The following is a 270,669-nucleotide window of genomic DNA, read 5'->3' on the forward strand; positions in this document are numbered from 1 at the left end:
GTCTCGCCCAGAACTCGCATTTCGGGGGTGACGACTACCGGGCGATAGATGGCCTTGTGTTCGGGTTGACCACCACTATCGTCATCATCATCATATGGTAGCGCCGGTGGTGACCCCTGGTGGAAGCAAGCCTTGGTGGTTGGGCGTTGAGAGAGTCTCTTCTGCGCGTGGCGGATGCAGCAAACGGTTGTCTCTAGCGTAGGTCCTCGGCGCGTGGTACCACGGCCCGCGCGTCGGGGGCCCTCGTGGCAAGTCAAGCGTTGGCGGCGCCCCCTTGCGTGTGTTATTGTGTTTGTCAAGTTTGTAGTATCGTGCAACAGTAAGATTGTTTAGCGTATGATCACGATTGATGTATCGATTTGGTGGACGATAATGATGATGATATATGGTGTTTTTTGGCGCAAGGGCCATTTGATGGCCAAAGAGTGCGAGTTCAGGGGACAAAGATAGTGGACAATGATTGTGATTAGCGGCTGTATAAGGGCCATAAAATTTCTCGCAATAAGGCGGGTAAAAACATACAAGTAATAAAATCATGACCATGCCGTGAAAGGTGTGTGTGGTGTGAATAGGTGACAAAAGTTGGTGATAATGAAAAACGATGGTGGACATGTATAGCATTAGCACAAGTACCTCACTTTTTCATACCCTTGCGTCCAAGGGCCGTGAGGCAAGTGCTTTCCTTTGTAGCCACCGCAGCAAAAACCTCTCTGGAGAGGTCGTGCTACGGAGTGCCCGGGTATATGATATGAAAATTATTAGTTTCTTTTAAAAACGCTAACAATGATTTATAACTAAAAAGCGGTTCTCTACTGACGAACATTGCAGGGTGTAAAGGTATATGTTGTCGGTAGGGTAATGGAAAGTGTTGTTTTCTTATAGTGTCCAATTGTTTGCACTGAATTAAAATGTGAAGAACTGTTAGTGCTTCACCAAATCTGTCACACAATGGTGGGTCGCCACCGGACAAAAGATAGGAGTGTGTCGTGTATGTGTGTCCTATCCTGAGTCTCGTTAGTATTACCTCTGTATGACGCGATTTTGATACTGGCAGCCAATGACCAAGGTGTGGCTTGATAACGTGTAGTTTGTTTTGTGTGTGTGTATCCCACTTGCTCTGCCAGTAGTCCCTGAGGTTTCGTTTGAGAGACGGCTTAAGATCAAGGGCTGGGATAATTATGGGTGTAGGGGCAGTGCTTTCGTGGACGGATGCAGCGAGCTGATCCGCCCTCACGTTGCCTTGGATCTCAAGGTTCCCTGGCACCCAGCACACTACAACATGTTGTTTGAGTGTGTAGAGTGTGCACAAAATGGATTAAAGGGACACAATGACCGGGTTTTTGTGTTTTTTAAGACTGTGCAGAGCCGTTACCACACTGAGGGAGTCTGTATAGATTACTGCTTTTTGTATTTGTAATTGTTTGATGTTTTTAGCTGCCACAAATATCGCGTAAGCTTCCGCTGTGAAGATACTTGTGCCTGGATGTAGAGGGCCAGCATCCGAAACGAATGGGCCGACAGCAGCGTAGGACACAGAGGAGTTGGACTTGGAGGCATCTGTAAAGAACTCAGGACGTGTGTATTTGTGTTGAAGTTCCAGGAAGTATGTTCGGATATGGGCAATAGGCGCATGTTGTGGAACTTCTATAAGGGACACATCGCAGTCTATAGTCTGCCATTGCCACGATGGCGGATATGCTACAGGAGCCATTAAAGTGTGTTCAAGTGAGACTCCAGTATCCTCGGCTAGACTTTTCAGGCGATATGAGAAGGGCTGCCTCATCGAAGGCCTGTTTTGAAACAGAATTCAGCTCGACAAATCATTAGGAGTAGAGTATGAGGGGTGTTTCTTATCCGCTTTCACCTTAAGGAAATAAACAAAGGACATGTAAGTTTTCTGCAGATGAAGCGACCACTCATTTGACTAAACATAAAGGTTTTCTACGGGGCTGGTGTGAAAAGCAACCGTTGAAAGGCGGATGCCCAAATGTTGCACGGGGTCCAGCATCTTCAAAGCACTTTGGATTTCAGACTGATAAACAATGGCCCCAAAATCTAAGCGGATGCGAATGAGGCTTCGATACAGATTCATGAGGCATTGCCTATCACTACCCCAAGTAGTACGTGACAACACTTTTATAACATTCATGGTTTTTGTACATTTCATTTTCAGATACTTAATTTGCGGTACGAAGGTCAACTTGTTGTCTAAAATTAGGCCTATGATCATAAGCCTTTTCAATATCGAGGAACACAGAGAGAAAACATTGTTTATGGACAAAGGCGGCTCTAAAGTGTGCCTCGATACGAACAAGGTGGTCTGTGGGGGATCTATTTTCTCGAAACCCGCACTGAAATGGGTCGAGCAAATTGTTTGTTTCAAGGATATGTACAAGTCGGCAGTTTATCATTTTTTCGAAGACTTTGCACAAGCGGCTAGTGAGTGCAATAGGCCTATAACTTGAAGCTAAAGAAGGGTCCTTGCCCTCTTTCAAAATGGGAATAATAATAGCCTCTTTCCAAGAGGTAGCGATAGTGCCAGAAACCCAGATAGCATTGTACAATCAAAGTAAGGTTTTTCGTGTTTCGGCTGGTAGGTTTTTTCAACAATTCAAACACCACACGGTCAGAACCTGGGGCAGAAGTACTTCAGGAGTTTAGAGTTGTTCGGAGCTCAGCTAGACTGAAAGCTTGGTTATATGCCTCGTATTTAGTAGATTTGTCTTCGAGTTTCTGCTTTTCTATTCTTGTTCTGTATTTTTGGAAAGTGTCAGTATAGTGGGACGAGCGGGATACCCGTTCAAAGTGTGCACAGCGGAAGTTTACCTAATCTTCCAAGGTATCACCTTGAATGTTTACGAGTGGAAGTGTGTGTACTTGTTTTCCTGGTATCCTACCGACCATGTTCCAGACTTTAGCCTCCTGTGTGTATGAATTGATCCCCGACAAAAACTTCTGCCAGCTTTCTCTTCTGGCCTGCCGACGCGTTCTCCTGCCTTGAGACTTTATTTTATTTTCTTGAAGGTGTCAAGATTTTCGGCTGTTGGTGAGTTCCGAAGCAACTTCCATGCCCTGTTCTGTTCCTTTCGCGCATTACGACACTCTGTGTTCCACCATGGGACGTGTCGTTTGCCGGACATTCCAGATGTTTGCGGTATGCACCTGGCTGCTGCGTCAGTTAGAAAAGCTGTGAAGTACTGCACAGCTTCATCTATGTTTAACCTACATATGTCTGTCCAACTAAAACGTGTAGTGTTGTGGAACTGTTCCCAGTGTGCTTTGTTTATCAGCCATTTGGGAACATGTAGAGGACATTTATATGTTTTTTGTGAACTCAACACTACAGAAAAATGGTCACTTCCATATAGATTATTTATAATTTTCCATTTCAGTAGGGTTAGGAGTGAAGGTGATACGGTGCTGAGGTCTATAGACGAGTAAGTTTTGTTGGCAACGTTAGAGTATGTTGGCTCTTTCCTATTCAACAAACAGGCACCGGAAGAGAAGAGAAATTGTTCAATGAGACGACCTCGTGCATCAGAGCGAGAATCGCCCCACAGTCCACTATGTGCATTTACGTTCCCAAGAAGCAAATAAGGTTCAGGCAGTTCGTCTATTAAAGACTGAAATTCGCGTCTTTCAAGACGGTGGTGGGGAGGTACATACAAAGAGCAGATGGTGAAGAGTTTGTTTAAAAGTACCGCTCGAACAGCCATCGCTTCAAGGGATGTCTGGAGTGGTAAATGTGTACACGCTACTCCTTGGTTAATAATAATGGCTACGCCACCGGATGACGCCACAGCATCATTTCGGTCCTTTCGGTATATGACGTAAGCACGTAAAAAATTTGTATTGGAGGATTTTAGGTGTGTTTCCTGTACGCACTGCACTTGAGGTGAGTGTCAGTATAAAAGCTCTTGGACGTCGTCGAGGTTTTTAAGTAGGCCTCTGACGTTCCAATGTATAATTTGTGTTTACATATTGAAAGTAAAGTAGTGCTGTGTGTACGTTAAGGGAGTGACTTGTTTAAGCTGAAAGGTCGCGCTCAAGTAACAGAGCTATTATCAGGCCCTGTTATGAGCTTTTTAGTTCTCTTGGCGCGCTCCAGAGAGCCGCGCCGCTCTTTTGGCACCAGGGGTGCCGCTGTATCCATTGCCTCCTCGGAGGCACTGGATGCCCGCTCATGCGAGCTGGTTTTTCGAAGCTTGGGCCTCGCATGGCGAGGTGAGGCCTTGAGACCCGAGGACCCTGGAGTCTCTGGTCTCTGTTCAATAGTAGGCGGAGAAGACTCAACTACTGCCGCCTTGGGGGCAGGCGCCACAGCCAATGGCTCGCTCTGCGCAGGCCGAAGGAGTGGCGAGGGCTGGTGCCACACTGCCCCCTGGCGCGCCGCATCAGCATATCTGGGGTCATAAAATGGCGAGACTTTTTTTCTAGCTTCTTTGAATGTAATGTTTTCTTTTATCTTTAAAGTGATGATCTGTTTTTCTTTTTTCCAGAAAGAACAGGAATGTGAGTACGCAGCATGATTACTGCCACAGTTCACACAGTGTGCAGATGCTTCGCAGTTGTCGGACGCATGGCCCACGACTCCACACAGTGCACAAGTTTTTCGGCCACGACAGCTTTGCGAACCGTGGCCATATCTCTGACATTGAAAGCAACCGTGGGGGTTGGAAATATATGGCCTCACGGATGTCTTTGTATACCCAGTCTGAATTGTTTCCTGCAAATCGCTCGAAGCAAAGGTCAGTACTAAGTGTTTGGTTGGTATTTCCTTTTGATCTCTTCTTATCTTAATACGCTGTACGTTTGTCACGTTCTGGCTCTTCCATCCTTCCAGAAGTTCAGCTTCGGTCAGGTCAAGCAAATCTGCGTCCGATACGACCCCGCGAGAAGAGTTCATGGACCTGTGTGGCGTAATACTGATGGGTGTGTCTCCAAACGTTGTGAGGGTGTTCAGTTTATCGAATTGGTCTTTGTCGCGTATTTCAAGGATTAGATCTCCGCTGGCCATTTTGGTAACCTTGTACCCGGCACGGAGAGTTTCGGTTAAGCACCTAGCCACTACGAAGGGGGATACAGTTCTGGCTTGCTTGTTAGTTTTTTGGCAGTGTATAACGTGGAAATTAGGAAAGATTTGTCTTGGCCGGATGAAAATTTGATTTCTTCGGTGCGTACCCGCTTTCAGGAGGCACGTTCACTAAGTAAAGGAAATGCTTTGTGCATGCTAATTGTATGTTGTTCAGCAGCGTTGGCGGCCACCCACCACGGAGCCCAACGAGGGGACGCTGCAAGTTTGCGGATGCTGAAAGCTTGCAGACGTCAGCGGTACAACTCTGCTATAACCCAATGCGCCTAGGCCAAGGTAGGCTATTTGCACAGGGTTAACCCTTGCCGCCGAGAAAATTGGAAGTAAGCAGAAGAGAGAAGTAGACAGGAAAGCTAAAAAAAGTAAGAAACACGAAGATGTCGCGAGAAGGAGATATGAAAAGGCGACTGCCAAATTCCCCTGGGTGGGTCAGCCCAGGGGTGCCGTCTACGTGAAGCCGGGGACAAAGGGGTGTGTTGCCTCTGCCGGGGGGCCTTAATGGTCCAATCACCCAGCATCGGCTCAACCCCCAGGATCCCGTTTTCCCCAGACACGGCAAAACCACGCACGGCTAGGCGTGGGAGGGAGCCAACCCCCCCCCCCCCCCCCGTTAGCTCGGGTTCGTGGTGTCGCTACACACCAAACGCCTACTTGCGCAGGCGCCCCTGCGGGGTCGGTGGACAATATCTTACCTGTAATTTAGTTAAATGAATGCGTGTATGTAGTTTGATTTGTACCGACCGCGTCTTTTGTGTCCGTTCACTCCTAAAGTGTGGCGTGGCTCTCGCCAATTCGAGACCCTAGAAGGTGCTGCTCCACATCAAATTGATCTTTAGTGTAACATGGACTGAGCATCATCACTGGAAGTCAAGATAGCCAATCCCCCATTGACCTCATGCGCGGAGAAATGTGCTGTGAACGGCAACACGGTGACAGTATGATCAAGTTGAATGAATTTCAAAGCCTTCTTTTCGAGGGGCGACAACATCAAAACAAATAACTTATAAGCTTGAAAAATCATTAGGAAGGCTGCTCAAGCAGACTTGATGAAGGAGCACGAGTCGTAAGTACAAAGATAGCCTCGGAATTGAACGAGATGTGAAAGTGGCTGTTTGAATCAGAAGAGAAAGTATGACAGCATCTCCCTTGGTGCCAAAGGTACAGCACAAGTTCATTGAGGAGCAATAGGCTCCTCAATGAACTGCTGCACAATGATTGGTTGCAAGAAAAAAGTAGCCGGCACATATGGGAGAGAACTCCGAATCGGCAGGCATTAGGAATGGTGATTGGCAAGCCTGATGAGCCATCTAGAGGAGTCACCCTAGGCAGTGGGAAGCAACCAGTAATTGGGCATAAAACATCATGCTGCCATTGACCTGCTGTCAAGGCGTCTGTTACAGCTCTCCAGAGAAGACACATCAAGTGCTAATCCTGCGGGCATCAGTGACAAGGTGTCAGAACTCCTTTATCAGGACGAACACTTAGACATGAAGAAATTGCTCAACTCTTCTGGCAAAATTCTTCTGCAGGAGAAATAGTCGAAAAAAAGAAGACTGTATAAATAGATCAAAAACAGGACTGAGAGGCTTGCTGACTTGATCGCCTTTTTCCGTAAGCTGCTGGGAAAGATGTTGCACTTGCACTGTGGTTGCCTTTATGTATGATTTTCTATCTTTTCTAGCATACAGTAGACTCTCAGTAAACAGAACTCGGTTAAAACGAAACTGCTGCTTACATCAGTAAAACTTGCGTTGGGTCTAGTTGGTACATAGCACAAAAAAGAAGTTAACTTCTTTGGCGCAAACAATACGGAAAAAAGGAAAAAAGAAGGCGAGGAAAGAAACAGATTGACGCCAAACTAACAACTAGGTAGTTGTTAGTTTGGCGTCAATCTGTTTCTTTCCTCGCCTTCTTTTTTCCTTTTTTCCGTATTGTTTGCGCCAAAGAAGTTAACTTCTTTTTTGTGCTGCTTACATGAAACAATTTTCTCCGCAAATTTAGATTTCAAACTGGAAGGCTGCAATTCACTTCACTTCTCAATAAAAATAACTCCTGGTAATTGAAACGTATTTCCCCGGCCTCTTCATATTCCATTCAATGAGAGTATACTGTATATGGTCTGCAAAATTTAATATCTCTGGTAGCTTGAACCATAGGCTGCTGTCCTTTCAAAGCATGAACATGACCTTATGCATCCAGTAGAGCATCCAGCCTCAGCCAAAAATGCCACGCGCGCGCACCATCCCACACACACGCACACACACACTCAATCCTCTGCCCCAAGTAGTCACTAGGTAGTCCCTAGAACATCACTTAAATGGTCACAATCATGCAGCTTCACAAGGGGAATGTCTGCCTCACACTGTGCTGCAGCACATTGCACCTGTTTTTGCCCGCTCGGGTGAAGGGCCACTCACTGGTCGTCTTGCGGCTACTCACTTGGAGCCTCTAGTTAGTCCTGGACATCGTCTCAAAGTTCCATTAGGCTGCACTTTATTATATCGTCCACTATGTAACTCCAGACTTAAAGCAGCAATCATTGTCATCATGGCACCAACACCACGTTTATGCTTCAGGAGTCTTCGGAGGCATTTAGGGCCACAGAGGAGGTGGCTTCTGTATGCCACATGGCTTTTCTTTTCTGCATGAACTCGCCGCAACTGCTCAATCAGCGCTTCAAGGCTGCTGTCCGCATCCTATAACAATCGTCACTTTATAAGGTATAGCTTCAAAGTTAGGTTTTCAAATACTGGAAGCACAATATTTTCTCAATAGTCTCCAAGTACACACTTCAGTAGTTTTTAAGAACTCTGAAGATACTTTTTTTATCAAGATATACCTTATAAATAGGAGCAATAACACATCTTTATTTACAATTGTATGCCATAAAGGAGTGCCAAAATGATATTCAGACACCGAAAAGAAAGGTTTTTCGTTTCTATGTTGTGCGCTATTAACACTCTCCGCAAAAAAGAGCCCGGTAACTTGATTTAAGCTTTTTAAATTTGATTTTAAAGTGATTGTTGCCCAGCACCTCGAAGCCTGTCCCTCCACAGAGGAGATTATCACAAAACAACACAGTTACTAAGTAGGCAAAACCTGTGTCTTGCAGGCAGCTTATGTAGCAGAAATTGCTGTAAGAGTCTTTGGATGACAACTTACTCATCCTTTTGGTTATTATGTGCATATGACAGCAGAATGACAGTGGCTGCTGCTATGTTGTGAGCCACAGTCAATTTGTGATGACTTCTGTGGACAAGTCCATGCAAAACTGCCGTCATGATGCCACAATCAAAATCCCTGTTCTAAGGTTGCAGTAGTTACAGTAATTCAATAAAGTGAATTCAGGCCCAGTTACTTTGACACATTGTGAGCCGCAGTCGATTTTTGATGACTTCTGTTGACAAGTCCATTCAAAAACTGCCATCACGATGCCACAATTAAAATACCTGTTTTAAGGTTGCAGTAGTTACTGTAATTAAATAAATTGAATTTATGCCCAGTTAATTTGACACTCTTTTTGGGGTATTCAACACAAGTGTTTTTGCGTAAAAAACCAAAAAATATTATAAATTCATGTCAGCACTTCTTTAAATAAACAATAATATATAAATGGGGCGTGTTGGCACACAGTATTTGCACACTAAGTTCACTTCCTGTAAAATGTGGCCACACCTACCATACATACGGAACCATTCAGCAGTGAATGCTGTCTAGCCACTAGTTAATTTTAGGAAAATTGGTTGAGTCACAGGGATATTTTGTAAGTTCTCTGTTCCATTGTATACATCTTGTATATACCTCATGCTGAAAAAGCATTGCAGCAGTACACAAAATTTCAACATTAAACATGCACAAGCAGCTGGGAAATGTCACTGCAGTTGGGCAAGCCGCCATAAACGGCGCTTTCTGATGGCCTTTAGTGAGCGATGTTTGTAGATTGACAGTGCGCATATATTTTTTATTGCAGCCGTTGGGGATCACTTGTGAGAGAAAGTTGGCTATCTGGCAGCGAGAAATCCTCTTCCAAAAAGTTTTTCTTAAAACCACCTTTGCCAAATTCAGTAAATTTGCTCGCTACACTCACTAATTAGACTGCATAAATATTGCTATAAAGAAAAAAATTTCACCATCTCCCACTACAGGGAATCAAGTATATGCGAAACAGCGGGCGCTAGGCTTACACTGCTGGCGACGTTGACGGTGGTGCTCGTGGCGCCACTGTACAGGAGAGAGACCTGAGGAGGCTCAAAGCACAGTGATAAACGGGTGTTTCCTACTAGAACATGCCAATCACTGCTAATAAGTAATGAGAGACAAAAGTCTTCGACCGGACAAACGACCTGCAGTCCGTTTTTTTCGTTAATGCGCACACTGTGAATTTTTATTGTTTATCAACGCGTTGGAGAAATCTCCCACTGGCACTAGCTTAGAGTACCAGGGGTAATATATATAGTGTGGCCCGTGAACAGTAGTGCAGCGCAAGCATGTGATTTCTTTTTTAATCGAGAAACTACATTAGCAGGCACTGCCTGCGTCGGTGTTGCAAAGCAAGAGAGTAGGAGCGTAGGAGAGGGGCGCGTGCGCAAAGTAGAGTAAACATTTCGGGGAGGAATGCATAGAGGAGAGAAAGGTGGGTGGACGCACATGTCTAGTAAAGATGGTCACGCCGGATTAAGCTCGACCCCAAGCTGCTTTGCATATAAAATTCCACAGCATATTACCATCATGTGTATAGCTTCATAATCAGAAGCTAAAACAATTTGCATAAGATAGAGCTTTCAGTCATATCGTCAATTCCTGCAGTTTGTAGACATGCACAAGGCAGTAGCTATTATGGATTTCTGTACAAATCAGTTTATGCAGTTCGTCTCTACCACAGGTTCCAAGCAGCGCTTTATCACTTTCCACTTAGCCAGTTGCGTGTAGCTTGCTATGCAGATTTCAGTCATGCATCAACCTTAAACACACAATTGATTTACTTGAGCATGGAAGCTGGCACGTACCTCACTTTCTTGCTGCTCAAGGTGTGAAATCGATGCACAGGACTTTGTGCCAAGAACGGGTTCAGAGTCTGGCATCTCTTCATCCTAGAGCGTAGTAGCAGCATCCATTTCATTTCGAGTAACTGGGCCGTGTTGCTCACCTCGTGCATTGATGGTGTCCTTGGAGTTTGCAAAAAACTCTATGCTTGATCACGCATCTCCAAGAGCAAGCTTTCTTAATTCATGGTGGTCATGTGTAGTACAAGGAATTGCAGGAAACTTCCACCAAATACCTTGTGCACAAGTGTTTGGGGCTTGTAAAAGGCACCTGTGCACCCAGCTAAACCCGTGCATGTGTTTTGTCGCCACACACTTCACACGTTTCGCCATCCTTCTCAAAACTCGACACAAAAAAACAATTTTCTCCTTGTGAAATCACCCACGCTTCACTGCCTTCAGGTGTCTTCTCGAGAAGACTGTCATATAGCAGCTGGTAGGTGTAGACACGGCTGTTCGCATGTTTCAAGATTGTGTTCTTGAAACATAGCTCTCACACATCCGAAATAGAATCGACCAGCGGCACAGCAATAAATGCTTTAGGTCAAGATAACACAATGTCTTTTAAAACTCTAACGGAGGCTTCTGCAAAATTGTTTGTATTGTGGCCACGTGTTCTTAATTTCGTGTGATACAGAAGCACCCACTTCTCCTTCTGGTGTAAAGATGTTTGCACACGCGATACATATGCAGTACTGGAGTTGGCTCTGAGGTTGTTCCTGCCTCTTCCATCTTGTCGGGGCTGTCCGCATACATGATCTGGAAAAAGTCATTCAAGGCATATGTTCAATTCAACTGCCTACATCTTCATTTTCGTAGTGTTCAACAAAGAGCAGTATACATTTAAAAGATCCTAGAACACATTGTTTCAGTCTTAAAAAATTCTGCTCAACATCTTTTCCAAGAGTTGCGTATGTGATGTGTAAGAGTTTCATTATATAGTTGCAGCCTTCCCTATAGTGTTACTTTCGGCAACCTCAGCATGGCATCTGTTATCTTATTTCTAGTTTCTGTCAAGGTCATGAGTAGGTTTTTGAAACATGTCCCCAAGAACCATTGAATCAAGTTTCGCAGCTTCCCATTTTTACAATCTAAATTTTTCTGATGTGAGTCATTTTTATGCAGAATTTAAATGAATTCATACAGAGGGCATTTATTCGACATTTATTAAATTCAGTACTGTCTTTTTAGAAAGTGTTATTTTACTGTTGCTTTGTACCATGGCTAAACCTAATTCGCATAGTTATTTATACATATATATATTTTGCTAGCATGTCTGCGTATCGAATGGTGGTAAGACACTTGCCTTTGGAGCGTGGGGGCTGATGTTCGAACCCAGCCCTGCCTAAGAGTTTGCTTTGCCTTTCACTGTTCTTTTAAAGGGATCTCTTACATGAGAAAGCTATAAATGTGTGAAAAGTTTTGTGGACATTGCAATGCTAGCACTTTTCAAATTTTGCTGGTGATCCTCTCCTAGTAAACACCACGAAGTAAGAAAAATACTTCAGGCGTGAAAATCTCTCCACCGTCAACGAAGAAAGTGTTCAGATAATTTGCGCCTTAAGTAAACGCGCAAACTGAAGTTTTGTGGGGGATGATGTGACATAGGGGCCCAAAAATCCTATAGCGTGTCGAGGTGAACGCGCTTTTTTTACGTCATAGTGTTTTGTTAAACCGTGCTCGCTTGCACCTAGAGCTAGAAACTTGTAGTGCATTTCTCACGATCGAAAAATGCCACTATTCACTGCACAGTGCAAGACGAAAAAAGCATTATACTTCTAACGCTGCGTTCTGTTGCGCAACGCCGGTACGAACGCTATGCACGCAGCCAGTCTTTTACAGTTCATGTTCCGGCCGACGTTCTATTGCGGCGCTGCAATATAAGCGCCGAGAGGAGAAAAGAGGCGACATTATGTGGACGCGCCTTCAGGTGCAGTGTTCACACAAAAAATTATTCTTTAGGGGCGAAGCTCCTTATTGCGGCACCCGTTCGTCCATCGTAGCTGTTGTAGTAGTGTGTAACAAGTATAACATTTTGGCCTTCAAGATGGTGTCGGAGAGAGATATCTTCTGTGCGTTGTTGAACAATAAAGATAGGTCTCAATGTACATGCCAATGGCTGCTAAGAGGGAACGAGAGACAGGAGCATTCGGCTTTTAGTTAACGCGCACGCTGCGAATTTTTTATTGTTCAACAACGCACCGAAGACAAGAAAGGGTTGCTACGTTATACTCGCTGGGCGTAACCTCCTAGGTTTGAGAAAGTTTTAGCGAGCGTTGGGCCGCAGTGCCATGAATACAGTGAACTAGTATATACCATGAACTCGAGGTGGTTAAAGGTGGGAAGTAGACACGAAGCGCAAGCTGTAAGAATGTGTGCGTGTGCCTCCTCTCGTTTAGTCCTTGGAATGTCCGCTGGATGGCGGGGCTTCTATATGAGGAATATACGATGAAAAGATTCGAGGTGGTGGTACTTGGAGTGTTGAATAGGTGGACGAAGGAACACACAGAGAGATGCATGGACGGACGCACGGATGGCTGCATGGACGGGTGGACGCATGGTAGGACGCAGGAGCGGATGCATGAACGAAAGCAGGGACGGACGCAGAGAAGAACGTGTGAATGCACGAACAGACGCATGCACTGACAAGCGAATGGACGCATGGGTGGCCACACAGACGCACGCATAGATGGACGGAAGCAAGAACGAATGGACGGACGGATGCTTCACACAACTATCCATCATTCACTCCATGGATATGCTGCCATTTTTCACACCATGGTACATACCTAAGAACAATTGAAATTAGGCAAATGTTCTGGGAATAGAAGCCTGAAGTGATGACAAACTCTCAAGCAAGGGGATAAACATATTGCTGAAGCTAACGACAAGGGATCTGTCTTCATCAAGGCAGCAGGCGCGTTCCTTAGCTATATTTTCATGTATGTCTTGCCCGCTCTAGAAAATGGAGGAGAAAAGCTTTACATATTGTCACGGAGTCGTGACGTGACCAAAGACAGGAAACTTCGTGTTGGGATTTAACTGTTTATTTGGGCGAACCTGTGCCCGGTTAAGGGAAACTCTAATTACAGCAGCAGTCTTGCACATATAGCAGTCTCGGACTGATACAAAGAGAAATTTATTAACTTCAAACTCAAAAAAACTCTTTACATCACTTATTCATACAGTGCTCGTTTAAACACCCCTCTTGTGCTCTATGGGGCATACAAACTCCATTGTCCATAGAGGAAACTAGCGGCACATACACAGATCTATACATATATATATATATACATACATACACACATATATATACGTATACATATATACATACATATATATACACATACACACACATATACATACACATACATACATATACATGTACACATACATACATACAAGTTTGTGGTGAACTACGCATACATTCGTAAAAAACCACAAATATATATTTACAATCACATATACATATATTTACAACAGATCGTGAACATGGGTAGGCATATATACAATACTTCGACTGGCGCTATACATACACTTGTAACACAATGTTTTGGGGAGAAGGGGTTAGTATGGGATTATGGGGGTACGGAGTTTCGCACCTCTGACGAAAAAAACTTTGTGTGCCAGCGGCGAAGGACTGATAGCGGCGAACGCAGCGTCGGCCTTCGATCAACAACTGACAAGCGGCGAAGCGTGTCGACATTTATACCCTTGCCGTCGAATGTTCTAGCGTTATCGCTGGCGGTGGCGTAGGTTCCAGAACAATCTGTACCGTTCGCACAGTGGGCGTGATCTTATCGAAATGATCTACTACAGTCCGGAACTTTCTCGAAACCTGCAGGCACGGTTTGCGCCGAGAATCGTGTGGTGTTTCCGAACGATAACAAAAACTTGTGAAATGGAACGTGGCATTGCCCCCCTCTGAAAAAAGGCATCGTCCCGATGCTTTAACTAAAGATGAAGGTACAATAATAATGCAAGAAAGTACAATGAATAAATTACAATACAACAATAATACAAAAAACACTGTTTCAGTTTGTTAACGTGCATGAAACGACTTTAGGCGCGCGACATAGACGACTTCAGGTCGCGATCGGCGTCGTTGAGAGTTCGTGATGCCGTCGGGGACAACCTCGTAATCAAGTGGGCCGAGACGTCGAACCACCCTGTATGGTCCGAAGTACCGTCGCAGAAGCTTTTCACTTAGTCCACGTCGGCGTATCGGCGCCCACACCCAAACACGTTCGCCAGGCTGGTATTCCACGAAGCGTCGTCGAAGGTTGTAACGGTGGCTGTCGGTCGTCTGTTGATTCTTGATACGGAGACGCGCAAGTTGTCGGGCTTCTTCGGCGCGTTGAAGGTACTCGCTCACATCGAGGTTTTCTTCGTCGGTGACGTTGGGTAACATGGCATCGAGCGTCGTTGCCGGGCTCCTTCCGTAGACCAATTTGTATGGAGATATCTGCTTCGTCTCCTGCACCGCCGTGTTGTATGCGAAGGTCACATACGGAAGAATGGCGTCCCACGTCTTGTGTTCGACATCGACGTACATTGACAGCATGTCGGCGATCGTCTTGTTAAGCCGCTCGGTGAGGCCGCTGATCTGTGGGTGGTACGCTGTCGTCCGGCGAAGGTTTGTTTGGCTGTATGCCAAGATCGCTTGAGTTAAGTCGGCAGTGAATGCCGTTCTTCTGTCGGTGATAAGGACCTCCGGGGTACCGTGACGTAGGACGATATTTTCGACGAAGAACTTAGCTACCTCGGATGCACTGCCTTTTGGCAGGGCTTTTGTCTCGGCGTAGCGGGTGAGGTAGTCGGTAGCTACCACGATCCACTTGTTTCCGAAAGCCGACGTCGGGAACGGCCCCAGTAGGTCCATACCAATCTGCTGGAAAGGTCGGCAAGGTAGATCAATTGGCTGCAGAAGTCCCGCTGGCCTTGTCGACGGTGTCTTGCGTCACTGACAGTCCCGGCATGTCCTCACATAACGAGTGACGTCGGTGGTAAGACGTGGCCACTAGTACCTTTCTTGTATCCTCGCGAGCGTGCGGGAAACACCGAGGTGCCCTGCCTTCGGATCGTCGTTCAGGGCCTGCAGGAGTTCTGGTCGCAGAGCTGAGGGCACCACAAGGAGGTACTTAGCTTGAAGCGGTGAAAAGTTTTTCTTTTGTAGAAGACCGTTTCGTAGAAAGAACCACGCAAGTGCGCTTCGGGACTTCGGCGGTCCTGCCTTCGAGGTATTCTATTAGGGCTTTAAGTTCCGGGTAGGCCCGCTGTCGCTCAGCGAAGTCGTCGGTAGTTATCGTTCCCAAGAAGTAGTCGTCATCCGAGTCGTCGGGTAGCGGTTGGTCGACAGGCGCACGAGAGAGACAGTCAGCGTTGGAGTGTTTTTTGCCGGACTTGTAAATGACAGTAATGTCATATTCTTGAAGTCTCAGGCTCCATCGTGCGAGGCGACCTGAAGGGTCCTTCAAGGTGGCTTGCCAACACAAGGCGTGGTGGTCGCTCAGAACTTTGAAGGGCCTGCCGTAGAGGTAGGGGCGAAATTTCGACGTAGCCCAGATGATGGCGAGGCACTCCTTTTCTGTTGTGGAATAATTTGCTTCTGCTTTGCAGAGCGATCGGCTGGCGTAACTAATAACCCTTTCAAGTCCGTAAGCCCTCTGCACAAGAACGGTGCCAAGACCTACGCTGCTTGCGTCAGTATGTATTTCTGTCTCGGCGAATTCGTCGAAATGGGCAAGTAACGGAGGTGTCTGGAGGCGATGTTTAATCTCCTGGAAAGCGTGTTCCTGTGGCGTTTCCCACTTGAACTCTGAGTCGGCCTTGGTAAGGTTAGTGAGAGGATCGGCGATGTGGGCGAAATTTTTCACGAACCGCCTATAATAGGCGCACAGGCCCAGAAATCGGCGTATAGCCTTCTTGTCAGTGGGCAGCGGGAAGTCGGCGATGGCGGCTGTTTTCCGGGGATCGGGACGAACTCCAGACTTGCTGATAACGTGTCCCAGAAACAAGAGTTCCTCATACGCAAATCTGTACTTTTCTGGCTTCAGTTTGAGTCCGGACGTCTTGATGGCTTGAAGTACAGCTTCAAGGCGCCGAAGATGCTCGTCGAAACTCGAGGAAAACACGACGACGTCGTCCAAGTACACAAGGCAAGTCTGCCACTTCAATCCTGCCAGTACTGTATCCATAACGCGTTGAAAAGTTGCAGGCGCTGAGCAAAGCCGAAGGGCATCACCTTAAACTCGAAGAGGCCGTCCGGTGTTATAAACGCCGTCTTCTCTCGGTCTCTTTCGTCGACTTCGATTTGCCAATAGCCAGTCTTGAGGTCCATTGACGAGAAGTACTTGGCGTTATGGAGCCGATCAAGTGCGTCGTCTATTCGTGGGAGAGGATACACGTCCTTTCTTGTGATTTTGTTCAGGCGGCGATAGTCGACGCAGAAACGTAGGGTCCCATCCTTTTTCTTCACTAACACCACGGGGGACGCCCACGGACTTTTGGACGGCTGGATAATGTCATCTCGCAGCATTTCATCAACTTGTCTCTTCATTGCCTCACGTTCTCGCGTCGAAACCCTGTACGGACTCTGACGGTTTTGTCTGGCATTTTCTTCGGGTATGATTCGATGTTTCGTGATTGGGGTCTGCCGAATTTTCGATGACGACGAAAAGCAATCTTCGTATTGCAGGAGCAGGGCCTGGAGCTGTTCTTGCTTATCAATCGGAAGTCTTGGATTGACGTCGAAAGCTATGGGAGGGGCTCGGTTCCTCTGAGCAGGTTCCGCAGAATCGGCGAGGGCGAAAGCACTGGTGGCTTCGACAATTTCTTCGATGTATGCGACCGTTGTTCCTTTGTTCACATGTTTGTACTCATTGCTGAAATTCGTGAGCATAACCGTTGCTTTGCCTCCCCGCAGCTCTGCAATTCCTCTTGCGACGCAAACATTTCGGGTGACCAACAGATGCTGACTGCCTTCAACGACGCCTTCCAAGTCAGGTGATTTAGGAGCGCCGACTGAAATAATGACGCTTGAGCGAGGCGGAATGGTGACTTGTTCTTCCAACACATTCAAGGCATGGTGTCCTGACGGCGTGCGCGGCGGTAGTGCTTCTTCTGTGGATAACGTTATCGACCTTGTTTTTAGGTTGATGACAGCACCATGGAGGCATAAGAAGTCCATGCCAAGGATGACATCTCTCGAGCAACCCGGTAGGACTACGAAGTCTGTAGGATAAATACGGCCGTTAATGGTGACTCTCGCTGTGCAGATTCCTGCAGGCGTTACGAGATGACCTCCGGCAGTGCGGATTTCAGGGCCTTTCCAAGCTGTCCTAACTTTCTTTAACTTCGCGGCGAATGACCCACTGATGACAGAATAGTCGGCTCCAGTATCGACGCGAGCAGTCACACTGTGGTCGTCGATAAGAACGTCGAGATCGCTAGTTCGCCGTTTCGCGTTACAGATAGGGCGTCGCGTCGGTTCACTGCTGAGTCGGTTTGTTCCGCTGCATCCCTGTGGCGTCATCGGGTCACCTTCGGTAAGTGAGCTTTTGCCTTCAGGGCTTTGCCTAGTTGGTGTTTTGTTCAAAAAGCTCCGTCGCGTCGGCGTCATCATCGGAGGATCTTCGGTAGTTCGTCGCACAGCAACCGCACCTCCATCGGTTGCTGCCCTTAGTTTCCCGGATACGGGCTAGGAGACAGGCCCCGCGTTGGGCCAGAGTACGGCCGGGGGTGCGGTGACATGCGGCGGCTGGGCGACGGCGAACGGGAAGGACTTCGTGGTGTCCATTGAGTTCCTGCCAGGTAGTCGGCGATGTCACGTGGCCGATCTCCTGGCTGCGGACGCGGTGCATTGACGGCGAAGCCACGCAGTCCCATCTGTCGGTACTGGCAACGGTGGTATGTGTACCCGGCCTCGCCGCAGTGGTAGCAGAGCGGGTGGTTGTCAGGTTTACGCCAAACGTCCGTTTTCCTCGGTGCACTGCGCTGGCCCGCTGGGGAACGGTAGGACGTTGGTTGGGGTGGTGGCGGCGGTGGCGTCTGGCGACGGAAGTGTGACGGGGCGGCGTTTTGGCGTGGACGGGGAGGAGCGTTGTGGCGCACTGCAGCGGCGTAGCTCATAGTTTCTGGCTCGGGCGGCGGTGTTTCGGGAATTCGAAGCGATTGCCGGACTTCTTCTCGCACAATGTCGGCGATCGAATCCACTTGAGGCTGCGCCGAAGGCAACAGTTTGCGCAGCTCTTCCCGCACGATCGCTCGGATCGTTTCACGCAGGTCGTCGGAGTCACTGGCTTGAGCAGCAGCGCATTCTGGAGTCAGGCGACGATTATACTGTCTGGTGCGCATGTCCAGCGATTTTTCGATGGTGGTCGCCTCGGATACAAATTCTTGGACGGTGTTCGGTGGATTCCTCATTAGTCCCGCGAAGAGCTCCTGTTTGACCCCTCGCATGAGGAAACGAACTTTATTTTCCTCAGGCATGTCTGGGTCAGCGTGACGGAATAGGGGGGTCATCTCCTCTGTGAAAATTCCAACCTTTTCATTTGGTAGCTGAACCCGGGTCTCGAGTAGAGCAGCGGCCCTCTCTTTGCGAGCGACGCTTGCGAACGTTTGCAGAAAGGCGCCGCAGAAGACATCCCACGTTCGGAGCGTGGACTCCCGATTCTCTAGCCAGGTCCTTGCGGTGTCTTCCAGGTAGAAGTACACATGACGGAGCTTTTCTTCGTTGTCCCAGTGGTTGAGGGCGGCCACACGGTCGTATGTTTCTAGCCAGGTTTCCGGGTCTTCAAACGATGAGCCATGGAACGTAGGTGGTTCTCTGGGTTAATGAATGACGATCGTGGGCTGGAACGCTCCGGTTGTCATTGTCGCTGCGGTCGAGGTCATGGTCTTGGTCTTCCGCGGCTTGTCTTGTAGAAGGCCGTACTCCGGTGGGAGACCTTGCTGTCGGCGGCTCGTTCGCTGCTCTTGGTTGGCGTCGGTGTCTTCTCCGCGACGGGGGCTGGGTTCACGGCTTGACGGGGGCGTCCGGTACATGAACGAAGCAGCACCTCCACCAGATGTCACGGGGTCGTGACGTGGCCAAAGACAGGAAACTTCGTGTTGGGATTTCACTGTTTATTTGGGCGAACCTGTGCCCGGTAAAGGGAAAGTCTAATTACAGCAGCAGTCTTGCACAGATAGCAGTCTCGGACTGATAGCGGCGAACGCAGCGTCGGCCTTCGATCAACAACTGACAAGCGGCGAAGCGCGTCGGCATTTATACCCTTGCCGTCGAATGTTCTAGCGTTATCACTGGCGGTGGCGTAGGTTCCAGAACAATCTGTACCGTTCGCACAGTGGGCGTGATCTGATCGAAATGATCTACTACAGTCCGGAACCTTCTCGAAACCTGCAGGCGCGGTTTGCGCCGAGAATCGTGTGGTGTTTCGGAACGATAACAAAAACTTGTGAAATGGAACGTGGCAATATGGTGGGTTTGGGAAAAACACATGCGAAGTTGAAAGCTTTACTAAAGAATATTATGTTTGAAATATTGTGATAGGAACTGAGGGGGTGCGCATAGGTGGCATTGCTTTGTTTTTTATCATTGTGGAAACATTACATGAATTACAGTAAAGGCTCTGTTTTCAACCTTCAATATTTCAGAAAATTGGCCATTGTTGATGTTACCCTTAGTCTTGGCCACCAGATTCAATGTTTAATGCCATCAAACCCTCGTTGTTCTGTCACATTAGGACACAACCTAGTTGATTCGGAGGATCTTCCGGCGAACCAAAAGTAAAACATAAAAAATCTCAACACAAGAGATTGAAAATAGCATTTGCAGACTACTGAAAAGAGGTGGTCTGATCTGCATCGCTGTCTTCATCAGTTAGTGACCTCAGCATTATCTGCACATTGATCTGGCACTCAGCAGCTTCGTTTTAATTCTATTCAATGAACACTTAGTGTCACAAAACTGCAGCGTGGTGGAAGCTGTTGAATATGAAAAGCTTTTAGCGGAGGTCGGAATGCGGACACAAAACTAGTATTCTAGATAGCAGTGCACAAACTCTTTGTAGCCCGCCACTTTAATTGTGAAAGAACTATCTGTATAGGCACGTAGTGATGGTAATGACAGAGAGGTATACGTAAAAGGAGAGAAGTGCAGAGTATGTTTAGGGGCTGATAAACATGGGAGTCTAAATATTGTTGTTTTGACGAAGTCACAGGACCGCAAAAATAGCAGCTGGCGCACCGCTGCACACCAAGATACGTACAAAATTTACTTATTCATCGAGAGTCTACTGATGTAGCAGAATATTAGTCATTGTTTTCTCGCTTTCGATGAGTTGGAATCCAGCTAATTTAGAAGTTTTTTCTTGTCCTATGTACTTATACTCAATAAGCTATAACTGTGCCAAAATTGTTGGGTAAAAAGACACTGGCAATCAAAAATGTGAGAACAATGTCTGAATAAAGCTGAACATACTGACGCAGTTGCCCGCCTGGTTTTTCATTTCGTTTAACCTCCCTGTCCTTCCTCATTTATTCCTCCTCCTTTATTTTATTTTTCTTTATGTTATTTACAAAATGCTGTAAACTCTTCTTGAGGGTTATCACAAGAGTGGAAAAGATACAATCTTTTTTACAAGCAAGGCAATGCAGTGGCAATATAGGAAGAGTACATAAGAAACGAACACAAGAGTAATTACATCATGACGTGCAAGCGTCGCAATCATGGAACTAACTGATGCATATATCATACAGGAATAGCAATACATTGCCTACAACCAAATGATAAACAAAATAAAATAAATTGTTATACTGTGGTTGCTTTCACCCGTATGCAATTAGGTTAGCACATAGAACTTGGGGCACCGACATGAGATTTCCAACTCTTTATAAAAATTTTTGGAGTGTTGGCTTTGCTACAGTAGCTGAATCAAGCCCATTCCGCTCTCTTATTACGCGAGGGAAAACTGAAAACCTGAAGGTATTGTTACGGCACAAATATTTTTCGAAGATCAGGTTGTTGTTTCGGCGCACTTTCCCTTTTGCTTTTATAGTAGCGAAGGCGGAGACATTAGTTTTAAAGCGGCCGTTCAACAATTGGTAAAAGAACTTAAACCGATGTATTTTTGTTCTATCGCAAAGCGCAGGCAAATCTGCTTGGAGCACAAGCTCGGAAGGTGAATCCGTTCGCTTATAGCGGTTAAAGATAAATCTGACCGCCTTGCGCTGCACGCTCTCGAGCAAAGTTATGTCAGTATTTGTTGAAGAAAACCACACTATATTCGCATATTTTAGCATAGGTCATATGAAGGTTATGTAGGATAAGCGCTTCGCATCTGTGGCAGCGTAGCGTAGGGTCCGTTTTAGAAAAAACAACTTGTTCATTGCCTTTTTTGTCACTTGTTGTACATGCGCAGTCCATTTGAGGTCAGATGATATTAGAAGCCCCAAATATTTATACTGGGTTGCTGTGCGAAGTGTGACACCATTAGGCGAGTATAGAAATAATAGTTTGCTTTTCTTTCTGCTTACAATCATCACGACCGTTTTTTTTTTCAGAAATAATATCCATCTGCCAATCTTGGCACCACTGGGCTATGTCGATAAGGGATCTGTTAAGGGCAACCTGATCGTCAATGTGCTTGATTTCACTGTAAATCATGCAGTCATCTGCAAACAGTCTAATTTTAACGTTTAGTGATTCAACAATGTCATCAATTAATAACAGGAGCAAGAGATTAAGACTTTCACAATGTTCCAACCAAAAATAGGATTATTTTCCTATGTTTCAGAACCCTCCCCGATGAGAGGGTTCTGAAACGTCTGAAAATAAACCTATCTTTAGTTCGAACATTGTGAAAGTCCTGGTGTATGAATAGCCTATGAATGTATAATCGGTAACAAGAAACGAACAACTGCGGGAAATCGTGCCATGGGTGATAGGGTGAAGTGCAGAAAGGCAGGCAGAGGCTTTGCGAATGACAAGGCTAGACCTTCGTTACTACAGAATGGAAAACTTGGGTGTGGCAGCCTATTCCCACAGCCCAGCTCTACGGATATAAAAAAGAGTTGAAATATCTATCTAGAACATGTTGGTTCAGGTTAGTTGGTAATCCATAAGTATGATTTTTTTTGCATATAATTCTAACTACAGCAAAATAGACACGGGAGGCCCAGGCGCCAATTTCATATCGTGTTTATGTACATTTTGTATCATTGTCTTTCACACGTATTCAGCACCAGAAAGCTGATAGTTGTCTAGGATAATAAAAAATAGGAAAAAGCTCAACCGACGAAACAAATTGCAAAATAAACAAAAACCTTTAAAACAAGTGTAAAGGGGTTGGGAAAACAAAAATTTCTTAGGCTGGTTAAGTAACACATTTTGCTGAGAAATATTTTTCAGGGCGCAGAGACAAACTTGAGGCAGTTGTGCCATTTCAGCTGCGTGTAATATGAGGCTGGAACTATACTTGACAACGAGGGTATGAAATTGAAATCAAGGTAGACCAAAACAAAATATGGTTGAAAAAATTGGCGGGCACAATGAAATATACATCCAGACAGCTGATTTTCTGGGTTAGATGTGTAATGCTTCTCTGTTCTTCAATCCATGGAGAGGAGGGTCAACTATTTTGCCTGCCTGAAAGAAGTCATGAAAAGGCTGTGTCCGAGTTTTTATGCTTCTCGGAGAACAAAAAGGCTCACATAGTAGTTTTCTTGTACACAATTGAAAGAAACAGATGAACACCAAGTATTACGCGCTAAGGTAACACGTCCCGCTGGTGCACCTGGGATGACATTCTGCTTTTAGTGGACTGATAGGGCCATGGCGCATATTTATTCTCATTTCGATACTTGTCATGAGTAGTTCTTGTCTGACATAACAAGAAGGCCGTGCACTAGGTGAACTCAGTTTCATTTTCGCCCTTAAAGGAACCGACAACTGCCCAGAATAGGAAATCAGATGACTGCCCTGATGGAGAAATTGTCCCTCAATGAAACTCATACCAACCATATTTTTTCGTGGGAAGTGGAGCTTTATTTCTATTTCTTCATTCAAATTCGCAATTAGCCTGTGGTGCCACGTGGTGGCCACAACTTCGATTATCCGAGCTGCACTGTTACGTGACCGTAAACTAGTGTTCGCAGGGAACGCTGTTTCAGTTAGTATTGAATTTGCTTCTTTATAGTAAAACATATTATTCTATAAGAATGTACTTATCGGCCGGCTTAATTAGTGCGCAAAAAATGGCCCCGCGTTCACACTACGAAATGATCCATGCTCACCAGCGCGTCTTCATCAACTTTTCTACAACGCTCATGAAACCGTGCTGCAATTTTGAGATCACTACGTTTTCGGAATGACTTAATTTTTACCTACGCTTTGCCTTAGAGATTGCGCGCAGTGGCGTTTTCGGTGACTTCATTTGGCTCGTGTGTCGAGAGAGTAATGACAACGGGACGAGCCATCCACGAAACAGGCGCATCAACCTTGGGCGAAGGCGCACGTAATGCAACACAAATACAGGGAAGCTGTATAAAGCCACGTCGTCTCATTGTTACGGCTTGTTATTTTCGAAAATATTGGTAAACCTTAAAATAAGCGTGGATAAGCATAGTTACCGGAACTCCTGCGAAAGCAAGACAATGACAGCGTGCGCATGTCACTAGAAGCGTTACCAGCATTGCTATCAATTCTCAGTGTTGCTGGTCAAAAGAGCGCGTCAGTGTTCAGAGCCTTTCAAATTGAAAAACACTGCTTTAAAAATAACTAAGTATTTTTGGAAATAACTACTACAGCTGCGAACAGTGCGAAGGGTAAGCTCTTCGTCCTGCAGGAGAAAACTGGGTAGAAAAAAAGCAGTTGTTGGTCCTTTAACGTTCAATTACAAATATGTTGAACAACGTTTATGTTTCGTGCTGCAAGATTCCATCAATTGGCAAGCACTACAATTTATAAGCTGAACAACTGCTCTCCAGTCACGAATTAAAAAGTTAAAGGAGTACTGACAAGAAATTTTCCTGCTGATTGATTCTTGATAACATGCGTATACCATCTTCAAAATATCAACGTAGCTTGGAAGGTATTTGAAATATTTTGAACTTTGTATGAACTACCGACGCTGTCCTGCTATTGACACCCTCAAAGATAACCTTGACGACACACCTCCTTCACTCGCATGACCTCGCAACACAACAAGTTACGACGACGTCACAGCCGCCGTTTTTCTTTTGCTGCATTCGCACCAGCAGACTATTACTCTGTACCTGCTATTGTGTGCATGGCTGTGGAGCACGTATTAAAAATTTGTTGTTCAGCAACACTGTTTTCCTGTTTTCTGCTTGATAGGACAAGGACTTTTTCACATGGACCATGCCGAAGTGCGTCACAGTTCTTTGTGCTGACATGGTTGAAAGTGTCACATGCTCAATGGTGAAGGTTGTCCTCAGTGACTTGTTTTTGGAGTTCTGTCAAAATGAGATTGACACTGGGCAGTAATGAAGAAGTCTGTAATTATTTATCTGTCGCATGCACCAGCAAAGATTTTACCTTGTTATGACTAACAGGTCTCCAGCAACATACTGCATAAAAAATGCAAGACCAAAATTTTTGTGTGAGTACCCCTTCAACACCTTCCTTTGAGTGGTCTTGTCAATGTAATTTTATTTGCAGCGAAGAATTTCCGCCTCAACGTAGGATTCATTGCTTAGCTTCTTTGAGTTCTGTAAAAGAAGATTCGGAGGCTGACGACTGGCTCTTTAAAAAAAACTGTCTTGTCAAAAAAAAAAATAAAAGCCTGGACTGCGTGGAAGGCGCAGCACAGTCACATCGAAAGCTAGAAAAGTGGCCTTTTAGAGCCTTTTAGCAGCACTCATTCGGTAACTACTGCAAGCACAATTGCTTAATAATGATTAGGTCATTATTATTGAATTTTCGGGGTACTGGGCTGGCATTAGCTATGCTATTTTTCATCATTCTTCTGAGAAGCAAGGGGTATGAACAACAAGAGAGAAGGCAGGGAGGTTAACCAGGCACATGCCCGGTTTGCTACCCTACGCTGGGGGAATGGGAAGGGGACATAAAGATGAGAGAGAGGGGATAGAGAAGAAAAAGAGAGAGAGAAAAAAAGGATTGTCAGTCTATCGGCTGGCGCGTATCCAGCGGTGGCACTACACAAAAGTTATTGGTTGTCACGTAGGCCTGTAGTCCTCAAAAAGCACAAGATAGCTTTGACTACTTTCTGAGCCGACGAAAGGCGAAAACGGTGTTCCAGTAGCGTCTGCATTGACAGTGGCCGATCGTGCAATTGTCGCAATGCGTCCGAAAGCTTCTGTCTTTCGGAGGCAAATCAAGGACAATGTCATATCAGATGGACCATGTCTTCTTTGGCGCAGCAGACGTCGCATTCCGCATTGTCGGTCAATCCCATGAGGGTTATATATGCTTTTGTGAAGGCAATCCCCAACCAAAGGCGACAAGGAAGCAAAGCTTCACGTCGACGAAGTCCGGATGGAGGTCGAAGTTCCAGTCGAGGGTTTATTTGGTAGAGTCTCGTATTTATTTATTTCTTTATTTATTTATTTACAGGATTTCTGCTGGCTTCAAAGTGAAGCCATAAGCAGGAGTGGGTAACATATAAATATAGATATAGCACGCTGAACATTTTCACAATATAATACGCACAGAGAATGTCGCGGACACACAGGTTTTAACGCGGTAAAAAGAAAAATGTACAGTGCATGACATGCAATTGCGCATAGCATAATACCTATATAAGTGCGTACTAACATCACTTGTTTACTAGCAACGCAACGTCACAAAACAAAGAGTACAAATATGGCAGGAAGACATGCTATGGGTTTTTTAGCTTCGATAAGAATGACGCCACTGTTGCCACCTCCACAATCCCACCAGGGAGGCGATTCCACTCGCGTACAGTTCGTGGGAAAAAAGAGCCTATGTACATGTTCGTTCTGAAAGAAAATTCCTGTAATTTCTTTGAGTGATCCGCCCGCGTGGGTCGTCGCACAACTTTTTCTATATACGTACTTGAATCAATGCCAAGCTTATCGTGGTAGAGCAGATACATATATTTTAGTCTTTCGCGATATTGCAGCAAATGCAATGCTTCCAAGTTCGCTGTCTGAAGCAAAGCAGTGACTGACGTAAGGCGATTGTATGAGCGAAAGATAAATCGAGCAGATTTTCTTTGTGGGTTTTCTAGTTCATCAATATTTTTCTTTGTGTATGGGTCCCAGACCACGCAGGCATATTCCAAAAGGGGACGAATGTAGGTTTTGTATGCTAATAGTTTTATTTTTTGCGTTGACTGTCGTAACGATCTTCTAAGATATCCAAGCTTTTTCATGGCTTTCTTTTCTAGAAAAGTAATATGTTCATTCCACCGGAGGTCTGAAGTGATTATTAAACCTAAGTATTTATAACGATTTACAGCACTACGACAGCGACCAGTTATTGAATACTGGAAAGTAAGTGGTGCCTTCTTTCCTGAAATTGTCATTGAGACGGTTTTTGTAGTATTGATGCTCATCTGCCATTTTTCACACCAAATACGCAGTTTGTCCAGGGCACTACTTAATAATGCCTCGTCAGCAGGTGTGTTTACTTCATGTTAAAGGATGCAATCGTCCGCGAACAGTTTGATTTTTACAGGTATATCGTTTACGATATCATTTATATAAACTAAAAAGAATAGTGGCCCGAGAACCGACCCTTGGGGAATGCCTGATTGCACGGGCGCCAGGCGTGAACACGAGCCGCCAACTGATACGCATTGACTCTTAGACAATAAGTATGACTCTATCCATGAGAGAAGTGAGTTATTTTGTAATATGGGCTTTTTTAACAAAAGGTTATGGTGCGAGACGCGATCAAATGCCTTCTGGAAATCCAAAAAAAATATATCGATGTGACTCTGTTTATCTCAGGCTGAGGCAAACTCGTGTATTGTCTCAAGGAGTTGGGTAACCGTCGACGTTCCCTTACGGAAACCATGTTGGCGGCAATAAATCAATTTATTTTGCTGCAGAAAGTTTGACAAGTGCGTAAAAATAATATGTTCTAGCAATTTCGAGCAGGTACACAGTAAAGATATTGGTCTGTAAGACTTTATTAGTGAAGGATCTTCCGCTTTAGGAATCGGAACAACCTTCGCGCACTTCCAATCTCTCGGGAGTTCTGCAGTGGACATTGTTTTTTTAAATATATTAGGTAAATACTTTGAAGACCATTCTGCATACCTTACTAGAAGTGCATTCGGTATGCAATCAATTCCTGGTGATTTCTTTATATTGATTTTAAGCAGCAGTGCTAAGACACCCTTTTCAGTTATCATTAAGTCAAAAATTTTGGGTACGTCATGAGAAATCGCAAAATTTGGTTGTTTCCCATCGTCATTTGTGTAGACTGAACAGAACAACTTGTTAAGCGATGACGCAAGGAGTGATTCGTCAGTTACCAATTCTCCATTTATGAGGATTTTATATGCCTGTTGCTTCCTAGGTGACAAGTGTCGCCAGAACTTCGCAGGAGCAGAAAGCAAGAAGTTTTTCAAAGATATGTTGAAAAAGTAGTTCTTTGCCTTCTTTATGGTTTAATTTACTGCAAACGCATATTAGAAAATTTTGATACAGGAAAAGATGACGGGTTCTGGCGCAGTCTTTTGCGCATCTTCTTTAGTTTGCGTCCCGCTCGCACTACTTCCCTCGTCATCCAAGGGCAAGCAGATTGCGTTCTGATAATCTTTGAGGGGACATGACTTGAGACGCATTTCATAACAAGATTCTTGAAGAAACCCCACAAAATTTCGACAGAGCAACTACTTGATTCATACATATCACCGAAATCTTAAAACGATATATCTAACAGGTCAAGAACAGCGACGTCATCAGCACGAGTGAAATTTGGCACTACGCGTTTTTCATTCACTTCTTTCCTTACGTGGAGTGGAATGCTCAAAGATAACAATCGATGATCGGATACACTGTCATTGACGCACAAAGCAGGATTTCGACGAAGAATTCTGTGACTCACAAGAAACAGATCCAAAATAGATTGTGCGTTACTTTGAACACGAGTGGGTTGTTTTACTAACAGTGTTAAGTCATGAAAAAGAACAATGTCGACCAAGGGCTCAGCGGCACTAGAAAGCGGTTCCGGGAAGTCCGCGTCCCAATTAACTTGAGGAATTTTAAAATCGCCAGCTACCAATATATTAAAACTGATTGCGTTGCAAGAACAAAGAAAATCATTAATACCATCAAAAAACGCCTTCTCGGCATACGGAGGGCGGTAAAATTTACCCACAACCAGGTTCATTTCCTCAAGGTGTATTTTAATAATGACACCTTCAATGCCGTCTCTATCGGAAAGCCTAGTCACAATGAGGTAGTTTTTAAACAGGATGGCCACACCACCACCACGAGATGGTCTGTCTTTCCTGTAAATGCCATGTCCTGGGGACGCTATTTCGTCGTCCTTTATATCTGAATGTAGCCAGGTTTCTGTTATTACAATCAGATGGGGTACATGCGCTATTGTGATACTTTCCAGGTCATCAAGTTTATTAATGATGCTGCGGGCGTTAAACTGGATGCAGCAAAGCGAATTGCCTGATTGTGCTTCGGTTCACTGCTGAGATTTCTTAACGACATTACCTGGAAGTGGCACTCTTTCATTACGGTCTGCATCCCAAACGAACAGAACACCGTTAACTCGGATTTTGTCGTAGATTAATTTCACCTTTTCGCCTGCCCTTCGATTTTCCGCCGTGCTTTCCCAAAGTTTTCTTCTTTTATGTCGTGTAGCTTTCGAGAAGTCCTCAGAAATCGAGAAACCTGTACCCTTTAGTTTGAAGCAATTTTTAAGCACAGCAACCTTGTCACGGTAATCAAAAAACTTTAGTATCATAGGGTGAGGCTTACGTAGTTGTTTGCGCCCGATTCTGTGAATTTTTTCCGCAGACGACACTTGTATTGCCAGGATATCGGTAAACACACCCTTCAACACACTTCGCTGAGTTAATCGAAACTTTCATTAGTTGTTTCCGGTATACCGAAGACAATCAAGTTGTTCCGCCTATTCCTATCTTCAAGATCAGCTAGCTTGCTTTCCAAGCTTACGACCATTTTTCCAACTTATACGCCATTGTTTTCACCTCATTTACAGCCGTAGCAACTTCTTCCACTTTTTTAACTTCAGCCCAATGCCATCAAGCCTTTTCCGAATGCTTTTCTGACCATCCAAAAGCTCAGCAAGCAACTTCTGAACGTCAGGGCCGAGATTCGGCTCGACGTCACCACACAATAAAAGCAAAGAGAGAAGCATTTCGCGTACACTAGAACAGATTCTGCTTAAGCTACATGGGCATGTCAGCTGGACAAAGAAAGGGTCGTCACATATGACAGATGAAACATCATCACTAACCTGCATGAAGAAAATAAACGGATTTGACATGATGCCGACGCGAGGCCAGCCGACATGCCCACTGAAGAAGCTCGATGGATGCCGTGAATTTATATCTCCGTCCGGTGACGTCGATGTAGCCGCACATGGCACCTTCCATCCTTCCCAGCACCACTTGTAGTGCACTGGTTGTCCTGCGCAGTCTTCAAAAGTTTCCAGGGGTTCAGCGAGGACGAATGTGCAATGCGTCTCTCGGACCGTCGCTGTCGATCCCAAGACGAGAAGCTGCATGAAGAAAATAAACCGATTTGACATGATGTCGACGCGAGACCAGCCGACATGCCCACTGAAGAATCTCGATGGATGCCGTGAATTTATATCTCCGTCCGGTGACGTCCATGTAGCCGCACATGGCACCTTCCATCCTTCCAAGCACCGCTTGTAGTGCACTGGTTGTCCTGCGCAGTCTTCAAAATTTTCCAGGGATTCAGCGAGGAGGAATGTGCAATGCGTCTCTCGGACCATCGCCGTCGATCCCAAGACGAGAAGCTGCATGAAGAAAATAAACGGATTGGACATGATGTCGATGCGAGGCCAGCCGACATGCCCACATATGTCTTATTCTTGGGGTGTTCCACTCCTGCAGACACAGACTACGTGCCAGGCGACGAAGTTACTTTGCAGCGTCAGTCCTTGACAAAGGAATCGGAAGGATGTGCTCTTCTTGGTGCAATGTGCGAGCGGCGTTGTCTGCAGAATCCTTGCCACTGATCCCACAATGGCCAGGAAGCCACTGAAACTTGACCTCGTGTCCTGTTTCTGTGACGTGGTGAAGAAGCTTGGCAACTTCGTAAGTTAACTGTTCATGGCAACCTCGTCGAAGGACTGACTGCATGCTCTGTATGGGCGGTTTCGAGTCTGAAAACACAGCCCATTTACTCGATCTCTGAGATTTGATGTACTCTAGGACACCACGCAAAGCCGCAAGTTCTGCCGCCGTAGACGTAGTGGCGTGTGACAGCTTGATTCACAGAGTGATTTCTCTAGCTGGAATCACCACCGCACCGCCAGAACCAGACGCTGTGGTTGAGCCATCAGTGTATATGTGCACGTGGTTATTGTACATTTCGTGCAGAAGGTTCAAGCTCAATTGCGTTAGGGCTGATGTGGCAAATTTGATTTTTTCTGTATTCCTGGAATTGAAATGCGTACTTGCGGAAATGTCAGGCCCCACGGAGGATACACCAGTCTCTCAGCAGGCGTAAAACCTGACTGACGTAAACGACGCACGATGTGCACAGACAATTGCACTGAATTTCGTGCGGGGCCTCTACGTAGTGAGGGTTGAGAAGTGGTGGGAAGGATTCCTAGCATGTTGCCTGATGTACGTACGCATCGTTTCAATGGTTATGTGCGTCATGATCGAGTAGTCCTGTGCAATGGCAATTGTTTCAACTGTCAATGCGGAGCGGGGTAAACCAAGGCATAACCTATGCGCCTGAGCTTGAATATTTTGGATTGTGCGCAGGTTCGTTTTGCACGTGTTAGATATAACAGGTAGGCTATACCACAGAAATCCAATAAATAATACCTTGTACAGCTGTCACATAGACTCTACTAACATTCCCCAACTTTTCCCGGCAAGAAACCTGAATAAGTGACAAATGGCCGTCAGCCGCTTTTTCACGTAGTTTATGGGTGTGTCCAAGACAGGTTTCAGTCGATTACGACTCCTAAGAACCTGTGACTCCGGCTGCAAGACACCAACTGCCCGTTAATTGATATGCCGTAAGCGGACATTGGTTTCCTGGTGAAAGCCACGACTGCACATTTTCCACTTGCGATTTCGAGCCCGGGTTCGCGTAGGTGGTGCGATGTCACTGATGCTACCTTCTGAAGCCGAGCACGAAGTTGAAGTCGAGTCACACCTGATGTCCACACACAGATGTCATCAGCATAAATGGAAAGTCGTACACTGCTTGGTTGCTTGCCAACTTGTCCAATGAGTGTTAGGTTGAACAGCGTCGGGCTTAGCACTCCGCCTTGCGGGACTCTTCGGCTGCAGTAATACTCGGGTGTCGGGCCATTCTCTGTCTGCACGTGAAATGATCTATTCTGTAGGTGGCTCTGAACCCACGTATATATTCTGCCACCGAGTCCCACTCCTTCTAGTGCGCTGAGAATGGCTTCGTGGGTGACATTGTCGTATGCCCCTTTACCGTCAATAAACAGAGCAGCAGATAACCGTTTAAAGGGCTTCTGGTGTTTTACATATGTCACCAAGTCAACTACGTTGTCAATTGACGAGCGGCCTCGTCTGAACCCGGACATGGCGTCTGGATATATTTCTAGAACCCTAAGTACCATTCCCGACGCGTTAAAATCATCCTTTCCATAACTTTTTCCACACAGCTTGCAAGGGCAATCGAGCGGTAAGAGGAAATGTCCAAAGGTGACTTGCCGGCTTTAAGAAGTGGAATCAGGCGACTTGACTTCCATTCCTTTGGAACCATGCCAGTTTGCCAGAAGTCATTGTACAGCAGCAAGAGTGCCGTCCGAGCTTGATCTCCTAGGTGACACAGAGCACGGTAAGTGATGCCGTCAGGTCGTGGCGCTGAAGAACGTCTACACAAAGCAAGCACAGCTTTTAGTTCGTCCATTGAAAACGAAATCTCTATTCGAGGATCACGTGAGGATACAGAAAAGTCGGGCGTCTTCGTCCCAGTTGAATTTGACCCACAGGCAATCTTTCGACAGAAAGAATCTGCGACATCAATCTCTTCGTAGCGTAATTGAAGTGCCAGAGATTTTAATGGGTAGTGCTGAGTAATGGTTGTACGAAGACCCTGGACAGTTCTCCAGATTAGTGACAGAGGCTTTCTGGGATCCAAAGACTCGCAAAAAGATACCCATCGCTGCTTGTACAACTTGTCCATGTGACGCTGTATTTTCTTTTGTGTGCGTCTGGCCACTCTCACATCATCAAGTGACCCCGTGCGTCTATAAGGTCGTTCTCCACGACGACGAATCGCTCGGAGTTTTTCGAGATCAATGTCCATATCAGTGCAAGATGAGCTCATTGGAAGTGAACGCGTCGTTGACTGTAGGGCACTCTTTATTGCGTCCTCTAGGTTGAAAGGTGAGGCGCTAACATGGTCTTGCATGATTAACTTGTAGTTTTGCCAATCGGTGCACTGGACGGCTCTGGAGGACTTCAGACTTGGAAAGCCGTCAATCTTCAGGTATGTTGGGATGTGGTCACTACTACCTCTTGTTTCCGAATCTGAAAACCAGTGCACTCTGCTGGCGAACGAGCGTGATACGAAAGTGAGGTCCAGGCAACTGGTATAGGCCGATCCACGCAGATAAGTAGGGCTCCTGTCATTCACGAGGATAATTTAACATCCACAAGCGAAAGACACTAACTGTCTACCTGTAGTGTTGACCCTGGAGCTTCCCCATAAGTAGTAGTGGGCACTGAAGTCGCCAGTTATCACTCATGGCTGGAGAGTTGAATTCAAAATTCCGCGCAAGCGCTCACGGTCTAGACGACTTGATGGATGTAAGTAGGCTCCGATGATGGTGGATGTGGTCTCCTTGTTTTTTACTGCTAGGCAAACGTACTGGTTTTCTTCGTCAGGGCGTACAGGGTGATGAACATAAGTTAAATCGGGGCGTATGAACACAACGACCTTGCTGCGCTCTCCGTGGGTAGAAGACACAAAGCACTCATAACCAGACAGTCTCATCTGAGCTGACAAGTTTGGTTCACAAATCACAATTATGGAGAACTGGTTCGTGAATACATATTGCCGGAACTCGGACATACGCGCCCTAACTCCTCTGGCATTCCACTGAAGGACAGATGCGTTCTTGATCTCCTCTCGAAAGGATAACATGTTGCAGGCCATCGTTTTACCTTAGAGCTGCAAACACCGGACTCAAAGTGTCCAGCACTTGTAGTGCCTGCGCTGATGGGGTGTTCATGTTGCTTAGGAGCATGCGCATTGCGCTCATAAGGGTATGCAACATGTTGATGACCTGGCGATCTTCCGTTGTCTTTTCACCAGCGATTCGTGATGGCATCGAGGTTGGCGCGATTCGATGCACCTTTGAAACAGGCTGTGTTCGTGGAAGTGATAGTCACTCTTCACGAGGTGGGAGTCCTGACCCTGATTCTGTTTCCGGTGTATCCGTCTTCGCAGAGCTTGACGATTGGGGGCCAGTTCTTCTTGCTTGAGATGACGTGTCTCTATCAGCAGATGTCACGTTGCGTGATGATCTTCTGTGGTGATGCCGACGTCGCCTGACAGTAGCAGCGGCTTCCCTGCACGTTGTATTGTCGTGCACTATGCGTTTCAGCACCGCACGTTCATTTCGCACTCGTGGGCAATCTTTCGACGACGCTTTATGAGCGCCATGGCAGTTGGAGCACTTGAACACAGTTGCGTGGCAGGTGTCTTCTGAATGAGGTTCGGCACACCGTGGGAACACGACATTGCTGGTACACACTCCTTTGACATGTCCTATCTTGAAACATCTGAAGCATTGTAGGGGCATCAGTATGTATGGGCGGACCTGGTGGCGAACGTGGCCAACTTTGACGTGTGGGGGAAGACTGTCTCCCTCAAAAACAATCTTCAGGCATCGTGACTGACCAAGCCTTGCGATGTGGTTGATGAGGATGTCGTCTGTAGCTGGCTTTATCAAGATAGGGAAACCGTCAGTGGGAATGGAAATGTCCACGTCATAAATGACGCCAACACTGCCCTTACAGTCAGCGGGGATCACTGATTTAACTGGACTCTGTCGATTTTCGTGATGTTTTGTACGGTTTGCAGTGCACTACGGTGTAAAACATCGACTGCCAGAACATTGTTCCGAGAGTTGATCCTGACGTCTTTAATCTCATTTGGAGCGAGTCCCTCGAGGTATGCAGAGATGACTTGCCTGTTAAGCTGCAATAGGTTGGCTGAAGGGTCCACAGCCATGAAGAGTATAGTGTGTGGCCAACGCTGTGCGGTAGCCTGCACGGTGAATATACTCGCCGTCGACGATGTTCGTAGCATTCTTCTTTTTGCATTGTGGCTCATGACGACTGTGTAGTCGTCATCCGATGACTCGAAACTGTCGGAATAGAGCTCCGTTGCCTAGCTGTTTGTACCACTTGAAGTGGTCCCACGTTTCCTAGCCGCTGCCAGACGTAGCGGTTGTCCACCTCGAAAATCCTGGGAGGCTTCTTCATTCATTCAAGCAAGGTATCCGCAAAACACTTGCGAGGAAGTTCGTGCCAATTGTTCATGCAGTGGCTGAGGACGATGAGGAAGCATGGCTGAAGTGGATATGCACCACAGTTATTAAGGGAACAAGAACAAGCTTTTTTAATGGGTTGGAGCATTGGACGTCTCACTCGTTACGCTATTCGCTTTGTGCGACAACTGGTAGTTCTCCCGCTGTTTTAAAACGCTTTATAAGTCGTAAAAATGTGATTCCTTTCCTGACATCAAGTCTGCCTAAGGCGTTTGCCTACAAGTCCTCAGCACCGGTGAGGCTCAGTGGTAGAATACTGGGCTGGGATCCATCGCACCCTGGTTCGAGCCCCATTGTCTTATTGGTGCTAGGTCAAGTCTGCCTAAGACAAGTTTGACAAGTTACAAGCACCGCCGTTGCTCAGTGGAAGAATACTGGGCTGGCACCCGGGTTCAAGCCCCACTGTGTCATTACTGCTAGGTCAAGCCTGCCTAAGGCAAGTTTGACAACAAGTTACAAGCACCGGCGTTGCTCAGTGGTAGAATACTGGGCTGGGACTAGCGCACCCGAGTTTGAGTCCTACTGTGTCATTGGTGCTGGGTTTTTTTTCTAATTTTGTGCGATGTGGTTAGGGACACCAGTGGCTGCGGCAGACAATCGCGCAACCCGAGTTGTGATCTTATAACAGTTTTTGCTGTAAAAAATCCTGTATGAGCTATTTGTAGGTAAAAGCAGTAGTTCCGAGCCTAAAGGGTAAGTGTTACACCTTCATGTTCAACGACGTTTCATGCGCATTATTTGTTATAAACATACTTCAGTACAACTTCCACCTCTCTTGAATCCGTTGCAGCCCTCCAGTGCTATAGCAATTATACTATAGCCACCTTATGATCTGTGGCCACCTTCAAATGATCTGGCTCGAGATAATATATCACCTAATGAACTATGTATTCCTAAAACCTGTCCTAGTCTAGCATAGAGTTACATACAATATTAACTAGAGGAGAATCTGGCGCTTGTATCTACGCGGGCTTCTTCAGTGGTGCGTGTACCCCCATGAAAATTGTGCAAAGTACAGAATTCGGATCTGCTTCGGATGAATCACGCTGTTTAGATTCGTGAAGCTTCTTCACCAAGTGTAAAACAAAGCGATATGAACCTAAAATCAATTGAAACTTGCTTTATGTTTTGAACACAAAGTTTATTGCAAAAGGTTTTTGTGACCAGGCGGTAAAAGTGAAACCTGGACAGATTTAACCACCAGGATATGCATTGCTCTGTCGTTGCGTTCCAGATTTGGCATCAAGATTTATTGAAGTATTCTTTAAAATATTCCAAAACAATTTTGTTTTGCGCTCGAAAATAGGCAGTATCTATGGAAATAACAGCATAGTGCTAAGTGAGAAACAAGATTTCCTCTCGTGCGATGCCAGGTGCGTCTGTTCAAGTGGTCTGCCCCCAACGCATTTCTCGTTTTGTTGTGAAGTCGAAAGAGTATGACGGTGCGTCGACTTCACGTGGCCATCGTTTTGCAGTTAATCTCAACCAATTTTGGCAACACGCACTAACAAACGTGAACCCGATGTCATATCCTGCACTGACATGGGATGCTACACCTATGCATACCGGTGAGTGTAAAGACGCTTCGTTTAAGCTGTTACGCACAACTTATAGAGCTCCAGCATTGCAGTAATTTGAGAGGTCTAGCATTTTTCACCTCCTTTGAACAACAAAAGCGCGGCTTTAGTCCTTTGCACCCATCCCACTACCCACTCTACACGAAGAACGAAACTGAAACTGCTGAAAAATATCCCTGGACAGTTCGCTGGCTACCGCGAACCAATCCGAAGCCTGTACTTCCCACAATTCTCATAAGGGTACACAATCACAGTGACAAATTCCTCTCTAGTTATTATTGTATGAAACTCTATGTAGTCATAGATGAGTAAATTTGTTGGCAGAAAACATATGTTTGCAAGAACGTTGTGTAGAAACACAAATTGAACATTGATACCAACCTTCTGAAACACTGACGTAAAATGTCTCCTCTGCTCTCCACTTATGTTATTTCCAGCTGCCGTCAACGACCTCCACAGCTGGCAGTGGCCTTTCATCACGTAGGAAGGCATCATTACGCTTTGCATTTCCGTTGACCTTCTTGATATTGAGGTGAATCTTTGCTGGAAAGTGTGCTGCAGCCCCACCAGATGATTTTTCGCGCTTTGCCTCTTTGCAGTGCCATATTTTGTGGAACGCCATCCTGCAAAGCATTAATAATTTACACTTTCAGTGACATTAGCACCAACGAAAGGGGTCTGCTTCACCTGTAAAGGCCATTTTATGAAAGGACAAATACACCAGTTACTTGAACATTTACTAGTTGCCTGCACAAATCTCATTGCAGTGTATTTAACCCTTTCAGACACTTTGTACACATTTGTGTAAATCACTTGTTTTTGCTCATTGTGTTAACTAGGGGCTAGACAAGTGCGAAATACAATGAGTTTTAGATGAAATAGTAAACCTCCTTCATAATAAACTTGTCTTCATTTAACTTCAGTTTTGACCCCTACTGTTGCGTATAATTACTTTTCCGGAATTATTGCCATAGTCGACGAGTCGTCCCATGCGGCGCTTCACTGGAGGCACGTCGAAATATCTTTTTATTTTCTTAAAATTATCAAAACGAGAAACCAATATCCACTATATTTCTAGTCTGAGAATTTGTTCTATATATGCAAGAACGAAATATCAATGTCTTTAAAATAAGTATATATTTAACGAAAGCTCAATTTAAATTAACTGCTATAATATGCATAAATCAACGTATCTTAAAATCATTGTAGTTGCAGTAGAATATAGACAGCATTGAAATCAAGTTGTAAAAATTTGACGCATTTACAGGCAGTTCTTTAAAAGTGGCATCTGAAACGATTACCTCAATAAACCTGCCAATGCGCACTCATTAAATTTACTCCATGCATGACCAACGCACATATAAGACACTGTCAGCCTGTAGGTGAGAGCTTGATGACAGTTCAGGTGGTGAGGCAACGTGAAAATGAAGTTCCAGTCCCTCACCAAGTTTAGGCGAAAAAAGAATAAGGCACGTTTCTTGACTAGTACTGGTTCTTAGTGGTAATCAAGGGGATCCTACATATCTCAGGGTGTCTATCGTGTGTTTTCATTTTCACTTGGTGAGTGACTGCAATGTCATCACTATGATAAATAAATCACGAAAATTCCAGTCCTGACTGAAAGCTATTAGCTACCGTGGACACATCTTAGAAGCTTGCCACAACACTTGAAGTTTGAACAAGGGATCACAGTTTTATAGCCTCCACAAACTCCGCATTTGAAAATACTGGGACCATCAGCTCTTATTTGTGCAAGCTGCAACTTTATGCTACAATTTGATGGCTCTCACAAGTCAAGGAAAATGGGATTTAACCAATTAGTTTACTGGCATAGTAATCAGTGAGTGAGACAATTTTAATAATATTCTGCTAATCAATTGCTTTTGTATCAGCCTAACCGGGTGAGTAGAGAGACACTCTCATGGATGCTTCCTGGATTTGGCACAATGTTAAAATTTGGTATTGGGATCTAAACTAGTCACTACTGTCTCTACTGTGCCTGTAGTTCATCTTGGACGGAGGGTCATACCCCCTTCGCTCTCTTTTAAACTATTTCACAGTCCCAAGCTACATGCTTTCAGGTGGCTTCTTTATTATTATAGAAGATACGTTTGGCCAAGGAATGTAATTGCGAAAACATACAGCCATGTTTTACCAGATTTATTTAGGTTTTCGTTCGTTTTTGTGTACTTCTGAGAAAAAGAAAAAATGCGCTCTTTTCTGTCCCCCGTGCGAGGATACTTGTAAGCGCATTAATTTTTGGTTTGAAGGCGTCTCTGGCGAATCACCTGGAAGGAGAGAGAGAGAGATAAATAGAGAGGAAAGGCAGGGAGGTTAACCAAGCTTGGCTCGGTTGGCTACCCTACACTTGGGGTGGGGGAAAAGGGGAATAACTTGCGGCTAGGAGGTGGGAATGCAGGTTTCGCTATTTCTATAGAAATGAGAAATGTCGCTGTATGAGCGGAGTCTAGCCCTCTACTACCAATTATCTCCACCTTGTCTACAACCATTGAGACAGCTCATCATTAGATATAATCCTAAAAATATTACGTTTATACACCAGAAATGACATTCTAAGGTATTTTTGAAATTATGACAATATTTTTGCATTACCTTTCACATCTTGCTGTAGGCTTGACGAAGTCTACAACCCATGACGCGTCTTCAAGCCGTAGTCTGCTACCCAGCTGCAGACGTGACGTTCATCGGTGATGTTAGCGCGAAGCACGTCGACGTCAGGCGATGAGCTCTCATTGTTTTTGACGCATTCGATCGTGGAGTGCGCTGATGTCTCACAGGCACTGCTTTCAGTGGCCATAGCCGTACAACGCACTGCACTCGCGGCGATCACGTCTTGGAACGGGTGGTCATAAATTAATCTTGTGGACTAAATTAAAAAGTGCACTAAATTAAAAAGGAGGGACGCGAGCAGTTCAACACAAAGGCGATTGCGTCTTGCGACAAGTCGAAGGCTCAAGACACTGGCGGCAGCCGATATACATAAAAGCCAAGCGCGTTCACTTAAAATAATCGCAGAGTAGGACACAACCGCAGATCAGAATCAAAATCATAAATGATTTTATTTTCCAACTATCACTTCTGACTGAAGGGCCAAGGCTCAAAAAGGTGCAGGCGTCAACGCAAATGTTCATGGGCGAACGTGTTCACCGAACTTTTATAAAAAACAATTCAAACAAAAAAATCACACGAGACCAAAAATTAGTTCAACTCCATGCCAACCACCTCTTCCTCAGTCAACGGGACAGCAGTCCACGGTGCGCAGATGGAAACGAAAATTCCACAGGGGCGCTGGCGCAATCAACAAAACAGCGCAAGCTTTTTTCATCTCATACTAGAAGAAACGGCCATTAGGGATTCCTTCAGGGCGCACTCCAAGAACGAGAGTATTGGGTCATGAGGCGCGGTGGCCGTTGCTAGGCGCACGTTGCGGTGACGACCCTGCGAGAGTTTGGCCAATAGCGCGCCGCTGCGGTTGCCATGCGTTGAGCCTTCTGCAGATTACAAATGCACGTCCCGGAACGTGCATTGCGGCTTTGCGGGAAGCGCGTGGAACGACCCTAAGGTGGTCCTACTCGCTCACCACACGCAGCAGCTTACCGAGAGATCGGCGTCCATCATCGCGGACAGTGTCACGACGTCCAGGCGTCGAGCCGCCAGACAAAACAGCAACTACGCCCGGCTCCTTCAGCCCAAAGAGATAGGAGATGCTATTTACAGAAACTGGGACCACCTACGAGGCTTCTGTACTCACTCGCTTCTGGCTTGGTCTGCAATCCACGTGCTCTAAGCTTTGCTTACCTCAGGATGCAGACCGCATGGTTCTCGTCCCAACTGAACAACGTTCTTGAAAACGTACCGCAAGAAAAAAACCACTTGCGAGCAGAAAAAAAGTGAACGTGCCGACAAGTTCAAACACGTCACAACAACCGATCTCCTCGCTCTCAACAAACCACACCGCCGACGCTAGCAAGGAAAGTTCCTTTATGCACCGTAAGCCTACTCTTTCCCGGCTCAAACAAAAGCTTGCACCGAACCGCGACCACTGCCGTCCGATCCTCCATGAGCTCCACGTTGGGCAGCCAGTGTGGGGTCGCGATGTGGCGAGCGCCACACTCTTGGAGTTAACGGACACAGCAGACGCGGTTGGAACGAACCAAACAACACACATTTATTTAACTAATTTTAGAACGATGATATAGTCAGCCGACTTATTTGAACATCACTTTTGATCAACACGCTATAACATCCTTACACAATAGTCCAGAACACTCAACAACATAAGGGACACAATAACACATTCAAGGCGGCGGCGATCGCCAACGCTTGACTTACCACGAGGGCCCTCGGCGCGTAACCCGCGGTGCCGCGCACCGAGGACCCATGCAAGGAGTAACCTTGTGTGCCGCCACCTAGGCTTGCTGCTAGGTGCTACCGCCGGCGCTAGCGTTCTAACCTTGATGTATATGGTGGTGATAAGAAACGCTCGCGAGCACCACGCCACCTACCACTCGGTAGTTGTGACCCCTAAATGCGGCCTTTGTGCGAGACACGTGCGCCATGCGGCGGAAAATTTCCTACAGGGGTGTCAGCACCTCCCCCCACTCCAAACTTTGAAATCTTTGAGGAGAGAATTTTTGCGAGTTTTATTAGTCCTTACATAAGTACTTTGTCAAGTTTCTTGACGTTCTGCACTGGCTTCATTTGGAGTTGTGACTTCGGATGAAGATTTGCTTTGTTTAGTTTGAGGGTGAAGGGCTTGATGTACGTTTTTAAAAAAAATAACGAAGGTTTTGTGAGCTCTTTATTGTTTTTTTTTGTGAATATGGCTTCCCATATTTCTTTCTGCATCTGCTTTGCAACACTGCCGTTGTATGGCGAATAATAAAAATAATGATGAAGTTGTGATCAGGCACTGGGAAACACTGGTTAAATGTGGAATAGCACAATTTGTAAGAAAGTTAATTCAAAAGAGTTTCAGAACAAGTTATGCGTTTGGCGCTTACAACTTCAGTCAAACTATTTTGCAAAAACGTCTTTCATAAATCACATTCGCTGCTACTACATAGTAAGACTAAAATTGCCACCGGGAAATATTTTCAGGTAATGAAGTGCATTTACCATGCTACGGGAATGCATGTTTCTATAAGGTTCCTGCTCGCCGTACGTACATGTGCACCTCTACGTGTGGCGAGTGCATCGTAACTGCAAGTGCATCGTAACTGCAAGTGCATCGTAAATAACTGTATCGTTACTAGATATAAATTAACTGTGTGAATAATGATGCGTCTTGTTTGCGAAAACATTGGCACTCATTTCGGCCTGGTGGCAATCACTTGTTGTCGACAAAACTTCACCATTCGACAGTTTAGTCAAGGGAAAATTCGCATTTGACGCGAACATCTGCGACGGAATACATCTCCGCGTTTTCGTAACGGGCAGAAAAAAAAGTTCATCATTAGTAATGTTTTCGGAAAGAATGAAGGGTAAGAAAGGTGTTTCGCGTGCGCTTCCTAATAGTATATTGCGTCGTTCACACACGTTGGCGCCGAAAACTAGATGAACACGAGATCTGTACAAATACATCGGAAATATTTGGGGGAAGTCTTCAAGCCACAATCACTGCTGCCGAAGAAAGGACCGCCATTCCAGCGCAGGCTGTTGTAAACGTTGTGTGAAATTTCTGCCATTCCTCGCCGTCGTGTCGCCATCGTAGAGGTTCAGTGCGTCGCAGTGCGTCGCAGTACGCATAGTTCGTGCAGGTCCGCGTGTGTCTACGTAGAGTTATACGTCGTATCGACATGAGGCCTGCAATGGCTGATAATCGCAACGCCGCCGTACGTCTGCTTCCTTTGTTGCACGCAGAGAAGGATTCTGAATGCTCGAGGAAAAACGTAAAACGTGCCCGTTGTTCTTTTTTCAAGATGACGGCGTTTCCAGCATATTCTCCGGCCACTGCTCCCGAAACACGTGTTAGCGTTCTGGTTTCTAAGCGAGTAAGACGTGCAATATAATTTGTACTCGTGTTTTCTCAAACTGCTGCACGACAAAGTAAGACAGCCTTTGTTTTGCAATGTTTTTGCTAGCAGCCGCTTATCTTGTGGAGGCGACTCGTATGCTTCATGCAGAAACCACCTTCACGCATCGAGCTTTATCGTGTGCTTGTTGTTTTGTTTATTGCGTTTGGGTAACGGCAGACGCTGAGCAAGTGCGCGTCATCGGTTCACTCGGAGAAGGGCGTGACGATGGTGAAGCATCCTTGTTTCATCTTGTTTTGTTTTCTCTTCTCAAGAGTAACAATTAAGCTACCGCTTAGCGGAATGACTTGCGCACGTTTTTCAAGCATTAGATACGCTCCTAAAATTGACGAAATGCAGGCGTGTGCAATTAGCTGATATGAATTTTTGTGCATGAAAGCGGCTTCTGTGTGAAGCGTAGGAGGCGCCTTCCCCTAGTGAATGGCTACTAGCGAAAGCGTTGCAAAAGCTGCATTCCTTCGTGGTGCACCTGTTTGTGAGAGCATGAGTAAACATGCTATCGCATGTCTTAATTACTTAGAAAGGCGAACTCAATGAAGCTCTTGAGCAGCAGTGACTGGTGCACACGCTGAAAACAACATTGGCTTGAAAAAAATAACACGGGCATATTTAACGGCTTACCTCTTCCCTTCATCCTTTCGAGTTCCTCTCTCTGTGAAACAAGAGACGCAGCGAATCGTCGGCATTGCCATTGCCAGCCCTGCTAACACTCTAACATGACGGCTACACACACGACGGCCAACATATGGCAGCAGTTTTGCATAAGGTCAGGTTGTCTTGAAAAGCGTAGTCATAAGGCAAAGCTCAGTAAAGCAGGAGAACAATGTACATGGTGTGGAGGAGCTAGGGAATCGATGGAGCAAGTTCTGATTGAATGCGGCGATATCCACCCAAGTATACGTAGGGGTACAACCCTACATGAGACAGAGTTTTAAGAACAGGCATAAAAAGCTGAACACGTGCGCTACAGAAGCAAGTAAAAGACGGTTATAGTATTGATTGGAGAAAAGTAAAGATAAAGGACAGAAAGAGTGAGAAATTGGCATCATTCGATCTAAACACACAGAGATCGAACATACATTTATATTCTTTTTTGTTATAATAAAATCGACCGAATGCAAGTTGATAAGCCATTAGGCCAGCATAAAAACGAAGTTTTAGTTTCATTCTTTTCTTGCGCACCTGGGGACACACATGTCACCGCCTCATTAGAGAGGGGACGCTGATAGCACCATCCATCAATTCATCCTCTATTAAGGCAGTGACCCGTGCGTATGGTGCACCGCTGCATGCAACGCAGCAATTACGATGATTGTGTAGCCAGCTTTACGCGTGCGCTTCTTCGCAGGATGGCGCTGGGAATCCGATGCACACGAGATCTGCACAATTATACAGATAATAGTGTAGGGGCCGTTTTTACGTCTCATCTATGGCTGCCGCAGTGCGCAAGGACACTTCCCTGGTGTCTGCAACGCAGTAATTTATCTACTCGCACGAGATGTTACAATGAGATAGCGAGATATGAGGAACAATGAGACAGCAAGACATAAACATGGTGGAGAGCAGCGCACGTGATTCTGTCAGTCGATGGTGCCGTAATTGCAGCGTCAAGCTTATGCATTGCGAAAGACATATCGAGGTGCTCGTAAGACAATGGCGGCACAATGATGGTAAGAGACTCAATAATAACATCCGTAGTGATTGAAATGAGGGTGGAGTAGTCGCTAGCTACATCAGTTTCTTTCAGACTTTCATGTAAAGCCATGGTTCAGAATGCTTGACTTCGTTCAGGAGTAGTCGGCAGCCTTCGTACCACCCACCAGATCCTAAACAGAAGTAGCCTTGGGTCCAGAGATTCGAAGAGAATCCTCCAGCGCTGCTGGCAAGGTTGTCGAGAAAAGCATGTCGTTGATCTCGGTTACAGGTGGAAAGGTATGAAGTTGATTTTATTTTTCTGTGTCGTTTTCCCGCACGGTTACGCGTTCCTCAAAAAACTCGTGCTCCGCCACGGTGGTCTAGTGGTTAAGGTACTCGGCTGCTGACCCGCAGCTCGCGGGATCAAATTCCGGCTGTGGCGGCTGCAGTTTCGATGGAGGCGGAAATGCTGTAGGCCCGTGTACTCAGATTTGGGTGCACGTTAAAGAACCCCAGGTGGTCAAAGTTTCCGAAGCCCTCCACTACGGCGTCTCTCATAATCATATGGTGGTTTGGGGACGTTAAACCCCACAAATCAATCAAATCAATCAATCAAAATACTCGTATTGTGAGTCGATGGTCAATCTCTGCCTCAGTACTTTAATATTCAGATTCTTTATTTCAGCAATAATCAAACTCTAGGACACAAGCAGAAAGCCGCTATCATATTAGCTTCAAAAGGCCTCTGTCCCTACAGAATTCGGCAGGAGAGAATACACGTGCACAAAAACTGCAATGATATACATATTATCTTTCGAAAAAAAAAACACGAATGCAACACTAATATGTGTGTTGAAAGTTTACAGCGCAGCAAAATTTCATTTTTCTTTCTCGATCAGAAGGCACTTTCTTTTCTTTTTTTTTTGCGAACAGTTCACAAAGTATACGAGCACAGTCACAGAAAATATGTATCATGGTGAAACCATACAGATTTTCAAGTACATAAGAGCATGAGGGAAGATTTTTACACACACTACCAAAATAAAATTAGTACCATACCCAAGAAACAAGCAAGAAAAAGCAAGCACACATATGGCATAAAATTACTCACTAAAGCCGCATGGCTCATACTGCTTTAACATCCGACGCGAAGTAGAATTTAAGTTTATGTTTCCCTCTCAACATCGTTAAGCAGTATTGATATACTGCTTAACAATCTTGAGAGTGGGCTTGGTGGCACTGACCTGTGACACACGCTCATGCGGTCCTTTCTTGTAACGCAGATCGCTTTATGGCCGGTAGCCGTCGTTACCGGAACAATTACGCATGCTCCGTCAGAAGACATCAGATCAGCATTCCCAGCTGCCCAGCTCCCCTTCCTTGGGAATTCATGGACGAAGCAATATACGTAACCAGACGGGTATCTTCAATATCATCTTCCGGCAAGGGTGACGTCAACAACACTACCACTTCGCCAGGATAAAACTTGGAAACAACCGTCCAGGCACTTTATTGGGCTTGGTGGCACCGACCTGGGACACACGCCTATGTGGTTCTTTTTTGTAACGCGGATCGCTTCATGGTTGGTAGCCTTCGTTACCGGAACCACGCATGCTCCGTCAGAAGACATCGGATCAGCATTCTCGGCTGCCCAGCCCCCCCATTCTCGGGAATTCATGGACGAAGCAAGATGCGCAACCAGACGGGTATCTTCAATATCAACTTCTGGCAAGGGTGACGTCAACGGAACTACCACCGCACCAGGATAAAACTTGAAGACAACCGGCCAGGCACTTCAGTGCGCTTGGTGGCACCGACCTGGGACACACGCTCATGCAGTTCTTTTTTGTAACGCAGGTTAGTGAGAAAAATTCAATATCGTCCATTCGAGACGATGGTGTAACCCTTATGGTGCTGCCAAGCCCACAGTGTCTTATTGCCATTATGTTTGATTGTTTCCATGTTATTAGACTGGTATTACTAACATCTGGTGACGTGGAACAGAACCCAGGGCAAACTCCTGACTCAGAGACGGAATCCACGTCAACCAACACTATGTTGATGAAAATCCTTAAAGAACAAACGAAAATAACCAAAACGCATAAATAACTTACAGCTAATGTGAGACAAATCGAGGGTGTGGTATCAACTATTGAGGAAAAAATTACTGCCATAGAAAATTAAATCGGTCAGCTAAAGCATTGTAAGAAAAAAACTAGAAGAGTACGAAAAAAACTTCCTAGGCATGACTCAGCAAATACTAGAACTGGCAGCTAAGGTTGACGATCTAGAAAACAGAAGTCATCGCAACAATCTCGTACTATTTGGAGTGGCTGAAGAGCCTGATGAAGATTCAAAATCGCTGAAGGAAAAGGTTCAACGAACTATTTTCTCAGTAAAATATATTGCCGTAAAATCGGTAGAAATGATTCACAGAGTATGAATCCTTCTAGCAAACGCCCACGACCAATTGTTCTAAGACTTTTCGATGTCTCTGAAAAGTCTAAAATTCTCTCTTGGTGTACCAAACTAAAAGGCTCAGAAATATTGATTTCGGAGGATTTTTCGAAAAGAGTGAGACATATGCGCAGTCAGTTGTGGCGCTCTGCCACAGACGAGAAAGCACGAGGAGCGAAGGTGTCCCTCGTGTTCCACAAGCTCAAATTCGATGGCAAAATGTTTATCTGGGACCCCGCACAGAACGCCAGAGTAGAAGCTGCTGCAGGGTACTCTCAACCGAAAGTAGGTACAGGGGCAAGACGTGACGTTGAGACGACGAATGGACAGGGGAAGACCAACAACTTGAGAATCTTGTCCTTCAATGCCCGCAGCCTAAGCTCAGCGAAATCGAAAATTTAATTCTGCGTCATCACCCGCACGTGCTGGTAATTACCGAAACATGGCTGCATGCTGGTGTGTTGCACTGTGAAGTAATTCCGGCATCATATAAACTACTCCGTAACGACAGGACTTCCAGAAGTGGTGGCGTAGCGATAGCCATTAAAAACAACATTAAGTGTTCTGGTTTTGAAGGATTTCCGGAACACGAAAGCTTATGGTGCAAATTATTTTATTATGGAAAGGTGATATTACTTGCTGGCGTATACCGCCCACCCAATGCTCTGTCCGCTGTTCACGACTATCTTCCAACACCTCATCCCATTCGCAACAACTTCATCTCCCAAAGAAAGAAACCGTTCAGTTTCTCCCTTTGTGCAACGTAGCCATTTCAGGTTTCGTTTCATCTTAATTATCGCGTGTTAGCCATGGGTAATCTTTGTTGAACGGTTTCTTTTTTTTGGGGGGGAATGAAGTTATTTCGCAAAGGCATATTTTTTCTTTGAAACGTATTCACAATTTTGGAACACTGTTCAGTGTGCTAAATTCGTCGAATTTGCGTTCTAATATGTCTGATATTTTGTCATCGTCTGCGTGCGCATATTTTACGTAAAGGCATGGTCGTTTGGTAGATAAGTAAAAAACTGTGATAGGGCATGCCAGGACAAGCAACTTATAATTTGAAATCGTTGGTATCGTTGGCACTTTGCGTGATAAAGTACGTGAAGCGAAATCACGATTTTACGGTGTAACTTTGCCAAGTTCTATGAAGGCTGACCCTCAAAAATTTTGGCGCTACTTGTCAGAAGATAGACTAACCATGGCGCAAATCAAAACTGGGAATAGAACATTGAATGACCCTAAAGACATTGCGAATCAGCTTAACAAGTATTTCCAGTCAGTTTTCACATATACTGCATCACAATAGCCACTGGCAGCCTATACTGTTGAGCAGCCTATGGAAAAATACTTATAAGTGAAGAAGGAATATTACATTTATTGAATAACTTTGACCTAAGGAAGTCCACTGGTCCCGACACTATTTCTAATGCATTCTTGAAGCGATATGATGCCTGTATTTCAAATTATTTACTTATAATTTTTAAAGTGTCATTGGATACCTCGAGAATTCCTGATGACTGGCGCAGGGCAAACGAAATTCCAGTACTATAATCTGGCTCTAAAGTTAGACCAAGCAACTACAGACCTGTATAATTAACAAGCACGTGTTGTAAAGTGATGGAACACATATTTTTAAATCTATTATCATTCATCAAGAAAGGAATAACCTTATTTATAACCAACAACTTGGATTCAGATCTTGGCTGTCAACACTAACACAGCTGGCCCAAATTACTAATGAACTTGCCAACGCTGTTAATACCTACAGTCAAGTTGATGCCATATTCTTAGACTTTTCAAAGGTGTTTGACTTGGTCCCACTTGAATATTAAATCGCAAAACTACAGACTTTTGGTAATTATGACACCATAATCTCGTGGATTTGCAGCTTCTTAATGAACACAACACAAAGTGTAGCCATAAACACGCATACGTCCGATAGCCTTCTTGTGTACTCGGGAGTGCCGCAGGGTTCAGTCCTTGCGCTTCTACTATTCCTTATTTATATCAATGATATCCAATTTTGTATCCAGTCACCAATACAGATGCGGCTTTTCGCAGATGATCGTCTCGTTTATACAGTTGTAAGATATTCAGAGGACCAAATCGGTTTGAACAACTCTCAAATATTTGCGCTTGGTGCCAGAAATGGGGCAGGAAACTGAACTCATCTAAAACCAAATGCCTCGCATTCACTAACACGAAGAATAAGCTTAATGTTTCGTACACTTTAGAAAATATTGAACTCCCTAAAAGTGATCAGGTGAAATACCTTGGTGTCACGCTTTCAGCAAACTTAAGTTGGGAATCTCATATCGACACCGTCTGCAAAAAAACGGTACAGAAGCTATCCTTTCTTAGAAGAAGGTTGTGAAATGCTCCGGCCCGAGTGAAATTAAATGTATACAAGACTCTTATTCGCCCTGCCTTAGAATATGCCAACATAATATGTAGTCCCCACCTACAACACCTAATCGACAAAATTTAACGCATTCACAAATTAGCTGCACGGTTCATCTACTCTAATTATTCGCGGCATTCAAGCGTCACCGACGTAATTAATAGAACAAACCTTCAGCCACTTTCCAAACTAAGAATAATTACTAGGTTAAAATCCCTATACTTACTCTATCACGGTAATTTTAAGATACCGCGCAATCTGTACTTACAAGACCCATTTGAACACTCACTCAGGACAAACCATAACAAGGTTATTTTTAACCTGCTCGTCGTGTCAATACACATAAGTATTCTTAAGTATTCTTTATTCCCAATGGCCATTGGTTTTTCGAATAGGTTGCCAGTCAATGCTGTGAATTGTTTTACGCTGGAATCTTTTGTCAACTGTCTAGAAGAGATATATGTTTCTAAAAATCTATACATGTGAATCATGAAGTATTCTGTGTGTATCAATACTTTCTTTCTTTTTTTTTGTGGAGCGTTACTGTGTTTCATGTTACCTCTATGTATCCACTCCAGCATGGGCCCGGTTAGGGCCTGTAGTATGTACAAAAAATATACGGTACGACAGCCGGTCCTTTCCATGATCAGTTCGCGAAAGGGGGACAACCCTAGTACACGCTCGCGAATGTCATAATTGAGGTGATGTGGTTTCTTTAAGTTACAAAGATGCATAAGTGCAGTGTGGCCTCATTTCATGCTTTGTTTATAGTTCATAGCAAGATTAAATTTATAATGGTAACAAAAATGAGAAAACAAACTGAGCAAATAATGGACTTGTATGGCTCTCATAAGAAAGACACTCAACATGCCATAATGCTTTTTTTCGTAGCATAGATATTGTGTTGCGATTTTTGATACTAAACAACAATAATTAGCATCAGAGATAAATATTATATTATGCATTTATAGCTGTATTTTGATGGATAAACATCCCGAAGTCTACACAATACTCCACATGCTTTCGCCACACGTGTTGCAACGCGTTTGATGTTTTTGTCCCACAATAAATGCGGATCAAAGATTACACCTAACGTTTTCGCATCCGCTGTAACTTCAATTCGTCTTGTCAGAGGGAGAAGCAATGATGCCCCGTATTTCAGATCATAGAGTCGTGTGCTGACAGCCCATCTAGACAGATGTCTTGAACAATGTCCTCTCTGTTTCACTGATGTAGCGAGAAGCTGAGCAGCGATATCACCTAAACTGAACATGTGTGGCAAGGTGATCACTACTACGAGTCTCCAAATCTCTGCACAAACGTGCACGATAAACTAAACGCTAAGTTATGAGCTATGAATTAATGTATGATACCTTGCGCAGCATAACTCGTACCGCTTTAAAAATGCATTGGGTATTTCATCTGGACCAAGACTTTTTTATATACTCAGCTATAACGAATGCGATGTACTCCCGATCTGTGACGAATACAGACTTTTAAATAATCATTGCACTCCCTGGAAATGGCAATATCTTCAAAGGTAGAAGCATTTTTCACAAAGAAGGTATCACATTGAGGGATTACTGTTTTTATGAATGTCTAAAAAGAGGCAGGAGGATATGTTACCTTTATAGTTCTGAGTGGTACAAAAAGGTGTGTGCAGGCATGAACTATGTTTCTTGTTTGCCCACAAAGCGTCTACATCACAAGTGCCACCACTGCGAGAGAAAGCATCGTAAAATTATTCTGCGATGAGTGGGGAAAATTTAGTAAAACCGCGCTTTACAATGACCGGAGAAGAAGAATGAGATGAGTGTATGGTGCGCGAGGGCGCCGCTCGTGAGGAAGCAGGAAGACAACGAAGGTGGTTGGAACTCTCGAGCGACGGGGTCAGGCAGCTTACGGCAGAGAAGTGTTGGTGTTCGAGGTTCGGGCCACATGCCGATTGCTCGTCGCTTCCGGCCTGTCCGGGCTTCCTCTCGGCGTCATCCCCCCCACGTTTTTTTTCTGGCCTTGGCATCAGCCTATCTGTCTACGGGTTTGGACTGGAGCGAAGTTTCGCGCGGTTGACAGGTGTCCCCGTCACGGAGCGAGACTCTGTCTTGGGGGCTGTCCTGGAGCTGTTCATGCCAGCCACCAAAGCGTTGTTCCCATCGTGGCGCCAGGCATGAGACCAAGTGCCAACTACCGAGCTGCAATGTCTCTGGCAGTTACCTGCTAGGCCAGGCAACGTTCTGGTATGAACTTGAGAACCACGACGCCCACCGCTTACTGACGACGAGAGAATCCCGGTCGACCGCGCAATTTCCGCTTCAAGGGTGTGACGTCAGTGGACTAATGTTAACATATCGACGAACGTTAAATATATCGTTGCTTCAAAAACATATAGCACCACTCAGGTAACTACTCTGTACAAGGAAAAGGACATGCTTGTTCAGCATATAGTTTTTAGGCACGCTGCCGTCTCGCCCACTGAGGATGCGTAGATGTAGCGGTAAGTACGCATGTTCTGGGCCGGATGACGTCACGCGAAGGAAGGTAAAGGCATGGCTCGCGAGTGCGCAAAGTGCTGGGTTGTTCTATGAAACTTAAGTAGTCCGTTAAAGTTTAATTGCTGCGTTATTCGCCACAAATAAGGCATGAGAGACATCAGGAGGGCAAAATTCTAGATGGGGTGCGGCCACAGGTCTGGATGAAATGGCGGCCAGCACCTGTACAAGCAAAAATATGGGCTTTTAAAGCGTAGTTGCAGGCACTATATTGCATCACTCACCGATCAGGATTGGCCGCTGACCAGATTTACCACGATCGGTATTAGATTGCCTATCAGTGAGCACAAAAATGAATTTATTCCTGGCCATATCCCTGCGCTGTTTCATGAGTGGGATGTTGTTAGCAGTCATCAGTGAGGAAGGCGAATCTGGATTGTGCGAGGCACTATAGATTAATCTTACTGCTCTGTCATGGATCATTTCCAGCTTAAACACATTTTTCTTAAGTAAGCAACCGTTGGCTCTGGAAATTTTATGGAGACAGTATATGTTCCTGTTCCTAGTGCTCCCAGAATCACATTAACGCCCAGCGATTCATTCAGATCACCATTCGCCCTTTGACTTCAGTTAGCACTGGCCACTTTTTCATAGCATTTCATAATCTTGATTGCGATAACGTTTGTTATTTAGGTTCACTGAATTACGAGCGGCCTGCATCTGCGCGTTAAAAAGTATTTGTGATTCTTGCGTGTACTAACGCACGCATAGTTTTGCACAATTGATGTGGCCGATGAACGCATAAAAGTTGGTACGTACAATAACTAATTTTAATTTTTATTTTTATCTGTTATACAGGAACTACCGACGGCACAGGTAAGTGAGGCAGCGTGGCTATACCAAAAAGACTGCGAAAACCTGTATAAAATAACTAAGACACAAAATATGAATGATTCAATTCAATGCGACACAGGGAATTAGGACTGAATGCAAAACGTAAACGTACGCTGGATACAGCTCTAAAGAGATAAAATAGATATTTTTATGGGGACATTACACATGATGGAAGTCACTGTCTGGAAGGTGAAACTCATTTTCGGCCAAACTTGTGGCCGTGAAACACAAACTCTGATTACAGCATGCAATGCACGCTGTACACTGACTTCAGCGCTGTTGTGGTTCTCGTTCGACGCCGATATTCTGACCATGAGAAGCATAGTGGGGCCGCGTTCCCACATCCTGAAACCCCTGTACCTTTCTCTAGTAAGGGGCGTCCAGCGGTGGGAATCAACAAAGGGATAAGAATATGTGGCAACTTTGATGGTCCGTGCGCCAATACCTTTACAGGCATTTCCTCAATGATGGCTTGTTTGGAGAGGCGGCATGGCCAACTGACCCCACAGGTCATGATCCTAAGTGATTAGAGTCACTAATCGTTTGCTGCCCCTCCAGGTAAAGAAGGCAGGAAGTACTCATCCGACAACTTGTTCCATGGAGGACCGCACTTCCCTCTCGTCAGTGAAACTGACCGGAGGAGCACGGCGTCAGGAAGTGCATTTACTAATAGGCAGCCGTGCCTTATTGGCTGATGCCTCGGAGGGTGTTGTAATGCGTGTGAATGATGTTTTAATGAATGAGAAGGAGCCCGACAAGTCTTATGTCGACGCTGAAATGTGCTCGACGTTACTCTGAACCATGGTTTTATGGTTCATCCACAATGAGCGGAACTCTAACCTCTTATGCTGTAAATATTTGTAGCGCCAGTAAACCAGTTTGTTTTTCCTTACTCTCAACTTGTCAGCGCCGTTTGCTCCATCCGAAGTTGTTCGACGCTACCACAGGAGTCTGGTTCCAACGCAACCCCAACGTCTCGGCGACCCACGTAAGCGGGGACGCGTCAAGTACACCCGTGCTTGACACAGCGCGTACGCCATCGGTCATCGATAAACTTACAAGGAACCGAGCATGTCGGCTTTTACACATGTATCGTCGAACAATTCAGCTTTATCACAAGCGACCACGTAATGACGGGTAAGATGTGTAAACACACATCTTGCCTGCCAAAAGTATTTTTCCGCGTATCACTACAAACATAGGGTGGAACAACCTTTAACACGTACTAACCAATTACGGTTTTCATGCCAATATTTAGCCTTCTCCGAGTGGAATTGTCTCCCAGGTATCATAGCTGAAATAACTGGCCACTCATTATTGAAAGCAAGTGTTTGAGAAAGTAACATTTTAGCCTATAAGTGCTAATTTCTAAAACACGAGAAAAATTCTACCCTAGCCATACTGTAGTAGTGAAGCCTGTATATGCAAGACAATTTATGTAGTTTTTTTTTATACCGAAGGAGCGCAGTACGATGAGGTGAGCTAAGAAGCAGTGTACTGCTAGACATTTCTATTTTCTCTTTAATATTTTTAGATGCTTTTTTTTCCAATACACCTTTTAGTGTTTCATATGAGTTGTTATGCTCCCCCTTTGGTAATGCCCACGTTGAGATTGCAGGGTAAATAAATGAAAAAAAAAAGCTCAAAACTCAACCTGATGTTCGCGTTGAGCAGGTAATGTCATCGAAAAGTTCTAACAATATTGTTTACAGTCATTCGAACATAGTTTACGCAAGGCAAAGTAACGTTGTAACGAAGCGGCAACTATAAAATATAAAGACAGGGCAACGTGTGATAAGATATATATATTTGGCTTAGCAAAACGTAATAGAAATTGGTCAAATCGAGCGAATTGGGTTAGTAAAATATTACTCAGCAATTGTTGCACGTTTTATAAAAATGGCTTCATTATAATATTTGCCGAGGTTTTAATTTATACACACATAGGAATACCTTTATTTCTTACATTCTGAAAAAACATTGCATAACAGGTCACCTTACTCAATGCGTGGCCAGCCGGGGTAATCATCAAAAGATAACCATGGCCAACATCGTACTTGTTTTATGAGTAGGTTGCCTAATTCTGAACTAATTTATTTTGGTTCGATTACATGTTTGTCAGTTCAACAAATTTTGAAGTATAACTATTTTGCAGAACTGTTTTTGAGCAACGAATATTCAGGTAGACGACGGCAGCCAGCTGCGCGTACTTATTCGAAGCAGTGGTTGCATTTAAACAGCAATGCGCATAGTCATCAGCTAGTTACACTTGATGCGTTGCGGGAGCTACAAGTTGACTGCGCCTATTTTTTTTTTTTTGAGGAACCTGCTCGTCAATAAATACTACATGATTGATGCCTACATCTTAGGAACCAAACGCTTTCATTTCGTTCTCTAGACTGTACTGACAAGACGTTCTGCTGCCATGCCTTTCACTTTTTACTTCTCTCCTCTCTTCTTTCTATTATATTTACTTCCTCCCCTGTACCTAAAGGCACTGAGCCGTGCCCCCGCGACGGAAGGCAGGAAATAGCGTCCTTTTTATCTCTTCCTCTTTCATTAACCTATCCTCTCTCGAAACAAAAATGAGACGTGTCTCATTGAAATTACTCGAATGTTTATTGTGCATTGACAAATGTGAGCTTGCACTGTGTATTTCCATGCTCGACAGCTATAGAACCGTTTTATATGGATGCAGGTACGCTGACATTCAGGGCCGAATTTTCATCCCGACGACTAATGTCAATGATCGTGAATAAATATTTACAGTTGCTGAAGTAGTTAACAAGCTTTAGGTATAGCGCGAGAACCACGAAGATGGAATAGAAGAGACGCGAGGTGAACGAGCGTTGACTCGCCACTGAACAGATTTACTTCAAAGAAAAAACAAAATCTTAAAAACTAAAAAAACGGGTATTTATATTGCGCTTGAGTCTTAAAAACCAATGAGAAACTAACGTAGCGTATGACCTAATGGCACACGTGCTGAGAAGACATCCAAACTTCTTGTGCGTAAGAGAAAAGATGCCTCACTTATACATGCGTAATTCATTTGGTCAATTTGGAATGTCTCTATCATTTCTCTAGTAGGCTGGGAAATGTGTTTCGACAGTATCCCTAAAGTGTAAAAACCAGTGAGCCGCGGGTTTCAATGCGATGGCAGATGCGAAGCGTTTCTTTTCTTGAGCGGATTTCTGGGCTCTCGTAACATTGGCTCGCGAACGACTACCGACACGTAAGTGGGATCTGTTAAGTAATACCGCACTCGCCGGGTACGAATGGTGAAACATGCTCGATTCTATGAGGGTGGTGAACCATCACTGAAAAGTGGGCTTAATATCATCACTGTTCACGTTACTATACTGCTTTTGTACTCCACTTCTCTTTCTCCTACGCCTTACAGACTTTAGTTTAACAATATTCGAAAAAAAATGTGACGACTATGTTGTCGGAAGCATTGCGTTATAGAAAAGAAAATGCATCTAAAACGAACATCAGTCCTAAAGTTCTGCTGTTATCAAGTGGTTTTCCAACGGAGTGAAATTCTAAAAATATCCTGAGATGAAATCCTTGTGTGCTATGTAGAACAACGATCTTGAGCTGGTCAGGGATCATAACAGCGTCGTCGTCATTGCGTGTGATTTGTGATTGTTCATGCAGGACACAATTACCCGCCAACTCACAATTATTAGCGCTACACAGGAAGTCACCGAGGGACAACGCTGTCATGCGAGTTCCAGCCGACTTAAATTGCCTAATCTCCTCTCCACCCTGCAGCTCGATACGTTCGTCTCCACGGTGGGCACTCTTTCACTGACTTTTAACCTTTGCGTGCTCACTGGGTGGCGCTGATAGCAACAGTACAACACAGCGTCTTGTCTCGCGGCGGTGCATTCCCCGCACACCCCGCCCACTAGCCTTGCCAGCGCGATCGATCGGTCGTCTTCGTTTTCGCCAGAGCACCGGGGTATTGGCGCGCGGGACAGCAGAGTGAAGGAGGCGTCGCCATATTTGTGCCTGCCGCCGTGATTCCCACGCAGTTCGCAAACAAATATGCTTACAATATTTCGATCACATTGTTATAAAAAAAAGCCGACTGTCCACGAGGGCGCGATTTTCTTATTGCCTGGTAATATAACGAAAAGCGTTGATTGGGAAGTGCTAGAACGCTGAGTTTGTTGTTTCCGTCCACCTGTTGGTTCCGGCCCGAAGAGAGAACGAATCGATACCACAGGTCTAATATCAAACTATGGCGAGTAGGCAAAAAAAAATTGACCAATCCTAATCATTCTGTATTCGCTTTATACTGGTCATTGTTTACACCCGGGGCTAAAGGCATGCCGATGAAAATTTTCTTTGGTCGTTTGTTCAAACGCAAGGTTGTTGCTTGAAAGTTCTCAGAGTTGATTTGACAAACAGACAATGACAAGAAGTGTGGATTCATCAGCCAGGTGCTTACGATTGAGTGGACGCATTTTGTAGTTGGTAGAAGAAACAATCTAGTATTGTGTTGAAGCAAACACGCGGCGCTCATCCAGACGAAACAGAACAGAATTGAGGGAACAAAATGGCGTCACTTTGCGTACTCTGCTCAGCGCGCGGTTATTACGCCACCGCCCTTCGCCTTCTCCTGTCTGCCAAGCTCCCCCCTTACCATTCGGGCGCCGTTGTTCCGCAGCGCTCCTCTGTTTGTCAAAGCCTCGGCTCCACTGTATGGCTGGAGTCACCGCTTTATCAAGCGAACGCTAGGAAATTCTGAACTGACGGACAAGGTAAGCTACCGGCTTTCTCGATGCACCATTAAAACGCTAATGCGCCACTCAGGCCGTATCTGGGGTAACGTGTCGCACTAAATCCACTCAACCCCAATGAACACGCAAACAGTGCTTGGACGTTCAAATGAAATAGCCCCAGCACTCAATATCAAATACCAAATATTATGGTCGTTTTTTTAAAGAAGTCATTGTTGATCGTAATGATGGTTTGCTGTCCGCATAGGAAGTTCAACAAAATTACAATTAAACGGCAGTTGCCAACAATAAATTTACGTATTGATACGAAATGCAAAAGCTTAGCACAAAATCTTCGCAAAGCTTTTAGCCAGTGAAAACAGTGCAACCTTCAGTTATATCAATATATTTTATCCATGGTTGTATAGTAACTCACGTGAGCAGCTTTACTATTCTGAGGACCTCCAGTGACCATGTAGTGCCTTCACTGTAACGTTTTTTAATAAATTAGTCTCTCAATGTAGTATTTAATTATTTACTTACTTATTGATTTACAATTTATTTACAATACCTCAAAAGCCCGAATAATTCTGAACTGCCGGACAAGGTGAGCTACCGGCTTTTTTCGGTGCATCTTTAAAACGCTAATGCGTCACTCAGGCCGCATCTGGAGTAAGGCGTTGCAGTAAATCTACTCAACCACAATGAACACGCAAACGCAGTGCTTGACCGTTCAAATGAAATAGACCCAGCACTCAATATCAAATGCCAAATATAACGGTCGTTCTTTTTAAAGAAGTAATTGTTGATCGTAATGATGGTTTGCTGTCCATATAGGAAATTCAACAAAATTACGATTAAACGGCAGCTGCGAACCTTAAATTCACGTATTGATACAAAATGCAAAAGCTTAGTACAACATATTCGCAAAGCTTTTAGCCAGTGAAAACAGTGCAACCTTCAGTTATATCAATATATTTTATCCATGGTTGTATAATAACGCACGTGAGCAGCTTTACTATTCTTCGGACCTCCACTGACTACGTGGTGCCTTCATTGTAACGTTTTTTAAAATAAATTATTCTGTTAATCTAATAGGTGTTTATTTATCTATTTATTTACTTGTTTATTTACAATTCATTGACAATACCTCAAAAGCCCGAATGAAGGGTTTTTACTTGAGGGGGTGAGCTATTACAATGGATTAAAGGGGTAGATGTTCGAACTCTGCTTTGAAGTTGATGATGCTGGAGTGCTGTACAGCGTGAGGGGGAAGGCCATTCCAATCTTGTGCGGTCTTGACGAAAAAGGATGAAAGGTGCGCAGTGGTATGAGCACTTTGCAGGTAAACACTTTTCCGTGATTTATGCGGTCGGATTGACGATGGGATGGCTTGATGATGGGAGTACGAGGTGATCCATGATATAATTTGAAAAACAGGCACAGACAAGCAACATAGCGGCGTGATGAAAGGGTGGCGAGGTTAGCACGAGATTTAGGTTCGGTTACGCTTGACTGATATGAATAATCTGAAAACATGAATCTTGCCGTGTGGCTTTGCACTGTTTTAAGTTTTTTAGTATTGTTACTCTGATGAGGATCCTAAACAGCGCATGCGTACTCAAGTTTTGGTCTGATTAGTGTATGATAAGCGAGTACTTTGACTTGCTGTCAAGGGGTAACATATTAACGCGTTACATGTCAATGAAAACAAATGATGCTGTTGAAAGGGTTTGGCGCTGACCTTATACCCATCACAACGCAGTGCTGAGGCATGAGAGCTTGTGGTGTCCGTGGAGCTCTTGGCATCTCTCTAGCTATCGCTTTAACTTGATTAACAGTTTCACTGGTCTAACTAAATGCGTGTAGTGTAATCCCTTGTGACGCTGAAAACAGACTTACTTTTATAGCATCTTCTGTACCATCCATGCAATCTGCATCTCTTGGGTTTTTCATCGAAACCAAAACAAGAGCGCCTCCAGCGTTCTTGTGAGATTTTGAAACTCGAGTAATCTATCAGAGTTGACCTCAAAAGGAATAATGTTCTGTCACTAGATTCTAAGCACACGTATGTCTTGACTTCATTCGAAAGTGGTTCCTGTGCACTGACAGTGCAACAGCGTTCGCAAGCGTGCTCAGTGCCGGGTGACCCTAGTCCTCTACATTTTAAACACAATAAAACTACTGTATTTGAAATCACTTTTCCCATTGTTACCTATTGTTGCCGGTTGTCCCCTTAAGGGATGCAACAGTTTGCCTTTACGAGCTGGCTCTTTCTGCTGAGGGGTTATTTTTCGTCATTGCGCTGCTGTGTACGCTAGTGCTCATTGCTCCCGCTAGAGGACCAGCTGTGCTCTCCGTTTCAAGAGAGCTCACTAGATAGCACACCATCTTGGCGGCGGTGCGCTATTCATCGAGGCAGTGTGTTAAAATACAGGAAAGAGAACACAGGCCCCTGTGGCTGGCATTTCTAGATATCAAGGGAGCTTACGACGGTGTGATTAAGAAGACTTGTGGGAAATACTGCGCACGCTACATGTGGAAGAGTGAACAAATAACCTTCTGAAGAATATCTATAAAAGTGACCAGGTGGTTATAAAATAGGAGAATAGACATCCGAACCTATACACATACAACGCGGGCTTCGATAGGGATGTCTTCGAGCACCTCTGTTATTTATGCGGTATCTACAGGAACTAGAAGCCAAATTAGAGGGAAGTCGACTTGAGTTCTGATTCTCTTTTGCCAAGCAAAGAAAACGCGTTGAACGGTCATTACCAGCATTGATGTACGCAGATAATATAGTTATAATAGCCGACAACAAAAAAGATCTGCAGCACCAAAAAGCCGGCAATAATAATTTCTAATAATAATCAAGGCAGTGAGCATGAGATAAAGAAAGTCATGCTAGAAATAGTGCATAAATACAAATATTTTGGCGTATCAAAAAATAAGCGGACTAAGTACCTAAGGAGCATGAAAGATACGTAACGACTAAAGGCAACAGAAATACAGCGGTGATGAAAAATAAGGCACTGTAAAATTACAATAGGTGTGATGTAATGAGAGGAATTTTGAAAGGTGTCATGGTCTTGGGTCTGACTTTCGGCAATGCGGTCTTGTGCGGGAAATCAGAGGTTGAAGCAAGATTGAAAATTAAACAACGTGGCATAGGTAGACATGCTTCGCGAGCACACGGGTATACCCCACACACGAGGTACAGAATTATGTGAAACGACCATCGTTCGAGTGCAGGAAAGCTAGCAGAAAAATAGAATTTGAGGAGTGATTGGGGAAAACGAGAGAGGAGCGTCGGGCTAGGAAAGTTGTCAGGTACTTGTACATGAAGAATGTCGATACTAAGTGAAGAAAGTGAGCCAGAAAACTCGCGGGTAAATACTTAGAAAACATCAGAGGGCCGAACAAAAAGGAACTATCGGCTGAGGAGAAGGTGAAAAAAACGAAGACCGACGTGTGGATAATGGACATGATTTGGAAGTCGGCAATACAGATCAATCCAACTTTTATGCCGGAAATTGCCAATAAAAGGATCTATGATAATTATCGGGGTAGTTCTCTACTGGTTCACTCTACTGGTTCACTCTACTGTTTGAGTTCAGGACGGGAGTATTGCGAACCAAAACTTATGGAGCCAAATACGAAGGGCTAGACACGGTATGCAGTGCGTGTAAAGAGGAGGTGAAAACTGCCAAACACTTGATAATGTTCTTCTCTCTATAGTTCAGGATGATGGAGCAGAGTTTTTCAAATCACTGGGGTTAAGAAACAGGGAGGGCAAAGTACGATTTAGGTGGATAGAAATAACTAGGAGGAAGCTATCTGATTGGTGGCTACAATCTAGCACAAGTGAAAATTAAATCCTTCACTCTGAAGTGCCAGTCCTTAACTTGAGTATTTAGAGTGGAAAAAATAAATTTAGTTCACTAAATATTACTGCTAGGTGGCGTCAGCCGCCACCCGATCTAAAGGGTACCGCCATATCTATACATTCATTCATCATAGTGTCGGCCTCGCTCATAGCACCCATCCATACCGAACATATCTCCGCGTGTGCTTCTCCCCTTACGCTCACCCCGCAAAAAAAATCGCGGTGGGCAGGCATGACGCGCGTTTGTTGCGAGTTGACAGTCAATACTCGCCGAGAGTAGGCTACCTTAGTTCGGCGGCCTTTCAGTGACGGCTGTCGCACCATTTTCTCTCAGTGTTAACTGCTTCCACAGGCATATTCCTATCACACAGAGAGAACGTTTGTTTCTAATACGCATTATAGGGCACTGGTCTTACTCGCCATTTCATTTTGGCTCATAACGGTATATGTTGCTTGCGGAACTCTATACTTAGAACACGTGCTGAATGGGCACCCCAGGCAATCTTTAGCCATATATAAACTGTGCAAGGAAGACGACATTTTAGACACATTGAACACGCACACACGAAGCGCAGTGTGTGCGTGCTTTATGTTTGGCGTGTTGTGTTATTCGCGCAATTTAAATATATCTTCAAATTCGTTTAACATCCATTACCTTCTTTAGTGGTACGAAGATTATTGTTTGATGATGCAACTAGCTCAACGTCCAATGACACTGAAGTAAGACGCCTGTTGTCAAAAAAATATTGCCACGCGCGTTTAACTGATTTAATTTAATGTGTTTGGGGTTCAAGCAGCGAAACCTAAGAAGCCTCTCTCACTCAACTTGTGAAAGTTGGTTGAGTGGAGCGTGAAAGTGAGTCTGTTTTGTTTTACTATCCTTTTTTGACCAGGCGCACCGCGTCTCGGCCAGCGCACGCCCCTTACAAGTCATAATGATGAAACTTTTTATTATGCAAATTAAAAAATTAGGGGCATCTCCATTACGGGGCAACCTCTGCGACAGCCATTGTCCAAAGAACGAGCATGAGAGAGACCTTTGGGGCGAGAAGGGTGCCCTTCTAATGGTGTGCTGTACAAGTGGACCACAGGATTGGTCGGAGGGGGGAAACGTGGGCAGCTGTGGGGCACTCTACGGTAAAGTGAAAAGTTGTGTAGATAGCGCCACATCCTAGACTGGCATTGACGTAACGAGTCAGGCATATTTTATGCATGAAGCGGAGGTTCGGGAAAGTTCGGGTTTAAATATATATACTTTGTAGCACTCTCTCGGGACGCAATTTTATCGCAGGAGTGAGCGACAGCGAAGCTCTACTAGAAGTTTCCACGGTCAAGGCTTCCTTTAACAAGTTAGAATCACACACGACAACACGGTATAGAAAGAAACGAATGTGCTAAATGTGGAGCTTTTAAACCTACTCAGAGAAGCAAGTAATATACACACATACCGTCGAATCGCGGAAAAAACGAACGACATGCTCTTATTTCGCTGTACGGTCAGTCTTTGGAAGTGAAAACACTCCGGCCTTCGGCACATTGCTAATATCGGTGACAGTTGGACCCGCAGCACTGACCCTTTGCGAGAACTTGCAGGTCTACGCTACACAAAACTTTAGAAAACGAGGGACATCAGATCACCACGCAGCACTTGGCACACACACGGTCACCTTCATACAGTGGTCAAAAGAAGCACCATTACCCCACGAAAGGCATAGCAATGCGCAGCGATACTGCTCTTTTGACCAGCATGAGCATGCATGCGCTTGTCTCCTTGAAAAGAGATCAAGGTAAAAACTGAGAAGCCGTCAGAGTACAAGTCCGGAGCTATGAGCAGCCCTGAAATATTTTTCTCTGTTTCATTGGCCTATCCCCTTAATCCCCTCCTCCGTTTTTCTTCTTGCTGTTTGCGTAGCAACACAATGAATCAAGTTGTCGTCAAAGAAATATTCAGCAGACACAGCGCATAAGATTCAAATCTGTCTACTCAAGTAACAATTGTTGCGCCAGCTGACTCGGAATAAATCGCACTTGATTATTTTGTCCTTTATTCAATCGTACAAAATATATGCGTCACACTACCAAGCACTTTGATATTGATATAAATTTATAATAACCGGAAATACAGTGGAATTTTATATGGTGGTTTTATTACCAGACATGAAACGTTTTTTTATGTTATTGCAGTAAATCATAAAAATACTGTTTTTGTAGGCATTGAGTGCTCGCCGTTGCCACGGAATTAAGCTGACGACGATTGTCATTGTACTGAGGACATCGTGCACCAAGCGTAGTACTTTATGCGCTGTAAAACATTGTCTAGTTTACCAACTTCAATATATTTTGGGCGTCATAACAGCCTACTTCAACCACGTGGACTGTAACATGGGCGCATCCGATAACAGCTAAGCGGCTGTGAAAAGACCCACAAATAGAGTGAATTGCAAAGGATATACATGATCAGAAAATGTGAGGGGTGCACTTGAAACCGAAAACCTTTTATTTCATTTACGTTAATAATATCGACAGTTGGCCGTGCAGACCGGCCGCCTTCCGCGGATTCCCAGGAGACAAACACCGGCAGAGAGGCTGGAATTTTTTTCGGTCTGCTCATAAGCACTACAGCAGACGGCCGCAGGTGCGTGCGTCTGGTGGGCTTGTGCAATTAGGCCATATTGATGGTCATTGCGAGTGCACTTTCCTCTGACCCGACTTTTACTTCGTGGACCCACATTTGCTTTCTCTTCTCGGTTTGCAAAGGTTTGTGGAGTAAAGTATAGGTGGCTGAAGAGGTCGCTGGAGTCATATACTGTATATAACAGACGCACTAGCTGAAGTGCTCAGTCACCATTTGTCTTGTTGAACGCGGACATATGCTGCCAATGAATTCTATTTTGGCAACATAAAGCGCTATATTGCAATAGGAAACAAATTAAGCTAGCAGGTAAAAATGCACTGTTGAAACACCGCTTAACGACGTAGATACGGAAGTACAAACACATGGTCGTCCTGGGTGGTCGTACCCTCTGAGTGCTTTAGTGTTACTTCAAGGAACGTTGGCCGCGCTCGACAGCATTCGACAAGCAGTTCACCACACGGAAAATTGAGGGGGGTGGTCTACATTGTAAACACAAGCTTGCCAAATTGGGCGTTTTAAGGGCGTGATATTATCTTTATTCACACTTATACCCTCTTAAGGTGTAACAAAAAAGAATAGTATGGTTCCATGACCTCAATAACGAGGATAAATGAGGAGAGAATTGAGATAAATTCATGATCTGACATCAATTATCATGAACATGATCACCAGAAAACTCTACTTTCAACTTCTCTCGGATGTTTTACTTTTATTTGTTTCCGGAGCTCTCTGCAATTTCCCTTCAGTGCTGCTTGACATGCAATCTACTGTGCAGGGGGAAGAAGTGCGTTGTCACACGAAAGAACAAATTGATCAGAATGCTTAACAAATTCACAACACGCTGATCAATTATTTATTTCTTCGTATCTTCGAATGATATTCGATGTACGGAATGCTGCAGAGGGCACACTTCAGAGAACTGGGCTCGGGTTCAACCAGCAATGCGACCACAGAATAACTTCGCATATGTTGTTATACCGTCAAGCCAATATAATGCTAAAGGAAGAGCCTGCAGACCTTCGATGCCGCTGATCAGCACCACAACCACACTCAGTATACCCTTCTGGATAACGTATCAGGCAGGCACGGCGTGCATCAACACATAGAATAAAACCAGTGCTGTGTTCTAATTCTTAGACAGTACATAGACAGTGTACGCAGAGTGCTTAGAAGACCGCGCCGAGCCTGTTGTCCGAGAATCGGAACACGTTTAGACAGCTTTTACGCGACGATGCGCCACCTCGCGTCGAGAAGAAAAAGCTACAAAAACAAACGCAACAGTTGTAATTTCTGGCTTATTTCGTGTTGAAATCAAAACAAATAAACGTCACTCACATAGAGCGTCTGGGAAAGCGTCTGCTTCTGCGCTGATGGCCATTCTTGCGATATTCAATCTATATGAGTGATTCGCTGAGCCGCCATCTTGTTCAGACAGCAAAGTAGCCTGCATCGTAGTTGTCTACAATGCGGTCTTCTCTGAGCTGCCTCCTTTGCCTGCTACGTGAGAATTGGAATGGAACTTAAGATGGCTGCTGTCCATTTAGCTGTCTTTTGAACCGTCTACGGTGAGTATTGGAACACAGCCCAGGTGTTCAGGAGACCCGGAGGCGGAAAAAAAAGAAGAAAAAAATGGAGAGAATAACGCAGTCCTCTGAAGCAGTCGCTACGAACAAGAAAATATGCCCTTCAACCAATCTCTGTTTTGACCTTCGAACAGTGACGGCCCCTCGCAAGAGGAAAACCGACGCACGCGGCCAGTGCCGTGCACACGCGGAGAAAAAAATAATACGCAAAAGAGAGCCATTCAAGCTCCTTAATGCCAGCGGAGATTAGCAGAGTACCCCGAGCCCCAGAAACTCTCAAGTTCAAGTGATCACTTGTAGGGGACGAAAAAATCAACCGTGGCAAGTTTCTGCTTCAAACACCCAGAGTGGTTATACTGACTTCTTTCGACACTCGCGCTATTGCACTTTCTTTTAGAGGCGCCCTCATCGGGGCCAAGTTTCAATTTTAAATGATCAAATACTACATATTTGCGGGTCACTACACATAAAAAACTTGATCTTCTAGCAAGTAGTTTTCCTTAAACATGTGCTGTGTCATGATGTTTTTTGTAATAGTTTTTGCTCCAGCTCACTCGAGGTGAGAAGCAGCCCATTGACATCATTATTTTCATTTCAAAGTTTGCGGCGGCCAACGGTTGCGATGGCAGGTAACAGCTCGCAGTACGTTCGGATGTGTCTCGGACTGTTTCGTTGCGCTGTAAATGTTTCAAGCCTCTGCTGACCGACACACTCTTTCTCTTTCTGTTTATTTTGACTCGTTCAAATGCTTTCGCGAAGGGAATTCGGGTGACTTCCGGAGAACGAAGCGACCGTTGAAGCTTTCATCGAATGAACATCTGTTGCAAGCCCGGCCGGTGAGTAGAAATCACTTGAGTTTTTTAAGAACGGTTGCTTGCGGGGCTAGTTGCTTCATTTCAGCATATGTAGTTTTTTGTTGCCAATGACTGCGTAGGCGACACCCGGTGGCAGCGTATTGCAATATTAAAATTTAAAATTGTTTACAAGCTTAATCTTTAACCGCAAAAACGTGCGTTACTTGCGGCGTGGCTTCACGTGAGAACGAGTCGCTGACTCAATAGTTATATATTGAAATCCTATCACCAGGTAACAGCAACCAGCCCATTGCGATGAAAAAAGGCAAATAAATCACTGTCGCCTTGCATGTATTCTCGTAGCTAGCCTATATATTAGTGCAAAAAACTTACTAGTTGATGGTTTACCGCCGTCACGTTTGAGAAAAATCACATAATTATGGGTCTGGTTTTGCTATTGTGTGACAAGGAAAGCGTCACATAAATGAGAAATACTACTTTTACTGCCACAGCCTCCTGGCCCACCTGACGGGCAAGGAACCTGCTACATGACATGCCTTGTGAAGAAGCAGCCCTGAGTGATACACGTGTTATGAGGTGCCATTAAATATATGTATGTAATACCGCTGTTTATTGGTTAACTGAGTTTATTTGTTTACTTTAGAAAATTTCATGCATTGATTTTATGTATTGATATCTGGTGATGTTACTTGTTTTATTCAGACTGCCATGCAACGACAGGATGATTACCCCCGTATCTCCACTACAACATTTCATCTCGAAACTCACACATGTAATGCTGTATTTGTGAATGTTTTACTGCGCAAATCTTGAAGGGGTGCCTTAGATTTGCCACAAGCATTGGCTGTCTACCGTGGCATCGAATGTACACTTCAATAATGTTGGAACTGTAACAATAAAAGTTGGATTGTGCGGCACTGCTGAGCTCAACAACACACTGTTTGATCCCAGCCACAGTGGCCATATTTCGATGGAGGGGAAACGCCAAGACGCTTGTCTGCTTAAAGGTTTGTTTGATTAGCCTGCACCACATGATCCATTTTTCAAAGTGTTGCACCTTGCCATTCACTTCAGTGGCGCTGCAGTGACATCTTCTAAATCGTGCAATTCACTTCAAAAAGCGCAGGAGAGGTACAGAACCAAAACTCGTTTTATACTTTCCTGTACCTTCTGTTTTGACGGCGCTGGTTTGGTGCAGCCGCACGCACAGCTGAACCAACAACATAGCATTAGACATAGGTACTGTACCCACCTCTACAAATGTGGAGTGTTTTGCCAATATGTTTGCACCTCATTAAGTCAAGTGACAAAAATAAGGATTCCACATTGTCGGCAGCTTAACATTCACTTGTGATGCCACAATGCTGAACTCGTGTTGCACAAGTGCTGTACTTCTCGTGCACAGCTGTGAACCAGTTCCGATTGGTGCAGGTGAACTAAACTAACTCTTAAAAGATGGAAGCTTGAAGATATAAAAAATATGTTAACACAAAGTGTCAGAGCGAATGTTTTGACAAACAGTCTTGTCTCCTGTGAGGCTACAATGTCACTTGTTGGAACCCCTAGAAGCCAGAATCAATCTAAATATGTCCACTGCTGTACAACTCACGATCACTTCATAGTTGGCTTGTGAATCATCAGAAATTGTCAATTGCGAAATTAACACCACCGCAGTGAGGGGCATTAACAGGCTTTCCGACATCTAGTTGCGCCTTGTGAAAGTTTACGAACAACACCCAGAACTGTTTTGTCTTAATTAACTGTATTTAGCTCATATACATGTTTACAAAAAGATGCCCGAAAGCTCATTACGCTGCACTCGATTTCTTTAGCTGTGCACATATGTTCAATGGGCTCCTAAAATCTTAAATCGTAAAGGTGATGAGCACTTGCAGCACAGCTTCCTCAAAGAAGTGAATGCTGTGGTGAAGAGCAAGATTGTGTTCATTGCATGTGGTACTTTTTTTTTTCATATAGCAAAGAAGCGTTCCTGATTTTTTTGAGCCCGTTTGCATATGTTTAAATTAATTTGTCATAACTATAGTGTGTACCACTAGGAAGTAAAATTTTGGGCACTACGGTCATGAGAAAAATCTAGGAAATGGCACAGGTAGTGGAAACATACATGATCTTGACTTATCCACTGCCACACTGCAAGATGATGCGTATTTCAAGTCTTAACCTCTAAAAGTAGCAGGGAGAAAACAACTTTAGCTTTCAAGCATGAGCATACTGAAAAAGTAAACACAAGAACAAGTGTTTAATCACTGTGACCTTTATTCATTCAGTATTTGGACAGATTCACATCATGTACCACCAAGTGATTTCAGGAGTGCTTGCTGGCAAAGAAGTGCTCAAGTTCTATCAATAAGTCTACGCAAAAACGGATTGTGCTCAGTGCTCAGCAGATATTGTACTGTAAAAGCACCAACAAAGAGGTACCTACAAGAAACTTGTACAATGCATGCCTAAAGCTTATTTTCTTAGAATTAGGCCTTTTCGATCTGTAAGCACACACCTCATAAGTGCTCCTTTAGCATATATGTTCGCTGCATACTCAGCAGACCGGTCATTACTTGTGACGAGGAATTCTACCTGCAGTAAGTGTGTAACTTAACTCTAACAATAAATTTTGAAGGCCCATCACCTAAATACATATTATCTTTGATATGGGCTCAGAATTAAAACTAGTGCCTACTCTGTCGCCACGACGCGACATTGCACAATGGGAAGTACTCAATGTAGCATTGCAGAGCGAGAAAGGTTCGGAATTGCACGCATTCGCAATTGCTTATTTAACAAATTTAGCGAAACTACGGTGATCTCGCTGCGCGAGCTGTCAATCGGCAACGTGCAAGTTTCCTTTCCGATTCCACATCATGCATTCACTTCTCACCAAGATCAGCAGTACAGGGCAAGCGCTGCATCTGACGGCAGAATAGAACCCTTGTCATTAAGCCATGCTATTAAACTCGGAATGCCGGAACGCGATGCTCATTCAGTGACATCCATGTTCCGTTATATGCATATGCTTGTTAGCTTTCAAGAGTCTTTACACATGGGTTGAAAGCTGTCGATATGTATGAGTGACTTGTTTTGTTCGGACCCGACCGTGTTCACTGATTGTACCAGCATGGACACTCGCAAAAAACGAAGCAAGCCTTACTTTATTGACGTTGTTTTTGCCAGTCGAGAACAGCTAGGTCACCTGGCGATAACTTCAGACGCGAAACGCGATTTAGCAACGAAAAAAAAAAACACAGGAAGCGAGCAGCGCGATCCAACCGCGCCTTCCCCCCCTCCCCCCTGTAGCAAAAGATGCGTCTGTTTATTGATGATGATAGTACTACCAGCGCCATTTTGCCTCGCGGTGTTGCAGATTAGTACGCCGACGCTACACATTTGCATGTTATTTTGATTCAACAGCCCAAAGGTACAGTTTCCGTTCTCTAAACTGGTGGGTGTTCTGTGCTACCCCAGCTACGTGCGTGAGCGATAGCGAAGCGAAGCCGTCCCGGGATAACCTTCACCTTCTGAGCGGCGCATTGGTGCTGCACGCCTATGTGCACCGTGTTGTGGGCGTGTTTTGTGCGGCAGTGTTACTGTGGTATCATCGCTGGACGTGAAATGTGTTGCTTGACAACAGCGCAAAACACCGCTGGGCGATTGGGATGGTGTGGCAATAGCGTTGCGACTCAAGAGAGCATGCCAGCATGCCACTGTTAGTTGACCACGAATATCTCGGCAGTCACACTTGTGCAATATCTCAAAAACGTGTCGTGTCTTTGAATACGATGCAGTATTGCAAGGAATGCCGCCATTAATTTTTCCAAATACTCTGATATATGTTCGCTTACTGTACCTATAACTGATATGGTTGGTCGACATGGGTTACCAAGTTTACGATAGTTGGGAGTACTTAGGCAGGCACCGGCACGAGGGTTTGCCGGTCGCATTAGTTTCAGTTCCAGTTTCAGTTTATTAAGCATTTTTTCGCAATATAGCGGAAAGAAATCGCAAGGGTGGGAGCAAAAAGCTACTATGTTAGCAGCATGACGAGGCTCCTACCCCTTGTACTTTGCATCAGAGAAACCGCAAAGCACAATTATGAAAACAATTTCACATCAATTTCCATACTTCAGCAAATCATGAAACAATACCGCACTGCACATCACATCAAAGTTTCAGGTTTTTATAGAATTTAGCAGAGCACATACACACAAAAAATTTGAAACAATAAAACAGCACACAGTCAATTGTCAAAGCATTACGCGTGTTGCTAAACGGCTAACAAAACACTACAAGATTGTAAAAAATGCGTACAACATTTAAGCATACGAAAACTACAAGTTCTGAAGAGATACAATAGAAAATACTGATAAGCGAAAAAAACATTTATATAAGAAGCAACAGTGTAGAAACACTTGATTACACACATGAGCACCATTAAAGGCTGTTTGATAGACACGATGTTTCTGCCGAAAAAATTGAAGAAATTAAACTATACATGCCGCCATTCTGTATCAACAAATTCTTAAGTTGTTTTTTACGTGTATCACAGATGGCAACGGTTTTATTTTTAAGCATGGCAAAAGAAGAGGGAATACAGTGCTCAAGTCTTTTTAAAACATAGTTAGTTCGAGACCATGATACGAATCAGGAAGGTGTTTGTCTAATGCTGTAATGGAATTGTGTAATTTTCCTAAGCGTACATTGTAAAAAAAAACTGTTGTTGTTTGACAGCAAGCTTTGCTTGTATTTCATCATAAGATTAAAGCTGTGTACGTGATCAATGAGTAAAATGTTATATGTTCTGAATATATCACTTGTATGTGTGTCATGTCGTGCTTTTGTAATATGATAAATGACTTCTTTTTTTTCAATAAAAATGTTTTATTTTGATTCTGTTCAGACGTATCCACCCAAGCGAGCCCACATTAGTTTTTGTGTGAGGATAAAATAACGCATTATAAAGTAAAAGTTTGTCTTTAGGAACAATTGTCAAAAATTAGACAGTATACCACACGGCTTCGCAATATTCTTAGTTAATTTATTAACGCGTTTGTCCCAACTAAGATTTTTATTAAAAATTACCCCTATTGGCAGTACTTCTTTTACAACTTGAATTTTCTTGACACCTAGGTGTATATACAAATCACGACAGAGAGCTCTCTGCGCTGGTGCGAACACCACCGCTTTGGATTTTGTTGTTCTGATTGGTGAATAATTTGTGGTACTGCGCATGAATATATCATTAACAATGTAATTAACTGTATCTACAAGCTTAAACAAATCATTACCGTGAAACAATGTTCTAGTGTCATCTGCATGATTTATAAAATCAACACTATTGCTCATCCTTGTTATGTCGTTGATATAAATACGAAAAAAGTAGGGGCCCCAATAAGCTGCCCTACGGTACACCTGACGTTATGGTTTGTTCAGAGCATTGGGTGTCATTTAAAACTAGCAAATGCTTTATTGTTATAGGTATGATTTATTAAATTTAAGGGGCCTTCTGAGAATATTATAATGACGCAACTTAGCATAGAATAATTCATGCTTAATTGTGTTTAATGCTTTGGAATAGTCAGTAAAAACACCCAGTGTTAACAGATCATTTTCAAATGAATTAGTTATGAGCTTCTTTTGTGTGAGTATAGCCAGTTCTGTGAACAAACCCTCTTAAAAGCCAAATTAATATAGAGATAATATAGAATACCTTCGCAAAAATACATGACACGTTTGTATACAATTTTTTTCTAATCCTTTGGCTATAACAGGAAGTATGGAGATGGGCGATAGTTATAAAAACATTTCTGTCACTTGGTTTGTATGATAAACTTACTCTCGCAGGTTTCATCCTTTCTGGAAAAACTGCTGCTGATAAGAAAAGATAGGTAAAAACGGGCAACAGAAGATCAAGTGCCGCTTTTATGGGTTTAGTTTGTAAGTCATGTAGTAGTTGTACTATTTTAATTGACATAAATAGCAGAAATACTTCTTCAGGAGTTTTGTGTAAAACGTGTACAGTGGACTAGTTCGGCACACCCAAACCGTCCCTGTAATGATTATGGTGGGTCCGAGAAGGGTTAAATAAATCGGATGACACTAGCGTTGTGAAGTACACTTTAAATTTATCAGCAAGTTCTTTTCTTTTTACCATCTCATTATTTATGTTTAATTCATGTGCGTTGTTTGTAGAGGAACCACTTCGTACAAGCTTATTTATTTCTCGCCAAAACCCGCAGGGGCGTCTGCGTAAGTAGGCGTTTGGTGTGTAGCGACACCACGAACCTGAGCTAACGGGGGGGGGGGGTTCGACCCCCTCCCACGCTTAGCCGTGCGTAGCTTTGTCGTGTCCGGGGAAAAAGGGATCCTGGGGGTTGAGCCAATGCTGGGTAATTGGACCTTTAAGGCCCCCCAGCGGCGGCAACACACCCCTTTGGTCCCGGCTTCATGTAGACGGCACCCCCGAAATGACCCACCCGGGGGGAATCGGCAATTGCCTTTTCATATGTGCACCTCACATCTTCGTCTTTTCTATTACTTTAAATCTTTCCTGTCCTCTAGTCTCTTCCATAGACTTCCGTGTTTCCTGGCGGCAAGGGTTAACGATGTGTGGCTATCCTACCTTAAATACACCATATTCGGTTATAGTGGTTGCGTACAGCTGGCGTCTGCAGGGCCTTTACTTATAGACCCTGCAGCGTTCCTTTGTAGAACTCTATAGTGAGTGGCTGGCACCACTGCCAAAATTAAACATTTAAATTTAGCTAGTTCCTTCTCCCCACGTCCTGATCGCCCTCAAAAAACAGGGCGAACCGATGAAGTTTTCAGTTTTTTTTTATCACCAAAGAGTATCTTTTTCCTGATTCCACGTTATACAGGCTGACACACCCGGCAAACCAGTGCGAACACTTTCACCTTTTTTTGATTTCGAAGTCTTTCACGGAAAGCTTTGGCCCAGGATATAAAGCATCGAGAATGGCAAGTGGTGACCTCTTGTTGGAGCTCCGCGACCTGAAACAATATCAGAGACTGCCTAATCTAGTGAAACTCGGAGATACCAAAAGATAGTAACCCCACATTGAACCATGAGCGCCACCCGTGGCGTTGTTTCAGATGATGACCTGTTAGGGCTGTCAGAGGCTGAACTCCTGGGGGGTTTCAGCGAACAGAATGTCATCAACGGGAAACTAAGTAGGATAAGGCGTGATGGCAAAGTCCAGACTAAACACCTGATACTTATTTTCCATTCAAGTGTACTGCCCGACTCCATTGAGGCTGTGTATATCAAGCTTCGAGTGAGGCCATATATACCAAACCCTCTCCGATGTTTCACATGCCATCGGCTCGGCCACAGTTCACAGAACTGCCGAGGTTGCCTAACTTGGGCGAAATGCAGTGCTGAAGAACACACGTCTGATGCCTGTGAAATCTCTCTTCACTGTGCGAACTGTAGTGGGAAACATGCCGCATACGCAAGGTCATGCTCATGCATGAAAAAAAAGGAAATTGTCGCAATTAAACTAAAACGAAACATTTCGTTTGAGGAGGCACGAAAGCAGGTGTCCTATTTACCAGAAACCAGCTTTGCCATGACGGCCTCCGGCAGCTGTCTGGCACACGCGTTGTGAGCCAGCGGTGACGCCATTCGCCCCATCAGCGGTTGTAGCCTGTGCTGCCCCGCCATCCAAGAAGGACCCACCAACCTCCGGGCTGGGGGACGCGAAGGTCTCGTTTTTTGAGGCGAGGCCCTCAAAACAAACCCAGTGCTCGCAAGAGTGCGTGTCCAGCGCCTCGCAAGAGGCAATGGACATAACACCGAGTGTGAGGGCGCAGCCAGCGCCTAAGAATCGGCACGACTCCGTCGACCGATCCAAAAAAAAAAATCTCATGTCACGGCCCCTGGAAAGGGTCCGTGAGCTAATTTTCCATCCTTGGGCACACAGCTCAAAACACATCTAAAATGGACACACAGATCTTACAGTGGAATGTGAGAGAACTTCTTCATAACCTTGATGACATTAGAGAACTTCTTATTAACATACTCCAAAGGTGCTGTGTGTTTAGGAAGCACATCTCAAGTCCACACAAACAAACTTTCTAAAGCAATATGCCAACTTCCACAAAAATCGTGACGACGCTGCCGCCTCATCGGGCGGTGTCGCTATAGAAGTTGATAAAGTGTTGCCTGTAAGCAATTAAACCTCCGAACTTCTCTTGAGGTAGTTGCTGTTCAAGCAGTGCTGTTCGGGAAGCTACTAACAATTACTTCTATTTACATTCCTCGGTGCTATCAACTTTCGAACCCACAATTTCAAAGCTTCATTGACGAACGTCCTCTGCTATATATAGGCGTTGGTGATCTAAATGCACATGTTCCCCTATGGGGCGACTCCCGTTTAGATGCGCGAGGACTCCTAATAGAACACTTTCTGTTTTCGTCAGGTGCATGATTACTGAACAAAAAAGAATCAGCATATTATAGCACTACACACAACACATATTCTTCTATAGACCTGAGTATTGTCTAGAGTACACACAACATATACTCTTCTATAGACCGGAGTATTGTATCCAGTATTGTCTCGAGAACGAACCACTTCATATCTTGAGTGGTTCGTTCTCAAGAACCCCTTTGTGAGTGACCACTTACCGATTATGTTTAAGGTAACAAAAAAAGATACATGCTCTCTTGACTTTCCTCATTGGCACACTAAGTCAGCCAACTGAGAACTGTTCTGAGAAATTACATTTTCAGACGGAGATGACATTGCTGATTTTAATATAGAGGATGCTGTGGCATACCTAACAGGTTTTATTATTGACGCTGCAGTGAAACGTATTAGGAAAACTAACGGAATGACTAATAAGCGTCGCATCTTATGGTGGAACGATGATTGTCGGAAAGCGCGCTATAGTAAAAATAAAGCTTGGAGATTACTCTGAAATTACCTCACGGCCGAAAACCTCGTCAAGTTCAAACAGGTTAGGACCCAAGCCAGAAGAACGCGTCGTCTTGCAAAGAAAGAAAGTTGGAATAGGTACATCTCCGGTATAAATTCTTACACCGACGAAACGAAGTCTTGGAATAGGGTAAAAAAGTTAATGGGTGGGGAGTCACTCCCCTTACCCTTGGTAAGTAGCCGAGGGAAAAGCCTGAAGGAGCAGGTGTACTGCCTAGGAGAACACTTCAAATATGTCTCAAGTGCATCACACTACACAAAAACGTTCTCAAGATTTAAAGAATGCGAAGAGCGGACACCCCTCAAATGTAAATGTCTATCCAGTGAGACTTACAACTGCCCATTTACTTTAGCTGAACTTAATGCATCTCTTTCTTTTACCTACTGCAACAACTCGGCGCCAGGTGGTGGTCATATAGTATACGAAATGATCAAGTACCTTCACCCCGAAGCACTAAAAACACTCCTAACCCTCTTCAATACCATGTAGGAAGCTGTGTATATTCCAGTGTCATAGTAAGAAGCGATAGTCATTACTGTGCGCAAATAATGCAGAGACCCGTCCTTGGCCGCCAGCTACAGGCCAATAGCGTTAACAAGCTGTCTATGCAAAATATATGAGAAAATGTTAAACCAGCGCTTAATCCACTTTCTAGAAAGTAACAGTATACTAGACCCCCTTCATTGTTGTTTCAGAAAGGGGAGGTTGACAACAGACCACCTTGTTCGCATAGTGACATACATCAGAGACGAATTTATTCAGAGGCAGTTTGTACATTCCATATTCCTAGACTTAAAGAAAGCGTACGATACCACATGGCGAATCGGGATTGCACGCGATCTTGCCGCTATGGGTATCCATGGGAACTTGTTAACCACAACTGAAAGCTATCTGTATAAGCGAACCTTTCGCGTAAATGTGGGAATTGCTATCTCTAGAACTTTTACCAAAGAGACTGGTGTTCGGCAACAGGGCGTGCTTAGTTGCACACTCTTTATTGTAAAAATGAACTGCGTGCGGTCAGTGATACCAAGCGCGATGTTTTATTCCATGTAAGTTGGTGATGTGCAGATGAGTTTCAAATCATGCAATATGTCTATCTGCGAACAAGTGCAGCTTGGAAGGAATAAATTCTCTATAAGGGCGTATGAGAATGGTTTTAAAATAAACACCCCGGAAAGTACTTGTATACTCTTCTCCAACAAACGAGGGGTAATGCCACTACCAAATGTTGCGAGCAAAGGAGACCAACTCTCTGTAAGCAGCGAGCATAAATTCCTGGGAACCACTTTAGATTCTGAGCTCACGTTTATTCCCCATATTAAATATGTAAAAATAAGATGTTTGAAAGCGATGAACCTTCTAAAGCTCCTATCATGTACAATACGGGGTAGTGATCGGAAGTGTTTTTCGAAGTTGTACAAAAAACTTTTCTGGTCGCGCCTTGATTTTGCCTCTATAATTTATCATTCCGCAACGCCAAGTGCATTAAAAATCTTAGACCCCGTTCACCATCTGGGTATCCGACTTGCAACCGGAGTTTTCAGGATAAGTCCGATCCAGAGTTTTCATGTAGAGTCGAATCAGTGGTCACTTCACCTGCAGCGATTCTATAGCAGTTTCACATATTTTATAAAGGTACGCGCAAACATCAAGCATCCTTCTTATTCAACTATAAACAATATGACCGCTGCCACCCCCTTCCATAATCGACTCGCTGCGAGAAAGCTGTTCTCTTTGCGTGTCAGAAACTTAAGTGAGGAAATGGGCGCTCCACTGCTAGAACTTTGTCCTATGCCCACAGCGAAACTTTTACCGCCGTGGCAGTGGCAGCTTATACATTGTGACACCTCATTTGTAGAAATCACTGAACACGCACCAGAAGCACATATTAAAATGCATTTCCGACAACTCCAGTGGAACTACTCATTCGTAGAATTTTATACCGACGCTTCTAAGTCGCATGCAGGGGTGGCTTATGCAGCTGTAGGACCATCCTTCTCGGAATCTGGTGTACTGCACCCGGAAACAAGTATCTTTATGGCTGAGGGCTATGCACTATTGTCGGCTGTGAAGCATATACGAAAATCAAACATACAAAAATTAATTATATTTTCAGACTCGTTAAGCATCGTAAATGCATTAAGATCGCTTTTCCGATTCAGAAATCTGGTAATAATTGAGCTGTATTGCGTTCTGTGTATAGCGTATATGTCCAACCAGCATCTTACTATTTGCTAGCTACCCGGCCGTAGAAGCATCGAGGGCAATGTGTTAGCTGACCAAATGGACACGTCAATTACATTGCGTGCTATTAACCCTACCGCTACTGTTCCTGCAGCAGATCTAAAACCCTTTCTAAATAAGAAACTGCGAAGCCACTGGCAATGCTTGTGAGACACGGGAATAAATAATAAGCTTAACTTGATAAAGCCGCGGGTAGGTTACTGGCCCTCCGCTACAAGAACACGGCGAACTGATGTCCTATTCTGTCGCCTCAGAATAGGACACACATATGCATAGCTTTCTGCTGACTGGCGATGAGCCTCCTACTTGTAGTAGATGTGGCGAGAGGCTAATCGTCCTCCACGTTCTCCTGGAGTGTCCGGAAGCTGAAAGAGAAAGAAATATTTTCCTTTAGCATACCGCTATCATCTTCCTATACATTCTATTTTTTTTCTCGGCGAAGAGCCGCTTTTTTTGCAAAATCAGTCCTAGGCTTTCTAAAAGATGTAGTATAAAATTATTTTAGCCTAACAAGTTCATAGCGCATTCTCTGTTCAGAAGATGCCTCTGTGATAGCAGCTTTCAATGAGCCCGGGCCTCTATGACGTTGTTTTAAGGGCTCTGCCGAGGCACTAGTGCTCCACGCCAAGTTTTTATTTCATATACGTATCATTTTTAATTATTTTATGTCTCCATAGCTCACATAATCTGTCATTGCCATAATTTCACTCTATGTATATTTTAAGCACATAAAGCGACTGTTTTGAGGCCCATTTACAGCCACGTCACATCTATTTTATCTACACTGCGTAACGCACAGTTCATTAACATCGCTCTGGCGCTCTTTGGCCACACCTGTTCCTTGCGCCAATAAACTGTATTAATCAATCAATCATTTCTCGCCAAAACACGACACCACGACTGCTAACCTTTTTGAAAAAAGCTCCATAGTATGCATCTTTAGTTTTTCTCAAGTGCTTTGTTACAAAGTTTCGGTAACACTTAAATTCCGAAAGATTGTTAGGATCTCTTGTTTTCACATATTTCGCTTGCAGTATATTTTTCTTCTCGATGATTTCTAGACAATCTCGCGTCATCCATTGTTTCCGACCTTTTCTGATGACTTGGACGGTATAAAATTTAAAGCGTCTCTAGTAGGTTTTTGTTAAAAGGCACAAGAATATTTTGTACGCTCCATTAGCTTTAGCTGATAGATCGAATCCAAAAAAATTGAGCGATTTCAGGCCTGAAGTTGTTTAATGCTTTGTTATTATTTCTTGTACTTTGTAGGACTCTGGAGCTGCCACTTTCATAGGATTAAGATATTTGTTGCGATGGTGAAACTTGTGCATAGGGTAGTGATCCCTATAGTATAGGCAATAACAGTACCAGATACAGTTGTATCACTTATGTCGTTAGTGATAATAAATTGATAAGGCTTCCAGCATCTAAAGGGACACGTGTAGGCTCAATAATATTATTGTCACGGAGTCATGACGTATGAGAAGAGAGCAGACGGCAGGTGGGATACTGAACTAATTATTTGGGCCGAACTTGGGTCCACGTAAAATGAAAGTCAGAGAACAGCAAGACGCTGGCACTGATAGTGGTGAGCGGAGCGTCGGCCGTCGATCAAATGACAAGCGGCAAAGCGCGTCGGCATTTATATACTTGTCATCGAATCTTCTAGCGTTATCACTGCTGGTGACATAGAGTCCAGAATAATCAGTAATGTTCACGAGGTGGGTGTAATCTCAACAAAACGATATACTACAGCATCGATGCTTTTGAGACATCATCGGTGCGGTTTGTGCTGAGCGTATAGTGTAACGGGATTATAAGAAAACATGAGGAAAGGAACGTGGCATTGCCCCCCTCTGAAAAAAGTATCGTCCCAATGCTTTAATAAAAGAAGAAGGTACAATAATAAAGACAATAAACATTAAGTCAAACAATAAAGAACAGTAACAACAACAAAGTACAGTACTCAGATTTTTGCAAGAAATGGCTCAAGGCGTACGACACGGACGACTTCAGGTCGTGCATGGCGCCGTTGTGAGTTCGTAATGCCGTCAAGAACAACCTCATAGTCGAGTGCGCCGAGATGTCTAACTTCTCTATATGGTCCAAAGTACCTAGTAGAAGTTTTTCACTGAGTTCACGTCGGTGTATTGGTGTCCATGCCTAGACACGGTCACCGGGATGGTACTCCATGAAACTTCGCCGAAACGGCTGTCGGCCACCTGCTGATACTAGATGCGCAGGCGGTTGAGTTGACGAGCGTCTTCTGCGCGCTGAAGGTAGACGGTGACGTCAAGTTTTTTTTGTATCAACATTTGGCAGCATGCCTTTGAGCGTCGCTGTCGAAATCCTTCCGTAGACCAGCTTGTACGGTGTTATGTGCCTCGTTTCTTGTACGGCGGTGTTGTATGCGGAGGTTCCGTACGGAAAGATGGCATCTCATGACTTGCGTTCATGTCGAGCATGTCGGCGATGTTCTTGTTTAGGTGCTTGGTGAGGTCATTCATCTCTGGGTGGTACACGTCGTACGGCGGTGGCTTGTCTGGCTGTATGCAAAAGTCGCCTGGGTTAGCTCTGCCGTAAATGCCGTACCTCTGTCCGCGATGAGGACCTCCGGGGCGTCGTAACACAGGACGATGTTTTCGACGAAGATTTTGGCTAACTCAGATGCACTACCTTTCGGTGGGGCTTTTGTCTCAGCGTAGCGGGTAGGGCAGTCGGTAGCTACGACGATCCATTTGTTTCGCACAGCTGACGTCGGAAACTGCCCAAGAATGTCCATACCGATTAACTGGAACACACGGCGAGGTGGTTCGATTACTGCAGATGTCCTGCTGGCCTTATCGGCGATACCATTCGTCGCTGGCGGTCGCGGCATGTCCTCACGTAATGAGCGACATCTGCGACAACGCATGGCCAGCAGTATTTCTCTTTTATTCTCGCGAGTGTGCGAAAAAACAAAGATGGCCAGTCGTTCATCGTGCAGGGCCTGCATAGTTTCCGGTCGCATTGCCAAAGGCACGACGATAAGGTAGTTGGCTCGGGCAGGATAGAAGGTCTTCTTCACAAGGACGCAGTTCTTCAAATAATTACATTAGTCTTCACCTGAAGACTTTTGGAACGACGCTGGTTTGGCCCTCGAGATATTCTACAAGCCCTATCAGTTCCACATAGCCTCGCGTTTGCTTGGTGAAGTCCTTGGAACCTAGGAATCCCAAAAAGTAGTCATCGTCCAGGTCGTCTGACGGGGGCACGAGACAGGCAGTCGGCGTCGGAGTGTTTCCTTCCAGACTTCTACACAACGGTAATATCAAATACTTTACAAGGACGGAACCGAGTCCTACGCTGCTTGCGTCGGTGTGTACTTTTGTTTCGGCATATTCGTCGAAATGCGCAAGTGCCGGTGGTGTCTGCAGGCATTGTTGAGTTTCTGAAATGATTGTTGGTGTATATCGGGTTCCGGGTGCTCCTGATGAATACCTTGTAAAGCTACAGAACTTTCTTCACGGCTGTGTAGGTGAGCGAACGAAACTAATACTTACTCGTGATTTTAATACGCCGGGAAAAAACTGGCACACTTTTGCCACCGGCAATACTGCTGTTAAAGGTTCAGATGTACTTTTTGACGTTATGTTTAGTTACTCATTGACACAGCTGGAGATAGAACTGACTCGCGTCCACGGGTCAGCATGTTCAGTGCTTGATCTTGCATTTGTGTCTGGCTCATTAACACCACAAATAAGTATTGAAGAGAGAATGTCTCATCACAAGCTCAATCTGTTGACATTTCATGACATGGGCGGCGCTTATCGCACGCAACGATGCGCATATCAGTTAAAGATTACTACAGAGCGAATGAGGAAAGTGTTATAGATTTTCTTGAAGCATCACAAGACGACTTCTTCAATACGTCATTGAGTGTCGTGGATCTATGGAACAAACTAAAATCTGGAATCACGCATTGTGAATCAACCTTTATGCCTATTAAGCTAAAAAAATTAAGCGTCAGACGCCGTGGATTACGAGAAACATAATCCACCTAAAAAGTACAACGACTCCGCAAACATAAAAAGAAATCCGCTGCGCTCAATAAGCTTTCACGCCACTCAAAAACCGAAATAAAGATGGCAAGAGACCACTTTTTCTCAAGCAATCTGACTGTGTTTATGACAAATTAACCACGTAAAATTTTGGAAGTACTTATCAAAGCCAAAAAGCACAGTAAATAAATGGAAATATCGGGTAGTCTTGTTGAAGATGCACGGATCATTGCAGATGCTTCCAACATTTACTTCCAAACAGTTTTCACGCGTAGCAGTCTTCATTTTTACCGTTGTCTAACAGTGAAAATCACATGCCAGAGTTAACAATAACAGAGTCTGGCATACTTAACCTGCTTCTTCAACTCGATGTCAAAAAATCGCAAGGCCCGAATGAAATTTTCAATGCTTTGCTTAAGCGCTATGCCGCTCAGCTAACCCCTTTTCTGCAGAAGATATTTTCCTTATTATTAGAAACAGCGGTGCTTCCTGATGATAGGTTGTGTGCAAAAGTAATTCCTATCCATAAAAGTTGGAACAAACAACTGATAAACACATACAGGCCAATATCACTGACTAGTACATGCTGCAAGCTAATGCAGCATATAATAAACAAAGCACTTATGAACTATGTAGAGGAAAATAATCTGCTTTACCCTAACCAACACGGTTTTAGTAGGAAGCTTTCGACCACTACACAACTTTTAGAGATTACTCATGACTTTGCTTTAGGTACTAATTCGAGACTGCAAATATATGCAATATTTATTGATATTTTTCATTTATTCATACTGTCAGCAAAAAGGCCAAGACAAGAGTTGGGGTTACATATCTGGCATGTACAAAGAACATATGTGGAAACAAGTTTCACACTGGACGCTCAAGACGAACACTATATGGAAATAACAAAACAAAAACGGAAAACTATATCAGAATAGATCCCGCATAGGTCACGGATAAAAGAAACATGTTCGAGTACATCTCGTACACGTCACCAAAAAGAGAAAAAAGGTTTGAAGTGATATAGTAAATATTGAACATATTGATATGGTACATTGAACATATTCAACCAACAAGGAACAAGCAATTTGGTTACAAATATTCTGACAAATTCTTTTCGAACCGTTGTAAATCGCAATGTTCGACTATGTATTGAGGTAATTGACTCCAGTTATCGATGCTCCGAACCAAAAGCGAATACTTTAATAAACCTGTTCTATAGCTAAGTGGTGTGATACGTTTCGAGTGTTTTGTTCTGGATGTGGTAAATGGCTGTAGTAAGATGTGTTCCCTGTGGTGAGCCTTGTAGTCTCTATTGAGTATGTGAAAAAAGAATATCAGTCGATTATGTTGCATTTTTAGGGGTGAAGCTCCTTATGGCGTGGCTTGTGCGTCCCTCGTAGAACGTAACCACCAGTGGCACATACCCGAAATAGGTATAAGATTTTACCTCCAAGGTGGTGCCGGTGAGAGATTTCTTCTGTGCGTTGTTTAACAATAAAAATAGTGCTCAATGTACATGCCAATGGCTGCTAATGGGGAATGAGAGACAGGCGAATTCGGCTTTTAGTCAACGCGCACGCTGCGATCCCCATTAGCAGCCATTGGCATGTATATTGAGCACTATCGCACAAAAAAGAGTCGCTACGTTATACTCGCTGGGTGTAACCTCCTTAGTTTTAGAAAAGTTTAGCGAGCGTTGAGCCGCAGGGCCATGAATACAATGAACTAGTATATACCATGAATGAATTCGGGGTTGTTAAAGGGGGGAAGCAGATACGAAGCGCAAGCCGTAAGAAATCAAAAGCTGAATCCTGCTGTCTCGCATTTCACATTAGCAGCCACTGGCATGTACATAGAGCACTATCTGACAGGAAAAGGTTGCTACGTTATACTCTCTGGGCGTAGCCTCCTTGGTTTTAGAAAGGTTTAGCGAGCATTGGGCCGCAGTGCCATGAATACAGTGAACTAGTATATACCATGAACTCAAGGTGGTTGAAGGTGGGAAGTAGACCCGAAGCGCAAGCCGTAAAAAAATGTGCGTGTGCCACCTCTAGCTTAGTCCTTATAATGTCCACTGAATGGCGGTGCTTCTATATGGGGAATATATGATAAAAAGATGCGAGATGGTGGGACTTGGAGTGTTGAATAGATGGACGAACGGACACACAGACAGATGCATGGATGGACGCATGAACGGATGCAGGGGCGGATGCATGAACGAACGCAGGGACGGGTGCACGAACAGATGCATGGACGGTCACACAGACGGACGCATAGACGGACGAATGCTTCGCCCTCCTCTCCATCATTCACTCCGTGGATATGCTGCCATTTTTTTATTTCAACATTATTAAACCGGCTCTGTCTCTAAGCTCACCAATAGACTGAGTTCTCGAATAGGAGTTGAAAATGAACCGTAAGGCTTTGTTTTGTATACGCTCACATTTTAGTGCATTTGTTTTGATGTACGGTTCCCATAGATGACTTTCATACGTCAGTACTGGAAGAATAGTCATTTCATACGCCATTGTTTTAGCTTCCGGAGTAATCGTGAAGTTTTCTAAGGCATTCGACCACGTCCTGCACTTGTTGCTTATACAAAAACTTCAATCATTTGGGGTTAGCTAACAAATCGTCCATTGGATTGCCCCTTATCTTTCTAACCGCACCCAGTATGTTTCTTTTAATAATGTTGAGACCGACCGTACCGACGTGTTCTCCGGTGTTCCCCAGGGGTCTGTACTAGGACAAACACTCTTTCTCATATACATCAATGACATGAACCAGGTATTACAATGAGGCTTTTTTCAGATGACTGCGTCATATACTCTCCCACTTGCACAACAGAAGACCAGGTAAAACTTGACAAATCTTCAGAAAATATCGGGCAATGGTGTGAAAAACACGGTATGCAATTTAATAAAGACCAAACCATGTGCATTACAATTTACCATAGAAAGACACCACTTCACTTTCAGTACACCTTCTCTGTGGCATACGTCAAGCACGTGAATACCGTAAAGTCCTTGGGGGTCACAATAGCATCATCATTAAAGTAGGATGTCCACAAGAATCGAATTTCTCCACGTGCATTTTAACAACTAGGTTTCTTAAGGCGTAAAGTGACTGGATCTTCCCCTCAAGTTAAACTAACAGCCTATAAGACGCTCATTAGACCCGTCCTGGAATATGCAGCAATAATTTGGTACCCGCACCAAAAGAACATAATTGCTGCATTGGAAAAGATTCAAAACCGGGCTCTTAGGTTTATTTTTTCAAAGTATGCCAGGCAAGAGAGTGTTTTCGCGCTGCGTTTGCACGCACGTGTCGCAACTCTTACTAACCGACGACAATTAGCCAGCCTGAAATTTCTTTTTCTTCTTTCAAAGAACCTGTTAAATTTAAATAAGGATGATTACCTTAAAGCTCTGCACCGTCACTCCAGTAGAAATAACAACGACAAATGCATACGCCCATTTCTGTCACGTTGTAGCACTTAGAAGTATTCTTTTTTTTCCCGCGGCTATAGAGATGTGGAATGACTTGCCGAACGACGTTGTCAGTGCACAATCACCTGAATCATTTTCATCGCTGTTGGAAATTCACTTAGAGGCATTGCAATAAATGCTGTGCTATCTTTGCCGAAATAAAGGTTGAAACAGTGTATCGCGCATGTGCTCGCACATCGCTACACGTGCTTAACCACCTGCAGCTGTATATCAATGTTACCGTTGATGTTATCATGCTAAGTACTTTCTTTTCTTCTCAGTGAAACACATGTGCATTGTTCGTTTATTGCTTTATACTGTTATATCTCTGTTTTTGCGGTTTTTGTAGCATATTTTCATTTCTTTTCATCTCCACGATATGAAAGGTTGATTGCTCCGTACGCCCTCTCCTGTATAGGCCTGAAAAGGCCCACAGTATTGAATAAATAAATAAAGTCTTACCCCCGTATTCTAGAACGCCCCTTCACCCATCGCTCCACCTTCACTTGAGAAAGCCGATGGGAGTGCCGTCTCTAGCCACGACAAGTCACTGCACATCAGCGATAATCTGCTGCGATTTTGTGGGGCGCAGCGCCAATTTCAGCCGAGCGGCGGCGCAGTGCTCAACTCTGCCAAGTGAAGGGTGAAAGTCGAGTCGAGGAGCGTTTGTGAATACGAAGGTTAGGCTCCATCGTGCGAGGCTACCTTAAGGGTCTTTCAAAATAGCTAGCCAACACAGGGTGCAGTGGTCGCTCACAACTTTCAAAAGCCTGCCATAGAGGTAAGGGTTATATTTCAACGCTTCCCAGATGATGGCAAGGTACTCCTTTTCTGTGGTGGAATAGTTGTCCTCTGCCTTTCATAGCGACCGGCTAGCATAACTGATAACCCTTTACAGGCGGTCGGTGTTTTGTATAAGGACGGCGCCGAGTCTTACGCTGCTTGCGTTGGTGTGTACTTCTGTTTCGGCATATTCGTCAAAATGCGCAAGTATCGGCTGTGTCGCAAGTATTGTTGAGTTTCTGAAATGCTTCCAATTGCGCTGTTTTCCATTAAAATTGACGTCGGTCTTCGTGAGTTGTGTTAGTGGCTCGGCGATTTGTGAAAAGGTTTCGGCAAAGCGTCTGTACTAGGCACACAAGCCGAGAAATTGGCGCACGGCCCTCTTGTTGGTGTGTGGTGCGAAGGCAGCAATGTGAGCTCTTTTCTGCAGGTGTGGGCGCTCTTCTCTCTTGTTGATCACGTGATCCATAAACAGGAACTACTTGTACGCAAAGCGGCAGTTTTCTGGCTTTAGTGTAAGTTCAGAGCTACTGATTGCTTAAAGTACGGATACGGGGCCCTGAAGGTGTTCGTCAAAGCTGACGAAAACACATTGGCATCCTCAAAATAAACAAGGCAAGTCTGCCACTTCAAGCCAGCCAGGATTGTATTCATGACTCGTTGGAAAGTCGCAGGTGCCACGCAGAGACCGAAGGGAATCATCTTGAACTCGAACAGACCGTCCGGTGGTATGAAGGCGGTCTTTTCTCTGTCTTTCTCGTCGACTTCAATTTTACAATTGCTGGTCTTCAGGTCCATCGAAGAAAAGTACCTCGTATTGTGAAGGCAATCTACGGCGTCGCCTATCCTTGGGAGAGGGCACACGTCCTTCTTTCAGGTTTTGTTCAGGCGGTGATAGCCGTCGGAGAAGCGTAGAGTTCCATCTTTCTTCTTCATTAACACCACCGGTGACACCCATGTACTCGTTGAAAACTGAATGATGTCGTCGCGTAGCATTTCGTCGACTTGTTTCTGTATGGCCTCGCGTTGTCACTTCGGCAGAGAAGGCCTACGCGTAGCCGCACCTGGCCCAACGTATCTAACCAGAGGCATACATGAAGCCGCGGCTACACCATCAGAATTCCGGCACATCGACGCAATATGACCCTACAAGACAAAAAACATTATGGTAGTATGCACCCCAGACACTGACCGAGCTGACCAGTACAGAAAAAGCAAGAAAATACGTGTACAAAGCAAAGATTATGAAGTGGCAGCGTACGAAACAGCCACAGAAGATGCAGCCAAGGGTATCATTGAAGGAATACCACTAGAAGAAACTCCTGACAGCATTAGGGTGACACTGTCACTGAAACAATCCACATCGTCATCACGGATAAACGACTGCAGAATACAACAACGGTCGTTTCTTCAGTTCAAACACGGTACCCTCCTGTGTGCTGTGATGGAGTAATAATGGCGTGCACACTATACCAAAAGCAAATTGACTACTGCAAGCAGTGCAACAGGCTGGGACCCGGAAGGGACGAGTGCCCCAACCCCCAAGACAAACTCTGGGCTGGTTGCGACATTCCCAACCCCAAAGACGACCACAGATGCGACAGTAGCTGTCAAATTTGTGGAAAAGACCACGCTAAAGCCGATAAAAGCTGCACGGCCAGGTTCAAGAAACTACATTGTAAAACAGGGGCAATAAGCCAGACTACCAGAACATCAAATGCAAAGATCATCGTCACCATGTGAGCACTCAACATGGAGATAAGGAAAACGACAACAAACAAGATCTCGCTCCGTTTCAAGGAACCATAGCCCTGCAAACTCCCATGCCAGTTCTAGGTCGGGATCGGCGTCTAAGGGACCAACAAACAAGATGAGCTGGGCAGAGAAAGCACATGGCTTGCGAACGGAGGAAAAACAGGGGGTTAAAAATAACAACAGTAGCAATGAAAGCAAGTGTCAAGAGCTACAACGGCAGAAAGATGAAAACAGACGAATAAAAAAATGTTGGAAGATATGCAAGCTCAAATAAAACTCCTCGCTATGAAACGCAATTGCGCAGAACCAGAAGCCTTATAATAACCAATACTCTGATGCTGGAGGAAATACTCATAGCCGACGATCTCAAAGAGGTAACTGCTCTTCCGTTAAAACGAAAGGCAAAAACGTAGAAAACTACAGATCCCTCAACATCAAACAAGAAAGCATCTCGCAGCAAATAGTAGGATAACATTGAGAAAAAAGTGGAACAGTTATTAACCGCGCTCCAATCGATTCTAAAAACCACCCCTAAGACGCCTGTTGACCTTACGGCACAAGCAGCCAGGTTAGAAACGCCGGAACGAGGAAACAACGCGAAAACATCGGCAGACCTTCATGGTGCAGTCGCGAACGTTCACCAACAACCATAGGCTCCATATCTCCTGCAGGCAACTCCCACAAAATCACCAACCCCTCTCATCCACCCACCTATATTCACGCCCCCCACACAGATAACGAACGGCGATGATGAGGCGTGGTAAATGACAACTCCGCATATGAAATTGAAATGGTAAAAGATTCAGGGCTAAGAGATCTGTCATCCCCCAGGACATTAGACAAGGTAACAAGCCAGGTGTTATTTTACTTCAAGAAACACATGGTCTCGCCAAACTTCCAGGATACCAGTCAGTAAGTCTCGGTCGTGAAGAAGGAAATAAAGCTCTCACTACACTAGTACGGAGGGACATTAGGGTCAGAACCCATAATCTACAATGTGGATAAAACCATATAATGAAAAAAACTTTTTACTAGGAAAGCAAAATTAAGCAGCATATTTATTCTTAACGTAAAGAGCAGTCCTTCAAATCACATTCAACAATTTCACACTCTATTTAGGCAGGCCGTGATATCAGTTGGCAGCGCCCCGCTCATCAGAGCAGGGGTCTTGAAAGCCCCACACGAGGCATAAGGATATGGTTTCACCACCCCAAAGAAAAACGGTTATGGCAGAGCATACAAGACGAACACCTTACTCTGACAACACACCCGCATGCACACACACGCATACGTACAAGCACCCAGCGAAACACAACACCGGAGCTTACAATAACCAAGAATGCCCCGGGGGCTACAGAGTACAACACATTAGATGATTTAGGCAGTGACCATCGCGTACTCCAAACGCACCTACCATTCACCAACAGCGACAGAATTACGACCGAGCGTAACACGAGACGTCTAGTTGACGGGGATATATTTCGGGAGATCAGAAAAAAATTACTGAACACCTTGACGATATCCAGCAATGGTGCGATAGCATAATATACACCGTCAGAAAAGCCACACATGCAGTACAAACAGATATCCCTGTGGAGCACATCGGTAACAGAATAATCTACCACGTGGCGAGCTAAAGAAGCGTTACAACACATATAGCGGAGACAATTAAACAATAGAATGATCCGAAAAATAGCACAGCTCCACAAAGACACTGAAAGTCACTGCAAGCAGCTGGGTGAGCAACAATGGGCGGAGATTTGTAAGAAAATGGGCACCCATATTGGAACATCACAAACGTAGAAGTTCTTATTGTTTCTCTTGGATCCCATCAGTACCAAAACTGAACAGAGACAACACTATTAGTCGTCTCACACGCGAATGCTAAGGTAACGACGAACAGCTCATGACAGAGTTACAAAATATCTACATGCCCAAATCGCCACCACTACAACATAAAAACCATACAGGCGAAGCAAGCCCCAAAATGGACAAAAACTTTGACGCATCGGAGATCACCGCGGAGCTCCACAAATTAAATATAAAATCAGCGCCTGGACCCGATGGAGTTACCAACCGAACATTACATAACCTGGACAATGAATCCATAGAATTTTAACTGGATATATGAACAAATGTTGGACTGAAGCGGAAATACCCGATGCGTGGAAAGAGGCTAGGACTACACTTAACCAAAAACTAGAAAGCCAACCAACAAACTAAATCTCTGATCCATCTGAATAACGTCATGCGTAGCAAAACTGATGGCACATGCATTTCAAAATAGAGCCAACAACTGTCTTGAAAATAGTGAATACTACCCATACACAATGATAGGCTTCCGTCGTCACCTAGCCACTCAAGACGCCATGCTACAGATTAAACACCAAATCATAGACTGCCCCACAACATTCACACGAGGCATACTCGATCTGGATTGCAAGAAATCGTTTTACAATGCAGCTCATGAAACAATTCCCGGCCGCATATTGAGCTTAAACATGGTTGAGCGAGCCTACAATTTCGTCGGACACTTCTTAACCAACCGGAAAACAAGAGTCAGCTTAGGAGGCCTTACATCTGATCTCTAAAGATTAAGCTGCAGAGGCAGTTTAAAGATTGATTGATTGATTTGTGGGGTTTAACGTTCCAAAACCACAATATGAATATGAGAGACGCCGTAGTGGAGGGCTCCGAAAATTTAGACCACCTGGGGTTCTTTAACGTGCACCCAAATCTGAGCACATGGGCCTACAACATGTCCACCTCCGTGGGAAATGCAGCCGCCGCAGCCGGGATTCGATTACACGACTTGTAGATGCACTCTACAGGGCTCCGTAATATTGCCAATGCTACTTATTCTAATCATGATTGAACTACCCAAAGCGCAAGATAAAATCCCAGAAGTATATTACTCTATATACGCGGATGATATCACAATATGGGTCAGTAACGGCAGCGACGGCTACATAGAAAAGAGATTCCAAGAAACATTAGGAATAGCTTAGCAATGCCTGGAAGGCACAGAACTCACAAGCTCTTCGGAGAAATGGGAACTTCTCTACAGGCCAGCAATTAGAGGCAGACCATTGACGTTAGAGGAAAACAAGCGTCAATACGAGGAAATTAGGATTCATGCACAGAAGGGCGCAGTTATACCGATAGTCCCAAAAATACGGGTACTGGGATTAGTCATCGATGCTGACGGCGCCAACGGCCAGACTGCCAGTGCCAAAGTCACAAATACGATGAGACTCATTCGCAGGGTCACAAACAAACACCAAGGTTTGAAAGAAGACCACATATATTGTCTAATCTAGGCCTTCGTCATAAGCCACATAACGTATGTAGCAGCATACCACAACTGGCAAAAAGCCTAAATTAACAAAATAAATGCACTCATCTGGAAGGTCTACAAACAAGCGATAGGAATACCTGAGTATGCTAGCACAGACCTACTTCTTGATCTAGGACTACACAACATGCTTGAAGGGAATATAATAGCTCAGCGCATATCCCAGCTTGAAACATTCACTAAATCTAAAACATGAAGAAGCATAATGAGCAAATAAGGAAATATGCACCATGCACAACATGGTTTCGAACATGATATCCCCAATCAAATCAGAGCTCAGATCATCTCTAACCCAATTCCAAAAAGACATGAAGCCCAATAAAAACATGGACCACAGAAAACCCCGAGCAAAAGCACTGCTCGAAGCACATGGCTGGAACAGTAAATTTTCTTTTGTAGATGCTAGCCCTTACCCGGAACAAAAGGCTCACACTGTTCTCGTGATCGACTCGTCCAGCCTTTGTATTATTGCGTGCTCTGTCATAACAAGCAATACAGAGGAGGCTGATGAGGTAGCCATAGCCATGGCTATCACCTCCAACAAACACTCATACTGAGCGATTCGCAAGTAGCCATCAGAAATTTTACGCAAGGACGGATTTTAACACAAGCCCTAAGAATCCTTGTTGATGATCAAGAACAACACAAAGTAGAATAACCGAAATACCGCGTATGATTCTCGGCGCACATAGAGACTGGTATATCCGATTCGAACGAGCTGGCGAATACATGTAACACTGCAAAGAACTAAGGTGTGTCTTTCCCGCACTTAAACGAGTCTAAACAGGCAAGAAGCATCGTAATATTGACAGCTACAGACAAACTTCTACCCGAATTCCGTGCATTTTCACAAGAGCTACCCACACTTATACCTGGACAATAAATGTAAGTCATGTGTAACAGAAAAGGCATCTTATAAACATATAATATGGGAATCCTCCAACTTATTAGCAAGTTTTCTTGAGGTCCTCCGGGAGCAGTGGCGGCTTGTGCTTCTCAGCTCGGAGGTTTAAGACCAAAAATGGGCTATCCAGCAGGCCAGGGAGGCTGTGCAGAGACAAGGTCTTCCGGTACTTCCTTGTGTGGTCTGGCCCGGCCCACAAACATGCTGGATACGAAAATAAAGTTTAATAATTCATTCATTCATTCGTTCATTTCAACAGCTTGTTCACTTTGACAAATCATCTTGGCCATCCTGTCTTGACGCAGCCAGCATCGGTCGCGGACTGACTTCCTGGACTACAAAAGAGTATTCATTTTATGCGAGACAATCCTGGTGAAGGTCAAAATATTTGAAGATGCAGTGGACCTCTTTTCTCAGTGTTTAACTTGCGAATGGAGAATTTTGGTGCATTAGTTGAGTCAACTGAGCGATCTTGTGGCCAATGGAAGCATTGTTGCATTTCAAAAAGGACAAAAATTTATGATAACCAGGTAAGACAATAGACCACCCTTTTTCAAATGCTGTGCAGGCTAAGGCGCGGCCACCGGCATGCTGCGCAGCGGCTCCCTGCTTCTTCTGATGTCTGGGTTGGGGCTCTGCCTCGACCTCGAGAACATCCAGAGGTCATCACACTTCCCCGGCGGCGCCTCTCCTCAGCAGGGCCAGCAGCACCACTACGGCGCCTCCAAGCGAACCTCTGTTCCTAGGAGGGACCCCCAGGAGCTCCATGGGCGTGCCCTTGTAGCGCCCTCCCGCAGTAGCAGCAGCCCAGAAGAGAGATACTACTACCGGCTGCTTTCTAGCCGCATGGCTCGACTGCTCCCCGCTCTCTTGGGCGAACAGCAGCAGCAGTACGCCCGAGAAGCTCCCGTAGTTGGCGCCTCTCTTTTCGGCGATGACAGCCGTGATGCTGGTCGCGCAGCCAGCCACGTGGCGGGTGAGGACGCGACCGGAGAGAAGGAGCAGAAGGAGCAGGGAGGCGAGCAAGAGGCCGACGAAGTGATGATGTACCTGCCCAAAAGACGTGTGGTGCACTCCACGGCGGGAAGCCCGAAGAGGAGGATGCAGGAACCAGGTGAGTGAACGAGCCAGACGTTGCTGGTTCATTCTGACAATTAAAAACAAGATGGCTAGGGAAATGAAAACAAACATTCATATTGGGAGAGGCACATTGACCCCGCAAGGGGTCAACTAAGCACTCCGTAGCGGGAGATCTGACTACACTATGACAGCTAATTTCGAGAAAGTGAACGCTTCATCATTTTAGAATAGCGTACCTGAACCACCACGGTGATATCGGTGCTCGACGCTAAGGTTGTACGATCTCATACCGGGCAGTTATGCCCTATGAAGCCGCTCATGTTTGAGGCCAGTTTAACTAGATTGAAGAGCACGTTTAAAAATGCTAGTTGATAGAAATTACAGTAGCAAGAGTTGAACTTCTTAGTACATTATATTTGTGCGTAAGCAACGGAACAGAAACAACGATGGTGATCGCTCAACTTTCAGCAACCTTTAGTTAGAAAGCGCGCGCGTATTTGTATTCTTCTACACCGACATCATTTACCCCTATTGCGCACGTAGGCCATCTCTTTAACCGTGATCTGCAGAGAAAGCACGAGAAAGCACGCCATTTCTCAGATAGCAAGTTCTTTCTCATTCCGTGATTTTGTGTGTGAAATGTGTTTTGCTCTTTTTACTGCCGGAATCAATACTGGAGTTGGGTGATCAATCGTGGCAGCTTATGCAATGATTAGCAGAAAAACCTTCAAAATTTTTTCCGTCACGTGAAATTTTGTAGCCTGAGCTACACTAGGGTGCCCAAGCTACACTGGCCAGGTTGAGTGGGTTAGCGTGGTGTACAATGAGCAGTGCTGTACATGTGCGAGAAGCAGTCATTGCGTGCACCTAGCTGGGCCGCGCATTCCCGGGGAGTGACGTCATGGCCATGGCAGATGCATTCTGATCGTACCCCTTGGCTCATACTCCTCGAGACACGTTGCTCTCTCCATTTTGTGTCATGTCTGCCGCGGCGCTATAGTACTGCTATAAGTAAAAGGGCGGGCCCATTACCCGTAAAGTAGAGACGCTGCGGTCGCCGAGACGAGTAGACACATTCAATTCGGCTACGTCTTTTGCTAATGTTTCCGCAGCATTTTCGTCACTGTGTGGTCCATACTTGAGATCATCCGATCCGTGAAGAAGACGGGATTCGGCACATGTCAAACCTTGAAGTGGGCCACTGCTTTTCTGGACATTATCTCAACTTTTGTGCTGCCGTCGCGTTGGCCAAGTACTAGGTACAGCGTCTGGCAGCCCTACGTGGTGGAACACGCACGTCCGGCATGGTAGCTATGCAACTACAAGGAGAAGTGCTGTCGGCAGAGAAATTTACTGAAGATCTAGGATGGCGGATGGTGTCCAACCGAAAATCATGACTTCCGACGAAGCCTGCATCAGGTGATGGTGGTTCACAATGTGACCTGGCTGAACGTTGATGCACAGAGTGACGGCACAGAGGCTTGGTAATTAGGCGACGCATTCTGAAGGCGTCGCGAACTCCACCGATGCCGGAAGAGAACATCAAGATAGTAATTCACCCCGGGGTAGATTGTATCTGGAGAAAGTCGGTTCTACAACTGCGGGCAAGGCTATCGTTGACGCGGCAGCCTCATTACTAAGCAGATTCAAAAAGACATTATTTGCCCCAACTCCAGACTAAATATATTTGGGGCTAGTACGCCAGAGAAGAGCAACGCCGAACGCTTTGTCAGAATCAGGTCAGCAAGATTGAAGAACAAGAATTTTGAAGTCAGTGCATACGAGACTGCCCTATACTCTACGTGTAAAGGGGTGATTCGCCATGTGGACATTAGAGATAGACCTGCTGCACTTGAGCGGAACATCGTAAATGAACGCAATTCACTGGCTCTGGCCGTCAAAAGGATCAAGAATACCGGTTTGGTAATCATTGTGTTTGACGGCTTAAGAGTCCCCAAGTTTAAGGTATGTGCCAACTTTGGTTCGTTATTACTTGTACTGCAAGCAAGTCGAAGTATGCTATGTGCGTGGAAAGCTTGGACAGCGAGCGGGTGTCTGTCCTGTGCCCAATTGCCTTGAATGCCGGGGATGCGGTGCTAAGAATTCTGCAGAGAACCAAAACTGTGAGCCTTGTTGCAAGCTTTGTGGAGGTCGACACCTTACGGTGAATGAACAATGCAGAGAACGGTCAGGAGGAAGAGTCTGCGTTTGTTGACACAGCATGGATTAACCGCGAAGATGCTTACTCAGTGGTGGTGGTGGTAGATGGAAATGGGAGCGTTTGAAATGCCACTTCCGTTTATACTAAAGATCTGGGGGTCACTGAGCAGATGACTATTGCCCTAGCACTCATTGATTCGGAAAGAGTTTTAGTATTTAGTGACTCTCGCTCTGCAATTGAAGCCTCCTTGATGGGAGTTATTAGCGAACCAGCTCAGAGACTGCTGCATGGTAAGGACATCGCTCCGCATACCATTACTTGGCTCGCGGTGCACGTAGGGTCAGTGGAGAAGCACCACGTAATCTCAATGAGCTGGCTCACAGGAAGGCACGAAAATTAGTGTGCTGTACAATCTCTGAGTCGGCTGAATCTCCCGCTCCAGAGTTAAGGTACCAGCTGGTAACGTACAATAATATAACCAAACATTATTACTTAGAGCGCAGGGGATTCCCCCTGCCACATTCTAGACTTAACAGGCCCCAGGCGGTTACATTAAAACTTCTGCAGACGCGGATATACCCCAACCCAGTTTTTATGAATGAAATAATCCGGACTGGGGGCTTCGATTTATTGTAGTAAGTGTGCGGGCTTGCGCAATTTTGAACACATGCTCTGTCGCTGCTCGCCAATGGCCGTTGCGGCTTTTCACGGTGAAAATTGGTGGCAGCGACTGCTGCACAGTGACGCGCTGACGGACCAACTCAGGGCTGTCTAGAGGGCCCGCGTGGCGCCAGAGTGGCTTGGCCTCTCTGTACCGACGTGGTAGCAGCCAGCATCAGTCGTAGACTGATCCTCAGGACATAAATAAGCTATGCTATACGATAGCTATACAATTCTTAATAATAATTAAGTGACTCGATGTTTAGGTTTCTGCAGACAACACAGACTATATTGTCACGACGTCAAAACAGAGGTCTTGCCGTAGAGATTGAGACACCAGAAGCAGGTCGATCTTTTTAATTAGAACGCGCAAGCGAGTTCTTCTTTTTTGTCCATTTCGTAGTCCTTCGTGGCACTTGCACAACTGCCATCGTCTTTCTTTAGCAAGCACGTGACATTTGCCTCCCTCCGAAAGAAGCATCGTCCCGATGCGCAACTGAGGTGCTCTAGCAGGCGTATAAAGTGGCGTATGACGGTAACGGGAAGGTAATTAACTCGATAACTACGGTTTAATACGCACTATGTGCACGACTTCGGGCAAATGCTTTTGGCGCTTAGAACTACAATTATTGTCGGGAACGACTTCGTAGTTCACGTCGTTCAAGCGTCGCGTGACGCTGTATGGACCAAGTACCGTCTTAGCAATTTCTCAGACCATCCACGTAAACGTATCGGAATCCAGACCCACACTTCGTCGCCTGGTGTGTAGCTAACAAACTTGTGTCGGGTGTCGGAGCGTTGTGCTTCTTGATGCTGCTGATGACAGACGCGCACGCGCGCGAGCTGTCTGGCTTCTTCGGCACGCTGAGTGAATTCTTCGGCGTCTACATGGATGTCGTCACACTCATGCGGCAACATGGCATCCAATGTTGTCGTGACTGTGCGACCATAGATCAGACTGAATGGTGTCATTCCAGTGGTTTCTTGTCGAGCAGTGTTATAAGCAAAGGTCACGTACGGCAATATCTGATCCCAGTTTTTATGTTCCGTGTCAACGTACTTGCTGATCATGTCTGTGAGAGTCCTATTGAGGCGCTCCGTCAGTCCGTTTGTCCGCGGATGGTATGCAGTTGTTCTCCGGTGAGCTGTACCGCTGAGTCTGAGAACCGACTCCAAAAGCTCTGCGGTGAAGGCAGGTCCTCTGTCTGTGATCACTGTTGTCGGAGCGCCATGCCGAAGGACGATGTTTTCGATGAAAAACTGAGCGGCTTCTGCTGCTGTGCCACGCTGCATTGCCTTAGTCTCCGCATAACGGGACAGGTAATCAGTGACCACAATAATCCATCTGTTCCCTGTTGTGGAAGTTGGAAAGGGACCCAGGAAGTCCATTCCAATCTGGGTGAACGGCTTTTCTGGTGCTTCGACTGGATGTAAAAGACCAGCTGACTTGCTGGGAGGGACTTTGCATTTTTGGTAGTCGGTGCAAGTTCGCACGTGATGGTTAACAGCAGCAGGTAACTTTGGCCAGTAGTACTTGCACCGTAGTCGGCACAATGTTCGGGTGTAGCCGAGATGACCAGAAGTTGCTTCATCATGGCACGCTTCCATAATTTTTTTCGAAGAGAGGCAGGACCGACGAGCAAGTTCGGGTTATACCGGTTGGTGAGAAGTTTTTCTTATAGAGAACATTGTTTCGCAAGCAAAAAGATGGCAGTCCTCTAGCAAATAAACGCGGCACGTCTTTACGTCGTCCTTCTAAATATTCAATGAGTGGTGACAGCTCAGGGTCACTGCGCTGCTCTCGTGCAATAGTGGCACTAGTGTTGACAACTCCCAAGAATGCCGCGTCGATGTCTTCGTCATTTGGAGCGACCGTTTCCACTGGCGACCGTGAGAGACAGGCAGCGTCGGTGTGCCTCTTCCCAGATTTGTAGACGATGGTCATGTCAAACTCTTGAAGTCTTAGACTCCAGAGCGCCAAACAACCAGATGTATCTTTAAGGTTGGTGAGCCAGCACAAAGAGTGATGGTCGCTAACAACCTTGAAGGAGCGGCCGTACAAATACGGACGAAATTTGATGACTGCCCACACCACGGTGAAACACTCCTTCTTGGTTGTCGAGCAGTTCTCCTCCGTGCGAGAGAGAGTTCTGCTGGCGTAGGCTATTATTCTTTCACAGCCGTCTTGCCACTGCACCAGAACGGCACCTAGACCTACAATGCTGGCGTCAGTGTGAAGTACTGTAGGGGCATCCTGGTCGAAGCACGCAAGGACTGGAGGTGTTTGCAAGCGTTGTCGCAGTTCAATGAACGCCATTTGCTCCTGTTCACCCCAAAAGAAGGGGACGTCCTCACGCGTGAGTCGTGTCAATGGCGCCGCAATAGACGAAAAGTCCTCGATAAATTGCCGGTAATAGGCGCACAACCCTAAGAAGCGTCTCACAACCTTTTTGCCATGGGGTGCGGGAAATTGCGCTACGGCGTCTATTTTGGCCGGGTCAGGTCGAACACCCTCGTGACTGACGACGTGGCCTAGGAAGCTGAGTTCGTTGAAACCAAAATGACATTTTTCTGGTTTTAATGTCAGGCCGGCTGAGCGTATGGCTTCCAGTACGGTGGATAGATGGTTGAGATGTTCCTCGAATGATGCTGAGAATACAACAACATCGTCCAGATAGACCGAGCATGTTTGCCACTTCAGGCCCGATAGTACGGTGTCCATGAGACGCTGAAAAGCGGCTGGCGCCGAGCACAACCCAAAAGGAAGCACCTTAAATTCGTAAAGGCTATCAGGCGTCACAAAGGCCGTTTTTTCACGATCTCTCTCGTCGACTTCTATCTGCCAGTAGCCGCTTCGGAGGTCCATTGAAGAGTAATAGCGCGCATGACGCAGCCGATCGAGTGAATCGTCTATGCGAGGCAGTGGATAAACGTCTTTCTTCTTGACTTGGTTCAACTTGCGATAATCAATACAGAAACGCAAGCTGCCGTCTTTTTTCTTGACCAAAACCATGGGGGAGGCCCAAGGACTTTTGGAAGGTTGTATGACGTCATCCACGAGCATCTTCTGTACTTGCTTCTGAATCTCCTCGCGTTTTTTCGGAGCCACAATGTAGGGATTCTGCCGAATCGGTTGCGTGTTGTCTTCAGTAATGATGCGGTGCTTGGTCAATGGTGTCCGCTGGACCTTTGACGTACGTGAAAAGCAGTCTTCGAATTGGTGTAATGTCCAAGCAGGCGTTTCCTATCAGAGGGCGGTAGCGTGGAGCAGATGTCCACCGACGAAGTTGTCGAGACAGGGACTGTCGCGTCATCTGGTTGCAAAGTACAGCAATCCCCGGCTTGGTCTCTATCGTCGGAGTAGGCAATTGTGGTACCCTTATGGATTTGACGGCGCTTGTTGCTGAAGTTTGTGAGGAGCACTTCTGCCTGTCCACCAGTAAGCGTTAGGATTCCTCTCGTGATGGTCGCTCTTTTGCTCGTGCCTTGCACGAGCAAAAGAGCGACTATGTGCTCCACTATCACATCCTTATAGGAAGGCCACCCACTGGACACAGACACAAGGCAGCAGGATCTCGGTGGGAGCGTCACATCGTCGGCTATTCGCAAACTGCCGCGTAGTTCGTCGCTGCTGTCGTCGAGATACGGATGTGCACAAAACGTCACCATACGTTGAGGGATGTTGATAACAGCGCCATGATCTCGAAGAAAATCCATGCCCAAAATTAGTTCTTTACAGCAGTATGGCAACAGGACGAAAGTGGCCACGAGGCTACAATCCCCAATGCGAAGTCGAGCGGTGCATTTACCCGTGGGAATCATCAGCTGACCACCAGCACTCCACATGTGTGGCCCTGTCTACGGTGTCTTGACCTTTCTAAGGCGGTCGGCGAGTTCTTGTCGCATGATTGAGAAGTCGGCGCCAGTGTCGACCAGTGCTGTAACGTGATGTCTGTCAATGAAAACGCCAAGATCAGCACGTACAACTTCGCCGGCATTAGTATTCGTCGTCGTATTCATCGTCGTATTCATCGTCGTATTCGTTGTCGTGTTCGTCGTCGTATTCGTCGTGGTTGTCGTCATATCTTCTTGCGATGATAGGGGGAACTTTTCGGTGTCTCGACGATTGGCAACCTTGCCCCTGGAGGTCGCAGCAGTTAGTTTCCCCGGCGCGGGCTAGGCGTACGGCATCTGGTGACGTCCGCGTAGCTCTGAGGGAAGTCACGGTGAGGCACAGGAGATGGAGATCACCAGCGACGTGGTGTAGTTGCTTGGCCAGTCGACAGTTGATCGGCTTCGTGGGCACGATGGTCTTCAGAGCGGAAAGAAGTGGGATGAGAAAAGTTCCCGAAGCCGAAATCGCTATGACGGCAATAGCGAGCAATGCCACCTGGTTCTCCGCAGCGGAAGCAAATAAGTCTGCGATCGGCCATGCGCCACAAGTCAGTTCGGCGAACTTGTGGTCGTCTCATAGAATCCCGTTGCCACGAAGGTACGGCCGCGGATCGTGGCTGGAAGGGTGTCGCCACAAATGACGCTGGAAGACGACGGACCACATCAGCGTAGTTCGCTGGATGTGGCTCCGGACTTGGCGCCGGTGGTGTAACGGCTTGCCTCAACTCCTGGTCGACGATTTCAGCAACAGATGCGACGGGTGGTTGGGTAGGAGAGGCGCAGAGGGCCCGAAGTTCCTCACGCAGTATTTCCCTAATCCTTTGTCGCAGGGAGCTATCACACGCGGCAGTGTTCTCAGCTGCAGCACTTACTGCCATGTGGTTCGGCAGGCGGTCAAAGTGTCGGTATCGTTGTCGCAGTGCACGCTCGATGACAGTCGCCTCTCTCATGAATTCATGTACTCTTGTAGGTGGATTTCGTACGATGCCCGCAAACACGGGTTCTTTAACACCCTGCATTAGGTGACGCACCTTCTTCGCCTCGGGCATGTCAGGGTTAGCTCGTCGAAACAGACTGATCATACCCTCTGCGTACATGGCGGCTGTTTCGTTGGGTTTTTGTGCGCGAGCCTCAATCAGTTGCTGTGCGCGATCCCGTCGGTCGGTGTTCAAAAATTTGGCGAGGAGCTTTCAACGAAAACCTCCCCAAGATTGGAAAGTAGCCTCGTGGTTCCCGGAGCACGTGCGAGCGCTATCTTCCAGGGCGAAATATGCACGGCCATGTTTGTGCTGTTCGTTCCAGTGGTTAGATACAGCGACCCGTTTGAACTGTTAGAGCCAGTGCTCGACATCCTCGTACTCTTCCCCATGGAAAACTTCAGGAACGCGAGGATGTTCAAGAGTCATCTGCGAGGAAAGAGTGGTCTGCGATGGAAGGGTAGCCGTGGATGTGGTAGGAGCTGCCATGCTGGTTAGAGGCTGAACAGGTGCGGATTCCGGACTTAGGCCTAGTAGGCGCCGACTGAATTGGTGTACCGGAGTCGTGACGAGGGGCTGGGTCTCTGGACTATGTGAACGAGTCCGAGCAAGACTGTCCTGCATCCGGTTGTAGACTCCAGCACCTCCACCAGTGTCACGACGTCAAAACAGAGGTCTTGCCGTAGAGATTGAGACACCAGAAGCAGGTCGATCTTTTTAATTAGAACGCGTAAGCGAGTTCTTCTTCTTCGTCTATTTCGTAGTCCTTCGTTGCACAAGCACAACTGCCATCGTCTTTCTTGAGCAAGCACGTTACAATATTACAATGAACGTTTCACAAACAATACATCATGCACTGATAACCGTCTTTTATACTATCCCAAGACTCACGTGCCAATGAAACTATACTGTTCTGATTCGCCGCAAGTAGGCCACAGTGTGTGGACGCGTTTCACACGGGCTCCTCTGTCAATCTTTTTCGAACGATAGTCAAGTGTGGCATTTGATTCGTCTGTACAGTTAGACGCACCAATTTACCGGAGCTCCTGAGAGCCTGTGCGGACACTGTAAGCATATTTCTAGCTGATTCACATGTGTTCGGAATCCCGAGGTGGCGAACTCTCCTTTAAGCTTAACTGTGCCGGCGTAGGTACTGCCTAGGCATGGCGACGCGGATTCATGCCGCTAGCTTGCAGTGGACAGCGTTCCATCTCGCTCTCTTGGCGATAACCACCACGACCATCAATGCAAGCCACGTCTAACATCATCATCGCTATTATGCGCTGTTCCTGCTAGGTACTGCGAGTGAACGACACCTACGATGCTCAGCGACACTGAGGAGACGCTCACTGACACCGACAAAGCCGGCGCTATCGGCACATCATCCGACACCAACGCTACTAGTCTTCCTATCACTGCGCATAACAATGGCCGAATATTCCACCGCTTTTAACGACGTCCGAAAGACGGCGGAGGAAGACGCGTACGATGGTGCCTGGTGGAAGGTGGTCCACAACTAGTGACGCTCCCGCAACGCCACAGCTCTCGAAGCAGCGTCGCCCCTCCCAACTCACTTAGAGAACCCTCAGGCCAAGCCGAGGTCGAGTGCGGCGCAGCGCCTAACTCCTCTTTCATTAAAAGATGAAAAGGTTGTCCTGCGTCCACTCGGAAGCCTCAGGTTGGATCAATGGTCCAGACCAACCTTGACCACTGTACTATGAGCCGCTGCTGGAGTGAGTCCGAATGACTGCAGAAACCTCATCGTACGAACCCGGCCAGAGCGAAACTTGACCGTCATAAGCACCCCATCATCCCACTTTGCATACGCCTCCTGAAGGTAAGAGCTGTCACTCTTCCAGCGCACCTACCCTGTATGTGCATATCTGGAAGCCCCCGACAAATCGTGAAAATGTATTGTTCAGGGAATAGAACCAGCTACCAGCTCACATAGGTTGGTAGAAGAACTGCAAGGGATTGGAATCTAGAATCTACAAGCTCGAATGATGGGTCATAAAAATATTACACTCGTCAGTTTGGAAGGCCTTCGTGTGCCTGGCTTCGTCCGCTTCCTTGGAGCAGAGCTACGCTGCTACCTCCACCGCCTCCGACACCAGGTCTGCAAAACGTGCCTCAAACTGGGACACCGAGCTGACCATTTCCCCACTCCGGACTTCACCGTTTGTGAGCACTGTGGCGTCCCTAATCCAAAGCTATCGCACCCGTGTTCTCTACGATGCAAATCGTGTGGAGGGGATCATGCCACAATTGATCAACGGTGCCCGCGACGCCAGCGACAACCTTTCAATAAGTCCTGGGTTCAAAAAGGCATCCACAAGTAACAACAAAAATTGATGAGTTTCACCGATGAAGCTCTTTCACCATCATCAACAACTAATATGTTTGCGACACTGCTGAAGAATAGTAGGCGGTCCTGTTGGAAGGCGCGCTCTACATCCCGCTGCAAGGCACTGACAGAATCAGTCCTTCTCCTGATCCTCTACCACAGAGCTTCAACCTCTACCACAGAGCTTCCACAACCTCTACCACATCCACAACCTCTACCACAACCTCTACCACAGAGCTTCAGCAACATCAAGCTTCGGAGACTAGCAAAGCCAATGCGGCATCTCGGGAGGTAAGTTGGGCGCAGAGTGCCGAGCAGCACAATAGCCTTAAACCTTCACCCAAAAGTACGTCCCACCCCTCCACCACTGAATACCGATTCCGACCCTTCCTCCGAAATTTCAAAGAATTGACGTGACATGGAAGCGCGTTACGCACAGATGCATTGATTGATTGATATTTGGGGTTTAACGTCCCAAAACCATCATTTGATTATGAGAGACGCCGTAGTGGAAGGCTCCGGAAATTTCGACCACCTGGGGTTTTTTAATGTGCATCCAAATCTGAGCACACGGGCCTACAACATTTCCGCCTCCATCGGAAATGCAGCCGCCGCAGCCGGGATTTGAACCCGCGACTTGCGGGTCAGCAGCCGAGTACCTTAGCCACTAGACCACCACGGCGGGGCAACACAGATGCATGCACAGCTGGACTCTGCAAGATAGTATGAATGCTGGAATTCAAGCAGCTATAGACAGTGTGAGCAGGAGTCTCTGGCGCTTTGGCAGTACATAATAGCCATCATACAGGCATCAGAGGAGCACACGCACTTCCTCTTCGCGGAGTAGTCTCATGGTTTTAGTTCATCGCTTCCCTAGCAAATTATCATGCCATGCGGCCTCAGACCCCACTCACAGGTGCCAGGTGGACGCACCCATACTACCGCCAGACCACATCCTCTCACGATGATGATGGCGTCCCTTGACCAGCAGTAAATCGTGGTATTGCAATGTAACTGCCGGAGATGCCGACAAAAGAGGAACTCCCTGCAACAGTACATTGCTATGGCCACCAACCCTCCAGATGTAATTCTCCTACAGGAGCCCAACTGCTCCCCTACTCTATCTCGTTTCGACTCTTTTGCAGGTAACTCTCGACTCGCTGGAGCCTTAGTTTCAAAAAATATCACATGCAACGCTCGCACTACAAGCATCAGTATTCCTCATCAAATCCTTGCATTAATCACCCAGGGCAAGAAAAGTGGCAGTTTCTATATACACAACGTGTGTAGTTCTCCCTGCTCATGCACACATTCATTACATCCACTCCTAATCGAAGTTTGGCGTCTCGGGCGCACCCTTTTCTGTGCAGAGATTTTAACGTTGCGCACACAGTGTGGGGTTACCGCAAATAAGCAGCAAAAAGAACTAGGCTCTGGGACAATATATGCAACTTGCAATACACATTGCATACAGATCCCAGACACCCTACTCGCAAAGAGAACGTTTTCTCACGAGACACATGCCCCGACTTTTCATTTTTCGAAAACACAGGACCAGTTATATCACATGGTCCTCTCGACAAACATTTCGGCAGTGAACACTATATTGTGGTGACTTTACTAACACTACACATTGCACGCTGTCCCGAGTGGAAGGTGCGTATCACGGACTGGGTGCGGTTCAGAAAGCGCCACCAAACCTTCACCAAGAGTTACAGTATGACAAAAAGCTGGAGTCTTTTTCTGATAACTTAGATGCGTGAACGCGTGCAGTCGTTACCAGAACCGCAAACCCGGATATGGACCCACACCTTCTGCTACTGTGGGAGGCACTTAGTTGGCTCACACGGCGTTGAAAGAACCGACGCCTCGATCGCAAGCTTTGCTGGCGTATCGACTAACTTTCACAGGAGGCACAAGAATGCACGCAGCAAGCACCTTGTCCACAACAGCTGGCGGCATTTCTCTCAGCGTCTTTCAGGCACCCTGGGCACTGCGAAAACATGGTCGGTACTTCGCGCCCTTATACGTTCACCCGCTACCAAAATGCAACCTTGTCACCAACTAAATCGCTTAACACCTATGTGCAGCAACGATCTATCCAGCCTCCTCAAAGAACTTGAACGACATTTTATCGCTATCAATACCAGGTCAAAGTATCCTCACTACACACACAAGGTGGAATCTAACAAGGAACTCAACGCGGACATAATGGTTGATGAAGTTCGTGTAGTTAGAGATCTCTGTCGAAATACAGCACCAGGTGCTGACCACATTCAATATTCTGCCCTTCGTAACCTCAGTGACTCACATATGAACCATCTAAGGAACCTCTTCAATGACTGTTGGCATTAGGGTACACTACCACAGGCTCGGAGTCATGCTGATTATTATTTATTACCTAAACCAGGCAAACCCATAGCCATAAAAAAATGAAACACTTTCTTTTACGGCGTCTGCAGCCTTTCCTCGAGCGACAGTCATTCTTTTCGCACTCACAGTTAGGATTTGCGGCACATCTTCCTACGCTGGATGCGCTTCTACAAATCAAGGACGAGGTTCTGGGCCCTCCATCGCGTGCCCAGACAAGGGCCATCCTCGCCCTTGATTTAATAGGAGCGTTTGATATAGTGGCATATGACTTGATCCTACAGAATCTAGCAGAATCTAACTGCGGCACCCGCATGTATAATTACATTCGTTCCTTTTTGCGTGACAGGACAGCAGGACACACCGTTTGGACACGATTCGCCTTACAAGTCGCGGCACTCCTCAGGGATCAGTTCTGTCCCCCCTCCTATTTATTATTGCCCTGGCACGAATGCCAAAGCAGCTAGATCAGATCCCCGATGTCGCCTATGCAATTTACGCAGACTACATAACAATCTGGACCACGCAAGGCTCAGACGGGGCTATTCAGGATCGCCTGCAGCAGGCTGCCGACATCGTTACCACTTACACACAACAGTGCAGCTAAACCTGTTGACGTCAAAAGTCCGAGCTTGTTATTATATAGGCGCGTAGCATCCCGCCGCCACCCCTGATCACCGTGCACGTGGATGGCGTTGCCGTCCCTCAGGTCGAGCGTGCTCGCATACTGAACTTGCACGTTCAAGCGAACGGAAGAGCGGACTACACTGTTTCTGTTTTTTCTCGACAAACCGAACAGATTTTTGCCACAATACGACTCGTATCAAATAGGTGCTCAGGGCTACGAGAGCGTGATCTGCTGCGGCTGGTGCAGGCCTGCGTAATCAGCCGCATCACATACCATCTTTCTTTCCGCACACTTACCCAGTCGTTGCATGCGCGGGTTGACGTAATGCTGCGAAAGGCGACCAGTTCGGCCACGGCCTTCCGCAATACACTGCCACGACACGTTTACTAGCCCCGGGGACCCATAAAACACTCTAAGAACTATTGGAAGCTCAGTGGACCAGCCAATGGCAACGCCTTTTGCTCACACGCACTGGGCGACACCTGCTCTCGCCACTAAGATACCTAGTCTTGCAAAATCACGTCGAAGACACCGCTATTGGTGTCCCGCCTTGGATACGTCGTACCCTGAAGGTGCATCTGCTACCCCGGAACATGAGTCCTGAGCATGATGAGGGACACCGGCGCGCCCGTGTTGGGTATCTGATGCGCATGCTCTGTGACATAGCTGAAGCCAACGCATTATATACCGATTCTGCACGACGCAGCAATGGCTACGCTGCGGTAGTGTTGGATGGCAACGCAACAATACTTACAGCTGCCTCTTTGCAAAGTTTTACTTCTGCGGACGGCGAAGCACTTGGGGTAGCACTTGCTGTCCGACACGCTCTCGACATCCCTGGGGAGTTTTATATACTAACCAATTCACAGAATGCCGAGCCTTTTTGATGGGACGCGGTTTTCCCAAGGCTGCCCCCCACATCCTACTGAAAGCATCAAACATCGAAACATCCAGCTCATAATATATCTACTTGCTCTGGACTCCTGGTCAAACGTTCATGCCGGTAATGATCATGCTCACGCGGTTGCTCGAGAACCTATTCACCGAGCTGCCCGGCATGGCGAGGCTGGGAGTCCAGATCAAGTTGGCCCTCCACTTACACGCCGAGATATATTGGCGTATTACACCCCAGCTGGGTGCACCATACACCCGCCGTCACCGTCGTTCTCACGATAGGAAGAGGTGGCACTCCGCCAACTCCAACCACATACGTTCCCCAGCCTCCCCTTCATGCATAACTTATACCTTGAGCGCTACGCAGACTCTTGGACGGGTTGTGGCAGCTACCCAAAAGTATTTCATGTCACAGTGGAGTACGCCAAATTTATTTCCTCCCATTCCCACTATCCTGCACCCCGTCTGCACGAAAGAGCTGTGGGACGATGCCCTCTGTGACGGGCCTCCTGAGGTCCGCCAGGCCTTGGTTCACCGGGCCAGGTTGGTCGCCAAGATTATCATAGACAACCCGGACTGGGGTTCCTTCCCACATCCTTTGCCTAAATGTACCTAATAAAATGTTTTCTCTCTCTCTAACTGCAAGTTGTCGTCACTGCGTCGGGGTTTATGCTGTGGACTCTCAGCCAGGCAGTCAGAGGACAAGCGCCTCTCTCGATGGCCTGACCTGATCATGACAGGACACCAGGCAACTGAAATTATTAGCCAATCGCTGACACAAGCTGTTGCTACCTCGTAACCACCCACGCGCTGGCGGTTGTCACTCTGGTGTGAAGCCACGCACATCCTTAGAACCGAGGTCCTCAGGCCAGCAACATCTTGCCGGTCACCAGGAGCAGAGTGGGCATCTCACGCACTAAGCTCCCATATTTTCAGGACACGCGGTCGAGAGGAGCAGCTTTGAGCGCGATCGCCACACACCGCACTCGCTGTTCGTCTATACTCTCTCTCTTACCGTTAAAAGCACTACGACAAACTGCCGCTGTATCTTTGCCTTCGTCACGCAGCGACGCAATCCACACCATCACACACAGATATTGCTGGACATTTGCCAATAAGGTAGAGCCATGGAGGGAACCAAAATTGTTGTGCTCAGTGGTGCAGAGAAGTGGGGAAGCTCTGATAATTTAATCTCAAAGTAGTTGCCTGCCAATTAGTGGTTCAGCATAGGAAGGATGACAAGAAATCAGGCTAAACGTTTTGTGGAGACATCGCAGCAAAAGCACCAATGTCTGCCAAAACAGCAGACAAATGTGTGCCAAATGTCTGCCCTATTATCTCAGCAGCGACAAGATGACGTCAAGGCTCGCCGATTGGCTGGCTCTGCAGTGGCTACTGCTCCAATATTTGCAAAATATACATATTTAATAATTGATAGTTACTATGAATATTAGCTTCTGTTAACTTTCAATTCTAAAATACACAAAGGAAGTAACTTTTGACGCACATTGACCACCTTGCAACCTAATCTTGCTAGTCGAATCACTTGATATAAGGAGACTTGGCATGTACTTCGTGCTCACACTAACTATAGATATGAAATGCTACACAACCGTCTTCCAATTGTGATGAACAGATAGAAATTAACACTTGATAATTCACAAATATTGTATAAAACTGGTGCGGTAACATGAATGTTGGATTAATATATCTGTTATAGGTACTTAGTTTAATTTGTTTGTCTTTGCTTTGTTATGAATAGTTTTGCATCTTTTTGAGGGTTGCTATTTTATTTGCTGTCATAGGCCACATGCACGTAGCTTTTGTATTGTCACCTTTTTTGTCTGTAATATTGTGTAACTTTGTAACTTAGATAATTTTTCGGTGGAGGGACCAGTCAAGTTGCGGTATGTAGCTTTTTTGCCTTTTCAGCTAACTACGTATACAATGTGTTTTAATGTACTTGTCACGTGGTTCAATAAACTCAAGCTAAAGCTTAGCGAGAGTGCCAGTGCGACTCGGACCTTCGGGGCAAACTTCGTAAACACTCCGTTCGTGCCATGCGTGTAAGAGATTGCGGCACATGAAATACTTTATGCATGGGAAATGAGGGAAACGTTGAGCTTAGCGGTGCCATTTCAGCTCACGCCACGTATATCACCGTATAGCCAAGCTCAGCCACTGTAAAATTTTCTACGTTGTTCGCATGCTCCTTAGTTTATTGACCTAGTTTGCTCAGCGAACTGCACATTAAAAGGATTTAAAAGGATTTTTTTGCACTTCACTGCACTTTAAAATGATTTCATACACCACGTTTTCTGCTCAACCAAAAAAGCTCTGCTGTGTTTTGTGTGACAGATTTGTTGCATCCTTGCTTTCGAGTTGTTCAATTACCAGCGTTCAAACAGCGTGTTTGGTGCCTTGAATAAGACTTTCGCATCGTACATAGTGCTGAACATGAGACGTTAACGTCTCACGTTCAGTATCAAACAGGCTGCCTAAGCTGTGCCGAATTATAAACCCGGGGGCTAGGATGCAACAACTATGTTGCAGAAAGCTCAGTAAAATCTGTGTTCAATGTTCAGAACGGGTGGTGTACGAAGTTTCTTTATTGTCTGTCAAACTGACAATTAAATCCTTCCGATTTTTTTGTATAATTTTGAGTTCTTCAATGATCAGGTTGTTCTGATTGTCTCAGAGAATAGATGCGTATTATAGCTTCTTCATCCTTACAGTAGACGAGGTCGGCAAAAGAGGTGTAACTGAGACTAACTCAATAAATAGATCTTGTGCTTTGTACTTGCTCGGACTCACACTCGCCAAAGCTTTGCTGAGCAGCACTCAGTCAGATTCCCAACAACGAGCATTTTCTCTAACGAACTTGGACTGAAGCTCACCAGAATAATAATCTCCAGAACTGACTCAGACACAGGTTGACGGTTCGACCTGAGTCCGAGTGAGTCGAATCATGAGTAAGTTTGCCAACCTATGAAAAAAACTAAGAGCTTGACGCCAGGTGATGTCTAGCTGTGCTTTTTGCTGCAAAAAAGCATACCTTACGAAGCATAATTTTGCAAATGACGAAATATTAGCGTTGCGACTGAAAGCAATACCTTGAAGCCGAAGTATTCTCGGGACGGAGGCTTGTCCGTGCAACGTCCATCACAGTGCGGTACAGCATCAAGTAAAAGGTTAACAAGTTCAAAATAAAAGGCTGGTAACTAGAAGCAAATCGAAGGCCAGAACACCGTAAAAACACCTCATTTAAGCACGGTAAGGAAAACAGCGTCGTGAAGGCATCCCGAACACCTGATTACTCACCGTATAGGCCTCCTCTGTGGCCTAGTGCACCTCTACTTGTCCAAGAAAATGGACGCCGTTCTAGCGTCTTCGGCCCTTCTCTGCGATCACCTTATAATCCACTTACACGATCCAGGACGTCGCCGCGACACTTCTTGCTGCGATGATTGATATTCTGCGACTGCCGACTTCCCAGGCGGCTCACCCGATGTTGCAGCACAGATCATTGGCGCTGTTACGCACCTGTTGCAACGCTGGGCAGCTTTAGGTCTCCTAATTTCTCGTCCTGTGACGCCTCTGTGAATAGCGGAACCACCGCGGGGTTTGCGAACACCGTCCAGCGCTCGTCGTGAGTCCCACCCGACAATGGCGCTGAGCACTTGCGTGTACTCTCGCAACTATCGCAGCGACTAGACGATTTAGCATTCTTGAACTTCGGGTTCTTGCCTGCCACTTTGCCATAGTCGGCTGTTTGGGTAGTGGCGGTATTGCGTGGTTTTCAGGACGCCTTCAAGTGGGTTTCGACCGTAACTTGCTCGGGACCTTCCTTGCCTGTCCGGAATATGGCAAACGGCTGGTGGCCATCGATCGCTTCTCTATGGTTCCAAGGCACGCCTTGCATACGAAGGCGTAACGCAACAATCGTGGTCAGACAGGCCTACGAAGTTGACCAATGTTTCCCACCCGTTTTGTTATCGGCAACGGGGCTGTGGTAGCGGCAATGTATTTGACTGGCCCAATATGCAGGCCACCAACATTTCTGTATTCATTCATTTTTACACACTACATTTTTGGTAGGCTATCGCCGGAGTGCGTACTGAATACTACATATAGTACAATACATCGCAAGAAGTACAGAGCATCAAGATCAGTGGTTCCTGATGTACAGAATGAATTGGTCACGTGATGAATATTTACCATGGCCGGGCACTTTATTCCATAATTTAGTTGTGTCGGCAGAAAAACTTCAATCATACGAGTTTGCTCGCTGATTAAACAGAGACAAGTTTAACTCAAGATGATGTCTGGAGGCGTGTTGTTGTCGCTAAGTGAAGGAATTCGTGGGCTCTAAGTGACTTGGAAAAGAACTTTAATGATCGGACGTGACGACAAAAGGAGAGATAAGCTGAAGGCAACGAAGATGAGAACTAGGTGAAAAATACTTGTCGTAGTGACTATATACAAGCATACATTAGAAGTGTGGCAGCTTGGGCTAGTTGGTAGGGCATGACGATAGTTATAGCGCGAGAACAAAACGATGACACAGAGACAAGAAGGACACGAAAGACACGAGCGATTTTTTTTTGGGGGGGGGGGGCATATTCAAGTTTTTTGATGTCGGGTATTTTGAGAGGATTTCATATGACAGACCTGTACTCAAGTATTGGGCGAACTAAGGTTTGATAAGCCAGGAGCTTTGGGTTAGTTGGGGCCAAACCAAAAGTAAGTTTTGTGTACCCCAGTCGTCTAAGGGCATGGTTACACACAACTTCAATGTGATTTGACCAAGACAAATTCGTAGTGAATAAAAAGCATAAATGTTTGTATTCAGATCGATTTTTCAGAGGTGGACAACGAAACGAATATGCAAAATGAAAGGAAACAGGAGCATTTCGGAAATAACATGAAGACAGTTTTGTCGAAGTTAATTTGCATTTTCCAAGTCTCACACAATAATTTATTTGATGCGAACAAATTATTACGAATGATGTAATCATTGAAGGTTTTAATCGTATGGTACAAGACGCAGTCGGCAGCGTACATGCCGATTTTAACGGGAATGTTATGTGGTGGATTATCTATGTCAATTCGGAAACGTAGAGGCCTTGTATAAAGCCTTGAAGCAACAAATTATTGAAAAGACGTATATTTTACGTACTGAAACCTATTGAAAAAAGAAAACAACCTAATTAACTAATGGTTGATATTATAGGATGACGAACAGCTGTTTAGAAGTATAGAGCACGATACAGTATAGAATATTGTTCTAGCATGCTCGGCCATGGATCTTCCGGGATCGCCATGTACTCCACTTTCACGATCCAGGACATCACCGCCACACTTTTTGCTGTCGTGATACATATACCGTTATGAAATACAAATCAATAAAGATCGCGTCAAATTGGTCACCTACATCGAGAGCTGCGTTGATATCATGAGTGAATTCACTGAGTTCACTTAGGGTGTTGCGACCACGTCAAAAACCACGCTAAGCATCGTATAAAATGTTGTTTGACCCCAGAAATTCTATGATTGTTTGCTTTATAAGTGTTCGAGAATTCCTCATTAATGAAATGTAAGAGAAATAGCTGTATAATGCAGTAAGTACTGTTTGTTTCCCGACTAAAATAGATGGAGAGTTCTAGCAGGCTTCAATGTTTGAGGGACATTCGAGGTTTATAGTACTTTTTGAAAAATGATAGGTAAATAGTGACTAGTCCATATTCAATATCTAGTGAGGAATGCATTCTCCATATTGTCCGCATTCTCCTTCTTTTAGGAATCTATTTTTGAGAACAAGTTCAATATTCCCTGGTTTGAAATGAAAATATTATTATTTGAACTTTCACACTGCTGTGAAGAAGGAAGAACAACGATTTTGTCATGGGTAAAAAGCAGATGTGAAATAAGTAATAAATGCATTAGCAATGACATAAATATCTTTCGTAGCGGTTTCATTTATCGCAAAATAATCAGTCGTATGTTATTTTGGCATTAACGCAATCCCCAATTTTTTGAAAGTTATCGCTTAGCAATGCCGGAAGCGTTACTTGGAAGTAAAAATCACCATCTTTGATAATTTTTTGCATCGCTCCTCCTTGGGCAAAATAAATTGAGTAGTATGAACGGCAGCATCAGCATTTTTAACACGCCTCAAATGGCTGAGTCGTCGCGACAGATGCAATATATCTCGAGTAATCCAAGACAGCTCTGTATTGGTCGTCTTGGTTTTCAGTGGAACGGAGCGCGCAATGTACGCCTTAAGAAGGTCCCAGAGGAGTTCGTTAAAGCAATAACGTAATCGAAGAGACTAATTATTTCCAACTGGCGGAAATAAGCACTAAGTGTATCTATGACAGAAACATTATCCGCATTATAATGTCATGAAAAGTAGTATATACATATTTTGATTTAGGTACATGACAAGAAATGGATGCAAAAACCGCCTCGTGATTTGATATCCCGTCAACTACAGTGCACTTATACCCACAGTTGTAGACCCGAGTGATCGAGGGTTAAGAAAGACTAAAGCTAAAACCACCATACCTGCTGTGGCATCTCCAATTATATGTTTTAGGCTGGAAATGAATGAAAAGTGCAATACTTCTCTGTTCACGTGAGAGTCATGATTCACCGATGACAGTGAAGGCCATTGCATATCTGGAACGTTAAGATCACCCATGCGTATTTTATTTGGCTTATGTAGAACAATTTCTTGAATGAATATTTTCAGGAAACTAAAACTTTCTACGATGAAGGAAGGTGGGTGGTAGAAGACGCAGACAACAAGAGTAAGTGATTTAAAATACACGCTACACCAAACTGACTCAGTTTGCAAAGAAGCGCCAAGTACGGAAAACTTCAGGTCAGAGTGCGAGTGTCCACCACTGTCTTCAGCTCTATCAGTTCTTATAACATTAAAACTTGGCAGTGACACTTCGGCATCACATATGTCCCCATGAAACCACGTTACAGTAACTCCAGTGATATGGGGGAAAAAAGAAAATGACAAGTCGGAGAGTGTATAACTAAACTTCTAGCGTTAATGTTTAAAAGGCGAAGGTTATCATAGAAGTCATGGGGACATCATTGGTGATTAGAAGCAGTAGCTGCAGTTCACGCCTTAGTGCATCGCTTGCGGGACTTCACAATCGTGTCGGAATGCGGATGCCTGCTGCAGCGCACATCATCAATAAACATGTTATTATACACTTACAAACAGAGGCGCCACTGCTGCGGTCAGATTTGTTGCCTCTCATAACTTTCTTCTGACCGTACGTACGTTTTCTGAGCAATCCTTCAAAATGCACTGACCACAACCTTTCAGCTGCGATGCATTTTTTAGAATAGTATAGCTTACTCGCGGAAATCTGGGAGTTTCAATATCAATCACTGCGTACGATCTGGAGAACGGCTGCCAATCATGGGACATCCTTCAATTTGCGGGCAGTCCATATGAAGCGTTTCCATGAAAATTTTGAAAATACTATTACCAGTGTCACGTTATCATCAATTGGAGTTTCCGCCATTCCATGTAGTAACAAATTATGGCACCGCAATATATTTTCTACGTCGTCATTCTGAGCCGTCAGCTGGTTGACTTTGTCGCCGCTAAGAGAATTGTCGCATCAGGGGACGAGTCATCATCTGATGAAGGAAGGACCCCTCCCGAAACTGTTGAGAAATAAATATATTTACCCTTATTGACAACGCTCCCGCTATATATATATATATATATATATATATATGCAGAAGAATAACTTCTCTTGCCGCAAGGTTATAAATATGAAAGTAGATGCGCTTTCACATAACAACTGTTTATTGTGCCGACGTTTCGACAGGAACCCCGTCTTTGAAAAATGCCTTGAAAAAGATGGGGTTCCTGTCGAAACGTCGGCACAATAAACAGTTGTTATGTGAAAGCACATCTACTTTCATATTTATATATATATATATATATATATATATATATATATATATATATATATATATATATATATATATATATAAACAGCACTCGTGCCATAAACTCTATTCTGATGAAGGCCGGACCCACGGCCGAAACGTCAAATAAAATAACTTCGTACGTGCGTCTTCTTTTCTATACGAATAATATTTCCCGGACCCAGCATCACTTTTGTTTTTGGTATATATATATATATATATATATATATATATATATATATATATATATATATATATATATATATATATATATATATATATATATTGTGAGCGTTATTTATGCGTCCCATCTTTTCATCTGTACATACTCATCATCACCAGTCAAGTTTAGGTTGTGGGGCTCATACTCGGGTCAATAAAGGAGAGTCTTGAGTGTCCTCGATGCCATCTTACAAGTGGTGGAGGTGCTGGGTACGGTCGTCAGCTACGGCTGTTCAAGCTAGAGAACAATGTCCTGCAGCACTATACTTACAATGCGGATGGACATCGGTGGGTGCCAGTACTTCCCCGTTCGCTGCGAAAACAAGCTCTCGAAGCATTGCACGACGAACCATCAGCTGGACACTTGGGGTTTCAAAAGACCTACAACCGCGTTAGGAGCAGTTTCTTCTGGCCTGGTCTTTCTACCTTTGTGGCTAATTATATCGCTTTTTGCGCACTTTGTCAACGCCGGAAACGACCAACTTCAGCTCCTGCTGGCTTATTACAACCCATTCCATGTCCCGACACACCTTTTGCCGTTGTCGGAATAGGCCTCGTCGGGCCACTTCCCGTAACGCCAGCGGGCCACCGCTGGATCGTCACAGCCGTCGACCACCTCACACGATACGCGGAGACCGCTCCTCTACGCACTAGCTCCGCCTCAGACGTTGCCGCCTTCTTTTTAGAAGCCATTGTGTTGCGTCATGGTGCACCTCGCACGTTGTTGAGTGACCGAGGAAAGGCCTTCATGTCGGCAATTCTGGACGAAATTCTAGAAACTTGTGGCACAGTTCATAAGACCACATCCGCTTACCACCCGCAGACAAATGGGCTGACAGAGCGATTCCACCGGACTCTAATCGACATGATATCCACGTACATCGGACCGAACCACGATAATTGGGACAATATCTTGCTGTTCGTAACATTTGCACACAACACCGCTGTTCAACGAACCACCGGGTATTCACCTTTCTTCCTCGTCTATGGTCGTGCGCCGACATTCACCATTGACGCCTCTTTCTTCAATGCAATGACAAAAACTTCGACGACTACGCCAGAACATTTCGTCTCCAGGCTTGCTGAGGCCCGGCAACGTGCTCAACTCAACACGGAGGCCAGTCAACAAGACCGCAAGCAACGCTATGACAGCTTTCGTCGAGATGTCACCTTCCGTCCTTGAGATGAAGTACTACTTTGGACGCCTGTTCACACACCCGGATTGTGTGAAAAGTTTCAGTCTCGCTTTCTAGGACCTTACGTTGTTTGTGAACGAACATCTCCTGTCAATTACCTTGTCACTCCCGTCGAGGGTTCCTCGGACCGTCGTTACCGTGCCTCCGAGATAGTCCACGTTTCACGTCTTAAACCCTTTGTGCGCCGTACCTTTCCCGCCTAAGTCTCGGCGGGGACGGCCGCTCAAGTGCGCGGGGAAAATAAGTGTGAGCATTATTTATGCGTCCCATCTTTTCATCTGTACATACTCATCATCACCAGTCATGTTTAGATTGTGGGGCTCATACTCGGCTCAATAAAGGAGAGTCTTGAGTGTACTCGACGCCATCTTACAAGATATATATATATATATATATATATATATATATATATATATATATGCAGAAGAATAACTTCGGTTGCCGCAAGGTTATACATATGAAAGTAGATCCGCTTTCACATAACAAATGTTTATTATGCCGACGTATTGTGCCGACGGAAGAAAACGAACCAAGCAGCCCCAGAAACAGCCGCTGCCCCTTCTACAGGCCAGCATACCACGTCGAGACCCCCCTCACCGAGTGCACAACCGCCATCATGCTTGCCACGGCTGTCGTCGACGCCTACGAGACACACCCCGGAAACGCCGACAAAGGTTAATCCGGGCCAACAACGACGGCCAGCTGTACCACAATCAACAGCAACGAGTAGCCAGAATCAACCACCCGCAAGAAAAAATCAGCAGCCAACATTATCAAAGAGCAAGCAGCAACCACCAACAGCCAACAGCAGGCATCTACAGGCCAGCTCGTCACGGGAGGCACAACGGGATGGAGCTCCAACTCAAACCAGGTACGACCTCCGGGTACCTTGCGGCTCTATTCGCCACGTCTGTGCAAAGTGACATACTGGCTGTAAGAGTGGTCAAACACAGTCCGTTTCAGATGAACTAGGCCATAGAGCGGGTCCAAATTTTCTTAAACTTAGAAAAGTTATTGACAAAAGAATACGGCATGAACTTCATGTGCAAAGCCTCGAACAATATGTACTGGCGGGTACGGCTCCGAAGGGGCTGCGCTTGTCGCTAACACCATCTATGCATAACTTTGCCGAAGGGGAAATGAAATGGTGGAACGAAATTCTCGATCACGCCAAACAGGAGCTAACTAAGGTCACCATCGAACACTGTAGAAAGACTCTAAACGCACTGACAGACGAGGAGCGGTATATAAGAAACAACTTTTCTCTTTCGGAGTGGGAAGTTAAAGAACTCCACGTATTTGAGCACAAAAAAACGGAGGAAATTGAAAAACTTATAAGGAAGACATTTGCGCGGGACAATGTGTCACAAGCTATACCCACTGCTGCTTACAGAAAAAATACCAAACCATCTCACGTTCAAAAAAATTTGCCACCGCACTCCAAAGAGCCAAACGTTATAACCTTTCCGATAAAGAACTTAGCAAAGAAGAATTGAGTATACTATCACGTAGACTTACATTCTGCCCTGGCAACGGAAGGTACAATGAATTCACGCTCCTAAAAGACCTAGACGACTTCGCACGAAGTTTACGATTGACAGAATATTTCTTTGATAAACCCAAAAAAAGATAACGCACTTTTTTGGGGGGGTAATCGGACGGCATTGGACCCCAGACGCCAACAGAGATCGACATCGGGATCTCTATATAGACGCGGTTGAAAAAGATGTTATACATGCGTACAAGGTGCACAATTCAAGCATGAATAACATATCAAAAAGAGAAAAGAGGCACTACTCACGTTGAGCAACTGCGGAGACCTCGTCATTAAACCAGCAGACAAAAGAGGCGCGATGTTGTTCTGAATAGATCGGACTACATTGAGGAAGGCAAGCGACAACTAAATAACAAACAATTCTACAAACACCTTGACTTTGACCCTACCACGGAGCACAAAAAGATCATTGTAACAACGCTAGAGGATCTCACAAGTGAAGGCACCATTGATTCAAAGCTTAAAAAGGCACTTATTACGATACACGCGGGGCCTGATCGTTTTTACATGCTCCCGAAGATTCATAAAAAGAATAACCCTGGCTGACCCATTATATCAGGCACGGGAACGTTAACGGAACCCATTTCCAGTTATATGGATTCTTTAATCAAAGACATACCACCCACACATGAGTCCGTCTTGCGGGATACAAACCATTTCCTTCGGGAAATAGCAGACGTGAAAATTCCAGACGGTGCATTTCTCGTAACATTGGATGTTAGCTCACTCTACAGAAATATCCCACATGACGATGGTGTAAGGGCGCTTGTTGAATCGTATGGCACACACAACCTTGTCGCTTATCCAAGCAAAAAAGTAATTGAAATCTTCACAAGACTTGTACTCGAATTTAACAGCTTTGAATTGAACAACCAGTACTACCTTCAAATCAGCGGCACGGCAATGGGTTCAAGAATGGCCCCAAACTACGCTAACATATTCATGCACCACATAGAGTCCAATTTTGTTTTATCTTGTGATATCAAATCATTATTCTATAAACGGTACCTAGATGATATATTCATAATTTGGACACATTCGGAAAACAAGGCTCCTCGAATTCATACAGGCATTCAACCAGGTACACCCCAGCATTTATTTTACACACTCCTATTCTAACATTGAAATAAATTTTCTTGATGTACTCATTCGAGTTGACGATGGTGCGTTGGTAACTAGCGCATACAGAAAACCTACGGACAGGCAACAATAGCTGCACTTCAAAAGCTACCACCCGCGACATTGCTAGACCAGCATTCCCTATTCCGAAGCACACAGATTCAGACGAATTCGCTCCCGCACCGAGGACTTTCACAATAACAGCACACATATGCGTGAAGTACTCCTTAATCAAGAATACCCGCTAGCTATTATCGATGACGCCATCAAAAAAGCTGAAAATCTAGACCGCCAGATTCTTTTCAACCACCAGAAAAACGCCGACCAACACCGCAACAAATATTGCTATTAACTTTCACGAGCAACCCACCGAACACAAACAAGGTCCTAAGAAAACAGTTTAACATATTGGAACAGAGCGTGCGACTATCCAAAATTTTCACTTCTCCTCCTTGTGTTGTATACAGACGGCCGAAAAATATAAAGGATCATTTAATAAATTCAAAGATAGGTGTGAATGCTCAAATTGGGTGTCGCCCTTGCGGAAAAAGCAGACGCAAGGTATGCAAACACATGCAGACAACGACAGTGGCGAAAAGCACCCACTCGGATTTTCAGCACAGGATAAGAGGTGCACTAGACTGTGACTCAGACAACGTCATATACCTCCTGGAATGTGGGGTATGTAACAAGCAATACGTGGGCCAGACAGACACTCCGTTTAGAATTAGATTCAACAACCATCGGGCACATGTATGATCTCTGCCAGGCCTTCCACTTTCAAAACACTGCACATTAAAAGACCACAGCTTTGATGACGTCAGGGTTACACTACTAAAAACAACTTTCGAACAATCAGAGAACGAGAACAAGGGGAATCCTAATTTATCTACAAATATAACACGATAAAGAATGAAAAAAATGAACACCCGGGCACTCTGTCAGCGTTACGACCGCTAAAAACCGCAAATGCTTCTCTCTAATCAGTCCGGTTTCATTACGACAATAATATTACCTGCTAACAAAACTTTTAGCCTATGCATCTGACAACATAGAAATGATTTGCCTTATCAAGCACAGCCGGAATGCACAGATAAGTGGTCCCGGATGTCGTACGGTCCCCTCCCCTTTTTTTCTTTTTTTTCTTCTTTAGGTTTGAACGCACGTTCTGTTCCTCCACTGACAAGAAGCTGACAGCTAGGTGGTTTCGTCAACTTTTTCATACATGCGCGCATGTCTTCCCAGTGAGCCGCAACTGTGTGGTGACTGTCCCGGATGTCGTACAGTTCTCCCCCCCCCTCTGTTCTTTTTTTTCTTCTTTAATTTTTAACGCACATTTTGTTCCTTCACTGACGAGGAGCTATGGCATATAATGAATATCGATGGCGGCGCCTCAATTGCCGGCTTTTCCATTCCTCCTGACGCCACCAGCACGCATTCGAAATGCTTAAGCTCTCCTCGTTAACTTGTACTAAACTTCAAAGAGTAACGAGCCGCCAGCGGACTACACGGAAAGGTGAAATACAAGAACGGCAGCACACTGCCCACTTGGGGAAAAGTGGGTGCGGGGAGGTATTGTTGACAATGCTTACATTATTCATCTACCTCTGCCCTACTCTGTTGAGATGCTGCCCCTTTCTAATTACGCCGTGTTGGTCTTGCTTTTTCTCCTTGATTTTCTATACTTTATTTATAGTTTCTCCTTCCGTTTCGCTGTTTCTTGTTTTTTCTCTCTCTCTCTTTTCTTTTTTTTCTTTTTTTTACTTTTCTTTTGACCCCTTCCCTCCTGTCCCGACGGGCTATAAGAAGACACGGAACATGTTTAAATATTGTTATGCTTTGAAAAAGACGGGGTTCCCATCAAAACGTCGGCACAATAAACAGTTGTTGTGTGAAAGCGCATCTACTATCATATATATATATATATATATATATATATATATATATATATATATATATATATATATATATATATATATTGTTTAAGTCTGGAACCTTATCTAGTGAGGGAAGTCTAGCTGTACTATTTGAAGAGCTAGAGGGTGTTAAGTTGGATATAATAAGGCTCAGTTAGGTTAGGAGGACAGATGAGGCCTATACGGTGGTACAGAATGAGCACGTTCTTTGCTATTGGGGCTTGGCTAACAAAAAAGATCTGGGAGTGGGATTTTTAATTCACAGAAACATTGCTGGCAACTTAGAGTACTACTACAGCATGAATTAAAGGGTGGTAGGTATCGTAATTAAGCTGAATAAGGGATGCAAGGCGAAGGTGGTACAGGCTTACGCGCCTACATCCAGCCATGATGACGCTTTAGTTGAAAGCTTCTATGAAGACAATCGGCAATGAGTAAGGCAAAAACACAGTGTACTATACTGATGGGAGACTTTATAGCTAAGGTAGGGAAGAAGCAGGCTGGAGACCAGGCAGTACGGGGATTATCGCATCGGTACTAAAAATGCCGGAGGAGAGATACTAGTAGATTTCACAGCACGTAATAATTTACGTTTTTGAATACCTTCTACCGAAATCGAAGAAACAGCGAGTTGACATAAAGGAGCTCTAATGGCGAAAATAATAACGAAATAGACTTTAAAATGAGTGCACTCCCAAGCATCATGCAGGATGTGGAGGTATTGGCAAGGTACGATGCAGTGACCATAGAATGGTACGGTCTCGAATTCGCCTAGACTTGAAAAAGAACGACACAAACTGATACGCAAGAAGCAAATCAACGAGCTAGCACTGAGAGGGAAAGTACAGGAATTTAGACTCTCGCTACTGAACAGGTACTCAACTCTTAGTGAGGAAACCAGCCTTAGCGTAGATACAAGGAATGACAATCTGATGAGTATCATTACTGAGTGTGCAGTGGAAGTTGTAGGCAGGGTAGTTAGACAGGACACTGACAAGCTTTCCCAGAAAACGAAGAATCTCATTAAGAAGCGTCAAATCATGAAAGTCTCAAGTACAACAGACAAAATAGAGCTAGTACAGCTTTCGAAGTTGATTATAGGTGTAAGTTATGCGATGTAAGAGGGTGTAACATGGAGAGAATTGAACACGCTCTGAAAAACGGGAAAAGCGCCAAAGCAGTGAAGAGGAAACTTAAGATAAAGTTTTTACCTATGTGAATTACTCATTAAAAGGTACGACTAGGTGCTCTCCCGTGTGAGTAGTATCATTTACGTTAATTTCACCAGGGTTAGTATTTGCGCTGAGTTGTGTTCAGAGACAGTGAGTAAGACATGAGAACGGCTTATAGAAACAACAAAAAGCCCCATCATTCCACCCCTGCTATATACCCCACGTGAGGTGGTGCGTGCATGCTCCCAGCGCCATTCATTAGAGTATCAACATAGCACTCAGCGTCCACTTCATCTTCTCATCCGGGATGGTTACAATTTCAGCCTGCGTGGTGGATTCACGGCACGACCAGAACGCGTAATCTTACACTCACCACACTGAGGCGCACTTGTTTGCGCAGGCAGTCTGCACTTCAGGCGAGGGAGGCATCTTCACAGGCGGCGCAGGTGATGCGCACGAAGTACTGGGAGACGATGCTTCAGGTGCTGAGGTCGAGACTGATGCTCTTGGCTTACTTGATGGCAATGTTTCATGTGTTGGTGATGAAGCCGTCGCTGCTTGTCCTTGGACTTTTTGTGGTCACCTACAAACGGTACGAGATGGCAACCGTTCCTCTGGACAACACTACTTGGAGTCTTGACCACGTACGACCTTAATCGCTGAGCTGGGCTGAGGACAAGACCACTGCAACCTAAATCCATCATCTTCAATCCAACCTAAATCTATTATCAACAAATCTTTCCCCATACTGTGAGGAATCAGAGGAGTAGCACTCTCACGGCAATTGTAGCCCTTCACTTGTTGCAACTTTGCTGCAGTATTCTGCGTTTGGAATTTCTCGTGATTTGGTAAGGCTGAAAGAAGTCGTTCAGGTGAAACTGGAAGACGAGTTTGTAGCCCGCCCCCCCTTCTATTAGATGGAGAGACACCCGATACTCCAGGTGTGTCTTGGTATGTGAGTAGAGCGAGGCATGGATCCGGGCTTTTCTTCAGCAAATCTTTCGCGGCACGCACCATGTGCGCTCTGCCTCTCCATAATTCGGAAGGTATCGAGAGCAGCTGATCTCGTGGCAGAATCTATATGGCGTTGCAAAGTCGGTGAACTCTTTGGACGACAATTGAGGTCCATTGTCTGCCCGCGCGATGTCTGGGTATTCCAAAACGAGCAAAACAACTCTTAACAGCCGCAACGACCGCTTTTGCTGACGAAGTTCCGATTGTGACTACTTCTAGAACTCTGGAGCAGTAGTCGACGATGAGGACGTAGTCGCGTCCTTCCATGTGGAACAAGTTGATTCCCAGGTGTAGCCATGGTCGTTCCTGTATTTGCGTTGGTATCAGTGGCTCAGAACGCAAGCCTCAGGTCTCAGCACACTTATCACGTTGCTTCAATCGGTGAGCGTTAATTCAGTGCACTTTTTCAAACGTTCTCATTTTTAAATTTTTATTAATTGTTTTTGCTTTTGTTTAATCATCACTTTATATAAATTCATTTATTCATTTTGAGTATTGCTGGTTATACGAATTTTCTGGAAGGGCAAGACGAGGGGTGGGAGAAGAGCGCATATTTAGCTTTGTATCAAGGCCAATGTTTTCCTTAAGCTGGAGCGGGTAATATGTATCAACATGTGTATGTATGACCCAACGCCGTGGGCCAGCCACCGAACCATTCTTGTGGGGGATGCAAGAAAGCGGCAGTATTCATCCCTTTTGCCTGTTTCGTTGGTCACCTTCTCTGGTGACACGTCTTATGTGTCCCTAGGTACAATATATCAATCACCTGCCCGCTTCCAGCTACTCTCCATCGTTCCATTCTTCGTATTTTTTGTTGTCTGTAGCTTGCCTCGTTACATCATTTCCTTAGTTTTTTAATCTTTTTGGGGGGTTCCCTAAACTGTGAGGGTGGCCTCCTCCTAAGGGTTGTGGAACTTGTATAATTTCACTTGTATTCTACGAAGCAGGCTGCACCCCCATCCGAAATGCTTGGGAATAAATAAATAAATATTTTTGTATCCTATATTGCGCTACCGTCAAAGTATATATATATATATATATATATATATATATATATATATATATATATATATATATATATATATATATATATATATATATATATATATATATATATATAGATTTTCGAAAGACGCTGGCGCTTCAGCGCACGGGTAGCTAGAGCAAAGAACAGAAGAACGAAGGCAGAATAAGAACGGCTCGCCCAGGATCGGGTGTTGTCTCTTGTTCTCTGTCCAGTAAATCACAATGGCGCTGTCCGACAAGTGAACCCTCTGCAGAAAGCCCCGGTACGTGTCTTCGTGGTTCGTCGGCAGCGCGGGCTTCCCCATCAAGGAGCGCCGTTCACACTTCCTTAGCGATGGTTCCCACCCGCCGCTTCAGCTACCCTTCAGACCACCTGTGGACGGCGTCCAGGCCTCTCCTGTGTTTCTAGGCCATGACCTGATTGAAACCCTGCCACCGTTTCACGGCAGGGATCCGCACCGGCTTCTGTCCCTTGGGAATGCCACTCACGTTTCCCATGGCCTACATTCCCGCTTCGGTACTCTTTCAACAAACGAGCCACCACGGAACGCCGTCCAGGCTTTCTTGCTCGTCGACCTCACCGGGGTGAGTGCTGGAATTGCTACTTACTCAAAGACCACAATCACTGACTCTTCGGGCTTAACGCCCGACAGCACCGTGGACCGGCGGCATACCATCCCGCTACTCCACATCGAGACTAACGAACTGACAGCGTTGATTGCCGAGCGGGCTCCTACAATGTTGCCAGCATTGTGTGACAATATAGAAGTGTTCGATGTAGCTGCCTCATACGACCTTGGGGCAAGCACACTGGAGCAACGCAGGCAGCTTCGGTCTTCTCTCATCGAGCTCTCACACCAGCTCGACTGCTTCGCGTCGGTGATTTCTGCGTTGCCACCTGCCACCCCACAATCACCAGCCGTCTGCGAATTACCGGAATTCCACGGGGTCCGGAACGACGCCGACAGCTGGGCGGCAACCGTCAACGCGCCAGCAATACGCGCGGCCTGAACAGAGAATGAGAAATGATATGTGGCCATAGACCGTCTTCCGGAAGGTGCAGCGGCGTGGCACTGCTATGAAGGCTGGAAGCAGCATTCATGGGCGGAATGGAGGTGCAAGCTCATAGCTGCTTTTGTTCGTAATCCTTACCACCTCTCCACCACCACCCCGTCTAACGAGGAGCAAGCTTCAGAGGCTTTCCACCTCGAGCCTGCAGCTGTGTGATGCAGCTTACCACACGAGAAATTAGACACTTTGTTGATACCCGAAGCAAGTTCACTGCGGCCAGAGGCCACTACCGAAGTCGGGCCTCTTGAAGGGCGTTGCTCCAACAAAACAGTCGCAGAGAATCATCTCGACTGTGTTGCATTGCCCTTCACCGACGCACCCCCATTCGCACACAAAGCTGAAGTGGAGCAACACCTCGAAAGTTCGTCGGAGCCCTCCAGCCGCACGGCAGAAAACTTCTCTGCGTGTCCTACGAATGACGTCAGGCGCAGGTGCGACACGCCACTGCTGCTCCCAGTACCCGCGCCGGTACGCGACGCCATCATGTCAGTGAAAGAGGCTGGTACCAGTCCTCATACAGCTCAGTTAGAGAAGCCAGCCCTAATATCACCTTTACTGGGGCAAGTGGAGACACCAGCATCGCCTATGCTTGAACCGCCTATGGTCATGGCGCCGGTAGAGCCCAAGGTAACCACTGCTGGTCTCACTGACCAAGATCATGAGGAGAAAGTTGGCACACAAGATGCAGACAGCAGCCAATACGATAACAGCTTCACAAAAGGTCCTGCCACAAATGCCTAAACCGGCCGTGAATTACGTTCTCTGCCTCACAAATTAGAAGTTGCGTACCCATTCTCGACACAAGCCAAGGTACCCAGCGCGTCTTTTGGGATAATCTTTCGGCTACCCTCGTCCGGAGTTCAACGTCTATCGCTGATTTTGCAGCCCGTCCGCAGCGAGCTGTCAGGTGCATGTATGGTTGCTTCCCACAGAGAGTCTCTGCTTGGCCGAGACCGACCACAACGATGCAGCCAGTCTCGACCTCCCGATAGACTTGTGGAAGACTCTGGCATTCAGTTGCAGTGTGGCCAAGGCCGACCTCCGAGATGCAGCCGGTATATCGACCGCCAGATCTGCCTTTGGCAGATACCGGGACCAATTCGCAGCAAGGTTGAGAGCGTCCGCCGCAACGGGGCTGCCAGTGCCAGCCGCCTGACTCCAAAGCACTTTTTCAAGAGACATCGTGGCGTGCAAAAGAGCGACCAGCTTGAGGCAGCCAGTGCCATCTACCAGAGACGCTTCCCCCAGACCGTCACTCCATGTTGCATTGTGGTCCGGGCTGACCACCACGATGCAGCCAAGCCCGCCCACCAGAAACTTTGTCGCCAGCTCCACGCGCGCGCACTCCTTGCTGAGTGTCATGACCAAGAAAGACGCTGGCGCTTCGGTGCGTGAGTAGCTAGAGCAAAGAAGAGAAGAACAAAGGCAGAATAAGAACAGCTGGCCTTGGATCGGGTGTTGTCTGTCTCTTGTTCTGTTTCTAGTACATCACAATATATATATATATATATACATATATATATATATATATATATCAAAGTGGATGCGCTTTCACTTAACAACTGTTTATTGTGCCGACGTTTTGACGGGAACCCCGTCTTTTTCAAGGCATAATACTATTAACACATGTTCCCTGTCTTCTTATAGCCTGTCGAGACAGGGAGGGAAGGGGTCAAAAAAAGTAAAAAATGAAATAAAGAAAGAAAAGTGATAAAAAAAGAAGAAACAGCGAAACGGGAGGACAAACATTAAATAAATTCTAGAAAATCTAGGAGAAGAAGCAAGACTGAAACGGCGTAATTAGAAAGGGGCAGCATTTCAACGGAGTAGGGCAGAGGTAGATGAGCAATGTCATCATTGTCAACAATACCTCCCCCGCACCCACTCTTCCCCGAACGGGCAGTAAGCCGCCGTTCTTGTATTTCTCCTTTCCGTGTAGTCCGCTGGCGGCTCGTTCCTCTTTGAAGTTTAGGACAAGTTAATGGGTAGGGCTTAAGCGCTTTGAGTGCGTGCTGGTGGCGTCCGGAGGAACAAAAAAGCCGGTGATAGAGGCACCGCCATCGATATTCATTATATGCAATGGCTCCTTGTTAGTGAAGGAACAGAATGTGCGTTAAAAATTAAAGAAGAAAAAAGTGAAGCAGGGGGGGGGGGAGACTGTACGACATCCGGGACAGTCACCACAAAGTTGCGGCTCACTGGGAAGACATGCGCGCATGCATGAAAAAGTTAACGAAACCACCTAGCTGTCAGCTCCTTGTCAGTGAAGGAACAGAATGTGCATTGAAACCTAAAGAAGAAAAAAAAGAAAAGAAAAAGGGGGGGACCGTACGACATCCGGGACCACTTATCTGTGCGTTCCGGCTGTGCTTGATGAGGCAAATCATTTCTATGTTGTCAGATGCATAGGCCAAAAGCTTTCTTAGCGGGTAATATTATTGTCGTAATGAAACCGGACGGATTAGAGAGAAGCGTTTGCGTCTTATAGCGGTCGTAACGCTGACAGAGTGTCTGGGTGTTCATTTATTCCGTATTTTATCGTGTAAATTTGTGGATAAAATAAGATTCTCGTTGTTCCCGTTCACTGATTGTTCGAAAGTTGTTTTTTAGTAGTGTAACCCTGATCTCATCAAAGCTGTGGTGTTTTAATGTGCAGTGTTTTGAAAGTGGAAGGCCTGGCAGAGATCGTACATGTGCCCGATGGTTGTTGAATCTAATTATAAACGGGGTGTCTGGCTGGCCCACGTATTGCTTTTTACATACCCCACATTTCAGGAGGTATATGACGTTGTCTGAGTCACAGTCTAGTGCACCTCTAATCCTGTGCTTAAAATCCGAGTGGGTGCTTTTCGCCACTGCCGTTGTCTGCATGTATTTGCATACCTTGCATCTGCTTTTTCTGCAAGGGTGACACCTAATTTGAGGCTTCACACCTATCTTTGAATTTATTAAATGATCCTTTATATTTTTCGGCCGTCTGTATACAACACAAGGAGGAGAAGTGAAAATTTTGGATAGTCGCACGCTCTGTTCCGATATGTTAAAGTGTTTTCTTAGGACCTTGTTTATGTTCGGTGGGTTGCTCGTGAAAGTTAATAGCAAGTTTTTGTTGCAGTGTTGGTCGGCATTTGTCTGGTGGTTGAGAAGAATCTGGCGGTCCAGATTTTCAGCTTTTTTCATGGCGTCATCGATGATAGCTGGCGGGTATTCTTGATTAAGGAGTACTTCGCGCATATGTGTGCTCTTTTTGTGGAAGTCCACGGTGCGGGAGCAGATTCGTCGAAATCTGTGTGCTTGGGAATAGGGATTGCTGGTCTTGCAATGTGGCGGGTGGCAGCTTTTGAAGTGCAGGTATTGTTGCCTGTCCGTAGGTTTTCTGTATACGTTAGTTACCAACGCACCATCGTCAACTCGAATTAGTACATCAAGAAAGTTTATTTCAGTGTTAGAGTAGTAGTGTGTAAAATAAATGCTGGGGTGTACCTTGTTGATACCTGTATGAATTTGAGGAGCTCGTTTTCCGAATGTGTCCAAATTATTAATATATCATCTAGATACCGTTTGTAGAGTAATGATTTGACATTACAAGATGAAAGAAAATTGGACTCTATGTGGTGCATGAATATGTTAGCGTAGTTTGAGGCCATTCTTGTACCCATTGCCGTACCGCTGATTTGAAGATAGCACTGGTTGTTGAATTCAAAGTTGTTCAAATCGAGTACAAGTCTTGTGAAGATTTAAATGACTTTTTTGCTTGGATAAGCGACAGGGTTGTGTGTGCAATACGATTCAACAAGCGCCCTCACAACATCGTCATGGTGGATATTTGTGTAGAGTGAGCTAACATCCAATGTAACGAGGAATGCACCGTCTGGAATTTTCACGTCTGCTATTTCCAGAAGGAAGTGGTTTGTGTCACACAAGAAGGACTCATGTGTGGGTGGTATGTGTTTGATTAAAGAATCAATATAACTGGAAATGGGCTCCGTTAACGTTCCCGTGCCTGATATAATGGGTCTGCCAGGGTTATTCTCTTTATGAATCTTCGGCAGCATGTAAAAACGACCAGGCGCCAAATGTACCGTAATAAGTGCCTTTTAAGCTTCGAATCAATGGTGCTCTCACGTGTGAGATCCTCTAGGGTTGTTACAATGATCTTTTTGTGCTCCGTGGTAGGGTCAAAGTCGGGGTATATATATATATATATATATATATATATATATTTATAAATACATTAATATAGAGGTGTTGTGCGTCGCGAACGGTTCAGACGCAGCTTGGCAAAATGTGCTTTATCAGGCAGGTCTGGCTAATAGCGAGCAGCGTGCGCGAGCTACTACTGAAGCCACCGATCATCATCGTCTTCTTCATAACCAGCAGAGCGTCCGTTATTTAGATTCATTACAATTACTCCCCGCGAAATAAGGAGCCATCCTGGCAACCTATGGACAAGTAAACACGGGAGGGTCGTAGCAGGGCTTAAGTCTCGAGACGTGGACAATTTCCTGGCCACGACAACGTTGGTCAAAAGATGGTTCCAGTGTCTCAATGAGGTAATTCACTAGTGAGTTTTTTCGTAGCACACGATAAGGGCTGTGATACTTGGGGACCAATTTGGTAGAAAGACCAGGTGTAGCAGAAGGGACATGCAGCCAGACTAGTGAACCTGGATCGTAGGAAGTAGTCTTATTTAATGCGTCCTGGTGGTACTTTTGGCGTCCTTGGTCTTGGGTTGTGAATAATCTTGCCAGTTGGCGACATTCTTCAGCGTTTGTAGCCGCTTGAGACAAAGTCGTGGACTCTGAAGAGTCAGGTTTGTACGAAAGAATACTGTCCATAGTGCAAGAAGGTTAGCGTCCGTAAAGGAGGAAAAAAGGGGAGAACCCAGTAGTGCTTCGAATAGCGGTATTATAGGCTAACGTGATAAACGGGAGCACTCGGTCCCAATTGGAGTGGTCTGACGAGATATATATATAGACAGCATGTCACCAAGGGTGCGGTTGAAGCACTCTGTCGTTACATTGGTCTGGAGATGATAGGCGCTTGTAGTGCGGTGAACGACGTGGCACTCACGCAGCAATGCTGTGATGACGTCTGACAAGAATACGCGACCACGATCGCTCAATAACTCCCGAGGTGCTCCGTGACGTAATACGATGTTGTGAAGAACGAAAGTCACAACGTCTTTTGCTGTAGACGAGGGAAGGTATGAAGTTTCGGCATACGGCGTAAGATGGTCGACGGTAACTATGATCCAGCGGTTACCGTCAGCAGTGTTGGAAAGGGGACCATAGATATGAATGCCGACGCGGTCGAATGGTCGGGATGGGTGGGCATGGTAAGGGTAGCAAGGTACCGCTGGCGTAATAAGGGGGAGTTTTTCGTCTCTGGCACGTCGAGCAGGCCCGAACGTATTGTCGTATAAAACGGTACATGCCACACGAGTAATATCGGAGACGTATGCAAGAATAAGTCTTCAGGAAACCTGCGTGGCCACATTGGGGGTCGTCATGAAACGTGAAACAAATTTCGGATCGCAGATGATGTGGAATCACGAGCAGCCACTGGCGTCCCCCGGGTGCGTAGTTGCGTCGGTACAGCACGTCGTCGCGAGTGGCGAAGTGCTCGACTTGCCGACGAAACGTGTGAGAAGGGGGGAAGCCGTCTGCCCAGCCGGGATGTCTAGAATCGAAGCAACCCAAGGGTCCTTGCGTTGCTCAGATGGCATGTCGGCGATGGAGACGGCAGTGGCATCACAGGTTGGACTTTCGCAGCAGTCCGGGTCAGGGGGTTTGGGCGAACGGGATAGGGCGTCTGCGTCCGAATGTTTCTGGCCGGAGCGATAGACCACGCGAATATTATATTCTTGGAGGCGTAATGCCCATCGGGCGAGGCGACCGCTTGGATCCTTCAGTGACGACAACCAGCAGAGAGCGTGGTGGCCAGTCACGACGTCAAAAGAGCGCCCGTACACGTAAGGTTGAAATTTTTCTATCGCCCAAATAATGGCGAGGCATTCCTTTTCAGTGACGGAATAGTTGATTTTGGCTTGCTAAGAGTTCGGCTTGCGTAGACAACCACGTACTCTTGGAAGCCGTCTTTCTTCTGTGCAAGAATAGCGTCTAGCCCGACACCACTAGCGTCGGTGTGGATCTCTGTCGGTGCCGATGGGTCATAGTGTCGCAGAATAAGCGGCGACATGAGGAGGCGGCGCAGTTCATTGAAAGAATCGTCACAGGTGGCAGACCAGGCTGAATGGTCTCTAGAGCCGGCGAGGAGCTTGGTCAAAGGAGCGATGATCATCGCGAAATTGCGGACGAAGCGCCGGAAGTAAGAGCAAATGCCTATGAAGGTTCGAAGCTCTTTCAAGTGGTTGGTTTGGGAAACGCTGAAACGGCTGTAAATTTGGTAGAGTCAGGAAGAATGCCGTCTTTTGAAACCACATGGCCAAGGATCGAAAGCTTTCGAGCGGTGCAATGGCACTTCTTCAGATTCAGTTGCAGCCCCGCGGCAGAAATACACGCGAGGACTTTCTCGAGGCGGGTAAATGGGTTACTTAATCAGTTGAAGAGACGACAATGTCATGTAAATAACAAAAGCCAACGTTCCATTTGAGGCCTCGAACGATAGAGTCCATCATAAGCTCGAAAGTAGCTGGCGCGTTGCAGAGGCCGAAGGGCATGACTGTAAATTCGTAAAGCCCGTCGGGCGTGATGAAAGCTGTTTTTTCGCGATCGGCCTCTGCCATGGGTACCTGCCAGTATCCAGAGCGCAGATCTAAAGAAGAGAACAATTCGGCTCCCTGTAGGCAGTCCAAGGCATCGCAAATGCGTGGCGGCGGATAGACATCCTCGCGCGTGATTCGGTTGAGACGTCGGTAGTCGACGCAAAACTTGATGGATCCGTCCTTCTTCTTCACCAACACAACTGGAGAGTCCCGCTGACTGCTTGACGGTTCGATTATGCCACGTGTCAGCATGTCGTCAACCTGTTCATTGATGGCAAGGCGTTCGGTAGTTGACACACGGTATGGACGCTGCCGTGAAGGCGTCTCTTGACCGGTATCTAAACGGTGAACAACAGATGACGCTCGACCTAAGGAAGGCTGATTTTGCTCAAACGCGGCTCGAAAACGCTGTAGGAGCTTGATCAGCTGTTCCTGCTGCCCGGGCGTGAGGTTGTAATCATTGGACTTGCGGAATACATCCATAAGTTCATTAGCGTCAGTCGCGGGTGTAATGGCACAAGTCGGTAAAAATGGCTTGTCGGGATAGATCGGGTCTTCGAAAAAACAATTTAAGGTCTCGAGGCTTTCCAGACACTCGCCGCGTAGCAAGATGTACGGACAAGCAGAAACGTTACACGCATAAAGTACCGCCGAACCATTGGAAAAGTTGACTTCAAACGGGAGGACGATGGTTCGGTGTTGCACACTAGCTATAGTTGGTTGAAACAGGAGCGCCGAGTTAGTGGCAGCAAGGGAAAACACAGGCACTAGGACAGCGGCGCAATGCGGACGTCAGCTGCGGCAAACACTTTCGAGGGACTGTGGTGGTCGATATCAAGGCACGGCTCGTCAACGTGAGTTCAGCATGAGCGCAGTCGACGAGGGCCTAATGGGTAGAAAGGAAATCCCATCCTAGTATGACGTCGTAAGATGAAAGTGGGAGAACAACAAAGTTGACGGCGTACCAAACATCTCGAATAAGAACGCGTGCTGTGCACTGAGCTGTCGGCGCGATGAAATGGGAGGTGGCTGTACGCAGAGCAAGTTTCGTAAGTGGCGTTGTAACTTTTCTCATATCGCGACACAGTTTTTCACTAATTACAGAAACGACGGCGCCTGTGTCGACATGTAAACGTACAGCAACACCTTCTACTAGCACATCAATTTCGTTGGTCGGACAAAAAGAAGGTCTTAGAAAGTTCGATGACAACGCTGTTCTTGCCTCTAGAACTGTGGCTGTTCGCCGAAGCATCGTGCGCCGAAGCATCGGGGGAAACAGATCGGCGACGGGGTGGTAATGACCGGCGAGAATCGACAGGGCGTCGTGGGGACAATGAGTCGGTGATAGGAGAAGATGGTCGCTAGGGATTCCGGGCAGTCTGGTAATTTGCAGAGTTCCCCTGGTCTGGAGGCTGGAAGTTGCGACGTCGACAGTAGCGTGCTATATGTCCCACGAAACCGCATGCGAAACAGATGGGTCGATTATCCAAGGTGCGCCATGGGGTAACGACAGAAGGTGCAGGGGCGAAACAGGATAGGGTGCCGTGTATGTAGGCAGCGTCGTAGGGTAGGAGGACCCGGTGCCCCGGTATGCGCCAGAAACAGGTGGGGCTGAAGTCTAGCAACGACGGCAGCATAGGTCAGCGAAGTAGGGACAGATGGCGACGGAGGCAGTGCTTGCGTGACCTGCGTCTCAATGACCTGGCGTAGACGTGGGTCTAACGAGGTCACTGGGGCGGATGCTTCGGCCACAAGAGAAAGCTGATGCGCAACTTCTTCACGAATGAATTGTTTGATGTGGGGCCGTAAGACGGTGTGATCAGCAGCGACGTTGTGCACGAGGGCGGAAACTTCAGCCGTATCTTCAGCGGCCCTGCGCGTCGAGACACGCTGCTTACGCAACTCGTCGTACTCCTGACAGAGCTGGACAACATCGGGGATGGTCTGTGAATTCCTAGCGACGAGCATCTGGAAGGTATCGTCGTCAACTCCTTTGATGATGTGCTTGATTTTGTCGCGTTCGGTTAGGGATTCATCGACGCACTTGCAAAGAGACAAGACATTTTTAATGTAACTTGTAAAGGTCTTGTCCCTGCGCTGGACTCGACTACGGAGACGCTGTTCCGCATAAAGCCGGCGCACGGCGGGACGACCGAAGACCGCGGCGACGGTGGTCTTGAAGGCGGACCAGATGGTGATTTCGCCTTCGTGGTTCTTGAATCAGAGGCTGGCGACATCAACGAGGTAAAAGCGCACGTTTGTGAGCTGGTCGCAGGCGTTCCACTTGTTGGAAGCACTTATGAATTCGTGCTCGACGAGCCAGTCCTTGACGTCTTGTTCGTCATTGCCGCGAGAAATTGGTTGGTCGCGTTGCCGAGGCACGCCAGTACAGTAGACTGTCGTTGGTAAGGTAGTTTGATAAGAGCCAGGAGCAGTCATGGTGAACGGTGAGGGTAGCGTCCAATAGCGGTTTCAGGTTGATGGGAAGCCCGGCTCCTCCACCACTTAAAATAGAGGTGTACGTCGCGAAAGGTTCAGACGCAGCTTGGCGATATGTGCTTTATTAGGCAGGTCTGGCTAATGGCGAGCGGCGTGCGCGAGCTACTACTGCAGCCACCGATCATCATCGTCTTCTTCATTACCAGCAGAGTGTCCGTAATTTAGATTCATTACAATATATATATATATATATATATATATTGTTACGCCACGTATGTGCCGGACGAAGAAGGAAAAAGAAGCAAGGGGTGTGGAAGAAGAAGATCATCATCATCTGCCTGCGCCGATACGGCTCGTCCCTCGAACCGTGTATCAATAAACCCCCAGACGCCTACTGAGGTCGTAACAGAGTGGTGGAGGTGCTGGGTATAGGAACCAACGACGGGACCGCTACCCCTCGGATTTCGCCGGAGTCGTCGCCTCGCCGGCCTGCCTCCTTCTTTGGCCATCATGCCTGACGAAACAGAAGCTCGGGAACCAGTCCCCAGCAGTTCTTGGCCGTATCACAGAGAGCCACGAACCTTCTCCGGGAGGGCCAATGACGACGTGGACTCATGGCTCAAACATTTCAAGCGAGTAAGCAACTGCAACAAATGGGATGCTGCCTCCCAACTGTCACGCGTTGTTTTCTACCTCACTGATGTTGCCCTCGTTTGGTATGAGAACCATGAAGATATTCTGACAACATGGGAACGCTTTGTTGAAGAAATCAAGAAGTGTTTCGGCAACTCAGCTGCAAAAAAGAAGCTTGCCGAGCAGAGTCTTGCACAGAGGGCCCAGCTATCCGGTGAGACCTGCACCGTGTATACTGAAGAGATTTTGAGGCTGTGTAGGGAAGTCGATTCCAGCATGTCGGAAGAGGACAAGGTGGGGCATTTGCTGAAGGGAATTGCAGAAGATGTTTACAACTTCCTTATTAGCAGGGAAAGCCTGACTTCAGTGTCTGACGTTGTACGGCACTGCCGCACGTTTGAAACCCTGAAGCAGCGCAGAATAGCGCCTAAGTTTGGTCGTCTGGCAAATGTCACCTCAGTAGCCAGCATAGAAGCGGCCTCAACTGGTGACCTTTCGGCAACCATCCGCCAAATCGTTCGGGAAGAGTTACTCAGACATGGCGAAATGACACGTGAACGGGCAGCTGCCACGTCTCCATCCTATTTCCCGCAGGACACCACTGCCCCACAGCTTACAGTTTATGAACATCCATCCGTCAACGCAACGGAGGTTGCAGGGTGGCGACTTGGGCTTGTTGGTATGGTTGCATGATGATAGATGGTTGCAGGGCCTCGGCGTATTCAGCAGTCAAGTCCGGTTTTTTACGAGCGATCACAGTACCCTCAACGTTTCCGTTCCGTACGCCCATACCACCCACCGACAACTGATTTCATTGAATCTCGGGCTTACGCGAACGCTCGCAGACGTGAACACTTCGAAGAACGGCGACGACCTCGTCCTGCGCCTGTGTGCTACAACTGTGGTCTGACTGGTCACATATCGAGGTATTGCGATCGTTCGCGCATACCACGCTATGATCAGTGGACAAGCTTGACCGATAAACCTGCTGTCCCACCTTTTCAAGGACACTGGCCCACCGACTCAAGACCCGGCAGCAGCTTCTGGCACGGACACTGGCGCAACAACTCCCCTGCCTCTGATCGAAGTGTGACGCCACCTCCTGCGCCTCGATCCCACCGGTCTCCATCGCCACGGCGCCGCCCATCGTCACCACATCAGGAAAACTAAACAGTGCGGCCGATGGGGGTGAGGTCGCTGGTGACTTGCTGCAAAACGAAATACCCCCGTCTGTGTTGATGTTCAAGAACAAGGTAGAAGTTTTTGTTGATGGTGTGTGTACGATGGCTTTGGTGGATACTGGTGCTACAGTTTCGATTATGAGTGCTGCTTTTAAACACCGTTTAGGACAAAAGGTGATGTTTTTGTGGGAGAAGGCAACAACATTCTGTGGCGTTGGTGGTAACTCGCTGTGTCCCATTGGTGTCTGTACCGCAGAAGTGTGCTTGGGTGATCAAGTGTTTGTCACAGAGTTTACGATTCTTCCAAGGAGCACACACGACATAATCCTGGGGATTGACTTCCTTCGAATGTGTGGCGCCACTGTTGATTGTAGAAATGGAGAGGTGTACATATGTGATGCTGCCCCTGGAGAACTATTAGAGAATTCAGACAGGGAGCACGGTGCGCTCCGGGTCAGTGAAGATAGCATTGTGCCGGCATTCTCTGCAGTCTGTGTTCCTGTATACTCTTCACGCATTGAAAACAGTGACAGTGCGTTCGACGCATTAGTGGAGCCCTTTCATCTCAGTTGCATTAAGAAGAACACATTGGTGCCGCATTGCATAGTGTCACTCGTTCAAGGACGCACAGGACTATGGGCGGTAAACTGTTCAGCTGAGTCGGTGGTTCTACCAGGAGGACTGAAGCTTGCCAAGTTCAAAACATACTCACCGATGGCAGTGGCTGCCCTCAGTGATGCTCCAGGTGGGGCCTCAGCCAATACTTCTACGGCCGATTCAAAACTTTTACCTATGATCGACAAGTCACTTACTACTGACAAACGCCGCATGCTTCTGGACGTTTTGTCGAAATACGTGGCGATTTTCGATTTTTCCCATGACCATGCGCCCTCGATTCCCGCGTCTCGGATTCTCCACAGGATAAACACGGGAACAGCACAGCCCATCCGCCAGAAACCCTACCGAGTGTCGCCGTCTGAGCGCAAGATAATTGATGAACAAGTGCGTGATATGCTGCAGAAGGGTGTCATTCGAGAATCATCGAGTCCTTGGGCGGCTCCCGTGATTCTAGTCAAAAAGAAGGATGGTACCTGGAGATTCTGTGTGGACTATCGCCGTCTAAACTCCGTCACAAAGAGAGATGTCTACCCTCTCCCACGCATTGATGACGCTCTAGACTGCCTCCATTCAGCATCCTACTTTTCGTCCATAGACTTACGCTCAGGCTATTGGCAAATACCTGTGCATTCAATGGACAAAGAAAAGACGGCTTTCGTTACTCCGGATGGACTATATGAATTTAACGTGATGCCTTTTGGTCTATGTAACGCGCCCGCTACATTTGAAAGATTCATGGACACCATTCTGCGCGGCCTGAAGTGGAACATCTGTATGTGTTATCTTGACGACGTTGTTATCTTCGGGCGTACATTCAGTGAACATAACGAAAGGGTAGAGCTGGTTTTGAAATGTATTCGAAATGCTGGCTTGGTTCTTAATGCAAAGAAGTGTCATTTCGGAGCTCGACAAACACTGGTGCTGGGACATCTCGTCAACAAGGATGGCATCAGGCCCGACCCGAATAAGACGGCGGCTGTTAGAGCTTTTAAACCACCTGGCTCAGTGAAGGAGCTTCGGAGCTTCTTGGGCCTCTGCTCTTACTTTCGCCGATTTATTCCCGCCTTTGCAGAAGTTGCCTTTCCACTGACCTGTCTTCTCCGCCAAGGTGCTAGTTTTGAATGGACTCCTGATTGTGAAACTTCTTTCAACCAACTGAAGTTCTTGCTCACGTCGCAGCCTATCCTGCGGCACTTCGATCCTTCTGCGGCGACTGAAGTTCACACCGACGCAAGCGGCATTGGCATAGGTGCAGTCCTCATACAGCGATGTAATCAAGTGGAACACGTAATCGCATATGCCAGTCGTACTTTAAGTAAGCCGGAACGCAATTACACTGTGACCGAACAAGAATGCCTTGCACTCGTCTTCGCTGTGCAGCGATTCCGCTCATACCTATACGGTCGTCCTTTCCAAGTAGTTACGGATCATCATTCTTTGTGCTGGCTTATCAACCTTCGGGATCCGTCAGGCCGTCTAGCACGCTGGGCCCTCCGGCTGCAAGAGTACAACTTCACGGTATCGTACAAGAGCGGCAGGAAACACGCGGACGCAGACTGCCTTTCAAGGATGCCAGTTGATGCTACAGTTTGCGACGCTGACGATTTCGATCATCTGATTGCGTCCGTAGCACCAGCGTTCCCGGATAAGGCCACCTTTGAAACTGAGCAGCGGAAGGACGTGAGTTTGAATCCGTTATTCGTGATCGCACAAGCATCCACTCCGGAAAGCCGCTTTTGCGTCCGTGATGGTCTACTGTACAAGAAATCCATCTCCGGCACCGGTTCCCGCTTCCTGCTGGTGGTTCCAGAGGCACTACGGTCATCTGTTTTGTACGCCATGCATGATGACGCCACTTCAGGTCACCTCGGAACGACGCGCACTCTTCATCGTACCCAGGAACGCTTCTACTGGCCACGTATGCGCCAGTCAGTTGAGTTGTACGTGGCCAGTTGTGCGCAATGCCAGGCGCACAAATCTCTCTCAGCAGCTCCGGCCGGACATCTACAACCTGTGACGCCTCCCAGTTCTCCGTTCGAACAAATTGGCATTGACCTGGTGGGCCCTTTTCCGCGTTCATCGAAAGGCAACAGATGGATTGTGGTATGTGCTGACCATCTTACTCGGTACTGCGAGACTGCTGCCCTGCCATCCGCGACTGCTGGTCAAGTGTCGTCCTTCCTTCTCCATTCTATCATACTGCGTCATGGGCCCCCTCGCGTCATCATAAGTGACCGTGGACGTCAATTCACGGCAGACGTTGTCGAACAACTTCTCCGTATGTGTGGCTCAGAGCTCAGACACTCGACGCCTTATCACCCGCAGACGAATGGTCTCGTCGAGCGAACAATTCGAACACTGGTGAATATGCTTTCTATGTACGTTGCTTCGAACCACAAGAACTGGGACGATGTCTTGCCGTTCGTCACATACGCGTTTAATACTTCCCAACATGAGACCACCGGCTACAGCCCGTTCTTCCTCCTCTATGTTCGACCCCCCCGTTATACTCTGGATACAATATTTTCCTTCTCTGATCGGGACCAATCAGAAATCTCCCTAGCAGAAACTCTTTGTCTCGCCGAAGAAGCTCGTCGTCTTGCTCGTTTACGTACAATAGCCTCGCAAGACAGATCGAAAGTTCGTTATGACAGCAAGCACCGGCAGGCCACATATATTCCGGGAGATCTCGTGTTGGTGTGGAAGCCTTTACGCAAACGTGGCTTGTGCCAAAAACTGCTCGCGCACTACATCGGACCTTTTGTTATCCTTGACCGCCTGAGCGCAGTCGACTACCGCATCGCACGTCTTACAGCTAGCGGGAGACGTTCCAGAAAGACAGAGGTCACGCATGTCGCTCGCCTGAAGCCTTTCAGTCAACGCGACACTGCATGAAACGCGCGGCGCGCTTTGTCTGCGAGGGGGGAAATGTTACGCCACGTATGTGCCGGACGAAGAAGGAAAAAGAAGCAAGGGGTGTGGAAGAAGAAGATCATCATCATCTGCCTGCGCCGATACGGCTCGTCCCTCGAACCGTGTATCAATAAACCCCCAGACGCCTACTGAGGTCGTAACAATATATATATATATATATATATATATGTGTGTGTGTGTGTGTGTGTGTGTGTGTGTGTGTGTGTGTGTGTGTGTGTGTGTGTGTGTGTGAAAGAAGTGTATACTTAAGGGCTCGTTTTTCCGTGTTCTGACCCTACTAATGAAATCTAACAGACAATAATACCAAGGAAAGTATAGGGGGGTTGATTAGACCAAATTGTGAGGTAAATGTGAAGAATGAAAAGTGGCGAAAAAGATAACTTGCCGTGGGCAGGAACCAATCCTGAGAACTTAGAAAAACGCGTTCTATGGTGGCTATCCTCCCAGCCACTTCACTGGGTATATATGTGAAATTAAGCGTGGGAGATTCAGTAAGCGCCACCTGTAGCTGTGGTGGCGAGTGTGGCACACTTTTTATGAGGCTGTTTGGCGTCACGTAGCACGTGAACTTATTAGGATCTTGCAGCGGCAAATAGTCCATCGTAATTTTTGCGAGCAACCAGTCATACGCAATGGCAACAGACTCCCAGCACGGACTCCCGCTCGCGTTGAGAGTCGTTGTTGTTGTTGTTGTTTCCCTGTGCAAATGGCTCGTACCCAAAGAAGGGTATTAGCCGATTATAAGGTGAATTTGCCCTAAACTTTCAGCATTGCGTCATTCCTACAAATTTTTTGTGACTTAATTTTGATTTGAAATACTGATATCAAGTTTGCAGAAAAAAAAAGATTGTGAGACAGTAAGTTAGCAAGAAAGTCGTTTAGTCGCAGTGATGTATTATTGAACGGCGAATAAAACATCCCTGTGGCTAAAACCCAGTGTAGAGGCTCCAAATGAAAGAAGATCAGGTTGTGATAGTTGCAAGCCCAGTCTTTGAAGAGGTGGTGCTAGTATGCTTTGCCTGAATAAATCGAAACGACGACAACGTAATAAAAAATGACTGATCGTTTCCTCTTGATTACAGTAAATGCACATAGGGGAATTCAATATGCCTGACCTATGCAAGAAAAAATTGAGGGAGGTAACGCGGCAATGAAATTTCGTGATGACAACTTCCATCATCCTTGAATTAGTCAGTTCACTGCGCTAGGAAATTAACAAGTGTTTCTACTCTGGAGAAGCCGTCAGTGCAGGTCAGATAAATTTTGCCTGATTTTAAGGGTGCGAAATCGCGCCACCGTAGTGTATACTGTATGAGGGAAAATAGGAATACTTGGTGTCGAAAGGGATGCCTTCGCAAGAGAATCAGCTATTTCGTTTAACAACAAACCTTTGTGCCCTGGTGTGCAGATTAAATGAATACTTTGGAGATGACAGGGGATCAACGATTTAAAAAGTTTCACTATAGGTGAGTGACCAGATGCGGACAGAGAAGAGCACACTCATAATGAATCAGTTATGACTGCTACGACTGGAATGACAATATTTACCTTTCGCAAAGCTAACATTATTGCCATGAATTCAGCCAGAAAGACAGGAAGAAAATCCGGTAAGCGAAATGAAAATGACCAATCAAGTACGGGGCAATATATTCCAACGCCTGATTTTTCATGTGATTGAGATGCGTCCGTTGCTATGATGAAATTTGTTGACAGAGTACTTAAATGGTCCTGCAATAAACCATTTAAAATGCCTGTAGGTAATAGCTTAGCGTGAGTTGGGAAGATATCATGGTCAACAATTTCTGGAGAATTTTGTTGCTCAGTTAAAGGAATCAGATCACGAACGTGTACATTTAGAGGCTCAAGTAACGATTGAACAAATACTATTTGTGGTTCATTAAATCTGGGCCAATGCACGGAGAAGAATAGGTCAGGATTGGAAATAAAAATAATTTGTTCAGGGTTAAACGGTGCTTCATATAGTCGTAAAAAGGTCTGCACAGTAAGAATGTTAAAGCGACATAATAAGGTTGGTATTCGTGCTTCAAGGTATAACACTGCATTTGCAGTATACTTTGGAAGTCCTAAGCAGAGCCGTAAAGCCTCTCTTTCCAACAGAACGAGCGGCCGAAGTTTGTAGGCTGGCGCACCAGAAAAAAGAATGCAGCCAAACTCCAACACAGGTCGGACATACATTTTATATATAATCAAAAGTGCCTTTATTCTTATACTTGAACTAATATTGCTCAACCTCCGCAACACGCCCATCGCGCGTACTGCTTTTGTCGCGATGTATTCAATGTGAGGGCGCCAATTTAGATGTTCATTATACATAACTCCAAGATATTTCAATGATTGTACTTGTGGGATAACTTGAAGCTTGTAATTAATAGATATGTGCACGGGATCTTTGATTGGAAAAACGAGAATAGCACATTTACCGGTATTCAGGTTCAACATCCATCCATCCAGCATATGTTCTATTTTATTAAGATATGCTTGCAAGATAATGTAGAGACAGTGGAAGTCATGTGTCATAGCAAAGAAAGCAATATCATCGGCATAAACATAGGTTTTCACATCTGGATGAACGGGGATGGTACTAAGCAATATGTTGAATAAAACCGGGGAAAGTACTGACCCCTGAGTTACACCTCGGGTTTGCTTGTGCTTACAGATAGAGAAACCGCCTTGATAACAATAGAATTCTCTTCTACTTAAAAATTCCGTCACCCATGCTACTATATAAGTTAGAAGTCCATGACTCCATAGCTGATTAGTCAAGATAGAATACTCTACACTATCATATGCTTTACATATGTCTAACGTTACTAAAGCCGCAAAGTGCTTTTTGTGACAGGCAATATGAATACGACTTTCCAGATCTACATGTGCATGCCATATAGAATATCCATATCTAAAGCCAATTTGGGAAGAACTCAACAGTTGTTTCTCGTAATAAACCTAATTATACGACCATAAAGTACCCTTTCAATAAGTTTTACTACATTAGATGTTAAGGCTATCGGTCGTATGTTGTCTAAGTTATGTTGTCGGTCGTATGTTGTATAAGCCCCCTGTTTTTTAAGCAGTGGTATAATTTTCGCAATCTTCCATTCATAAGGGATCCATGCTCTTCTAAGGGAATAATTGACGAGACCTAACAGATGACTCGGATATTCCCCTAAGAATATTTTTAGCATTGTATTTGTTGTTCCATCGGGGCCTGGTGCTGCATTTGGCAATCTTTCCATAGCCTCATTTAATTAGGAAGTCGATATTTCTGTGTAGTCATAGATGGTTGTTGTGTAAGCCGAATTAGGAAGATGCGTTGAGAACCTGTTTTCTAATTCTTTAGCCAACTGATTCAATGATTTCTGTAGTTCCTGTTAGGTGTACACTACTGAGTCAACGTTTCCTGGTATAGGGGTCTTCTTCCTACCATGAAGGAAGTTGAATAAAGCACGTTTGTTATTTGTTTTAGACAGGTACTCAAAATGTTCTTGGTCATATTGCTCTTTCGCTCGCGATTCAGTGCGTTTAAATGTTGCCGCAATGAACTGATAATCCTTCAAATTTTTTGGACTCTGATTACATATAAGTCTTTTCCATGCAGCTTTTCTTCTTCTATATTCTCGTGTGCACTCATCATTCCATCATCTACTAGGTTGGGCACTTTTGGATGACGACGAAGCAATTACAAATTCTGAAGTGTTCTTGGATATTTTTAAAGCAGAACAAAGATTTCTGCCGAGGTCTTCATTTTGATCACTGGACACTGCCCTAATGTTAGAACGCAAGCAGTCTTTAAATTTTTTGTAATTGGTCAATGTTTTCTCTGTCCTTTCAATAGATTTCACAGCACATGATATTTCAAAGTATACAGGAAGATGGTCACTGTTTGAAGAGAAATCAATTGTTTTCCAAGACTTTATTGAAACACTTGGGCTGCAAAACCTGAGATCTAACACCGATCGTGTCCATCCGCGAATAAATGTAGGCTGTCTATCGTTTAGGCAGGTAAGGTTTTTATTATTCATACAATCCCACAGAAGAGTACCAGAAGGGTCTGTTCGAAATCCCCATGAAACATGATGTGAGTTGAAACCACCAGTCAGAAGGAAATCATTCTTGCAATTAGCTAAGGCAGTATCTAATTTCTGAGTATTATGCAAACCCGTTGTAAAATATGCGTTTGTAAGTGAAAAATGGTGGTGCCCTGGCAGACAGAGGTCTATTGCCAAAATTTCACAGTCTGTGGACATAAGCTGAAAAGCTATGCTCGCTGTGCGGCAAAATTTATTCGAGACTAGTATATTTAGACCACCTCCTAGTGATGGACGGTCTAACCGAAATGCTTTAAAATTGTTTAAATGATAATTCTTAACAGGGTTAAGCCAGGTTTCTTGTAATAAGATTATATCCGGATATAACTGATTAATTAATCAAAGTAAGTCAGTAAAAGCAGAAATCAAAGACCTAAAATTCCACTGTAGTACTTTCAAGGTATCTATGTTGAGCGAAACACTTCAGCAATGTCAGTTTCTAAAGTACTCTCGTTAATAGGTGCACTGGCATTTTCGCTGCCCTTTTTGGGTTTTGTGTTTGGGCAAGGAGATTCTAAAGGAGATGCAGTGCGCTTCTGACGCCTGAAATCTCGGCATACGTCCATTTCGTTCTGATCCTCCGCGTGGGTCGACGTAGAAGGTACGGACCAAATTGGGGTGTTCTGCTCTCGGGATTGCCGCTGTGGGGCTAAATTCGGTATCTCTTCCACTGCACAAGCTGCCGACTTGGCCATTGGTACTGCTACTGCAGAAGCCAGCTGTGTCATCTGTGAGCAAAACACTTAAGAGATGCACTCACTTACGCTCGTAACTATGTGTTCCAGCGCTTTCGACATCGCGTTTTCTACTGCAGCCTCAATAAGATTAAGAATCTTCGTTTCACTTAGTTGTTCATGCCTCGACGCGACTCCGGCATATCCAAAGGCCCTATCCTTCACAACTGTTATTGCTTCTCGCCGCGAGCAACGACGTCTGTCCATGATTTCTAGAAGTTGCGTTTTATTAGACCTTGCGGTGCCGTTCAGATAATCGGCCGCGTGATTTCCTGCACAGAGGCAGCACTTTTCAGTTTCGGCGTTGTACTCCTTCGATGGGTGGGTATCGCCACAGATGCGGCAACGTGAATTTAATTTACAGCCCCCTGCACTGTGACCAAAACGCCAACAGTTTTGACATTGGAGAGAACGAGAAGTGAGACGTTCGACTCTAAAAATGAGCGGCCATATTTTCAACTCAGATAGACCGGTAGCGCCGGCAAAGGTAACAATAACCGACTCAGTGGGGACTTTCTCATCGTTAACTAATTGGTTGCATCGGTACACAGCTATGACCCCAGCATCAGACAGGTTTTCCAGAGTCTCAGCGGGCGTTAATGTAGAGTCGACTCCTCGTACAATTCCCTTAGTGCACGCTAAATGAGGCGGGATACATGCACTTACCGGGACCGAAGCAAATGTCTTGCATTTTAGGATGTCAGAAACGCACGAAGGATCTGACGATCTGCATACCAAACCACCTCTTCCGAACTGACGAACATCACATATCAGCTGAAAGTGCGGCGTCATGGCCTGTAACTCCACCTGGATCGCCTTCGGGTTGTTGAGCCTAATAAATCCACCACTCGAGGGCACCAGCGCAACAGGGATGCTTCTAACACCACTGCGGAAAAATTATTCCAATGGCAATTCATCATTAGGCAAGGAGGCTGACCAAGGGCCGTGCCCTTGGCCAGGAGATGAATGAGACATTAGCACTAATTCGATTGCTTAAAGAAGTAATATGCAACGTCAGCTAGTTTCAACAGGTCAAATTCACCCAAAGCTCAGCCAAACTACCGTCCGAAAGAGTCCGAAGGGACGAGCCCGGCTTCCAATGACTGACGTTACATATAAGACATCTTGTCTTGTCTTGTCTTGCCATGCTTGGCAAGACATGGCAAGAGTCCATTCTTGGCCAGAATGAAGACACCGAAGTTCTTGAGGGGCTGTGTCTGAACTTCCCTCTTGTCCTGCATTCTTGCATACTGTGTGCAGTGTTAGCCCACCCGGCATTCACTTAATAAATACTTTCCGTTACATATTTTTGGTGGAAGTGCTGGGCACGGCGCTCTCCATTCAGTCTACACCTGCTCCGTCACCTGTGATCCCTCCCCATCTTCTCGATCCAGGTACATTTTGCGGCACCGACACAACTGACGTTGACGAGTGGCTCACCTTATACGAGCGCATCAGCAAGCAACACAGGTGGGGTGAGACGCTTATGCTGGCCAACATCACTTTTTACCGGCGAGGTACTGTACGCGCCTGGTACGAGATGCACGAGAAAGACCTGAAGAGTTGGGACGTGTACAAGCAGAAGCTCCGTGACTTGTTCGGCAGTACAGTTGCTCGACAAATTGCAGTGAGGCAGGAACTCACGTCCCGAGTTCAATCTTCCTCCGAGTCGTACGTCACCTATATTCAAGATGTGCTCGCCTTGTGTCGGAAGGCCGACAAAACATGACCGAACTAGACAAGGTCAGCAATGTGTTGAAAGGCATAGCTGACGATGCCTTCAACATTCTCATATGCAAGAGCTGTAGCACTATTGACTCAATTGTCAGTGATTGTCGGTGGTTCGAAAAAGCCTAAACCAGGAAAATCACTGAATCTTTTTTCCGAATCCCGAACACCGCTGCGACTTCTTCCTGCGAGGATCCTGTGGCACCCCGTCCATTCGTGAATCCTCCAAACATCACAAAAATTGTCCGCCAGGAGCTGAAAGCCACGGCTCCTTCTGCTTATCAACCCCCTGTACCTGTCAACTCGGCCCAGATATCTCTTGTTCAGGCTGTTGTGTGACAAGATTTTGCAAACATGGACGTCTTAGTTCCCCAAAACTCCAGCCACACAACGCAGCCTATAAATTTTAACGCTCACTACCACGCCGCCCCACTTATTGCTGCTGCCGCGTCGGTACCGCAGTTCTTATCGCACTACCGAAATTCATCTGAGTGACGCACACAAGACGATCGACCGATATGCTTCTCTTGCCATCGCGTTGGCCGCATTTCCCGCGACTGCCACAACAGATGGCCTTTCCGGCAACGTTTTATAGACGACCACGGACATAATCGTGAGCAGTATTCGCCACCTAGTTTTTCCGATGACCACCTTTAGGACCTGCCGCCTAGCCTTTCTAAGCAACGCTCCAAACCATCCTACGCCGATGTCGTCGCCCAGGGAACCCAGTCCAGCCGCTAGCCGTTGCCTCACTGTCGCCAGCTCCGCTCCTATCAGCGCCGTCACTCCCTGTCATCGGTGTATTCTGGGCAGTTCTCGGGAAACTAGCAGATGCAGCTCCTGGAGGTGGCGCTGCATTGACAACTCGGACCGAAAAACCTTTACCGACCACTAATTCCAGACGAAATTTACTTGGTGTTATTATCGATGGACAGAACGTTACAGCTCTAATAGACACTGGTGCCCACATATCCCTTATGAGTTCACGTCTTCGATCTCGCCTGAAAAAAGTTCTTACCCCTGCCATGTCTTCGACTGTGCGAGTAGTCGATGGCAGCCGAACATCAATTCCTGGTATGTGCACTGCCCGCGCCACTGTCGCCGGCCTTCACTCTTCAGTTCTCTTTGCTGTTCTAGACGCTTGCCCACACGACGTGGTTCTCGGAATGAGCTTCTTGACCGCGCATTCAGCCCTCATTGATTGTTCAACCGGCATTTTACAGCTACAGTTGCCTTTGTACTCTAATGTCCCTCCTGCAGTTCACACACGGCTACGGTCCGTGGAGTGTCTACGATTACCGCCTCAGGCCACTGTGTACCTTTCTATGTCGTCGTTCCCACCTGTTCCTGATAGCGACTGCTTCGCAGCTCCACTTATTGACCTGACCCTTTCCTAAAACATAGCAATTCCTCATAATATAGTGAGGATTAGCGACAACAGAACGCTTCTCCCTGTCCTTAACTTCTCCGTGTCGACCCAGGTCATTTCTCAAGGTATTGCCTTAGCAGAACTCTCCACTCGGGAACAATGTACAATTTCATCTCTCATTTCCGACATCAAGACAGTAGCCGAACCTGTCGCAGGCGCACCGGATAGAGCTTCTCTAGACAAAATGATATCTAACGACCTGTCACCGTCCCAAGTTGAGGCGCTCCGTGGTCTTCTATTTTCTTACCTCGCCATTTTTTATATCGACGACCATTCCTTTGGCCGCACGAGCATCGTAGCCCACCGTATCGACACTGGTGACGCCAGTCCCCTTCATAAACGTCCTTACCGTGTGTTTCATTCAGAGCGCCAAATAATCCAGAAATAGGTACAGAAAATGCTCGAAAAAGACATCATAGAGCCTTAAATCAGTCCTTGGGCAGCACCTGTTGAGCTTGTTAAAGAGAAGGACAACACTTGGCGGTTCTGCGTCGACTATCGTCATCTCAGTCGAAAAACCAAGAAGGATGTCTACCCTCTACCTCGAATTGATGATGCGTTTGACTGCCTTCATGGTGCCAAGTATTTCTCTTCCCTGGACCTACAATCTGGATATTGGCAAATTTCAGTCGATGACCACGACCGCGAGAAGATGGCATTCATAACATCCGACGGGCTTTATCAATTTAAAGTCATGCCTTTTGAATTGTGCATTGCGCCAGCAACTTTTTAACGCATGATTGATTCTCTCCTTCGCGGTTTTAAATGGTCAACGTGCCTGTGCTAGCTAGACGATGTCATATTTTTCTCGCCAATCATCGAAAGCCATCTTCCACGTCTGTCGGCCATCCTTGACGTTTTTCGCTGTGCTGGCCTCCAGCTTAACACGTCTAAGTGCACCTTTGGGCGCCGTCAGATAAAGCTACTTGGCCACCTTGTTGACGCTGCTGGTGTAAGACCCGACTCTGATAAAGTCCGCGTGGTGCGCGAGTTTTCGGTCCCACGTTACACGCAAGAAGTATGCAGCTTTTTATTACTCTGTTCGTAAGTCCGCCGTTTTGTCACCAACTTCGCGGAACTTGCTCGGCCCCTCACTGATCTCCTCAACAAGAACGTGGCTTTTTCCTGGCGTCAAGACCAAGAACATTCCTTCGCGTCGTTGATTTCTGCGCTGACATCCCCACTTGTGTTGGCTCGATTTGACCCAGCCGCTCCAACGGAGCTACGCACCGACGCAAGTGGCATGGCATAGGGGCAATACTCGCACAAATGCAAAACAGCACAAACTGTGTCATAGCGTATGCCAGGCGCCTACTTTTTCAGTCGAAAAGGAACTATTTAATTACTGAGTGAGAGTGCCTTGCCCTCATCAGGGCTATCGCAAAATTTTGTTCGTACCTACATGGACGCACGTTCACAGTCCTCAAAGACCACTATGCGCTGTGCTGGCTGTCAACTCTTATGGATCCTACAAAAAGACTCGGGCGATAAGCATTGCGATTGCAGGAGTACTCTTTCTCTGTAGTGTACAAGTCTGGCAAGCTTCACAGCGATGCCGACTGCTTATCTTTACACCCTGTTGATCCACTTGACTCCTCTGTGTTAGAAGCTGTTGCCCACATCCTAGCCATAACAGATATTTTGCAAATAGCTGACCAACAACCCCGAGATCCATCGCTGCTATTGATGATTGACCGTCTTCAATACGGCCACAAAGACCCTTCATTTAGCCTGTTTTTCCTTCAAGACAACGTTTAATGCCGCCGCAACTTACAGCCCGTTGGCGCAGAACTTTTTCTTGTCATCGCACGGCACCTGCACAAGGATATCTTGCAAGAACTTCACAACGCTCAAACTGCCGGAAATTTAGGTGTCTCCAGAACATATGATTGCGTCTGCCGACGGGTATTCTGGAAGGGCCGTTATCGTTATGTTCGCCGCTACGTTGCAGCGCGTGACCTGTGCCAGCGTCGGAAGAAGCCTTCGTCTCTCCCTGCCGGTCACCTACAACCTATTCTAGTCTCCGCCGGGCCGTTCCATCGTGAGGGTTTGGATTTGTTAGGTGCCTTCCCAACATCGGCAATGGAAAACAAATGGATAGCAGTAGCTACGAATTATACCACTTGGTATGCATTTACTCGAGCGCTACCGACCAGCTGCGCAACAGACGTCGCAGATTTCCGACTCTATGACATCATCCTTCAGCATGGCGCTCCTTCTCACCTAGTCACGGGCCGTGGCCGTTGCTTCCTGTCTCGTGTGGTTGACGACCTCCTTAGATCCTGTGCTACGCGGCACAACTTTACGACTTCTTATCATCCTCAGACCAACGGAATTACTGAGCGCCTCAACCACACACTGACGGACATGCTTGCTATATATGTTTTTGACGACAACACCGCTTGGAACACTGCCCTTCCGTTCGTAATCTTCGCTTACAACTCGTCCCGTCATGAAACTACCGGCTACTCACCATTTTATCTTCTCTTTGGCTGTCATTTCTTACTAACTTTCGATACGCTGTTTGCACATGACCTTCCGTCCACCACTACGTACGCACAAGGTGCCATCCCCCGTGCTCTGATCGTACGTACAGTAGCGCGCGCCAGGTTCTCGTTGTCCCAAAGAGCACAGAAGGCGCTCTACGGCAGCCGACATAGCGATGCCCATTTTTCTCCTTGCTCTCTCGTGCTACTGTCGCTGCTATCTCGTCGTGTTGGCCTGTGCGAAAAACACTTATCGCATTACGTTAGGCCTTACCGAACTCTGCGCCAAGTCACACCACTCACCTAAGAAATTTCTCCTACTACCAACCCCACTGTTACATCCAGAAGTGACAATGTGCATGTGTCTCGCCTGAAGTTCTAACATAGTGACCCATCCGTTTAATAACAGCAGCCACCGGGACGGTGCTTTGCCGCCCGGGGTAATGTCACGGGTATAGAAAGGTACCTCAGGCGCGGGTGCAGAAATGACGCAGACGGAATGAAGACGACGATGTTATGGGGCTGTGTCTGAGTCGTGTTTGGCGAAATCAGCTGTCTGGTCGGCTCCGAAAATCAAGTTATAGCTATTAGTGTCTACTTTCTTGTTGATTCTTTTTCTCATTATCTAAATGTTTGGTTTCTTTCTTTTTTTAACATACTGTCTTCCCTATACAGCTCCCCCCTCTCTTTATTTTTGTTGTATGCAATAATGCAGTTATCGTCCATATGAGACTACATGTTCTCTTGGCCAATCCCCCGGAGTGGGTACGAGCCATGGATTAGAGGCTACAAACAAACAAACAAACAAACGTCTCAACTGCCCTCTTCTCCTGCATCCTTGCGTGCAGTGTTAGCCCGCCCGGCGATCACTTATTAAATACTTCCCATTACAATATATATGTATATATATAGAAGGAAAAGAAGTGTATACATAAGGGCTCGTTTTTCCGTCTTTTGACACACTGATAATGAGATCTACAGAAAATATTGCTAAGGAATGTATGGGGAAGTTATTAGAATCAATAAAGAAACAAAAGTGGGTGAAACAATAACTTACCGTGAGCCTACGAACTTCGAATAACGCGTTCGACGATATATATTTATATATATATATATATATATATATATAAATATATATATATATATATATAGATATATGTATATAAATATATATATATAATTATATATATATAAATATATATTAGCACCGACTGCGTGTTCCGAAGGTATATATATATATATATACATACATACATACATATATATATATATATATATATATATATATATATATATATGTATATATATATATATATATTGCGAGAGGGGTTTATTCAGAGCCGACGTAACTGTCGACTGGACGGTATACAGCAGTCAACGCGCACCAGCGAGCTCTTCTCATCGACCGAACGTCCTCTTATGCCACCACCCTGTTCCCCGCTACACAGGTGCACATACCTAAATTACATATGTGGTAACATTTCCCTCCGCACGACAAAGCCCAATGGGTGAGTCAAACAGTCTCTCGAGAAATAAAGCGCTTCAAACGTGCAGCTTGAGCAAGTTCAGTTTTTGCAGACCGTCGGCCGTTCGAATGGAGACGCGCTATGCAGTAAATTAAATCACTGATACGGTCTAGAACAAGATAAGGCCCCTCATAGTGCGGTAACAGTTTTTCGCTCAAACCACGTTTTCTAGTTGCTGTCCACAGCAACACTAGGTCGCCGCGATTGCACGTCAGGTGTCAGCGTCGGTGGTCAAAATGTGTCTTTGAGTGGTCCTGCGAAGCAAGAGTGCGCAAATAAGCAAGGCGTCTAGCTTCTTCTGCCCGACGGATGATCTCAGATATGCTGGGATTTTGGTGGTCCAAACGCGGGACGATGGTATTCAGGGTATGACGAGTTTGTCGAGCATATAGAAGAAAAAAAGAACTGTAGCCGGTACTTTCATGCTGTGCGGTGTTGAATGCATATGTCATAAAAGGCAGAATACTGTCCCAGTCCTTGTGATCTGATGTGACATACATAGACAGCATGTTCGAGAGAGTTCTGTTCGTTCGTTCAGTTAGACAGTTGGTTTGGGGATGATATGGCGTAGAAGGCCGGCACCTTGAGGCACAGACACGAAGCATCTCTTTCACAACGCCTGCTGTGAATTGTCGGCCATGATGACTGATTACAATTTTGGGAGGTCCATATCGAAGTATTACGAAACGTAGCATGAAGAGAGATCCATCGGCTGCAGTTGCCGATGGTATGGCAGCTGTCTCGCAGTATTGCGTTAAATGGTCGGTGCAGACGACTGTCCAGCAATTTCCGTCAGAAGACCGGGGAAAGGGCCCAAGGAGGTCAATCCCGACTTGCTCGAATGGAGTTCTAGGGGGCGGCACCGGATGCAATGGCCCTGGAGGAGCACTTGTTGGGCGCTCATGACGTTGACACTCGTTACAGCTAGATACGTATTTTTCCGTCGTCTGGCGCATTTCGGGCCAGTAGAATCTTTCTTGGAGACGGCAAAGAGTTTTCGCTGTGCCTAGATGACCGGATGTTGGGTCATCCTGCATAGCCTGTAAGACATAAACGCGAAGACTCTTCCGAACCACCAGAAGTTATCGTGGGCCGGTGCTTTGTAGTTATTTTTGTAAACTAGTCCGTCTCGGATGCAGAAGCGTGAAGGCGATGATTTTGGTTTGGTAGCAAGAAGTTGCTGTATGGTGCTGTCCCTTTGTTGCTCATCCTTAAAGGTCTTGGCATCGGGAAATTGTTGGTCCATTGATACGATGTAGGTGTCGAAGTTATCCACCTCACAATACGTCGTTGGAAGCGGTAGTCGCGAAAGGCAAACTGCGTCAGCGTGACGTCGGTCGCTTTTATAGAAAACCGTGAAGTGGTATTCTTGTAGACGAAGTGCTCAGCGCGCCAGGCGACAAGATGGGTCACGCAGATTGACCAACCAGCAGAGAGAATGATGGTCTGTCACGACGGTAAAGGGGCCTCCGTACAGGTAGGACCAGAAGCGCTGCACTGCGAAGGCAACTGCAAGGCATTCTTGCTCTGTGACTGTGTAGTTACGCTCGTACTTGCTGAGTGAGCGACTTGCATACACTACGACTTGTTCTTGGTTATCCAAGCGTTGAACCAGGACAGCGCCTACACCAATACCGCTGGCGTCTGTAAGAAGCCCAGTTGGAGTCAGAGAATTGAAGCGCCGATGAATTGAAGGAGATGTCAAAAGAAACTTCAAGTCCGAAAAAGCAGACTAACATTCAGGGGTCCTTTCAAACTGCGCACCTTTCTGAAGCAGCCACGTGAGCGCGTATGCGATAATGGCAAAGCCAAGAATGAATCGGTGAATGTATGAACAAAGCCCCAAAAAGCTGCGCAGTTCTTTCACCGAGTGAGGTTGCTTAAATGCTTCCACTGCGGCCGTCTGGGCGGGATCGGGTCGTATGCCTTCTTTGTCTACTAAGTGTCCGAGGAAGAGTGTTTGGCGCTTTTCAAAACGATATTTCTTTGAGTTGAGCACCAAGCGAGCTTTGCTTAGGCAGTCCAGCACGAGGCCGAGGCGCGTGTTGTGCTCAGAAAAGGTGCGCCCAAAAATTACAACGTCGTTTAAGTATAATATACACACTTCCCACTTCAATCCACGCAGAATGTTGTCTATAAAGCGCTCAAAAGTTGCAGGTGCGTTCGACAGTCCAAACGGCATCACATTAAATTCAAATAGTCCGTCTGTTGTAACAAGTGCCGTTTTTCCTTGTCTTCCTCGTGCATTGGAATCTGCCAGTAGCCTGACCTTAAATCCACAGACGAAAAGTAAAAGGCCGATGATAGACAGTCGATAGCATCATCAATCCGCGGGAGTGGGTATACGTCTTTTTTAGTGATTGCGTTGAGACGGCGATAGTCAACACAAAATCGCCATGTCCCATCGTTCTTCATCACTAGAATTACTGGAGTGGCCCACGGACTACATGATTCTTGAATTATATTTTTCTTGAGCATCACGCAAACCTGTTCATTGATCACTGCACGTTCCATAGGCGATACACGATATGGTTTTTGTCGGAGAGGTCTGTGCGATGTCGTATCGATTCGGTGCTTCATACGAGAAGCAGGAAATGATGGTGGATTGTGATGAGCGAAATCAAAAATACCAGCATGTTTGCGCAGAATAGTCGCCAGTTCATTACGTTCCTTGGTGCTGAGTGACCTGTCAGTCATAGCTCTAATAGTGGTGTCCCTGGCATGCAGATTATCGCAATGGGTCTTATCCGGGCAATCACTGCTTTCTTCAAGGATGGCAAGCGAGAATACTTGATGTTCACGAATCTCTGCAAGTTTCAGACCCCCCGGCAACACTGTTGGTTCGTCAGAGCAGTTAATCACCCATAAACCAGTATGCCCTTGGGCAACCGATAGCGTGCAGTAGCGTAATAAAACTGTCGTCTTTATGCAACTAAGATGCACGGGCTCCACAGTTGCGTCAAATGTTTTATCGCTTGCAGGTGAATAAACAACAGGGACACATTTCGCAGACAATGGCGGGACAGTTGTGTCCATGCACACGCAAAGAGCACTTTTCTGACGGGGCGAGTTTTCTATACACGCAACTGGGATATCGAAATCTACTGTAATTGGTCCTGTGCGTCAATCGACAGTGGCACCTAATAGCTTCAAGAAATCGAGTCCCAGAATAACGTCATCCGTAGTATGAGGGAGAACAGCAAACTCTGCAACGAAGTTCTGGCATGCGAAACTAGCAGTCACAGTGCAGGCACTAACAGGTTGTAACACCTCTCCACTCACTCCACGAAACGTATAATGACGGTCCCAACGAAACATAACTTTTTGTCCAAGGAGGCTGGTGAAACCTAAGCTCATCACTGACATGGTTGCACCTGTGTCCGCCAACGCCATTGTTGGTACACCATCGATAAGCACTCGAATCTTATTTCTAAACATGGAAGCAAACGGAGGCATATTTTTTGAAATCGAAGACTGTCTGGCGACCTCACCTCCAACGGCCGCGCCGGCTAGTTTGCTGTAGGAGGCGTGGAGTGGCGGCGCTGAGGAGACGGTGATCGGTTGGCGCGAGGGGCAGGTGGTGGTGTCACACTGCGGTCAGAGGCCGTAGATTGGTTTCGTAGTGGTCCTGAGATTTCGTAAGACGTGATTCCTGGGAATGTCGGGGCTCGGGTAAAGCCGGAACGGTTATACACGTGCTATAATGTCATCATTGGGACTCAAGTCATTGTCATTCTGACGTAAGATTGTAAGGCTGTGCTTGTTCCATAGGCTTTATTATAGCTTCTTTCAACATCGTCGTAAACTCCTAAACCGCCCTCACCGTACATCTCGTCGTCTTGTTAATTCTTGCAGCATCCAGTGGTTGCATGCTTCAACGTCTTTTTTCAATCATGCTTTTCAATCATGCTTATATATACCATCACCGTGTAATATTCATTACGACCTTACACTGTTCTCCATGCCTCGTTAAACTGTAATGTTTTCATGCTGCATCTAAACAGGTATTCCATTTCACTGAGATGTGTATTTCATATTTGTGACCTGACAAGTCTCATTGACAGCACTCTATGTTACCCCCCTTTTGTGTACTACCCTAACAGAGGCTTCAAGATAAAAATAATTGATGATGAATATGATGATGATGAAACAGCTGAAATCGCCGCCCTTGCGTTTTTTTCCGGGCAATATCTTTCGACTCTTCCTAAATGAATGCAGAACACAATCCGGCCTTCGCATATCGAGGGGCTATTCAATTCCACCAATTCGCTCCTGCAATTCATCCTAAGTCCTTTAAGGGTCTAACAAAGACAGAGGAGCGCGCACTCCTCCACCTTTACACAAATACACTGTTGTGCCCGGCTGCGTTAAAACACTTTGGTTCTGCCTGTACCGAAAAATGCCCACACTGTGCGAAAATGTCTTCGAAAACTTTTCACGTGGTTTGGGCATGCCAATCAACCCTGAACTTTCCCCAAAACCACACCTCATCCGAAATGACTGGGAGGTGACCCTGCTCGGCTGCTCCGACCTGGCGAGCCAAAAGGCTCTGGTCAACCAAGCCTGAGTTGCGGCGGCCGCCATTGGGATCCTGTACTGAGCAGCCCAATGTACACGAAGTAGACGAGCGCTAATTTCCAACTGAGTTTATTGCGCAGAGCGCGAAAACTTATAGAGGAGACATAAAACCATCCGACAAACATCATGTGACACAAAGAGGAAAAGGAAAACATGAGCAAAAGAAAAAACAAGCAAAAAATGCAAAGAAAAAATTGGCCCCGTATCTGCATTTAATCTGCAAATGTTGTCGAAAAACGATAGTCTTGCATGTGGGGAGAGTGAACAAGACATTTATTTGATGCTCTGCGCAAGAAAATTGGTGAGTGGTATGCTGGAGGCGCTGCGTTAGAGTGGCTCGAACGTGCATCGGAGGCGAACAAGCGCATCAAGTAAGGTCACACGTGAGACATGACTGCCATCTGGCTGTTTTTTTGTAAAACAAAGCGCGTGGCTCTGAGACGGGTCTGCGTGCCCATCTCAGAAGTGATAAGGTGAAGAACGCAAGCCGACGGGTAGGTGCCACCACCTTCTCGTCTTAGCGAAACGTTGGAAACACTCGCCTTTCCGCGCAAGCGTCGCATGGTCAGCGCAGCGTGATAAGGGCTGCAGTGCCTAAAATTACTTATGATTGATATGTGGGGTTCAACGTCCCAAAACCACCATATGATTGTGAGAGACGCCGTAGTGGAGGACTCCGGAAATTTCGACCACCTGGGGTTCTTTAACGTGAACCCATATCTGAGCACACGGGCCTACAACACTTCCGCCTCCATCGGAAATGCAGCCGCCGCAGCCGGGATTCGAACACGCGACCTGCGGGTCAGCAGCCGAGTACCTTAGCCACTAGACCACCGCGGCGGGGCAAAAAAAAATTACTTATGTATACCTTTTCTGGTAAAAGGCGCACATTCGGAATATATACGTGTTATGGTTCCGTAGACATGCGCAATAATTGTTTTTTTACAGTTGCACAAGTTTGAACGCTAAACCTTGAGCAAAATTGCTGGGCGCTGCGGATGGTGTGGGCCGTTTCAAATACCCGGTGCCGTTAGAAGTGGACAAACAGACAAATGTACAGACAGAAAGACAGAAATTTTTGTGTTAAAAGTCTCCAAAAAAGACTATCGTCTTTAAAATACTATAACTAGTTGCACGCACTGATCGTTCGTGGAATCATAGTTTCTTCTCGGACAGATACACATAATCTAGAACGTCCCTTCACTCAACGCTTCACATTTACTTGAGAAAGCCCATGGGAGCGCCGTCTCTAGGCACGGCAAGTCACTGCATATAAGCAGTAATCTGCTGCGATTCTTGAGTAGCGCAGCGTCATTTTGAGCCAAGCTGTGGCACAGTGCCCAACTTTGTCTAACGAAGGGTGAAAGTCGAATCGAGAAGCTTATGTGAATACGGGGAGAGACACGGAAGGATTGCTTCTGCATGACACCTGTTCGCGTGCCATCTGCGCGGACTCGACGATAACTCGGGCGCGCTCACTTCTGAGCTTTACATTGTCGCGGTGTCTATAATAAATATGCACATAGTTGCACTCAGTGCAGTGCTGGACAAGAAAAGCGCCTTTCCCGTTTCTAACATTGTTAGCGTGTTCCCTCAGCCGATCGTTGAAACACCTTCCGGGCCAACTTAACAGGCACCACAGAAAAGGGGGGTACTATAGACCACTACCCGAGAACGTGCCACATACCTGCGCCTATTCTTAACTCTACATTGGGTTGATGACTACTTTTTCAGGGGATTTGTAGATTTCATGAGACTCATTAATTTGGACGGTGCAGAGAACAGCACACGAACGCCCGCACGTTTTCTGATTTTCTGAGCCTGTGTGATATATGGTGTATGTACAAAACAACAGCTATCCTTTTACGCTCTGTATTCTTGTTGCTCGGATCCTGTCTCTGCCTCTTCTCTGCCCCATTGTTCTTAGGATAGACTCAGTGACAGATGCGATAAGCGCCTCAGGACAATCTGAAGCCATAAGGCGGGATGTTCTAGCTTTGAAGCTCGCAGAAACGTTGTGAAACATGACCTGTTCAAGGCATTCTCGAGGCATGTCCATGCGATGCCTCGCTTTACGCCTGCTGTGATTGGAAGAAAAAGGAAGCAAAGGTTTCTGCGCGCGTGGTTCGTAGCACTAACAAATATTCTGTGTGATAAAAAACAGTCGTAAGTAAAAAAAAGCGTAACATGTTATTCTCGGGAACTTCTTGTGCCAACACAAGACACCTCAAACAATATTCAAACACGCCTTATGTTTGAAAGCAATCTAGTAGAACCTAGAATGGTTAGACACTAAAGAAAACGTAAAATCATCCATGTATCTGAATACTTTGACGACATGCGTGCCCTCTAACTTTTTTGCACTTTATTGCTCATTTTGGCCAAGAGTGGATAACTGAGTAGAGGTGCTACGCACAATTCAATTGAAACACCGTTTTTCTGCAGATAAATGCAATCATTCTACTCAGCGACTGTAGAGGTAAGGTACAGCAGTACAAGGTCGAATATATCTCGCGCACTGATGTCAGTTTACAATTGGAAGTTCCATTTCCCGAAGATATCTATGTTTTTCCTTATACAATTCAATATCTCATCGTGAGGCAGCGACTAGTATAGGTCATTTATGTTAATTGAAAAACCGAACACATTAGTTTGATTTAACTGTTTCGAAAATTCTCAGTACTTGCGAGTTTTTATGAGGAAGGTGTCATCGATCGTTATACAGTTTATATAGAATTAAAAATAAAGAAGCCTTTATTTAAAAAAGCGCACCATAAAAAGAATCTCGGGTGCAGACCACTACGGCGAGCTTCAGACCTAAGACGAGGATGTTGTGAACGTAGTCTTGGAGAACGACATCTCTGCAAGAGTGAACCACACCCGATAGCCGAGATATTGGGCTCTGCGCACGAAGGCTAGTTAGCTCATTTGACCACAAGGTGTTTGCATGTGGTCAATTCAGTCGCAGTACTCTCGCCATCTTTTTTTCTTCACTCCCATTAGAATATCTATTTGTTGAAGCTGGACAAGCAGGCAATCACTGCACGTGCGTTCTTGTCGGTGCCATTCAAACCTCAGAATTTTGCACACTCGTATACCATGGCCGATAGAGGGGTGCTAACTACCTAACAAGGCATTAAAGTCCAGAGGTAAGTGCTTAGTGCAAATGGAGATAGCACCAAGCCTACAGAATGGAAAAGGTAGCCCATAGGATTTAAGTCCACAAACTTAAAGAGCAGACCAAAACTTTGTCAGTTAAAAATCATTGGACCTCCAAGATAATGAAATATTATATTTAGATTATCAACGCTAACATTGTTGAGGCAAGATGCCTCGTGTCTACACAAAAACGTTTTTCAGTGTCTTTTTTTGTTTTCTTGCCTTGGGAGAGTATGCACGAGTAAATTTTTGTGCTTTGTGTTTCTGCATTGAGTTTCCCCGTTGAAATTCAGCCCTCGTCTTTTGTTCTTCCTTTATTCTGTCTTCGTATTTTGCGCTGTTTACCTCGACCCCTTAAGGAAACAAGTATGAACATGTACCCTAGACCTGCCCTTACCCTCTACACAGGCGACAGCCCGCGCAGATCGGTGTAATTCGTGACGTCGTAGTGGAGCCTCTTTTGGGGCGATCGTCTCCGCAGACAAAAGGGCGAGACGAAACCCTTTCTTTCGGCTGTCGATGTGGTACGTTCTATGCGCCGTGCCGTACAATTACTTGGAATGTTTGTGAAACCAGGAAGGGTCCACGTAAGATAGAAGCGAAGGTAAGACGGGGTGATCTCGGCGAGGAAGTTATATTGTTTGAGCGCTTCGAGTGAGTTAAGCAGTGCGCCCAGTTGATTTTGAAGAATCAAGTGATGCAGCCGTGGGAGTTCTGTGTTGACGCATGTCACCGGGACGATGATCAGTGTTGGAGCTGCAATGGCGTCAGTGTTTTCTTGAAGAAAATACACTGACAGAAACGTTCCAGAAACGCGTTAACAATTGTGTAGTACACACGTGTGGTGAATATTCAAGGCTTCTAAGTACCCTTGCGCAGTTTAAGCTGCATGGAATTGCATTTTGTACATGTTAAATTTGTTCCCGCTGTTTTATAATCCTGTAAGTAATTTTGTGATTTGTAATTGATACCTGCCGAGCATGGAAGTTTACGTGATGCTTGTACTGCCTTTAATGGGAATACGTTTTGTTTGTGTTATAAAATTTTGGTTTTAACTCGGTCTTTAAACCACAACCGCCGTTGCTGATAGAAAGACCTACTTTCGAATTGTGCGCGCTTTCTCATCTTTGCGGCGATTGCCTCCCCACGAATGGTATGAGTAACCGTTTTCATTTCAGGTGAGTCAAAGAGGCAGTATTTACGAAGAGCACTGAGGCTTGTACTCTTCAAATTGTTGGCCTTCCTGGAGCAAACTGTTAAGATATGTTGAATAATATGTACTTCTAATGGACCTTCACAACTGAACTTGTGCTGTTCAACAACAGAGAGCGTTATTTACGACATTATCGGACTTACTGTCACGCGTAGCAATGCTTGTGAAAGCGTGTCTCTGGGAATAGTTCTGACGCCAGAGCGGGTACGAGCTAAAGTAGGCTCAACCGTTCCGGTGGCACGCAACAGACTGCACCTTTTTTTACAGCAGAAGCTGTTATGAGATACCAACGACGGTTGCCTGCGAAGTAGCTACCTGCCACCGCTGCTGCCGCCGGTGTCCGTAAAGAGTATTGTGCAAAATACAAAAACTAGGTAAATGAAAAACGTCAAGGACACGATGGGATTTGATTCCGTGTCTCCTACGTGCCAGCCCAGCATTCTACCACTGAGCCACATCAGTAATTTTTTTCTTTATTGCATAGAAATAGTGCACTCAATTGTTGTTATATATGCGTATACAATTCATTATGCCTGCTCACCTGCGGGTTGCGGGATTGAACCCCGTTCGTGGCGGCTGCATTTTTGATGGTGACGAAAATGCTGTAGGCCCATGTGCTCACATTTGAGTGGGAAGTAAATAACCCCAGGTGGTTTAAATTTCTAGATCTTTTTAGTACGGTGTCCGTCATATTCGTATGAGGGTTTAGGGATGTTAAAACCCACATATCAATGAATTGCTACACGATGATTTATAGCGTAGTGGGTAACTTGCAAGTATGCTTTCACAGCTACCCGAAGAATGTTAAAAAATCTCTGAAAGGTCACTCTTCCAGCTTTCGCTTTGACAGTACTGGGCGTAACGCGCAGGCCGGGCATTTGTTCTTTAAATATTCAGCGGCTGTGCTGTTGGTTTTAAAGATGGTACCTCGGCAGCAGGATCAGGTGCATAGTCGTTTGCCTTCAGTTTTTTTCACTGGTAGTTTCTAATCGTACGCGAAGCTCCTATAGTTAAAATTCACTCGCGGCTGTAGCAGCCGTATTAATCTATTTCAACTTCTGTTTCTTTACTGAAGTGATACTGCCATGCATGCTCCTTTGTGTTTCATGCTGCCAGCTTATCGCATATGTCGGTAATCGCACCACAATGTCTTGGAGTATTCGAGATATCTCTAAATCGTTTCTTAGGCTTCGTCACGCAAACGCGAACAGCTCAGTTGATTTTAGAGCAAATGCGGTCACTAGTGATAATACTCGAACAATTGACGCAGCATGTATAAATGTCGCCGCGGCTTGGCGCAGATCAGTTGGTCGACAGCCGACGCTCTGTTCGCCACTCATTAGTGCCAGTGTGTTGCTGTATCCGGATTTTCTGCATACTGGCCACAAGTTTTACCAAATAAAAACAGTTTCATCTTGGACAGACAGCTGCCGTCGTCTACGGCATGACCAAGTGAAAGTACTCTGCCAGCAAATCAATTGTTTGCAGTGCAGTTTGGTAATATTTACCGCGTGTAGGACCTGTGAGTGCTCGGAGTTCATTGCAGAACAATTGACGTTACACTGATGGCAGAGCTCGTAAATGTCATGAATCACAGGGAATTGTATCATAGCGTTAATTTGTTCGTTTGTTTTTTCTCCTGATTGGCAGCTGAGATGAACCCGTCGGCGTACGGCGGCATCCGCAAACGCGTGACTTCCTTATTCAAGCGGCGCCTGCACGCCGTCAAAGATGAAAAGCGCAAGCGCTCTACACGGTACCAGCTCCAGGACGCGCCTTTCCGGCGTAAGCCGATCACGAAGCCGTTCGGGAAGAAGCAAGCCCCTTCGCTCAAGGATACGTCTTCAATGACGTCGACCTCTTTCCGGTCGGGACAGCAGGGCTCCGGAAAAGGTTCGCCTGTGCCAGTTGTAGGTGGCAATGCCACTGTCCGCAATACTGACGCCAAGACCGGAAGCAAGACTTCTTCAGCTCGACGGGGCAGTGGTGGTAACCAGAAGTACCACATTATGAAGCGCAGCAGCTACAGTACAGATGGCAAGGTGAGAGGCGTTGAGTGGAATGCGTTCGCGGGCACATTACTTGGTACGAGTTACTAGCCCGTGTAACAACGCAGAACGTATACCGGTACTCGGCTATATCTATTTTGTAAGCTATATCAGCTGTTGAACAGGAAATAACCTTTTGGCGCTGAAGGCGCATCAAAAAATTAATACAGCTTTGAGGTATCAACGACATACACAGTGTTTTGCGAACTGGTGCTTCAGAAGCTAGTAGACGAAAATGATGGTGATGACCTCAGATGGATGGCGCTCACCGAAAAAGGGTAAGGAGTCAAGAATCGAGCGGCAGGACAATGAAATGAAATTAAGACTAATCTGAAAAATTAGTTTAGGGATAAGTCTGTGAATAAATAAAAGTAATAAATTGTTTACTTAGTACGTATATATGGCGTTTGGGGTGCACTTTCTACTGGGTGAGTGGCTAAAGCAGCCACATGACTTTCGTACATCCATAAGTGCTGCTAACAATATTCTTTTTCTACCTAAAACTTGACTTCCCATGAAATAGTTCGAAAGTTCATCAGTATTTTGTCATAAGACTTTCAGAATTAAAGCACGGCGTCTCTGCTCACTCTATAGACAGTTTCGTCGGAGCCGGTCGATCTCTGGCAACATTGTGCGTTCGTCGGTAAATCCCCCCTGAAGACTTCCAGTTTAGCTTCTTTTTGCGTGCTTTTAGCTTTTGTTGCTGGCCACGGCTACTTGTGTTTCAATGTTTTATGCAGATAAAATATTTACGATGAAGCGCCGGCAACTCGAGCACAGCTGTATCAAACCAGGATGCAGTACTCATGCTTGAATTATTTTGTATGCTAGTCAAAACGTTCTGTTTTCTGAGCGATGACAATAAAAAGAGCGCCTGTGCTGCAGCGATCCCTCGAGAAAACTAGAACTCCAATTAAATGCGCGTAGATTTGTTCTGCCACTTCATCAAAAGGGCACAGAGGCGATACTCAGACGTTAGACTACTCAAAGGTCCCCTGTTACCGGGAACACATCAGTCACTGTCGTTTTCCATCCGAGGCAGATAAGAATACTGATGCCTGAAATGGGTAGGAAAACGTGAAGGCTAACATTAAAAATTTCTCTTAAAGGTGTTTCTTTAATAGTTTGGGCGATATAAATTATATGTACTGTTCGAAAAACATGGGACACATTATAGCCAGAATTAACGCGAATCGGCGCACCGTGTACGTTGCAGTGTCCACATTTCGTTGTCGTTGCATTTGATTTTTCGAAAGCGTCGCCGGTGAGTGGACTCTCATCTATGCGAGCAAATGACTCAACGCCAGTCTTTCTGCTACTAATGAACATAGCCACTTTCTGGCTAACTTATCCTTTAGGTGTGAACATGGGCGGTAGTTTTAAGTAGGTTCAACTTGACAGTTTGATTCATGAATAGCTTACTCGAGAGTAAACCATAATAGTTCGCGTGAGCCGGCAGCCGCAGTTGACGTCACGCCACCGTGGTGGTCTAGTGGCTAAGGTACTCGGCTGCTGACCCGTAGGTCGCAGGATCAAATCCCGGCTGCAGCGGCTGCATTTCCGATAGAGGTGTAAATGCTGTAGGCCCACGTGCTCAGATTTGGGTGCACGTTAAAGAACCCCAGGAGGTCAAAATTTCCGGAGCTCTCTACTATGGCATCTCTCATAATCATATGGTTGCTTTGGAACGTTAAACACCACATACCAATCAATGAAGCACAGTTGACGTCATCACATCTGTAAGATTTATATTTTCTCAGTCTAACACTTCGGGCTGCGAGTGATTCAATCACCGCTGAATTCTTTAAAAAGTGCCTTCAAAAAGGTTGTGTGCTTAGAGGAAAAAACACAAATATGTTCGTGGTTCCACAAGTTAAAGGTTTTCAGTTCTAGTAAAAAGCTGAATAGAACATATTCACTATAAATCGAGCAACTCTTCTCCTGCATGCTGAGGATGTGGGTGTGCTTAAAAGACGCGGACAGAAAAAATGTGAGTGATTTTAAATAAAAGAACAGAAAAATGAGCCCCGTATTTGTCCCTCAGGGGGAGGACACCTCAACAGCAGCTCACGAGGGGGGTGGGGTATGAAGAGATTAAAAGGTCAGGACTAAAAGGTATAGAGATAGAGAGAGGTGGAAGAGAGAGTGTGGTGCAGGGGAAGCGGCTTACGGAAGTAAGGAGAAGATAGGCAAGATGGGCATGGTCGCAGGAGTTTGAGGGTGGAGCGAGAGCTCTTGTGGGTGTTTTCAAATAGCGTAGGGTGAGCCCAGTCTGCCATCGCCGACTGGGCTCACACTACTAAGTTTCTACTACTTCTACTATCTACTATTACTTCTACTAACCCCCGTACATTTTGTGGTAACCTCTTGCACCAGCTATCTAGAGATAGCGCCACGTGTTGTGCAGTAGCGGTGTGCGTGGCCCACTGGCGCTCTTGAAACATTGGGGGATTCTTAAGCTTCACCTCTAAGAGTTGAACGCGATAGCGAAATGTGGCCCCTAGGGAGCCTTTCAACCGCTAAGCGCATACTTATTATTATGTTTTTTTGCACGCACACACACACACACACACACATTGGACCAGGGCGCGCGCGCGAATAGTACATACAGGTTTTTGATCTAAAGCAGGAGTGCCATAGCCGCCTATATCGCGTGCGCACGACCACCGTGCGCGCCGATCAAGGCAGCCATGATGGGGGCTTAAGAGTCTCACAATGCCCCACATATGGCAGCAAATTATCTAGTGTATTTAGACAACAGCAGAATACTAAGCCAAAAGAAAACATTGGTTAAGTAGAAGGGGAAGAAAACAGAGAGGAACACGTGGAAGGTGGGAATGCTTACGAAATCGTCACCGGAGACCCACCAAAACTTTAGGCATGGAATTGCAAGGGAAAAGATCTACGATAATTCTCGCGGTAGTTCTCTGCTTTTCGAGGCTAGAACGGGAGTGTAGCATGACCAAGACGTACTGAGCAAAATACGAAGGCGCAGGCACGGTATGTAGTGTGTGTGGAGAAGAGGAGAAAACGGCTGAACATTTTATAATGTTCTGTAAAGAGCTCCACCCTATAATCGAAGACAATGGCGCTGCATTTTTCAAAGCATTAGTGTTTAGGGACAGTGAAGCGAAAATAGGCTTTAAACGGCTAAAAATAACCAGGAGCAGACTAACTGACTTGTGGCTACAATCGAGGCGCGAATGAAATTCAATCTTCAACACAGAGTGATAGTACTGAACTTTATAGCTAGGTGACATGAGCCGATCTTAAGGCTCATGTCACCTAGGTGACCCGATCTTAAGGGTACAGCCGGATACACTCATCCATCTTTTGTCATTTGCTTGATCAACGCTTCTGGAAAAGCATTATAGGTTTTCTGCTAGCTGGCCATACTTGTCAGTTTTCAGAGCCGTTTGAAAGTTCTTATGTGTTTTTAGCGGCGATGGCTGCACTATCCCAGTCTTTTTCGACGTAGTTTGATAACCTCCGAAACGCGGCTACAAATCGCCGAATGGGCCGTTTTCTTCGTGTTACCTGTCTAACTATATGCGTTAAGGCGATTCCTTCTACTTGAAGGCATTTAGTGTTTTCTCCCAAAACCCCGCAAGTAACAATGTAGCTTTGTGGTAAATCACCTGCTTGCCACGCGAATGGCCCAGTCTTAATCCCCAGTGAGACCATAAATTTCAATCTTCATTTTGCTGGCTTCTTCTTGATTTTTCGCTCAAGGATGATTTTTTACTCACAACCAACAGTTCAACGGGGCCGATGCCGACGGTGGAATTTCTGCGACACCAGCACTCTAACGCTATCGCATTAAAAGGGCCAGCCTGCGTTCTGCCCGAGGGAGAAGTACCTGTGCTGCCACGAAGCATAGATGACATCTGCCAAGCTGGCTGATTGAAGCTGCCCGAGTATCACGGTCACCGTGCCACTGTTTCGTCTCTGGGGCGACCCTACCGTATGCCACACTTAGTTAAATAAATGCTGTTGTTTGTTTTTACGTGAAGCCTGCGCACTTCTTGCTTTACCTACGAATGGGGTGCAGCATACCTGATACTCACAACTTCCACTCGAAAGATTGTCTGTTAGATCCTATTATTACAGCCAAGTTCTATGTATTTCTTCACTACAGTGCGCGAGAACATCAGCATTTATTGGCGTTATTCATAATAGCAAGAAGACCTATAAAGCAAATATTTATTTTTTTATCACTTTAAGTACCCACGGGGTGTACTGAGAATCACTTTTTGCCCTAAAAGCAATTTTAAGCAAGCGAGAGACCATTTTGCCTAATCATAATTTGGAAGAATGAGAGTGTGAGGGCTCATCTGTTTCAGAAACAGCCTTTAGAGTAATTTTTTACCCTGAACACCCATCAGAAGGTCAGAGTGCCCTCTGTTATAGAAACACCGATGGTTGATGCGACAGTGTGCTATGTGATAACTTGGACACGCTGATTAAAAAGCTGCTTGAAAATAAATGATTTGAGACGAAAAGGTCTGTAACTTTCATTGCTATTTGCAAGCCTACCATAAGTTTGCGCTAATATGAATAATGCGTAATGCTCATTTATACGGAACAACAATATCTCCATCGAAAAAACCGGTAGTTGTGGCTTTACGCCTTTTCACCATGTACAAACCAGACACTTAATTCTTTGTGGTCTTGTCTACCGACGCAGCATTGCAGTGTCGAAGATTGTAGCGCTGGGCATCCGTCACTTGCTTTCAGTACGCTCAAGAGGCTCAGCATCTGCTGAGCCTCTTGAGCGTACTGTTGAAATATTGCTACGTCAGGGTTTGGGTCACTTCTGTTTACAAGCGGTAGCATGGCGTCCACAGTTGTCGCTTCCCGGTCATAAACAAGAAAAAATGGCGTGAGCCCAGTTTCCTCCTGAACGGCCGTATTATAAGCCAAAGCGACAAATGGAGGCACCTAATCACACCTTTTGTGTTCAACATCGACGCACATGGACATCATGTCCGCCAGGCCTTTCTTCAGCCGTTCCGTGAGGGCATTAGTTCGGCGATAGGTAGTGTGGCTGTGTTCGCAAGATTGCTTCCATTAGCTCAGAGCAGAACGCCGTTCCTCTGCCAGCGATAATGGCCTCAAGTGCACTACGGCGCAGGACTATCTAAAGAACAAAGTATCTGGCGGCTTCTCCAGAGTGGCTCGTGAAAGGGCACGACCCTCTGTTTACCGCATCGAGTAATTGTTCACCACAATCATTCACTTATTGCCTGCGTTATATGTCGCATAGGGTCCTAGAAAGTCCATTCCGATTGCCTCGAAGGGCGTTGTTGAGGGCTGAATTGGCTGCAGCAGTCCATAAAAGGATGAATGTATCTGGCTGTGCTATTCAGATTGCATGATGGCTCACGCCACCTACTTATAAAATGCTTTTACTATGCGTTGAAGGATTGAATTTCACACGCGCCTTGAATGTAGCCACTAATCAGTTAGCCTCCTTCCGGGTATTTCTACTCGTTTGGTGTCTTTTGCCTTCAGTATCCCTAAACCCCAATGCTTTGAGAAATTCCACGCCATTACCTTGGGCTATAAGGTGAACACCTTTGAAAAACATTATCAAATGTACAGCCGTTTGCTCCTCCTCTCCACACGCACTACATACCGTGTCTGTGCCTTCGTATTTGGCTCGGTACGTCTTGGTCCTCAATAGTCCCATTCTGGCCTCGAACAGCAGAGAACTACCCCTAAAGCTATCGTACACATTTTCTTTTGCAAATTCTTACTTGAATGTTCGGTAGATCTCAAGTGCAATTTCGTAAGCATTCCAATCTCCCACGTGACCCTCGCTGTTTCCTTCACCTTTTTCCTAAACAGTGTTTTTTTTTTGGCTTCGTATTCTGCTGTTGTTCAAATACATGCTTAAATATTTTTAAATTCGCCTCCTCCATTTATTATCAACCTCATTCATAAACAAGTAGCTGAAAACTTTCGTAGCCTAACGCTCCTCTCTGAGTTTTCTCAATAGCTCCTCAAATTATATCTTGCTGCTTCCCTGCACTCGAATGATGTCCATCCCATGTCACCCTGTACCCCCTGACTTGGGGTGTTTCCATGTGCTCTCAAAGCAAGTCTACCTATGACACGTTGTTCAAATACCCTTCTTGCTAAAACCTTTGGTATAATCCACAAGACCACATTGCCAAGCGTCAAATCCGGCAATATGGCACCTTTCGAAATTCCTCCCACAATGTCACACCTATGGTAGTTCCACGATGCCCAATTCTTCAATACAGCTGCATTCCTCTTATTATTAGTCATTACGTATCCTTGGTGCTCCCTTAGGAATGCAGACCCGTTCTTAATCCATTAACTTAAATATTTGTACTTATTCACTATTTCGAGCATAACTTTTTCCATCTTATGCTCACTGCTTTCGTTATCATAAGAAATCATGATTGCCGATTTTTCCCTGCTGAACATCGAATTTAACCTATATCCCTCATTGCGACAGATGTCTATCAATTCCTGCACATCTCTCTTGTTGTTGGCTATTAATACTATATCATCTGCATTCATCAATGCTGGTATTGACTGTTCAATGTGTTTTCCTGTATTGGCAAAAAGGAAGCTGAATCCGAGTCAACTCCCCTCTAATTTTGACTCTAGTCCCTAAAGATAGAACATAAATAACAAAGGTGACAAGGGACACCCCTGTCGGAGCCCGCGTTCAATCTCTATAGGTTCAGGTACCTGTTCTTCTCATTTGATAACTAACTTGTTACTTTTATAGATATCCTTTAGAAGATTAGTTATTCCATCTTTCACATCTAGTGTGTCCAGCATTCACCGCAAGTTTTCTTGAATCACACTATCGTAAGCTCCCTTGATATCTAAAAATGCCAGCCACAGGGGCCTGTGTACTTTTTCCACCATTTCAATACACTGCATCAATGGAAACAGACTGTCCTCCAACCTCCCTCGTTTTCAGAACCCATTTTGTAGTTCTCTCAGTACCCCCTCATTCTCCACCCATTCTCCACCCATTCTCCACCCAGTCTGGCGGATTTTGTTGGCAGCCTCTTGCGGCACTGGTACTCTCGGCACGTCTGTATGTTGTGCTTAACTTCTTATTGAAAGCGTGGCCAGTGGAAATGCTCGCGGATCTGCGCAAACCTTCGTGTACAGCCGAGTTGCTTGGTGGTTGGTTCATCGTGTGATGCCTGCAAGATTTCCCAGCGTAATGGCAACGGCACGATGAGACGGATGCTTGTTTTTCTAGAGCCAAAGTGCTTTCCTACAAGCACTTCATCATAGTGCGCGGAGGCCATGACGAAAGGCTTGGGTGATGTCATTGCATTTCCCCTCGAAATATTCTGTGAGACAACTCAGATCACGGTCGGCCTGTTGTTGCGGGGCGAAGTCGGAAGTGGTGATCACATCCGGGAAACCCGTGTCGTTGTCTGCACACGTCAGCGGTTGTTCGATGGGGGCTCGAGACAAACGCTCTTCATTGAGATGCTTTTTTCCGCGCTTGTGCATGACAAACATATTGAACTCCTCGAGTCACAAACTCCACCTTGCGAGACGTCCGGATGGTTTCTTTGGATTCAAGAGCCAGCATAACGCATGGTGATTGGTGACAACGGTAAAAAGTCTGCCGTACAGGTATACTGATGGAATTTCGAACATGTTAAGACAGATGCTTGGGCTAGTTGGTGATTGCGGTCAACATATTTGCACAGCGCAAGACGACTGGTTACGATGTAACTACAGAAGAAGAGACAAGGACAGAAAGAGCGCTGACTTCAACTTATATTTCATTAGCGGAAACGCTGGAAATACATACTTGTGACAGAACATCACCGCGCATGCGCACAAGCTATTGCGTCACAGCACGACAATAATCATCTAATTACATGACTACAACGCCACAGCTTAGCACAAATTCACGATCTGTTGTGTAAAAGCCAGAAACTCGATTTTTTTGGTCAGAGCAAGCGAAAGCATGCTGATACATCGATCACCCAGCATATGCATTTCATTGGCCTCGACAATCTCCCGTGTTAGCTGGTGACGCTGTTTGGCTACAACAGTGCACTTTTCGAATTCCAGTCTGCAACCACAATCTCTACAATGGATGCGCGAATGACCTTCCACAGCTGAGTATATATTGTGATGATGCTCCTTTAAACGCTCATTCATGCACCGGCCCGTTTGTCCAACCTATATCTTGCCGCATGACAACAGAACCAATAAACGACGGCTATCACACATGTTACGAATAGCCTATGTTTGATTGTGCAGCAACTCCTTCGTGCGGACTGCACATTCACCCGTTCGCAGAGCGCTGAAAGCTTTTCTGAGGCAGAGAAAACAACCTTCATATCTACATTATCAGCTATCTTTTTCAAATTGTGAGAAATCCTATTTAGATAGGGAATCACAGCGACGCGCTTTGAGCTACTGGCCACGCTGTTCACTGGTGCTTCACCACGTCTGTACTAAACACCCAGCTCTTGTGCACGATCACGCTGACGTGGGATGTTAGTAATTCCACACTACATCTAGCACGAAGCAGCCAAGACTAACATCAATCAAATTCGCAAAAAATTAAATTGTTCATACAAACCGCCGGCAGAACACGCTCAAAAAACGACCATCACTCGGGCATAATCACATCGACCCAAGTTTTGGTCATTCACCGCTTCCACTAAACAGCTGTCCAGCGCTGTTCTTTCTTCTCTTCTTCTCCTCCTGTTTCACGAAATGTTTTTGAGTCTCAGTCATCTGCACCAAACAGCTAGCGCTCACGCATCATCACATTCGCAGAGAGTAGTACCACAATCATACAAACCGCTGCACAACACCAAAATAGAGCAAGTGCTAATGCACTACACACAAAACTAACAAAACGTTCCGGCTAAAATAGTCGACGTCCGCGCACGGCTAGGAGCGAAAGCGACTTCACGAGCATGCATTTCGGCACATGGTCGTGGTGTGGTCGCCAGATAAGTACCTAGCTTTAGAGCACTCGTAATATGATTTGCCGTGGCACTGCAGTCACTGGCTGGAGTGGGGAGGGATTGTAAAAGTGCCATGCAGGTTGCTAGACAACACCCGATTATTATTGGTTTAGGTGTTATTTTCGTATAGCAGCTTCCCACCTTTTCCCACCTTTTCCACCACCTTTTCTTATCGGCCCATCCAACGCGTTACACACCTGATGTCATTACTGTCTCTTGAGCTCTTGGCAATGTGCTCGGTAGTTTGGCTAGTTTCTTTGTAAGCCTACGATTGAGCTGTTGCGTTTTCATTGAGACAGTAGAGATTTGTTGGCCTCTAATAGGTGTGCTAATTTTCTATCCATTTTACTAACTTCGAGCTCTGTTTGTTCGCATCTCTTCTCCCTCGTTTCTCCCACGTCCCCTTGTTCGCTTGTTCGCTTCTTCTTGTTCACTTGTTCGCTTCTCCCACGTCTCTATTTACTCTTGCTAGACAGTATTGGAAGACTTCCGGAAATTCACCCACTCTTTCCTCTCTGATATTGCGTGAATGGTCCCAATCTATGTTTTTGCAGGTTTTCTGCCTGCCTGAAACGCTGTGCTTACCATAAAACGATCGCTTGGCGATTCTGCCCCAAAGTTAGCCCCATAAAATTTTGTTGCCAACCCCACAAATGTGAGGTTGGAAGTCGAATCCTTTGACACGAAGTTGCCAATCCTGGTGGGAACGTCGAATGAGGTGATTGAATGAAAGAATAAATGAATTTTTATTTCATCTTGCACACTTTTCTTAAGAAAAGTGCAGAAGCGAAAAGCGAGCAACGCCTGACAGGGGTTCCTGCACCCGTAAACATAGTAATATACCATAATGCATTAAGTAATGGTAATTCATCGACAGTGAAAGAAAAAAGAAACACACAAAATTGTAATCATTTACAATACATTTAATCAGGAGAATGAAAAAACAGAAAAAACTTACGCACCGTTACGCTCGAGAAATGCTGATGGGATGAAAAAGCAACTAATATGAAATATGGTAAGATGCAGCACTGAACATATAAATTACAACAGTATACAGAGACGAAGGTACAAATGTAACCATATACATAATTTCTATGGACATAAACCACACACACACACACACACACACACATATATATATATATATATATATATATGTATATATATATATATATATATATATATAAATATATATATATATATATATATATAAGGCTTATATGCAGAAGAATAACTTCGGTTGCCGCAAGGTTATAAATATGAAAGTAGATGCGCTTTCACATAACAACTGTTTATTGTGCCGACGTTTCGACAGGAACCCTGTCTTTTTCAAGGCATTATGCCTTGAAAAAGACAGGGTTCCTGTCGAAACGTCGGCACAATAAACAGTTGTTATGTGAAAGCGCATCTACTTTCATATTTATATATATATATATATATATATATATATATATATATATATATATATATATATATGTAATAACCACATGTAGACACATATATGCACACTCATACGCTACTTTTTTAACTATCGCTCTCTCAAAGCCTGTGTTAGTAATATTTCCTTTATACTATTTTTGAATGCATTTCTAGCCGTGTTGAAGTCAATATTATGATATTGCTTATTTTCAATTGTTAGCACTTGGTAGCTGGTTGCTTGTTTTCCATAGTTAGTTCTTGTTTTTAGCGTTCGTCATCTCTTTAGTTTCATATCGTATTGAATTTCGCTACGGCAGCTATCTATATGAGTGCATTGGTAGGTATATGCTGTAGTATTTAAATCATAAACTTGCTTGCTTGAAGCATTAGATATTTTAAAAATAGTGATGACGAGCTCAGTTGGTAACATGGTCCCTGATTGTTTTCATAAATGTGCAATATCTTCTTTTGTGGAAAAGTAAGCATGTTGTAGTTGGTTTTTGTTGTGGTACCCCGAACCAGTATTCCGTAAGATAATCTCGAGTAGTATAATCAACTCTACAGGTTTCTTTTTCAGACATATAGGTTTTAAGGGGCAGTTTTATACAAGCATTCAATAGTGCTAGATAGTTCGGTAACTAAATTATCAACATGAGCATTCAACGAAAGGTGTTCTTAGAACCGGACACCAAAAATCCTTGCTTTTTAATCCTAGTCCATTGTTGCTCTTGAAAAGTTAGGGCTAATTCCTGGCTGATGATTTTGTTTAAAGATCGAAAAATAACATGATTTATTTTCCCTATAGTACTAAGCTGCAGCCTATTTCACCTCAGCCAAGTCTAGAGCGATGCAAGGTGCTGATTGGCCTTAGTTTGCACAACTTTTATGTTTGTGGATTTTAAAAGAAGATGTTGGTGTCACCGGCATACATAATAATGTCAGGACAGTTATGTTCACTTACAATATCATTATTTCAAACAAAAAATAGAAACGGTCCCAGTATTGACCTCTGTGGAACACCCTATGTTCAGGTTTTCTTCGATGATGTGGCGTTTTTTTTTACTTGCACAACTTGATACCGGTGACTCATGCATCTTTTAATGGGCTTCAAAGCTACTCCCCGCACCCCAGACCCAGATAATTTCTCCAGTAGGATATCATACTTTAAGGAATCAAATGTTTTTTAGATCTAGAAATAAACCTAGTATGAAATTTGGGCTATCTATATTTGTAAGTATACTATTTTTGATATAGCACAAGGATTTTTCAGTCAATTTGTTTCTTAAACCTTATTGACCTTTTGAGAGAACTTTGTGTTTTTCAAAAAATGAAACCAGTCTTTGGCTAATCACAGCTTCAAATATTTTGGACTTATATGGAAGCACCAATATGGGTTGGTGATTTGATAAGTTGTTTCGAAGTCCACCATTAAATATGGCTGTAACTCGTGTTATTTTGAGTCGCTGCGGGAACACACGTGTCGATAACATCAGATTGATTATGTGAGCAATTTTCCGCAACACAAATGGAAACACAACTTTTCATTATTTTGCACCAATTTTGTCAATGCCTGGCACAACGTTACTTTTAGGCATTCTTATTCAGGCCTTCATTTCAGCGGTAGGTGCTATAGTTGCAGGAATATTGTTTGTTCTATCTTGCGTATAGCTGTGATGTTAGTGTCACAGTCAATTTGATTTCGCACTTTATAATACCCTGCTAATATAAAAGGTGCGTTCAGTAAGTTAGCCACATCTTCCCCATAAAAATTTGTGTCGTATTGGTCATTTCTTTTATATCACCGCACTATTTATTTATAGTAGTTACTACAATTACCATTTGCCAGACTTTCTTATGCTAATCGTAGATGTTCTCAAATTTCACCTTGTAGTAAATATCCATAGCATTTCTTATATCAACATTCAGAGTATCTCCAATATTTTGCATCTGCCAAATACTTCAGGATCCCACCAACTAAATATTTCGTGGTATAACTTATTCTTAGCCTTTATTCTTTGATGTAGGCTTTTATTTATCAATGGTTTCCGGCACTTTTTATTTCGCCGCGTAACGATTCCCTCAAGAAAAAATGCTTTGTCAAAACAGCTATAAATAATGGCATAATGGCAGCTATAAATAATACGCATCTGCCATCTGGAGTCCCCATCAAGCATACCTAATCACTGCCTTGGAAGGTGTTCAAAATCGGGCCACCCGTTTCATCCATTCCTCATATTCATATGACATCAGCATTTCACCATTGAAACATGAATCTGGCCTATCACTCCTTTCTTATCGTCGCCGCATTGCTAGCCTAACCCTTTATCATAAGTTTTTTTTATTCTTCACTCAATGAAGCTCCTTATATAACAGCCGCCTCACGCATTTCCCACCGCACCAGTCATTCACTTCAAGTTGCCCGCCCGCCATCACGCACCACTACGTTTGCTGCTTCGTTTTTCCTCAGAGCAGCTTCAGACTGGAACGGCCTGCCCTACGACATTGTCACAATTGCCTCATCATCTACCTTCCTGGAACGCCTCACCGATCATCTGCCATGTTAATTCAATTTTAACTGTTTGTTTGCAATGTTAATTGAATCTCCGCTGTTTTGAATTGTAATCCCACCCCTTATGTAACACCCCCTGAATGGGGGCCTTTAAGGAAATAAAACTGAACTGAACTGAACTGAACTGAGAAAAAAGTTTCGTAGGCAATGTTGGCATCGTTTTCATTAATAAAATACTCTATTCAAGCCATTGGGCTAAGTTGCTAAACGCTTCGCATGAAATGTTATTTAAATTTTGTCAAAAAATATCTGCTTATGAGTCTTACTTTCATATAGAGTAGTCAGTAGAAATACTGGCGAGTGGTCACTGATATCGAATATGCAAACAACCTGTTTAAGTACTCTGTGCAAAGGTTTGTTATGCAGAAGTCCAATAGCGTAGCACGGTGTTTTTTTATTATAGTGGGTATATCTGCGTAAATATGACTGGCATACGTGGCCAACATGGTTGTGAATTCTCTAAAGTACATATCTAATGATTTCAGATCAATGTTTATGTCACCCATAGTGACAAATAAACCCAAGCTAATGTATTGTCACAGATTAACGTCCCAAAGAAACAAAGAAATTTTTCTAGTTTCCCTAGCGGTGGCCTATACACAACCGTTGCGCGCATCTTGCCAATGCGTAGAGCTAAGCATTCGACGTCGTCATTTATTACGGAAAGTGAGGCAACGGTTCACAAGTAAGCGTGTTTATGAAGTAAATAGTAAGGCCCCTTCTCTTTTAACGCTGCGGCACAGGTGCTCAGAATGATATCCAGATAGATAAGACACTTCGTTTCCGTCATTCTAAGTTTCAGAAATCATAATCACGTTAAATGTCACAGTACGAGAGAGCCAATAAAATGACTGATTTCGTCGAACTCGTTGTTAATGTTTCTGCAAAATTATGTAAAGAAAAACGCTTTGCAGGGAGCGAAAATTCAGAGTTGAAAGCGTTGATCGTGTAATGTTTTCTATCGTGTTCTAGCTCGAACATGACGAAAATGAGGACAATAGATGCTCAAAAGACGTACCCTAGCAAGTATGCCACTATGAATGCGAAAAAGTATCAGCACATATCCGAATATGGTACGCTTGTGTGGCAATACAAACTACAGGCGTGCCGTCATCCTTCCTTGCCAAAACTCTGCCGCTGTTCATCCAGACAAATTTCCAGTTGGCAGCTGTCTTCCTTTAGATTTCAGCTGAAAGCATCACTTTATTAGCCTGTGTGAGGATTTCGTTTACTGAGGTTGGCGTCTCCGGCTCACTTCCAAGCCCTGAGCCGTTTATCTTTTCTGCATTTTGACAAGAACGCGTTTGGTTGGCTCCATTGCACAAGCGAGCCATAATGCTTTGCGCACCCTGCCTTGAGCTGTGTATTCAGTGATATGTGTCGAGATCAGCTTCGTCTACAGCCTCGATCACAGTTTCCCCAATATTGATCATCTCCAACCAGCCCTCCCTTCACTCCTACGTCATTCAGGCGCTGACATTGTTCTAGTTCTTCCCACTTCTTATCAAGCCTCTTTTTTTTGCTTTCAGTGCTTTGTTTTCGTTTACAACGTCATGTATTTCTTGCCTGAGCTGTTTGATGTTTTTCACTATGCCCTTTGCATCATTACAAATGTCGGTACAGAACGATACACTAACCTCCAGTTCCCTCATGTCCGATCTGCAGTCTCGCTTAAATGCTTTAACTAACGCACGAAAGTCTTTTACATATACCGCATGCTTATCAGAATCACTTCTAGTGTCTTTTGCAACTACCTTTGGCATCACAAACATTTAACGTTGTATTCGGCAGCAGCGCACAGAAAAACCAACAACACTAAAATATTTTGTGAAACAACAATTCTCACCTGTAAGGAAAAATGATATTTCTTTAGCATGTGCGTCTCTCGAAGCACTGCTGAAGAACTGAGCGATCAATGAGCAATCGCAGGTATATATCGCAGTCGGTTTTCTTGTCGCATTTATATTGGTTGCTTCTGCGCAGGTCCTTCACGTAGGTTGGCTAGGCACGCAGGCTGGTATCGTACGCCTTGGCTGTTTAGAAATGGTCACGAGAAGCCTATTTCCCGCTGCAAGTTGCGGCGGAAACCACCGGTTGTCTCACGATAGCTGTAAGGCAAAATGAATTTCTTTAGCGTGTGCGTCTCTCGAAGCACTGCTGCCGAATTCACGTGAGGCGCTAGGTTCTCACACTTGGGCGCGGCGCATGTGTGTAACCCCACGCCTGATGGTGCGCACTAAAATTTCTGAACGCGATAATGATGGCCCAGTCCCTGCTCACCATAAAAACTCTCTTTGCCAACAATGAAGTGAAGTGATGATGCTGCCTTCTAGGGGAACTGTACACGTTGAGAATGAATACGCAATTTCCTAGCTCCCCACTCGCAATATCCTGGCCGAAAAGGTATTAAATCTTGCACTTGCCTATCTTTAAGCCATGCTCTATAAAAGTGTGTTCGTTAGTGACCAGAGTGGAGACCCCTCTTCTACCCTCCAGTCCTTTGTTAACATACGATTTATAGCCCGAAGTATAATTTCCATTCACCAATACCTCTTGCAATAAGATTGTCTGTGGTCGTGAGTCTCCATCTGAGGAACTACTAAGGGCCACCCTCATTCCTTACGTATTCAGTACGCCTTTCTCTTTGCCGGCTTAGCCTCAGATTGGGTATACAAAGAAACGCCATCTCTTGGCGACTTCACCTAAGTTCTCGATGAACTTAATCGATCGCAATAGGGGAGCAGCCTTCACCACCTTAGCTCCCTTGATTTCAGCGATTTCAGCCTTGAACTATCCAGCAATACGCGGCAATCTCCTTTTGGGTATCCCTAACTATTTCAAAGCTAACATGCTCGGAATCAGCATCCGCCTTCACCTCTGGCTGTGTCATTCTCTCAGCCTTGGTAGCGCATCACCTTTAGTAAGCTCCTTTATTTGTGATGTGAACCGAAGGAGTTATTGAGCGTGACCTCGCTATAGAGCCTGATTTTCCTTCTGATCGGCATCGGCTGCCGTAGAGTAGGATTGGCTTTGCTGGGTAGCACTTGTACCCCCTGGAGTGTTCGTGTGCAGGGATGAGATGCCGTTGTATTGCTGAAAGCGCACATTAGAGCCTTGCTTCTGTCTCTCTCTCTAAGTGGTTCTAAGTGAGAAAGGAAAAGAAAAGTGAGCCCCGTAACTGTCTGCTTCAGCGAGCGACACCTCAAAAGTAGCTCACAAGGGGTGGGGGTGAGGAGGGATTAAAAGGGTAGAAATAAAGGTATAGAGAAATAGGCGTGAGGTGGTAAGCGTGAGAGCGACGACATATCGAGGGGATAGAAGAGATAGGAAAGATGTAAACGCGGTCACAAGAGCCCGATGACGAGGCACCACTTGCGAGAGCTCTTGTCAGTGTCAGTAGATGGCGTAGAGCTAGTCCAGTCGGTCAGAGTTACTCTGTCGTCGAAGGTCGTCGGCGTCAGCAGATGAAGTAGGGCTTCCCCAGTCGGCCAGAGCTACGGTGACGCCGGAGATCGCGAGGGCACAACCGGTCGGCAGCGAATCCAGCAAACGAGTATCCTTTCCTCTGTGTCACACGATATAGGGGATTTATAAGCGCTGATTGCACTGCTTATCTTCTGTGATATGTGCGCCTCAACAGATTTTGCAATTGTCTTGCAATTATGCTCTTTCACGGGCACTGTTTCACGGGCCCCGTAGGAAATATCTGTATTCTGAACAGTGTGCAGCTGAACATGCCCACACCACAAATACCATGATTTTGAATTGTGAGTACGATGAACAAAATCACCACCACTTTCGAATGTTTGGTTAATTCTGCTTGAAGAGCTGTTGAATTCTTGCCGTAAGCAATCGGTGCTGATGCTTCGCCGTTTTGATGTCGAGGTCTACTCCTCGAGTGATGCTCTTGAATGTGTCGTCTAGGCAGCCCTATATGCATTGACTTCATACTCTTTACAGCCTGTGGCAACACTGCTTATGCTGGCGTATGCTCTGACGTCTGTCGGAGTTCTCACCATCGCAATGCTCTGCATGAATTTGAGGCAAACTACAACCTTGGTGATTTTTTCCTTGGTTAAGTTCGCTGCACTTAAGGAACGGGGTGATAGAAGTCATTAAAATTCTAACATTTGTTCTCCCCAAGAAATACCGTGCAGAAAACCATGCTGCTTGATAAAGAAGAAATTGTGTTCCGCAAAAGAACTTTGCGACATTTTGATAGCAGATTAAACTGCATGTTCAAGGAGTTTGTAACATGGGCTATTTAAAGAAAAGGCTAGATAGCAAAAACAACGCAGAACAGCATGTGTGCACTGTGTTACTGTGTCCTTGACTCTTTCGTTCTGTTTTCTCCAGCTAACCATTTCTTGACTAGCACGTGTTGCAAACTCCTTGATCATATCACTTCATCTGCGTTCATGAAGTCGCTTACGGAGCACAATTTCTTATTTATCGTCAGCATGGTTTTCTGCACGGTCTTTCTTGCGAAACAAAGCTGTTCGAAAGAAATAATAACATGGATCACTCTGTTGTTTGCTTGCATTACACTGATGCTATAGTTGTTGACTTCACAAAGGCCCTTCACAAGGTACTTACTTGCGGCTCGCTCATAAATTTACAGATCTACATAGTTCACTGACAAATTACTAGCCCTCAAGATACCAGCCACCATCAGCTTGACCTAGATACACTTGCCACGGAATGTTCATTTGCCACGGAATGCATTTATACACTTGCCACGGAATGTTCTAGCGTTATCGCTAGCGGCGCCGTGGGTCACAGATTAATCTGTAATGTTCCGAAGTGGCGGTTATCTTAACAAAACTATCTACTACAGCATCGAAGCTTCTCGAGCATCATAGGCGCGGTTTGCGCTGCCCCGCCGCAGTGGTCTAGTGACTAAGGTACTCCGCTGCTGACCCGCAGGTCGCAGGATCAAATTTTGGCGGCGGCGGCTGCATTTCCGATGGAGTCGGAAATGTTGTAGGTCCATGTTCTGAGATTTGAGTGCACGTTAAAAATCTCCATGTGGTCGATATTTCCAGAGCCCTTCACTACGGCGTCTCTCATAATCATATGGTAGTTTTGGGACGTTAAACCCCCCCATATCGTAACGGGAAAAAGACGTCGGAGAAATATGCTTACTGTCGATTTAACAAGCAGACATACAAGATGAAATCCAGTCTGCACGAGAGCTTCGACATCGTCTTCTTCCTTATCGAGTTTCGAGTTATCCGTGGCGCCACGTAGCATCCCCCCCACCGGTGGCGAAGGCAACCTCTCGGTGCTCGGTTGGTCCGAGGGGTATCGCTTCAGCCGGGAGACGTGCGCGACAGCAGAGCACGAGTGGGTGCTGGTGCTGTGAAATGTTCAATTTCATAGATCACGTCGATAACTTGGCGAACGACACGACACGGACCCAAGTATGGCGAAGTCAGCTTTTCGCACAGGCAAACTCGTCGTTATGGCGTGCTGAGAAGGATCGTGTCACCACGCTGGATGTTGGCATCGCGGTGGCGGGCATCGTACAGCAGTCGTTGGCGGTCTTGCGAATCACTAAGACGTAGGCGAGCAATATCACGTGCCTGTAAAGCTCTAGAGATAACATCGCGGGCGTGGTCTGATGTGTGGGTAATGGTAGGAAGGAGCGTGTCAAAAGGTAGCGTGGGTTTTCGTCCATACATGAGCGAAAAAAGGCAAGAAACCTGCAGTATCATACATACCAGGACGTATTATAAGCAAATGTCACAAATTGCAGGACCGCATCCCAGTCACATTAGTCGGTGGAAGCGTGCATGGCGAGCATGTCTATGGCAGTTTGATTTAGCTGTTCTGTGAGCCAGTTGGTTTGAGTGTTATAGGCTGTTGTGTACTTGTGTCTTGTAGCGCAAGAATGCAATATGCCTTGTATAACCCGGGACAGGAAGTTGTGACCCCAATCGGTAAGTAGTTGTCGAGGGGCACCGTGATGTAGTAAGACGTCTTCTAGGAGAAAGTGGGTGACGTTAGTTGCACAACTGGTAGGAAGAGTCCACGTGACGGCATCCCGAGTGGTGTAGTCCGTGGCGACCGCTATCCACTTGTTTCCACTGACCGATAAAGGGAAAGGTCCAAGTAGGTCAGGACCTACCCTATAAAATGATTCCGAAGGTATCTGAATGGGCTCAAGGCGTCCTGCTGGTAGTGTCGTTGGCTTTATGCAGTGTTGACAGGATTTACAAGATGCGACGTAACGATGGACGGATTGGTACGTACCAGGCCAAAAAAGCGACGTCGAACACGGACATAAGTTCTTGAGACTTCCAAGTGACCAGCCATTGGGACGTCATGTAAATGCGCGAGGATAGTCTGACGCATATGTTGGGGTATGACCAGTAGCAGCTCAGGTCCGTCAGGATGCATGCTGTAGCGTATAATGCGCCGTCTCGGAGCAGGATTATAGGGAGAGACGAAGGAGTTGTGAGACCAGTCAGCCGAAGGATGATATCTCTCAAGTGAGGGTCACGACGTTGCTCATCTCCCATGTTGCCGAAGGTGGAAAGTGCCAGCACGTAAGTAGACTCGCCGCTTTCAGGAACGTCCGTTGGGTCGACTGGATGACGCGACAAGCAGTCGGCATCTTCATGGTGGTTGCCCGATTTGTAAACGACTGTGTATGAATATTCTTGTAGCCGTAGAGCCCACCAGCCGAGGCACCTACTAGGATCTTTTAAGGACGACAGCCAACATAAGGCGTGATGGTCAGTGACAACTGTGAATGGCCGTCCATACAAATAGGGACAAAATTTTCCCACTGCACAGACGAATGCAAGGCATTCACGTTCAGTAATTGAGTAATTTCGTTCCACTGGCGATAAGAGACGACTAGCGTATGCAATGACGCACTCGGAGCCATGCTGTCTTTGTACCGAAACTGCTCCGATTCCATGGCCACTTGCGTCGGTGCGCACTTCGGTTGGAGCGGGGATATCAAAGTGGCCGAGAATCGGGGGCGTCGTAAGCCTGGCGGTCCACTCAGCGAATGCTCAGGCTTGTTCAGGTCCCTACACAAAAGTCACATCTTTCTTCAGTAGTTTCGAGAGTGGTCACTCGACGTGAGCAAAATTCCGCACAAATCTGTGAAATTAGGAGCAGGGGCCCAGAAAGCTCCGAATGTCATTCGCCGAGGTCGGCAAAGGGAAATCTTTGACTGCGCGGATTTTCTCAGGGTGGGGATGAACACCAGAAGAATTATAAGGGTTACCGAGAACAGTGAGCTGGCGGCGGCCGAAGTGACATTTCGACGAGTTTAACTGAGGCCCTGCCTTGCGGAAAGCAGAAAAAATAGTCGAGAGACGCTCGAGGTGTGTTTCGAAAGTCGGTGAGAAGACAATGACGTAATCAAGGTAATACAACCAGATTGACAAGTTAAAACTGTGAAAGAGAGCATCCATCATTCGTTCGAATGTAGCTGGGGCATTGCATAACCCGAACGGCATTACTTTAAACTGATAGAGTCCGTCGGGAGTTATGAATGCTGTGTTTTCACGGTCCATGTCATCAACTATTATATGCCAGTACCGGAATGGAGGTCGATGGAAGAAAAATAATTTGCTCCAATAAGGCAGTCAATGGCGTCGTCTATCCGTGCCAGGGGATACACGTATTTTTTCGTTACCTTGTTAAGATTCCGGTTGTCGACACAGAAACGCCAGCTGTTATCTTTCTTTTTGACGACAGTGACAGGCGAAGCCCAGGGGCTTGAAGAAGGTTCAATGATGTTCCTAGCAAGCATCTTGTCGCCTTCTTTCTGGATCACGTTGCGTTCGATGGAGGATATCCGATAGGGCCACTGATGTACCGGATTTGCATCGCCGGTGTTAATCCGATGTTTTACGATGGTTGTTTCGACTAAGGGTCAGTCGTAGAGATCAAAGATGTCTTACGACGCAATAAGGCCGCGAAGCGCGTGCACATGCTCGTCAGGGAGATCAGATGCGATCATTGGCATTATGCCATCTCAGGTAGTGCCTAACTCAAGACTGGGAGGGGATGGTGTATCCTCTGTTAAAGCGGAAATGTTGTAGTCGCTCGCCGAGGCAAGTGTTGCTAGGTATAATCTTCGGGGCAGTACTTGCGCGCACATTCCAAAGTTCACTATAGGAAGGCGTGCTACGTTGTCTTTCATAGTTATAATTGTGTGCGGGTGGCTGCCCCGCCGCGGTGGTCTAGTGGCTAAGGTACTCGGCTGCTGACTCGCAGGGCGCGGGCTCGAATGCCGGCTGTGGCGGCTGCATTTCCGATGGAGGTGGAAATGTTGTAGGCCCGTGTGCTCAGATTTGGGTGCACGCTAAAGAACCCCAGGTGGTCTAAATTTCCGGAGCCCTCCACTACGGCGTCTCTCATAATCATATAGTGGTTTTGGGACGTTAAACCCCAGATATCAATCAATCGTGTGCGGGAACGTTACAATGAAAAAAGAGAGGACGATAGCGTTAGTTGACACCACATAATATTCGTCAGTCACAGGGAAATGGGAAGAGACGTCCATAAACGTCACAGCTCGACATGATAGGCGAATGTACTCGATGGAGCATAGCTTCGGCAGCGAAGGAGCAGGATGGTCAACGGCGTGTGGTAAAGCAAGTTTAACAACACCAGCAGAAGAGTCAATTAGGGCAGAATGCTTCGACAGAAAATCTAATCCCAGAGTGATTTCATGTGGGTAGTGGTCCAGGACGTAAAACAAAACAGAAGTATGACATCCAGCTACAGTGACGTGGGCGGCAAATATTCCAGTGACAGCTGACGTTGTTCCATCAGCTACTAGTACTACAGTGATAGGAGCAGGCGTAAGCACTTTCTATAGCCTAGCACGAAGACTAGAGTTCATTACAGATATGTGAGCGCCAGGGTTAATGAGTGCTGTTGCAGGTGTGCCGTTTACATTTACGTTGATCAAGTTTTTGTGTCCTGATAGCGTGCGCAGAAGAATTTCAAGTCGAGGCAGGCTCACCTCTAGGAACTGCACCCGTTAGTGTTCTGAGGACTGGTGATGGTAGGAGGGAGAAGGAGCGGCGACGGTTAGGTGAGCGGGACAGGTGACCGGATGACGACGGCGAGCGGTTTGGTCGAGCGGGCAAGGGTAGCGAAGCATTGTCGTGGTCGACGTATATTGGCATGCGGCAACCATTAGGTGGGCGCGGGGTGTTGGCGTAGTGCAGCCATAGCTGCCGATTCCGGGAAAAACGGCAATGGCGTGAAATGTGGCCGACTCGTTCGCAGCAGAAGCAGATAGGCCTATCATGGGAGGTTTGCCATTCAGCCGAGTTCCAGTAACGTGGACGGTTGTACGGACCGCGGGGCATATCAGGTACATTAGGTAATTGATTAGTCAGGTCTGATAACTGGGCAGAGCGTGGGTAGTCTGGGGTTGGCCAGTGCCTGGCGGACAACGATCTGTAATAAAGAAAGTGTTTTTTTCTTCATTTCACCTACATCGCCGTAAGGCATGTAGGTGAAATTGTTGCACGAGAATCGTCGGTGGCACGGGCATGATCATCAATAAGAGGTGTGGCCTCGTCAAGCTCTTGAGCTTTTAGTCCTGTACTCCACCTTATCTAAGGAAATAAAATAATTGATTGATTGATTGATTGATTGATTTGACGGCGGACGATGCGCACAATTATGTCGGAAGTAGCAGCAGCTGAAGCGAGACGGGCGTCTTTGTAGGTAGACGTGGCAGCCGTGTTGGAAGACGCGAAAATTGGGGAGTAATACGATGCCTTTTCGCTTCTACAAAGCGTCGGCATTCGTTAATGACGTCGTCTACAGTCAAAAAGTAGCGGAACTCAAGGAGAGTGAAGGCATTATTGAAGATGTGCGCTTTTGAAAACTTTTGAAGATGTGCGCGACTTTTTCGGATTCTGGCATTTTGTCGTCAACCATGCGGCAGAAGGCGAGCACATCCTGAATGCATGTCACGTAGGACTCGGTGCAGGACTGCAGTCGGCATGCGAGTTCTTTCTGCGCCGAACGACTACGTCCAATGTACTTACCAAAGAGGTCGATGAGTTTGTATTTGCAAATATCCCAACTCGTGATTTCTCCTTCATGGTTGGAAAATCAGACTTTGGGCATGCCCTTAAGGTAAATTAGAATATTGGCCAACACGAGCGTCGGGTCCCATTTGTATAGTGCACTCACGCGTTCGTATAGCTGAAGCCATTTTTTGACATTCTTGTCGTCGTGGCCGGAAAAGGTTCCCAGGTCATGTAGAGCCGTCAGAACGATGGTACGATTCGTGACGGCTAGATGTGACGCTGTCGGACGCTGCGCGGTTTGACGAGACACGCTGGGGAAAGGTACCAACGAATCCTCGTTCTCATCGTGATCAGTTATTGTAGAGGCAGGTAAGGAACGCTCGCTTCGTAGAATCGTCGTGGATGTTGATTCTGTGAGGACCCGCACTCTCCGCCAAAATGTTGCGGGGAAAAGACGTTGGAGAATAATGCTTACTCTCAATTTAACAAGCAGGCATACAAGATGGAACTCAGTCTGCAGAAGAGCTTCGACATTGTCTTCTTTCTTATTGAGTTTCAAGTTATCCGTGGTGCCACGTAGCAATATCAATCAATCAGTCAGCGGTTTGCGCTAAACGTAGTGACAACAAAACTTCAGGAAAGGAACGTGGCATTATTTATTGTTGAGTTATTAAATTCTCGTTCTTTTCCTAGTGATGATTGATTTTTCTTAACCATTATATAACTGCCAAACGCTTTCGTGTTTACTTACTCTTGTCCATGTAATGATATTATATCATTTAGTGTTGATATTGTTTATTATTTGTCCCAATCACTAGCTATAACTCCTCTCTCTATGTAATGCCATGTGCGCCTTAAGGGCATACATAACAATAGACTGTACACATGTTATTAGGCCCTTGTTTTCGTCCATATGCGGCACTGACAAACCTATGTTTATCTTGCGTGTTTGCACGTGTGCGACATCGGCCGTCTGTTACAAAGTGTATATCTTGCAACATATAGTTCTTTAAATCGTCTAGTTAGGTTGCAGGCAAGCAGTTTAATCGCATGCAAAAAATAAGAACCGAGTTTTGGTAGAGTGCTTGTGCGCACTGGTAATTTTCGAAGCTAAATAGGCTGCCGTTTTCTCGACGAAAAAAGTGCGCGTTGCTGTGTTCATTTCTTCGTTCACTTAGCTGCTGAGTTCGATGAGCCCTATCTCATTCCCGGCATTATTGAGGCGGTCAGGGGACTGTCCTGGCGTGGACAGTGAACATAGCATTGGGAAGTCATCGCAAAACGAAGATGAACAGTCAGTAGCACCATAAATGTGGCGATATGCAGCTGGTTTCGTTTTTGTGCCCAAAAAAACATGGTGGATCGAACTTACGGTATTGTTGACAGATGGCGCTGTGCAAATTCAATATCTTATTAAGCCACACAAACGTGTGCAGCCACACGCTTGTGGGAAGGAATAACCGTAATGTTTATGCAGGTTACTGGCGAGCTTCAGGATATCTTCAAAGAAGAAGGCGACGACCCCAAAAAACACGAGCAAAAGACGCTGAAGAAAAGGGAGAATGCAGTGGCTGCATTAAAAGGTGAGTTCTGTGGATGCCGGTAACTGAAAAGAAAAGTTACCACAGCTTGGCTGACTTTTCTTCAGACAGACTAGTGAGAGGTATTGCATTGTTTTATGGCCTAAGTAACATTCCAGCAACGGCGAAGCCGTGATGTCTGCTCTTGTGCACGGCACCTCGTGCTGGCGTGTATTTTCTACCCAGATTGTGTGAACATTGGGGAAGTTACGCCAACGCATCTTATTAATGGGGAATCCTTTTCATCAATTGCCTGCAACTATTTTTGGTATAGTAAATGTGCAATTTCGGACGCCACGCTTCATATAAAGTTTGCTTAAATTTTCCACTTAAGTATGTAAACTCCTTTGCGAGCAATAACTTCTGCGCCTATTTTCGTCACTGTTGATTTTTGTCAGCTTTGTTAAACGTTCCATCGCTGTTGAGTCAGATATTTCAGATCATAAGTGGCTGTTTTTCTCCGGCCTATAATTTAGAGATGCAAGATGCATTGGACTACGGTGTCAAATTTTAAAAATAAAGGTCACGGTGATTATACCGCAATTATTGATTATTGAGAAATGACACTAGTTGTAGACATTGCTATAATGTTTTGATAATCTATGCTTTCATCAAAAACAAATACTGTCACTTTGTATTAAAAACATTGTACATATTACAATGGTTACTGAAAATCGCAAAAATCTTTTGTAATTCCTAAAATTGACCACAATAAAAAAACTAAAACAAGTGAAAAAGAAACAACACGTGTTCCTTTTCAATGTTATGGTAGACCTGAGAAATAATTGACACCTAAACTGCAACAAGCAATGCATCATTGTTTTATTTCTCCCTTCCAGACTTTCTCAAAACTAATCCGACCAATTTTTGGCTTTGCCTCACGCAGTCATTTACTTTTATGGAAAAAATTCAGCGTATGATAAGCTTACCAAAAATGTAGCTGATGATATCATTGTTAATTTTCACTGTGTTAGTGCGCCATTAGCAGTGAGCCGAAGACAGTTTTGTTGGGAGAAACGCAGAGGTAAAGCCGACCAGCTGTCAAGTGGAGCGAGCTCGAGCAGCATCGTGGCATTCATGAAAAAGGGCTTGTACGGCTTCAGAAAGAAACGTGCGTCTGCGGTTGCTGAGTAGCTCACGAGGCACGCTATGACAAAGAACAAGTTTGTGAAGGATAAACAAGCTAACTTCACGTAATGTGGCTTCTGGAAGCGCAGCAGTTTCAGCATAGCGTGTCAAGTGATCGATAGCGACAACCACGCAGCGTTTCGCATCAGGAGTGTATGGAAGACGACCGTACAATTCAATTCTGATGCCGTCAAAAGGTCGGGATGGGCAATGCAACGGCTGCACATGACCATTGGCTATGTTCGGTGGCCTTTTTCGGCGTTCACATCTGGAACATGAACGTACCTACTGTCGGACAAACAGGTACATTCCACGCCAATACTACCGCAGCCGAAGCGTGCATACGTTTTTGATCACACCGGCGTGGCCGCATTGAGGATCTACGCGAAAGGAGTCGCAAATAGCAGCATGTAGGTGGCAAGGAATCACAAGCAACCACTTGCGCCCGTTGGAAAGGTAGTTGTGACGGTACAGGAGTTCATTGCGGATAGCGAAATGTCGAGTGGAACACGTAGTGAATGATTGGTGGTAACTTCGGGAGGCTGAGGCAGTACCGCTATCAGAGAGACTATCCAAGCGTCTTGGAGTTGCTTGGAGACCATGTCAATGAACGAAGGTGCCGCAGCATCGAGACTAGAAACAGAGCACTTCCATGTTCATGCGGAAGTGATGAGCGGGAAAGAGTGTCGGAATCTGAATGTCTGCGGCTCGACCTGTAGACGACACGGATATCATAGTCTTGGAGACGCAATGCCTAACAAGACAGACGGCCAGATGGGTCTTTTAGTGACGATAACCAGCAGAGGGCGTCGTGATCAGTAACGGCGTCAAATGGACGGCCTTAGACGTAGGGTCGAAGTTTTGCGATTTTACAAACGTTGGCTAGACATTCCTTTTTTGTGACCGAATAATTCACTTCAGCCCTAGTAAGAGTGCGACTGGCATAATAAACAACGTACTCGTCGATGCCAGACGCGTTGAGCAAGAATAGCGCCAAGGCTGACTCCACTGGCGTCGGTGTGGATTTCAGTAAGGTAATCTGGGTCAAAGTGACGGAGAATCGCTGGAGATGTCAGCAAATGACGTAGTTTTGCAAATGCGTCATCTCAAGTGGAAGACCACACCAAAATTCCTTCATTCTCAGAAAATATTTGTGGTAAAGGGCCATTACGAATGCCAAACTACGGACGAATCGACGAAAATATGAACATAAGCCGATAAAGCTCCGGAGTTCTTTTAGTGACGATGGCTTAGAAAACTGGGCGACGGCACAGAGTTTCGCAGAGTCAGATAAAACAGCATACTTACTGACAACATGCCCCAAGATGTGAGCTTCCGCGCGGCGAAATGGCACTTTTTCAAATTTATTTGGAGCCCAGCATGTGTGAGGCGTAGCAGGGCAATTGCGAGGCGCAGAAGATGCGTATCAAAGTCTTTTAAAAAAAGAACGACGTCGCCCAGCTAGCAAAGGCACGTCTGCCATTTGAGGCCTCGAAGTAAGTTGTTCATCAGACGCTCGAAGGTGGCAGGGGCATTGCAAAGACCGATCGGCATCACGTTAAACTCGTACAAGCCGTCCGGAGTTACCAACGCAGTCTTGGCGTGGTCAGATTCATTCATGGGTATTAGCCAGTATCCTCATCGAAGATTCAGTGAAGAAAAAGAAATCTGCTTCTTGCAAACAGTCGAGAGTGTCGTCAATTCTGGAAAGCGGATAAAGATCTTTGTGCGTGACCTTGTTAAGGCACCTGTAGTCAACACAGAATAGGATGCTCCCGTCGTTCTTTTTGACCAGGATCACCAGGGAGGCCCACGGAATGTTGGACAGCTGTAGGACGCCACGATTGAGCATATCAAACACTTGATTGTGAATAACTTGGCGTGCAGCATGAGAGACCCGGTATGGACTCTGATTGATATGATTGATATGTGGGGTTTAACGTCCCAAAACCACCATATGATTATGAGAGACGCCGTAGTTGAGGGCTCCGGAAATTTCTACCACCTGGGGTTCTTTAACGTGCACCTAAATCTTAGCACACGGGCCTACAACATTTCCGCCTCCATCGGAAATGCAGCCGCCGCAGCCGGGATTTGACCCGTGACCTGCGGGTCAGCAGCCGAGTACCTTAGCCACTACACCACCGCGGCGGGGCCCCGGTATGGACGCTGACGCAATGGTGCGTGGGTGCTGGTGTCTATACGATGAACATTCGTTGAAGTGTGGTTTAAATTGGTTTGCTTGAAGTTGAAAGACGTGAAGAAGTGTCAAGAGTTGGTTCCGTTAGACAACAGGAAGGTCCGAATCAACCGATGTAAGGAAGGTGTTTAGGAAATATGTGGTGAGCGTGGGAGCGGGAGTAACACTGGCGATCTGCAGGCATGTTGCGCAATCGAGCAGTTGACTGGCTTAAACACAATCAAGGTCCTCGAAATAGCCGATGCATTAGCCACCAAATAATCTGGCTGGCACTGAAAGAAGATTCATGGCGTAAATGATTGCGGAAGTGTTCTCGACTATAAGAAGATCAAAAGGTAGAAGAACGTTTTGTCAAGAAGTGAAGTCTTCAGACTGTGTGAACATGACGTTCGAAAAAGCAGCATGGTTGCTGGAGATCGGCACGATAACCGAAGAAATAGGTGGGATACTTGTGTCTGCGGCGACGACAACACGAGAAATGAAAGGCTTGCTGGAATCGTCATAGGCGAGGGATGGTAATTTTATTTCGGCTCGGGCACAATCAACAACGGCACGATGTGTGGAAAGGAAGTCCCAGCCTAATATTACATCGCGCGAGCAGTATGGAAAAGCGATGGATTTGACCACGTACAGAACGTCATAGATGAGTAGCCGAGCCATGCATCATAGAAGGATTTACTTGATGCGCGGTTGCCGTACGCAAGGAGAAGTCAGAAAGTGGAATTGTAACTTTTCTTAACTTGCGACACATTGCTTCACTCAATACGGACACGGACGCTCCAGCATAGATTAATGCTGTAACGGCAACTTCAATAAAAACAGTCATTTTGTTAGTGGGTGAAAGACGAGGCTTTGTAGAGTTCGACAGCGGCGCTGTTCATGCCTCCGGAACTGCAATGATCAGTTTTCAGTTTGGGCAGGTGGTGCACGCCGAAGCCTCGGTGAATGCGAACGTCGGCGTGGGGAGGGCTAAAGATTGATTGATATGTGGGGTTTAACGTCCCAAAACCACCATATGATTATGAGAGATGCCGTAGTGGAGAGCTCTGGAAATTTTGACCACCTGGGGTTCTTTAACGTGCACCCAAATCTGAGCACACGGGCCTACAACATTTCTGCCTCCATCGTGTGGGGAGGGCTATCGGTGCTAGTTGAAGGCGCGGCGGCTCAATGGAGATGTATCAGAAGTAGCATTGAGAGGCATCGTCCGTGGTGGCTCTTTGTGGGCGTAGCCGTAGCTTTAATCAATGGTACCTGGATGAGGTACGCGCCGGCGACAAAACCGCTCAACATGGCCAGGTAGACGACAGTTGTATCAGATGGGTCTGTTATCCGGTGTGTGCCAAGGATTGTTGGGAGGCGTTGAAGGATGGCGAGAAAAGGGAACATGCGAACCTGCCCGTGCGCGTGTTGGGTAGAAGGCGTTCGTTTGGTGGGCAGAGTCGACGACGTTAGACGGCGCATGTGCCGGCCTTCGCGCGATGTCAGCGTAAGTGAGGGGAGTGGACACAGGTGGTGGCTGGTAAGTGGGCAGGAGTGTTTCGCAGACTTGCTCTTCGATGGTTTAGCGCAGTGACGAGGTCAGCCCGTGAGTATTTCTGGAAAGGAAGGGCACAAGACACAACTGGCAAGCTAATTCTCGCATGAATTGTTGGATTTGCGGCGTCAGTACCGTCTGTTCCGGTGAAATTGCTCCAATGGTCAATGGTGACGTGGTGGTCATGTGGAAAGCAGTGCGTCGCATTGAAATGCATTGTTTTCTCAACTCATCGTAGCTTTGGCAGTGCTGAATAACTAGCGCAACTGTTCGTGCGCCTTTGTCCACCAGCATGTGGAAGGCATCATCTTCGATGCCCTTCATATTATGTTTGACCTTGGCTGTTTCGGACATGTTGGGAATGTAGCGACGGCAGAAGCCTACAATGTCCTCGATGCAGGACGTGAAATCCTCTCCAGACTGTTGGGCGCGATCTCGCAAGCGCTGTTCTGCGCGGAGCTTGCGCTCTGTTGGTCGGCCAAACAAGGCCTCGAAGGTTGTCTTGAAAGTGGCCCAGTCGGCAAGCTCAGCTTCATGGTAGTTGAACCAGAGCTCCGCTAGTCCTCTCAGGTAAAAGTAGACGTGGCAAAGTTTTTTGTTTTCATCCCTCCTTTTATTGACGCTTACTTTCTCGTACGAAGAGAGACAGTCCTCGACGTCTTGCTCATCGGTGCCGCTGAAGATGACTGGATCTCGCTCTCTCGAAACACTGAACAGAGGGCAGGTAAGGATGTAAGAATGGTCTGCTGTGCAATATGGATGGACATCGTTGACGGCGAAGGTAGAGTTCGGTTGCGGTGTTCTAGGATGGGAAATGAATCCAGCACCTCCACCACTTGTTAGTGTGCCTTTAGCAGTGAGCTGAAGACACTTTTATTGGGGGAAACGCAGAGGTAAAGCCGACGAGCTGTCAAGCAGAGCGAGCGCGAGCAGCTACAAAACTCTTCCTACTCTTCTTTCACTGGTGCTCCTTCCTGTGTTATCCACCAAAGCTACAACTACTTTGCCCTCTAAAAGCTCATCTAACACATGTGGGACTTTCTATCACATTTGTACCACCAATAACACTCCAAGGTGTTTTAACGTCTACGTAAACAAAACGAGAAGTGGAGTGAGGGTGCAGATGGCATTTCTACTCAACTAATGTGCCATCACACACGGTACTTGTATAGTGGCTAGAAAGGTTTTACTAGTGTCGGTAACGAGGTGGTGAAGCTCAAAGATTTTATGATACAGCCCCCAGAGGGCACAGCCGCTCGCTGGCGCGCTTCTTTCGCATGCTCCAACCCACACCCTGACGAGTTCGTCACATTGAAGCCAAGTATTCTGGTTTCGGTATAAGCGCGTTGTGTCCGCTGAACATGGCGTCGATAAACTGTAAATGAGAAACGAAGAGGTCGGGAGACCATGCGGGTATGTTAGCGTCTTCAAAATGCCACATGCTGGCGGCATGTATTATAGCACGCACAGAACATTGTTTGTTTCTTTCTTTCTTTCTTTCTACACTAGTTTTTTTGTTTGTTTGTTAATGCTGTCCGCCCAGTCTGGGATTTTCCTGGTAGTGGAAAACACATACAATGAATAGCATACAGCTAAATACTGAAGTTCAAGCAAAGAAATAAATAAAAAATGGCATGAAATGCGTTACTAAATAAAGACATACAGCGGACGCAGGCATTTACACTAAAAGACTAAATTAAACACAGGAATGTACACTTGCATTCTGCGCATTGAAAGAAAGTTAATAGAGAGAGAGGTAATATACATTGACATTGTGATGACGGGAATCAAAAAGTAAGAAAACTACTATGACGCATCTGTTTTTTTTAAAAACAAGCGATTCTCAAGCTGCAGAAAACACTGTTATAGAGGAAGACATTACGACTGTGTTCGGTAATTCACACCAATATTTATTTACCCTTCGGAAAAAGCTGTATTTAAAGAGGTCGTTTCGGGTAACTGGTGGCTGTATATATTAAGTGTGTTTGTGTCTAGAGCGCAGATCTGAAGAAATAACAAAGCAATCTAATGAGTTAATCAGTTAATAACCTGATTTCGAATGATGAGGAATATAAATAATAAGTGGTCATACTTAGTTACACGTTCTAAGGCTTGAACGTTTGCACGGTTGCAAAGTTCAGAAGCAGTCGTAGTTGTAAGATACTTGAGACTCCTGCTTGATAGCTATATTTTTCACAGTCATATTTAGGTTCAATTATAGAAATACTCGCAGATAATTATAGCGTTGACATCAAGAACATAAAGTATAATACACAGTGAAAAAGACGCAAGGCCGAGCAGATAGTTTGGTGTAGACTGCGAGTAAACAGTCAACTTAACCTCCTACAAAAAAAAAGAGCCGTGTTCTCTTCGAAGCTGAGGTATTCACTGGATCGGCACACAGGGTCGAGCAAGATTAGGCACTCGAAGCAAGATGTTCCCGGAAAAGGCTTTGGGAATATGTTAAAACCAACATAAATGAAAAATATCGTGCCAGGTTGAACTTTGAAAAAGTAATTGTGAACGGTAAAACCTATTGGGGGAGGAAAGTAAAATAAGGAAATCATGTAAATTCTAAAAAATGGCCCTTTAATGGTGAAACTTGGAGCTGGGTTTCATTTGAATAACATATGGCCCATTTCACTCACATACACTGTGGTAAAACTAATCGAAAAAACTCGACACATCAGGATAGACAACTGGTTGGAAGAAAAAACAATTTTAAGCCCATGCCAAATTGTATTCAGGCATGACTGCTCCATTTGGTGTGCCAATGTTGATTTCAAAAGCAGGATACAACTAGCTCGTTCCAAGAAAAAGGCTGCCGCCCTAGTTACTCTAGATATTGCAAAAGCTTATGACAGTGTGGAGCACGTTAAATGAATGAATTCGCTACGCACGTTGGTTTACCCAATTACATCGGGGCACGAATTTACTCCTTTTGAAAGGATAGAGATTTTTATTGCTCTCAATCTGGCGTGTCTTCTTCGAAATACAAACTAGAAGTCTCCATCAAGGTTCAGCACTGTCACCATTATTATTTATTATTTTATTGTGCACAATTCGACTACATAATGTACTGGTGTATGCATGTGCTGACGACATCGCATTTTCCGCTACAGCTACAGATTTACATACACTATATCAGATACTACAGTTTTATGTAAACTGTCTTGACATAAGTGTAGACGACATTATTCTATCAACAAACATCAGGAAAAGTGCCACCGCAGTTTTTTCCGATTAGTGTTCCAGTGCAGATTTCCGTGCTTTATATACAGGAAATTCTCCCACAGGTGAAATCGAATAAATACTTTGGAGTAACTTACATTGAAAACCTAAATTGAAGTCCACATATAGAAAATGCGGCAGCTAAAGGAGCACGGGTGCTTGGGATGCTTCGTAGACTCAGCAGTAAACGATCTGGTTTACATCGGGATGTGCTGGTCATGATATACTGTGTATGTATGTTCGCCAGATATTGGAGTTTGGCTCTGTCTTGTTTTCTGGAGCACTCGCCTACTAAATTCGACCACTGGTACTTCTGAAACGCGAAGCGTTACGACTATGTCTTAGGCTCCCTACAATAATCGCAATTATTGTTCTATATAAAGAAGCGCGCCTGCCTTCTCTTCGTGCGAGGGTCCAAATATTAGCAGCTCGTACCTTCCTGAAAATATATATGCATCCCCGAAGAGGAGGTCGCAGTATGTTTTCATCAATGCGCCCACATGTTTTTTTAACCAACAATGGCCTAGATTAGGGCGTCTACGAGTCATCTTCATACAGAACCTCTTGATAACATTACAAGGAAACCTTTGTGAAGTACTGGTACTAAGAATACCTATTCAAAAAGTGAAAATAGAATTAGACGATATATTTTTTATTACTTGCAAAGGAAGGAAGGAAGGAAGGAAAACAGGGGAAAAAGAACAGCAGGGAGCTTCACCAGCCTATAGGCAGCCGGTTCGCTACCCTGCGCATGGAAGAGGGATGGGGGAGATGAAAGATAGAGAGCAGAGAGAGAAGCGAGAAACACAGCACATTCGGCAGCACACGCGCACACACTCAGTCATAGTCCAGTCTTGTCTTTCGCGGTGTGTGACGTTGCTGTTACAGTCGCTTGTTCAAGCCCGTGTCGCGTAGGAATTTCAACAGTGCTTTCGTCGCCTTCTGTTGCAATGTGTTCTCTCGGGCACTTGACAGAATAGTGTCCACAGACATTTGGCTGTTGTCGATGCGCACAAAAGCGGACGCCAGTGACTGTCGCTGGATTTCATACATTATTTGCAAAAAAATTAGGTACCTACTGGGAAGATTATTTGCAAAAATCTTCCCAGTAGGTACTTAAATGCAATTGTAAAAGACCCCTTTGCAAAATGAGAAATAATTATTGTAAAGTGACTGATGCTTCAGTTTATGAAAAAAGGCAGCAGTCACAATTGCACCTGCAGTGTTCGATTGTTTTTTTAATTCGTTTGCCTGGTTTTACATCTAGTTATCAAGCGGCAATACTTGCGATTCTCTTAATAGTACGGCAATTTCCTCAATCCATAACAGATGCTATCATTCTTACAGGCGGTCTCTCTGTGTGGTTCATTACCTGTGCGTTGTATATCCAATGCTTTAAACGTATTTTGCGCCCATGCTTTAAGACATCTACGACTCATTCGCTTGGTGTGTTGTTATGCCTGCGAGTCCACAGCGAACGTCCATGCCTCTGAAAAAGGCAATCTGTGTCAAGGCCAGCCCGCGAGCTGCCTGACGTGATCAACAACTCAACGGCGTCATCAAGCGACGGCGCCTTTTTGGCGCGCACGTGCAGTGAGTCATCTCAGCCGCGAGCCCGTCGAGTAAACAACCGGCGTCTTCCGGTCTGGCAGCTGACGCAATGGGCGGCGACGTCACTCGTCCTTGGGTGCAGCCTCCTGCAGCGCAGCCTCTCCAGATTCGATGAGAAAGAAGGACGCGGCCCAGCGGCGACCTCATTGGAGGATTCTGACCTCGCGACCAGCGGCGCTTCGGGTTGGACATTTCGGTTGGACTCGGGGCATATAAAAGAAGCCCTGCGGCGCGTCGAGAGAGACCCCTTTTGACAGCAGATTCATTTGAGAGTAGAGCTATGTGTTAGAGAGAAGAGCTCGGCTCTTCGCGTCTCTGTCGGCACCAGTGCCGAATTTGTAACGCCTCTGTATATATGCTGTACATAAACCTTGTTTAACTCACCGTCGTCTCGTCCGCTCGTCTATCAGCTCTTCGCAGAAGCAGTCGCGAGCAGAGAAACCTACGCTACTAAACGGCTAGTGACCTTCCCGGCAGAATTCGAAGCAGTGGCGCCTTCGGGACCATGTTGGCGTCGCCGTCTTTCGAAACAGTGGTTGCAGCAGTGAGATTTCGAGGCGCCCTTCGTAACGTCGTCGGAGACGCGCTTCGCAACAGTGGTTGGCAGCTGCGGGATTGGCCGGCGTCAGCGACATCAATGCGGTGAGTGCCTGATGTTTTCCCCTCAGTTCACCAGACTACTCTATCTCAGGTTGTAGTAGTTTAGAGAAGGGCTGTGTGAAGCATTGAAGCGAGCTTTGATCGTTTCAAGCAAAGTCGAAGTGCTTTGAAACCAACGTTAATGCGGAGGGGGTAAACACGGGAGTGTGAAAAATTGCTTGCGCGTCTTGCTAGTTGACTTATAGTGGGTACGGCAAGTAAATTTTCAACAGGGGCAAACAGCAAGAGGCTAGTGTGAACGATGGAGAACCTTAAAGTGAAGGAACTTATCGAAATCTGTGGGGAACTCGGCATTACTTTGGGAAGTGCGAAACGAAAGCAAGCAATCCTTGAGATCATGAAGGATGAGGGAGTGTCGGCTGAGGAAGTCGATGAGGCCTGGGTGGATATCAAAGCACGCCGCGAGGAGGCTGAAAGGCGAGAAGCTCGCGAAGAACTGAAAGGCGAGAAGCTCGCGAACGTGAAGAAGCTGAAAGGCGAGAAGTTCGTGAAGAAGCTGAAAGGCGAGAAGCTCGCGAACGTGAAGAAGCTGAAAGGCGAGAACGCCGCGAGGAAGCCGAGAGACAGGAGCACCTCGAGTTGAAACGAATAGAATTGGCAATACTACAGTGTTCGCAGGCGCCTAGCGTAGCTTCTCCAACAGTTCAGGTCAGCGGTTATAGAATTCGGGACCAACTGCCACCGTTCGTAGTAGGCGAGGACATGGCGAAGTATCTCGTCCAGTTTGAACACGTCTGTGAGCGAAACGCTTTGGAGCGGTCTCTTTGGGCGCAGAACCTGTTAGCTCTTCTTCCCGGCGAAGTGTCTGACGCGATAACTTGCTTGTCGAGGGAAGCGTTTGAGAGCTATGACGAGGTTAAGAAAGTGCTCTTGAGACGTTATAAGTTGTCGCCCAAGGCTTACAGGCAAAGGTTCCGGTATGCTAAAAAGGGGAATGAGTCACACGTTGACTTCGTGTTTTGTCTCAAAGCCGATTTAATTGAATGGCTCAAGGGCGAAGGTGTTTATGACGACCGCGATAAAGTGGTGGAATGCGTTGCATTGGAGCAATTCTACCGCTGCATCGAGGAGGATGTCAAACTTTGGCTGCAGGACAAACTTGGTGAAGTACAGTTAAACAAGGTAGCTGAGTTAGCTGAGGAGTATTATACTCGCCGAAAGTTGCATAGCAGGGCAGTGCGCGTGGAAAAAGATGAAAGCGAAAAGGAAGGGCACATCGCGATAAACTTAGTCGAGAGTTCGACGGAATGCCGTCTGGTCAGGTAAAGGCATTGTTGAAAAAATAGGTCACTGACCAATGTCAAATAAAAACAAAGACGTTTCGGGATCCGTACGGATCCTTGTTCACAATGGGAAACAATGGGATTCCCATTGTGAACAAGGGATCCGTACGGATCCCGAAACGTCTTTGTTTTTATTTGACATTGGTCAGTGACCTGTTTTTTCAACATCGCGATAAACTGTAAGCAACAGTTTGCAACTATTCGAGAATCGGAAAACAAACAGAAGCCGCGAATCTGTTACAACTGCGGAAAGGAAGGGCACATCGCGATAAACTGTCAGCAAAAGTTTGCAACTATCCTAGAATCGAAAAACAAACGAAAGCCGCTAATCTGCTACAATTGCAAAAAGGAAGGGCACATCGCGATAAACTGTAAGCAAAAGTTTGCTTTCGCAACAATTCGAGAATAGGAAAAGAACATGCGGTTGTTAGAGCCGTATATCCAAGAAATTAGTTTGAATGGGAAAACGTGCCGAGCACTTAGAGACTCAGCGGCAACCATGGACGTTGTCCATCCTTTATTGGTGTCTCCGGATGACTTTACAGGAGAATGCGCGTGGATCAGGCAAGTCGCCGAGGAGCAGAGTGCTTCCTTACCAATCGCCACGGTTGTCATTGAAGGCCCGTTCGGTCAGCTTCGCACCGGAGCGGCTGTGTCTGCCGCGCTTCCCGAAAGTTTTCCTTATCTTTTCTCCAACAACTCAGAGCAGCTTCTGAAAGAGCAGGGTAAATCGTTCTTCCCCAACTTAGCGTACATGGCCCTCACGCGATCGCAAGCGCGGAAGCTTTCGCAGGTGCTTGATCTTGTTCAATGCGGTGAACTCTCAAGTGACCTTGTCGGCGGGTCGACGGAACCTAAGAGAGGAAATTTTCCGCGTGAGTCTTGTGAGCAGTCACGCGAGCGGCCCGTCGCCGAAGCGACCGGCGCGGTTTCCGTAGCAAGGGGAGACGACATGGCGCCATTGAGTCAGAGCGAGAGTGTTGCAACGCTTTCGCCTGTAGCGCAAAGTAGGAGTGAGCTGTCGAGGGTTGATCAAGAAACGCTCATTCGAGAGCAGCGTGAGGACCTCTCAATTAATGCGCTAGTGGAAAGCCACACGAAAGCTTCACAAATGTTGTCGGAGTACTACGACAAATCGGCAAAGAAGCGCGCTTTTGAAGTAGGAAGTCAGGTAATGCTGCTGCGGCAGTCCAAAAGGAACAAGCTTGAGATTCATTGGGAAGGGCCCGCCAAAGTAATATCTAAGCTTTCTGATACGAATTATGAAGTGAAATTGGGAAGGCGGCCGAAGAAAAGTTATCACAGTAACTTGAGGAAACCATACGTTCAACGTCAAGCGGTCGTAAATTTACTTTTAAGTGCTTCAGAGGAAGAGGGAGCGGAAGTTTTGAGTTCTAGTGATGAAATTGAAAGGGGATCGGAGGTAACCTTGGAGCAGTTGAACCTAGAACCTAGGTTAAGTGAAGTCCAGAAGGAGGACCTGAGAAAGATTGTTTTGGTGTTTGAAGACGTGTTTTCGGACTGTCACGGAAACACGACGGTGATCGAACACGATACCGAGCTAACTTGTGAGGAGCCAATCCCTAGCAAGCTGTATCGGTGTTCTCCTGTGGAACGTCGCAAGTATGAGCAGCTGTTGGTACCGCATAGGTATCGTCGCCTAAAAGTGACCGGTTACTGAGATGCAGCGTGATACTCCGACAGCGCAACCTTGACGTTCGCTAAAGAAAAAAGGAAAGCTATACGCTAATGTAGGTGCATTGAGCAGTGCGTTCTAGCTAGTACCTTCTCCACCTTTCGGTTTCTCGCTGGTGATTCAGGGCAAAATTTTGACCTCATCACGACCTGGGCTGAGCGCTCTCGTTCAGAGTGAGCTCAAGGAGCCAACTTTATGTTCTACTCTAATTCGTTACGTTGTTGTACGTGAAAAAAATTTAAGTTGTCATTTTAAGAGTCTTGTGTCCCACATGTGCTTCTTGATGTAGAGGGAACGAAATTCCGACAGACACGTAGCTAGGTATATGTTGTACTATACTTTGTCTGGTGTTCTGTCGGGTGACCAAGGGCACTTGCTTGGGTCGTGTGTTGTCTGTTGTAGATCCATTCTTGACAAGTTGCAGAACCATCGAAAAGTGCTGAAACCAAGGATCGTCAGAGACGAGCGAAGCTGGCCGGCAAGTTGTGGCGACAAGCCAGTGGAGCTGGGATCCGTCCTCAAGAATGGGATGTGTTCCCGGAACAGAGTCTGGAGCTGCATTCTCCCCATGGCCCTGGAGACGAACCTGGAGGGACCTGGCGAACGAGCGCGCCTGACATACGAGCCACGTGGAAGCAGCTCGTCTTTTCGGCGCATTGTCTGGCGGCAGCGGGGCTGTTATGCCTGCGAGTCCACAGCGAACGTCCATGCCTCTGAAAAAGGCAATCTGTGTCAAGGCCAGCCCGCGAGCTGCCTGACGCGATCAACAACTCAACGGCGTCATCAAGCGACGGCGCCTTTCTGGCGCGCACGTGCAGTGAGTCATCTCAGCCGCGAGCCCGTCGAGTAAACAACCAGCGTCTTCCTGTCTGGCAGCTGACGCAATGCACGGTGACGTCACTCGTCCTTGGGTGCAGCCACCTGCAGCGCAGCCTCTCCAGATTCGATGAGAAAGAAGGACGCGGCCCAGCGGCGACCTCATTGGAGGATTCTGACCTCGCGACCAGTGGCGCTTCGGGTTGGACATTTGGGTTGGACCCGGTGCATATACAAGAAGCCCTGCGGTGCGTCGAGAGAGACCCTGTTTGACAGCAGACCCATTTGAGAGTAGAGCTATGTGTTAGAGAGAAGAGCTCGGCTCTTCGCGTCTCTGTCGGCCCCAGTGCCGAATTTGTAACGCCTCTGTATATATGCTGTACATAAACCTTGTTTAACTCACCGTCGTCTCGGCCACTCGTCTATCAGCTCTTCGCAGAAGCAGTCGCGAGCTGAGAAACCTACGCTACCAAACGGCTAGTGATCTTCCCGGCAGAATTAGAAGCAGTGGCGCCTTCGGGACCGTGTTGGCGTCGCCGTCTTTCGAAACAGTGGTTGCAGCAGTGAGATTTCGAGGTGCCCTTCGTAACGTCGTAGCAGACGCGTTACGCAACAGTGTATACCAGGGCATAAAAGTTAACTCTCAATGAATATGCAGATGCACTCGCAGTGGCCTCACATAATTGTCTCATAATTTCTATATCGCCGACGCTAACAATTACCACCGTGGCTTGCTTTGAAAAATTTGTTATATTAGATCAGTTTGAAAAATCTCGCTTGGGAACATCTGATTTTTCTCATCTTAAGTGCCCCTGGAAAATCGATGGTGCTCCTAAGAATGGCGGAGATATCAATTGCGAGACTATGATGCCGAGCGCCCGCCTCCCCTGAATATTTATTTACACAGCTCTGGTCTGGCACAGTCTCCCCTATGCCTCCACTGCAACGAGAGTGAATCTGGGCATCATTTCCCCTTACCATGCAGGTTATTCACGAATAGAAGAAAACGACTGCTAAAATATTCTCTCCGTAGGTAGCTGTAAATTTATCCCTTCTGCTCATCCTTTCCTTTGGAGCAACTGAAAAGTGATTTAGCCACAGGAACGTTTGTGAGGTTGTTTGCGATTTTCTTAAGGCAACAAAACGAATAGAATGATAAGCTCTGGCATATTTTGACTTTATTTCAAACCATGTTCTCTTTTTAATTAGCTCGGTTTATTCCATTTCTAATCTATCGTTAAAAATCTGTTCATTGTTTAGAGATCCCAATACAAATATCTGTGTTGGTAAAGCAACTCGATCTCAAAAATCAGGTACCGTCAGTTTCACGGCCAAACCCCTATGGTGGGTTGCGCCAAGACTCTGGGGAACAACCAACCAACCTTCACAGAAAAAAGAGGCATAAATCTCAACATCTTATTACCCTGACACTGAACTGCAGAAGCGTTCTAAATGAAGCTGATGAACTCGCGGCTCTTATCGATTTCGTGAAATTATCATATAAATAAATAAATAAATAATTAAATAAATAAATATATATATATATATATATGTATATAAATATATATAACATATATATATATATATATATATTATACAAAAATGAATCTCGGCTGGACCTTTTATATAGAGATAGCGAGGGGTTTTCGAGCAATTTTGTTGCTTATTGAAAAAATAGATCCCACGCGCGCGGGGGCGTTTTTCTTTTAGTTCGTCGCTCTTTAAGTTAATCTGAATTAGATATAGGTCTTGAAGAAGTAGAATCATTGTGGTGCAAAGTTAGTACGCGAGACAATTCATCGTTACTACAAGGTGCTTTCTATCGGTCTCCAAACTCGTCCGTAATCGTCTAAAAACTTTCGCATAAAATGCTTTTGAAAGCTTCTTGTCACACGTTCATTTTGGCGGGAGAATTTAACTTGCCCGGCCTATTTTGGCGTGATGGTACTTGTAAGATGACAGCAGGGGCAAAAGTAAACCTTGAGATGAAGCACATTGTAGATTCTTGTGGGTTAATGTAATGTGTTACTACTGCAACACGAAGCAGTAACACATTCGGCCTTGTTTTTTTTTTCAACTTGCTAAATATGGTGAATTCAGTACACGTCGTACAAGTAATAAGTGACCAGCATGCTGTCGTCACTATTGCCCAAACGAACAATAGTAAATACAAACAAAACAGCACACCAAAACGGTGTACCTATATGAGAGAGGTGACTACGCTAGCATATCAAGGAAGCGTCTCGATCATCTGCCCTTTTTATTAAATATCTCTCAGATGGCTATGACATACAAGAATTATGGGATCAGTTTAAACAAAAAAGAGCTTGCTGAAACCTCTATTCACCGTATCAAAATCGGTAGACTTAGAAAGCGCAACAAATCATTGATAAATGCACGTATCTTTCAGAAAATAAGAAAAAGGAGGCGCACATATTTCAAATATAAAACGACTAAATGCCATCGTCGGTTTGAGAGCTTGAATGATGTGACTCAAGAGTTCAAGCTCATTATAAAGGAGGCTAAGCAGGACTATTTCGAGAAACTCGGCAACACAATAAAAACTAATTCAAAGGCATTCTGGCAATATAATAAAGGCTATAGCGCAAACCCCTCGGGAATCACCAAAATTGTCTTCAATAATGAGGAGTTATTAAACGACACTGAAAAGCTACCTGTCTAGACAACTGTTTTCTTTTCCTATACTTGCCAAAATATAGCTCTAGTGCTTGGCAATGCACTAGTTGCGTGCTGAAAATGCAAACAGTAAAGTTAGGTGGGAATGGAAACGGGGCATTACCTGTCTTGCACTAAAACAACACGATGTTTTAGATTAGTAAGATCTTGTAGTGTCCATTACTATGTATATTAGGCATCCGTGGTTTCTTTACTTTAGAGCTCTTTCACATGTCCTGGCTACCACACTGTGTCTCACGTGTTGATGTACAAGGAAATTTGGAACTTGTATATTCATGCACCTGTCTCATGTCAGTGCTGTTAACACAAGCTTTCTGACAGATTACTTCGATTGTTCTAGCTGCTGCACCGAGAGTTCATCACGTGAGCCCATAAAAGCGGCGGCGTTGTATCATACCTACTTACTCTGACGAAGGCCGTGCCACGGCCGAAACGTTAGTAAAGGCGATTTCCTTTTAAAATGTGCTATCTGCAAGTTCATTTATTATAGAGATTACCAACCCCTGTCGTGCCTTCCCTTCAATTTATTCTTCAACCATAGGTCCTGAAACAGCACTGAATAAAAGGATGATTTGGATATACCCTGTACACACTCCTACCAGAGCAGCTGTGGGAGGTTCACAAACAAAGTATATACATCAATATTTCGACCCTCTCTGCAATGACGCACCATCTTCCATTTCGCAATGTAGTGCTACGATCGGTGCTGTGCGTGACCTACTGGAATTAGTGCCCCGCTCAACGTCCTATCTTATTCTTCATGTTAGGATGGTCGATGTGGCTTCAAGCTCGGGACACGAGGCGTTTGCAAAATACCGCAATCTATAGGAAAGCATTGCGAAAAACCGCCCGGAAATTTGGTGAATTTACGCCACGCTGATACTGCTCAGAAGTGGAAACCGTCGACAAAGAAACAGTAACCTGACATTTGCCCGACGCTGAAACAAAGAAGTACCAGTCTTCAAGAACATGCTTCGAAATTTTCGCCGCTATTCCCGGCTAGTTCGCTACCTCGATCATGAAATCTTGGTTTTGCGATGTTAAACTCCACAAATAAATCAATTGATCATGAAATCGAATGGTTACCACCCACACGCGTCCTCGCAGCAGACGGCTTTCATATGAGCTTCGAGGGTGTGTCGTTGCTTGCAAGCCATATCCACCACCTGTGCTTCAGGGGACCGGTGGATGCGACATCAGCTGCCTGGTGCGATTCATCAACGAATGACTCTCCGCATCGAGTAATAAGAGTAGGGCAACAATCAGCACCCAGTCATCCTACAGCACAGCCGAACTCAAGAAACAACACCGCACCGGCAGCATCCTTCACCCAGACGAACAAGCCTTCCGTAACAGAGAACGTCGCCTCGAAACCACCGCGCGTCCACATGAAGAAGACGCAATCTACACAGCCTACGTCTAGCCTACCGCTACCTGCGGTCATTGCATCACCTTCGCCGTCTCAACCACGGTACGGACTCCGGAACAGGGGCAAAACCACGAGAGGTACGAACTGACTAACACAACGCCAGCTGGTTGAGAGTACTTTGTCGGTTGGCTCAATGAACTTTTTAAGGACCAGGAAGGTTATAGAACAACGGACTCGCTGTGAATCGCACATTTCAATATTTCAATGCTTAGAATGTATGTCGCGGCAACAAGTGCTCCTTAAGGTTTGCAACTAAAGCTGCGGCCGGCCACTTTAAAGATGTCATAGAAAAACCTGTCAATTTGGAATCATACCTTAAATCGAGTGTCGGTTGAACTAACCAGCATACTAATTAGCCATTATGAATCTTCAGAAAAAGGTCTGCGGACTTAGGAAAAACAGCTTGTGCAATCTTCTCAGTTTACGACTTAAGAAATAAAAATTCTCGAATTATACCAGTCACAGAAATTAGCCGAGCTGGATGCTAAAAAGACAAAGAAGATAGCCCGTGACAACATAAGAAAAAAGGAATGCTCCCGACGAGGAAGCATTCTAACTACAGCTGAAAGCGCCAGCCCTAACTGGAAAGTAAATCATCTGGACAGTATAACATTATAAATTTGCCATGTTACAGTCTATCAATTGAGGAACGTAGTGTCTGCCCTGCGACAAGAGGCAATAGTGAATTTCAGTTGGTGAAAGATCTTCACAATTTTTAACGTAACATGCGCCTCCGTGAATACCATTAAGATCGGTCTTCAGCTCACAATATCAATAGCTCATCATGGCCATCTTACAAGCATTGCACACCTCCCTCCCAACGAGACAAATATCTGGACCTATATATCAGAGCTGTACAGCGCGATGTCATGCAGGCCTACAAAGAACGTACACCATTGCACCGCAACCTTACAGGCAGAGAACAACAAGCAATTGAATCCCTCTCGTGTCGATACGATACTTTCTGGAAGTCTATTCCATTTGCGTATAGTTTTAGGAAAATAAATTACTTGCATAGGTTGTTCACCACATAAATACGCGTATTACGGGATGGTCCCGTTTTGATGAAGTGTGAGTTGGTGGTTTGATGTATTTTTATCGATCCTAGTTTTGTATTTTATTAGGTTGTAGAAAATACATTGCCCTATATATTTATACCTTGAGGACAGTAATGGCCATCCAAATGCACTAACAATTTTGCTATACATTCTGATGAAGTTGTAATCACCCGTCACAAACCGGGCAGCACGTTTCCAAATGCCTCCAATGCATTAATATTTACCTTTGTAGCCAGGTCTCAGGCAGTGCAAGCGTATTCTGAAATCGGGCGTACATTTGGCACGTAAAGAACTTGTTTAAGAACAGAGGGGGTGGTTCTGAAACTGCGGCACAGAAAGTTCCGCACACGACTGGCTTAACTGATACCCTGCAAACATGACCATTCCACAATAGTGTGCTGTTGATGACAACACCAAGATACTTATAATAATTTACAATTAATAATGGTATCCTTTCCATCCAGAAATTTGTGTTAACAGACTGCTTTTCCTTGGTGAACTTAACAACACTGCACCTTGACACGTTAAGCTTCATTTTCCAATTATTGTGCACCATGCTATTACTGAGTCAAGGTCTCTCTGCAGTTGCTTGGAATCCTGAGTGCATTTATTTTTCGATATATGCAGCAGTCATCTGCGTACAACATCACGTGACTGTGCACGCATTCAGCAAGATCATCGACATAAATTAAAAAGAGAAGTGGCCCAAGACAGAGCCTTGTGGCACTCCTGAAATGACGTCTTTACGTGACGACGACGCGCTATAAATGATGGTGCATTGTTTCCTGCATGAGAGATAAGGCTTGCAACCATGCCAGTGTGTTAGCTGATATATTGAGACAATAAATTCCGAAAAAGAAGTGAGTGTGTAACAGTGTCAGAAGCTTGCTAAAATCTAGAAAAATGCAATCAATTTCACTACCGGAATTGAACGTTGCGGTGATGTCATGTGTATATTCTACGAGTTGCGTATCACAGGAAAGTCCTTAACGGAACCCGTGCTGTGTTGGTCAGAAAAAAAATGTTAGTCTGAAGATGCTTTGCTAAGTTGAAGCATATAATAAGTTAAAACGTTTTACAAAACACACACTTGAACGAATTTTACCGGTGGTTGCAAGTACTTGACTTGTCATCACTCTTGAAGATAGGAACTAAATTTGCTCGTTTGCATTCATCAGGTAATGTACCCTACAATAAAGATTTTCTGAACACAGCTCTAAGGAATGGGCTGCTTGAACGACACAGTCCTTTAAAATTAAGTTGGAAATCTGATCTGGCCCTGATGCTGAGTTCGCACTAAGGTTTTTCGAAAGAGATGCACCACATTGTTCTAAATGTTCAAAGTCTGCCATTTTCAATAACGTCACTGTGTTGCACGTTGTAGTTTGTACCGCTGACGAAACCGAAAACACGGACTGAAAGTGCTGGTTGAATCATTCAGTTTAACTTGCACTCTCCGACAAGTATTTAGTACTATCTTTCATGTCAAGAATACTACCGGGAACCCTTGTCTTCCTTTAAACGTATTTCCAGGTGAGTTTCGCAATCGTTTCCACTTTCATGCTCACATCTCTTAAGTATGCTCTCTCTGCTTCCCTCAAATCTTTGGTTATCTTCTTATTGTTCCATCTGTTTGTATTTTTCAATGTCTGGCGTCTGACAATATTTGCGATAGAGACGATCTCTTGTGTTAATGAGCACTCGACATTCTTTATTTAGCCATGGGAAATCATTTCGTTGTTTGGCTGATATGACCCGCGGTGGTACAAAAGTTTTAGTTAGTGATAACAGTTTTGTTTTTAGCACATTCCACAAGCCACTCACGTCATAACACGAGCACAGTTCTTGAAGCTCAGGTATATATGCGTCGAGTTTTGTTCAAATAGAAGCGTAGTCACCTTTTTCATTATAAAACATTTCACGTGGCACCGAAGCTCTTTAGTGAGCTACAGCTAAACACATTTTAACAAGGACAACGTTCTAATAACTTATACCTGGTACTGTAACAACAAAGAAAGCAAGGGTTGTTTGATCATTGCAAAAAAAACAGGTTTATGACGTTTGTAATAGTACTGCACACCCTCGTAGGGGCTGTCACATACTGGTATAACCGATGAACATTCATAATTTTTTGAATAGCTCTATGTAGCAGTGACTGACTGGGGATTATCGGTTTGGATGAGGACCATGTAACATCATGTAGGTTGAAATCCCCGGCAACCATTACGTATGTTGTGTTAAGGGTTGACAAAATATTGCTTAAAATAAATAAAGGCTGGGGTGCTTTATTATTAGGGGGCCTGTAGAAGGTATCAACATCCGCAGTTGAGCCACCGCTCAGCATAAAACTACACCACACAGTTTCAAACAAGTCACTATCAGTACGAATACGAAAGCTACTGATACTGTTATGGATCATTAGGAACACACCTCCACCGTGCGTTGTGTGGTCCCTTCGGTATAGGTTGACGGAAAGAATACTTGTTCTGCGATAGTGGTATTGAGCCAAGGTTTCACGCGAAAAACAATGTTTGGTTTTGTCATGTCTGATAACGAAGGAAACTCTGTTTTCTTTTTTAACTGCGACAGTTAACTATAATGCACGTTAGTTAATTTTTTCTCAATTTTTTCTCATTAGAATGGCATTTTGAGATGAGTGTTATTTACGACTAGGCACAAGGCTATCTCCAGCACTGTTATGCAGAAATTGGTCTATAATCAGGCCTGATACATAATGAAACCAATCGTAGGCCTGATACATAATGAAACCAATCGTAAAAAACCACCCTTTTTTAGCGTACTGTATCAGTTTTGCCTCCCTAGCCTGACTTTAGGTGAATAGTCTTCACTGATTATAAAGTTGGTTCCCTTTGACTTGCCAGAAGACTTTGGCACACGCTCTTTTTCCTTTAAAGGCCAAACCTTTACTATGATTGGCATTTTCCTCTCCAATGAATATCAGCCTAATCTGTGACTTCATTCAATATCTTCAGGGGCAATTTTGAACTGTAGGTCACTCGAACAAAAGGAAATGACTTTTTCTGCCCATTGTGCTCATATTTCATTCTCAACATTGGGACACCTATAAAATTATCAGGTTATTTCGACGAGACCTACTTTTTAGTTCGTTCTAATTATCTTTATTAGTCCTACAGGCGCGCGTAAGCTTTCCACATTGTGCTGCAAGTTGCTCAAGTTCTGTTTTGACCATGTTACCTAGGGAGGTGTCATTTTCTACGAATGTATTTCTTCTGTTATTTTTTTGTTGAAACGCTTCGTGGTTGGCTTGAATATAGCTAAGTTCATCAAGAATGGCAGAGTGAGAGTCCTGCGTTGAAAGTAATGCCAAGATGGTGTCAAACATCTGATTTTCTTGTTGCGGTGGTAGAAAGCCTAGTTTTTGCTCTGTATGTCTAGATAACAGCAGAAACGTTTTCATGATATGACCACATGCGACAGCGTTCGCGTGCAACGCCGACAGGTAGCAAAGCACCGAGCCATTCACAGCAGGGAGATTGGATGCCGATTTCTTAAATGGACTACCGTATACAAGGAGATAAAAGTAACTAGCCTGAAGAAATACTCGGCGTAAGTTTCTGGCAGCCATGTCGGCGCCAGATCCCAAAGTGGTTGAACGGTGGGCATGCTTTTGTAGTACTTCTCCGTCTCGGTGCTTCAAGTGTTGCCAGCTGCATTGCTGGTCGCAACCCAACGTTGATACCACTGACAGCACCGTCATGTCGAGTGACATTAGGGCCACAAGAAAGCAAAGAAGTTCATTGGAGAAGTCTTGCTTCACAAAAATGTCTGGCAGAGCTGGACACACCGCTATTGCAGCGGCGTCCGGAGCAATCGCTGTCATCTGCATCAACTGAACAAATACTTGGCAAACGTTTCCGGCAGCCATGTTGGTGCCAGAACCGATCTGCTTTTATTGTCATGGTGTATTCCTGGCTATGAACATCAGTCCGCCGTTCCAGCTGTTCACCGTCCCCCCCCCCCCCCCCCCCTGAACATCATTCCAGGTGACCTCAGCACCGTCGCTATTCGTCGACTCGCCCTGCTGGACGCCATTCCTTGGAAAACTCAGCAGTGTAGTGGCACTGCTCAGTTCAACGAACTACTTCTTTCATGTAGAACAAAGCACACGCTTACGACAGCTTATCATCCTCAAACGAACGGCCTCACAGAACGTTTGAATCGTACGCTCACCGACATGCTCGACATATACGTGTCGACTGATCATCGCGACCGAGACAACATGCTAACCTTTGTCACTTTCGCTTACAGTAGCTCGCGCCATGACACCCTTTTACCTTTTGTATGGAAGAGAACCGACAGTGCCGTTTGCCACAATTGTACCCAACCCTGCCTACCTGTCCACAGCATATGCTTGCCGCGCTCTTAGTACAGCCGAGAAGGCCCGTAAGATTGCCCATTGGTGCCTTTCGGACTCGCAGCTGCGCCAGAAACATAGCTATGACAGCTGCCATCGGAACGTCTGCTTTAATTCTGGTGACCTCGTTCTCTTGTGGACTCCGTCTCGGCGTGTTGGCCTGGCCTAAAAGCTTCCATCCACCAAGTTTTCCCGGCCTTACTGTGTGCTACGGCAGGTAACTGATGTTACCTATGATATAGCTTATCTAAACCCTTCGATGCCCTCCACATCTTCTGATATCGTCCACTTCGCTCGCCTGAAGCCGTACCTCTCGTCCAACACCTGCAAACAAGCACCGGATTGGCCCTTTTACCGCCGGAGGTCAATCTTGCGGGCTGCTGTGAAGAAGATGACGACGTGTTAGGTGTACAAAAAATACACAACGGCCGCTATCTTGACTGCTATAATATTTTTCAACTCTACAGTAGTGAATACATTCGAAACAATATATACACGCATAATGCCTTTGAGTTCATCGAGTAGTTTATTAAATCGAGGGCTCACGAGGAACGTGGAGGTCACTTACGCATAAGGGCTACCGCGCGTTCTTACTACACAATGCTATGCACACGCTTAAGCAAATTCGCATGTTTCATGGAATTACCCGCAAGCTACGGTACTTGAACCACATGCACCGCTTCGGTATCGAGTCTATAGTAGTGTATTTGTAATGCTTGCTGCGTTGTTATCAAAGCAATCAGTCAACACCACAACCACAATAGACATTGCCCTCACATCATAACTAAAACCCTTTCCTGCAGACTCGTGCAACTATCGGTGGGGCTTCGTCATACCAAATGTATACGTAATTTTCATTCTTTGCGTCCATTGAAATGCTCCGAGATACAAACATCTCATGCTTTCCTTCAAAGGTTCGTGTGGCGCACATATCCAGCATTTTATGGCCTGTGGTATGTGGGTATGTTCCACGACATGTGCAATACAACTGATTGTATTGAATTGCTAAGAAGGTTATGTAATTGCACTAAGATAAACAAACTTAAGAACAACGCAATAGAAACTAAGGTAATTATTTGTCTTCTTAAGAATAGACTGTTTTAGTTGTTTTTGTTTTAGAGGTTAAAAATTGAAATATTCAGCAGCAAATAAATTTTTGGCGTGCACTTTTCAGCTCACTTGGGACATGCATGTGAGTTACCTGTGTGAAAAGCTCTCTTCTATGCTGGTGTCTTGTCCTGAAGTCGAATTTGCTGCCTAGAAAAACCAAAATACATATTTACATTGCTCCGTTTTATCCTGAGTTAAGTTATTGCGCCTTAGTATAAAGCGCGACTGCAATAACTAACATAAGTAGATTTCTGATGCTATACAGAATACGACTATTCGCTATATCGGCAACATAGTCTGTTATTCTACACTAGAGAAGCGTTTCCTAAATACACTATTATTATATTACATACTACGCGATATGCTTCTGAATCATTCAAGGACTTCGTAAAACAGTTGGCTCATTTAAAACTTCGTAGAATCAATGCGATATCTAGGAACCCTGCAACATAGTCACTTGCATACTTGAGTACGCATAGAACTTATCAATCATTGGTATATGTTATGTTTTTTGCTTTAAATAAATATGAAGTAATTCACACACGTAGTAAATAAAGTCTTGCGTTTATATTTCATTTATTTGTAAGGCCACATACAGTGACATTCTGTGCAACAGCACTGTGTGTAACTAATGTTTTCTTTTAACATAGTTATTCTGATTGGTATTACATGAATATATTGCTGCGTTATGCCATTGTTTGATTTTAGTCTGAATATCAGTATTGCTTCCGTAATACGGTGTTATTATTCTGTATTCTGTACTCTTAATTGTTATGATTTCTGGTTATTCCTTATGCTATAGCGGCGTTTTCTTCTATGTAACAAATTTTCTCCACTTTCTTTATGCAGATGTGTTTGTTTTTATTTCACTTTTTTATTGCAGCTCCCGTGCTCGTAATGCACGTAATTCGCTCTTTATGCGAAGTTATGATATCGTATTTCTATTGTTTTAATTGTTGGTTTGCTCGCCACTGCACCGGACTGCTGCCGTGCATTGTATATTATGGTCGTTGGGTGCCGTCAAACTACTACTTTCATCCAAACGGAACCAATCAGCACGTATATACCTTAAAAGAATATTCAATTGAATTACTGTTGCTCTTGCAGATGTGCCACCTGGCAAGTCTTTCCTGAGGCGTTACCCAAGCAAGCCTCTCACTCGCTAGTGGAAACTCATAATAGGAGTGTGTCGAAATTACATGTACCTTAACGATAAAGAAAAAATGCTTGACGTCTTCTATGGTGTAATTTCCAGGCACGCTAATGCACTGTAGGTGTTCTTAATGGCCCGGAGCCCTCAACTACTGTGTATCACATATCATCGGCCGCATGAGGACATGAAACCCCACAAAACAACAAAGCAAAACAGTACACACTCGCAATATTACCGATGAGGCTCGGGCCCATTACGGGCCTGGCATTTTCTAGGCAAAGGCAAAATTTACAAACGCACCAATCATTTCAGCGGCTCAGCGTAGGTCGCCAATAAGCGTTCCTTGCAGTATATCACTACATGGGTCAGGGCCGGGCCAGGCCGGGTAAGGTATCGTTCGATCAGGCCCGAGCCTGACACGAGTCCGAAGCTCCCGGGCATGAGCCCAGCCCGGGCCTGATAAAACAGTTCCTTGTATAGCCCGGCCCTGAGCCGTGCAGTGATATACTGCAAGGAACACCTATTGGGGACCTATGCTGAGCTGCTAAAGTGATTGGTGCAATTGTAAATTTTGCTTTTGCCTAGAATACGCGCTGAATTTTAACACATTATTTTTCTGTGAACAGGGCCCTCGGGAGCGGACGACGCATCCAGCGCGGTGACTGTTGGCAGTGATGGTGCTGCAGCAGCGTCCAAAGGTGGTGCCGGGTCTGAGGAAGACAAGTTCAAGAAATGGCTTCTGGATGAGTACTACCGCACCATGGCACTATCGTTCGCTAGTATGCGCCGCAAGCGTATGGCCACGCATCAGGACACACTAGACCTCCACCAGGTCAAGAACACTGCACTGGCGCCGTCATCGCCGGTCACTGGCACGGCTGACAACCAGTTCCAGGCAAGCCATTCAGAGGCCACTGTGCAGTGTTTTATTCTGCCTCCATTGCAGGATAGTCATACACACGTGTTCACCTAATCTGCGCAAAAATATTTCCAGATGTCACACCAATTTGTCACACCAACTCTCATTTGCCTGTTCGGTGTCACGTAGCAAGTAAACTCATTGCAAGCTGGGAGCTGACCAATATTCGCTCGTATACTACCTGAAGGCACCAAGTCTTTCAGAACAAAACCCTCACTGTGTATGAAGGAAAGAAGGGTACATTTAGTGGTTGTTTTCTTTTTAGACACAATGTAAGGGATATCAAACAGAAAATCATACCAAAGAAAGTACAGGAAATGTTATTAGAAATTATCGTAATAGGTATGTAAAAAAAAGAAACGTTGACAATCACGCCCTCCGCATAGTCTTGGTTTCAAGGCCGCCATGGAGCGATCTTGAAGGAAACTCGTCTGCACGAGAAGCTAAGACCATCCTGCATAGCACCCCTATTTGTGACAACAGGTCAAGCAAACTTTCGGAGTTCGAACAGACTCATCTAAACGATGAAATTACGTTTTGGTAGCCGAATGAATCGAAAAAAATCAGCAGTATCTTGCCTTGGGTGTATTTGTTGTAAGCTTCATATTACAGTCACCGGTGATAACAAGATTACATTCATTTGTGCAGACGAGCGAAAGCAATGTTTCCAGACATGCAAACAAACTTGCAACGTAACAACTACGGGGACAACATTCAACAGGGAAAACACATTGGGACTATGTTGCATGCTATACGTTCAGATACAAGCAGTAATACACCCCCGCCTCTCCTTTCAGATCGATTCCAAAAGAGCGTTTTGGAACAAGCCAATAGTTTTTCGTATTTTCTACACCACACTTCTGTTGTCACTATGTTTTCAAATTGAAGCGAGAATTTGTCAAAGAGCGCAAACAACTCGTCGTGTTGGTGCCTAGCAGACTGTGCGTTACATTGAAAAAATGAAAGATAATGGCATCAATATAGTCTTATGGCGTCACTGAGTGAGAGCATTCCTATGATTGAAAAAGAAGTAAACCTCCGATCAAACGTGCCTAGTCCCACATTTTTCAATATCTGTGTCACAACCGACACGTATTGCGTTCGACGTTTTTCTTTTTGGGGCAAAGATTATACATTTCTTCAGCCTAAGGAAGTGCCAGTTGAGTTTTGTCTTCTTAGCAATGGCTAAGCCTAGAAGTTTTTTTTAACTGCGGACAAAGATGTATATTGCTTGAAGATTGTAAAAGCCCAGATCTCTGAAATATTTTTTTACTCTTTTACTCTTTTGCATTCGAACTTACTCTCGCCTTGTGTGCTTTTTCAAGCACCTGTTGGTGTTTGCACATTGTTTGAAAATTACAACGATGTTCTGTTCTGTGACGGTTTTTCGTGTGGCGACGCCATGGAAAAGCTCGATGTCTTGCTCTTTGATCGGTTCCCCTAGTGCATCGCGAACTTTCGTCATTACGTCGACTAGCTTTTCTGTTCTCTTGTGTGGCGTTCCCTTGATTTCAATGTTTTTGTTTCTGGAATATTGGTCTTGCAAAGTGACCTTCCGAGATAATTCATGCAACTGCTTCTTTAGTGTTTCTGCTTCCTGCAATGGAATAGTCTGTGTTTCTTCAGTTTCTTCAACCCGCGCCTTTTTCGATCGATCCAAACCAGCAACTTCGTTTGCCTTCCGGTATCCCACGACGCGCTGAAATTTTCCTGCGTCGCATGAGGTTGGACGGGGCATTTACGAATGCGTAGTCCTGTCTTCTTGGAATGGCGAGCAGTTCGGCATGCAACGGTTCCGCTAGCGAGGAGATGCTTGAGCATATGCTATGCCACTACCAAGCATACCAGTCTGAACGACGGGTTATGGAAACCAAACTCCGTGAGCTGCATTGACGACCACTTACAGAAAAGAAGATCCTGGGACGTTGGTCGATGGTTTCGCATACGCGCACAGCCACGAAAGCTAACTCTCTTGTTCTTTTTAAGAACCACCGGCCTTCGCGAGCGCTTGTGAAAGAACAGCGTGAGACCGTACCGTGTAGTCTCGAACTGACTATTTGTACATGTCTTTTTTACTCTTCTTTTTTGCTCTCTATCTCTTTCCTTTCTATTATTCCTCCTTTCCCACTTGGTTGAATATTTGTATTTTTTTTTATTTATCTTCCTCTCTCTGCTTCGTGCGTAAGCGTGCGTTGTGATGCTTTGAGCGCCACGTTCTTCCTTCTCACATCGGCACAGTCCTTCTTCAGTGTTTCATATTGCTTAATCATGAACTCGAGACTACTTTCGAGCTCCCTCATTTGTTTGCGCAATTCACACGCCAAGTTGGACACTATACCTGACTTCGCTAAAGTTGGTCGCATTTTCAACAGAAAACAATATGTACATTTGTTTGGCAACAGAGAATAAGCAAACAAATCAAGTTTAAAATAACGTAAAATTTCCAACCAGAGAAATCAAGCAGGAAAATTTCAGAAGTGAGAGCTGTTGCGTTCGCTGCCTCTGTGTCGAAATGGCTTGTTCCTGATACGAGTCTTCTTCTATTCTAAGCCTGCTTATGACAGCAAGGATCGCATGGTCCAGCAAAATCCAGCAGGAACAGCTGATAACCGGAAGCTGCGGCTGCACCCACTTGCGTTGCGGCCACGATGCGCTTGTCTTCTTCTGGGATGATTTGTTCTTGAAAGGCCTGGGAAATCAAGCAGGAAAAGTTCAGAGGGCTGTTTCGTGCACTGCCTCTGTTTCCAAAATGAAATAGAAACACTTTGAATGAAACCATTTCACCAAATAGGATTCTTTCACCCATCTGGAGACGTTTCTTTCGCAATGTCCACTTTCCAATATAGGCACGTAAATAATCATTAGACGCTTGTCAGAAAGGTTGTAACTTGGACACATTGCTTAATCAGTCAGTTGCAAGGCAACGCCGTTGTCTCGTGCAGTGGTTCCACTTATGAATCTACAGTGTCAGCAAACATTAGCGGAGATGGGAGTTTCTTCAGCATATGAGCCCCCAAAACTCCGCTGCTCCAATTGTTTACTCCCTTGTAGGGAGTCAACTCGGCACATGCCATCGTAAAACGCCCTCTGCTTTATGGCGGTTTTCATGAACGACATGACCTTGTTAGACACCCCACTGAGTTTCACGGAGTCACAAACTCCCTATGGAAGTTTTAAAAACTTTTTGGTCGTGACGTGCGTGTGTGTGTGTTTGTGTGCATGTGCGGGAATCTGTTTGCACGTCGATGCGAAACATCAGTGCTTTGTGAGGCTGACCATGTCAGAATCTGTTGACAGACAATAAAATTATCAGTGCAGCGAATATTTGAAACGACAGGATGGTGTTTAGTGTGAACGATTCAAGATATTTCGCACCATTGAACCACGCTGGACATCCCTCCAATTTCCCCAAAACAAAAACGCTGCGAACGCCATACCGAGCAATTCGGGAGATCGCTTTTAGTTCACCGTTTTTCACACCACATCACGTAGAGACCTTCATGCTGTACATCATAACGTACATCACATCTGCAGACGTTTGGTGATGTTTTACCGTGATCAACGTCCACCTTCTCACCGATTTACCGACAGGTGATTTTATTTACCCCTGTAATGCTCTTTTTTCGCATTCTCAATTTGGGAAAGCTGTTCAGGAAACAAAGTCCACTCAGCGTAATCTCACAATATTGCAAACACAGACAGATTGTCCTACCGCGCATGCCACTGTAGTACAAATAACGAATAACTTGTTGCGCTACAATTACCTTTTCAAAAATCACCCCTTACATTTTCAACGAATACACAAAAGTGTCTCTGGAAAAACATTGAGCCCACCAATTAAAACTAATCGCTTTGTACAGCATACGGAAATTCTCGGCATTGGGTGCCTGAAGTGTAAATAGTGAAAATTGAGGCATTTCTCAGTAATCATTTCTTAAAGAACGCTCCCCATAGCGTTACGCCCAGCGCTTCCCATTGGGGTCGGCTTTGCCGCACCAGTGGATGTCCCAGATTGCTGGACAGGCTCGCTTTCAAGGGCCGAGTTGCAAAAAATTTTGAAGAATAATTTAATGTTCACAAAAGTAAGCCGTTACGATTGTCAGTGATTACTTCTGGTGTTTCAGCGTCTAAAACTTAGAAGCGGTCCGAAGTAGGCTTCGCTCGACCACGGCAGGCTGGCCGGCAACCAGCGTGAAAGTGGCGCCGGTGACGCGCTCGCCCCGACTCCACCAATTGGGGCTTCTCGGAGCGCGTCGCCAGTGTTTCCCCGGCTGCGACATCTTAAAATTAGAAAGCCCTCGCTATGTCGTCGGTATCAAGCCGGCGTATAGTGAGCTCGCACTGCGCGCCGGTCGCTGTGGCAAGCTGTACTAGCTGGCACCGACCACCGGCGAGACAAGGAATGTGTTACTCAAAAAATAAAGGCTGCCGGAATGAATAAGTCTTCTGCGCCTTGCGACCACACCTTTCAAAAGACTAACGCGAAGGCGAGCGCCAAACGAGGCTGAGACACACAGAAACAGCGTTCCGGCATACATGCCTATGCAAAGCATGCGAGCAACAGGAACCGCGACTGCGAACTGTCTCGTTCATGTAAGTCTATGGGCCCGTAGCTTACACTGCGTGTATAGCGGACACCTATTTCTGCGCTTGGGAAAAAGTAATGGGACGAAAAATGCGTGACAGCAAACATTTTGCGATCGCCAGCTGTCATCCATCGTATAACCGTGCCGTACTCCTGAGTGAGGCCTAGTCGTCGAATGCGGTAGCAACGGTGTATCTCGGCTCATCGCTCGAGCTTCTGAATGCGCGCCGTGGAAGTGTTTATGTACGGCCGCTCGAGCTTTGAGTACGATTCTTTGCATTTTACGGATTCACACACAGTACTCCTAACGCAAATTCAGCCCGTATGACAGAGCACCAACTGATAATTAACTTTCGCTATATTTAAAAAAAGTATTGAATATTAGGCCGGTTTAAGATAAAAGGCAAGTGTGTTGTAATGCTTACGTCAGACCACCGCAAATATGTACCTACGCTATGCATGCTTATTGCTTAATTATTAGCGAACGAAGGGTCCCTACAAGCTACATGGGAAGTCACAATATCGTTCCAATATATACCCAGTCAATGAAGCGTGGGTGTACAGTGCGAGAGGCAAGCTGGGGTGAGTGTGAGTGTTGTAATATTACATGGCCGTTGTGTGCAGGTTTGTGTACTGTGATCAATATTGTGTGCTTGGAAGGAAATTAAAATAATCTTACACTTGTGCATGGCATGGCTGCGGACGTGATTTTTAAAGGCGATAGTCTTTCTTGGGGACCTTCGACGCAAAAACTTTAATCTCTCAGTCTGTCTGTCTGTCTGTCTGTCTGTCTGTCTGTCTGTCTGTCTGTCTGTCTGTCTGTACATTTGTCTGTTTGACCACCCTTAACGGTACCCTAAACGACACCAAAGTCACCAAACTATACTCCAAACGGCTGACCCCATCCGCTGCGGCTTCCAATATTGCTCAAGGTTCAGCTTTCAAACTTGTGCGATTGTCAATTAAAAAGCAATTATTGCGCATATCTGAGGCACCGTAACAACACGTCAATATTATATATGTGTATTTCTACTAGAAAAAGCATACATGAGTAATTTCAAGGATCGTAGCCTTTTAATGCTGCGCTGGCCATACAACGCTTGCACGAAACGGCAAGTGTTTCCAATGATTCGCTAAGACAACACGGTGGTGGCATCTACCCGTCGCCTCGCGTTCTACGCCTTATCACCTCATAGATGGGCATGCACGGCGCGAACCCCGTTTTCCGGAATAACTGCCAGATAGCACTCATGTCTCACGTGTCATGTGCCTTGAGGCGCCCGTTCGCCTTCACTGCATGCTCGATGGATGGATGGATGGATGGATATGGCTGTACCCTTTAGATCGGGTGGTGGCTAGCGCCACCAAGCCGTAATACCTAATGAACCCAAAACTCTATTTTTTTCCTTAAAAAAAAGAGTTTGAGGATTCGTACTTTGCAGTGAAGAGTTTAATTTTCACTCGTGCCTTGACTTTAGCCACCAATCAGATAACCTCCTTCTGGTTAAGTCTACCCGCTTAAAGTTTATTTTGCCCTCCCGGTCCCTAAACCCCAGTGCTTTGAAAAACTCTGCGCCATCATCCTGAACTATAGGGTGAAGCCCTTTACAGAACATTATCAAGTGTTCGGCAGTTTCTTCTTCCTCTCCACACGTACTGCATACTGTGTCTACCCCTTCGTATTTGGCCTGATATGTCTTGGTTCGCAGTGCTCCCGGTTTGGCCTCAAACAGTAGAGAACTACCCCGAGTAATATCATAGATCCTTTCCTTGGCAATTTCCTGCTTAAACGTTCGATAGATCTCTAGTGCGGACTTCTTTATCATGCCCATTCTCCACATGTCAGTCTCCGTTTCCTTCACTTTTTTCTTAACCGATAGTTCTTTTTTGTTTGGCCACCTGCTGTTTTCTAAGTATTTACAAGTCAACTTCCTGGTTCGCTTCCTCCATTTTGTATCGACATTCTTCATGTACAAGGAGCTGAAAACCTTCCTAGCCCAACGCTCTTCCCCCATTTCTCTCAATCGCTTCTCAAATTTTATCTTGCTGCTAGCTTCCCTGCCCTCAAATGATGTCCATCCCATATCACCTTGTACTCCCTGATTTGGTGTATTCCCATGAGCTCCTATAGCAAGCCTACCTATTCCACGTTGCTTAATTTCTAATCTTGCTTGAACTTCTGATCTCATGCACAAGACCGCATTGCCGAACGTCAGCCCAGGAACCATGACCCCTTTCCATATTCCTCTCACAACATCATACCTATTGTAATTCCACAGTGCCCTATTTTTCATGGCTGCTGCATTCCTGTTACCTTTAGTCGTCACGTATATTTCGTGTTCCCTCAGATACTCGGTCCCATTGCTTATCTATACGCCCAGATATTTGTATTTATCTGTTATCTCTAGCGTGACCTCCTGTATTCTAAGCTCACTACCTTCGTTGTCATTGAAAATCATGACTGCTGATTTTTCCTTACTGAATCTAAAATCTAACCTATCTCCCTTATTACCGCAGATGTCCATCAATCTCTGCAAATCTTCCTTGTTGTTGGCCATTAGCACTATATTATCTGCGTACATTAATGCTGGTAGTGCCTGATCAATAAGTTTTCCTTGTTTGACTAAAGAGAGGTTGAAGCCCAGTCCACTTCCCTCTAATTTTGCCTCTAATCCTTGTAGGTACATCATGAATAATAAGGGTGACAGGGGGCACCCCTGCCTAAGGCCCCGTTTTACCTCTGAAGGCTTGGATACCTGCTTTTCCCACTTTATAACTACCTTGTTACCTTTATAGATACCCTTTAAAAGATTAGTGACTACATGTTTCACGCCTAGTGTGTCCAGTATTCCCCACAATTCCTCTTGAACCACGCTATCGTACGCTCCCTTGATATCCAAAAATGCTAGCCACAGGGGCCTGTGTTCCTTTTCTGCTATTTCGATGCACTGCGTCAGTGAGAACAGATTGTCTTCCAACCTCCTGTGTTTCCGAAACCCATTCTGCAGTTCCCCCAGCACCCCCTCATCCTCTATCCACGCCTGCAGTCTTTCCTTTATAATCTGCATCGCCAGCCTGTAGACCACTGATGTCACTGTTATAGGACGGTAGTTGTTTATGTCAGCTTTGTCCCCCTTTCCTTTATAGATCATGCTCATCCTGCTAAGTTTCCATCCATCGGGAACTTCGCCATCGATTATTATTGTGCTCACTGCCTCTTTCAAAGCCTGCTTAGACTTCGGACCTAATGTCTTTATCAGCCTAATTGGAATGCAGTCTGGGCCTGTTGATGTACTACTAGGAACCCTTTTCTCAGCCCTTTCCCACTCTTGTTGTGAAAATGGAGCCATTGCACCACTTGATTCGTCCTCGTCTATTGTGGTGCGTAAAGTACTTCTTTGTTTAAATTTTTCTGTCACTTCTGTTCTTATATATTCAATAGCTTCGTCTCCTTCTAGCCTAGCACCTTGGGCTGTAGCTATAAATCTCTGCTCTAGGCTCGTCTCATTTCTTAGGGAGTTTAGATGGTTCCAAAATTTCGCAGCTGCCTTTCTATCTTTTTTATGTACTTCTGCCAGCCACTGAGCTCCCTTCCTTCTAATCTTTTCATTGATCAGAAGGGATGCATCTCTTCTACAGCTTAGAAAGGTTGCCCATTTTCTTTCAACATCACCTGTCAGTTCACCCCGCTGCTTAGCATGTGTGTGTTCCCTAGAGGCTTCCTGACGTTTTGCTATGGCTCTCTTAACTTCCTCATCCCACCAACTTTTGGGTTTGTGTCTTCTTTTCTTTTCCGGGGTGACAGTATTCGAGGCACTCTAACGCAGCGCCTCCAGAATACCATTCACCAATTTTCTTGCGCAGAACATCGAATATACGTTTTGTTCACACTCTGCAGACACAAGACTATCGTCTTTCGACGACATTTGCGGTTTAACATGCAGATACGGGGCCATTTTTTCTTTCAGTGGATGTAAAAATTCACTCCCATACTGACTTGAAAAATTTCCCTAATGTATGTAAATAAGAACTCCCTTAAATCCATTCGAAAAACCCCACTGGTTGGCGAGTAAATTTTCCCTTCCATCGGACGGTCTTCATAAAACCCCCATTTGGGTATGCGGTAGAGGACAAGTCGTCTACTCTCATCTCGGCTCATTTCTGTTTACAGTGCATGTCCCATTCGATTTACTATAGTTGAGCTTTGTACAATTAGGCGGTCCCTACCCGCCATTAGACTGACAGCGCTATTCTTTCGCAGGTAGTCGAAGATAAACTGCGCAGCATCGAGGACACCATGATTGGTGAAGCCGTGGCACTTGTCCGAGATGGCGCCAGCGACGACGCCGAACTGCGTGCTATCAACGCCGGTGTCGCGTCGCGGCTTGACGCCGCCTATGACTTAGAGAGCGTTCGCCAGTCGCTGGACCACCTTCAGTCCACGCTGGAAGGCATGCGCCGCCAGGAGCTCCAGGCAGCCTTAGTGGAAGACGAAGAGGAAGGCGATTCTGCTTCCGTCCTCCGAAGTGATGGCACAGATGTCCAAGAGCTGACAGAAGCCTCATCGTGGGCCCAGCTTACCGACAAGCGTAAGATGCATTCCTCGCTAACCACTGACAATCAGCGCTAAAAACTCTGGATCATCTATGAATTCGCTTAAGCCGGCTCTAAAGAGTATTGGCTATATTACTGCTAAAATGATTGTTTGGGCAAGTTGACACGACGTTATTCACACAAAAAAACAGCGCCAGAAACGGAGGATATGAAAAAGAAGGAGACAGACAGCGGCACTGACTTGCAAGATTTATTTATTTGGATCTGCGCAGGTGAATTCTGCTTCTTATTTTCATTCCTTAAATTTTTGTCCGATACATCTCAAGTATATATTGCGTGGTTCCACCAAATAAATCTTGTTGCAGGTCAGTGCCGCTCTCGTTATCCTTCTTTCTTTCTTGTTCTCCGTTCCCGGCACTGTTTTTATGTGAATTATATTACCGTGCATTATATATAAAACAAACACAGGATTTTTATGCTTGCTTTGAGGCGCGTTCTCACCAAGCGTGGATGATGTAAATGATGTAATATTAAAAATTAATACCGACACCTACGGTTCCCTTTTATTACGTATTCCCGAGCAGTCCTGCCGTCGCAGCACGATTTTCGCGAACGTATTACCGCTGTAGATTTAACGTATTTACAGACCCAGGCTTTGCTCGCTTTCTTTCAGTGTATAAAACCGACTCGCAGTGCGCCGGACTCGTTCGGATAAGCCAAATGCTTCCCTGTCTGGAAGCGCCGCCACCACTCGGTAGAAATTCCGCTGTAGGGCCAGTGTCATTGACAGTCAGTAAAGCGGCGCACATGGGACGAAAGCGCAGTGAGGAAGCAAATATTGTTTTTCTTCTTTTTCCAGAATCAAAGAAGTGTCTCGTCTTTGCTGTTCAAGTGGTTTGCAGGTCATTCTCGGCAGGCAAACATCCGGTAGTCCTTGCTGGTGGCTAATCGAAATGCTTGCTGGTTATCAGGATCGATTGCGTCAGTGCCCATTGATCAACGGTGTACTCGCAGAGTTGCGTCAGAGGGTGGTGTACTGTCACGCCTGTGGTCTTTAAACAGCAGTGCGGAGGCCGCATTGAGTGGCATTGGTCGTCTCCTTCCAGAAGTTCTTGGCCTAAGGTGGAAGAGTACAGGTGCGTTCATTATAGCTTTGGCAGGAGCGCGTGGCCTCATGAGCTCACAAGTTGCGCATGGCTTCAACCTATTTTTCTTTGAACAACCAATTAATATTTTCTTAATTGTTATCCTACTGAAATAAGATAAACGCGTTTTTCAGTGGAAATAAGGGCCAGTGGAAGCCATGTGCAATCAGTCAACTAGTGAGGCCACGCGTTTTGCAAGTCATATTCTCACGCAGCAAAAGACGACGCAGTTGTCTATGAGGAAAACAAGTTTATTGGAGCGAACTTGTGCTCCCTTAACAACTGGAAAAAAATACACAGGTGGCGAAGCAGCGGCCAGCAAAACGACGGGCACGCTAGTGAGCGTCGGCGATCGAATGACGCGGCATTGGCTGTGCGTGAATTTATATCCCTCGGCGCGAGGGTTTCTCGAATAGTCGAATTGTATCGGGAACGCCGTGATAGCGTTTGTTAGAAACGCTGTTCGTTCGAACTGCGTTTCTAACAAACAACGCTTGAAGCGTTGTTTCTATCGAACAACGCCTGAAGCGTTGTTCGATAGCGTTTGTTAGAAACGCTGTGGTAGCGTTTGTTCGAAACGCTGTGAAAACGGCGATAGCACAGGCCGGCGCACCCAGGCCGAAAAAAACAAAACACAAATAAACAAACCCAATGCATGGTTCGCGGCACTACCCCCCCCCCCTCTAAGAGTGCATCGACCCGATGCTAACATAAGGGACAGTCCACACAAATTAAAAGTTCGTCATCGTCCGTAGAAAGGTTTTAAGCGAACCACATGGACGACTTCGGGCCGCGTGCGTCGTCGTGATGTACGGGAGTCCCCATCGGGGATCACTTCGTACGTTATTTCGCCAACACGTCGTAGAATCTGGTAGGGTCCGAAATAGCGTCGTAGAAGTTTCTCACTGACTCCACGTCGTCGAATGGGAGTCCAAACCCACACACGATCTCCAGGATGGTATTCGGCGTCTTGGCGTCGGAGATTGTAGCGTGCGGCATCCACCAGTTGCTGGTCCGTTATACGAGCTTGAGCGAGCTGGCGGGCCTCCTCCGCACGTTGGAGGTGTCCTTGGACGCCGGCGTTGAGGTCGTCGTCTTCTACGTGCCGAAGCATGGTGTCGAGCATCGCAGTCGGCTGTCTTCCGTAGACGAGCTTGAATGGTGTCATCTGCGTGGTTTCTTGAATAGCCGTGTTGTACGCAAACGTGACGTACGGGAGGACTTCGTCCCACGTCTTATGTTCAACGTCGACGTACATAGACAGCATATCCGCGATTGTCTTATTGAGCCGTTCCTTTATTCCATTCGTTTGGGGGTGGTACGCTGTCGTTCTTCGGTGATCTGTGTTGCTGTAGCGTAAGATTCCTTGCATGAGCTCCGCAGTGAAGGTCGTTCCGCGGTCCGTGATTAGGACCTCAGTGGGTCCATGTCGCAGCGCAATTTGGTTAATAAAGAACTTTGCATCTTCTTGTGCAGTTCCCCTAGGACGAGCGGTGGTCTCTGCGTAGCGCGTCATGTAGCCTGTTGCTACGACAATCCATTTGTTCGCGCATCGGGATGTGGAGAACGGGCCCAGAAGGTCCATTCCGTTCTGTTGGAAGGGCCTCGTTGGGACGGCGATCGGCTGCAGAAGACCGGCTGGTCTCGTCGGTGGTGTTTTTCGTCGCTGGCAGTCACGGCAGCTCCGGACGTAGTGGGTGACATCGGATGTAAGGCGGGGCCAGAAGTATTTCGCCTTGATTTTTGCAATCGTGCGAGCTGTTCCGAGATGTCCGGAAGACGGGTCATCGTGGCACGCTTCCAAAATTTCGTCACGAAGGTTTGCGGGGATGACAAGTAGATAATTCGTTCTCGTTCCGGGGTTGAAATTCTTCTTCACTAGGATGGAGTTTTTGAGGCTGAATGCTGGTAAGTTGCGCTTGAACGCCCTAGGCACGGCGACGTAGCGTCCTTCGAGGTAGTCGATCATGGCGCGAAGGTCAGGGTCGGCATGCTGATGGGCGGCTAGGTCGCTCTCTGTCACGACTCCGAAGAACGCAATGTCTTTATTGGAGTCCTGTGGTGGTGGGTCGACTGGGGCGCGGGACAGGCAGTCGGCGTCGGAGTGTTTCCTGCCAGATTTGTAGAATATTGTAACGTCAAACTCTTGCAGGCGCAAGCTCCACTGCCCAAGACGGCCAGAGGAATCCTTCAAATTGGCGAGCCAACACAGCGCATGATGGTCTGTCACAACCTTAAACGGTCTACCATAGAGGTATGGGCGAAATTTTGAAGTGGCCCATATGATAGCCAGACACTGTTTCTCGGAGGCAGAGTAGTTTCTCTCCTCCTTCGACAGACCACGGCTTGCATAGGCGATTACCTTTTCGTAACCGCTTTGCTTTTGAACGAGGACGGACCCAAACCGATATCACTGGCGTCCGTGTGCATTCGAGCACAGGTTCGCTCCAATAAACTTGTTTTCCTCATAGGAAACTGCGTCGTTCTTTGCTGCGTGACATCTGGTGGAGGTGCGGGGTACATGAACCCTAAGCCATTGCCAAGCCGACAAGCACGCCCAACTCGTGTCAGCCGCCGACAGCAAGGCCTTCAGCCAGAGTTTGGACTGCTCCCGGATACAAAAAGGAAAGAAGACGTAAAAACCACGATGATCAACCCAGGCACCATGACCAGCGCTACCAACCCTCCCGTCGTCCTGCAACAACCTCGTGAGCCCCCATCATTCCGAGGGTCTCCTGGTGAAAACCCGGAAGAGTGGCTGGAGAAGCTGGAGCGCATCCGCATCTTTAACAGGTGGGATGACGAAGAAACGTTTCGTCATGTCTTCTTCTATTTGGAGGATGCAGCTCGAACGTGGTTTGAGAACCATGAGGTCCGTGATTAGGACCTCAGTGGCTCCATGTCGCAGCACAATTTGGTTAATAAAGAACTTTGCATCTTCTTGTGAACTTCCCCTAGGAAGAGCGGTGGTCTCTGCGTAGCGCGTCTGGACTGTCTTTAAGAGCGAATTCCTCAAAACATTCGCTACGGCTGTGCGGAAAGAACGAGCCGCCCTTTTGTTGGAGACGCGAATGCAACACCCTAACGAAGGTGTTGTACTGTTCGCTGAGGAGATGAAGATGCTGTTCCGGAGAGCTGACCCCGAAATGGCAGAAGAGAAGAAGGTGCGCTTTCTGATGCGGGGAGTTAAACAAGAGCTCTTCGCTGGACTCATCCGCAACCCCCCTAAGACCGCCGCTGAGTTCGTCACCGAGGCTTTGATGATCGAGAGGACCTTGGATATGCGTTCGCGGCAATATTGAGGACGACTGTACATGTACTGCCTCCATAGACGTCCGCACCTTGCCTCCTCTGATAATCAGGAGACACCTGTCTTGAGATGCTGCAGAGGAGACGCGTATTCGCTCTATAGGTCTTCAAGTGACAACTGGTGATTATCGTTGTTCCAGTGCGCGGACGGTAGATCAGGCTGTCTCTAGATGTCAGTCGCCTTGCCGATTGTTGACTGTTGTCATGGAGTGGTTTCCTTGTGTGACATTCGACTTTGCTTTCGGCTTTTCACGCCACCTTAAATGAACCTTGGCATTGTGTTGACTTGCCCTTCAGCTGATTGTCCTACAGAGCCCGCGACGTCTGTGTCAGTGTTCGTGCGCTTGCGATACAGCACTACCTGGTTCTCCAGTAATGAGCATGTCAGTAGTCAATGCGAAACAATCACGTACTCTGCAGGAGCCACGCCATTTGGTCTAAGCAGCCGGTCCTGAAGTGGATTTGTTCATTTACGTTTCGCAGCCTTGTTACTAGCAATTGGGTTTAATGGGAAGGAGGCTTTCTACGTGGTTGTTTTCGAGGAGATCCTTCCGACCAAACCTTTCGCTGAGCGACTTCTTTACTCTTTATTGATACACAACTACACTTTACCCCGAGGCGTTACAGCAGGGGGTTACAAACACAAAAAAGACATCTTTATTGTCACTGCACACTTGCTAAGACAGCTGACTGTTTCATTGACTAAGATTTTTCACAAAAAAACGAATTTGCATACAGGCTCAGCCTGGCCTGTTTTAGCCTTACTTTTTGTATGTGATCTGCTTGGATATGTAATGTGGCTGTAAATGTGTCTGTCGATTCCTGTTTTATTGTGAAATGTCTGACATAGCAACTTCAGACGTAACTTTTTTACGTCGTTATGAGAGTGACTCCCAATTTAATTGCTGCACGGCGATGTAGTAGCTCCATTGTGTGAGCTCTGCAGCACAGGCCAGGTTCGTCTTCAAGTACGTAAACGTCCCCATACCGGTGATATGAGGTCCCATCGTAGTTCTCCCAGGAACCCTGCCACCCACGGTTGTCGCTACTGATGGCAGGTGCTTAGTTTTTCGGCAAACCGACTCACAAGCCCGACACTCGTGGCTGACTGTAATCGGTGAGATCCGAGATTCCATAGAGTTGTTTTATCGTACCGCGGCTGGTTGGCTTCAATATGGGTAAAAGCAACCAGTGTACGCGCATTTATCGCGATCCCAAACTTGCCGATTGCTTTCACGATCTTCTCGTGATAGTCTACTACACGTTGAGGGCATCGGTTTATCAGGTTCGGTGATAGCAGAGTCACGAAGCCTGTGGATCAGTTTCTGCAGAAGGCGGCAAAGTGCATTGCAGAAGGATCTCGCTGACCTCGGACAGGAGTCGGGTGGTGGCACTGCGAAAGGTGCTCTCGATGTCTACGTAGCTTGTCCAGCTTGGAATGGTATCGGTGCGGAGGATAACGGCCGTCTGGCGGGGTTTTCGGCACCAATAATGTTGAAACACAAAGAGACCCACATCCGCGTTGCTCCGGTTCAACATTTCTTTTTATTTCATTACATGCTTCTGGGCAGCCCCACCCTGCTCTCGCTTCTTCGAGGGTATTGTGCGCAGCATGGCATTCTTCACCAACGTGTTACCGCGGCAGATTCAACATTCATACTTGCAAGGGCGGGCAGGTTCACAATATTTTTTCTTGACCTTCAAAAAGCCTTTTACAGAGTGTCGCACATACCTTTCATAATATAGATCCAGTGTCGTTTTGATAACGTTCAGATAGTACAGTGACTCGACTCGTATCTTACGCAGGGTAAGCAGTTTGTCCACGCAGGCAACTCAGACTTAGATTTTGCTTGTTCTGTCAGGCTTTCTTCAGGGTTCGCTGCTCGGGCTGCTATTATAAATTTTATTATTAGATCACAGACTAACTCACCAGTGCTTTGCCGTTTACATGTGAACGAGTGCGTTGCATACACGTACAATCAGGCAGAGAAAGATAAACAAGTACTAAAGCAGCAATTAACAGCAAATACCAACTCGTGCTCAGCATGGCAAATGCGCCTAGACGTTCATATGCAGGTTACACGCAAGCAGGAACCTATATTCCGCGCATATAACATCAAAAATGCTTCATTAGCTTCCGTAAATCAATTGAACTATTTACAATTTTATATCAGTTCTACGATAAACTGGAGTAGTCATGACTTTTGCATTTATTATATTTTTCAACTTTTGACTGTACTAAGTAACTGTCTTAGATTGTTCACCTCTTATAATCCCTCTGGTATTGACAGCATGTCTAAATAAACAAATAAATAAATAAATAAATAAATAAATAAATAAATAGATAGTTTGCAGGGTATCGAGAAAACTTTATATGCAACGAAATTGTATGATGCATTGCAGTCCGATAAGTAAGCTTATCGCCTAAATGACATTATTAGACTGTGATTAGAATATGATGGCGTAGTGGGGGGTGGTTAGAATATGCAGACGTAGTTTGGGATCAGCACGCGAAATGTGATATCGACTGCTTTGAAAAAGCGTTGAAAAATAAAGCACGAACATTCATCCTGAAAGCCTACGGCGGCAGGCACGTGTTCCTTACTAACCTTGAAGATTAAAAAAAAAACTTTCTGTTCTATTATGACGTAAAGCGCTATTCTTCGTTCGTAAGTACGCAGACGAGGCCACTTGAAGGCGAATGCGTTTTTCTTGAAGAAGAAAAAGGAACTTCAGCCTAGCTAATTGTCGTCGGCTAGCTAGAATTGCGACATGTGCTTGCAAGCGCAGCGTGGAAACATTCTCCTGCCTGGCATACTTGGAATAAATAAATCCACGAGCACTGTTTTGAATTGATTTTCAATCATCCGTTCATGTTCATTTGGGGCGGGTTCCAAACTATTGCTGTATATTCTTAGACGGGTCCAATGCGCATTTTGTGCATTGTTAGTTAAAATTCAGGAGAAGTGTCAGTCAGTTTACGTCTTAAAAATCCAGTTGCCTAAATGCTCGTGCAAAGCTGAATAATGTTGACATCCCACTTTAAAGACTGTTATAGTGACCCTCTGGTACTTGCAATTGGATGGAAAGGTGGGCTAGTTGGTAATTCATGATGGTTCAGCGAACTGGGAGCGCGGGGGTAAACACAGACACAAAGCAAAGAAGAGGCACACAGCACTAGCGGCCAAGTAACCACTGGTTTATTCTCACGTTTGAAGGACATATAAGTACCCAAGGGTGCGCATGTCAACAGGAATAAGATGATAGTATGAGCAGCAACCGTGGCGTTCATTCCAAGCGCTTGTCTACGAATTGACAATATAGTTAAACTCACAGTCAAGTAGTGAGAATGACGGGTGGCTAATACAATGATTGTTATTTGTAGAAATGTGATATGCTTTGGAAATTTCACGCGTTGTTTGAAGCGGATGCCGGAAAAGTACACTTGTTTTTTCCAACAACAGTTGACACTTGCATGAATGGCAATGCGAAGCTAACACGGAAAAAGGACTACCTTTAAGGAACTCAAATGTTCCCTGAGGCGTATATTCAAACATCGCCCGGTCTGACCGAAGTACATGCGACCGCACGGTAGCGGTATGTTATACACCACTCTTAAAAACACTTAACAGATTGTTTTGCATGTTTCTGCAAATATCCTCTGCTTTTTGACATGCCGTACGCCCTCCCATTCACCATGGCGCATATACGACCCAATGTATTGGGTGCAGAGAAAACGACGCGCACATGAAACCTGTTCCCCACACTTTTCAGTCCATGCGCCAATTTATGAGTGTAAGGAATCACAGCCACGCGTTTGTTTACTTAATTGCATTCTGCAGAAACACATGCACGTTTATCACCGTTTCTCACCATCCGCTTCAGATACGTTGATTATTACCTGATTTTTGTAAAGAAATGTTCTGCAGTGAACTATGACGCTATTTTGGCATGCTTCGAGACGGAGGGCATGGGCCTCTGGTTTACCTCGGAGGTTCCGAGTAATCATATATTGCAATTTCTATACCTTTCTCTATTCATCGGAGGCAATCATATTTGCTGGCAATATAACCCTCGATCCGCGAAACCTGTTTTAAATTACTCATCTGGCCATTCCAAGCCTACAGAACGAGGAATTCTTCTGTCATGCCTTCGTTCAACGGTGGAAAAAAGCTGTATCAACATGGTGCACTATGGTTTCTTAGCGCAGCTAGGACGGTTATTCGGGGCTGGGTACCCGTTCAATCTAATCGCATCGGTGTGTGAGAGACTTCTGCGGATGGTGAGAAACGGTGATAAACGTGCGTGTGTTTCTGCAGAATGCAATAAAGGAAACAAACGCATGGCCGTCATCCCTTACATTCATAAATTGGCGATGGACTGAAAAGTGTGAGGAACAGGTTTGGTGTGCGGGTTGTTTTCTCTGCACCCAATAAATTGGGCCGTATATGTGCCATGGTGGATAGGAGGGTGCAGGGCACATCAAAAAGCAGAGGATGTTTGCAGAAACATGCAAAACAATTTGTTAAGTGTTTTTTAGGAGTGGTGTATATCATACAGCTAACGTGCGGTCGCATGTACATCGGCCAGACCGGGCGATGTTTGAATATACGTCTCAGGGAGCATTTGAGTTCCTTGAAAAATAGTCTTTTTTTTTCCTTTTTAGCTTCCCATTGCAATTCCTGCAAGTGTCAACCGTTGTTTGAAAAAACAAGTGTACTTTTCCGGCATCCGCTTCAAACCAAGCGTCAAATTTCCGAAGCATATCACATTTATAGAAATAACAATTTTGTATTAGCCATCCGTCATTATCACTACTTGACTGTGGCTTTAGCTATATTGTTACGTGATTTCGTCTGACTGAAAGAGGGCAAAGTGGGGCATACACAAGTAAGGTGCCTCAGACTGTGGGTCAAGAAGTGCACGTTGTCGGTGAGCTGCGTTGTGGCTGCGGACTGACAACTGTTATTTTCCACGTAACATTTTGATGGAGGTGCTGGGTACTCTTCTGACAACGGAGCTACGCAGTGGACGCCTCTTTACGTCTGCTACCACGACTCCGGGTGAGGATACGGCTTCGCCACCTACCTCAGCAACGACAGCAACCCGGTACGTCGCCCTAACGCAACCCCGTGATCCCGGTACCTTTACTGGAGAGGACAACGCGAATGTGGACAACTGGCTTAGCATGTACGAGCGCATCAGCAAGCAATATGGCTGGGACCCAACCGTTATGCTTGCGAATGTCATTTTCTATCTTGACAAGACCCCTCGCAACTGGTTTGAGACCCACGAGCACGAAATCACAAGCTGGGAAATGTTTAAACAACAGCTCCGCGACCTTTTTGGCAACCCGTTCGGTCAACAGCTTGATGCCCGAAAGCAATTGGCTGTACGTACACAGACGTCCACTGAGCCCTACCTGACTTATATTCAAGACGTCTTAGCGTTGTGTCAAAGGGCCGATCCCAACATGACTGAGGCCGACAAGATCTCGCACGTTTTAAAAGGAATCGCCGACGATGCGTTCAGCCTGCTTGTATTTACCAACGTAACGACCATCGACGCCGTGATTAAAGAGTGCCGCCGTCTCGAGCAGGTGAAGAGTCGACGTATTTTGCAGCAGTTTCAGCGCCTACCCAACACCGCGGAAACGTCGTCTTGCGAAGCCACTCCTTGTCATCCGTCTACAACCGAAGACGTGACGCGTATAGTCCGACGTGAACTCGAGGCCGCTTACCCGGCTGCCAACAAACCGACGTCGCCCGACGCCTCAACGCCAGCTGTTGCCTTGATCCAGGCTAGTGTCCGCCAGGAATTCGCTAACCTTGGTATCCTGTCCACTGCATCCACACTGAATAATATTTGTGCCTCGATAGCTTCTGTGGACATGAGACGTCACCGTTCGTACTCTATTCGAACCAGGAACCCGTCTGAATGGCGAACAGCTGATGATAAGCCAATCTGCTTCCGCTGTGGTCGCGCAGGACACATCGTTACTGCCGCAGCCAATGGCCATCTATGTCTTCTGGCTCGTACCCCGCTTACAGTAACTCATTCCGTCCACCAAACCACCGTTATCCGACCCGCACAGGGTCTACAGCATTTACTGCCCCTGAGGACTACGGCCACCATGCCCCGTCGTCGCCACCGCCTCAAAGCCGCCCTTCTCGTTCAAATACGTGTCGCCGCTCTCCCTCGCCATCGTTCAACCGCCGCATGTCCCCGGAAAACTAGGCTGCGCAGCTTCTGGAGGTGAAGCTGCCCTTTCGACCTTACCCAAAAATCCTTTGTTGCCCTTACGTTTCAACCGGAACACCCTAGAAGTATATGTTGATGGCACACCTGTTGAAGCTTTGATAGATACGGGTGCTTACGTCTGTATTGTGAGTTCGCGTTTTCGTCGTCGCATAAAGAAGGTCCTTACGCCCCCCTTCACCAGTGTCGTCCAAGTTGCAGATGGTGAAAAAGTCCCTGTCGTCGGTATGTGCCCAGCTCAACTTACCGTAGCCAGTCATCAAGTGGTCAACCTTTTTACCATGCTTGCAACATGTCCCAACGACCTCGTACTAGGCCTCGATTTTCTTGCCGCCAATTCTGCTCTGATTGATTGCTCCGATAGTGTGCTCCGCCTTGAACTGCCACAAATCAGTGCCGCCCCGTACCAACCTACATGCCGATTACAATGCAGCGATTTTGTTCGCCTGCCCTCCAAAACTGTGACGTACGTCGATTTTCTGTGCTCACCAGCTGTGCCCGACGGTGACTATTACGCTACGCCTCTCACCGACGTACTCCTTGCGCACAATGTTGCAGTGCCCTATACGGTGCTCAGCATCACAGATAACAAAACTTGTCTACCTCTTGTCAATTTCGGCTACATGAATCATGTGCTTCCACAAGGCATTTCTGTGGCCCACCTGTGTCCGTTGCTCGATTCACAAATCGAAGTGCTTGCCTTAGACACACTTGTTTCACCGCAGCGCACATCACTCGCAGCACATTCGGGCAGCCGCGAAATTGTAGACATGATCGCCACTGATCTTCCGCCTCCGCAAGTTGAAGCCCTACATCTTCTCGAGGCCTACCAGGCTTTGGTCCCCTACGCGACATGCAGGCCTTTCAGAAAAACTTCTCTCTCGTTTCATGGGCCCATACCACGTGCTTAGACGAGTGACCGACACTACATATGAAATTGTCCCTGATAATCCATCAACCTCTTCCGCTCTGCTGTCAAGGGACATCGTCCACGTATCAAGGCTCAAGCGTTACCACACTGCTCCTGCTGTGGCCCCGTAAACTCGCCGGGTCGGCGCTTTTGCCGCAGGGGGTCGTGTTACGTGATTTCGTCTGGCTGAAAGAGGGCATAGTGGGGCATACCTAAGTAAGGTGCCTCAGACTGAGGGTGAAGAAGTGGACGTTGTCGGTGAGCTGCGTTGTGGCTGCGGACTGACAACTGTTATTTTCCACGTAACAATATTGTTAATTCGTAGACAAGTGCTTCGTATGAACGCCACCGTTGCTGCTCACGCTATCATCTTATTCCTGTTGACATGCACACCCTTGTGTACTTATATGTCCTTCAAACGTGAGAATAAACCCGTTGTTAGTTGAGCGCTCGTGCTGTGTGCCTCTTCTTTGCTTTGTGTCTGTGTTTTCCCCCGCGCTCCCAGTTCGCTGCACCATCATGAATTACCAACTAGCCCAACTTTCCATTCTATTGCAAGTACCAGAGGATCCCAATAACAGTCTATAAGGTAAGATGTCAACATTATTCAGCTTTGCACGAGCATTTAAGCAACTGGGTTTTTAAGACGTAAACTGACTGGACCTTCTCCTGAAGTTTAACTAACAGTGCACAAAATGCGCATTGCACCCGTCTAAGACTATACAGCAATAGTTTGTAACCTGCCCCAAATAAACATCAACGGATGATTGAAAATCAATTCAAAATAGGGCTCGTGGATTTATTTATTCCAAGTATGCCAGGCAGGAGAATGTTTCCACGCTGCGCTTGAAAGCACATGCCGCAACTCTAGCTAGCCGACGACAATTAGCTAGGCTGAAGTTTCTTTTTCTTCTTTCACGCTACTACGCAACTTGGTACCCTAAATAAGGACTAATACCTTTAATGCTCCGAAGAAACATTCCAGCAGAACTAATATTGAGCATCGCATACGCCAATTCCTCTCACGTTGTAACACGTTTAGGTATTCTTCTTTTTCTTAGAGTTTTACCGATGTCGAATGACTTTCCCAATGACCTCGTCAGTGCTAAGTCACGTACGGTTCACGTGACTTAGCACAGATCGAATTTCATGTAGATGCATTGCAATAGGTTCTGAGTTATCTGTGCGCAAATAAATGCAGGAACGATGTATCGCGCGTGTACTCGCACAAGGTTACACGTGCTTAACAGCCTAAATATGTGTGTCATTTATATTACCGTTTAATATTATCTTGTGTTATTTTATTATTATCTCGTTTAATTTTTCAATTTTTTTTTCTCGAATGATACACATATGGGTTGTTCATTATAGCATCTGCGCTGTTGCCGTTGTTGTGGTTGCTTTGTATTGCACTTTTTTTCTGTTTCTTTTTCCAATTTGCAATATGACATCTTACTTGCCTTGTACGCCCTCACCTGCAGAGGCCTGATAATCCCCAGGTATTGAATAAATAACATTATATAAGTATGCAATGTAACAGCGCCAAAGCAAAGGATATGAAAACACGGCAAGACGATTGCATGGTCATGAGATAAAATGAAGGCATATTCGTTTTTTTTCTCTCGAGCGATTGTAGCATGAAAAAGGCTTTGACGTGGGTGCACTAGTAGGCTTATAAAATGCCCCACAATGCTCCTTAGCAACTATTTACAGAAATGCAGCATGGGAGTACGCAGCGCTTCCCCTCGTTAACAATGTGCATGGCTGACAGGTGCGAAAACTTCACAGTAAATATTGAAAAAGCTCTTGTGTTCACGGGGGGCCTTCACTGGTAAAAAGTATAGTTGAAAACTCAAATACCGAGCAAGGAAGAGCGGTGTGAGAATACCAAACCGTATTTGCATAACTTGCTAAAAGACTGTGACGCAGCTCTTTTTATCGTTTCTCTTTCAATGTATGTGGGTAACCAGTTTTTTCGCAGTATGTTTTCGTGGGCGGAAGCTGTTCACTTTCTTGGATTTTGTTTAGCTGACCGTTTCACTGAAGCTATGAATACTTGTTTAATATTTCGTGTATGTTTTGCGGGTGCTCGATTACTCTTTCCGGTACGTGTAAGGTACGTGTTTGTATTACCGCAGTGTATTATCTCAAATTGATTGATTGATTCGTGGGCTTGAACGTCCCGAAACCACCATATGATTATGAGAGACGCCGTAGTGGAGGGCTACGGAAATTTTGATCACCTGGGGCTCTTTAACGTGCACCGAAATCTGAGCACACGGGCCTACAACATTTCCACCTACATCGGAAATGCAGCCGCCGCAGCCGGAATTTGATCTCACGACCTGCGGGTCAGCAGCCGAGTAGCTTAGCCACTAGACCACCGTGGCCTGGCGTATTATCTCAAAGCTTACCGGACTTTTTTTTATTCTCGCGTCTTAAGTTCGCATTAGGCTGCATGTGTTTTTATTGTTAGTCATACATGCTTTTGTTCTGATGTGTTTTTTATGTGTCTACCGACTGAAACAACGCTATGTGTAATATTCTAGTGTTAAGTACCCACTCCTGACTTTACTTCTAAAAGGCAGCCCATAGATAGTATACACACATAAAGCACTCCCGCCGGGCCTAGCGGTCGAGCTATATACTGCGCTGCTTTCCCGCCACGAGTGGCTGATCAGACCCAATAATGTCTTCAGCATAAATAACAAAAATGTTTTTTCCATGCTGGGAGTTGGGTTCGTACGCTCATTCTCCGTAAGTGAATGTCGTTTCGTTACCATTAGACTGCACACCCATGCTTCTACGAAGAGAGTGCATGTACAATACATGTAAACCACATGGTAGTACCCTCTGTGCAAAACAAATGTAGAAACACATCACTTCGTTGTCGGATTTTGTGATTTTGGTGGTAACGCATTAAAAGTCCTCGACGGGACACGATGTGGAGGGGATATTGAGAATCGTGTAAATCAATAAAATTTCTTCTTTGCAAATATTTGATGCCAAACTTTGATTTTCAATGTCCTTCTAAGGAGATCACTACATGTCTTGACAAAGGAGTAGAAGCAAGCATGGGTATGCCAACTAGCGGTTGTTCAGAGCCTTTCTTGTTCGGCCGCGAAAAGGCTCGAGTGGCCACTCTTTACATAGTATATGGGCAGCCAGTAGCATTAGATAAATAAACAAAGAAAAAAGCGAATCAGCCGCTCGTACGGTCACGTGTTTTACCTGCAAGGTCTTGGTTCACCCATCGCGAACGAAAAACTTCGTACAATTAGCGTGCGTTGCCTTGCAACTTCCAGTCTAGCTTCGCGCCTGCTTCGCTAGCCCAGATATAGCTCCTGCCTTCTGCGATGAGCGGTGACATCACCGTAGCTTTCCTGAGGACTGTTCCGCCCACTGGCCTCGACCCTGCGCACGTCTCTCTCCTCCACCAGTTAAGTAAAGGGCGAAAAACTGTTCAGAAACCAGCGACATCAGCATGGTGAGTTATGTGAGTAGCGATTTAAGCACGACTATTTGTAGGGAGAAAAAAAAAACACTATTAGTGAAAAGCCCTTTTTGATTCAACGTTAGAGCAGTCGATATGTTTTACAAATGACATGTCTTTCCCCAACGATGCCATGTTGGTATAATAAGCAAAGAATTTATCGCAGTTTTTATTAATACAAGAATTCTTTTTTCTAGCGCCCCCTTGTTATGCTATTATTACTCAGCGCATCCCTTGCACTGCATGGAAAAGCACGTCCGCAAAATTCATCTGCGAAGACATACTCCCTCACGTGGTTTAAGTGTTCCGCACTTGCTTGCATTCCCTGCCGCGCGCGAAATTGTGAGGTGCGTTTTATCGCTGCATGATGAACGTCTTGAGTGAAGTGCCGAAGGGACAGCGGAACGACGCCGTTATCATTTACGCTGTGTGGTTTCGTCGGTATCTGCGGAAACGATGTGCTGTGCAGGGATACAGTATGAACAAGCGTATGCCTGACGACCCATGTCTTCTCGATAGGAAAATGGGGCAATGATTCGTAGTACAGTGCTCGCTGTACTTTCATTCGTCAGTGTACCTGCAGCCCGTTTTGCTTTTTGGAGTATGAAGTGCCTACTATTAATCGCATTATCGGTAAGCAGGTCGTCAAGTTATCTATAATGCTACAATTCGCATGTCTCCGTTCATAAATGTAGGGGTAATAAATTGGAGAATAATGAAAGTAAAGATAACGCAAATAATGTCGCCGACTTTTTGCGCTTACTTCATATTGTGCACTGTAATGAATTGGAGTCATTGTGACCACTGAACTTATCTGAAAGGTCATATTGTGGCGTTACTAGGCGTCACTTCTTTGTATTAAAGTCAGTCGGTACTAGATCAGTCAGTATTAGATTAGCTGGCGTTAACTTAAAGCGCACTGGTGAAGGACTTGCCGGTGATCGCCCTAGCGCGAGTCCTTGGCGATCAGGGGTCTATGAAAAGTAATTTGAGATCAAGTATCGCGCTACTGCACACAAAATGACGTCACTTGTGTACCAGCTATTGCGTGATATCTGCTTTATTTTTGTTCTGCTGGAAGTGTTTCCTTCTCACAGAGATGGCACTAAACCTCATGAGCATAGCTGATCAGCCGCCATTTTCTGAACGTAAGGACTTTTATGGAGCCTTCGCTACCAGTTTTATCTACCTTCATGAGAGGATTAGCTGAGTACCGTGGCCTTTGGGTATTCGTATGACACACTGGAGCTTTTAGCGCACGATAAAACATGGACAGAGATAAACATGACACACATATGTGCTAACGTGCAACAAACTTGACACACATATGTGCTAACATGCAACAAAGTTTATTCCGGAAACAGGGAACCACTAAAAAAGACATCATCGCTTTAAAATCAACATGACTAAACGCCTATCTTCACGAAGATATGCTAACTCCTTACAGAACAGAACAATCGGCAATTGAGAAACATATTCTGCCAGGCTATAAATCATTGCAGGCTTCATTATTTCGCGGGATAGGTGACCTCTGCTGGTACTAACAACTGAACACTCGTGAAAATGGCCCTGTACATGGTATGAACATTAGCACTTGCGTTACTGCACCTGAGTTACTGCAATGCCTAAAGTAGTCATACCATGTACGTAAGAGCTCCTTACGCCATGCGTCGTACGTCTCATGCCGTCGTAGTAGCCAGTTTTCAAGGTCATAAAATTGCGTTACATGTCAATAGAAGCAGCATCACGGCATATCCGGGAGTGAATGATCATGAGTGGGGCGAAGTGTCCGTCAGTCAGTCCGTCCGTTCGTTCTTTCGTCCAGCTTTCTGCCCGTCCGTGCGTCGCGGACCTATACAACGGCCCTTGGAATTAGCTGAGCATTCCCCTTGCTAATTAACAGGATCAGTGACAATTGTTCTGGTGTCAGCCACCAGAACTTTTTGGTGCACAGTGTGTCCAAAATAGTGAGAAAGAGCCTCAAGATGTTGGTAGTGCTATCAGAACGATTTTAGTGTGCGGCACGCCATTCTCGCTACGAGTGTGCAGAGTGTTTCGATAGCCAGTGTTAAGCCGATATTTTGTGCATGCGGCTAGAATTTTATTTGCGAGGCACCATAGATCTCGAGTAGTAGCTCTTGGTGAAAAGACGGGTCTTTCTGGCGCCGAACTATGAAAGTGGGTGAGTCAGAAGGAGAAAGAGGTAATTGAGAGAAAGAGGCTGGTGGCTGAGAGGGTGAAAGAGAAAGAAAGCAACAACTGAAATTGGAGTGGGAGAAAGAAAGCCTGGCAGCCAAGAGAGCGAAATAAGAAAGAGAGGCAAAAGAGCTACAGTTGAAAGAAGAGAGAGAGGTGAAGGAGCGACAGTTGAGGGAAGAAATGAAGTGGAGATGGCCGAAAGGGAGGGACAGCTGTAGCACGTGATGGCACTGAAGCGGCTCCGTTTGCAACAGCGAAGTGAAACTTTGGTCCAGGCTATGGTTGAAAAGAGCAAACGGGAAGATAACGGATTCCGCTTGAACCCAAGCAAACTGCTCGTAGCGTTCGACTAGAGGAGGGTGATGCAGGGCCCCTGTTCAATATTACAGGGCCCCTGTTCAACGCTTGCCCCGTCTGCAATACTCCAGCACAAGACGCGAAAGCGTCGCATAGGCGACCCGCACCGCAAAGAGCCTACAAAAAATCATCATAGCGGAACTGTTGCCAAAATTTCATCATGTTGTAGCATAGCCTCGTAAAAATTTCGTTCTTCCATAAGAACATATTTGAGTGATGACTGTTGTGACAAAAAACTTCGCCTTACTTGTTAGTTTCCCCACCGTGCAGCCAATAGTTACAACTGCCGAAAGTGGGGGGGGGGGGGCAACTATTCCCAGTGGAGAGGCGCTCGTGCCCCCTTACCTTCGCCCTCCCCCTGGCTGATACGCCTACGCCTAATGCTATTGCATTAGTCGTTCTAGGACCGTTTTATTTTGACGGCCAATATTAGCGGTTTGAGGCCCAGATGCAAAGCGAGGCTACCGATCGGAAAAAAGGTGATGCTTGGACCATGTCGCGTTCCAACGTTGAACAAGATGTGTCCTCTGAGTTTTTCTTTTTCTTGTTCGCTCTTATGATACGATTCCTAATCGGTTGACGTAATCTCTGCAGAGGCCTGCCCCGCGGTGCAGATGCTAAGCAGCTCTTGCCCAGCCGTGGTGCAGTCTGGCAGCCTTGTTCCTGCAATGCAGAGGCTTCTTCTCGACACCTGCGAGTGGCAACAGACGTGCTATGCTTGCGTACGTATTGAGTCAACTACTGTTTCATACTTCGTGAATCGCCTCCGTAGAAAACTAAAAATGTTTGGCCCGATGGCGCAAAAAGTTTTATTCATGACGTGAGAGAGACACGAATACTCTATACTCGAGTCAATACCACGCTCGTATTATCGCGTTCTATCAGGAACTCCGTAAAGTTGGCGAAGGGATTCATTCTCTCCATGAAAAAGTGAAGTTATAACGTAGCAACACCCTGCGCGGCACCACGTTAATCTATCTGCCGGGCCGACGCCTGCGCTTGTGAAAAGAGCTCAAGCAGCGCCCTGACACACAACCTTCCTCGTCCGGGTACGTTGAAGTCAAGCGACGAGATGTTGCCAGCGCGCGACGACGGCTGGAGCAGTGATTGTGCGAGCAAGCAAGGCATTTTCCAGGAGTGTCGTGTTACTTAAAAAACATGAAATTACGAACGAAACCACCGCAATGTCGCCTAGCTCCATCTGATGCACCACTTCTGGTTGTGTCTATTGTTTTTTGTCTGCGCATGGCGTCCTAACTCGACAGCTTTAACGTCCACACTCGAATATCTGAAGTGTATTGAAAGCAATCACAGCTTTTTATACTTTTTTGTGGAATAAAGATAGTTGAATTTGCTAGGAAGTCATGTTTGTTGCAATAATTCGGGTTGAACCTTTGGTCATCATCCAGCAAATTTCTGGGTTAGACCGAGAACTTGGTAAAATCAGGTGTCTTTCGATCAAGTGTTCTGGGCATTTGTTATGCTGTTTATGTTAGTTTTTTGCATGCAGGCTACTACTCACATACTCCGTATGTAATGCCTTCGGGCCTTTAGTCCCATGAATAAATATGTGCTGAGGACCCTTGCTTTTGTTGGATGCATAGTCACTTAGTTTTCTTGGTGCTTGTTACTTATATATTTCCATTGTGCCGCACCACAAACGCGTCGCGATATCAGGGCGATGTTTCTCTTTTGAGTTTTCAGTCAGGTGACATATAAGATGTCTGGTCACAAGGCGAATGAATTCTTGGGGAGTCATTATTCTACGCAATATCAACTTTTGGAGCCTGTCTGTGTTCTCGAATCAATCATTTATCGCTACTGAGGTCAGAAAATCACTGCACCTGTATTTCCGCTGCCACGCATGACGTGGTTGTTGCTAAATTATTAGAAGTTCCCGCTGTTTTTATCGGCTCAGTTGCGAATGTAAACTACGGTATTGTACAATGCGCATGTCGTTCACAATTGTTCTATCGAGTGCGCAGATGCTTCTGATGTGGTAGTTGACTTTCTTGCATTCTGTTTTCGGCACTCGCAGATAAAGTCACTGAAACACAAAAACTGTTGCTTAGAAGAGGGAAAACTCGGGAACACAGTTGCAGAGCTGGCTCATAGATCTGTCCGGGTTTAGCTACACGAGTGTGTTCGGAGCGATGCCTGGAGTGTTGACGGCACACTGCTGTCCCGCAGGGTCCTTACTACGGCCTCGGAGCTGAAGATTGCGAGGCCGGTGCTTCTGCGCGGTTCACGCAGCTGCTGATCAGTCAACTCTTGATGCGTCGAACCAAGAATGTCGAAACCGAAGCAGCGTGTTCCGAGTCCTGCGTCGCAGGCTTTCTGCTGAGTCACTGAGCGCAAAAGGACAGCCATGGCCTACGGCGCTTACAACTTCACAGCGGAGATCCTTGCAAGAGAAATTTCGCCACTCGTGAACGGCAGAACCTGAAAAGAAAAAAAAATGCCACGAAAGCCAAGGCGACAGGAATTTAGTTTCCAGTTTCGCATCATTAGCGTGTTTATTTCACCACTGTTGAACCCTGCCCATGTCTGTCAGTTATGCAGTCGGTCAGTCACGATAGCTTCAATACTTCACTGTCTCCATTTCTCTGTGTTCACTGTTTTTTTTTCAGTACATGTAAAAAATGTGCGTTGTCAGTACAGAAGGTACTTTCTATGATTTAGCTCTACTTGATGTATTCAATGAGAGATATTCTTGGATGCCAATTGTATACGCATGCCTTGTGGATGAGTCGCAGCTTTCACGTTCTGTTTAGAAGCGACGAACTCGGACGCAGGGATAAGAGCACTTTTCCGTGCTCATTTGTCGCGCGAACATATGTCAGCTCACCTGATATGTCCGAGTAATGTGAACCTTAATTTGTTGTTCATTTGACACAGTGTCAAGAACAATGACGGATGATACATATAGTCTTCATGGCGTACCCTCATGCTTCACAGGTATCTTTGCGTGTTTCTGAGCGTAAAATAATTTTAAATGGAAAGCCTTCAAACGGCTATAAAACTTTGCATGATTTATTACCTGCCATTTTTGCGACATTATTCTGTGGTGCCTATAAATGTTCCAAATACCTGCCTAAACCTTGAGAAGCGGTGACCTACCAAATGCCCGCCAAGGCTCCTCGCTAAGGATCCATAAAACCTATATAAAAAGTCACCCACTGAGACTCTCGATGACGATGTCGAGCGTGTTAATTGCTGAGCAGTGAAGTAATCATTTTAATTGTGTTGTTTGACTGCCACATGAGGTTCCCGCCGAAAAGTATGAACTTCGAACCATGCATGTGTTTCTCAGTTTGTTTGTGTGATAGTGCAGAGCTTTTTTTCTGCTTAATGTACCCGCGCAGTTATTGTTGGTTAAACTTCCTGCCTTTCACTCAACCTTACTCTCTCTCCGCAGTTATCGCTGTGTTGTAACCTAAGTTTTACCACGGGTCACTATTTTCAAGGATCGTGGCTTATTAAAAAACACAAAATATCTTGCATCGTTGATATATAATGCATATTCTTAACACCCAGGCTGAATATGCCAAATATACAAAAGGTCATCACAAGAATTGCCTAAAAAAACTGTCGGGCTCATAGGAACAAATGTTCGGTGAAAGCTTGGGTGTTCACTTTAACAAAATGTAGGTTACAAGCTGAAACAGGTTTTTATTTCAGTATTCTCCTCCGTATGAACGATAGAATTTTCCATCTTCGTATTTTTTTAGAACTACGAAGAACCTCTTCGCAGGGTGGTCTAAAGCAGGTCTTCACAACCTTCAGCTACTCTACGTCCACAAAACAAGAGATGTATATGCAATACGTGCACTGCGATTTTCGTTGATACGTTGCACATATTTTGCCCACGAGGGGAAGGGGACAATAAATTCGCGACATATTCCTAATGGAGACTGCGCAAAGGTCGTTTGTGGTGTCTGCACAAGAGAATAAATACAGCAGCAGTGTGGTGAACATACCGAGTGGTGCATGATTTTAGGCAGAGATGAATCCCACTGTAACGGCCTCATTTTGGCGTGGTTTCTTGTTCTTTGTGCCTGTTATTCATAATAAAATGGGATGGCAGTCTGAGTGTATACGCATGTAGAATTGATGTGCCATTTTTTTTGAGTAAAATGCTGCGGGTGTGTTCAAAAAATGTGATACCAATAAAGAATAACTATATACTGTTGAATGGTTTTTGTATTTTAAAAACAATAATACTTTTTTGTGATTTTAAATGTACTTTTTTTCTCATTTGTGGCGTTCTTTACACGCTTGAGAAACGGTAAATACGTTTTCATTCACTTACACCACTCTACAAACTAACAAATGTGCGTTCATTTTCAGATTTAGCAATGAAAACTTCGGCAGTTGAATTGTACAAACATTGACCTGCCAGCGTGATAGCTTAGTGCGCCCACTAGCAGAATTACTTATCCACTGTGAATGAATTAAAAGAGACGATTTTAAGGACTCGTTTTTTTGTTTGACGAAACCCTTCTGAAAGCCAGCCAATAATTTAGTCGAGGAATGTATAGGTCACCTTCATTGTACTGTTTTACGTGTATTTACGTGATACATACGTAACGAAAATAATGTGAACGCAAAGAGAACTTGCTGCCGGCAAGGGCACAGCTTTGTATCTTAAGTTAGCAGGTTTGCTCTCTGCCACCCGCTAGTTACCTTTTTGTGCACTTTTTTTCTTCACTTGTAGGTAGTTACAATGCACTACAAACCATACAATGAATTTGCACTGCCTGTTGGTTTTCGACCCCAAAAACACGCTCTCAACAAGAGCCCGATGCGGCATCGTGGATGTACTACGGGGGCGAGTCCATCTCGTGGCGTCCAAAGCAAGCTCCAGGAGCCCAACCGAGGCAGTCGACACCATGGCAGGCAAGACGACAGAATATTAGATGGGCGGCGAGCACAAGCACAAACTTGTACATTATCACATTTTAAGTGCAGCTAAAGGGAATTTTTGGGTAATTTGTTTGGCTTCATTTCGAAACAGCGTAAAAGACCAAATAGACATGAAGAATTAGCAACACAAGCGCTGACTGGCTAATAAATGTTTTTATTGAAGAAAACGGGAAAAGAAAGAGATGAATAACATCGTAAAGGTGAAGCGTTTATATATATATATATATATATATATATATATATATATATATATATATATATATATATATATATATATATATAGGAAGGCATGGTGGCTGATTGGCCGTAGCGTTGCATAGAGTCAAGTAGATCCTTTGTGAACGGTCACAACGTGGTTTATTTCGCCGTTTCAGCCGAGAGTCTGGCCTTCATCAGGATTGAAGGCACAGGTTTTTGGTGTTCAGCTTTATACAATCTCAAATCACAGGGGGAGAGAGAAAGATAAAAAAGGGTAAAAAAGAAAAAAAGAAGGAAAAAAAACTGAAAAAGAGAGTATAAGGTGGATTTCCCCCGGGGCGCCCCTTCAACTCTTCCTTCTACTTCCCCTCCATCTCTCTGCCCTTTCTCCTTTTCACCTTTCTGATCTCGGCGGTCTGTGTATGCTTCCTTTCACTAATGCATTCTTCCCGATCAGACGGCGCCTCCGGGCTCTGGCAGTTCGGTGTGGGGCAAAAAGAGCTTTTTTAAACTTCTTAAAGGTAACAAAAGTAATTGCTATCAGAGTAAACAAAACATTAGAGTTCAATCAACCAAAGAACAAGCAGGATTTTGAACAGGCTACTCAACAATCGACCACATTCATACTATCAATCAGGAAGAAGAGAAATGCTCATAATATAATCAAGCTCTATATATAGCTTTCATAGATTACGAGAAGGCGTTTCATTCAGTATAAATATTAACCGTCATGATGACAATACGGAATCAGGGCGTCGATGAAGTATATATAAACATCTTGGAAGCAGTCTACAGGGGATCAACTGCTACCATTGTGCTTCACAAAGAAAGCAACAGAATACCAATCAAGAAGGGTGTAAAACAAGGGGACACAATCTCCCCAATGCTATTTACCGCGTGCTTACAGGAGGTTTTCAGAAGCCTAGAATGTGAACAATAAGAGTTAATGGAGAGTACCTTAATAACCTGCACTTCGCCGATGACAATGCATTGCTGAGTAACTCAGGGGACGAATTGCAGCTCATGATTACAGAGTTAAACAAGGAGAGCAGGAACGTGGGTCTTAAAATTAATCTGCAGAAAACGAAAGTAATGTACAGCAACCTCGGAACAGAGCAGCGCTTTGAGATAGGTAATAGTGCACTTCAGGTTGTAAAAAGCTATGTCATCTTAGGTCAGGTAATAACCATGGAGCCGAACTACGAGTTCGAGCTAACTAAAAGAATAGGAATGTGGTGGAGTCCATTTGGCAAGCACTCTCAATTTATGACAGGTAGATTGCCACTATACCTTATGAGGATGGTATATAAGAGCTGTATCTTGCCGGTACTTAGCTACTTGGAGACTTACAAAGAGCGTTCAGTTTAAATTGAGGACGACGCAGCGAGCAATCGAAAGAAAAATGGTAGGTGTAACCTTAAGAGACAAGAAGAGAGCAGAGTGGATTAGGAAAAAAACGGGGGTTAATGATACCATACTTGAAATTGAGAAGAAGAAATGGACATGGGCCGGGCATGTAGCGCGTAGACAAGATAACCGCTGGTCATTGAGGGTAACTAACTGGATTCCCAGAGAAAGCAAGCTAGTTTGGGGGAGACAGAAGTACAGGTGGGCAGATCAGATTAAGAAGTTTGTGGATATAAATTGGCAGTAGCAAGCACAGGACCGGGATAACTGGCGGAACATCGGGGAGGCCTTTGTGCTGCAGTTGATGTATTCAAACTGATGATGATGATGATGATGATATATCACAACCACTAAGTTATATATATATATATATTGAATGAACTTGCAGATAGCACATAAGAAAAGGATCGTACTTACTAGCGTTTCGGCCGCGGCACGGCCTTCGTCAGAGTAACATGGATGCTACTCTGACGAAGGCCGTGCCACGGCCGCAACGTTAGTAAATACGATCCTTTTCTTATGTGCTATCTGCAAGTTCATTCAATATAGAAAATACCCGGACCTGTCGTGCCTTCCCTTCAAGTTCTATATATATATATATATATATATATATATATATATATATATATATATATTTGCACCAAGGAAGTAACGCTGGTCCCGGTAGAATAAAGAAAAATGTACGACGCACCTTGGTTTTATATTCTGACTGACGTTTTGGCTAGTGGAGCAGCCTTTGTCAAAGTAATATAAATATGATTCACATGGGATTATAAAGATTGGCGAGGTAAATCAGAGATTAGGCAATTCATCTTAGACAAGACATCTGGCTGTGCACCTTGCAACAAACCACGCTGCAAGGTTTGCATACATATGCAAACCACCCAGGAAGCCGTTAGTACGTCGTCTAATTTCAGCCTTGAAATTCGCGGCCCCTTTAATTGCGATAGCTCTAACGTCATATAATGCTCGAGTGCCCCGTCTGCCAAGAACTGTATATTGGTTATACAGAACGTCGTTTCGAATACGCTTCAACAATTATAAATCACATACCGATACGCAACCTAACCTCCCGCTCTCAATACATATTCGCTTACCAAGCCACTCGTTCGAAAAATGTAGGGTCACTATACTTGAATCGGGCTTTCATTCTCACCACGATCGGGAAATCCGCGAATCTTATCTCATCTACAAATTTAACACCATGTCTTCAAGCATAAACGAAAGTACAGGCACGCTCTCTAGTGTGCCCACCAAGCATTATCAGCCTTAACCCGTGGCCCGAGGCGTCATTGGTTAAGCTTGTTGGATACCGTCTCTAATGCTTCTGTTATTATGTATATTTGTGTATCCAATGTTTACAGTCACTTGGGTTCATTAATCGCCGCCGCTATCAAGAATGTGGATGCAAGACTGTATTTGAACGCACACGCGCAATAAAAGCATCAACAACTAATCTTATTCATATCACAATGACTGAGCTCTGTATATTACGTGCAATCTGACTGTTATATCACGCAGTTTTTTGATATTTTGATATCCATGCTTTCATTGTTGCTTTATCATTATCTATCTGCGGTTCTTACAGAGTTATGCTGGGTGCACGAAGAATTGATTTCCGCTCTTTGGTGTTCTATATTTTTATATAAGTATATATATTTATTTTATATTTTTGCATAATATCTGACTGTACCTTCATGAACACTTCACACTATGAATTGTCTAATCGCTGATATACGTCGCCGACCTTTATTATTCCATGTAAATCATATATATAAGCAAGCGCGTTGACATGTACTTAATACGTTGACAAAGGCTCGTCCACCAGCCGAAACGTCAGTCGATATATATATATATACATATATATATATATATATATATATATATATATATATATATATATATATATATATATATATATATATATATATATGGACTGAATACGTTTTTGAACTCTTCAGTCTTTAAGTGTCTTGGGTGTTCGATGAACGTGATTGCATTGTAGCGCGTATTGTTGTTTGTGTCCGTTGTTACGAGTGTGGCTGATATATATATATATATATATATATATATACATATATATATATATATATATATATATATATATATGTATATATATATATATATATATATATATATATATATATATATATATATATATATATATATATATATATATATATATACTTAGCGGTTTTCATATATCATCATCGTCAGAGCCTGACTACGTCCACTGCAGGAGAAAGTTTTTGCTGTTCGTAAGCTCGGAAGACATTGGCTTAACCCAGAGGAAGCACTCAGTAGAAACTGATACGCGCGTGCTTGGCGCCACTTCTGCGACGGTATAGACGACGTCACACACAGAGCAGCCAATGGCGTGTGCTTGGGCAAGACGCTGAAAATTACGTAATTGATAGCACAGCCAATGGTGACTGCACGTGACGCCAAAGTGGTTGTCCTAATGTTATTACCACTGGTCCACCGGTCGACACCATTGGTAATAAAATTAAAACAACTGTTCTGTTTCTTCTCTTCACAAGTACCTTTGGCCCATTGGAAGAACTTCTATATATATATTGTTACGTCTACGGGGGGTTTATTCGAAGCAGACGTAACGGTCGACTCGACGGTATACCGCAGAGAACGCGAAGCAGCGAGCTCTTGATTGATTGATTTGTGGGGTTTAACGTCCCAAAACCACCATATGATTATGAGAGACGCCGTAGTGGAGGGCTCCGGAAATTTTGACCACCTGGGGTTCTTTAACGTGCACCCAAATCTGAGCACACGGGCCTACAACAATTCCGCCTCCATCGGAAATGCAGCCGCCGCAGCCGATATTCGAACCCGCGACCTGCGGGTTAGCAGCCGAGTACCTTAGCCACTAGACCACCACGGCGGGGCAAGCAGCGAGCTCTTGCCACCAACCGAATGTCCTCTTCTTCTGCTACCACCATGTTCCTCGCTACACAGGTGCACATACCTAAATTACACATGTGGTAACACTTCCCTCCACGCAGCGAAGCCCGCTGGGCGAGTCAAACAGTCTCTCTAGGAATAAAGCGCTTAAAACGTGCAACATGGACAAGTTCAGTTCTTGCAGACCGTCGGCCGTTTGAATGCAGACGCGCTATGCGGTAAACTAAATCACTGATACGGTGTACAACAAGATAAGGTCCCGCATAGTGCGCTAGCAGTTTCTCGCTCAAACCGCGTTTTTTAGTTGGTGTCCACAGCAACACTAGGTCACCATGATCGTACGTCACGTGTCGGCGGCGGCGGTCAAAATGTGCCTTCGAGCGATCTTGCGAAGCAAGAGTGCGGAAATAAGCAAGGCGTCTAGCTTCTTCTGCCCGACAGATGATCTCGGATATGCAGGGATCATGGTGGTCCAAACACGGGAAGATGTTATTCGGGGTACGACGAGGTGGTCGAGCCTATAGAAAAAAGAAAGGACTGTAGCCGGTAGTTTCATGCTGAGCGGTGTTGAATGCATATGTGATAAAGGGTAGAATACTGTCCCAGTCCTTGTGATCGGATGCAAGATACATAGACAGCATGTTCGAGAGAGTTCTGTTCGTTCAGTTAGACCGTTCGTTTGGGGATGGTATGGTATAGAGTTCCGAAACCTTGAAGCACAGACACGAAGCATCTCTTCCATCACGTCTGCTGTTAATTGTCGGCCATGGTCACTGATTACGATTTTGGGAGGTCCATGTCGAAGAATTACAAAACGTAGCATGAAGGAAGACACATCGGCTGCAGTTGCCGATGGTATAGCAGCTGTCTCGCAGTACCATGTTAAATGGTCGGTGCAAACGACTATCCAGCGATTTCCATCAGAAGACCGGGGAAAGGGTCCAAGGTGGTCAATCCCGACTTGCTCGAGAGGAGTTCTAGGGAGCGGCACCGGATGTAATCGCCCTAAAGGAGCACTTGCTTGGCGCTTATGACGTTGACACTCGTTACAGCTAGACACGTATTGTTCCGTCGTCTGGTGCATTTTGGGCCAGTAGAAGCTTTCTTGAAGACGGCACAGAGTTTTCGCTGTGCCCAGACGACCGGATGGTGGGTCATCATTCATAGCCTGCAAAACATAAACGCGAAGATTCTTCGGAACAACGAGAAGATATCGTGAGCCGGTGTTGGTGTAGATCTTTTTGTAAACTAGCCCGTCTCGGATGCAGAAGCGCGTAGGCGATGATTTTGGTTTGGTAGCAAGAAGCTGTTGTATGGTGCTGTCCCTTTGTTGCTCATCCTTAAAGGTCTTGTTATCGGGAAATGATTGGTCGAGTGATGCAATGTAGGTATTGAAGGTGTCCGCGTCACATTCCATCGTTGGAAGCGGTAGTCGCGAAAGACAATCTGCGTCAGCGTGACGTCGGCCGCTTTTATAGGAAACCGTGAAGTCATATTCTTGTAGACGAAGTGCCCAGCGCGCCAGCCGACCAGATGGGTCACGCAGGTTGACCAACCAGCAGAGAGAATGATGGTCGGTCACGACGGTAAAGGGGCGTCCGTACAGGTAGGACCGGAAGCGCCGCAGTGCGAAGACTACTGCAAGGCATTCTTGCTCTGTGACAGTGTAGTTACGCTCGGACTTGCTGAGTCAGCGGCTTTCATACGCTACGACGTGTTCTTGATTATCAAAGCGTTGAACCAGGACAGCACCTACACCAATACCGCTGGCATCTGTATGAATCTCAGTGGGAGCGAGAGGATTGAAGTGTCGAAGAATCGGATGGGACGTCAAAAGAAACTTCAAACTCCGAAAAAGCAAACTCGCATTTCGGTGTCCAGTCAAACTGCGCACCTTTCTGAAGCAGACACGTGAGCGGGTATGCGATATTAGCAAAGCCAGGAATGAATCGTCGAAAGTATGAACAAAGCCCCAAAAAGCTGCGCAGTTCTTTCACCGAGCTTGGCTGCTTAAATGCCTCCACTGCGGCCGTCTTGGCGGGATTCGGTCGTATGCCTTCTTTGTTTACTAAGTGTACACGGACGAGTGTTTGGTGCTCTCCAAAACGACATTTCGTTTAGTTGAGCACCAAGCGTGCTTTACTTAGGCAGTCCAGTATGAGGCCAACGCGTTTGTTTTGCTCACAAAAGGTGCGCCCAAAAATTACAACGTCGTCCAAGTAACACATACACACTTCCCACTTCAGTCCACGCAGAATGTTGTTCATAAATCGCTCAAAAGTTGCGGACGCGTTGCAGAGTCCAAACGGCATCACATTGAATTCAAATAGTTCATCTGTTGTAACAAATGCCGTTTTCTCCTTGTCTTCCTCGTGCATTGGAATCTGCCAGTAGCCTGACCTCAGATCCACAGACGAAAAGTAAGAGGCCGATGATAGACAGTCAATAGCATCATCGATTCGCGGGAGTAGGTATACGTATTTTTTAGTTATGGCGTTGAGACGACAGTAGTCAACACAAAATTGCCATGTCCCATCCTTCTTCTTCACTAGAATTACTGGAGCGGCCCACGGACTACATGATTCTTGAATTACATTTTGCTTGAGCATCTCGCAAACCTGTTCATTGATCACTGCGCGTTCCGAAGGCGATACACGATATGGTTTCTGTCGGAGAGGTCTGTGAGATGTCGTGTCGATTCGGTGCTTCATATGAGAAGCAGAGAATGACGGTGAATCGTGCTGAGCGAAATCAAAAATACCGGCATGTTTGCGCAGAATACTCGCCAGTTCATTACGTTCCTTGGTGCTGAGTGACTTATCAATCATACCCATAATGGTGGTGTCCCTGGCGTGCAGATTATCGCAACCGGTCTTATCCGGGGAGTCATTGCTTTCTGCGAGGGTGGCAAGCGAGAATACTTGGTGTTCAGGAATCTCTGCAAGTTTCAGACCCTTAGGCAGCACTGTAGGTTCATTAGAGCAGTTAATCGCCCATAAACCAGTATGCCTTTGCGCAACCGATAATGTACAGTAGGGTATTAAAACTGTCTTCTTTATGCAACTGAGATGCACGGGTTCCACAGTTGCGTCAAATGTTTTCTCGCTTGCAGGTGAACAGGCAACAGGGACACATTTTGCAGACAACGGCGGCACAGTTGTGTCCACACACACGCAAAGAGCACTTTATTGAGAGGGCGAGTTTTCCATAAACGAAACTGGGATATCAGAATCTACTCTAATTTGTCCTGTGCGGCAATCAACAGTAGCACCACATAGCTTCAAGAAATCGAGTCGCAGAATGACGTCATGCGTAGTATGAGGGAGAACAGCAAACTCTGCGACAAAGTTCTGGCATGCCAAACTAACAGTCACAGTGCAGACACCAACAGGTTGTAACACCTCTCCGCTCACTCCACGAAACGTATCAGAACGGTCCCAAGAAAACATAACCTTTCGTCCAAGAAGGCGGGTGAAAACTAAACTCATCACTGACATGCTCGCACCTGTGTCCACCATTGCCATCATCGGCACACCATCGATAAGCACTCGAACCTTATTTCTAAACATGGAAGCTAACGGAGGTATATCTGTTGAAATCGAAGACTGTCGGGCGAACTCACCTCCAACAGCCGCGCCGGCTAGTTTTCGGTAGGAGGCGAGTAGTGGCGGTGCCGAGGAGACGGTGATCGGTTGGCGCGAGGGGCAGGTGGTGGTGTCACACTGCGGTCAGAGGCCGGAGATTGGTTTCGTAGCGGTCCTGGGATCTCGTAAGATGCGCTTCCCGGGAATGTCGGCGCTCGGGTAACGCCAGAACGGTTAAATCTCGGCCATCGGTCGTACCTTGGCGGCTGCCGGTAGTTGCAATACCTGGCAATGTGTCCTTCGAAGCCACCGCTGTAGCAGACTGGTAGAGGACGCTCACTGAACCAATGCTGAGACCACTCAGCTGTGAAGGGTCAGTGACGAGCTTGCTGAGCGGGGGCTGCGCACCTCTGTGTAGCGGGGCCGTGCCGTAGGCGTTGGCCGTATCGCTGGTCGGCCGCGAATCAGTCACGACGTGGCCTCGGATTTTCAGTTTCGCTGATGTCTGCCACACATACCGATGGTGGCAAAGGAGCTGATGGTGCCGCCGTGTAGTAGGGTGGATTGGTAGGTGGATGAGGTATGGTTTCGTCAACCCTACCACGTTGTCGCTGCAGCTCTTCACGCACAATTGCCCGAATAGTAGCCGCAAGCTCGGTGGGAGGGCTCACGTCGACGCTTGCAACCGTTGTCACATTTGCCAGCCTACCAAATTTCGGGGCGATGCGACGAGTCTTCAATTTTTCAAACGTGCGGGAGTGATGTTGGACGTTGGAGGCCAAGGTGAGGTCATCCCTGCCTATCAGAAAATTGTAAACGTCTTCCGCTATACCTTTCAATAGGTGTCCGACCCTGTCTTCTTCAGACATCTGCGGGTTTATAATCTTGTAAAGCTTAAGGACGTCCTCTATATAAGCAGTGCAGGTTTCTCCAGGAGTCTGGGCTCTTCCAGCAAGAGTCCGCTCCGCGCTTTTCTTGTTTGAGTCGGAGTCACCAAAACTCTTCTTGAGTTCTTGAGCAAAAAGAGCCCATGTTGTCAAGGACTCTTCGTGGTTTTTATACCAAATCAGTGCAGTGTCCGTGAGAAACAGCGCGACGTTTTCCAGCTGATCGATAGAGTTGCAGTGGTTGTACCGGCTCACCCTTCTGTAGTGCGTTAGCAACGCGTCCACATATTCTCCTGCCATTCCCGCGAACGGGCGGGGTTCCATGTTCCATCACAGCGGCCGCTGTGATAGCTCAGTGGTTAGAGCATCGAACGCGTTATTCGAAGGTCGTAGGTTCGATTCCTGCTCACGACTGGTTATTTTTTCATTCACTTTTCTTTCTTTTTTCTTCTTATTTACATTCCATTGGTTCTAATAACTTCCCCAGTACATTCCTTGGCATTACTGTCTGTTAGATCTCATATATATATATATATATATATATATATATATATATATATATATATATATATGTCTGTATATGTCTGTATATATATATATATATGTGTGTGTGTGTGTGTGTGTGTGTGTGTGTGTGTGTGTGTGTGTGTGTGTGTGTGTGTGTGTGTGTGTGTGACGCTATGATGTATTGGCGACGTGGCCTAGCTCATACCCCATGTTCATTCTACTCTTCTTCTTCCTCAGCCTCTACCTTTAGTCAATACCTACTTACGTTACACGATTCCACCGACCCCCGAAAGAAGGCATGAATTATGAACAAGAAAAAGTAAACAAGGAGAGTTTAAAACGTTACAAGTGTCAAAAGTCATAATTGATTCTATGCTCCAAAGGAGTTCCATAAACTTTCGAAGATTTCAGTGGAGAGTGCAGTAGTCCGGTTAACGCAGGAGTTCTGGTGGGCGAGGCTCACTGTTGCGTTCTGGATAGCATAACCACACCCTGGAGATCTGCACTGGTGGTGACATGGGTTGAGTTCTTGCGAAGAACGGACAAAAGTGGGAGTCCCTGTAGCATTTGAAGTTCGGATGTTGAAGGCGTCGAGTTGCGTCTCGTGGCGAGAACAGACGGTGTGGTTCTAGTTTGCATGTGCGATGGTTACTGCTGATGAAATCAAAATGATGTCTTGGTCTCTGCGTTGTACAGATGGTGCCTTTTTGTCTCTTTCGTCGTTTTCTGGTGTTTCGGAGCTGTTCTCGTAGGTGCAGTCTTGATCTCTTGCGCCAAATGCGTTTCTGGCGCCGATCTCTTATGCGAAGATGCCTGACGTCTTGAATTTGTTTTAAGAGGCTTACTTTGCGTCGTCGTCCTTGTCGGTGTATCCGTTGGAGTGTCTGCGATTCTTGGACTTGCTTTTGCTGGCGTTGCTGATGTTGCTGAGGAACGCATTGCGATGAGATCCCTTTTTGAATACTGCGCTGCTTTTCTTCACTACTTGATGGGGTGCCCAATCGGCAGCTGGTAGTTTGTGGGCTGTTGTCATGCACTTCGGGCAATGAAGATAATGCTTTAGAGTTGGTAGAAAGTTCTTCAGAAGCTTCTTCTACCCTGTTCGCTACGAGAGGATCTTGCGCATCGCAGCGTGCGACGTTCGATGAGTCTGAGCCTTCGGTGTTGCTTCCACTGTCGAGTGTGTATGCACTGTATTGCGATGCATGAACCTGTGCGGAAGGAGTATGGCTCGACAGGGTATTTTCCCATTGCGCTAGGTCATCTACCATAAATACGGCGCCTTTATAAGGTAAATGGTGAGCGTTAAGAGTGCTTTAAGAAGCGCATGATGAAAACCCAGGTGGTGTACCACGTATGCGAGATGAAGAGCGAACGGCATCAGGTGGTTGAGCAACGTCTCGAGTTATATGCTGAAGCGATGACTTCGCAAATGCCGACTTTCGTGCAGAAGGGAGTGCGCTTGATGGTTGTGTTTTTCCCAAAATACGCATTGTCGTCTGTCACTGAACTCGTGTGCCACTTCGTCTTTTGTCAGAGGTCAAATCTTGTTGTGCGTTTGAATGGTTGAAGACTGCCTGTAAAATTGACGACGGAGTGCAGATGTCTGTGGATGGTGGGTTACAAGCAAGTCTTCGTCGTAGTCGTCATTGTATTCTTTAAACCAAACGATCATTTCCTGTTTGATCTTTTCCCATGACTCGTCGTTTTGAAATATGTGGGTGAGGTAGAATTTGAAGGCCTCACCGGAGACGTAGTCGGTAAAGTTGGCGACCATCTCCCGTTCCGACCATGATGCAGCGGTTGCGTGGTGCTCGAACAGGTCGAACCAGTCCTGTACTCTCTTATCGTCCGCTGCTCCGGTGTACTTGGGGATTGGAAGGTCAGTCGATGATTCTGGCATGGTGCTGGACGCTGTGTGCAGCCAGGAGATGGTTCCGTAGTCTATGTATGGTCAGGGCGTCTTGTGGAGAACTGGGTCAACGATGAGACACTGATGAAGTGGCTGGGAGGTCTTCATCCTGCCGATTCGTGTGACGCTATGATGTATTGGCGACGTGGCCTGGCTCATACCCCATGTTCATTCTACTCTTACTTCTTCTTCCTCAGCCTCTACCTTCAGTCAATACCTACTTACGTTACACACACATACACACACACACACACACACACACACACACACACACACACATATATATATATATATATATATATATATATATATATATATATATAACGTAAGAAGGTAGCGATGGATAAGAGTTAGAAGTAGAAGCCGAGAAGGAAGAAGGAGATGGAATAAGCATGGCGTATCAGGCAAGTCACGTCGCCCATTCATCATAACGTCACACGAGTCAACAGGATGGAGAACACCCTGCCCCTTCATCAGTCGCTCATCATCTAAGCAGTTCTCCGCATGACACCCTGACCATAGATGGACTACCGTGCAAGCGCCTAGCATTACTCATCGACCAGCATCATGTCAGAAGCATCTACTGACCTTCCCATCCCCAAGTACACCGGAGCAGCGGACGATGGACCCGTACAAGACTGGTTCGTCCTGTTCGAGCTCCACGCTACCACTGCATCTTGGTCGAAACGGGAGATGATGTAACGTAAGAAGGTGGTGATGGTTAGGAGTTAGAAGTAGAAGCCGAAATGAAATAAACATGACGTATGAGCCAGGCTACGTCGCCGATTCATCATAGCACCATATATAAATATATTAATATATATATATATATATATATATATATATATATATATATATATATAGACAGAAACACTACATCACTTTTATATTATTTTATGTTAAATGGTTTCGACGGGTGAACTGGTCGAAACTGTTGGAAATATAGTTGAGAAGTTGAAACAACCAGTTAGGTTGTGTCTTCTCCTCCCCTCCTCCCGTTTATGCATTTCACCGGTGCTCACTTTCGGTGGAGTCAAAGGTGTCGAACCAACGTGCACCAAAGACCGTTCTCGTTAGCCGAGCGTTCTCTTCCATGCACTGTCAACTCCCTGTTCCCCACCACACAGACCCTCGTACCCAGTAACAATTCCCTCTGCGCGGACGAAGCCCACGGAGCAAGTGAAACAGTCTCTCGAGGTACAAAGCGCCTCAAATGCGCTACATGAGAAAGTTCAGTCTTTGCAGACCGGCGGTAATTTTAATAGAGATGCGCTATGCGGCAAGTTAAATCGCTTACACGTTCTACAGCAACATAAGGTCACGCATAGTGCGCCAGCAGGTTTTCGCATAACCTGCGTTTTCTAAATGGCGTCCACAGCAACACTGGGTCTCCGCCATGATACGATACGTGTCGGCGTCAACGGTCAAAACGTGCTTTCGGGTAATCTTGCGAAGCGAGAGTGTGCAGGTAAGCAGGACATTGGGCTTCTTCTGCATGGAAGACGATCTTGGACATGAAGTAATTTTTGGAATCACAGGAGGACGGTATCGAGGGTATGACGAGGTGGCCGAGCATATAAAAGGAAGAATGGACTGTAGCCACTAGTTCCATGTTTTTTGGTGTTAAATGTGTAAGTGATGAAATGGAGGATGCTGTCTCATTTCTTATGATCTTATGTGACAAACATAGACAGTATGTACATGAGAGTCCTGTTAGTTTGTTCCATTTTGGCCATTTGTCAGGGGATGATATGGTGTACAGTGCCGAGTGCCGAAACCTTGAATCGCATACACGAAGCATCTCTTCCACCACGTCTTCATTATATGGTCGCCCATGATCACTGATAACAATCTTAGGAGGTCTGGGTCGTAGAACCGCAAAATAGAGCATGTTTAGAGAGACACCGGCTGCAGTTGCTGATTGTATAGCAGCTGTCTCGCAGCACCCAGGTAAATGATTGGTGCATACAACTATCCAGCGATTTCCATCAGAAGAACGCAGAAATGGCCAAAGAAGGTCAAGCCCAACTTGCTCGAATGGAGCTCTTGGGGGTGGCACAGAATGTAGTCACCCTAAAAGAACACTTGTAGGGCGCTTGTGACGTTGACACTCGTTATACCTACAGACGTATTGTTCCACCATCCTATAAATTTTCGGCTAGCAAAAGTTTTCTTGAAGACAGCAAAGAGTTTTCACTGTGTCTAGATGACCGGACGTTGGATCATCTTGCGTAGCTGCAAGACGGACACTCGGAGACTCTTCGAAATGACGAGAAGATATAGTGAGTCACTCATAGGATACTTCTTTTTGTACACAAGCCCGTCGCAAATGTAGAAGTGAGTCACTAATAATTCTGGTTCAGTAGCAAGGAGCTGTTGTAAGGTACTGTCCCTTTGCTGATCAGTCCTAAAGGTCGTATCGCAAAACGAAAGATCTGTGTCGAAGTTGTGCGCGTCACAATCCATCAATAGATGCGATAGTCGCGAAAGACAATCGGCATCAGCATGATGATGACCACTTTTATAGGAAACAGCAAAGTGCTATTCCTGCAGACGGAGTGCCCAACACGCAAGGCAACCAGACGGGTCGCGTAGATTGATTAACCAGCAGAGAGATTTATGGTCTGTCATGATTGTAAAGGGCGCCTGTACACGTAAAACCAAAAGTGCTGCAGTGCGAAGACTACAGCGAGGCATTCTTGCTTCGTTACGGCGTAGTTACGCTCGGACTTGCTCAGCGAGCTACTCGCATAAGCTACGACGTGCTCGTTGGTATGCAAGCGCTGAACCAAGACGGCAACTACACCCGATGTCTGTATGGAGTTCTGTGGGTGCCAGAGGGCTAAAGTGTCAAAGAATCGGATGGGACGTCCAAAATAACTTCAACTCAGAAAAGGCAGACACACAATCCGGGGTCCAGTCAAACTGTACGCCTTTCTAAAGCAGACACGTGAATTGGTGTGCGATACTGACAAATCCAGGAATGAATCGATGGGAGTATGAACAAAAACCTGCGTAGTTCTTTCACTGAGTGAGGTTGCATTAACGCTCTCACTGCAGTCGTTTTCACGGGATCCAGTAGTATGCCTTCTTTGTCCACTAAGCGTCCAAAGACGAGTGTTCAGTTCTCTTCAAAACGACATTCGTTGGAGTTGAGCACCATTCGTTCATTGCTGAGGCAGTCAAGCATGAGACCGAGGCTTGTGTTATGCTCAGAGAAAGCTCACGCGAAAGTCACAACATCGTACAAATATTACATGCAAGCTTCCAACTGCAAACCACAAAGAATGTTGTCCATTACGCGCTGAAAAGTTGCCGTGGCGCATTCCACAGCCCGCACAGCTTCACATTAAATCTAAAAAGTCAATCTGGTGTAACATGAAGCGTTTTCTCTTTGTCTTTCTCGTGAATTGAGGTTGACCCGCGAATGGACATTCTAAAAGTAGGCTGATGAAAGATAGCCTATTGCGTAATCGATCCATAGCGGGTATACGTCTTTTTTGATAATGGCGTTGAGGCGACGGTAGTCAACGTAAAGTTGCCATGTCCTATCTTTCTTCTTGACTGTAATTACGAGAGCGGCACACGGACTACAGTATTCTTGAATTACATTTTTTCTTTGGCATCTTGCCAACCTGTTCATTTATCACTGCGCGTTCCGAAGGTGATACACGGTTTGGTTTAACTCCTAGACGTCGTTGGGACGCCGTGTCTACGTGGTGCTTATTACGAGAAGTAGGGAATGACGGCGGAGCTTGTAGCTGTAAGAAATCAAAAATGCTGGCATGTTTGTGTAGAATACCCGCAAATTTATAGCGCTCATTGATGCTGCCAGACTTGTCAATCATAGTCATATTGAAGGTGCCCCTGGAGTGCAGAGTATCGAAATGACTCTTATCCGATGAATTGCTGCTTTCGGCAAGGAGGGCAAGAAATAATACTTGATATTTACGAATCTTGGCAGGTTGTAGACCCTCCGGCAGTACTGTAGCTTCACTGGAGCCATCGATTGTCTATTAACCAGCATGTTCTTGCACAACCAACAGTGTACACAAGGGTATTAAAACACTCCACTTTATGCAACTGAGGTGAACGGGATTGGTGGTCACGTCCGTTTGTTCTTGCTTGTAGGAAAACAGGTTAGAGGAACACAGCATAAATGGTAGAACAAGTGTTTATAGACACGCAAAGAGCCCTTTCCTGACAGGGCGGGTTTCCCATACACACAAGTGGAACATCTGAATCTAGTGTAATCTCTCCTATGTGGCAATCCACAGTGGCACCACAAAGCCTCGGGAAATAGAGTGTCAGAATGACATCATGCGTAGTGTGAGGGAGAATGAGGAATTCCGCAATAAATTCTGACACCACAACCGAACAACCACAGCACAGAGACCAACAGGTTGTAACACAACCCCACTAACTCCGCGAAACGTATAAGCACGACTCCAAAGGGTCATGACTTTTCATCCAAGGAGGAGTATGAACCCAAGACTTATCACCGACACCATTGCTCCTGTGTCCACTAAAGCCATTGTTGAGACACCATCGATAAGCACGCGAGCCTTCTTTCTTGAACATGTAAATTAACGGATGCATTTCTGTGGAAATTGAGGACCGTCCAACGATCTCACCTCCAACGACTGCACCGCGGCTGGTTTTCCGGAGGAAGCGATGGGAAGCGGCGCTGAGGAGACGGCAATAGGTTGGCACAAGGGGCCGGTGGTGGTGTCACACTGGTGTCAGAGACCGGCGAACTATTGCGTAGCGGTATTAGTATGTCATGACTTATGAGATGCATTTTCAGGAAAATCAGTGCTCACGCAAAGACAGACAGGTGAGATCTCGGGGATCAGTCAGTCAATCATAGGTATGTGTAGTACCTGGCAATGTGGCCTTCAACGCCACTTTTCTAGCAGACTGGTAGGAGATGCTTGCCGGACCACTGCTGAGAGCACTCTCCTGTGAAAGGTCGTATAAACGAATGTGACAGGCCAGCTTGCTGAACGGGAACTGTCCGCCTCTGTAGGGCGGGGCTGGAGCCGGGTTGGGTCGAAGGCGTTAGTCATACTACTGGTCAGACCGAATGACTCCCGACGTGACCGCAACGTTCCAGCTTCGCTGATGTCCGTTATACATAGCGATGGTGGCAAATGAGCTAACGGTGCCGTTTAGTAGTATGGACACGTTGGCGGGTGATGATTGCTGTCGCCGACCACTGGAGCTCTTCACGAACCATTAATTGGATAGCAGCGGCAAGAGCGGCGGGTGGGCTTACGTCGACGCTCGCGACCGTTGTTACATTTGTCGGCCTACAAAATTTCGGGACAATACGACAAGTTCTCGCATTCTCAGACGTATGGCAGTGACGTAAGATGGCGGAGGAAGAGATGAGGTCTTCCCTGCCGATCAGAAACTTGTAGCTGTCTACTGCTATGCCCTTAAGGAGGCTTATGACCTTGTCTTCTTCAGACAGCTGCGGGCTTATAATCTTACAACTCTTCAGCACTTCCTCTATACAGGGAGTGCACGCCTATTCAGGAGTCTCAGCTCTTTGAGCAAGCGTCTGCTCCATGGTCTCCTTTTTCGAGAGTCGCCGAAGAAATTTTTGAGTTCCTCTGCAAAAAGCTTCCACATCGTTAATTCGTCGTTTTCATACCACATCAAGCCAATGTCATTAAGCAGCGCAGCATTTTCTGATTGGTCAGTGAAATTCTGGCATATGTGCCAGCTGACCATTTTGTGATGCGTAAGCCACGCGTCCACGTCTTACCTTCCCGATAAAGGGCGGGGTTCGTCGTAGTGATGATGAGGTGCAGCTGGGATTGACCACTGCGTGGTTGAGGTTCCTGAGTCTTGTCCTGCGCTTCGTATCATTACAAGTTTGGTCGGTGGTATACGAGCAAGACAACGGCTTCGTTGAAGCTAAAACAGCTACGCTACCATGGTACGTTGACGTGCTGTACCCAGCACCTGCACCACTTTTTAACACGTTTCATGTGCGCCGCGTCGTAGGGTAAAAGTTCTTTACTAGACCCAGTGTAGTAGGCCCAGGAAATGTGTGGCTCTGGTAGCATCAAGGGTGAATTTAAATACTTCAATTTGTCATCGAAAGGCAGCTTATGCGTAAAAAGAGTCCCTTTGGTGTGTTGTAAAATGAGAATATTGTTACGAGACAGTGGGCATGGTAGAAGAATCGATGAAGAGGAAGCGGACTCGCCGCGCGAGGGGCTGGCAGCCCTGGGGTGTCACACCAATCTGTAAATATTAGAAATACACTCGTATTGCCCTTCCGTGTGTTTGTAATCCCCGTAACAAATTCGTGGGGGTGCTGGGTAACGAAGCGCCATAGAACGGAGATCCGCAGCGGTGGTAAAATCAGAGTTTTCGGGTAGAAACATGGAACTGATCCCACAGCCACCTCTCCATCGACCTCGGCAACGCCTGCACCATCTACGGCAACAGCTCCACCCGCCTCACCCTCACCCACGCACGTGCTGACGCATCCGAAGCATTCAGGAACATTCCGCGGTACGGACGAAATTGATGTCGACAACTGGATAGCCGGCTATGAACGTACCAGTGCGCTTAACCGGTATGACCCGACTCTCATGCTGACCAACGTGCTGTTTTACCTGAAAGGCACGGCCCAAGTCTTATACGAAAACCATGAGGAAATCGGCAGTTGGGACACCTTCAAGGAGAAGCTTCGCGACTTATTTGTGAAGCCCATTGGTCGAAAGGCGGCTGCGAAGCAGGAGTTGTCTATACGTGCTCAAACGTCCACAGAGCCATATATCTCGTAAATACAGGACGTGCTCGCTCTATGTCGTAGTCTGACAAGGTTGGCCACGTCCTCAAGGGAATAGCGGAGGACGCGTTCGATCTGCTAATGTGCCGGAACTGTGCAACTGTCGATGAAATTATCGAGGAATGCCGGCGTTTTGAACTGACCAAAAGCAGGCGTATTTCAAGATCATTCACTCGACTGCCGAACACCACTGCGGCGCCCTCTTGCGAAGATGGACTGACCTCTCGTCGGCAGTCTTCACCGGCGTCTGAAATTACGCAAATCGTCCGGCGGCAAATCGAAGCAATTACACCTGCTCTTTCTACATACGGCCACGTCAATTAGCAAGTACCTCAGGTTTGCTTGGTACAGTAGATTGTGTGGAAAGAACTCAACCATTTCGGCTTCGATGTCTGCGCCGTTACTCAGTCTAGAACAATTGACTTCTGTTCGAGGTCACCGCCTCGCCACCTCGCCGCCTCACCCCAGAACACCACCGCCGGAATGGTCTTATCCACGCTCTCGCCATCCGGCCGAATGTCGAACTGAGGATGATTAGCCGAACTGCTTTAACTGCCGCCACATAGGTCACGTCACAAGGTATTGCCACAATCATTGTACTTCATCCCGAACCCAGTACAGCACTGCTCGCCGCACCAACGGCTACCGCCTTTTCCAGCCTGCTGCGTCGATCCCCGAAAACTACCACCGCCTTCCACCCTTGGATTCATTCGCCTTACATGGCCCTGATATGCATCACAGCTGTTCACCATCGCCTCGACGTCACCAGTCTCGTTCGGCGCCTAGACATCGTTCGTCGTCCCCTTCTCCTCTAAGATGACGCCCGACCGCCCAACTCAATTGTCGTCAGGGAAACTAAAGGTGAATCTTCATCCTCGACGCCGACCTCAAATCATCTCCTCGTACTGCCGACACGACGAAATTTTATCGACGTCGACATTGACGCCCTGACTGTTTCTGCACTTATTCACACCGGGGCACATATTTCTGTGATGAGTGCCCAACTTCGTCGCTGCCTGAAGAAAGTGCTCACTCTGGTAGCTCCTGGCATTATTCGTGTCGCCGACGGAAGACGTCTTGTCATTACAGGAATGTGCACAACACGCATCACACTCGCCGATCACACCACGTCTGTTTTTTTACTGTTAATGAGCAGTGCCCGTAGCGACGCCGTCAGTCGGGTGAACAGCAACTTTATTGCAGTTGGGTTAGTGCTATATAAAGATATGCGTGACGTAACATGTCACATGATTACGGGTGTTATCTGATGGCTGCATATCCAGCCGGGTTACATCTTCCTTTTAATGTAGCGCAAAATAATTAGGCCTTTCAGGCTGTGGGTATCGACAGGGCTGGCGGCGAGCTCTTGCGCTTCGGCGAAGCTCTCGAGGGGAGTTGTCTTCTCTGGGGCCTTCGTCACTGTGGGTTCTCCTGTCCCGCAGGTGCTCTCATGTGCGCCTGAATTCTCGACCCTCTTCTGTTTTAAGGATTGCTGACCGGGGCATGCTGGCTGGCCTCAGAAAAACAGCCGGTGACCATGTTCGCTGGAGGGTGTCGTATGCGGACGCTGGCTGGCCTGGAAACAGGGCCGGCAGATCCGTCGTTCCGCGGTTGTAATAGACCTTCTGGCGTTGAGGCATCTCTCTGAGCCTGTTGTGAACAGCTTTGCTGGGTACTGCTTCTGGTTCCAGGTGGCTGTTAGGCACAGGCAGGAGGGTCCTAGTTTGCCGTACCATGAGTCTCTGCACAGGGTACCTTAGCACATCATCTCTGGGGGTATTGCGTCATTCTAGCAACGCCATATAAAAATCAACCCGGTTGCGCCCACATTTCTTTAGTAGCTTTTTTAGCTTCCTGTACGGCTCCTTCCGTCATACCATTGGCGCGGCGGTTATAAGGGCTTGTCGTATTATGGGTAACGCCTAGTTGTCGCAAGAACTCTTTGAAAAGATGGCTGTTGAATTGCGGGCCATTATTGCTGCAGAGCTGCGACGGTAAGCCATGTGTGGCGAACAATTCTGTGCACCATACTGTCAGAGTACTAGCAGTGCTCTGCCGGAGTTCACGGATTACGAAAAAGAAAGAATAGAAGTCTCCTATTATAGCAAATTCACGGCCTTTATGAAAAAACAGGTCCATGCCAACAAATTCTCATGGCAGTTTTGGAATGTCATGACTGTGAAGAGGCATTTTGGAATTCCGCGGTTGATACTTGTGACAGACCTTGCAGTTTTCGCAAAATTGCTCTATTTCACGGGAAATATTTGGCCAGTAAATTATGTCTCTTGCCGGGCCTTCATCTTTTCAACTCCCGGGTGAGCAGCGTGAAGCATCAACATAAGTTATTGTTTCTGTGAGGTTGGTATAATTACCTTGTTGCTGCAAAAAACAAGACCATCCTTTGTGTGTAGCTCCTCCTTGTAGGACCAGTATTGACGAACACTTTCGGGCACCTCGCTCGTTTTGGGCCAGCTTGTTTCAGCGTAACCTCGAAGTTTGACCAGGGCTGAATCTTCAGTCGTTGCAGCACGAAGATCCCTCAGGCGCTGCTGCGAAGCTAAAATGTACTCAAGCACATTCACTTGAATTGCTCCGTTTCTTGTTGCATGAGCTGTTCACTGGGAAACCTAGATGAGGCGTCAGCTAGGAAGAGTTCTTTCCCTGGCTTGTAGATCAACGTAATAGGATATCTTTGCGAAGTCAAACGCATGCGCTGTAAGCGAAGCGGACATTGATAAAGCGGTTTGCTGAATATCGGCACCAAGAGGCGGTGATCGGTCTCAACGATCACAGTTATTTGGCCGAAGATGAATCGTGAAACTGTACGCAACCATGTACAATTGCCAACGTTTCCTTTTCAATTTGAGCGTAGCGTTGCTGTGCCTCTGTTAGTGAACGTGACGAGAATGCGACAGGATGACCGTCTTGAATAAGCACAGCGCCAACTCCCTTTTAACTGGCGTCAACCGAGAGGGTTGCTGGCTTATTTGCGTTGAAGAAAGCAAGAACTGGTGCATTTGCTAAGCTTTAATGCAACATTTCATAACTTCGCTGCTGAGAGTCAGTCCAAACCCATGCAATATCTTTGTGCAGCAATGTTCTTAGTGGGGCTGTCACGTCAGACATGTTAGGAATGAAGCGCTGTACATAATTCATCATGCCTAGAAAGACTCGGAGTTCCTTACAATTCCTTGGCTTTTCCATTTCCAGTATGTCTTTCACTCGACCTGGGTCCAGGCGGAGGCCTTCAGTGCTAAGAATGTGCCCGAGGTAGCGCACTTCAGGCTGCAAAAAAGTGCATTTCTTTAGGTTAAGCTTGAGGTTGTTTTCACGACAGCGTACCAACAAAAGAGACAGGTTGTTGTCGTGCTCCTCTTTTGTGCGGCCCCAAAGCAATATGTCATCCATTATCACGGCTACGCACGGCAAGCCTTCCAGCATGCGATGCATAGCTGCTTGAAATATTTCTGGGACAGACACGATGCCGATGGGCATTCGAAGAAACCATACGGCGTGCTCATCGTACAGAATTTTGAGCTTGAATCGGTTAGCTTAATTTGCCAGAACCCTGGCGCCGCATCAAGCGTTGAAAAATACTTGGCACCGGATAGTTGCGCGGCTGCGTCTTCTAAGGTTGGCATTGGATATTGCTCCCGCAGCAGCTCTCTGTTAAGCGCTGTAGGATCCAGGCAAATTCTAACCTTGTCCTTCTTTACAACTGTTACCATATGGCTAGACCACTCGGTTGGCTCGGTTACTTTTGCGATGACGCCCTTGGCTTCTATGCGCTGCAGCTCAGCCTTGACTTTGTTCTGAAGAGCTACGGGGACTCTTCTAGCCGGAACGACGACTCCCACTGCGTATAATAACTACACAACAAAGCTTCTTTTTATGTCGTTGAACAAGGCACCTCGCTTTTGGGTATTGATGCAATTAGGGCGCTCAGTCTGCAGATTGATGGGTTGTCACTACAGTGCCTTGAAACGACAGCGGTGCGTACTAGCACTCTAACGGAGCACACCGCAGTCATGACAGTGGCGGAGGAGCCCATTCACCTTCCATCAGAAATAGTCGAAGAGTTTGGCGCTCTTTTCAATCCAGGACTTGGCATCGCAAAGGATTTTGTTTATCGCGTCAAAATACGGTCGACAGTTCAGCCAGTTGCTTCAAAACTCAGGCGCCTTCCCCTCTCACTGCAGCCACGAGTCTCGGAAAAACTGCGCCGCTTGGAAAAAATGGACGTGATAGAGCGAATAAAGACATCAGAGTGGGTGTCCCCCATCGTTGTGGTTGAAAAGAAAGATGGAGGTGTCCGCCTTTGTGTAGATCTTCGACAGGTAAACAAAGCCGTCGTAGGAGATAGCTTTCCCCTCCCTCATGCAGAAGAGCTATTGCGTAGTCCAGTGAGGGCAACCCACTTTCCCAAGCTTGGCCTTGCATCAGCGTACCATCAGGTCATGCTTCACCCCGAGAGCCGCAATTTAACGGCTTTTATAACACACGACGGCCTCTTTCGTTTTAAGCGCGTGTGTTTTGGACTCGCATCGTCACCGTCTGCTTTTCAGAGTATGATGTCGAAAATTCTGCAGGGCTACAGCGGTGTCCTGTTCTATATCGATGACATCATTGTGTTTAGGAAGGGCAGAAAGGAGCACATAACAAATCTTATCACAGTACTTAGGTGCATAAAAGAGGCAGGACTCAAATTGAACACAAAATGCGTCATCGATACACCAGAGCTTGCGTTCTTGGGCCACAGGAGCACCGCAAACGGTATTGTGCCTTTGAAGAAAAAGGTTACTTCCACCCGAGACCCTCCAACGCCTACGGATCCAGCAGGCCTTCGATCATTTCTAGGATTGGTCTTATATTATTCTTGGTTTATTCCCGATTTCGCTGACATGGTTGAACCAATGCATGTCCTGCTAAGAAAGGGGCAGCGATTCGTTTGGTCTGAAGATGTAGATGCTAGTTTCAGAAAGACGAAAGACGCGCTGGCATCTAGCTCTATACTGAGAATTTTCGATGAATCTCTTCCAGTCTTAGTGTCGACGGACGCATCAGAGTGTGGAGTTGGAGCGGTCCTACAGCAGGTGGGCGGACATAAACTGCACACGGTTGCTTTCGCGTCTCGAGTCCTTTCGCCAGCTGAGAGGAAATATTGGGTAGGAGAATGGGAAGCGTTGGCCTGTGTTTGGGCGTGCGAGCGGTGGCACGTGTACTTGTGGGGACGCCACTTCACCTTGCTCACTGATCATCAAGCCTTGGTGGCACTGCTTTTAACGCAAGTAACAGGAAGGCGCCCCTTGCGGGTAGCGCGATGGACAGAGCGCCTACTACGGTACAACAGTACAGTCGAGTACCGCAAAGGGTCGAAAAACCATGTGGCGGACGCACTCTCACGGCTGCCCGCGTCCTCTTTCCAGGAAGAAGAAACGCTGTTTGACGAGGTTGTATCAGTTCTCGAAATTCCTTCCTGCATTACGAGAGAATAGTTTGAGCAGTACCAATTGCAAGATAGTGCACTGCGACAAAGCAAAATCTATGTGCAATCCTCGTGGCCTGCACACAAATCTTTATCGACCGAGCTTCAGCCATTCTTCAAAGTACGTGACGAACTTTCTGTGGTAGACAATCTTATCTTGCGTGGCGAACAGCTTGTGGTTCCCACGTCACTCATGCAGCAGGTAATCGCTGCAGCACATGAGTCGTATCCCGGAGTGGTGCGAACAAAAGCGCGGCTGCGAGAATAGTATTGGGGGCCGGGCATAGACCGCCAAGTCGAGCTAGCTATCCAGATGTGTAGCATATTCCAAGAAGCAGACAAGAGCGTCAAGGTGTGAGCTACAACTTCGCAACCGGTCCCCTTTCCAGAGCAGCCGTGGCCCAAACTTGGCATGGATATTGTAGGCTCACTTGAGAGGGCACCCTACGATTGCAGATATGCAATCACGCTAGTAGATTATTATTCCAAATGGCCTGAAGTGCATTTCTGTAGCGACACGACAACCAACAAAGTAATACACTTCTTAGTCGCTGTGTTCGCGCGCGAAGGCTACCCAGAAGAGGTTATTTGTGATAACGGTCCACAGTTAGCTTTTCGGGAGTTGGAGGTATTTCTTCAAGATCGCGGCATTTAGGTCAAACATTCGTCCGCATACTATCCACAAGCAAACGGCCAAGGGGAGTGCTTTAATAGAATATTAAAATGCTTCATTCAAGTGGCGGTTCTTGAGCAGCGACATTTGCCCCAGGCGGTAACAGAGTATCTGGGTGTTTACTGAGGCACACCGCATGCTACAACGGCAAGGGCTCCAGCTCTTCTGCTACCCGGGCGGCTGCCAAGAACTCAGTTGCATGTCGTTGGGCATCCATCGGTAACCTTCTCTGATGACCCTAACTCGGAACTTCGGCGCTTACGTGAGCGGGTAAAACCAAAGAAACAGAGGAGCAAACGATACACGGACGCTCGGAGGGTTGCAAGAGAAACCAGAGTTGACATTGGTGACTTCGTCAGAGTAAAGAAACCCACAACTAGATTTAAAGGCGACCTGCAATCCAGCCACCCAAGAGAAGTGATCAGCAGGAAGGGACCATCTTCTTTTCGCCTGGCTGACGGCAAAACGTGGAATGGATCCAAGTTCTCAAAGGTGCCACGAGCCTCTACCGCCCTTTATACGTAGGGAGGAAACGGTACAGCTAGGGGAGGAGGATATCTGCCTACATGCGGGGGCCCCACCCCAGAGATAACTACCAGGACTTCAGCTGCTGCTCCTTCAGCAGCGCAGGCACCCACGTCTT

General features: G+C 45.8%; 1 protein-coding gene across 1 annotated transcript; it reads left to right on the forward strand.

Moving 5' to 3' along the window:
* Positions 1-57,033: 57,033 nt before the first annotated feature.
* Positions 57,034-243,542, forward strand: LOC119178024 (uncharacterized). The gene is made up of 8 exons (XM_037429194.2): positions 57,034-57,163; positions 92,160-92,705; positions 161,997-162,388; positions 186,881-186,986; positions 213,615-213,883; positions 222,754-223,081; positions 241,312-241,439; positions 242,908-243,542. Exons 2-8 carry the CDS (start codon positions 92,180-92,182, stop codon positions 243,067-243,069), a joined length of 1,911 nt encoding a protein of 636 aa, XP_037285091.1. The 5' UTR covers positions 57,034-57,163; positions 92,160-92,179; the 3' UTR covers positions 243,070-243,542.
* Positions 243,543-270,669: the final 27,127 nt, after the last annotated feature.

The sequence above is a fragment of the Rhipicephalus microplus genome, chromosome 1, assembly GCF_043290135.1.
Source record: "Rhipicephalus microplus isolate Deutch F79 chromosome 1, USDA_Rmic, whole genome shotgun sequence".
In the NCBI taxonomy this organism is placed as follows: Eukaryota; Metazoa; Arthropoda; class Arachnida; order Ixodida; family Ixodidae; genus Rhipicephalus; species Rhipicephalus microplus.

Excerpts from the sequence above, each read along its gene's own strand:
- LOC119178024 (XM_037429194.2), top strand. The coding sequence starts at position 92,180 with ATGCTGCGCAGCGGCTCCCTGCTTCTTCTGATGTCTGGGTTGGGGCTC. Across the intron at positions 92,706-161,996 it reads GAGGAGGATGCAGGAACCAG|CTGAGATGAACCCGTCGGCG; the intron begins GTGAGTGAACGA and ends CCTGATTGGCAG. Across the intron at positions 241,440-242,907 it reads AACAGACGTGCTATGCTTGC|GGTCCTTACTACGGCCTCGG; the intron begins GTACGTATTGAG and ends GCTGTCCCGCAG.